Genomic DNA, 288,358 nt, shown 5'->3' with positions numbered 1-288,358 from the left:
AATTCCTGATACTTCTGAATTGCCTTTACCATTTCTAGATATAACCTGATAGATATATCTCACTACAATCGCATGCCTTTCAGTGTGGCCATGTAATATTTTTGTGAGCCTAAAGCTTGCAAAATATGTCAATCAATCACTGTTTTGCCCTAGCAGCCTCCAGGCTGGCTGGTAGCTAAGTGTCCTTTGTCATATCCCCAATTAGGCTGAGAAAAATCTCCCCAATTAAAATAAAAATAACTTACTAACCCACATGCCCCCACGACTGTCCATGCATTTGTCTCCATTTATCTGGTGGAGAAGCAAAGTACAGACTTTCATCTAGAAGACTTCTGAATAATTGCAGACTTGATGATGTTATGCAAAACCTGAATTAGAGAAGCCCTTCTAAGCATTTATAGAATAGGAAGAGAAGAAAGACCAATTATAAACAATGTGTGCACAAACAGCAGGAGATGGGATGTTCCAGGAGCAACCCACTGAATCTCTCTGGGGGAGAGGGGAAGATTGATTAAAATTGGCTGCTGTACTGTGGCTTCAGATAGAAATTAAGTAAGAGAACAGGTATAAGTGGGCAGGAGGCATGGTGAGAAATCTATCCCAGGGAAAACAGAATTCCCTGGCAGATTGTGGAAGTATGACCGATATTCCCAGGAGACTAGATGGATATTCATTGTTTGGGAAAATGCTAAAGGAGGGAAGAAATCCATATAGGAATCTGTCTTCTTTTCCAGTAGGATGTTTTCTTGAAAGACAAAAAAAAAAACAGGATTGGAATTCCTCTGAGATGAAAGCTGAGCTATCGCCCACTCCTAAAGTCCACATGCCTCTAAAGATTTCCACATGGAGAACCCACCTAAGAGGCTAATAGTAGAGCTGTATGAAGCTGCCATAGTGTGTCAGTTGGTACATTGAGTAGCTGCTTGGTATGTAGTTGGAATAAAGAAAATGGGGTAGAGAAAGGAGTTCTTTCTCTCTCCGTGCCTAATTTGGCATTTAGTCTCCATCCTAGTGGAACTTCTGGAGCCTGGAGCTTTTTTGGGAGCAAGCAGTAGCATTCTGTCAGAGGATAAATGTCAAGTTGGGTCTTTAGGCACAAATAGCTGAATCCAAACAATATTTTGAAGTTACAGTAATCACTGTTCTTTTATTGTTCCTTTTTGATGCTCCTCCCGTCCCCTCCCCCCCCCCCCCCCCCAGGCAGGCATTGGATCCTCCCTAATCACACATTCATTGTCACAGGCTTCTCCAGAGCCTTTCTGGGCTGAAAATGTTGCAAGACAGCAATTACATCAGGCGTGATAGATTGTATACAGGGTTAAAGACCAGATAAACACTGTTGGGCATGTTCTATCATTATTTTAATGACAGAAGAATTAATTATATGACTGGTTACTAAAGATGATAAGAGGATATTTCAAAGTCACCTTGACAATTTGGAAAGCTTCTAACCACTAATTTTAATAACAATAAGCCATTCATGTATTTTAGCAGCAGGAAGTGGCAATGAATTTTTCTTAGTTTCTTTTATTCTGTTCAGATTTACTGCTTACAAAAGATTCTTTCTGCCAAAATTGTGACTGGCTGTTTAGAGATTTTCTTTGCTTCACACCTCCATCTCCTCACCCCCACTTCATTTAATCACTCATTTAGATACACAAACCTATGGATATGTCTTTGCAGAGCTACATTATCTGGAGGGGAACCCGTTCTGCTATGTCTGTATTTGATCTGCTTTGGATGACTGCAGCCCATTACATAGCTTTCTAGATTAAAAAGGGATTGGCAAAGCAAAAATCAACTGCAAATTATTTGGTTAAATGTTTGGCTTTCACTTTGGTGATGCAGGTGGTAGATCACAAAAGAAGCACTGACTGGTGGGAACCAAAGATAGAGAAAATTCTCAAGAAACGGACACCTATCTTTAGACAGGAGGGAAGCCACCAAATTCTTTGATAACAGAGCTGTAGGGAGTCCTCTGCTTACAGGCTGGATGACTCATTGTTAATTTGGATGATAATACAGAATCTGTGTTTTTAACTAGGTTAAGAGTTCTCTTCTATGCCGATACATCTTTCCTGAGACTATAGACCATCCTTAGCATTCTTTTACCTTTAGCTTCTAGTGCCTGTTTCAAAAGCTAATAAAGACAGAATCAAAACTTAACGAAGCAATTGTTAAGTGACCTTTGCTTGGGAGATAGTTGGTTTACCACTATGTAGGATAGTGTATGCATGTATGCAAAGCAATTAGTATTCTATGATAACCTTTCCTAATTCCATTATTAGAAATTTACAGGAAAAAAATGGCTTTAATTATCTGTTTGTGAGGAGGGGATGTCCATTACATCCAAATGTCTGTTAAATCTGGTTTATCACTATTTGCATTAATTTGTATCAATGTATGACATTTGTGTCCCTATGTAATGAGACAACTGACATAAATGATGTCATATACATAGCCATGTAATGGTACAAATGATGTACTGCAAATGATGCAATTTGCATAAATCATGCAGACTATTTTATATACAGATTTTTGTTCATTGCATCCAAATTATCCTAAACTGGGCTTTGTTAAACTTGAATAATAAATGGATTTGGGGCACAGCAGTCACTGCTAGAGGCTAATTCCTCTCGGAACCACTTCCATTTTGAGTTGCTTAGGGCCAGGAATGTAAGGAAAAGAGGTAATTTCTTTAAATGAACTTTCCCTTGTTCCATCCAGCTCAATACTGTCTGTACAGACCAGCACTAACTCTCCAAGGTCTCCAGTGCTGCTAAGAGATGCCAAGGACTGAACATGCACTGCATCATTGAGCCATGCTCCGTTCTAGGACTCATAGTCTCCATGGTGGGAGCTTCTGCATTCTGTACGTGAGAGACACAAACATTTCCTGCTGGGTGATGTAAAGAAGTCCAGTGTACCGAAAAGCTAGCTACCCTTATGTCCTTTCCCAGATCTCATGAGATCAAACACTTTTGTGAAAAGGTTAAAGTGGATTTATTTATTTTTATTCTGTACAGTTGTTGTATCAGGACATGGGAAACCTTGGTACAGGGTCCTAGATGAATCATGAATGCTCTTGTTGCATACCCAAAACCCATTTATACATATAGACTTACGGTTCTCTTCTGTGGGAGAGGAAACTTTAAGCATGTGTTGCAAAATTGCCAAGCAGTTGCATTTTGATTTCTTCTTTCCTAGAACAGAATAAGAAACTTTATACATTTCAGGCCTGAGATGCTGAGTCTTGGATGGGTTTGGATGTGCATACTCAATGAGTATTGTGACATTTTACTGCATTCCCTGGAGGCACTTCTTATGTAGCAATAGTATTGGGTGAGATTGGGACCATCTTTCCAAAAGAAAATACATTCTTCTATAAGTGCATTACCTTCAAAATGTTATGTATGTGATTGGCTTGAGGAAGTTCTCCTAATGAGGGAAGAATTTCCTATACCTTTCATTGCTACCCTTAACAAGATCATTGCTGACAACTCTGCCTGTTTGGCCCCTTACACTCCTGACAGCTATCTGTACATTGGAAGGATTCTGGATTCTCCTCCTCACTCTTTTTTCCTATCTAACATGAGCAGATACTCTGATAAAGAATCAGCATATAATAAGAATCTTTGGGGGGTAGCCCATAAAAAAGAATAATCCTTAGCAGAGTCAGATAATATCAAGAAACACCGATTTCATAATATGCAGTATGTAAAGAGAGAAGGAAACAACTCATACTACTCACTCCTTCCTGTTTATGCTAATCACTACAAAAATAATATATTAATTTATTCATAAATAATAAATTGATCATACATTAAACTGACCAGAGAAAAATCTGATCAAAATGTTCTTTCCCAGGGCATATCAGAATAGTAATCAATGAATTCTTCTGCATTTGCACTAACATTATGTGTAAATAATAAAAACAGACGCATTGTTCTTGTAGCAAATGGCTAAACTTTCAAAAGATAAATATATATTTCTCTGTTTTGGTTGCTTTCTTTCCCATTTTTTTTAGTATTTATCAGGGCGTTCATAGTACAGCTCGTATCTCTTTATGAACCCCCGCTTCTGCCAACAAAGAAACAAAATATCTAAAACAAAAGTTCCTGTTGAAATGAGCCAGCTGATAAAAGCAGGCCTGATATTATTTAGGGGAAATCTTCATATACATGTTTCAAAGGACTCATTCAGTGTTGCTAACTTAGCATTTCTTTTTGTAAGCTATTTCATTGTTATTTTGAGTTTTCAGTTAGATAAGCTGTTACTGTCTCAATACAATCCCAAATAAAGAATATTGAATTGTGAAGCAGCCATCTACAATTTATGGATATATATTTGTCAATTTATAAATCATCAACTTGCTAGAAATGTTGAGTGGCATTTACATAAATCCAAGATAAAATAAAATAAGTAACTTGATAACCATCAAACTTTGCATCATAAATAGCACATTGTTCAAAATGGTGAATGTTTAATAAACAAATGGAACTGAACACATAGTTACAAGAGTAATTTCACTTAAACGAAGGTAAGAGATCATTCCTTTAAACATCACAGAACTGTCACAATTCCCCCTCCCCACAAAGTTTGCTAGATTTTGTTAAATCAGTCTGCTTTGACAATCAATTTTAAAATTCTGTGGCTTGCACTGAAAAGTTTTTTACCAATGTAATTGCTTGCAACATGAGAATCTTCAGCATCCCTTTGTCCTACTAGAGAAGATTTGGTTCTGGTACAAGATTTTAGGAAAATACTTTCTTATTAATTGTATCATATTTCTTTTGACATAAATGGAGACAGCTTCATTTCTTAGATGTTATCATCATGATATTTATCACACATCGACCTAAATCCTGAAAGAGATTAATCATGAGTGAGGCCTATTTTTTAGTAGAAAGTGGGAATAAATATTTTCAGTTATAGCCATGACTATAATTACTGATAGCTCATAATTTTCAGGAAATCTTCATTCCCTTCAGAAGTTATGAATAGTGCTTTGATTAACGTTAGATATACACATATTTGCTTCAGGCAGATTAGGGTGGCTGATTTCAAATACAATCAGTTTCATATTTTAAATGCAGTCTATTATATCCTTAACTAAAACCAAATGTACCCACATGAAAAGTAAGTACTAAAAGCCCATGTTTTGCATTTAGATTTCACAACTGAATTCACAGATCACTGAAGATAAAGTTCTAACTCATTCACTGTAAGAACTAGTTATTATAATTTATTTGTAATACATAATCATGTTTGTCCTGGTAGCATTGATTTTTGAGCATTGTAGAAACAGATAAGAAATCCCTCTCTGTTTCAAAGTGTTTGCATTTGGCCAAAAAATATGGCCAAAAGACCATATTTTAATTACAGCGTATGTTATAGCTAGTTTCACTGACTAAAATCCATCAGCAATCATCAAATATATGCATGAAAAATAGGTTTGATCATTTTTAGTCTTTAATTGTATATAAGAATTGGTCAAACTTTTAAAAGAAGGAAAGTTACCATGTTGCATTTGATTAAATAAACAAACTGGTATTTAATTAATTTTAATTTTAGATGAGAAGTGAACAATCCTGATGAGAGTTAAATGTGGATTGCATAATTCCAATGAGGATTGTTTTTTTATGTTGTTTTCCTATGGAAGCAAAATGTGAATATTAAAACATTATTAGGAATACCCCAGGTAGAGCTATGCACTTTTAAGAGGTAAGTCAAACATGTACTTAACTCTTCTGTGGAAATCAGAGGTACATAAATATGTCGAACTTTGATTGAATTGTGTTCTCTATGGGCATGAAAATTCTGCTGGATTCATTGAGTCCAATCCAACCAAAGCATATTTATTTATAGTTCCTTGAAATCTGGAACTTTTGTTAGCCATTGTGGCATTAAAAATCATCTCTAGGCTACATGGCATGGGAACTTGATAAAAGCTGTTTTTTTCACAACAGAAGTACAATGCCTTGCAAAAACATTTGAAAGGCTGGTAATTAATGGACCGGTAACTGGTAACTGAGTTTAAAGTGGGAAATGGTCACTTGCTTCCTTTCCCAGCTAAATCAATGGACTTAGGCCAAGATATGCTAAAGTTACCAGGATCATATTCCACATTTTTTTTCTTTAGATATATTTTATACTTATATTTTGGTCATTACATGTATCATGTACAGTCAAAGCAAAACAGAAATAGTCCATTCCCTAGGATATCTGTTGGACCACAAGACAGTTTTGGGATGAGTCTTAACAAATAATGGGAGAGGGCCCAAAAGGAAGTGGGACCATTCTCTTTTTGTCTATATACCACTTTTTCTCTTTCTGATCCCTGTTTTTCCCTGCACGAGGAAGCTTGGAAAGTTAGATAATTCATCCAAGAAGTCAAAACTGAAAGCCTTTGAGATCAGGTCAAGGAATGCATGAAATTAGGTGGTGCTGCATGTGGCTTTAGGATAGCAAGTTGCCCATCCCAGTATGGGGGGGGGGGGAATTGTTTTGCATTCTCTTCAGATGGAAGGAAAGGATTGGGTAAAACTAAAATGAAGCATGATATAATAAGAACAAAAAATGTAGGGTTCACCCACAATCCCATGCATTCTGTGAGTTTTACTATTTAGTGCTACACATATATATGCTTTTGCTCATATACTTACAGCATACATATACTCAGTCCATTGAAGTGCATTGGAAAGTATTGTTCAATTGCACATATAGGTTGCAACCCCCATTGTCATTGGGGGGCCAGTTGTCTGGATGGTAACCTGTGCCTCCTAGAAGCTCATGCGTGAGATTGGCCCAAATGCTACATAGTGCAGAATGTGCATTCTATGGTTTGGACTGGAATTCCAGGCTACGTTGCTACTGAGTCAGATTAATGGTATTGGTTCGCACATAAAAAGTCCTAAATAACTCAGAACCAGATCACATTCACGGTCTCCACTTAAATCAGTCTGCCAGGGTCTTACAATCTTCACAGGAGGTACTGCTATTCATGTTATGGCTTGCAGACTGTTGCTTGGTAGCAACATGGAGACAGTGTGATATTCATCCTACGGAATGATCTTCTACTGTGGTAGCCAGGACCCACCAGTAATATATTTTAGGCATTTCTTAAAAAAACATCTTTTTATGCTAGCCTTCCCTAGTTATTAACTCCTCTCACCATTTGTCTTTCGGTAATAGTGCTGGGGTACTAGCTAGATGGGGTGTAGGCATGGGCATGTGACTGACAGCTTTTAGTTGACTTATCCTAAGATCTCAGTATTTCAAAAACAGTAATGGTAATGAAATCCTTGGTTGGTTTCTTGTAGGGTAACAATGATGCTGCGTGGAAGTATTTCCTTTTACTGCTTATGCATCTTTCCATCTTCATCTTGAATGGATGTTCCTAAACTCTAATAGTACGAAAGAGAAACTTTCATTTTTCCCTTCCTCTGTATCATACATGATTTTGTATACCTCTGATGTAATCGACCGAGCCACCTTCAATCTTTTTCTTCTAGAGCCAGCCTTATGCAAACAGTAAAACTGAAAGATAGGATTGTATAAAATTATTTCATCTTGAAGCATTCTAAGCACATAATTTGACAAAATATCCCATTTTTAGTGCAAAAAGTGCTTTGAACATTTTGGAGGTATTTTGACTGTTAAACAGTTTGTTTTGAATTTAAAATAGTTCTATTTCAAAGTCAAAATGCTTCCAAAATGTACAAAACCTTCCATTTTCACACATGGAACAGCACATTTTGTAAAATTATGTGCATAAACAATTGGAAACAAAATGCTTTGTACTTCCCCACTGAGACATAATCAAGCTGCAAAACTATGAAACATGCACAGGTCTTAAAACCGATAAAAATGTCTCAACGCAGCATGGAAAATATGGCCATTTCACTGCAATGCAGCATTGGTTAAACTTTGCTGGAGATGATGCTCTAAAGTTAAGCCACCTCCAAGTAACTTGCTCCAGTGACTCATGCTGTCCTCACCATCTCTTTAGATCACTCCAGTGTGCTCTATCTGGGACTGCCTCTGAAGATCACTCCAAAACTGCCACTGGTGTCAAATTTAGCAAACTCTGTACATTAGTAAATCAAAGTTGCCAAAGTCATACTTTATAGTCACTGCATAGGTTACCAAGTGCTATTCCATGTGCTGTTATGACATAAAGCCCTACGTGGCTTGGCACTGCCTCCTCTCTGCAGAGAGGTGGCCCACCCAACTCAACAAGTGTGGATCTCCTGCCAAGATCTTTGAGGTCTCCCATGTAGGAGAGCTGAAGGAAACTCTGGCTCACAAGCAATGTTTCTCTGTAGTAGCCCCCATGTAATGGAACTCCCTCCCCTTGAGATTAGATTAGAAACCTCATTGTTGGCCTTCTAGAAACTGTTCAAGATAGAGCATCTCTGGTGGGTCGTTGAAGAATGAATCTTCACCGTTACCCTTACCACTTTATAGTTCTTTATGTCTTTATTGGTTTTTCTGTTTTTATTATGTAAACTTCTGGGAGTCGTTTTTGCTGAATCCAGTGGTACATAAACACAATAAAATAAATAAGACTCATTAGGAGACATTAATACACAGCAAGCATTCCTGGTCTGAGAGGAGGCATTCCTTTGAGTTCTTGGCTCCCATCCATTTTGCTTTTCTAAGAAACATGACTTTGAGCTGAATTTGGAAGCATATATTACTCCATACAGTCTTCACAGGATGATACAGGTCTAAGATAGCAAAAACGTGTACATCCTGCTGCCTTCCAGATGTACTGGGATTACAGCTCCTAGATATTCCACCTACAGCTGTAGTCTCAAAACATCTGAAACATGCATGTGTGCACACACACATACATATATGCTGGGAAACGCTATATGTGTATGTTATTCATATCAGATGTAAAGAATGCTTCACCCCAAACTGTTCTGGCATTCTACTTAGTCCACAGGAGAAATATAGAAACTAGTATCTGGTGACCTTTGCGTAGCCTACCATTTATTTATTTATTTATGCGTATGATTTATCTACTGCCTGAAAACTAGCAGACTCTAGATAACTTTCCAGAATTTACAATATAAAGCAGTACAGATCAGTATTAAAATAAATTAAATAGTACACCCATAATCTATCTTCCAGTGTGAATGTCAGGTAAAGGCTAAAATTAAATTAGCAATCAATATGGCACCACTGGTTATAATTAATCCCCAAAGTCCTTCTGGAAGAGCGATGTTTTCACTTGCTTCTGGAAGACCAGGAGAGTGGGGATCATCCTTGCTTTGGGGGACAAGCTATTCCAAAAGAAGGGAGCTGCTACAGAAAATACCTTTCGTTGACCCATGTCCCACTTGGGAGACTCTCAGCAGGCAGTCCCTAGTTGATTGGGTAGGATGGGAAAGGTGGTCTCTAATATATCTAGGCCCTGAGCCATATAGGGCTTTATAGGTAGCAACCAGGACCTTCAGTTGCATTCTTCTACACCTAGTAGAATCTTGGTAGAGAACACTGAGAGAAATTTGCTATGGATGTCTCACGTGTGAACACATTTTCTGGTTCTGCAAATACGTGAAACGAGCTACCTCAGTTGCTATAAACTGCGGGGCCTTTTTTCCTTTGCTAGGACTAGCAGAGCGCTTTGGCAGGGCCGGGGGTGGGGGGTGGGGGTTGCCTCAGTAATTAAGAAGAAAGTGTAATAGAGTAACCAGATACTGCCAGCCTGCATCGTCCTAACAATGAAGAAAAGGAAAATGAATCTTCTGCCAAAGTGGATAGGACGTGGGCTACTTAACACCTCGCCTGAGTACCTGGGGGTCTGTATTTTAATTGCAGGAACTGGTTCAGTAATTGATACCTGAGGGATTCATTTAGCTAGTTAGAATTGTAATCACAAGCTGGAAATGTTTATTTACCTCATGGCTTTGAAGGGGAGAACTTCTATTTTTCTATACTCTTTTCCAAGAATTTACGGTTTACTTTACTCCAGAAGCACAGAGGATTGCATAAGCTCTGTCTTGAAATAGATAAATATAATAATACTGCCAGGCTTGAATGCTAGCTGTGCACTAAGGCTATTAGCTCATAGACTAATAGGCTGCACCCATTATGCAAAGTTTGGCTGTCACTAAGAAGCTAATAGCCTTTTCCTCTTTAAAAAAGATGCTCGTGTTTTGTAGACATTCAATGCATCTCCTTTAATGCTTCCTGGAGAATTCTTTTCTTTGAGCAGAAGAGCAAGTTGTGGCGTGCAAGGAGTTTGAGAAGAAGGAGATAGCCTTTTGATTTACAAGAGCAACTGCTTAATGTGTGTTTTAGTGATGGCTTTGGCTTTGTAGGAAATGTCTGTACATTTTAAAGAGCCACTGAAGAATTTCAGATAGAAATGCTTTTACCATTAACCACAAGGCTGCAAGAAGAGAAGCCAAGTTCCCAAATACCTCTGTTGCACAAATTCTTATCTGTTCTTGTTTTGGTTGCAAATGCCTGATGCCTTATGTCTAGGCTCAGTAGAAGAGTGTATAGTGTTCATGAAAATGTGGAGATTTCCCAGGGCTATGGATCTGATCAGATGTGATGTTTAATTGAATTAATGCCATTAATCTTTGGAATAATATATCTGGGCTGCAAAACTCCAGGCAAGCTCTAGGGGGCCACAATGTTAATCCCATGCTGCCATCTAGTGGTCATCCTACATTCTACAGCCCCAATCTGGTATGCACAGTTTAAATATAAATAGAATTCACAGAGGAGGAGGAAGAGAGCAGAAATGGTAGGGAAGATTTAGTCCTGGTTCAGAACTATTTGGAAGGTTTTGTGGCTTTTATCAGCTTACTCCAGTTGGGCCTCTGTAAAATTTCTCTTTTTGACTGGCCCTGCTCTGGGGGGAAAAAAAACCCCTGAAAAGAAGACTTCCCAGTCAGGTACAAAGGAATCCTGTGGATGCTGTCACGTTAACCAAGTTAAAACCTAAACCCTGTACTGTACCTTGTTTATGTGTAGACAGGCATACATGCTTGAAGTATAACGTGACATGAAGCCTGATGGCTACCAAACTGGGAAGAGATATGAAGCCAATGGCAGATGTACATGATTGACACCCCTTTCTGCCATGGATCTGCTACTGGAGATTGCATGCCTTGTAGAAATATCAACAAGGCTATTTATTGCTTTTCAGTTAAATTGCTGAGATGAGTTCAGACTAAACTACAAAGCAATAAACAACAGACGATTAGGGCCCATATTTCCAAACCTTCCAAGGACTGTAAAGGTTACCTAGGTTGTAGTTAAAATATTAAGTCTGGTAATGAATGCATTATTTCAAGGAGTAATGATGGAGTTATTTCAAGGGACACCATCTAAAGTGCCTCTTGGCCACCCAAAAAGAGCACAAGTCCCTCCAGCTGTAAAATGGATCTCATAAAATATCTCAGATCAACTAATTTGCTCTTTTCCTATGAGGGGGACAGGAAGAGATCCCTTTCATCTTCCTTGCATGTCAATTCAGTGGTGCAGCTCAGTAATTGTAAACTTGACTTACTGGTTTCATAGGAGTTCCCCTCTTAACATGGTAAGATATATTATTTAATTTACTTCAAAATGATGGGGGAGTCCTGCTCCTTCTGTTGAGTGAGCCCCGGTCTTCTGTTTCAAAGTCCGGACTATTATGTCCGTTGCAAGTTCTCTCAACATCCATGGCACCATCATAATTCCTTCTGTAGGATGAATTCTCCTTGTCATTTCATCTGGTGATTAAGAATATAAGGAAAACCCTACTCAGGTGGCCTGTGGAGTTCACCACCCCAGCTACAGATAAGAACATCCAAGTGGGGAATCACTTCTAGCTGCCAGAGGCAAATGCTTTAGGAGCATGAGTTTGTAATTTTCATACACTTACAATAGCTTTCACGTTACTTCTGAACCCCTGGCAGTGAAATTGTTCCTCCATCATTGACAGAGGCTGCACATGTTTCTATCTCAGTGGACAAATGTTGGTTTCTTGCAATTAAGCCAAGCTTCTATTTAATAATTTTCCTGCTTACCCAAGAATCTGGAATTCCATATAGGTGAGTGACCAGGCTAGCAGAGAAAAGAATGGGACATTCCATTTATATTTTGCTTGCCTGCTAAATTTCCACAGAAGAAAGAAAGACTTTTCCTCTATGATTTTCCATGGCTGGTAGACAGTGAATAGGATGAACTATTGATTTTCTGCCAACCCATTTAAAAGATACTTTTTTTTTTTTTTTACCTATTAGCTTCCTAAGCTAGCAGCCTGCTGGCTTAAAGAGAGTAGATTTATCTTCTATTTGGCCCCCATGGATTCTTGGCAGGCTAGTAAATTTTTGTTGCAGGCAAATAATTTTGGTGGTCTTATTTACAAGGCTGGATTAAAGGGCTTGGACTTTGCTATTAAAAAGGTGAAATTCCAAATGATTGTGGGACTGCTTTAAAAAATAAGTACCAGCCATGCAAACATCTTCTTTCTCTCAAGAGATCTCCATTCGATGTTTTTAGAATTGCACTGCCTTCAATCATCCTCACTCTTGCCTGCTTTTCATATGTACGTGACTTGGTCAGTTTACTTCCTCATAAATTCAAGTCTACCTAATTTTCCCCCACATTCAAATGCAGTATTTTTTTACAGGGCATTTGAACAGTAGCTTACTACTCTGGATTTTGCACTGGTTTCACAAAACGTTAGAAAGATGCAAGAATCGTTAAGAATCTCAGAAAACAGTCAAATGCAGGGAGCTTCATTCACACTCACGCTATTATTTTTAACTGCTGATTTTTTTTTTGAAATTTTGCTTATATTTTGACAATAATAACTATGTCATCAGGGGACGCGGTGGCGCAGCGGCTTAATGACGCTGACAGTTGCCGGCCAGAAATGGTCGACGCTTCAGCGGTTCGAGTCCAGCCTTTGCGTTAGCAGGGTGAGCTCCTGTTTCCTCCCCAGTTCCTGTCAACCCAACAGTTCGAAAACTCACGTGAGTAGATAAATGGGGACTCTCACTCCGGTGGGAGGAAAAATGCTGGCGGCGCCTTGCAAAAAAGGAGTCGGGAGCAGTTGCCGGTAAGCGCGAAAAACCGCGCACGCCCGAAAAGGGCGCGAAGCAACGGAAACCCACCTCCTGCACTCGCCAGCTGGGCTCTGCTCTAGGAAGGAGGCTCTGGCAAACCACTTCCGAAAAACAATTGCCTTGAAAACTGCAAGGACTCATCCAAGCAGTCACTGCAAAGTCAGTAACGACTGAGCGCAGATTAAAAAAAAAAAAAACTGTCATCATCATTGTCATCATCATCATCATCATCTGCTGTGAATGACAAGCACAAAATAAAAACAGCGTTTTGCATTTTTCTGTCTGATCTTAATATGTTTGTGGTTGTACCAAAATATTTCTGAACTATCTGGGATGTTTATTGGTAAACTAGACATTAAGAGTTCTGATGCAAAAAGCAAATTCTGTTCCCCTCATATTTAACAGTTCCACACACAGTGGTCCTGTTCCACCCAAATCCTCTGCTGATGCAATTTACATTTTTCTGATGACTGCCAGTTTATGTTGTCCAAAGTATAATATCAGTGTGGTTTTTAGGATCCTAATTCTTCCCTTCCCTTGATTTGATAGCAACTAAATTAGAACAGATGTACATGACATGCTAGTTGTTGCATCTACTCAGTGGGACAAATGTGATGTAGGGGTGAAAGTTTTGGAGTAAGGGTGGGGAGACCCAGGTTCAAGTCCGCCCTCAGCCATGGAAGTTCATTGGGGGATTCTGGGCCAGGCATTCTCTTCCAGCCCAAACTACCTCACAGGGCAGTTGCTGTGGGGGGAAATGGGAGGAAGAAGCACCGTGTAGGCCATCTTGAGCTCTTGAATGACAGGAGGGATAGAAATCCACCAAACTAATTAATTAAAGTCTAATTACCACATGAACAACTCCTCAGGCTTATAAAGGACCATTTGATGCCTAGACCAGGTAGAGAAGCTTTTGGAATTTGAGATATTATTGGTTTGTTTTTTTTTTTTGTTTTCTTCTCCCAGATGTACTTGAATGACTCTCAATAGAGGTGGAAAAGCTGTAGCTCAGTAGCAGAACAGGATTTTGCACGGAGAAGGTAGCAGTTTCTGTCCCTGAAATCTGCAGATAGGCTCTGGGAAATGATTCTCATCTGTACTCTCAGTGAAAATATTCGACTAGAACAATGTTTCTGATTGTTCTAGCTTTGTTCAGCTTTGAGAAACAAAGCTGGCTGGGGAATTCTGGGAGTTGAGGTCCACCCATCTTAAACTTACCAAGGTTGAGAAACACTGTACTAGAAGGACAGTAGTGTAAATTGACAAAGGCAGAAGGGCTAATAAATGTGTGTATTTCCTAATTACTGGGGTCGATCCGTTTACTATTCTACTCTGGTCATATTGCTCAGATTGCTTCCGCCATGAGATCCCAATCCGCAAAGGCTTCTCCACATGGAACACTTGCCAGGATGTTGCAGGGAATACAAATGCCCCCTTCTGCCTTTACCTCTTTTTCTTCTTTTCGTTTGTATTTTGTACAGCCCTTCATAGCCACAATTGTCCAAAATGGGTGGCATGATTTCCTGCCATTGTGAGGCAGAAAATTCACAAGACCTGTCATCATTAAGTATTATTTAGAAAAACCAAAGAACTATTTTAATACTTGTTAAAAACTCCCTTCCAAGACCCAGTGGGTGGGGGTGGGGGTGGGAAACAAATTTAAAATTCTGGCCTTGCCCACACGTGTAATGCATCTTAGCCCCACTTGGTATCCTTGCTCTACTCACTGTGGCCTTCGTCTTCTCTGGAAAGCCTATATGAAGTCCTTGGCTATGTAAAGCTTTCCCACCTTTGCCTTAAAAGGAAAAACAGGGAAACGATGTTGTTCCACTTGATCAGACATCGAATAGGGTTTGCCAAAAAAGGATGCCTGTTCAAACATGCCATACAAAAGATAGGGAAAAAACACAGAAGTAGTTTAATTTAGATGGCCAGCTGAAACTTGTACAATCTTGACAAAACACCTAAATCCCAGTTCAATTAAAAAAAAAAAAAAATAGGGTGATAAAGATTGCAATTCAATGCTGTGGGTGGGGATCCCATATTTTAAAATAAATATTAAAAAATAAAAACGATATGCACATAAAAACCTTAATGCCATTAAAGAAAAAGTTATATTGTGGCCATTCTCCTGATATGCTTTTTTTTTTTTTTTTTTACAAACAGGCTTTTTTTTTAAATTGGAAAATATTGAACATCACCATTTCCCACATTGCTTTTGAATGTTTGTATCCCGGTTCTAAGAAGAATTTTTCCCAAGGTGGTGTACAGAAGAAAAAAAAACAATAATAATATAAATTATTGATTCAACAGGTAATCAAATATAACAGGTAACTTACATCACTTAAGGATTTTTCAGGTGATGCTTGGTGAAATAGGGCTACTATATTTGGGCTGCAAAACTTTGGACTTCCGTTAGGCGGTAGCAAAGCGATACAGATAGTTCTAACATTTTGCTGACCTCTAGTAGCCCTCCAGGTTGTTGCAGCCCAGATAATGGGCTTGATGGAGATAATCAGAAAAATCATAATGCAGGTTACTTGGAAGAGCATTGGCAGTTGTAGACAGTTGCTAAAAATAACTTTTTTTAATTAATGCCCTGCCACGTGTAGCCTGAAGTGGCACAGCCTTGAAGCACATGTGTCTGTTTCATTGTTTCTCAACCTTAGCAACATTAAGATCTGTGGACTTCAACTCCCAGAATTCTCCAGCCAGCTTGCTGGCTAGGGAATTCTGGGAGTTGAAGTCCACACGTCTTAATGTTGCCACAGTTGAGAAACACAGGTCTGTCTGAACCAGTTGGACGTAATACTTCACGTCTGCTGGTGTACAGCTTAAAAAGTATTTTACTACAGCATGAAACTATAGTAATTTCTCTAAGCCAGCTTCCCCATAATTCAGTGGCAAACCTTTGTTAAAGCACTGGTTTGCTTACATTACAATACATAGCTTTGCATCTTTAGGTATGCATGCATGCCTATTAGTAAAAGAAAGAGATCAAGAGGTGCATAATTTGATGCCAAGAAAAACTCACTAAATACTCAATTAAAGATACAGGACGTCCAAATTCCGCATTCACTCTGCAATTCCGAGGCGTTCTAGAACTCATACAACTGGCCAATCCCCACCCTCGAAATGAGGAATGAGCTTCAAAGGAGGCGTGGCAAGGGAGGGGCTTCATATGTAAGGACCCACTGCTGTGCACTCAGCGGAACAGTTTAAGCAACAGTTTGGCTAAATAAATTCCCAGTTATTGCTGATAGTAAGAAGGGTTGTTTTAAGTTAAAAAAAAATCAGCAGGGTCATAATGCACTGAAGCATCTCAAATGTCAGGTGTATGAAATGTACCTTTTTCCAATTATTGTCTAAGGGGGAAAATATTTGGACAAAAACTAGCCAAGGAATGAATAAACAATCAGCATAATATATGTTAATATCATACCAAATTAATCATAGGAAGAAAGGGATATAAAACATTTCTTATAGTATGAAGAAAAAGTGAGCATGGAGACATTGATTGATACATGTTATTGTGTGGGATTCTTTCTTTCTTTCTTTCTCTTTCTTTCTTTCTTTCTTTCTTTCTTTCTTTCTTTCTTTCTTTCTTTCTTACTTTCTCTCTCTCTCTCTCCACTTCTTTCACGAATTATCTTATTTCAGTGTAAAAAATCTTTTCTTGAATTCCTCCGGGAAAGGATTCTGACTACTAACATTTCTGCCATTCATATTTATTCCATTTTTAAACCCAGTCTTTGCCAATTTAAAAAAAATAAAAAAATACAAATCCAGCCATGCTATAATCTGAAATCTTTCTCTCATCTTCCCCTCCAGCCACTGACATTTTGCTTTCCACTAAAAACTGTTTTAATTGTACCATTGTTCTGCTAAAGCCCTTTTGTCTGTGTCCTTCAAAACTGTTGGTTATTTAAATGACAAAAACAAAAAAAGCTGAAAAGCACATTGTTGTTATTGATTTGTATGTTTGAATTGTCTTACCAGAAAACAAGGTTATGAATTTCATCAGTTGAGATGCAAAAATTAAAAAAAAAAAACTTTCCTACAAAAATAAAGATTAATAAAAATGAAATCATTTTTCCTATGTGTCAGTGTGCCATTTTTTGAAAAGCAGTTTATTTGTGTAGTTGCTTCCTTACAGCCCACACCAATCTCGGTGATCTCCACATCTTTCGGGGAAAGTCTGTTCCCAGAATTCCCTACAGCAAGGCCATTGCTGAGAATTCTGGGAGCTCTATATGCCTCTTGAGAGGTCTCAGGATGGGGAAGAGTCTTTATTAGAATCCCATAGGAGAGATCCTAAGCACAGGAGTCAGGTCAGTTGATGGAAACTTGCAGCCATCCTCTCCCTGTCTTAGAGTCCAGGGATCCCTTTATTGCTGAAGATCGGGGGGCACAGCAACCCACCATTTTAAGATAGTAGACAAAATAACAATTAGGGCAGTGCAAAGCACTCAAAGTGGGGGCTTTGTGGCAAGAGAACCACTGGCCTCCAAGTATTAAAGCTGCTGTGTTGTCTGGAGGTCAAAACGTGGTTGTTTTCCTTGGCAATTCCCTGTGTGCATAAACCTTCTCCTGGGACCAAGAAGAGCTGCGTGCACATGAAGGGGGACACCACCAGGCTCGTGGATCTAGTATCCCCACCCTAATTATTAGCACAATCTGAACTGTGCCTCCAGGTGTGTGTGTTTGGGTGTGTGTAGATAGATCATAGGCACAGTTGCATTCTTTATGACTTAGCAAAATCCTCATCCTGCAGATGATTACCATGTGTTTGGCTAGAAAGAGAATTGGTAACCTTACAAGGTTCCGTGTATTTCTATGCGCACAACATGTGAGATCCGCTAAATCCCCTCACTCTTCTCCTCTTCCGTAGAGTGATAGTAGGGTTTAGCTGTCTCTCAGCCGAGAACTATACACTTTTTCTATGGCTCCTCCTTCTAGAATTCGAAAGTATAACAACTTTTTGTCCCCTAGACATTTTATTCCCAGACTATAAAAATGTGCTCTGCCCTGTAATCTTTAACTTGGCTCACTCCTTTGAGTTACCTGTTACACATTTGGGCTATTTGCCACTTAAATTGTAATATAATTTTAGTCTTACAGGTTAGGGCACACAGTGATTTGATGGGCTAAAGCAGTGTTGTCCACACTTGGCCACTTTAAGATGAGTGGACTTCTGGCTGGGGAATTCTGGAAGTTGAAGTCCAGTCATCTTAAAGTGGCCAAGTTTGGACAACACTGGGCTAAAGGGTTGAAATTGCATAAGGTAGTCAAATGTCTCTCTCTCTCTCTCTCTCTCTCTCTCCTACATACACACTTATTTTTTTACATAGGTGACATGACTTTTAATCCTGATTTTGCCTGTTCTCTGAAAGGGTGCTGAACTCATCTTAAATAAACAGCATTTTTTATGTGATAGGTCCCATCCCAGGGCTCATATAGTGGTGTGGTTTTTTAAAATAGGTTTCCAAAAAAAAATTAACTTGAGAAGTCCATACCTGAAGAGAAGAAGGAAAAAAACCCTTTTCCCCTAAGAAACTCTGTGCACTTTGGCAGCAGACTTGAAAACTCCTCAGTGCCTCGATATCAAGGATAACACTGGCATTATATAAGGAAGGTGAGAATTTTTTATAAATGTTTATAAAGTGAATGCCTGACTGAAGCCCCCAAGTGGCATGTCAGGAATGGTTTGGGAATTTCGTACCAGGTTTGGATACCTCCGGGTGAAAAAAAAGAGGACAAGGGCCTAGACTTAATCTGAGCCTGTCCCATGTTTGCTGTATGTCAGCTAAGAAAGCCATTTCTTCATCTGCTCCCAGAGGCCTTCATAAGGTTCCAGAGGGTGTTACGTAAGCCAGCTTTGCCTTTTCCCAGCCGTTTCTCTCAACCCCGGTCAATACTTACAGCTTCACTTTTCCATTTTCATGCTGGTGCAGAGGCAAGTCAGCTAATTGGTACCAAAGAATTTGCACATTCTATGCCTCAAAACCACCAGGCTGATCTTTTTTCACAGAAGAGAAATACTCTTGAAAATATTCATGCCCATATTACCTATCAGAAATAGGAAAATAATCAGAGACGTGTGGAACTACACACATCCCTCCCTCCAGGGGTATCTCTAGGGAAGGTCAAAAAAGTCAAGATGGTGCTCGCCACTGCATGATGAAAGCCTTTTCCAACACATGTAAAAAGGTTGGGAGTTTGTGCTACTTCAAGCACCGCCTTGATTTTTTGGAACTTACCTACGGACATCCCTGTCTTCAGTGCTCTCTTTCTCTGCCTCTTTCCTCCCGTCCTTCCCATTCACTTTTCTTTCTTTGCTATGATATACATCCCATTGGTGGATCAGACTCTTTCCATCTTGTTTTCCTTGAAAACTTGTAATATGTGTTGCTGGTGATCCAAAGGACAGGGCCTTCCATGTACCTATCTTGGCATTCTTCCTGTGTTTCAGCTTGTGTTGGAACATCAGCACGTTCAGATGCCGCCCCCAAGAGTGAGGCCCGTGTTTGGTTGTTCTAACAAACAAACACAGTGTTAACCATATCTGCCTTCCTGTTAAAGCAAAGCAATTGTGGAGTTTGTCTCTGGAAATTCATCTCACCCTTCGCTGATCCAGAAAGTGATCAGCCAAGCAGCAGCTTTGGATTCTAAAGCCAGCCGAGAGCCTAATGCATTATTTAGATTTCCAATTAAACATCTGCATGGTAAATAGTGACAAGGTTGGCCTCCCCCCTCGGTGCTTTTGTTATCTTTACCATGCAGCATGCATTATTAATGCAATCTTTCTGTTTAACTGTCCCACTTGATGATAGCCAAGCTGCTGTACCCTGTTCCACAAAGCAGATCATTAGCAGCCCTGAAGGGGTTTTTATCTTCAAGTTAACTCAAAGGGCCTGACACTCAAATCTGCAGAAAGGCATGCAGCTGAAAGGGTGTGACAGCTCAACGGATCTCAAACTAAATTCGGTGTCTGAGAAGTCTGTTTGGGTTGGGGGTTTTGTTGCTGTTGTTGTGCTTTCTGTGAATAGTCGTGACACAGTTAGGGATGTGGCTTTTCCCTCCACTCTAGCTAACTCAGTGATTCTCAACCTTTTTGAAGCTGCCACCCCCCTAAGGAGCGGAAAATTTTTCAACACCACCCTTTGGGGAGTGGGGGGGAGTTACTGAATTATAAAAGGCAAAAATTTTAAGTAATTTTTTTCAGTAGACTTACACCCCAAATTTGTTCCATTTAACTCGATACTTTTGCCCTGGAAGGTAATTGCATTCCTTTTATTAAAATTAAAATGACTAATGCAAAAAAAATGAAACGAACGAAAAGCAACTCAAGAAACACGGGTCAAATTAAACATTCATATTGAAAGGACGCTCAACGCACGCGCTGCGATTAATCGCGCGGGAAGACAGCTGACGCACGCGCTGCAATTAAGACAGCTGACGCATGCGCTGTGCTGGTTGGGATCGGAGAAGAATCGTAGTGTCAAGTTCTTCAAGGTCAGCCTACCTAGAATACAAATTCGTCTCACTATTCTTAGAAGTGCGTGAAGGCAACCGTCGCGTAAGTTTGTTTTATTGCTGGTACAAATGGTGTAAACCGGATAATCGATTTAATAAATTTTGGGGGGAGTTTTAAAATTAAGTTCGAATGCCAAAACATGCTCATCGCCCCTCTACCGCCCAAAACATGCCCACCGCCCCCCTACCACCCCAAACAAGTTCACCGCCCCTCAGCATCCTCCCACCGCCCCCCGGGAGGTGGTACCGCCCCCGTTGAGAACCAATGAGCTAACTGAATCGGAATCATTGATAGACAAGATGTGCCTGTTGGAACTGGTGCATCGTATAAGGGGTGTCCCTTCTATAAGATGACTGCCTCAGTAGCAGATATTTGGTGTCTTGGAATAACCAGCAAATTCTTACTAATTTACCTAATGGTTTTACTGTGTTTATTAAGGTTGTAAGATTGATTGATTGATGTGTTTGTTTATTTGAATTGATAAACCGCCCAACTCCAATGGACTCTGGGCAGCACACAAAACTAGGGGAAAAACCCATAAAAACAGGTGAAAACATTAAACGGAACAGGCTTCCCACACTGAAATAATCTTACAGACAACAAAGCAAAAGTTCTTTAAAAGACAGGCTTCAGAACGCGCGGAAGGGCCTACGAAATTGCTCAGTGCAATGTGCCTTTTTCCAGGCTCCTGTTGCTGCTTCAGAAGCTGTTCCTGGCTCTCTCTGCACGCAAACACACATCCAGCCAGTTTGTTTCACATTTTTCTCAGTAGAAAGGGGACGGGGGGGCGGGGGGGTGTCCAGAGAAAAAGTTGGGGCTGCTTTAACAAAATAGGTGTTGTGTATGCATTCCCACCATACAGAAGCACTAATATGAGGCCCTTGCAAATCCATCATGTTTATTCCTTAGGAGAGAAAAATGACTTGGGGAGTGATTTACTTAGGTAGCAAAATAGTTTGGTTGCTCTTGGATAGAAAAGGTGTCAGTTTTTCTTCTGTCTCATGTGGTAAATACTTTGGGTTGAATGTGCCTTAGACAGTCCCTACTTCCTCCTATGTGAAGAGCAGTGTTTTTCAACCTTGGCAACTTTAAGATGTGTGGACTTCAACTCCCAGAATTGAATGCTGGCTGGGGAATTCTGGGAGTTGAAGTCCACACATCTTAAAGCTGCCAAGGTTGGGAAATACTGATGTAGAAAGTCAAGAGGAAAATGGCCTTGACAGAGACAGGGGAGATCCGTTACCAAAGCAACAAGGAAGGAAACATTGCTTAAGCCTGGACAATGACAAAGATAGGCATAAACATCTCAGACAGACAACCCCCTAATTCACATAAGAAAGGGAGGGGGCAAAGCATAATCAGACTTGCAAGATCCTGTTGCTATAGCCAATCTTGAGAAAAGTAGTTTTAATCTTCATGTGGATTTGATTTCTTGGTCTGATCTACATCTTGGGGCTGGCACTACTCTAGGAACAGGCAAGCCACCAATTACTCTATGTGGTAAGGTGGCATCTATTCTACTGTAAAACAGGTCTCTGCGAGTTCCATCTCTGTGGTAATTGCAAACTTTCTTCCCCCACCCACATCCTCACCCCCACCTCCTTATGCAGGAAGGCAACACTCTGTCATTTCTTTCTACCAAATCCACCATTCAGCAAAAAACATGGCAGCCCCTGGCCAACCTTGTCTGGGTGTAGAAGTAATCAGGGTCAGGTCAGCTTAAAACCTGAATGGGGAACATCAGGAAACAGGAAAAATGTAGGCTATCCTGGGGAGTGGGAAAGCCTTCCCAAAGAAGGCATGGCAAATCATTTCCATACAACTGTCAAGAAAACTACAATTTGTATCCAGGTAGGATTCAAGTTCAACTCGAGGGCATCTTTACCTTTTATATTCCACAAGTGTCCTTTCAACAAAGAGCCATGGTGGTTTCCCAAAAAAAAGGTAGCAATATTTATACACTTGCTACCTTCACAACCATTTATACCATGCTAAAGAAATAAAAAGAAAAAGATCACTTTTCACTTGTATAGTTGATGGAATTTGGCATAATCTAAATCAAGGGTTTTCAGACTTTTTCAGGCTGCAGAACAGGTGGAAAAAAAAAAACCCTGGAAACTCTGATCAAGAAATAAAACTCTAGTGATGAAAAATTGGCTTCCTTTGAGTGAACATTTTCCTCCCCTTCTCTAGCAAGTTCTTGTGGAACTCTAGGATTCTCTGGAACACACTTTGAAAAACCCTGATCTAACCCATTCCATTCATTGCAGAAAAGGTGTGCCAACCCAGATTTTTCACTAGGGTGTCTGCTAAGCTCTCTCTGTTCTTCCCCTTTGATTGATTTCTGATATTGGAAGCTTAATACTCCCCGGTGAACTCCCAACCCCTGTATCTCTGCACATCTTGGAGTCCCCACATTGTGTCTCTCTCCTCTTTGTCAAATTCTAGATTATAAGGTTGGGGAGACCCCAGGCCTCTCATTTTGTTGTTTATTCTTTAAAGCACCCAAGCACATTGATGGCATATTAGTAATTTAAAAAATCCTGTGGAAGATCCCCCAAATTGTAAGAAAGCAATTCATTCTCCTTACTTGTAAATAATGCTATACCAGAAACTGCCTTGCAATTTCTCAGAAGTTTTGTTTCCCAGCAAAAGAGGCATCTATTTAACTATGTTTTTTCCTTTATAATTTGTTTGGAGTTTACTTTGGGGAAAGGGGACACTGACAGAGGGTGCTGCTGATGATTGCATTTCTTCCTCCTAAACATCTTTCCGTCATTATGAAGCCTCCTTGGTGGCTTACCTTTCCCAGTCTGAAAAAAAATCCAGTGGAACAAATTGTTCGTGATACCTTTCCCTGGATTTAACCCAAGCATGGATAACTAAGGAGACCAACAAATGCAAGAAAATTTGCTCCAACCATCCAAACTCTCTTTTTTCAAAGAAACTTTACAAGCAACTTCTCTTTCATCAAATAAAAATGGTAGGAGGAAAATGGAAGAGAATTCTTCTTGGTGGCACTACTTATAAACAGATGGCAGTTGGCAGTGTTATTTCCTCGCATCATTTTACAAAAGATTATCTTTTCCCTCCTCTCTAGTTTCCTCTTTCAACAGTGCAATCCTGTACATATATACAGCTAGTCAGAGATAAGTCCCACTGAGAGCAATGAATCTTCTACCCTGGGAATTGCAGTATTTTGCTCCTATTTACATTTGAACTCAGTCTGTCTTTATTTATATCCTGCCCATCTCATTGAAGGGTAGTGAGAAATTTTGGAGAGGATTCAAAATGTGCATTTCTCCTGCCTCGATTTAGAGAGAGCTTCCGTTGTACTCTGCCCAACATTAATTTAATTAAATTTAAATTTATTTTTAGAAAAACATTATTTTTCATTTTGAACCCACTACCACTACAACGATCTCAGCATCTGCCCATGCAAAGCAAACTGTGGCAAAAAACTTAGAATTTCAGCTAGCCATTTTACCTCATCCTCATACCTCCTAGGGCAGTGTTGTCCAAACTTGGCCACTTTAAGATGAGTGGACTTCAACTCCCAGAATTCATGGCTGGCTGGGGAATTCTGGGAGTTGAAGTCCACTCATCTTAAAGTGGCCAAGTTTGGACAACACTGTCCTAGGGTGAGTGGAAAGTCTGCTCCAATGCAGAAACGACTCCTTTTTGTGATTTCTTTCTAGCATCTTGGTCAGGGATGGGCAATCTGAAGCTTCAGGGCTGTACACAGCCCCCAAGTCTCCTCGCTGTAGCCCATGAAGCCATTTCTGATTCTACCTGCTAAGAACAGTTTCCTTGCACTTGGAGATAGGAAAGAAATGAAAACTGTAATAGAAGCTTACAGTGGTACCTCGGGTCACGAACCTAATTCGTTCCACGACTCTGGTCGCGACCCGAATTGGTCGCGACCCGAATCCAATTTTCCCATAAGGTTCAATGTAAATACGGTTAATCCGTTCTGACCCCTACGAATGTGGTCACCAACCGATTTGGTCACCAACCGAATCCAATTTTCCCATAAGGTTCAATGTAAATACGGTTAATCCGTTCTGAACCATATGTATTTTTTTTTTAAACCACAAAAATATGAAACAAAGTACAGTACAGTACAGTATGAAGAGAGAGAACGCTAACCTTGCTCGAGGCAACTTCTGGCGTGGAGGACAGGAAGGCGGGTGGGGAGGCGGTTATTGCTTGGAGGGAGAGTCCCCCTCCCTACAGGAAGCCACGACCACGTGTCACGGCAGGGAAAATGGCCGCAGATCCTGTTCGTCACCCGATGAGGAGTTCACGAACGGAAGCAAAATTTTGCAAACGGTGCTGTTCGTGAACTGAATTGTTCGTGAACAGAAGCGTTCGTGACCCGAGGTACCACTGTATTTTTGTTGTAAAAACCAAGGAAGCCCTTCCCCCCAAACTCAGTTCCGCCTATATTGTTCTGGCTCCATCCACTTTACAGACTTCAGATGCCCAGTTTTAAGCATGCTGCTTGGTCACTGAAAGTTGCCCATTGCCCATCTTGCCTGTCTCTCTCTTGCTGCGTCACCCATGGAAAGGTTAAGTGCTACTCACATATTCGTCTGAATTTTTCTGGCCACAACTGGGACCATAATGGTTACCTCTGTTTGCGGAGTCCCCATCCATGTGAGCCTTGCCCTCTCAGCTTCTCTACCATGTTGCATTGAACGGCAGGGAATGCTAGTGGACATCTATCCAAACAGGACCGCCTGATGAAAGCCCGCGTCTCTGTTATGTGAGTAGGGCGTGCACTGCACATTGAAAAGGGGCAAAGCTTCAATCACATAGTTGCAACCACTATGTTGGCTTTCTAACTCCCCCGTGGACACCTCTGGATGGGCTTGTTGTCCAGGCACCATGCATGGAAGGACCCCGCCAAACATAAGTTTCAGCTTTTGAACACATAAACTCAATCTGCTAAGATGGGTTCAATAAAACTCTTCCAGTGTTTTGATCTTCCCACATTCTGTGGTTTTCTGGGTACTTAAGTTCAATGTGGGGGAAAAAATGAAGAAAAAAATTACATTGACAGAGGTTACAAGGAAAAGAAGGTGGGGCTGGGGGGGCGGAATCTGCCATTTGGCCTCTTGATGTCTTAAAAAAAAATTGCATTTTTCACATAAAACTCCCTTGCAGATCTAAGCATTCAGCTGGTCCAATCAGGGCAAGAGGGTGGGGCCAGCATCCCAGGGTCATAAGGAACAGGCCCAGTGTTTGCATAATAACAGAGACTGCATATAATCAACAACTGGTACAACCATGCCTTCTCTTTAACTGCATTTCCGCCACAGCAATTTGTCTGTTCCTCCCACCAATCCCCCACCTTGCCATCTTGCAATTCTTCCGCTTGTCCTTCCTGTACTTATCAGACTGATCCATTATTTCAAAGAACCTTTTAAACTTTAGCTGTGCTGAAATATTTTTCAGCGTTCTGAACACTCGCATTCAAGTTGATAGAAAAGAAATTGGTTGCAGATTGTTTTCCCAACAGAGAAGGGGAGATTCTCATAAGGTTCTTGCACTTTCTTTCCTGATTAGGCGGCGGGGGGGGGGGGGGTGTGAACATCCCGTCTTTCATTACATAATCATCTCTCCAGCAAGCAGAACAGAAGGCTCACCGCTTTCCTTTGCTCCTGTAAAAAAACTCAGGGGAAGAATTTTTGAGAGAATTCCTCCCATGAGCCTTTTTCAGATTAAGAAGTTTGGCATCTGGGAATTGCAGATTGATGGGGAGACTGAAGTATGATGGAAAACATCTAGAATATCAGCATTTGATACCATCTTTCCCCCAAAAGATTTTTTAAAATGCCAGAACACCTAAAGATTATGTTTTTTTTCACAGGGGAAGATAACTTTCAGGAAATTACCAGGCAGATTTTGGCACAGTTTCCTTGATAACTCTATCCCAAGAACGTGCGAATCTCAAGACAGGCTGAATTTACATAATACCTTGAACCACATGACACACTGAGCCACATACAAGCCAACCACGTTTTGCACAAACCCAGAAAATTAGGTTGGGTATACTGTATACTGGTTAAGGGGTGTGTGTGTGTGTGTGTGTGGTGTGTGTGTCATTTAAACCCAGTCATGCTGTCATCAGAACCTTTGATGGAAATTCAGAAGATAATAGGAGAAGAGTTGGAGAGCTTAAAGATAGTTACGGGTGTCCCTGGGTGAGGGCGCTATCAAAACAGTCAAGGTGGTGAGGCTGCACAATCAAAACTCCTTTTATACATGCATCTTTACTTTTTCTGACCCTTTCTTCCCAACCCCCCATCCCCAGGACCTCTTGGAAAATCAACCAAGATTTTCTGAATGTTGAAGGACCAAAATATCTGTGATACATCCACTACACTTAGCTTTATCTAGAATAATCACTTCTTTTTAATTTATTGGATAATCTTGACAGAATAAGCCTTGTTCCAGTGCAGAGCTTGGTCAAGGATCAAGGTCAGTGCAATGAGGAGGAAAGTAAGAGGAAGAAAGCTTGTTATTTTAAAGTTTCCCTTTGTAATGCAGTGGGACATAAATTTATAATGGGAAGACTCTATGGTAACAAAGAATATGTTTTCCGAGATGTATAATGCATGTTTTTAATTAGTTTGGCTGCTCTAATTGATTAACATTTTGCCTCTGCAGGGCTATTACAAAAAAATCAGCAATGCTCCACTTCACAGTGGGGAGTCCCTGTAGAGAAATGTCTTGCTCCCCCAATACTAATGCCATTGCACAATCTTATATGCACTGTAACATTTGCACTGATGTGACAATCCTCTGCTTTTGTGTTTCAACTCTACAGGGAGCAGCACCAAATGTTCTGATAGCAGTAACACCAGTTAACAAGTCAGAAGACCCCGCAAGTGCTTGGCAAAAAATAGAAGCATTCTACAAGTGGTTTATTATGAAGGATATCTTCAGACGAAGTATGAGCAAATGCAATCATCTCACCTCTATCTCTTGGTGCCTTTTGCCTTCATTTCCATCCCTTTTCTCTGTTTTCTCTAATTCACTTTTGGACTGTAAACCCCTTGGGCTAGGAACCATTGAGGCTTGTTCTTTTCAAAGTGTCATGTTCATCAGTGTGCTTGTGACATTCCTGTAGCTGCCATGTCTTCTTGCTGACTTGTCACATATCCAGACTTCTGTGCTGTCATGGGTTTGGGGCCAGAATGCACTGAGAACAAGAAGCTGAGAGTCAATGTTACTTTTGGTTCCCAAGGGGAAATCTCACTGGAAATAGAAGGAGGGATAACAGACAGAAGTCTAGGACTAAAACGGGTTTGGGAAATTGTTGCCAAGTAAAATCAAGTAGACAGCAATAACTCTAGTCCCCTGTCTCTCTCTATCATTACATTATACAGTGGTTCTGTTCCCACAATACACTTAACCCAGTCAGCCACTAACTCAGTCAGATCTCCTTGCCAGTGGTTCCGGAAGCACATACTCACATTAAAAATGTTTTTTAAAAAATCATTTGGGAAACACAAAGTCCTTACTCACTTTCTCCAGGAAGTGCCCACTATCCTATCAGCCTTTGCACCAGGAGAGTACTGGCAAGGCTTCGTGACGTCACTAGCTCCTTCCCTATTGGTCAAGTAGGCAGCCGTAGCCATTACCTGGATAACGCTGTTCAGAGCAATCTAGTACAGTATAGTGGTGAAAATGTTGCATTAGGCCTGGGGACGCTGAGTTTAGTCTGCCCTCAGCCATGAAAAGCTCACTGGGTAACTCAGGGCCAGCCACTTTTGCTCAGGCCAACATACCTCACAGTGTGTCCTGTTGCACCTGTTGAATGTATGGACAGGAGGAGTTTAGGACAAGTGATCTCCGACCCCTCTGACCTGGGTTTGGCTATGGGAATCCTCTAGCAATTACCATTTACATTATGGGGATGGTTGTCACCCCCAAACATTTATTTGGAAGACCTATGATAGTCAAGAAATTGTAACAGACCAGGAACTCACGTATTAAGCTGGAACAGAACACTGAATTGATCTGTGAAATCCATAGACCAAAAGATGGCATCAGATCAGCGCAAACAATTATCCAGCTTGCAGGATAACTCTTTACAATTATGGGAAACTGGAGCAGCCGCTTAGCATATGTTCCCTGTTAACACAAAACTGTGACCTTGAGAGTAGCAGCTTAATATCTTACATTTGGCATATCTATTAGATGTTGTTATGTTGGATTGTTTCATTTTGGCCGGAAGAAACATTCGCTGTTGTATTAATCTTTAAATTAGGCTTCAAGATTGCAAGATGTACAGGACCAAATCGGGGACTAGGTCTATCATAATTTTAAGGGACAGCAGCGGCAACATCTCATTGATCCTTATGACCTTTCTAACTGTTCTCCTCCACTGGAGGACAATCAGTGCTTGCCATGCACCATCTCCTAGGCTTCCTATGCTAACCTGTTTTCTCAGGTGTGGGTTTAAGCAAGATTTAACTTCCGATGCAGTTAACTCTGAAGATGGGAGCATGTCGTTTTGTCTCTTGCAGCACAACAGCCTCTGGCCAGCCCTGGCCAGCTACCTTGCCTAACATCATCAAGATTCTGGTGGTGGTTGAATCCAAAATATAAAGAGAGTACCAGATCCAGATGCTTGCTTCAACTGAAATAGTCTTCCTTTTTCACTCTGGTTCCACAAAAGCTCTCAAAGGATTTTATTGTTAGCCGCATACAACCTCACTTTAGGAGAGCCAATTGGATCGATCAAGTACTGATGTGCTGACTGAAGTCATAATAAAAAACTGTCTAAGCGGGGATTTGTGAGTTCTTGATCAAGGTCCCCTTCATGTCCGTTCACACTCAGCATAGCACCAATGGCCTTCCCGCCTCTTCCCTCAACACAACAGATATCAAGTACGGAAGACAATTTTATTAAATGTACTCGTGCTCCCCATGGTGCCTCTGACAAATGCAGCAGCCTGTGTGTGTGTGTGTGCATGTGTGTTCATGCTGGGTGCTCATTATTTAATAAGGAGGCTGTGCTGTACACAGGCACTGAATTTTAATGCCTCTTCCAAATATATGGAGCGCACAGTTTGAAATGCAGCAACAGAGAGACACAACATTGGACGATAAAAATGCAAATTGCTGCAGGGAAGGACCAAGCCAAGTGAAGGAATGGACGGAATCTGTAACAACCGGTTTGGAAGCTAGCTACAGGCTGAAAGTGGAAAATCAACAAGAGGCTTTGTAGCCAGAGGGCATGGGGGGAAATGCAATCAGCTTCATATAGAATTACCGTGAAGTTCTCCTATATCTTAATGAGACACAAGGTCAAAGTCTGTCCTGGTGGAGGACAGGAATCTCCAGGGCTTGTGGGCATGTTCCAGGTCAGGCTGATTCATACTGATGGGGGTGTATTTGAAGTATACCACTTCACGCAGCTGGTAAATAAGAAAAACGAGAAAGGGAGATGAGAGAAAAGAAAAGAAAGTTATTTTTTAAAAAAAGTCTTCAAATACACCCCCATTAGTATGAATCAGCCTGACCTGGAACATCCCACAAGCCCTGGAGATTTTTTTGCTCCACCTGCAAACTATTTAGGGCAGTGTTGTCCAAACTTGGCCACTTTAAGATGAGTGGACAGCCAATCACAATGGCTATATTTACACCCTAAATCAGTGTTGTCCAAACTTGGCCACTTTAAGATGAGTGGACTTCAACTCCCAGAATTCCCCAGCCAGCATGGGCTGGCTGGGGAATTCTGGGAGTTGAAGTCCACTCATCTTAAAGTGGCCAAGTTTGGACAACACTGCCCTAAATAGTTTGCAGGTGGAGCAAAAAAAAGTCAAGATGGCAACCGCAACCATGTGATCAAAGCCCTGCCCCTTTTAACATGTCTTAGCTGCCATTTTGACTTTTTTTTACACACCTCCCACCATGGACAGCCGTGCCTAAGCCTCTTCTTTACAGCCAAGAGCTCACTCTGATGCCATAGCTGAAAACTGGCAGCATGTTTTTCGAAACGCGGTGGAAGCACTAACAGAGGGTTGACATTTTTTTTCCAAAAGGGTTTGAAATAAAAGAGCTCTCACCATTTCTTCCCAAACCAAAATGAAACACCCTGAAAATGTCAGCCCTGCCCACCTACGTAACATGGCCCCGTATGTTTTACGCTTTTATCCTGTCACCTCTAAAATGTTCAGTGCACCTCTATGGTAAATCCTCACATGGAAAAAGCCCAGATTTATTGAGGGCTCTTTCATACAGGCTCCATACCACCCCAAAATAGTTCTGCATCTGTCTGATTTCTCACACCTTTTTTTGCGTGTTTGTTTGTTTTGGAGGTTGTCAGCTGAGCTGGCACAGCTCAGAAATCACATTCACACACATACACATGTTGTACGTCCATCTGCAGCAGTTAAACTGCAGATGTTGTGGGTGGGCGGGCGGGCAGTTTTCCTTGTCAGGGGAACTTTGTCCACTGGCATCTTTACTCGCCACCCTTCCCCATGTTCACAACTCCTGGGAAAATTGCCTGGTTGCAAAAATGCCCCCTTCACCCACCCAGCTTGCAAAAGGAGGAGAGGGGCAGCCTTACCGCTAGCTTAGCCACAATTAAATGTTTAGTTTGTTAGGCAGATAAAGCCATCATTCATTGCGGCATTCAGGACCATTAAACTGAAATTTGTTGAGGCATACATGACTTAGGGCCAGCCAGAACTTTGGAAAGAGATAGGAAAGAAATTGTCCATGGATTTTGCAGAAACAAATTGGTATAATTCACAAAAAGAGACACCGTTACAGCATGATGAACAGCAATGAACACAGTCTTCTCACAGCAAACATTTATTTAAGAAAGATACTTAAATAAATGAAAAGCAGAAGTTGTACATAAAAAAGTGTGCATGCAAGGTGCTTATGTTATCGAGGCAAACATAACCCATCATGAAAACCAGCAAGTTGGAGAGGGGCCGAAGAATGGTTTCATAGGCCAATGCTAGCAGATTGCAATGAGCCACTGGTCTCTTGCACCCAGAAATGCCAAAAGCAAGAGCCACAAGATTATATCAATCTTATTCAATCAACTGACCAAAGTCAACTTGAATCTGTGCCCACACTAGCAGAAGATCCCAAATATAGAAGTATTTCTTTATCACTGATAAGGAAACAAGATAACCACACGCATGGGGTATCCTTCATGGGGTAAAAATATTATAGACATGTATAATATGTGTGCATCCAATTGCAAAGAAATGCAATAGCAGCTTCAGTACACAGCATAGCCAAGGCTCTCTCGTTTCCACAAGCTGATCATGCATTTGCAGCTAGAAGACACAGGAGAGATGGCAGCTTATATCTTTGAGTCCTACCTCCTCTCAAGGCACGAATTCTGTGCCCAGTGAGTCACTTAACAGGCACAGATTGGCCCAAGCATGAAAATTCCCTTCTTAAGGATGTTACTTGAGAGTCACAGAGGTGGACATCTGTAAACATAAAGGAACTCAGAGCAACAGTACCGTATTTAGTACTTATATCAGTCAACATACAAAGTGATTCCAGCCGAGTTCTTATTTTTCAACTCACCACAGTGTTACAAAGAGGATGTGTATAAGTGATTGTTACCCAAAAGAAAATGTGTATCTTAAAAAATGAAAGAAAAGGAGTCTGGAGATTTACTATCGAAATAACTGTGGGAATAAACCACATATTCCGGGAAAGTTTCATACAAGAGCTCCACATTTCAAGGAAAGGGCAAGTGGAGGTGGACCGTTATTACTGTGTTGATCTTTTTATGGTTTTTATTCCCTAAAAAAGCTTGCTAGGGTACTATCTCCTAATAAGGATTAATAAGGGAGAAGGAAAGAGAAGAAGAGGATGACCAGTAGCAAGGTGGAGAGACTCAGTTTTAGTGGTGAATGAGTGCGCTGTTGGGAGACCTGAAAGACCAGCTTAGGGATATATCACTATGGAGAAAATCTATCTATGTGGTCACTAGGAGTCGAAAACGACTTGATGGCACATGATCAATCAATCAATCAATCAATCAAGTACATTTTTATCAAAGTGATCCAGGGGCACACTCTCACTCTTTGTACCCAATAGGGTGTTTATGCATTATCAAGTACCCCAGGACCAATACTATCAGGGTATTTAGCATGACATCAGCAAGCAGTCCCATTTATATTCTCAATTTTTAGTGTCTTTAGCCTAATTATTTCCATGCTTAAATTTGTGTTCTTGAAGAGCATTTTCCCCTTTTTATTTTTTGGGTGAAGGTTATTTATGATATGAAGTGTACCGCTACTCCTTATAAGCAAACCTAATGAGAAGCAACAAAAACAATTTACTGAGGCAAAATTGTGCATTTTGCTTAGCAAAGTACTACAGTGGTTTCATCAGGAGGGGGAAGTAAAATCCCTTAAATGCAAGCAACTGGGCTAATCACCCACTGATTATTTGGATGCCAAATTACTAGCCTCAGTTCTTGCATTGTGAATATAAGAAACTGGATGCTACAGAGGCTTTTTCATTTAATTAGCTAATCCAATTTAACAGCGGTCAAGGCACAACTGCCAGATTTATAGCACAATGCAGTAACTATCCTTGGGCCAGATGCAGGCGTTTATTTATTTATTTATTTGTACCATTTTTAACCCACATAGTCATTGTGGAAAGCAATCCTAAAACAGGAATTATGCAATTGATCAGAAGAAGGATATCTAGGCGACTCAGGTAGATTTGGAGGAGCAATGTCCTTGTGGAGGACAGGAGCTCCAGGATTCTCCAAGAGATCAACCACCTGAGGAGAGAAGAAGGCCCACCCTTCCCCTACCACTACTCCCTCCTACTCTCCCCTTTCCTGCCCAACCAGGACCACCTTTAATCCTCCATCCATCCACCCCATCATATTCCAAGAGAATCTCCAGAATTACTCAACAGAAGGTGGCCATGGCAACTGAGACTCCAGATGCCGCAGCTACTCCAGGATGATTGCTACTGAAACACCCCAGAAGATACTTAACATGGACTATTCCCATTTGGGAGCCCTCCAGGTGTGTGGACTTCAACTCCTAGGATTTATCACCTTGCCCTCAATACAGGTTTGGGAGGCTAAAATCGGAGAATATGTGGCGATGGAAAAATTGACTATATATACTCACAGCAGAAGTCTAACCAAATTCAAGCAGGAGTGGTTCCCTTATATACAACGTATTACACAGCAAGACAAACTGAGAAACTTAGAATATGGCTTTTGAAGAAAAAGATAAACTGTTTAAAAATAAATAAATAAATAAATAAATAAATAAATAAATAAATAAATAAATACTCAATCCTAATGGCCCAAATAAAAATGAGCAATAATTGCAGATGTCCAAAGTATAGTATAAACATATTTAAGTAGCAGTTAGCAGCTGGGGAAAAAGGGGGGAAAGAAGAAAGAGGGGGCTGTTAGAATGCTTTTTTCCATAATGTTTTTTCTTTGTCTGTTCTGCTTTTTAAAAATCTTTTTTAAAATTCTTTGATAACCATTGTATTGTTATTTCATCCTTTGCTCTTGTGCAAAGTTCATTTTAAGGACGTATATCCATTATCTTCCTTTCTCTTTGCTTTTGCTTTTTTGTTGTTTGTTTTACTAACTTAATTAAAAAATGTTGGGGGGAAATCTCCTAGGATTTATCTATTTATTTCATTAGATTTAGACTGTGCCTGATTCCAAAGTGACTCTGGATGTCTCACAATTTAAAACAACAAAATACAAAATACCCTATTAAGTATACAAGATCAGCATCGATCCAGACAACGTAAGAGAGATGAGAAGGAGGGAGGGTGGGAGAGAAGGAAAGAGAGACAGAGAATGAGAGAGATCCACCTGGGATATCTGGAGTCCATCAGGGTCAGAACTACCCGAAGCCCTGGGGGTGAGACGGGGGATCTCATTCCAGAGGGCAAGTACCAAGACTGAGAAGGCAAATTTCCTGGGTCATGATAAATGACGTTGTTTAATTGCCAACTCTGTCAACTGTTACTGGATGGGAAGAAACCAAAGTTTCTTATAGGTCTTACGGGTGATAAGCAGCACCTCGAACTGCAGCCAGAAGCACACCAGCGACCAGTGCAGCTCATGAAGCAGTGGTGTCACAAGGACTTATTGAGGCATGCCCATTACTGCCTGAATTGCTGCATTCTGGATCAGTTGAAGCTTCTGAGTGGTCTTCAAGGGCAGCCCCACGTAGAGTGCATTACAGTAGTTAAGCCATGAGGGCATGACTGACTGTCTAAAGGGCTTCCCAATCCACCAAGGAGTGTAACTAGCACACAAGATAAAGCTCCAGGCACTTCCAGGGCTTTGTGGCATTTCAGGGTACTAGTAAGTGACATGCCAGTCTCCCACCGCCACTCCCCCCATAACTCCCCAGAGACACCCTCTGGGGGAGATGGGCGGCATATAAATTTAAATAAACAAACAAACAAATAAATAAATACCACAAGGTAACTAACACCACAGTGGTTGCAGGGGACAAAAAACATGCAAAACAGACCTAACACATAACAAAACAGCCAATCAAAGTGGAGCCACTGCTAACAATCGAAACTTCCAGATGCCATCCTTCTTTATTATCAGAAAGTATGATCAGCAATGACCTTGCTGACCAGAGAATTCTGGGAGCTGAAGTCCACTCATCTGGAGGCCATTCAGGTTGGGAAAAACTGATCTAATTAACAAAAATCCAGTGTCACTTTGAGACCCCTCACAATGAGTGCCCACTTATGGCAGCCAGATGCTGCAGAGATGTCTACCATAGGGCACCAGCTCCAGTGAATAGCAGGTGAAGGCCTGGCTTCAGTTCTCTGCCCATACCAGTCTGCTGCTTCATTCTCCTAATAATAGAGTTGGTCTACCTAAAAGATTGGTTAGCAGTTGTTGGTAAACACCTTTGCTGGAAACCCTGGAGAACGGGTGCCAGTAAGTACAGACAATATTTGGCTAGATAGGTAAATCATCTTAGCCACTGTTTGGTGGTTTCCTAACATGGACATTTTATTATGAGGGAGCAGAATAATCCTCCCTTATACAGTTCATTAAGAAGGAGTGGGATCACTTTCCATCTCCCCTGCTTACATTTGAGCATGCTAAACATTTAAAATGTGTGTATTCTGCCTTTAAGTTTGATTCCAAGACTTACATGCATGCACAACTCTTACAACAAAGGAAAGAGTTGGAAAACCTTTGTGTCTTACAGGACAGAGAACCAGGAAATGGAGGCATAGGATCATTCAAGACAAGTCCCCACCTGAACATTCACAAAGGATCGTTGAGATCTCAATTTCTGTTAATGTTGTTTTTCCAACTCAATCTGTGTCTAAAAAAATTTACATGAGGTTAAAATAATTTATGGTCTAGGAGTATGAACAGATCCAGAAGTTCCACAGAGTTCAACTGAACTGACTCCTAGGTAAGTTATTATAAGATTTCTGTCTGCCAGTGTCATTCCGTGCATGTTTACTCAGACAAAAACCCAATTAAGCTCAATAGGCTTACTCTCAGGTAAGTACATACAGACTTGCAACCTACACAGCTATTAGATGAGCATAGGATTAAGCAACCAAGCAAGGATTTGCCCTATTCTCCCACCTCCCTTTTCTAATAACAAATCTACATCTCTTTCATACATTCAGGCTGACAAACTGTAATAGCCAAGCCTCATAAACCCAGTTTCATAATTTTGCTCTTTACTGATGTCTAGATTTATAGTTATAGTTTATCTGAGTGGTTTATGAGCAACTTTTCAAATGGGGGAAAGAAAATAATAGTGTGATGGAGGAACGTTTGCATGGATCAAGGAAATGGTTTCTGTGTTGTGATGTTCCTGCCAAATCTATCAAGCAGATGTTACAAGGCAATCTCTCTGAGATTCTTCCACCACATTCCATTAAAGATTTTTATGACACCTGCCTCCTGAGTATACTTTATGAATAGGGGCATTGCTTTATTGTGCTCTTCAACCTAGATGGTTTTCTCTTGGTGCAAGGGGGAGTAGGGCTTACAACAAACCCAAGAAACAGGTTAAGCAAACAGCAACAGAAAAATCCATACCTGAAATCACATAGGTTTGGAATCCCTTCCTTCCTTCCTTCCTTCCTTCTTTATTTATATGATGTATATGGCCACCCATCTCACACAAGTGAGTCTGGGTGGCATACAAAGATTAAAAACACAAAAAAACAGAACATACAACCCCTGGTGCCCATGGATAAGCGATAAACGCACACAAAAAAGCACATGAACAGCAACAGAGCACATCTAACCTCCTGACCCGACCACTTTACAAAAGGCTAACAGGGTCAGGGCCATCCAAATCTCCACAGGGATGTTGTCGTTGTTGGGCAGGTGTTGCCCCAAATGAACTTTGTCATTTAAACCAGCTTTGTGCATGTATCCTACTCAGTGGTTACATATTGCTTACAACCAATATTATTCCTTTTGTCAGCCATGCCAGAGATTGTAAACTATAAACCATGATGCTGAATTAAATTAATCAGAAAGGTGATGTCTCGTTGTTCTTACGTAAGTATTCAGTGTCTGAGGTTCTGCGCTACTGAATGGATGCAGCATTATTAAAGGTGCAATAGCTTGGGCTGTTCTGTGCATGACGGAAGTGGGTGTGATGGGGAAATGAGTGGATGGGCTCCCTGTCCTTATATTGAATTCTTGGCCATTACAGGAGCTCGGATGAAGGAACTGTTTCATGATGATGAAAAACCACATAGCATGGTCATTTCCTTTCTTCAGTAACTGGACAAAAAATTCAATTTATTTCATAAACAAACATGGAGCAAGGAGACAGAAGATGTGTTTCTGTTGCAAATAAATGCACTCTACAGGATGATGGGGGTGCAGTTCTCTCTCTTTTCTTCTCTGTGATCTTCTCCCAGTCACAGACAGAGGCTGAAGAAGCTTTGTAGGCATGATCATATAGGTGCAGTTACAGAGCTTCACAGAGGTGTCACTTTATAAGCATGTATGCACATAGTAGTAAATATGCATGGCTTCTTTAGACTTCCTGACTTGCTACATATAAGGAAGTCAAAAAAAAAAAAAAGAAAGAAAATGGGCCATGCCACAGTATACAAACCAGTTTTCCTACATCATTTAGACTTTATGTTCACTGGAACATTTACATTAATTTACATTAAGCTGTCTTCAGAAAATGCACAGGTACTCTGTCAACTTCCTATAATTTCTTTGTAGGATCAAGGCTACACTTGGGGGACCTATTCCAAAACTGAAATTTGATCTAATTTAATTTAAATATAATTAATGTGGATTACATTTAATATGGTTATTCCCCATATATCTCATAATTTCTCCCTTCTGTTCTATTAAAAACATGGTTCAATGGCAATTTTTGAAGATTCTTTGGGGAACACATTTAAGGCTTTGGGATCAAAGTTTGTGCACTGGAGAAACATATGCACTGTTCTGTTCATGTACTGCTAATTCTTTTCACCTCTTGGCAACTGGATGGCCTTTAAAAATGAAGAAATCCATCAATCTCACACATTCAACAGGATTTTTCTTTTCTCAGAAGGACTCATAGGATTCCTTTGATGATCAGCATGGAATATTTCCTGGAAAAAAAACAAAGCAGATGATCTTGACTGGGCCATGCCTTTCAAGATAGGGGAGAAGGATTATGTGAAATTCTGAAACTGCTCTAGATTATGATGCACTAGAATTAATATTAAAGTATGGAGTGGATTTTCTATAATTACAATGAGATGCTTACAGTAATAAGGATAGGTCTACCAAATCTAGGGTGCAAAATCTAAAATGCCACTAGACGGCAGCAAAGAGAGTAAGAACAGCCAACTCCTTGATGGCATCTAGTGGTCATCTAGTTTTATGAAATCTAGACCTCATAGCCCTGGGGTATAGCCAGATGGCCATATAAAAGGGCTCCCTTCCAGCCTGTGAGCAGGCACTGAAGTATTCTAGCATAAATTTCACTGCACTCACTGTCATATGGTGACCTGTTTTAATGCAAAATCCAGATGACCTAATCGCACTACTGAAATTCAACCATGCGATTTGTTGAGGAATTCAGCAGAACAATTTACCTCTGAAATGTGCTGTCCTCAGAATTCAGCAGCTAATTTCCATTTCAGTACCTTTAATGGCTGTTTCCCTCTACCACCCCCTCCCCCCATTGACTTAATGACTATGAGGGCTCCCTCTGAAATTTTGCCTCCTTGGTTCCCCTGTTGGTCCTGACCATTTTGATGTTAAGGGTATACAATCCTTTACATCATCAAGCATGGGACAAAATTGCCCTGAGGGCCAGCCAATCAGCAATCTGTACAGCTGCTTCTTCAGTAAAATAATTTTTTTTTAAAAACCAAGCTGATTTTTCTTCTCTGGGAAGTTGTACCCTGAGTCAGAAGCTGGGAGTACATGAATTCAGAGTCAACACATTGTGCAAGCTATGTAAGCGGGTGTGCAGCCATAATTATTTCTAACAGAATTGCTAAGTTGGTCGCAGATGTAGGTCAGTTTGATGAATAATCACATGAGGTTGGCAGCACCAAGGATAATTGCCTTCCCCTGCCCACTCTAAATTGTCTCTGCTGTTCCAAAGGTTATGTTGCAAATGCGGTAATTAGCAGAGACCACAAAATTATCCTCAAAAGCAAGGACGAGGCAGAGGAGCGAAAAATGCAAGGGCACAGAAGGTCTTAGAGAATTCATGTTAGCAAATGCTGAACCCAGAGCATGGAAGCAGAAATCTCCCAGTCTGACAGAAGTCTGAAAGCAAAAAGGAGCCAGTGCATTATGACTTGAATGGAGAATATCTTGGGGTTACGGAGAGAGGTTTAATTTAAATCCAAACAATGGGTTGAACTCTCTAATTACATCCACTGTTATCCTTGAGAATTTAAAAATGTTGGACCTAATCCTCTCCAGTTTTGTAATACCTGCAGTAACTTTGGCTCTGGAGCAGTGCAATCTTCAGGATGTCTACTCAAAAGTAATTCTCACTGAGGTCAGTGGCACTAACTCCCTGGTAATTGTGCATCACACTCCAGCCTTCAAGAGTTTGCTTCCAAAAGCTCAGAATCAATCAAGTAAAGCCAAGTTTCGGTGCCAAATCCCCTTTTAAAACGTCTGAACTTCAATCTCCAAGGCCTTCCTCTTCCTCAAGCTTGATTTATCCTTTGTAATTATAGGTGACCACCCAACCTTGGGAGGCCATTTCTAAGCCCCGCTGTATAATTTGTGTTTACATTTAGAGTAGTTATGCTAATTATGAGGGGCAACATAAATGCTTCTCCCCTGGAGTGAATTGTATGAACAGTTAGAATGAAATGATCTGCTTAAATAATTCTTTTGCAGTAAAAAAGAAAATTGAGTTAGTTTTTATTTGCCTGTAACATATGTATTTAATCCCCTGACAAGCCCTTTCTTCTTTTTAGTGTATTATTAGGAAAAAAAGAAAAAGGGTATGCCTTTGTTTTGAAATAACTATCTGAAGCCTCAGATCATTTGGGGGAGGGAAGATTATAAGCCCCCCCCCCCAAAATTAAGCCATTAATAGAGACAGACCGAGAGCAAAAGCTGTAATGTCCTTTTCCAGCTATGTTCCTTTGTTCAAATGGAAATCTTGAGAAAAATCACACTATATATTACTATGCTACATTGTCAGGAGTGTCCGCAAGGTGTGGTCAAAAAAGTCACAATGGTGGCCACAGTGGTCCAAATCAAAGTTTCACCTGTTTTTTCTGTGTTGCACATATAACACATCTAAGAGGATAACATATAAGTTAAGTATCATATATAAAATTTGCTGGACTGGGTTGAAATGTATTTTTTTTAAATTCTATTACGTTTCCCCAAAACAATTTAGAATAAAGGATACATACAAAATAAAAAGTTCCTAAATGACAGGGGGGGGAAAAGACTCAGTGAATCCTATTCTCTTAGGGAGCAAAAGGAAATAGCAAAGGAAATTGCCAAGGGTACCAATGATAGCTTCATACCCACTCGAGGTTTAGTTGAGGGAAAGATTTTCATCAAAAACATTAAGCAGCAAAAAAGGAAAAAAACTCACATCACTGGCTGCTACAGAGTCAGTTGTGATCTCCATCCTTAAGCTGCTATTTCAAATATTTCAATATTTAAAAATGAGGGAAGGGGACCCACGCTCGCAGGATTTTGCTACACCTTTAATATGTGTCGTTTGGGCCTAAATCAATCAAGCTGTGTGGAACCTGAACTGGACGTGATATTTAAAGAGATCCCCAACAGTAAAATCTTGCTTCAACAGATAATCCCTCAATTTAGCTATATTAGCTTACATCAGTATATCATAGAGCAGTGTTGTCCAAACTTGGCCACTTTAAGATGAGTGGACTTCAACTCCCAGAATTCCCCAGCCAGCCATGCTGGCTGGGGAATTCTGGGAGTTGAAGTCCACTCATCTTAAAGTGGCCAAGTTTGGACAACACTGTCATAGAGAGACTCCTCATTTAAGGAATGGCTTTCTGGACATGATCAAGGCCCACCTTGGTCCACCAATGAGTTTCAACACAGCCAGCCAGAGACTTCAAGGAAAACTCACCTAAAAGACATGGACAATGGCTACCCTTAGGATTCAGAAACATATTGAACATGGAGGTTCTACTTCTCTATCATGGTAATAACCATTGGCTTATCAATAATGCCATTATCTTGCCTGTTCTTCCAAAAGTCCTAGTGAACTCCATACATGATTGTATTTTGAAGGAAATACTTTTTTACATTAAAATGTTGGCTCTGGAGTCTATAAAAAAAGATGTTTGAAGGCTCCATGAAGCCTTCAAAATCACTACCCTTATCTTATTATCAGGTAAGATGGGCCACTCCAGTAGCACCCTTGCCATTTTTGAGGGGGTCTTTTCTTAGGGGTTTTTTAAAAAGGAGGAGGAGGAGGAGGAGAAGAGAATGCAAACTAATTCAGCCCAGTATATGCAGATAGTACAATTGTAATGTAACCTGATGATTTCATTCTTCTTTCTCCCTTTCTTATTTGTTTGGTTTTTGAGCACCTTGGAATTAGAATTGCATAGGCACTGATCTTATCGTTAAATATAATCTGTCAGACTAGAGTCTTAAAACAAGTTTATACACTGTGGTTTGTTACCAGCTCAGGTTAGTGTTAGAACAGATGGATACCTAACACTGACTGTAATTTGTAAAAATGGGCTCCAGCTCACCAATCAGCCTCTTAGGCCTCAAGGTTTTTCATACTGCAAGACTTTAAAACAATTATGCCTTAAAATCATAAGTCCTCTTCAGTTAATTAGAAGAGAGATTGACAGGAATATGTTTTCATAGCAGCCTTCTTTATATCCTCCTGCTCTGTTAATGGGGACAGACAGAGGGAGCGTGTAACTGGATTCTGCTTAGGATGGCTACAAAGCCTCAGGCACAGGATTGCCCATCTTGTGGACTGTTCCAGCTGCAATCAATTGAGCAGGGTTACACTGACCATATGAACTGCCTTGTCAACATGGGGAGGGAAGGAGGAAGGTCAGGGCTGGTCCAAATGCTCACAGGTTTTCTTTGTGATAGAAGGCTACAGTTTGCTCTGAAACGGAAAAAAAATGGGCTATGTCCAAGTGATAAGAAAGCCAGTTTGGTCTAGTGGTTAAGGCATCAGGCTAGAAACCAGGAGATCATTCATTCTAATCCCAATTTGGGCCCAAAGCCAGCTGGATGACCTTGGGCCAGTCACTCTCTCTCTGTGCGAAACAAGCACCACAAATCTCTTTGGGTTAGTCAGAAGTAAAGTTTTATTGGAAGCATTTGCAAAGGCTGGTGGGCTTCATTGCAAATAAGAAGCCACACCCACATACACACTCCTGCCTAATTATATACATTCCCGATCGCAAGTCCCTCCCCTTTTCCCCATTGGCTAAGGTACTCAGGGTGTACAGTCTTTCCGGCCGCTCTATGATTTCTTCCTGGTCCCTCCCACCTCATCCATTGCAAGTCTATGGTAATTTGCTCAAGGTTTCAGCTAATTGCATTATACTGATAAAGACTGCCCAGGTTAAATTAGTTTTTATTTACATTGTCCCACACAAGGAGACAACTTCCTCTCCATCTGCCACTATTTGATAACCATAACACTTAACACTACTTCCTTATCTCTCACACAGCTGCACTCTTAGTATGCTCAAGCTACTATTTGTCAATAATAACATATTTTATCCATTTCTCACAGGCATCAGGCTAGAAACCAGGAGATCATTCATTCTAGTCCCAATTTAGGCCCAAAGCCAGCTGGATGACCTTGGGCCAGTCACTCTCTCTCAGCTCTAGGAAGGAGGCAAGGGCAAACCACTTCTGAAAAACCTTGCCAAGAAAACTGCAGGGACTTGTCCAGGTAGTCACCAGTAGTCAACACTGAGTCAAAGACACAAAGACAGACAGACAGACAGACAGAATGTCCAAGTGATAGAGAATGATGGAGAGAAAGGATTACTTATGTCTGTAGTGTAACTGTTTAATAGAGCTTTAATTTTGTTAATGCTGATCATTGGCTGTCTTATCCCAGGTTAATATTTTAAATTAGACTTTGATCTACCTTTATAAGCGTGTGTAGAAGGAAATACCACTGACTCTTGTTTCCTATCTTGCAAGCAGAGAGGTTGGGAAACAGCATTAAGACCATTTAATACTGTAACTCTGCAGGAATATTCTGTCTACATTAGGCCAAAGAAGGTGTGTGAAGCAGAGAAAGAAAGACTAGCAGCAACAAAACAGAAATAAAATCAGGAACCCAGGAATAGTCCAATTGTTGAATGTGGCTCTTCAAAAAATAAACATGGGAACACCTGAGCTTGAAGATTAAGAAGGCTAGGTTAAAGATTTTGGTCAGCTGTACAGTTTTTCATGTACTAAACAACTGTGTGCTACACTGAGCTCAATCATGTCTTGAACTGCGAAGGATAGTGGCAAGCATTTGCCAGAAATTTAAATTATTCTTGAAGAACCGGTTTCATTTCAAATATTCTGAGTTATATCTTTCTACTACATTGTTACAGGCTCAATCTACATAGTTTAAATGAATAATGCATAGATCTTTGTAGCCATCCATCTGTTGCACTGCTATCAAGATAAATCGTACTATTTTGACCAGGCTATTCACTATTTTTAATGGGTATATAATATCAAGCTGGTGTCTGCATGAAAATTGCTCTGAATTTTGTCTTCCTGAATCATCGGGAATGAGGCTATTTTTCTCCTACCAAGAAAATAGGTAGCAGAGTTAATCAACTCTCTGCCTTGAGGTGCTTGACAATTAGGTGGCCTTACAAATCCAAGAAATAAACTCTAAATGGTATGTGTTACATACATGTTCAGTCCTAATCTATTGTTCATCTCACTAGTCATCCAGTTCTGCTAATACGGAATTCGGAAGATTCCAAAAGTCATGTGGTTGAAAACCAGCGATTCCCTGCTGGGACACTGCAAATTGCAGAAAAATCTAAAGCTAACATCTACCAGCCAGACTGTCCCTAGTGAATTGTGGCAGCCCAGATCTGGTAGCATAACCCCCAATACAGTATTGTGATTCTTTCTAGGCCAGTGTTGTCCAAACTTGGCCACTTTAAGATGAGTGGACTTCAACTCCCAGAATTCCCCAGGCTGGCTGGGGAATTCTGGGAGTTGAAGTCCATTCATCTTAAAGTGGCCAAGTTTGGACAACACTGTTCTAGGCTGTTTCTCATCTATTGCTCAGTTGTTTTTTAAATTTTTTTTTAAAGATCAACTCTGTAATCTTGTACATGGAAATCACTGTGCTATATCTACATTTCTCAAGGATATCTTTCTGTCTTTCTGTCTTGCAGGATTTAGGACTTTCTTCCTCCACCAGATATGCTAGTAAACTACTGCAATTGGATGAAATCTAGGATGAAGCACTTTAAAGCTGCCATCATTTTCAGCCGAAAAGCTTCAAATAACTGCTTTAAGACCATTAAAGATATCTGAAAATCAACAAGTTTTTCTGGTACTTAACTTTGACTAGGTTAATTTTGCTCAGTTGTTAATGTGAGCTGTTATTGTGTTATTTGTTTTCAGATTATTTTTATCTTCCACTGTTAATCTGCTCATCACTTTTTCAGTATTATTTTTACAAAAAAGCAGCGTACGTTTTGCAAAAAAAAAAGAAAGAAAGAAAGTGACATTTCAGAGGGAATTGCCACCCAAAATTCATTGATACAAGCTTTGTACTGTAGATGTTCCTAGCTGTGACACACTGAGATGCTTTGAATAAGAACAATATGCAGAAGAAGCATGCTTAGGTCTTGTTGAGAAGACTTACAAAAGTAACTTGGGTTGGGTGATTTCAAACTGTCCTAATACTAAACCCAAATATTTCCCTTACTTCCTTCCTGTTCTCAAACACTGGTCACATCTTGATTTAGAGACTTTACTCTCAGCTATATTTAAGGAGCTGAAGGGTTAGAGAAGGAGGAATCTCTACCTTTAAGACTAGAGAATGATGTTTATCATCACTGATTGAGATTGGGACACTAAGTTGTTTTCTAATCATTGCCTCACAAAAGTGACTGGGAAATCCGAACTGGAGCTTCTGGCATTTTTGAATTTCAGCCAGAGCAGAACATTGGGGAATGTAGCAACTTCAGTTTTTCTTCAGTATTGTTTCCTGATCAAGACTCCACGGTACCCTACAAATTGTTTGAAGTCCTCAATGGAGAGAATTAATACCAGGGAAGTATTATTCAGTCTTCCTAATACATTAATGCTAATATCTAGCGGCGGGGGGTGGGGGCAGAATAGGCATTTGGGAGTGATCAGATCTGAGCTAAATTCACTCCAGCCAAGTCTGAGGACAAGATGGCAACCTCTTTCTTTCCAGCTGTGGAAGCTGATAGGATTCAACACTTGAATTTTATTTCAGCATGTACAGCTAGGACAGAGTAATCCTTCATAGATAAGAGAAGTATACCAACTTAGAGTGCATGGAGAAAGCTCTTCAGCATGGATAGCTGTCCTTGGCTATCATATCACTCCCTGCTCCTCTGCAGCTGCCTTACTCTGCTGAATCCTAGAATTGGCCCTACCACTATTTTTTGCAATCCTCAGATCAAACCCCACTTGGTCAGTATCTTGAGATGAATTTTTTTCTGAGTTAGCACAGAGCCACAGGTATAAGCTTTTTGCAAAGAGGTTCTGCACAAAAATATTTGATGGGATCAGATCAAGTCCTGCTCTTTCAGCTGCATCTTCCCTTTTGCACTATGGAGATTAAAAAACAGAACGGTGGTTTCCATTCAACATTTTTTTTAGGAATACCAAGAAGCAGAATGGCAATGCATAGCTTAACTAAGGATTGACCTACTGAGATTGAGCCTTCAGTTCAGGCCTATCTGTACTCCTTCTCAGTCTCCCTAGATTGGGGGTGAGCAAATGTTCTATTGCAAAGCTCCACATTTTCTGATCTGATCACTGTATCTCATCTTATCATCTTATCTTATATCTTATCCTTTTATAAGATTCATATAGCTTTCCAACAAGCAAAATTACACTGTACAGCAATAAAAACAGAATTACAATATACACAATTTAAATAACCAAAAATCACAACCACCAATCGTAGAGTCAGAGTACACCAACATATGGGGCCCCTCACAACAGGTCAAGTTCATCTAATAGTAAAAATTTATCTTATCACAGTTATTTTGCCTGGTCTTAATTTTTTGGTGGCCAAAGAGTTAGAGGGCAGAGAAGTGATATAATGACATCATTAAAGTGGGAAAAGTATTTGAGATCTGATCCCACCCACCCCCACCCCCACCCCCATTGTTAAGGCTGCATTAAACCTATAGGAGGCTTAACACATTTTTTCTTCCTCTTTTCTAGTTGAAAACCATGAGAATTGCACCCTGTTATTCAACAGTGTACCACCTAATTTCATTGGTCAATCTTAAAGAACTTTAAGCTGCACAAAAGGGCTTTGTGGTCACATGCAAACTACACATTATCCATCTCTGACTAAATGCAGGATGGGATCCTGAAACCCTCTAATGGTCGCTGAATTGCATCTCTCATTATCCTTCAGTCTTGGCTACACAAGTATTAGGAGTTGTCTTCAAATCCTCCCCCACCCCCCAGATTACAAGAGTTTCTCTCCTTTTTAATTTTTCTTAGTTCTTGCAGAGGGGAAAAGAAGGAAACTTCCATTTTTCTTGGTGGCAGAGTACAAGGGAAGGGAGATTATATTGCTGCCTCTACAGTGAATAAAAATGACAATTATTTTCAGTAGAATTGGTGCAGTTATATTTGATGAAAGCAACCACTTTGCAAAACTCTGAGATGACATGAATGGCAAAAGAATTGCTGAGCACCAGGTTGTGACCCACACAAGGGAAAAAAGAGCAGCCGAGCAAGGAAAAAACCTTAGTTTGTGTGTGGGAAAACAGCTATTTGGTTTTCTAGATTTATACAGTGGTACCTCGGTTCACGAACTTAATTTGTTCCGTGACTCTGGTCGCGAACCGAATTGGTCGTGAACCGAATCAAATTTTCCCATAAGGTTCAATGTAAATACGGTCAATCCGTTCTGACCCCTCCGAATTTGGTCGCCAACCGATTTTTGATCACGTCCCGAATCAAATTTCCCCATAAGATTCAATGTAATTACGGTTAATCTGTTCTGAACCATATGTTTGTTTGTTTTTAAACCGCAAAAATATGACACAAAGTACAGCACGAAGAGAGAGAAAGCTAACCATGCTCGAGGTGACTTCTGGCGTGGAGGACAGGAAGGCGGGTGGGGAGGTGGATATTGCTTGGAGGGAGAGTCCCCCTCCCTACAGGAAGCCGCGACCACGTGTCACGGCAGGGAAAATGGCCGCGGATTCTGTTCGTAACCCGATCCGGCGTTCGCAAATGGAGGCAAAATTTTGCGAACGGAGCTGTTCGTGAACCAAATTGTTCGTGAACAGAAGCATTCGTGAACCGAGGTACCACTGTACCAGGAAAAAAGGTGCTTCTGTGCATCTTTCCAAAGTTAGACACACTTCATGAAAAATCAACACAATGCCAAGATTCCAACACACTAATTATTTGAAGGGAGGCTAGGTAATGATAGATCCCCATGTCAATCAAGGTATATGTCTAATATAAGACATCTTTGTGGGAAATTGCTATCAGGAAGTAGGTGGGTTTAGGACGCCGTTCCTGCAATCTACTGTATAAGTAGAGAATGCACCCATTCCACCAGCCCAGTCACCGTGCATGTCCAATTCCTTTAGGTCAAGCCTTCTGATTAGCTTTCAAACTAAAATATATGTGGAGTCCTTGGTGCTCTCTGAGCTCAGTTGTTTGCTTGCAGATGTCTCATTACTCAACTAGGTAACATCATCAGCGTGAGTGAGTGTGGGATTTGTTCCCTGTTTATCTGCCACAGTAGCTTGCCCTGCCAGTTTTGGTAGCAGTGTGAGTTTCGCCTTGATTAGGGTATTGTTTTCTGCTTGTTTGTTTGTCTGGTGTTAATCCCTGCTTAACTGGGTGTTGGCTGCTGGAGAGGATGTGTTCTGGTCTTTTTGTTTCCTTCTTAGCTTTTTTATTTTTTGAATGGTATGTAAATATGGTTTATTTCTATGTGTCTATTGATGTCTGATTTGTCTGAATGCCAAGCTTCCAGGAATTCCCTAGTGTTTTTGGCTTTAGCTTGGCCTAGGATGCTCAGTTTCCCAGCTGAAACTATGCTTGAATCTGTCCATGTGTTGTGAGATTAGGAAGTTTTCATTGTGTCTTCTGGCTGTTAGTTGGTGTTCATGGATGTGCTCTGCTAGTCTTCTGCCTGTCTGTCCTACACAGTGGCTGGTACAGTCCTTACACTGTATGTTGTAGATGACCCCTGTTTTATCTTCTTGGGCTATTGGGTCTTTTGGTTTACTTAAGATGTTTTGGAGAGCTTTAGTTGGTTTGTATGCTACAGTAATGCTGTGTGATTGTAAGTCTGTTGGTTGTTTCTGAGATGTTTCTGATATATGGCAGTGTTATCCTTTTCATAGCTTGTGTTGGTTCTGCTGCAGTGGGTTGGGTGGTCAGGCACTTTCTGATAAAGTTGTGGGGGTTTCCATTTTGTTGGAAGATGTATAGGCAGTCTGTTTCCTTTTTATGGTGTTCTGGGTTACTGCAGTGCGTTTGTACTCAGCTGAGTAATGTTCTTACACAGCTCCTCTTGTGGGAGGCTGGGTTGTTATTTTGGTAATGGAGCACTTGGTTAGTGTGGGTTGTTTTTCGATAGACTTTCTACTTTGCTGCCATTTTCTCTGCTGATGAGGATATCCAGGAAGGGTAATGTGTTGTTTTCTTCTTCCCTTGTGAATTTTATTCCCTTGAAGAAGTTGTTGTTTGTTTCATGTGTCTTCTCTAGTTGTTCCTTTTTTGTTATGATGGTGTCATCTACATACCAGATCCATACTTTCAATTGTATGTGTGGGAATGCTTCAGTTTCTAGACACTGCATTATGGTCTCTGCTATGAGTCCTAAGAGTGGTGATCCCATGGGTGTTCCTCTGATTTATTGGTATATTTGTCCATCAAACTGAAAGTAGGAAATGAGGCAGAGGTTGATGAGGTCCATGATTCTGAGTATTTCTGTCTTAGTGTTGTGGAATCAAAACGCGGGACACAAAGGCAAAATAATCAAGGCTTCACTGCAGTGTTTATTAGGCAGTACATACTGGAGGGGGACCCCACCAAAGGTTAGTGGGAGACGCTCTCCTGTAGGCAAAATGGATGCCCTGACATTTATACAGTTCTACAAAAAAGGGGAAGGGAAAAGAGCACATATGTACTGTATATATATTCATATGATGATGCAGGCATATTTTAATGAGCAATACTTCTCAAGTTACTTTCTGTCCCTGTTCTTGGCCGCTATCTACAAGGACAGAACAACTGCTATCTATAAGGAAAGCAATAGTGTCAGAGGGGAAGAAACAAATTGTTCAAGGTGCCAACTGCCAGGACAAAGACTTCCTCTCTTACGTTGCTATGGGGATGTTTGTGATAAGGGGTTTACAATCAGCCTGGTTCACGTCAGCTTCAAGGGTGCTGCACATTCCTTTATGTTTCAATTTTATTAAGGCGATCCCATTCATCTGAGGCCTCTAAAAACTTGCTTCTTTTACCCAAAGATTCACCCAAAGATATATTTTCCTCATTTTCCTCACAGTGGAAATCAGTGTATCAAGTATCAGTGAATACTTGATACAGGAACTCCATTATTCATCTAAGTATAGTCTCACTGGAGTTGAACTTGATTCTGGGAGACTGAGAGATATGTCCAAAGTGGACTGCCATTGTCTTTTTGCAGGGAGGTTTTTGCTTTGTTTTTCCTTCCTTGTCTAAATCACAGCCCTGAGGTTTCTTCGAGGCCTCCCATCTATCTATTAACCAGGTCTGATTCTGCTTAGTTTTTCAAGATCAGTTAAGGTCAGCAGTGTGCTACCAGTCATTTAATTATGAGTGACCTACTTGCTTGCCTGGCTTCTAATCCTTGTTGGTCCTTTTTATTTGGCATTTTAGTGTGAATTTGTCTTGGGAGCACTGAATCTACTCCACCCTTCTGCATGGTCATCTACTGTGGGTCACCAGCCAAACCAAATGCAAGCTACAACCTTGTTTGGTTAAATACTGTATGCTCAATGCACATGCACGCCTTAGTTTTTGCAGCCCTAGGTGGTCAGGAAAGAAAAGCCAGGAGGTTTATTGAATTCCAAATGATAGGCTGTGCTCAGTTGGGTAGATCCCAAGTCTGATTAGTCTAACAGAAGTTCCTAATGGATTATAACATTTGGCAAACTCCTCCTATACATTCTGGGTGATGAAGGGACCAAATACAGTAGTTGAAAAATCATCTGCTACCACATATCATTATTTGGAACCTAAACTCATCTTTACAGACACTTTTCTCGTGTCTGAGTCATGTGCCAGATTAAAGCTCTTTTCTGTAAAAATAAAAATCTCTAATTTATTGGATCTTTGATGCTATTTCTTTTTCTGGATTTATATACTTTATTGTTCAGCAATTTGTGTGTATGTGTCTGTGTGTCCACACAGACATATACATACACATAAAAGTGTAGTTTGCCCTAAGTCTTACAACAAGTTGCCCTGGGAACCTGGTTGCACAGCATAGATAAGTATCTCTTGCCACGTTTGATAGACATGTACATGTATGATGCCTGGCACAGAGATGACAACAAGGGTTAGTCCTAACAGGCACTTGTTGAGGCCCAACGTTTGCCACAGGCAGCCCTGGATTAACTATTAAGCAAAATAAGCACATGCTTAGGGCACCAAGGGAAGGGGGGCACCATAGAGCCCCCCCTAGTTATCACACCCTTAACTCTTTCACTGCCACACTCAACGTCTAGTCAATCTTTTTGTAATTGTCCTTATCTGCCATGTTTGACTTGAATCTACATTGTGAAAAAAATTCTTTGTCATGGTGAGTGACTAAAGTTTGAAAGTTTGCTTTGAAGGTGACATCAGATACCACATTTATTTCCATCTCATGGTTTCGCTTCCATCAAGGGGCACCACTGTTGGTGTGATGGAATGGAATTATGAAGGCCAGGTTCAGGGAGATAAGCATTTTCTTAGCTCACCGATGGAGCATGGGAACTACAAGAGGACGAGACTGGAACCTCCCTGAGGAATTCACACTGTTGTGGCTGGCTGACTTGGGAGATGGGGTTTCAGTCTGGGAAGATTCTTGCTAGAGGTTGTAGCTAATAAACATAGCTGAACTGATTTTGCATGGAGATGGCTTAGGATAAAGGTTTGTTCCACAAGCTAACATTTTCAGAGATGGCTTCCAGAGTTTAATAGAAGAGGAAGGTGAAACAGTGAGCGTAAGATTTCTCACCACCACTATCACTAGTTTATTCGCCAGGCATTCAGCATAACAAGCAAGGGAAGGGTGATTGATTGCCTGTTAACTATAGGGCAGTTCCATTGTGACCCAGGAACACATGACTAAGATGAAGGTCTTCCTTCAGCATAGTTAGACTGAGTTACTGTAAGGCTATCCAACCAGGGAGGATCAAGTACATTTGCATTCTCTTCCCATCTATGCCATTTGAATCTGGATGAGCTATTTCTGGCATTCTGTTAGACAAACCTACCAGCCCATACAGCCCACCCCCAGTTAAACTCTTGAATATTTGGGGGAATGCAAAAGCTAGTGAACAGCTGCGTTCCAATCCCCATGACTCTACAAAGTACAAATCAGTTTGCTTTGTTTTGGGATTTCCAAAAGCTGAATTCTTCAAGCATCCTAGCTCCCCTGAAGTAGAGCAACCAAAGGAGATGCTCATTTAGCTGAGGAAGAAATTTTAGAAGCACGATTTTTCGTCTTTGCATGGTAGGCTCTAGTGGGCCATAACATCCTTCTGCACAATGAACAGGGAAAGGATGCATGAATCTACTGGCTTCACGTTCTCCATTCAGATTTTTTAAAAAGTTCTTTCTGAGCTTTTATTTTTAAAAAGTTAGTAATTGGGCAAGAGTTTATAAAAAATAAATCGAGGGAAATTCTCAACAAGTTCAGCGAGTACAACTGTTTCCAGCATGGAAATGAATGTGCTCACCCTGTAGCTGTTAAAGATGAGGAGACATGTGATAAATAAACAAAGCACAACCCTGCCTGAATACACAGGAACTTCCACCCAAACTGTTATGGCCTATATATTCAAAAGCCAGCTGCCTGGAGAAATGACTCTAAGTATTATTGCAAAGAAGGCTCCCGCTAACTGCCCCCTGCCCCAACTGTGACCTTGGCCAGAAACGATGGCTTCAGGAAATAGGTGAGAGTGCTAGTTATGTTTACTGAAGGTTGATTCATATTCACTTCTACAATCAACTGTTTTCTGCATTCGAGCTAGGAATGGTAATTGATGTTTAATCCGTGCTTACAAGACCAATACAATGGTTTGGTTTTACTCTGCTGGACTTTGGGAGAATAGGCCTCTTTAAGAGGAAGGGTGGTGTAAAAATAAAATTAGAGTGTTATAATTCTGGCTTCAGACTTCCTTGGAGTCCTTAGAATGTCTTGAAATCCTAGGGTTTCTGGAAAGGAGAAAATGAACTTGAAATAAAATTAATGAGAGAGTCCTGTCTCCACCACCAGTGCTGTTTACTTAAAACTCCTTGAGGTCCTCTTTCATGTTGTATTTCCCATTTGGTAAGAACTGCATCTGTCACAGGATAGCAGATGGAAGTTAACCATTTTCCTTATGTAGGCAATTAATCATTATGTTTGCAATTTAACAAGGGGAGGAAAAGGGTATGTGAGAGGCCCATAATGCATCTGTTGTCAACTTAAAACTAATTGTGGGAATAGATCCTATTCAAATGAGCAGTGGTCACTCAACCTTGTCTTGATAACTTTTTTAAGCAGAAGTATTCAATTGATTGAGTATCCATGATATAAAAAGCTATAGTATTTAACAACATGCTCTTTTCACTGGGGCCATAACGGTGCAGGACAAATCTTAACAGAACACGTCTACTGTTGTTGGTGAGGAGATTCAAACCTAGAAGTACCATCTCACCCTCAGCTTCACAGAATTCATGTAACAGGACAGAAGAAAGAGAAGTGGAGTTTTTACCAATTTGTTTCTTTTGTTTTCAGAAGGTTAGTGGAAATAAGCTTCTAGTTTGACAGGTTTGGTGATATATGTAAGGAATGGGAGGGCTATGGATTCTGTGAATCCTTTTTACATCATGATGGACTGTTTATGTTTACAAAGCACAGGACCAAAGTTCCTTTCAAGCTCATTTGTGTTGGACCTTCAACCACTTCCAGAGGTGTGTGTTGCTTGGATCCAAAGTGGGTAAGATTACTCTGGATCCAGTGGTGGCACCTGCTCTGCACCCATTGGCTCCTCCTTAAAGAAGACATGCTGTTTCCAGGACGTACACGGTAGCTGTACAGATTCAGGAAAATACCCAGTTCAGCTGCTAGGGAGTCAGCAATAGGACACTGACATAAGGTCCCACCCTGTACAGCCTCTTAATTCAAATGTATATTTTCCTGAGCCCATGGAGCAGCAGACAGATACAGAGAAGATATCCATGCCAGATCTAAAGCAACCTTGTTTCTTTGAATTTCTACTTGCAGGTTATGCCTGTTGTTTGCCCATGGGGATAAGATAACAATCACTACTTAGAATCATATGTACACAAAACACCCATAACACCAAGCTAAATTCAGGGTTCTTGTATTGCAAGGTGTGTCACATTGCAATCTCTCTTGTGGTTTCTTACATTCTGACTTCTCATGAATTGCACTTAGCCATTGTTTGGTAATAAACACAGTTGTTTCTGCCTCTTGGTGCAGCAGTTAAGGAGCAGAGATGTAAGGACTGCTCCAAACAATCTTTTAACATAGTTGGGTCCCTGCGAGGAAATCACTGTAGGCTCAAAGAGTGCTGGAGGAACAGACTTTAATCTGAAATCTCTAGTATTTCCCAATTAACTGAGCACAGATAGAGTATTCACTCTCTCATTCTCTCTTTCTCTCAAACTGTGACTAATTTTATGGAACACTTCTTGACTTGCATGAATAGAAGGCAAATTACTGATACATATCCTGGGTCAGTTTCTCTTAGCAACCACACAGAGTAAGCATAGGGCTCTTGCCGTTTATCTCTCCAGGGTTGAGCCATTGCTGATTATGGTCCTGACTAAAAAAAAAAAAAAAAATCTGTGCAAATCAAGGAAAACATTTTGACTCACTTTGGGGGCCAATTTGGGATCTTGGTTAAGGATAGGAAGGGCAGTATTTAAACTCCCAAAGGTCTTATGTTTACGTTTTATTTTCACATTTTAAAGCAAAAAGTTGTGCTGCTGAAATCTAACATTTTGCTGCCAAATGTTGGCTACACAATCTTAGAGTGCTTGTGGAGTATAAATAGGCTTCTGCATGTAGCAAATAGGCCATTGGTCACCCGATCCCGTTCTAACTAGATATTTCTGAGCCAAATATGAAGTCTAGTATTGACCCACATGACCTAGATATCTAAAAGATTGCCTTTCCCAGTACCAGCCAACCCATATTCTTGGATTTTAGGAGAAAGGAGTCATCCCATTGTCCCACAATTAGTGGAAGGAACTCTGTGAGGAACTTAGAGATAAAGTGTCAGTTTTACAGGGTTAGTTCCTGAAGGTATCATTGGGGAGTTTTTAAACACTCCCTTGGTTATTAAATTAAGAAGTGCTATTTAACGTCTCTCTGAAGATGTTGCACCAAGATTTGGTATTAGGAATATGGAGATGATATCCAACTCTATTTCTTCCTGTCACTGGAATCAGGTGGGCCACTGGAATTGGTAGACCTGCATCACCCATAAGTTTGCTCCATAGAGAGGCTCGCCCATGAAGAGATCACAAAATAGTGATCTCTGCTGGGGTTGAGAGCTCTGGAGGTTGGGGAAGATTGTCTTGCCTAAACTGTGGTTTGGCACCTTCAAATGGACAGTGAGTTCACCCACTTCCTCTCTTAACTACTTTAGGAAAATACTTATCATCAACCTTTTGGATGTTAAGAACCTTCTATAGGGCAAGTTTCATCATACCAGGAGAGCTTCCTTTTATCCTAGATGAAAAAAATGTTATGTAAGTTTAAAGATTAAGTAGAAAAAAATTAAGTTTTGGGAAACAGCAAAGGAGCATCTAGAATGTTGATTTTGGAAAGTGAAGAGGCCAGATTTTGTTGAAAGAATATTTCCTCTGGGTTGATTAAAATTTTATAAAAGTATATATGAAGATTTTGAAATTAACTACAAGAAATCCTCCTATGGGAAAGTTTTGCTGAGTGGAGGATAAACATATGATAAGAAGGGACTTTGAAGGTTGGCTAGAGGGGACCAGAGAGAACTAAAGATTACAATTAAAGGAGAAGAGACCTATTAATACAACGGAGCAATATTATCTGACTATAGAAACAATTAAAGCTGTCTGGGAACAATGAACTCAGAAATTTCTTTTAAGATTGTCTGCCAATATAGAAATGGATATAACAGAGCTTACAGAAAAGGAACAGACTTTACAGGACAAAATAGAGACTGAGGCTGATTTGAATGTGGATGTGAAAATAGATTTTTAAAAAAATGCCAGGCTACAAGAGTGATATGGAAGAAGATGATGTGGGTTTGAAAACAGATTTAAAAATGATAGACTATAAGAGTGACATGGAAAAAGATGCCATGGTAGATTTACAAATGAAACTGGCTGATGTTTTAATAACTAAAGGGGACATACAAATAATAAATCAGAAGAGTGACTTGCATAGCTTTTTTATTTTGGACTTACAAAAGGAACCTGTTAAACTACTGAAGCGGTTCCTGAGAAGAGACAATGAGAAAAAGATAAGAAATCAACTTGCAGGCCACTATTTGTCTGGATTAAAGACCAAGCTTTTTAAAAATAAAAGGACTACAAAGTGAACTTATTTGATCAGGGTTAAATTATATAGATTGTAGTTTCTGGTAGCTGTTACTGGAATTTCTTTATGACCAGGACTGAAAGATGATGCTTTTAAAGATTTGTTTATAACTGGGGAGATATTTCTTTTGCTTTATCTCTTAGAGAAAGTGAGAAGTTCAAGCACGAAATGGATTTAGTTCATTAAGGTTAATATTTATATATATTATTTCTGGTAGCGCTTAATGGACTTTTGCTGAATAGAACTGAATAGTGTTTATAATTTGTTTATTGATAAGAGATGAGTTATGGGAAGAAGAGATCTTTTTTTATTTTTGAAATACTAGAGAAGGTGTGAAATTATGGAAGTTGTTTATACTTGGCTGGAGGAGGGGGGAGTCACTTTTATATTCCTTTTCTTCTTTTTTCTTTTCTTTCTTCTCTCTTTTTGCACTTTTCTTTTTCTTTTATTCACTTTTTATATTTCTCTTACTTTGTACTATCTTTGATCTTTGTATTTGTAAACAAATTATTTTTACAAATAAATAATTTCTAACCTATATTATTTTACAAATAAATAATTTATAATCAATAATCTAAAATTATTACAGGGAAAAAACGGGAATCGGTAGACCTGCTTGGGTGCTGCAGCAAGCTAGATTAGTACCAATAAATTGAAGCCAATAAAATATAGGCTTTATCGATTGGTGGCCCCCAAGACCAAGATTTTGCTGTGTATTCTAATCTAGATGGGATTACCCTTCCTCTAAAAATGCAGATACAGAATTTGGGAACATTCCTGCATTCATCTTTGAAATTGGAGGTTCAAATTGTCTAAGCCACACAGAGTGGTTTTCTCTAGCTTTGGCAAATTCTTCTACAACCACTCCTGGACAGAGAGAACTGGTCCAGTAATCCATCTACTGGTAACATCTTGTCCTGATTATAGTACTGTGTCCTGTATGGGACTTCTCTTGAAGATCACATGGAAGCTGCAGGTAGTTCAGAATACACACATCAGATTTGAAGGCAAAGGTGCTTTGGAACACACCGGGCTGGAAATGTAGCACCTGACTCCAAATCTTTAAATCAAACTTGTGTTTTCCTTGGATGGGATGGCAGCTATGGATGGCAGGTGTACAATCGAGAGAAAAAGTACCATCACTTCACCAGCTCACAGATGAGTGCTACGTTCATGCACCATGTGCTCCAAAGGACCTTTTGTCCTCAAAGCTGAAGTGCTACACAGCCCTAGAATAGAATGTGCTGGCCAAATTGTTGTTAGAAACGTTATTTCAAAACCATGGGGCAATATTGCTAAAGCAACAGCACTGGCTTCCAATATGCTTCCAATCTGAATTTAATTTGTTAGTGAAGACAATTAAAGCCCTACATGGTTTGGGAGGTTTGTGTTTGAGGAAACACCACTTTTTATAAAACCTGCCTGAATGTTAATACCTGCCAAGAAGACTCTGCTCTGTGCAGCAGTGACCACAGGGGGGAGCAAGGAGGTCAAAATGATGAAAGCAGCATTGTGATATTGGGATGCAAGCCCCACCCCTTTTCTGCATATGGCGCATGCCCCAGAGAGGTGGAGCTTCTGCCATGACTCAGATTTCATCACCATGATGAAAGTAGCGGGTCCTGAGGATGGGGCTGTTTTTGGGGCGCCACAGATATTTAAGAGAAATGAGCAAGGGCCTTCTTGGTTGTGGTGCTCAGGTTGTGAATTGTTCCTTTCTCCAAGGCCAACATTTAGGCTCTAAGCGAAGAGCTCATTCAAACTCTGGAGCACAGTCTTAGCCAACCTTCAGTTTACATTGCCTCAGGGAGCCTATTGTGTTGACATGGCTGCGTTTTTATTGTTTCTGTGCTATTTCTGTTTTTTGCACTGTTTGTGCTGAGATTCACTGATATAGGGTGGGTTATAAATAATAGGCAGCGACAAGTCATTGAGCAACATCCATATAACTAGACAGCTAGCAAATTGCTTCAAAAATGTAGACTGCGTGCAGATGATGATCATGCCCTGTGCGAGCATAATATTCTTCGAATGACTCAGCTGTGATTTGTAGCCTCAAACGGAATTTTACAGCGTTTGTGAAATCCAGAACAGAAGTGTAATCTCTTTTTTAAAAAAAAAAATCCTACAGACATTTAAATAGACATAATTATTCGTGTATAGCAACCTTGTCTATATCTTCCCTATCTTACTAAAAGTTGTTATGTGAACATCTTGGTTGACCAAAGTCCAGAGGTCAGTCTTTGTTTAGCTGTATTTCCTTTCCTTTGTCTTATTGTATGTCATTGATTGATTGATTTTACTGTTGCATACTCCTTTCCTGCACTTTGCATAACGTTGCCTTCCTAAAAAGAATGGCATGGGGTATGAATATGAAGAAGTCTGGCAAACGTATTATTATTTAGCATATGGCCTCTCATACATGGACATACATTAAATATTAGCATTTAGCCTAAGTTAAAAACGCTTTAAAATATAAATGTTAAAAAGGTATATATTCAAATACCAATGTCTAGGTCATCTAACCATTGAAGCGCAACATCATTTATATAAAAAAAAATCAGATACTGGGCCAGTATATGCCCTCAACCTGCAGCCGGTCATGATGTGATCTATAGTTTGACATGTGGCCCCATAGTCACACTGAGGCGAAGGTGCTATACCCCATTTATGCAATGAACCCTGGCAAATGCCATGTAAGGTGTGAATCCTATTCAAGGTTGTCCATTGCTGGTGAGATAGATCAAAACCTGGCACTTTTTGCATAGAGTCATCTATGTGTCTTCCTGTGTCTGGGCGTTCGACGATCCATTTAAGTTTCCACTGGGATTCAATGTTGAAGTTGTTATATAGATGTTGGGTGAGTACCAATGGAGGCTTCCTAGATTTAAGCCTTCCAAGTGATAAATAAGGAAAGTCAGCACGCACTGGAAGAAGTGGATTGTTCATAATTTTTCTATATTCTCTCACTAGTGCATCTTGCCTTCGTAAAGCTGGCGGTGCTATGTGGCTCAGAACAGGAAGTCAACAAATAGGAGTGGTTTTGATGTATCCAGTTATAATCCTCATGGTGTCATTAAGTCTGGCATCTAACTTGCTAGTATTCTGCTGTGGAGCAGACCAACCCTAGTGCTGATGTCCTAAGGGTGGCAGCTGAAGCTCCCCATTTTGTTCCGCTTAATTTCTGGAGTATATTGCTCCTCGTATTAATTTTTGCAGCCATATTCTCTAGATGTATCTTACTGGAAAGAGTCTGATCCAATGTTACCCCAAGGTATTTTGGATAAGGGTTGTAGGGGAGTAGATTGTTATTTAGGTAAATCTTCAGGGCTTTATTTTCTAGTTTGTTATTAAAGTGGAAACACGTAGTCACCGTTTTACTAATGCTAGGAGTAAGGCAAACTTAAATCATGGGACAATGTCCTGGGAAATCCAAAGACATCATGGGGTACCTTTTATCTAGCCTTTCAAGGTATAAATACACATGACAAGTTAAAGGAAAGTACATTTATTTGGGAATAATGTAGACCTAATTATTTGTGGCTTTAATCAAATAGTTCTTCAAGATTATTTTAATTGCTGCACCTTTGCCAATGCAAGGGAAAAAATAATTCATATTGAAACTGCCAGCAAGAGCTGGGGGATAAGGATGAATGCTCTTCATGCTAAGGCTCTTTGTGCTAGAAATTTGTGAAAAACATCCTTTTTCATCCAAGGAGGAATTATGTGATTAGAGCAGCTTGTGGCATTGCCCATTAGGATGACAGCATTTGTGAATATCATGAGAATGTGGTCTGCAAGGAATTTTTCCTGCCTCAAGAAATCCACTTTAACACAAGTAACAGAATAATTTTCATGGGTTCCTTAGAGAACCCCAGCATTGGATTCTTCAATAAACTAATGTTCTGTCAGGCATACCTAGGAGGCAGGGATCAGCAGTTTTTGCTACCCTTCCCATTACAATTTGTCCCCAAAGTGTCTCTTGCACCAAATAATGGGAGAGAAATATTTTAGACCACCTGAAGCACTGATCTAAGATTTTCCCATAGCTATGGGCATGGTGGAACACTGGGGAACTTGTTAAATTTCAGAAAGGAGAGCTGATCCACTTTATGGTTGCTGGAACATCGATCTAAAAGTTCAATTATTTTGGACTGCTGCCTAAAAGATCTGGCATTCTTTTGTTCCCACTTAAGAAATGTTGATGCTTTTTTGATGATGTGGCTGTGTGTAGAGACTGATGCCAGAATGAACTGATATTCACCCTAACCCTAATTAGTGATCCAATTATAGAAGAGCCACTCCTACCTTTGTTACTTCTATAATACTTTTCCCTATTATGGAGAAATATGGAAATTCTCAAGGAGTTATAGCTTAATCCTAAAGCAGGAATGAGCAATCATCTTTGCTTAGAGGGTGACAAAGATTTCGTGTTCAGGAGGGGGGATGGAATTGTATACACATACCTGCAGCTGTTCATATATGCAATGATACACACATATTCGTTCATTTGCACATTCATCTACCACCTTCACAGCAATCTTCAGCAGGATTGCTGAAAGAATAGAGGAAAGTCTAGGGTTACCAGATATTTGAACAGGCAAAGGAGGACATGGGCAATTGGAAGGGAGGACAAATGGGGGGGAAAGGAGGACACATTAACCGTTTAACTTTCTTGGCATCCGCAACAAAAATTACAGTAAAAAACAATGTACTTAGGCCTACATGTACTGTATATGAATTGACTTTTTCCAGCAACAGAAAGACTGGTTTCTCAATTGCAATATTTTCCCAACAAATCTTTATTTTCAAGAACATATGCTAGTGATAATATAGAATCGACAACAATGCGCTTTTCAAATTTCATCACAGAAACTTATGACAAGTCATGTGATCTACAGACTATAGTGAACATAGAATTGAAGGGGCTGGATTGAAGCCAATTGTTGGAATCAGGAAATAAATAATATAAATTCAGGCTGTCAACAGACGAGGGAAAGAAAGAAGCAGACAATTTACAAGTTCACAAATCACGAAAGTTTGAACTACTACTATTGTGGAAACAGTCCAAAATAATAATAAAAAAGGTACTAAAAAGGCCAGAAAATATTTGATTTTAAGGCTATGCCTGCCAGACAGAGGAGATGAGGACAAAAGGGAGGTTATGTCTTCCTTTCGCTGGACTTCTGGTAATCCTAGGAAACTTTAGTTTCCCCATCTTCCAGCAGATCTGCCACAAATTACTGTTTTTTCTACTACTAATGGCATCTGGAATCCAGATATTGAGTTTCCTCACTGAAAGGAAACAACAAGGCTTCCATCTTCATCCTAGTAATCCACTGCAGCTTGTTGGTTTCTCCACACATCAGCTTGCTTACTAGAAAAGTGGAAGTTTCACTGTACTTTTTGTGATCAAGGATCACACTTGTAAACTTCAATAGGCAGCTTTGTCTTCTCATCCCCCATAGTACTCTCAACTTACAGAGGCAACTGTTTTCTGTTTGGTTTGCCACTAAGGAATTTTAGTAAAACACAATTGGATGAAAATTTAGTTTAATATATTTGGCCACTTTGAAATTTCTTTTAAGGGTGTAAACCTCTGCTGTATGAAAATTAATTGGGCTTACTTCTAAAAGAAGTGCATAGGATTGTACTAGAAGTTTTCATGGTCACATTAATCATAACTGAAATTACCTTCCATGGATTGAGGAGACAATTAAGAGCTGTGGACTCAGTTTGGATTCAATCCAAAATGACTCTTTACCAATGGAACCCAGCAGAGATATGGGATTTTAGGAAATATTTGCAAACCTCCATTCAGAAAGATGCATTATTCCCTAGTTATTTTCTTATTTCTTGCGCAATTCACTGAACGATGCACAGAGCACTGTAACTTAATCTACTGTAGAATGTTAGTGGAGGTTTAAATGTGTTTTTCATAAGGCCCCATGGTTATGTGTGCAAAATTAGCTTTACTGCTTTACACTAGCTGTGAGATTAATTGTAAATTGGGTCTTTGCCTTGTGTCCTAGCTCAAAACAAAGAAAGCAATAATTATAAAGGAAAATAAGCTAAAGTTGCCTCTAGATTCAGCAGCTGCAAGGAAGCAACTCTGAATCCCCAAGAAAGGTATTTGGTGGCAGTGCAGGATCCCATTACAGGTTATTTTCCTGTTTACAAATCACAATGCTTTTATTACACTTGTTAGCATTACAAACTCTTGCAGTTTCAGTCCTTGTCAGATTCTAGGGCTGAGCCGTAATCCAACATAATAGGCCTCTTAGTCCATTTTACAGAAAGATGGGGCTCGCTTTGGGAAAGAATGTTAAGTGCCTTTACTTAAATTGCAATGAGTTTTTTCAGAAAAAGGAGGCTTTAAAGTGCCTTCTTGATTAGGGAGCTGTCGGGAGTGACTCATAGTTAATTAGGATGTTTTTAGGATGAAGTCGATGGCTTCTCTATGCACCCACCTGCCCTCACTTTCACATTCGAGCTGTTTGCATCCTTATACTGTGAAAGATAAGGGGGTAGTTGGATTTGAGAATGAAATAAACCCTAGCGAAATAAACAGCAGAAATTTCAAAAGAAAAAAACAGCAAACCTATTGCGGACTTGCTGTTTTGGCTGTTGCACTCCTCTTGTTGCTATTTTCACGACAGGCAGGATCGGTTTGTTTATTTGTTAGATTCACGTGCCACCTTTCTTCCACGGGCTCAGGTAGGATACACAGACCAATTAACTGGGGGAAAAAAATATAATTACTAGGTCTGATGATTGTCAGATGTATGCTCCAGCATCAGAAACAATATGTGTGAATGCCTGGTGTGGGTCTTCCGGGCTGTGTGGCCGTGTTCTGGAAGTTTTGTTTCCTAACGTTTCGCCAGCATCTGTGACCGGCATCTTCAGAGGCCACAGAGAGAACCGTTCCTGGCTGTGCTCCTGCACTCTGAAGATGCCGGTCACAGATGCTGGCGAAACGTTAGGAAACAAAACTTCCAGAACACGGCCACACAGCCCGTATTCCGGCCATGAAAGCCTTCGACAATACAATATGGGTGAATACTATTTGCTGAGGAGGAGTAATAAGAGGCAACCTTGATCTTGCTTTTGCGATTTCCTGATGCATCTTGTTGACTGAACTGCCATATTCCAGTTTCTTAAATCTAGAGAGGGTGTTTTTCACATTATATGCACCACTTAATTAGGTAACGTTCAAGTCATCTGACAACCCTACATGGCAAATAGGGCAGGGGAGTAGATGGCTCTTCTGCTCACCCCTTTGAATGACAACAGTTTGGAAAGATGGAAAAGATTCTGGGTCCACACAAAAGGATGAGCAGGAGCAAGCAAGGAGCTATCTCCCCTACTGCTCCACCCTATTTGCCACGTGGGATTATCATGTGTCTTGAAAGAACAGGCTTTCTCAGACTCTAACTTTGCTATTTATTACTGTATCTCTTTGGGGCCTAGAAAGGCACTTTTGAAAAAAAAGATACAAGGTGAAATGAGCAAAAGATGTTCTGTCTAACTGAACGTGAAAAACGCTCTGCTCCCACATTCCCTTGGTTCTTAGCCAATGAAAAAGGCATCGACTCTGAGAAAACCTGTTCTTTCAAGACACATGACAATCCTACATGGCAAATAGGGTGGAGCAGTGGGGTAGATAGCTCCTTGCTTGCTCCTGCTCATCCTTTTGTGTGGACCCAGATATTTACAAAGCAACCATCTCCTCCTCAGATAGAAAAATGTGTTTCCTGGAACTCCCCACTTCTAAACTTTGGAAGAAAAAGATCCTTGATGAGGCAGAAGTGACAGTCTTTTACAGAGAACAATGGGGAAAAAGACCAGAATATTTATTTCTGGACAATAATTCTTGTTTGGTTTTCAAAAATAATTACTCTGTTAATGGCAATGTATTATCTTATTGTCAGATTGCAGAGACAAGGAAAAGGCTGTGGGTACAAGTGAGAAGTTTACAAAAGCCTGACAGTGTGGCGGATACTTGCTAAAGTTTTTTTTCCCCCTCCGCAAAAATCCAACAAAGAGAAAAGAAATCGGTTTGCAGGAAAGATCAGTCTAAGACAATTGCTCCCTTCAATTGTCTTCTATCCTAAATCAACTGCACGTAAAAAGAAGAAAATACATCAAAACTTGTGCGCGATTGAATTGGAAGAATACTGGTTGCATTGCAGATGTTAAATCCAGTTTTTAAAAAAATACAGTTTGCATACAACCCCAACTCATATTTGTCTAATTAGCAAGCACTTGCATGCTACACAAATCTAACGGCCCAAATTTGAGGAATGTAAGAATTCAGTCCAGAGGGGTAAGAAGAGTTATGAATCCACTGAATTGAAACCACTGCTTTACTGCAGATTGGTCAGGATGAACTTGTTACTTGTTTTCTTGTTTAGATGTTGCTTCTCCATTCAGCTAGAAAGCACAGTGGAATTCAAGTGCGACTAAATTTGTGGAGCCAAGCCAATATGTGCTCGGTCTATAGCTGCGCAAAATATTTGATCTGTCTTAAATGAGGTGTCCGCCTGCTATTTCTCTCTCCTGCCTGTCTCTATTCAATCCTCTAATGATACTCTACATGTTTCCTAAACAATTATGAACCTACCGTTAAAGTTGAAAAGGAAGATGTCCCTAGGCTGGGGAGCAATTTGCATAATCTCTGGCGTGCAGGTGCACAAGTTACACCTGCTTGGAACTCTTAGCAAGTCTAACACGTCTATACCCAAAGCTCCATTAAAATATTACCTTGTATACAAAATATGTTCTTCCCAGAGAAAGCTGGGAAAGAGCCCAGGGAAGATATTGTGGAAAGAGGCATAGAAGCATGCATTGTGCACATTCATTCTCTTACATAATTATTTAGGCACGAAAACCTTCGTATCAGGAGATGCCACTAACTCACCTGCACTTGTTAATTGCTCCATTTTGAGCAGGGATAAAATCTGCTCATCATTAAGGAATTCCCCTCCACTAATACTTTTCAAGACCTCATGAAGGCATAGTAGCTGGTAAGCTGTTATCTACAACAGAAAGAAGGAGCTTGCCAACAGTGTGCCAACATTGGAGGGGGGGGGGCTTTGTGTCAGTGTTGACTGCTAGTAACTGCCTGGACTAGTCCCTGCAGTTTTCTCGGCAAGGTTTTCTAGGGCTGAGAGGATGTGACTGTCCTAAAGTTACCCACTACATTGCATGCCTAAGGTTGGACGAGAATTCACAGTCTCCTGGTTTCTAGCCTGGTACCTTAACTAGTACACCAAATTGGCTCTCACCAGCAAGACTTACAATACAGTAGCTGAAAATATTCGTCTGTCTCCTCCTCCTTCCTCTCATTAAGCTCACATGTCACTTACGTTTTTATCCTTGCACAGAACTGTCAAAGTGAAAAGAATAAGGAACTAATTTACCTTTTCTTTCTTCTCAACCTTTCTTCCCTTCTCTTTTGTAGATCCCAGATTCATCCCGCACATCTATTTTCATTCACAGGTCATTCCACTGGATTTATGCCCTGTTAGCACTAATATGAAGCAAAGAGGGTGATCCTGCTAGTTCTTCAATTCACTTGTACTTCAACTTTCCCTGTCTCTTCTCTTCAAACCTTTCTACCTCTGGCAACAGGTAACATCCCTTGCTTCCTAGGATTGCTGCACTGGGGTGCCCAGATGGAGTGCCAGGAGCCCATGTTGAAATTGGCAATGGAACGTCATGCTTCCAGTGATGTCACAGCTACCACAATGGGCTCAAAACAGTTACAGAAGTCTGGAGGTTGAGTCATGGCAACTGGACTTCTTTTCTTTTTGGTTAGAGACGTTTTGCTACTTGTCCAAGCAGCTTCGAAGAAGATGTTAGTGAAACATCTCTAACCAAACCTCCAAACCACTCCACCTGGATGACTGAGAATCTTCATCAACAGTTACAGAACTATTTTCAAAAGAATTAAGTTATTTTCACAATTGAGGGAAACTGTCCTTCCTCCCTAAATCATTCTCCAATATGGGAAACTCCCAGTGGTTAGTAAAAGGCTCGGTGAAAGTGTCTAACTTAGTCTATGCAGCTGTGTTGGAAGAGAACCAGGAAGGAGGGAGGCATGCAAGTCTGGTGGAAGGCAAGGTATGTTCTCATATTAATAAAACCTTTATTCATGATGAGGTCTAACTTTGGCCAAGATTTCCTTTAATCTAGCCCTTCCCAACCTAGTGCATCCATTTTTGTTTGATTTTACGTCCCAGAATTCCCAGCCACTATATAACCATCATGCTATGGTTTTCATATAGGGCTATCTTTTTAGTCTTGAGGTACAGTGATTGCTCTGCAGTGTGGTTTATTCCTGTTGAAAATTAGTCTCTTTCAAAAAGCATTCACACCTTCACCCTTCTGATTTAACACACTGAATAACTAAGTGGCCTCCTTTAAGCTTGAGAAATGTCTTAGGAAATAAACCAACTTGGGCATGGCTTTGTTAGTCTTTGAGGGCAGTGGTCCTGGTGATTTGGCTATTGATTGGAATCTTAATAACATTTTCCACATAGTGGCTGAAGATTGTTCCGCAGTATCTGCATGAGCTACAGCTTACTAAAGCTATACAATCCATACTGGTCTTTAAAGTGATACAGTTAAGAAGCTAGTTGCATTCAGTAAATAATGATCATTTCAGCTCCCAGAGTTAAAGAAATCATGATTTTGCATGGGTTTGTAAAGAATACAAGTGGGAAAGAGTTAATGCGAAAAGCTGTTTTCCTGATGAACCTGTTGATCTTTGGCAACAGCAAAGAAGCTGTCTTTGGGGCATTAGGAGCATGAATTTGAAGATTCCTAGGTCAAACCTGGCTAAGGGTGGTGTTAATAATTCCTCAGAAAGTTCTGTATAGCTGCAGACATGGGCATCTGTAGAAGCTTCTGGCTTTTGTCAAAACGAAGAAAACAGCATTGTGCTGGAAATTCTGCTCCTTTGGCAGTGTGTAATGCAAAGGGGTGGCTTTGCATCACAATTGCTTTTGTCATTCTGCCCCCTACTTGACCTCCTCTGGAGTTTGGGTCTATGGAATTGCACTCACCTGCCCAGAAAAAAGACAGAGGAAAGCTGGATCCTAGACTGCCTTTTGGAGGACTAGAGAAGGTGGCAGAGAGTAAAGTTGCCACTTTACCTTCTAGTAAATGGGTACCTTGTGATTGGCCATGCCCACAATGGAAGACATCTTTTAAATGGGCACGCCAGACCCACAACAGCAGCCGTTTGCAGATGATGTTCACAACATGCCCTTGAATTTCCTAGTGTGCCCATGGGGTCTATCCTGGTATAGCTTAACACAGGAGAAAATGTTTAGATTCCATAATAAGCATATTTTTGTGGAAATACTGGCACTGCAATTTAAAAGAAGTTAATAAATACAGGTTTCTTGGTGCAGGGTCTTCAGAGGTAAAGAACATTTTTTTAAAAATTAGTATTCTTTTCAAAGTTATACATATGGTGATAAATAACATCAGATAAAAACTCTTTTAAACATTGGAAAAGAGCAAAGGTGATTATTTTGCTAATATATAACAGGGGACATTAAATGACCCTACACTGTTAAGTATTTGGGGGTCAAAGTGGGACATTTAGTATTAATTAACATGGTTATCATAATGTTCCTTTTTTCTGGAAAAAAACCCCCAACAGAGTTATAAATGCAAAAATAACCACTTTATCAAAGATACAAAATATTTCAAAAAGGGACAGACACCATCAAGGTATGCGAAGGAAACAACATACTATATGCAATGTAACTGCCTGGTAGATTGATGAAAATTGTCCCAGTTAAATTTAAACTTCATTTAAATTTAAACTTCCAGGAGGAACCTGGCCTGCCAATTGTGCTGCTGATTGACAATACTGTAAGGAAATTACCATCTTAAATCCAATGTAAATGTATTCTGATTTTAGTCTCGTTGGACCTGCCCTTGCTGTTGGAGCCAATTGCAAGAGTAAACCATTTTCGCAAGTTCTATTTGTGTGCCATAGCAAGGCATTGTTGAAATATTAACTATGAAGCACGTACCTATCACTACTTCCATATTCAACAGTAAGAAATGAAGGGTTGCCTACTATTGTGTGAGGACATTTAGGTTTTAAAGCTAGTATTTCAGAAGCATTCTGGCATAGCAAGCCAGTAGGCCCAGTTCATTCATTTGCCTGGCCCATTATCTGTTTATGGAATCTGGAACCAGTGTTTGATTTGTTCCCTTGAGAGGGAACTGAAATCTAATGACCGCTAACATTTCTTATCCTATTTAAAACATATCCGGAATTTTCCCCTGATCTTATTCCTTCATCTCTCACTCATCTAGTGTCACAAGTTCATTTTTTTAAAAATGAGAGAAGAAATAGCCAGGGTTCAAAAAGTATACCATTTTGTTATGCTCACCCCATGGAACCAAGGTACAGATGCTCCTTGCTGTCACAAGATGGGGAAGGAGGTCTCTGTTCAGCAGTTTGCAGTACCTGGCTGGCCTTGTCTGGATTTAGGAGCTAAACAAGGTAACGCATGGTTACTGGTGGTATGAGAGATCAGGGCTGTAGACAATAGGCTAGACTGGGAAGTCAAAAAACATATTAAAAGAAGGCAATGGCAAACTACTATTGCATTGTTGCCAAGAAACCTGCATGTCTGTGTCCATGAAATGGGGCTCAACATCTAGCTTTCATGCGGAAAGCTTGTATTTTGAATTGATATCAAATTCACCCCTTCGCTTAAAATTCAATCTGCAACTTACCACTTTCTACTGGTACCCAGAAAATCCTTCAGAAACCCAGCTCTTAAACAGCTGCTTGCTTTAACAAAAAGAAGGTCCTTGCAATGTGCGTGCCATCCTCCCCCTCTGTCTTCAAAGGCTTTCTGCTTTAGGCTCGGCAAGATGGAACTAGCACAAAAAATATACAGTACAACATAGTGGTAGGTAAAGATCCTCTCAAGCTGGTTCCTAGGAGAGATGCATTAGCCTACAGTACACCAAAATCAGGAGGAGTCTAGTAGCGCTGTTTGGAGGCTAACAGGTTTTATTAAAAGGCATCAGCTTTGGTAAACTACAGCTCACTTCATCACTTCATGCACAAAAGTTCAGGAAAGCTGATGCCTTTTAATTAAATGTGTTAGTTCATAGTAGTACTACTAGACTCCTTCTGATTTCAAGTTTACTTGACTCCCATTGATGGACACATCTGAGTACTTTCTCTAGCAACAAAACAGAAGATGCTTACCACTGCCTTTTTCTGGGATTTTTTCAAGCTTCTAGTCGATAGTCTTGGGATTTTTTGTTATTTTCCGATCTGAGTAGTAATCAGGACTGACCTTATTTAGTTTTTTCAAGAACAGCCAAGGTCAACCCTCTGTTAATGAAAGTATCCAAATAAATTGGTTACTTAGGCTGCTCCATCACTGAGAATGATTGATGTTCATTCCCTGATATAGGCTAATTTAAGAAGGGCTGGACCAAGCGATTTCTCCAGCTGATGCAGAAGAGCTGTTCTTTGTACAGTTAGAAGTCTATCATTATTCTATTAGCGTAGTCAATGCCACAGAGATGCTGTTCAAAACTTGTAGTGTAGTCTCTTCTGAGATTTAGAGTAATTTTACAAGACCTTCTTTACAAGGTGGAGTAATCATACTTGCTTACCAGACGGTAGGCTCAGACACAATATACATACTCTTGTGCAGACAGCAGGGTCAGACAGAATTCATATCCCCTCAAGTGAGACATGGGTGTTATCACATACAGAGTCAGATTACTCCAACCCCTCCTTCTACTGAAAATAGAAAAGGGTTGGTCCTTATAAAATAAAGGGAAGAACTCTGTTAAAGTCTCTGGATCCACTCTAGAAAAAGCACAGCCTATGATTACAATTTGGAATTTCCAGGAATCTGGAGGAAGTCTAGTTAAATTAAGCAGAGGAACTTCTTTTTTCAGGAAATTCATCTGTTTTTGTAGAAATAGATGAAATGCCTAGGCAGGAATTTGCACTGTTTATTATTTCTGTCCTATGTTCTTCTTAGTACAAGTTAAGGAACTGTTTGTAATCCCAGCCTTTATTCCATATTCCTGGCTGTCTTCAAGAAGATTTTTCTTCTTCTTTAGAATTTCTTGTAATCAGCCTTTCCAGGTTATTCCCAGAGATTCTGAAAAAGAATAATCCATTTGTAGCAGATCAGATCCATCTTGTGGTCTTTCTGGAGCTTTATATTTTCCTTTGGGTTTTCTTTTTCTTAACTGATTTGTGAGAGACTGACTGTTAACTAGTAGCTCTCTCATTTATCTCTTTGAACACTGAATATTTACATTTTAATACCTTAAATTAAAAAGGGCCTTACATTTTATCTTTCCTTTAATTTTATTAACTAAAGTTCAGTTTGGTTTATGTCCTGTGAGATTGGCTTATCTGCCAAAGGGAGTGAGGAAGGGCTGAATTCTCTAGGTGTCACACCTCTACACTATAAGGCCATAAGATTGCGTTAGACATTATTTCACTTTTTATATTTTTATTTTTAACCTGACTGCTATATGGCTCAGGAAGATTCTATCTTGGTTATAAAGTACCAAAACAGCATTTGCTGTAGATAACACATTCAGACTAGCATCTCAGACTAGCGGCAGCAGAGAAGAAGCTTTTACTTCCATAGCCCATCCAACCTGCCACATTTCACTATTTCTCTGATAGCGCTGGCTTATGGGTTTAAGACCACAGAAGCCTACCATGGTGATTAAATGAATGAACCAACAAAACTCAAGGAGAAGCTTGAAGAAAAGAGATCCTTCAAGACCAGGTTACAGCAAGGGGCAACTGTACTTGAAACTAGATGCAAAGCTTATAATTTCCATACCAAGCTTTTGCTGTTGGAAGTGGACTAAAGGATTTATATGGGAGCCTGAGATCTGAAATGTAACAAACAGTGTAACATTGGATTGTCAAGAAGCTAGAACTGGCTGCACCTTTCTAAAAGTGAAGCTCCCTTAGGCACTCAAATGAGCATGTATCTCTTCAATAAGAAGGTCTCCTGTCTGGCTTGAAACAAGGTCTTCTTGGTTCTGATGGGTTCTATATGTTACTGGTTTTGTATTTTATAGCTTGGTCCCTCAGTTCTGTCTCCTGGCTCAACTCTTGATTCCTGTATCCCAGCCAACTTTGCACTGCTGCTTTATCTCAGATTTGACAAGCACTAATTCATTTTGTGCCTGAAGAAAGCTCTGAGCACTTACAGTGCCTGGTTATTTATTATCTTAATGCCCCAGTCTTGGATGGCATAGGCCTGAAAGTTCCATCATTCTTAAAAACAGTGTTCATTGAAGCCTTTCCTAGACTGCTGCAATGAGACACACCAAGAGATAACAGATCTGTAGAAAGAAATAGCCAATCAGATCAGATTCTCTTCCTTCAAAGAGAAGGCTTTGCTGAAACTCTATGCAGACCAAACACATTCATTACTGGTTTTGATGTACCTCAGTAGTGATTGCTGAAGGCCTTCTGCTTTTGTTCAGTGGCATGAACTGCATTCAGCTGAAGGCTTCTGACTAGAGAAAATTTACCACTGGTGAAGTGTGTGCTTTCTAGTGGGACTTACTACTGCCTTTGTCATTATTAATGTAAACTCGTACAGAAGAAGAATGCATCTTTTATTAATAATCAGAAACTTGGGCATATCTTTGGCAGCTGTCCATTCATTGCAAGTCCTAGAAATGATTTTTGAATAAAACTAATGCACACTCCCACACACACATACACACTGGCAGAAAATTCTTCTGTTGGATTTCTGCTTATCTTTTGGTGGCAGTCGGAGAAAATATAAGTTGGATTTATGTAAAGATAACATGTACCCCTGATCTATTTTGGAATGTAACTTAAGTCATTCTGTAGTCCTCTATATTTTGCAGTTAGTGAATTAAATATGTATGGAAAATAATTTTGAATGCATTCTTTACACAGTTATGTTCTGTAAGTCTACATGTACATCCTTTGTCCTTAACGACTATATCTCAGCCAGAGCCTCTTTTCCCTTTAACTATCTAAGAAGCAGTCTTCAGTTTCTCAAAACTTTGAGAAGAAATCGGACCAAGTCCAACTTTTCCTAGACTGATGCTTTTTGAACAGGTCAATGTGCTATCCCTTCTTTCCTGCTGGAACAAAAACTTTGGAGAACTGTAACTCCAACATATCAGAGGACATCAGATCAGGAAAGGCTGTTGTACATTAGTTTTGATTCCCTGATTTATACTTCAGTTGTTTATTTACTTCTTTATCATTCTATTTATTTGGCCACTCACTGGCCAAGTCCTTAAACTGATAATACAGAGATGCTACTTAGGAAGCCTGGATAATTGCCTTCGAGCATTTTTTTCATTTTTTTAAAAAAAATTTTTAATCTGCGCTCAGTCGTTACTGACTTTGCAGTGACTGCTTGGATGAGTCCTTGCAGTTTTCAAGGCAATTGTTTCAGAAGTGGTTTGCCAGAGCCTCCTTCCTAGAGCAGAGCCCAGCTGGCGAGTGCAGGAGGCGGGTTTCCATTGCTTCGCGCCCTTTTTGGGCGCACGCGGTTTTTCGCGCTTACCGGCAACTGCTCCCAACTCCTTTTTTGCAAGGCGCCGCCAGCATTTTTCCTCCCACCGGAGTGAGAGTCCCCATTTATCTACTCATGTGAGTTTTCGAACTGTTGGGTTGACAGGAACTGGGGAGGAAACAGGAGCTCACCCTGTTAACGCGAAGGCTGGACTCGAACCGCTGAAGCGTCGACCATTTCTGGCTGGCAACTTTCAGCGTCATTAAGCCGCTGCGCCACCGCATCCCCATTTTTTTTTTTTTACGTTTATTTAAAAAATAACATACAGGCCAAGCTAGATAAAATATGACCAACATAAGCGATCAAATATCTTTGACTTTTCAACATTTTCCCCCATCCTGCCAAAGAAAACACTTGCATTAGATACTGAATCAGGTTGAAATTATACTCCCTGGAGGAGAGTTAGCTTTTCTCCTTACAGTTTGTCCAATCTAAAGTCCCAATCATGGTTTGCATGAGAGAGAAAATATCTGGATTTTTTAAAATTGTAGCTATGTCCTATTTTTACAGCTAAGATACTTTCCATTCAATGTTCATTTTTTAAGTGTTATCCAATACATCTATTAATATTTACAAAGTTTATTTTATAATTTATGGCATCTCCTTTCTTCTATATAGTCTTAGTAATAATATGTAATGATATATGGGAAAGAGCTTGCAAAACTGGGCCAAGAGACGCTGCCAAGGCCACAGTCAGATAAGAGACAGTGTAGCCCATGGCTGGATAGTGGGCAGGGCAAGAGGCTCAGAAGAGACCCTCCTGAGGTTTCCTGAACTGTAAAAGAGACGGGGGACAATTGTACTTTCATACCTGCAAGATTCTGTCAATGTAGCTTTACAGTAAAGTAGAATTAGCTCATCTGGTTGTGATTCCCATCTGGTTTACCCTACAAGGCCAGTATAATATTTAATAATAGTAAGCACCTATGATAGTAATGTTGATACTTTGGTTATTTTTTAACATTTTTTATTCTAATTACTGATTGCAAATTTTACAGTTTTGTAATTTTATGCTGCTCTCTGACCAAAATAAAATAAAATAAAATCATCATAATAAAAATAGGCTCCTCTGGATCTCTTATAATATCCAGTTTGTGACCACCATCCCACTGTGTAGCAATTAATTCTATAAATTAATGGTGTATTGTATGTGTTCTTTGATCTAACATATTATTTACCATGGGCATCTGCAGGGAAGTAAAAGAATAAAAATGGCAGCCATGACTGAGTGATCAAAGCCTTTTTATGTGTGTTCCACATGCCAAGCACATTAAAAAACCCAACTTCAGTCACATTGGCTGTGGCTGCCATCTTGACTTTTTTGACTCACCCCACCATCCCCCGCAGACACCCTGCTATTTACCCTTACGGCATTCCATTGGGTGTGTTCACACTCAAGGATAAGCCAGAATTCTCTAAGATGCTGGGAAAAGGGGTCGTGTGCTGCTTTATACTGCTTAACCATCCTGCTTGTTTCTACCTGCCAATGGTTGCCATTGGCAAATCTAGACGATTCCTTCTGTGCAGTAGTTCATTTATTGTGACATGCAAATCAGGAACAAGACTGCCCGTTGCACATTGCAGAACTCCAACAGAAGCAGTTGCACGAAGGCCTTTGGCTTTCCATTGCATGGGTCAACCTCCTCCATTTACCAGAGTCAGCCATCACTCAGAAAGACCAGCCTCACCAACTTTATACACCTATTCACAAAGGACAACAGGGATGATCTTCCAAGATCTGGCTGGAGATGTTCCTACTAAATACAACACAACACAGGGGTCCGCTCCATGGTGCCTATAGATCTTCCGACCAAGACACTACAGTTCACATTGTCACAAAGGGCAATGTGTTTTTCCATATGGAAATACTAGCACAGATCGCCAGAGGAAGACCACAATAAATCTTGACACATTATGCTATGCAGAACCGCTGCAGATTATTCCTTCTAATATACAATGTCATAAAACTGAGCGCTGACCTAGAACACAGCAATCACTTTCTATAAAAACTTAATGCCTACAAGAACACTATTACTTTAAGCCTTCCCCAAAGAGTTAACTGCACCTCTAGTTATGTATTCAAAGACTGAGAAAATTGAATTTTATAGGCTGGTGCAATATAGAAAATACAGATTAATTCTCCAGGTAAATATCACTATCCCTCCTGTTTGTGTTGCATATAGATAAGAAGCTGTGTACGTATTTAGAAGGAGGGACAGCAATGATATACTGTATAGAAAGTGAAATTAGCTAACAACTTTTCCTAAAACATAGTGGCTTTAGCCCAAAAGCTGATTTGGTTGGATCTGGCTGAAGTGCTGATGTTGGTGTGTTTGCCATGGGCCCTATCATTTACTGCTTTTGGGGTGGTCATTTTTGGGGACCTGGCTGCAGCCTCAGAATCTCATCCTACTTCCCCTACTGATAACCAAACTCTGCCCAGTACGCTAACAAATGAAAATTCTGCTTATAATGTATCTCCACCACCATGGCATGGTCCATCTGCAGTCAAAATTAACACGTGAAAACTCACAGCAGTTACAATTATGTGAAAGCAATACAATCAATATTTACAGTCACAGTAAAAGAACACTTATACAACAACTATAAAATCTGAAGCCTATAAACTTTGTATACACACACACACATATCACAGATGGATGGATGGACAGACAGACAGACAATTGATTTGAGCTTTATGTGGACTTTAAATATAATCAAGTCACTACATTGTGATGGTGGTGGTGGAGGAGGGATGTATTAACAGTGTACAGTTCCAACACATCTTCCTCTACATCAGTGTTTCTCAACCTTGGCAATTTTAAGATATGTGGACTTCAACTCCCAGAATTCCCCAGCCAGCATAATTTGGTCCTCAGGGGCAGAAGGTTTATGTTGGATATTTAATCCTAGATGTAACCCTTTGAGGATATAGCTGGAACTGTTCCTTTAAGCAACAAGATGGATCTTCCTCCTCCCTTCCGAGTTGCTTTTCCTTATCAAGGCTCCTACGGAGTCCTCTAATTTGCCACTCCTGCTTTTTAAGAAGAGCAGCCGTTTCCCATTTTTCAAAAATCATCATATTTTTGTTTACTCTTTTAGTTTGTAATATTCTCTTTAAGTGCTCTATTTTTTTCTAAAGCAAAAGATCCAATTAATGGGATCTTACAGCTACATGAGTTTTTCCCCCACTGGTAGGTAATAATTAATAATTATTGAAACTTTCAGGAATACCTAGGAATAAGAAAGGCCAAATATTTCACCTTCCTACCTGCTCCTTGAAGTGTAATAGAAGTTTTCCAGGGAAAAGTGCAACGCCAGTACTGAAATAACCAGGTGTTTGCAGTTTGTTTGTTTGTTTGTTTATATGTATGGTTTATAGAGCTATAGAGCAGTGAATCTGGGCAGCATAAAGAATAAAACCACACAACAACATATAACCCATGATGCCCTGGTTAAAACAACAACCCCCAAACCAAAATCCACCTCACCAGCAGAGTTCACCTAACCTCCTAGCCCAAATGTCAACACACCCCTGGAAGCATCCATGGATGGAAAAATGTTATCTCAGAAAGAGCCGTGTTTGGCTACCTCGTTCTTGAAAGGCTGGTCCATGCCGAGGTCATTCTTGCATCCCTTCTTCTAGTTCCTGGGATCCTGGCATTGTAGCATGATACCATGATTAAGAAAAGGAACCCAAATGCAGGATTGCTGGTGCATCGGGATTAGGGCTGGGGAAGAAACTGGAGGTTTTCCAAGGTGGCACTTGACAAGGTTTTGAGGGTTTTCAGTGCATTTGATTTCATTTTCATAAGAAGCTTCTTCCTTGGGAGTAGCTTCTCAAACTGCTTCTGGAACCGCAAAACATGGCTCAAACATTCACAAATATATGCAGAGAGACACATGAAGAGCAGGATTAGGAAAGCATGAACAATTTCATTGGTTAACCATTTCTTTAGCCTTTTTTCAGCATGAAACCTGTGGGAGTTGGAAAAGGCATTAAGCCTTGACCACGTTGAAAGCAAGCACTCACTGGCTGATTATTATCTGCAAGTTCAAGACTCATCACCATAAAACATTTTGATTGTTCTTGTAGTATCTCGAAGTCTGAAGAGATCTGCAAATATCAAAACACCTGTGATTAATCCATTTAAAACTGGAAGTGCATAGCCTATTAATAGGTAGACTGGGATACCAAAGATTAAGTGATGTTTCTGCTGTTTTGTCACAGGAGTTTCCTGTGTGGAAAAACTTATAGGCACTTAATTCATGGATTTTTTTTTTTAATCCAGGTCTAATGTAGTTATCATTAGATTAAACAGAGATATCAGAAGTGCTATTCTCTGTGCAAAACACTCGGTTTATAACTAAATTCTTATTGTCAAAAGTTGTTTTTCTCATTTAAATAGTCATTCGGAAGAAGAAAGAACCTTTGCTTTTAGAGATAGCTTGGTTTTCTGGATGATATGCTTTTTTAAAAAAAATATTACTAAATATTGTTTCAGGATGCAGTAGAAACAAATATGGGATCATAACCTTTTTTTTTTTTTTTTGGACAAGCAGAATTGAGTTTGTAGAAAAGAGAGAAAAGGGCCCATATGGCTAGACATCTTTTGGGAACTGAATGAAATAATGAAGCTGTGATTAAAAAAAAAACAGAGGGGAAATTGCTTACCATGTACTCCATCTTAGGTATAATCAAGAAGTATTTGAGATTTTTAAAAGGAGAAGACCCACATTTAATATCAATTCCACTGGTATATAAATAAGATGGAATCCAGATGTGGTGTAGCAACAGTTAGACAGCTATACGGCATTGTATCAGGCCTATCCCCAGGGGTTGGGGAAAGTCCAGGGTCCTGCATCCTGTTTCTGCTCACATTTGGATGATCAAACTTCCTGGTTTGACTAGGACAATTCCGGTGGGAGAAAGCATCCTGGGTGCCATGCCTACCCTCCAAAACCTGGAAAATATTCTGGCTTTCAATAGCACATCACGAGAGTGAACGCAAGTGCAAGTGAGAGAAGGCTCAAGTTCTGAGAGCTGCAGCAGGTGCGCAAAGTGCAGTAGGCAGAACAACTTCGATGGATACCACCCTTCTGCCTATGTGAGGTCATGAGCTAGAGCAGAGGCAGTACAGAAAGCTACAGAAGTGACATCAAGTCATCAGGTAATAGTTCACTGTGCTTTTGGTGACATGCAAGGACGTAGCATCGGTTTTAAACCTGCTGCCTTCATAATTTGGTCTCATTTCACTTTTTTAGATACCTTTTTTTCTGTGGATTTATATATTAAATGCTTCACTGTTCCTGTAGACTATTCCCAAAATATGACTGGAGGGTTTCACAAAATATTTGCAGGAAATAAATAACCTTAGATGAGACACAGAGAGGAGCTTATTACCTACCAGTGCTGGCAGGATGGACCAAAGTCATTTAGGGCTTAAAAAGTAATCGCCAGCACTCTAGATCATCTCTGGAAGCATATTAATAACCACTGCAGCTGTTGTGAAGTGAGTACAAAGTGCTTCCATGTGGGATAATCTATTAACATCCTAAAGTTTGATAAAGAAAATATTGAACATTGGTTAAACAGGCATGACAAAAAAAAGGGGGTTGTTGACCACCATGAAAAAGATAACATCCTTTATGAGACACAAGACCTAAAACTGCTGGTTACAAGCCTCCCACCTATGCAAGGATCAAGCGCATACTATGAAGAACCTTGTCCAAATGTTCAGGATCTATTATTGAAACTTGTACACCACAAGCAGAGAAGCACATGGGAGGGGGGGTCCCCTTAAGAACTGCTGCTAGCATGATTTATTTCTTTGTTGATTAGATTTATATCCTGTCTCTCCTTTGGGTGCTCAAGTATATACTCCTTCCTCCTCCTATTCCATATGACTATGTTCAAGTCATAGTGATTGTGAAACCTAAGAGTAATTTACTCGCTGGCACACCGAGACAACAGATTCTGTTGTGGTGCTGAAGAAAAAAGATTCTGAGCACATCAGGAAGACACAGAAATAGACTACGATGTTTTAAAAATATTTCTTTAGTTTGTTTAGGGGCATTCATATAGTGCTTTAGCAGCTCATCTTATGGTAAACTCTGTTTTTCGCTAACATCAGACTTCCCCTAGTATTTTGGGCTCCCTACCTAGTTTCAGATGGCCACTTTGAGGCAGTGATGTGCTATTCATAGAATAAAGGGGTGTTTGATATAATTGCCGATGACTGAAAGCAAGACATAGTAAAACCCAACCAAAGGCCTAGGCTGATGTAATTGGGGACAAGTAGCAAAAAATACTACACACATGAACATACAAATTATGCAAATGTTATGCAAATTAATGTGCAAATTTGACTTTTTTTTTCCTACCTCGAGGTTCCCCTCCAACAATTTCAAATGACTTTCCCCTCTTAATGAGCAAGGAAGGAAGGAATCAGAAGCCTGGATGTTTCTATTTATTATCATTCCTTACTATTATGGGTGATTCAGCAGCTGTTAGCCCTAAGCAAAGTTGGACCTTGGATGGGAAATCTTCCAGGCTGTAAACAAAACTAAAAGCCCTAAAAGAAGGCACTTTTGTATTGCTGTCAAGGAAACAACATGGATCTCTTGATGAAGTCACCAGGAGTCAAACTCAACTTGTTGGAAATGTTCCTATGGTTATATATTAGTTCTTTTGAATGTGGCTCACTGGCCTTCAAAATCATGACAAGATATTATTGGATCCCATGTTGCCATGTTATTTCCTTTCAAACATTATGAACCTGGTAAAAGAGTTATAAAACATATTTTGGAGAATAATCTTTTTGAACTAGCAAGGAATCAGGTTAAAAGCAGCAACTTTCCTTTGAAGTCCACAGATGGGTCATAATGATCTTTTCATATACTAGGATAAGATGGGCAGGTAAAAAGCAGGATGGGTTAGGCTTTAGATCGCATGTATGTTTCAAAGCTTGTTTTATCCTATCATTTTTGTGTAAGAAAATCACACACAACATGTTTGCTTTAAAAAGAAAGAAAGAATGATGAGCTACGGTCAATGTTTCTAAATTATAATATGGTGCTGAAAGAGTGGCTATGATACCTTTCTCCCTTTTGAACAACAGTAGAATTTGAGATTGCTCAATAAAAAAAAAATTATAAAATAAAATACATTCAGTTTATTTTTAATTCATTATTATCTTCTATTATTATTATTATTATTATTATTATTATTATTATTATTCAGAAGGTGTGATGATCAGTAATCAGAATCATGCAAGCCATGATATTCCCTGTGACATTCTATGGAAGTGAAAGTTGGACTTTAAACAAGCAGGATAGGAAGAGTATTGATGCTTTTGAACTTTGGTGTTGGAGAAGACTCCTGAGGATACCATGTATGGCCAAGAAAACAAACAAATGTTTAATCAAACAAATCAACCCAGAGTTCTCACCTGAGGCACAAATCTCACCAGGTTCAAATTATCCTACTTCAGACACGTTATGCAAAGACGTAGCTCCTTGAAGAAGGTTCTAATGCTGGGAAAGGTGGAAGGAAAGAGAGGAAGAGGACAATCAGCAGCAAGATGGATGGACTCAGTTATAGTAGCAACGAGTGCACCATTGGAAGACCTGAAAGACCAGGTTAGGGATAGATTGTCACGGAGAAAATCTATCTGTGTGGTGTCTAAGAGTCAACACCAACTTGACAGCACATAATCAGTCAATCGGTTTATTTAGTTGGAAGCTGAACCAAATTAGAATCGAGAACCAAAGGAAGAAATACAACATATAATGCATGCACTATAATGCCTTAGATCACCTTTGAATTGGCATTAGACAAATTCAGGAATGAGAGCTCTATCAACAGCACTACTCACAGCCATGCTGTGGAACTTCCATATTCAAGGATATTCTATCTTTGATTATAGATAAGGGTGGCAAAAATGAGTTTAAATCCCCTTGTTTAGAAGGCTCCCTCCCAGAATATAATTAACTGTAAATTGAGGCACCTGTGGAAAAACCTAGATGCCTTGGAAGATTAGCTGTAGTTCGGGAGGGGCTTTTAAAAACCTCTCTGTAATATCTGAGCAGAGCTTTTCGCATTTCTTTCCTTTTCTGTGTAATTATCTCTTCCCCTCACCTCAGATCTGTTCCCATTCCTTCACTTCCCATCATCGCTACCCCTCCTTTTCACTCCATCGTCATACTGTTTTTTTCTTTTTTCTTTTTTACCATTTTGGTTAGCAGAAGGGAACGGAGTGTGTGTGCATATACATACTTGTGTCTTTCTGTGCATAGGAGGGTTTTATGTCTGCACGAGAACATGGTGGGCACACTCTGACGTGGGATCAATTAATTTTACACATGAGGTGACTTAGCTTAAAGATGGGGCCTTTTGATCAATAGTTGCTGATTCAGTTAATACTATTTATTTCTTATCATGGCCCTGCCTGTTTTAGTGTCTGAAGGAGTATGATACACAGGCATGTGACATCTGCATGCAGACACATACCAATTTTGAGACAGAAATCCCAGAATTTCAGCTGAGTTGTCAGTGCTAAGCTGACAAGATGGGGAAGCTGGATGTTGAATGGATTTTTTTCTCTCTCGGCATGAATCTTCTTAAATCAAATGTGTCTTTTCCAGAGCCCAGGAAGTGGGTTCAACATGTTCACTCCCATCCTCTCCAGATTACCTTCTCTATGCGAATGCATATTCTCTGCACAGCCCCGAGAAGCAGTTCTTCTGTTCTTGTCTACAGGATAAAACAGGCCACGTCCATTTTGCTGCATGTTACAAAGAGCAAAGAAGTCTAGCCTTGTTTTTCAACCCGGATGGATTATTAAATTATAAACTTATCCTATGAACTCTTGACCGCATACCCATGGCCAGAAAATAGGAGCTGATAGCAACATGCTGACTCTAGCAGTGGGAATATGCTTTTTGGTTCTTCCAGTACAATGGTCCTATCCCCTGAGAGTTTAAAATCTCTTGGGAAGAGACATAAAAAAGTTCTCTATGTTCTTTCATGGATATTTAAGAGGTTTTAAAAAGAGAAGATAATAAAACAAATTAAAAGCATGGATGAGTTCACAGACGTCTTTGGTTGCATTAAGCTGAAGGCTTTCATGTGCTAAGCTATCTGGCTGCATTATTGTTAATGAATTCTGTAGAATTCATTGACAGAATGTCAGAAATAGGTCTTTATATTTTTCTACCACTCTCCCATTTGCTATCCACCCTCGTTTTTGTTCTTGTCGTGTATCTTTTGGTTTCCAAGGTCATCCACACAGAGCCGGTTGCTGGCTGACACATTGCGTTTTTCTTCTTTCCAGCCGATCCCTCATACAGGCATCCATAATTCTTTTTATTGTTCATTTGAAATGCAACTTTCTTATCGGTGTGGGGCCAAAGGGCCATTCAGGTTCTTTGGACTTATGGGGTAACAGCTCCATCTTCAGGCTTCTTTCAGCATAGCTGGGCATTTTCCCCATTCATATCTCAAAAATCATGAGCAGCATGGCTGATCCTTTTCCTATTACATGTCCTTGTGGAGAAACAGCAGCTTGTCCTATTTCATGAATCATCCCCTCAGCATCATCTGTTGCCTTCCTTCCCTTTTCTTTTTAAATAATGTACTTGATCCCAAAATTATGGTCATCACTCATAGGGGCACACTGAAAGTTTACCCAAGGCAGCTCCCTGCCCTCTTACTGTACAAAAGTGATGTCAAGATTATGTCAAGGAACTCAATTACGGCATACATTTTTGTGGATTATGGCTCGTTTCCTCAGCTGTATGCAGTGTTCTGCTCAGTTAAAAATATGTAGACTCTTCAACATGGACATGATATGTAGAAAGTGTAGATTGTGATAACATTGGCCATAAATAAATAAAGGCTTGGTGGGCTGGCAAGAGTGAAAATATGGGAGAATGAGTTTTGTGAATTAAAACAATGGCAGAAAGTATTTTCTTGCTTCTTCTCTCAGCTGCCTTTGGGCATTACACCTGAGGACTGGACAGATGTTCAAGTCAAATGTGCATTTTTTATTTATTTATTTATTTATTATCAAACTTGTATGCCGCCCATCTCCCCCACGGGTGACTCTGGGCGGCTCACAATAATAAAAAAGGAAAAAACACAAGTCCCTCCAACCATGGATAAAATCTATAAATAATTAAAATTCCTGTTATCACTAGACAGTGTGCCCCTGATGGCTAGGGATGATGGGAATGGCCGTTTGAAATGTTGCCAGGTTCAGCGAGAGGTGAACGAGCCTACCTTCATACCTGGTTCTTGTACTCCCTCCGCCTTTCCTGCTATGGTAAGCCAACAAGGAATAAATATAAAGGTTTTCTTTTCATTCTGATTAACAGTTTCTCATGTTCCATGACAGTTTCAAGTAAACCACCTTCAAAACATGATTGATCTATTTAAATTAACCACTGTGATGAAATCAGTGTTAGTTTTTTTATAATATTGCTTCCTAACTTGCTGCCTCTTAAAAAAAGTCACTTTGTTTCTGAATACAGCCCATTTCTTCAGGAGAGATTATATAATTCTCTAATTCTCTAAGTCTTTGTGTAATACCACCTTTTCCCATTCTTCTTCAAGGGGCTTTCAAGGGCTATTAGTCAGTAATCTACTACTTGCAAAAACTTCAAGACTTTCCTAGCCAAATAAAACATAATCCACCAATTTCATCACATTTAACTACAGTTTTGAAGGCACATGTATATGAGAACTTTATATTAGTTCAAAACCAGTTCTGGACTTTCATGTTCTCATGACCTCAGCTGTGTCTCAGAGCTGAGTCATACTTCTGCTGTCTTTGTCATGGTTTATAGGAAATCAAAACTAGTGTGTTTCTTCTTGAAGCTCTGAGGCTCTGCAGAAAATCTGGTCTCCTACTGATGGAACCCCTCTTGTCATCCTGCCTCCTGGCCCCTTTCTCTTTCTGTAGGGTTGTTCTCCAACATATTTCAAGATTGGTGGATGTAAAATTTATTGCAGGTCAGCTTCACAATGCTTTTCAAGAACTGGGTGTAGAAACAGTGGTGGAAATGCCCTGATTTCTTACATTGTGGTAAGCTGCGGATAGCTGAACAAGGAAACAAAGGTCTCCAAAGGCCTCCCCTCCATAAAAGGAAAGGTGAGGGAATAATGGGCCTGGAAGAAGGTTAGAATCATTTACATATCACTCAATCAGTAGAGGGAATTCTTGGACAGAGGCATCCTATTGGTCCTGAGGGGACTGGTGGCAAACGGGGTGGAAAATGCCCTATCTTCACCTTTACCATTATTCATTATTGAAAGACAGAACAGAGGGAAGGGAAAAGTAGAAGAACAGCTGCTGCTGCTTCCTCTTTTATTTATTTATTTTTTCTCTTTGTTGTTTTCTAAGGAGGATGGAGGTTCTAGTTTATTCTTTAAGGGAAGGAATTGATGGGATTAGGCTATATGTAGATTTTTGTTCAATCTTGTTTAGGGGGTAATTATTTCATTAGTGGATAGTTATTGAATTACAGGTGGGACTTTGTTGGCATGTTCCATTCCTATTTATGCATTCTGGAAAAGGGATGGTTAATTAGTAGTTCCTGGGGTAGTAAGATGTACAGCAAAACCAGTGGAGGTCTGTTAAGGAGATGGAGAGTCAAGTTTTGTTTGTCCTTCAGCCTAACCCAATTATTAACCGTGGAATGGGGGAGGGAGGAAGGCCTTCATTAACCCACTTATTGCTTCTCTTTTCTCTTAAATGTTAGGTCAGTTATGAATATGATCCACCTCCAGGGTGATTTGATCCATGATGGAAAGGTCAGCCAGGTTTGTGCAATGGAGACCTGGCTGGGGGAATTGGATAATGTCATCTGGATTCAAATTCTCTGAGGTCAAGAGCAAAGATGCAAGAGAGACAGGAAAGAAGGTTTGCGATGATTGCAAGATATTCCCTTCTTAGAGCATGAGAGGCTATGGATTCTGAGTGTGTCTATTTGGAACTGGGATAGTAAGGCATATTGGGGGTTTACATAACTTCTTGAATTGCTCCAAGACCAATGTTTTTTCAGTGAAACCAGCACTTACATTCAATTACAGGTGACATCATGTTGATCTTGGTCCTGACTTTATTTTATCTGTTACATCTTTAGTACATCCAACAACTCAAGTTCCTTGGATGATATGAAAATTGTAATAAAATGTGTAATATAAAATGAAACCCATTTTCTGTAGATACACTAGCCACTTAGCAAACCAAATGGCTGTGTTAAGGGTGGTCAGAGATCCAGAAAGGCAGCAGTGCTTTCTGTTCACCCACTTTCTCTGTAATATTCTTTAGTATAGCTGGGACCATGGTGGATAAGGGATTATGTGAATTCTGGAAGGCATTATATTGGGATGGCTGTCTTGGGATGCTGAATTTTGACCATTTTTCTAGAATAAATATGTGTAACACTCAATGTAAGTCAGAAGTTGGAGCATCCAGGCTCAGAAGAAGGCAATGGCAAACTACTTCCATGTGTAGTCAAGAAAATAATGGGGACAAGTCCATGAAGAGTCAAGCTTGACTAGAGGAAGCCTTTATTTTTAACATATGCTACTGTAGAAAAAAAATGGAACTATGGTTAAATGAAAAAGAAGACCAAACTAATGACAACAAGTCCAGCAACCGACCTTAGAAATGACAGTGAAGATAGTGAAGTAATGGATAGTTTCTGCCTTTTAGAATCGACTATCAATAGTACCACAATCAGCAGTAAAAAAAAATACAGCAGACTGGACTTGGTAAAATAGGATGGAAAGCCCTGGATATTCAGATTCCGTGACAGTCTGTGCCTACAAAGATGAGAATTGTGCAGGAAATTTTTCCCCTTTGACATTCTGGGGACATGAAGGTTGGCCTTTGAAAAAGCAGGATAGAAAGAGAATTGATGCCTTGGAAGTGTGGTGTTGGAGAAGACTCTTGAGAATCCCAAAGACAGACAAAAAAAGCAAACAACAGGATCATAGAACAAATCAACCCAGTGTTCTTACTCAAGGCCCAAATGGCCAGACTCAAATTATTATATTTTGGACGCATTATGCGAAGACCCAGCTCCTTTGAGAAGCCTATCATGCTGGGAAAGGTGGAAGTAATGAGAAGAGGACAACCAGCAGCAAGGGGGATGGACTTGATTACAGTGGCAGTGGGTGCACCCTTAGAAGACCTGAAGGGTCAGACTGGGGACAGATCATCCTGGTGGAGGTTTACCTATGTGATCACTAAGAGTCAACACTGACTTGATGGTACACGGTAAATTCATCAATTATTCATTCATTACATGAGTATCCTATCTTTCCTTCAGAAGTCGGTGTGATATACATAGCACTCTCTCTCCAATTTTCCCCAGCAAATCTTGTGAAGTAACTAAAGCTAAGAAATGGTTACTGTTCCAAAGCCACCCAGTTAGCATCCATGGGTAAGAATGAACTTAAATCTAGGACCTGGCAATTTTAGGCCCTTTCACAGCCAACCTCCTGAGCAAACGTGATCTTAATATCTCTAACAAGTTTCCAGTCAGCTTTAAGATTCCTGCTTAAAAACAAGCAATTTTTCTTCCTGTGTATAAGCAGGATGCATTTAACTCTTGGCTTTCAGGCTCAAATGAACCATTATTCACTCTCCCTTGATATGCACTGAAACCTACAGCTATGGTTGCAGCTAGTATGAAAACAGACTGGCTGAGAGTCTAGGCTGCCATGCCACCATCTCAACTTTAAGTGGGAATGCGTATGCTGGAACAATGATGCCTTCATAGCTAGACAGCTTTCCCCTCATACCAACAGCTCAGATTGGACTCGGATTTAGGAATAGTGCTGAGATTAGATGGGAAGCTATTTTGCGTTATGATCTTTTATACATGTGCAGGCACGTTATCAATTTATTGGCTTTAAGAGGCAATAAGACAAGTTGAAAAATAATAAATATTAAAAATTATAAGCCAAATTTACCTAATGTACCATTTTCATTTTCAAAGAGTGGCAAGTGACAGTGGCAAGTGACAGTGGCAAGTATAGCTCAAAATCTATGGCCAGGGATACAAAATCAGAGGATGGCTGAAAGAAAAAACAGATCTTCACTATGGAGTTGTATACACAAAATTCTTGGATTGGGTGTAGATCAGTCTTCCCTAGGTATCCTTCAAACTGTGGCCCATGTTTTCCACAGTTTCATGCCTCTGGGAGGGCTTGCATTCCAACACATCTAGGAGTTACCAAACTGACAAGTTCTGTTTTAGAATTTCAACCTTCATCCACTGATTCTGAATGATTTGCATGTCATTCATGATCAGACTGCTGCTGGAGAGCTTACAATTAGTGGCGCACAAGCACGCCTGCACCGTTATTTTTTTCTCCCTTCCTTCCTCCTCTGGTGCCTGGCAAAGAGGTCCTTGGAGAGTTGGGGGAAATTGGACAGAGGCAGCTTGCAGAAAGAGGGGTTGCTATGCCAAGGGCTGTTGGGCCATTTGTACAAGCATCTTGGCTTCCACTGCATTAGATTCTGCTTGGTAATCTGGGCATTATACAGTTGTGACTAGTTATCTCTTGTGACTGAGTCCTGTTTTCTGAGCTGTCTTTTCAAACACAGAATTACTGGGAATAATCTTTTAAATTACCCTGTCAGATGGGGGATAAACCTCAGTGTCTCAGCCCACAAGCAGAGCATGGGTAGGCTCATAATGACCTTATTCTAATATGTGAAATCATTGGGAGTTCTTAAGCAAATCCTATAGCTAATTACTTCCCCATAGGAGCTGTGTACAACTCTCAATATTTGTTCACATTCATTAAATATTCCAGTAAAAACCTTGTCTCTGAGCTTTGTACAATGTCGTGCAGTTTGATAATCTATCGCTGGCAAGAACCAGCCCCTTCTAATCAAGCTGCTCTTACTGTGCGATAAAATGTGGTTTTAGATAAGTGGGTTTACTGCTACTTAACATGATTCTAAATGGCTGGAACCAGGAACTTGGCCCCTCTTTTTTTTAATTGCCTCCCAGCTTGGCCAATCATCCCTTTAAAATGAAATTTGAAGAACATATTTGCTGTCCCCACCGAGATACTCTCTAAACTCCAGACCAAAGCAACTTTCTGTTTATGGTGGCTATTACTCTTTGACGCCTCTCCTCATCCAAGAACAATTTGTATGGTTTTAAATTGTGATAATGATCCTGTGCCCCAATATACACTACTTGTTAGCTTGTTGCTGTTTTTTAAAGGAATTATGGCGCATCTCTCTTTCAGTGTGGATTTTTCAATTGCTAGTAAAAGTTTTAACATTTTAATATGATTTTATTGTTTTTTGAGAAAGGGGTTATCTGATTTGCTCTATGCTACCTTGATAACATTTCTGGAAAGGTAGTCTGGAAATAAGTGCTAATAATAATAAGGAGAAAGAGGAAGAGGAAGAGAGGGAAAGTGCAAATTGCATCCAAAAGAAGTCTTTGGGTTTTTGCTTTCTTTTTTCCCATGAAGGGAACATAAGAAAATAGTGGAAATAAGCAACTTACAGACTTTTATCCTGTCTTATTTTTCATCTCTCATGGTCTGAAGTCATATGATTATTTTCAAGTACTGTACTGTAATGAATACTTGGGAATCTTCACTCACTTCAGAAACTTAACATCCTACCATTTTCACAAGCCATGTTATTCTTCTTTAAAAAGGCATTCAGCCATACTTGATGTTTGCCCATATACTCTGCAAGTGAAATCCAGTCCAATTTCATGACAATTAGATTATTATTATTATTATAATAATTATTATTATTAGACAATTGGGTCATTATTATCTCTTTGTCCCTTTGCTATTTCTGTTGTCCAAGCTAAGCTGAATTGCTGCATAAATAATCTGACTCAAAACAATATTTAGATCTGGACCAAATTTGGAAAATTGAGACTCTGTCCTCCCATGATCTAGCATACAAAAAGGGAAAGGGCATCTATAGACTGAAAAGTATGTACTGCAATCCCAGCTGTATATGAAGAAACCTGAAACTAAATCCTGAATATTTGGCATGCAAAGCTCAGCATCTAAACAACAGCTTACTAAAGAAGTTGATAACGGGAAACACTTCATTAAGGATACAACCTACAGACCTGAGAGAGCAATACAGAGAGATTGCCTACTTCAAGACTGGAAGGAGAGCTCCAACCACAAAGGAGGAAAGGAGACATTAGATCCCCCTTTCTGCTTCTGTGCCAGCCTCCACAGCTGGTTGTCTTTGAGGATGCTATATCTGAACCCATACCTGAACCTCCAAAGTCATGGCAGGAGTTGTGCAGGGAGCATGGTAGGTGAGACTTGAATGTTGGATTTTAAGGATTCAGAAGGTTCTGCCCTGCAATGAAAGGGAGGAAATGTTATTTTGGAGGGATGGGGCTGGACAAGAAATCATGGAAAGCTACAAATAGTTGTCTTCATTTCAACCATGGAGAGCAGCAGCCAGTAGAGGTGCTGAATATGTTGGTATGTTTGAAATGACCTTAAGCTTGCTCTGCTATATATTTTATATGCAGTATTCTTCCACTCAGGAATCTTTACACATTTTCTTTCTTTCTGTTATTGGCAATAATATTAGGAAACTGTTGGCTAACTTGACTCATTAGTCAAATGGCCAGATAGCCATAAAAATTAAACAAAATAAAATTATAAATAAAGTTGCACCTGGCAGGGTTTAACTTAGAAGGGAGACTTCCAGAGAATGCTAGGGCTGTAGGGTGGACTGGGAAGTCAAAATACAGGTAGTCCTCATTTAGCAACTGATTCATTTAGCAACCATTTGCAGTTACGACAGTGATGAAAAAGCGACTTTGTGATCAATCCTCACATTTTCAAACTTTGCAGGTCTGTAAAGCAAAGGAAAGCTGAAGTAAGTTCATAAGTATAGTTGCGGTTTCATTTAGTGTCTGCTTCACTTAACGACCAAGTTGCCAGTCCCTATTTGGTCACTAAACAAGGACTACCTGTATAACCTAGAACAAGACAGTGGTGATCCATTTCCATATTGTTACCAAAAGAAGAAGATACCATCAAGAGTCAAGCTCAACTCCCTTTACCTTGTAGAATAGAATGTTAGATTAGAATTATGCAATCTAGGAGTCAAATCTCTCCTTAGCTATTGGAAAGGTCACCTATTTTTCAGCCTAATCTAATTCACAGGAGGGTGAAACAAAAGGAGGAGTCATAGAGAAACCCTAAGGTGGGATCATAATGCACAGAATAAAATTACTATACTAAAAATAATTCTAAAACAGTTAAAAGAGAAAATTCAAAAGGAGTGAAATGCTTTAGTTCCATATCAGAATATTTGCAGAGCCCATTTCATTACACACACTCACATTCTCAGCATATTTATTTATTACCCACACACATGCATATGTATGTGCAATTATCATGGTGTATTTGGCATTTAAATTTATTAGCTGGAAGAAATTACACAGAACCATCTGCTATCCTGCACTAACTTCCTATACCTGATAAAGCAAAAGGCCCAGGAGGATTAGATGAAGTAAAAGTGATTCTCTTAGAATAATGGAACATAATTATGCATTTAACAGTTTAATGTAATATTATTCAACAGATGTGCAAATAATAGTAGAGATATTCACTACAAACCATATGTTGAAGGTAAGGCAACACTACAGGAGACCGATAGAACATGAGATAAGACTGACTTGGAAATATGATCAGCGGATATTAAAATACACCTTTATAAAATGTAACCTTAACTGAGGTCAAAATAGAATTTTTTGTAGTTATAAAAGGAAGAAAAAATGAGATTGAATATATATAATTTTTGTGCCCTCTCTTGGACCGTAGTAGTAATACAACATAGATAGCAAATATTTTCAGATGTAATTATGTTTAAGATTTATAGCAATGGCATGTAAACTTGGTTCCAGGTTCTTCAGATGATTTTCACTGAGAAAAACAGTAATAGTCTTCTGCTTCTCTGGAAGACCACTTGCTCTGTATTTCTGATTTTAATCTTCCAATCTGCAATTGCAGGAAAATATGCAATCTTATTTGATACACTTAGAGCATCTAGAGAGATAGCAAAGTCCAAATGCCCAATGTAAACTAAGTATATTTTCTAAAACAAAGCCCTGAATCTTCTATATCACACAGCAGACAAATCAGTGCAATGTAACTTAGTTTACTGAATTTATTATATTTTGAAACCTCCTAGTAAGAGAAACTCTCTGGGTAGTGTTCAAGATAACAACAGTAATGAACTGTTAAACCTGCTCCATTAATTTGTCCACTTTTGCAGAAATTTCTATTCTGGCCAATTTTCCCATTCAAGTTTTATTAAATCCATACCAAAAGATTTAGTTTGTGAGCATCACTAATTTGTTTCTGTTAAAATGGGTAGGGTTTGTGTGTGTTTGTAATATTGATTTGTGGGAATTTATCTGATGCCTATACGACTCATAACACGTAGGTGCTAAGTTCTTAGTTTCTTAGCCCAAGTTGTTTGTGTCACCTACACCAGTGTACCTGTGGATACAAAAGCCTAGGACTAGACATTATTAAGATTGCTTTTATCTATTAGAACTCAGACACATCTCTGACTTGAACCAGTTACTTATTTTCTCCCAACACCAATTGACTTTTGATGAAATGAGTACGTTGCGACTGGCTGGGCCTCCCATAGTAGCCATTTTGTGAATCAACAATATGGCTGTAGTAGTTGCTTTGGACAGAACACTCATGACATTGTGTCCAACCATCCCTCTCAGACGAACAAAAAAGTTGATGCTAGCCTTGAAGTGCCACAAAACGATTGTAATATCAGTGTGACTTTTCAAATAAGGCTTAAACGGGTGGCAGAAATAGGCCATTATGGTATATACAAGCTAATGGGTTAGCATTTGGTTAGCCCTATTTATCTTTTAATTTCTAAGGATCAGGACTAGATAAGAAGCCCAGAAAAGGCTTTCTTGAACAAGTGCAAACTAAATTTTGACGTCAGGTTAGAGAAGGGGTGGGTTTTTCATTCATTGTCATCACCCAGAGTTACTACAAACTGATTAAATCAATGAATTACTGATTGCTCTTGCATTAGGACTACTAGCTCCCGGCTGCAAAAATCTGAACTACCACTAGATGGAAGCAAAGAGATGTTTCTCTGCCTCTTTGTGGTCATCTAGTGGTCTTCCAGGTTTTCCAGCCCAGATCTGAATGCTGTACTTGACTAGGCACAAAATTTCCTCTCTTTTTATCATGGTCTAATGGATCACCAAAAAGTATGTGGGAGCTAATGGAGCCCACTTTTTCATGAAACTTGATGAGAATTATTTTCTTTAATGATTTTCCTAAATGTGATGGCCTGCCTTCCTTCCCAAAATGGCATCCATTTTGTGAGTGACTATGTCCTCTGCGGCAATTAGGCTTTTTATGGGGCTGATCCTGATAAGAGCTATCAAGGGTGGGCTGCAAAACTCCAGAGAACCATGAGATGAAGACAAAGAGCTTTTGGGATACCTTTGCTGTGATTTAGCAGTTGTCCAGATTCTTCCAGACAAAATCTGATTGCCCTGCAGGAATAAACCCTTACATTTCCTCTATTGTTATCCTGATCTAATGGGGTTGCAGAAAGCAACGATTATATTTAGGTGCCTTCATTGTCTAAAGCAATTGATAATTATAACGATCAGATCAAACCAAAATATAGAAAATTTTAATAACCTAAACTACTCTACAGCCTAGTATTGTCAAAGCCTGAGGTTGGCTTTTATTTGAAACACAGATGTGCTGTACCTGATTCCCCCACCCCTTCTTTTCTTTTCTTTTCTTTTCTTTTCTTTTCTTTTCTTTTCTTTTCTTTTCTTTTCTTTTCTTTTTTCTTTATCCGCTTGCTTTCGTAAATGGGATTTTAGCAGTGTAGCCATACAGTGTAAATAGGTTTAAAAGTGCTACTGTTTTGTTAATTTCTATCCGCTGGAATAGTTGGAATGGAAAACACTGAATAGGTAATTGGGAGAAATAATTGTTCATTATAGATGGCTGTGCAAAATTGTTTTGGCTGGCTGTTGGAGTTTCTTAAAGGTCTGGGTAAGTAAGGCGATGCACAAAAAGAAGGCTGGCTGCTAATAGCAAGAACACAATGTCCTGTACAATAAATGTCCCGCTCTAGCCTTTTTTGTGATATGCAGCATTAGGACAGACATGAACAGGCTGTACTTAAGGAGCTGCAAGGCAGTCAGAGAAAATCAGAGACTCAGATGGCTGTGGCAAGTACTGGTACTGCTTTGCCCCTGCACTGGACAATCTTGTCCAAATCTAGTAGCAGATGAAATGTTGAAACACGGACTCACCTTTTCCCCCTTGAATCTGAACCACTGCACAGCCTTAACACACACACGCCCTTGCACACATATAAGAGTTTTTTAATCCAGGTTGCTTTTCTTTCTGCGTCTTCTGAAATAGTGTAAACCATCCTTAAGTATTGCTGGTTACCCCTCCCCCCACCCTTGTATGAAATTGCTGATGAGCTGAAGATTTCTTGGCTTCTTGGAAGTCAGAGGTTATTCTGCATAGATTGAATCAGATCATTTCATGCAGCTTCAGCTATTATTTGGATGGAAATGTGTCATTCAAGTAAGAAAAGCCAAGACTCAGGCTTTCTCAGAAGCTATGCCATCGACCCTGAAAGCCTGGTGTAGAGAATAAGGAAGATGACCTTGAAGGAAATATACAAGAACTGTTACCCAGGCAAAAGGGGCTGGAACATTTTTATGCCCTGAGAAATGAGATAACATTTGGAAGCTGCTCAAGCAGATGCCTCCCTAATTCACAGAAGTATAAGAAGGGGGAGGAAGTCCAGTACAATCAGACTTGCAAGATTCTGTTATTATAGCCAGTCTCAATAAAAGTAGTGTTAGCTTTCCTGTGGAGTTGATGTCCTGGTCTAGTCTACCTCATGGGGCTGACCCCTTGCTCCTGATTCCTACGTTTCTAGTGAAGAAAGACTTTACAGGAACTCAGAAGCCCTATCAGAAATGAAGAACTTTTTGGTCTCAGCAGATGCTTGATGTTGACACTTACGAACAATAGATGGGAACTATATAGAAATTGTCACAACTATTTCAGGCTTAGACTATGACTCACGCTCAGTGGTAGAGTGTCTGTTTTGCATTCACAGAGTCCTAGGTTCAATTTTCAGCATCTCTAGGTAATGCTAGAAAAAGCCATCATTATAAAATCCTGGACAGCTGCTCCTAGTCAGTATCAAAAATGCTGGGCAAGGTGGACTCATGGGTTGACTCAGTGCTTAACACAAAACCAAGGTTGAGAAAACACAGTTCCTGTGGTCACATACATGCTATAACCAAGCAAAGGTTTGATATGGCTTCATATCGTGGCCTGGTTCACACAGCAGATTAACCAAATGACTAGATTTCCACACTATACACTCAGTTACAAATTACCCAGCCCCATTTTATCTTAATCTAACCTATTGTATGAACACAGCAGCCAGTATAATATTCCAGAGCAAGGGTTTTCATGTTTTTATGATAATGATTGTATGGACATGAGTGATTCTTCTGAAATGTAATGTAGTAACCTAAAATTGGCTTTCATCTTTCATGTGTGGTGATATTTTTCTTTTAAAATTTTAAACTGATTTTAAAAAAGGCAGAATGACTCAGTCTCATCATGGCTTGGGTACACCTGGATATTAACTATGATTTCTATGGACACCTCCATCTACAGAGGCTGTATGTGCTAGATATTGGGAATGAAAATTTTGCCTTCATGTTCTGGTGGTTGAAATCTAAAACTTCTACTCTTGGCACAGCATAATACATTGGCCCTCTCTCATGCATTTAATTCTTATCAATCTAATGAAATGTGTATTTATACTTGCAACCTTATTTCAGAAACATAGACTGTGCCACAATTTTGGTCATTTGTGAACAATATTGTTGGAATCTGATAGACAGTGACTCTCCAGTGTTTAAGATTTTTCGGCCTTTGTGGAGATATCTTTTGGGAGTAGAACTTCAGACTGTTTGCAAACCAAGCAGATGTTTTGCTACTAAGCTCCAGTCCTGACCCCCATTTTATATTATTTTACTTTATTCTACATAATAGGCTTACTCATACAACTAGCTATGAGCAAATTCAATGGATATATTTATACATTTCATCTGCATGGTCTCAAAAATCCGTAATATTCATACAGACTTGGTTTTTTAATCCACAGGCAAGAGTTCATGGACATTATCCTTCTGTTGCCTTGGCAACCAGCAGAGTGCCTCAGGATCAGGTAGAGGGAAAGTCACCCTGCTAATAACAATAATATTAATTCCACTCTATAATAATATTTATAATTGAATTGTAATCCCCTAAACAAATAGATTGCATGAAATTGAGAAATGCTGATTCTAAGTGATATAATAATCACACTTCTAACAAACCTTATTGTTGCTTAGCTACAACCCAATCTAAAACCATATAGATAGTCTGTTGATGTACCATATATGCTTGCAAACAGTATTTCAGCCATAAACCACTCCTTGGGTATAATAATTTTGACAGCTAATGGAAGCAAATCATCATTCTCTGTTCAGTTGGAATACACTTGTGCACCATTCATATAGCTTCTATGGCATGATCTGTCTATGTCAGGCCGAAAAGCTCCATTGATGAAGTGTCTTCCTTAAAAGGTAGTGAATTTCATTTATGTAAGTCTAAGGAGAGACCCTACATAGGGTGATGCTTGGTGACACAGCAATTACAAAGGGGCTTTCAGAAAGTCAGGACTGTCTGATCTTATTACATTGTACACAAAATGAGGCAGATACTGATGGTCTTGAAAAGCAACTGGAATTGGTTCTCCAAATTCCAAGTGCCTTAGAGGTTACTCCAACAGTCTTAAAATGCCAAATGTTCTGATTCAGCTTATGCATTTATTCTGCTATGTATCTGGTTTCCCTGTTCAGAAAGGAGAAATAAAAGATCAACCTCCACTTAGACTGATGGTGCTTAGCATAACGTAATGTTGCTCAATTTTGTCTCTACTACCATTTCCTCCTCAGCAGCAGCAGCAGTATTTAAGATGTGTGTTTCACCCTGAGAAAGCCTTATTTTTAAGGATGAGATACATATTTCAAATTAATTAAATAAAAGTTTCTATTTTAGCTTAGGTTTTAGTACAACTCACTGTCATGCACAACATTACCATGTAGTAATCCAACAACTCTGTACTGTACACACTTATCCTACAACATATGATTTTAAAGTCTTCTTTGCAGAAGAAGACTTCCTTTTCTTGCCAAACAAACCATGATTATAGTGTAATAGATCATGCCAGTAAAATGAATGAATCAAGCTTGTAAGGATCCATTTATGAAGGGATGGGGGATTGAATTTCATAGAATCATAGAAGATGTAAGGATCGAAAGACACTTTATAATCCAACCCTCTGTCTAGTGCTTGGTGACACAGCAATTTGATGCATTAGACCTCCTAAGATCCATGGAGTGCCTCAGTTTTGGGTATGAACTTGCAAATGTGGTGGGAGAGGCATCCAGAAAAATCTCTTCAAAAGTATGTTAACTGTGATAAGAAGCTTTCCAGATGTTTTTTAAAAAACTCAAAAGCAAGAACAAATGGATTTCAGAAAACACCCTGTTATAAAAAGATCAGTCCCTTCTCAAATTTAATTATGCAGGTTCCTCCTGTGCTTTATGTCCCTGCAGTCCCACTTAATCATTAATTACAGTGCCTTTTATTATCTCCCATGTTCATTGCATTGTCTGACATCACAGACTGCTTAGCACGTTAACTTAACACCTTTGCTAATTGCTCTGTAGTGCTAAGCTTTAATTTTATTTTTCTTCTCATTCTGAGGAGGGGTTTAGAGCTGTTAGCTTAAGCAAGCCCTTTACAGGTATAGGGCTATTATCTATAACACTGTATCTCAACCTTGGCAACTTGAAGATGGGTGGACTTCAACTCCCAGAATTCCCTGGCCAGCATGGGGAAGTCCACCCATCTTCAGGTTACCAAGATGGGCGGGGACAAATTAAATAAATAAATAAATAAATAAATAACATCTGTACTAACGGTGCACAAGGACCAGAAGGAAAGTTTGCAACTGTACTTTAATTTTTATAATGTAGCACTAAGCACATTCCTGATTTGGAACAGCCTAACCCACCCCAAAGAACATCTTATTCTTGGTTTTATCTTTCTAAGGAAAGCGTTGAGGTTCCCTCCCAAGACACCTCCAGCTCTCCTCAGGACAAAATTTAGGCTACCATCTATTGTCACAAGAATAGATCAGTGCTATCTGAAATGTTGGTACTGGCTGTTTAACCTGGCAGATACTAACCTCCCAATATACAGTATACTGGATGGAGCAATTGAGTGATGATGGGTGCCCATGAAGCTGCCAGTCCCAGATACCAAAATACTTCCTCATATAGAAGGCATTTTGTCAAGTGATTCTCACCTTGCACCAAGGAATTAGATTTATAAACATGATGCAGGGAAAATAAGACATTTCTGATCCTCATGTCTTGAGACAGATTTTTTTTTTCATAAATGAGATCTGTTGTAAAACAGCCTGTTTTTAGATTTTATTTTACCCTGAAATTCATATGGCTTTTACCAAACTGAAATTTTCGGTGACACCCTTTGCCCTTGTAACAGATGGTATTCCAGCCTTCATCAAGACAACTGCTTTTGCATAATAACCTAGAAAATGCACTTTAGTATTAGTTATGCTATCCATTGTAAGGCTGTAAGGGAGAGATTTTTCCCTGTTATTTGAAAGCAACATTGTGTTCCATTTCTCCAAAGCTACTAATAAAGTTGTAATGTTTGCCCAATTTGAAAGGAAATTTAGTAGGCAACTTTAAACAATTACATTTTTTCAATTGTTCAATATACAGTTACTGACTTTTCTGAGTGACTCCAGAAGCAAATCAATACTGTGTACCCAAAGAACTATCTTCAGGTCCTCTAATGTTTCATGCTTAATTAAGAATACTCATTTTTAGAACTGCTGTGATTCTGTGCTGTCTTAAGTCTAGGGCCAAGTTCCGTCCATTGGTATTTCCATCTGGGACTGATGGGAGTTGAAAGGTAGAACATCAGGAAAAAAAATTTAAAAAAGGTTCTACAAGGAAGGGACAAGGAAATAGTAAACCACCTACATTCTCCATTTTCTTGTGAAGAACTGAGAAGGAAGGAAAAAGGTCTAGCAGGGTGTGCTCTTAATCCCAGCTCTGTATTATACACCAAATAAGTACGGAACTGCAGCAAGCAAGATAATCAAAAGAGCAAATAGTTAAAGAAGAGAGTCATGATGTAACTTTAGAGAAAAAGGTTAAAACATAACTGTAGTTATAACTACTGCAAAGAAATTTGGAAGCTACTTCTTTATACCTTTATATCTTTCTCTACTTTCTTTTACTTTTGTTCTTATTGCATGTTTAGCTTTTCCTGTTATTTCCCTCTTTCTTTTTTGTTTTCTCTGTTCTATTTTAGTTCACAAAGCCATTCACAGCCTTTCTGATATAAAAATGCTTATATTGCTCTAGTCCAGGCCTTCTCTGATATAGGAGAGCGTTTTATTCATACAAAGTTTATTTCAATAAAATAAATCCAAGCAAAAACATCATTAACTATATGCTGTATATTGAATTTCTCATACTGTGGACTGGGTAGGGGATTTGTAAAGCCATCTGGAAAGGAAACAAGTATGCCTTTTGCAATGTCACTTAACACCTGTGTGTACTTAGACATGCATAGTTTAATCTTTGAGATCAGCATATGCTGTTGGCAAGATCAGCCGGGTACTTAGGGGAAACGGTTCCCCCAATGGCTCATTCTGCTACAGTCCTGATGATTAATGTTTTGTAATGTTTTATCTATCCTTTAGGGCTTGAGAGACAGAATACGGGTGAAAGGTGGGAAGAGCTGATTTCTTTCATAAAACTGATAAGGATTTTTTTCGTTATATCCAGTTCCTATTATCATCATCCTCATCCTCATCATCATGGTGCTTTTGAGTCATTGTTGACTCCTGGTGACTGCCTGGACAAGTCCTTGCAGTTTTCTTGGCAAGATTTCAGAAATGGCTTGACCTGGCTTCATTCTTAGGGCTGAGAGGGAGCAACTGGCCTAAGATCACCCAGTTGGCTTTGGGCCTAAGCCAGGACTAGAACCCACAGTCTCTCAGTTTCCAGCCTGATGTCTTCACCACTGTACCAAACTGGCTCTCCCAATTCCTTATTACCATTTCCTAAATGTTGTGGTCCTTCTTTCTATTCTTTTAAATATGGCATCCATTTTGCAGGTTGAGAATTTCTCCATGGCACCCATTCTATGAGTGACTGTGTCCTCCCAGAGCATTTTTTTTTAATGATGATGACCCTGACTCTTATCTGGTTGCCAAATCTGGGTGCAAAAATCCAGAAGATCATTAGATGCCAGTGTGTGTGTGTGTGTATGAGTATGACACACACACAATTTGTCTTTATAAATAAATATAGTTTTTTGTATCCTTTGCCTGCCATTACACCCTGTGAATTTTTTTGTCCTTGCTAGGATTACAAAATGTCTCCATGAGTTCAATACTTTGTTTAACCTTGTGGTCCTTATTTACTGAGTCTAAGCATCTTAGAAATGAATGGGAACTTGTGCAATGGTTCTTAGTATGGGGTGGGTGAGAGTAGAAGTCTGAAGTTCCAGAAAGTAATTAAATTACCACCGTGGGTTCTTGGAAGAAAAGATGGACTATAAGATGGACTATATGTATATCTGTGGTAAAAGATTATATGCTGGAGAAAAGGCATTCCCTGTTACTACATTAATGGTAATCAGTAGGACAGGATCCATCCTTAGCCATAGTTGCAGGTGTGCGTGAGGATTGGGACAGATGGGCCAGGTCTTATCATAGCCTCCTCCACCCTTCAGCTCCAAACTACCATTCCTTTCTCTTCGAGGATAAAATAGTTTGTTCTGTACTGACTGTCCTGCTTCTTCTAAATCAGGGTGTACAATTTTTGGTGGACCAAGAGCTGTACTTGGAGCTTGAGTGTGCATTGGGATTCTCAGTCCAAGAAGGAATGGCTGGACCCAGAATAAAAGCTAAATTTGATTTGATTTGCATTCAAATATAATTAATGTTAAATATAGATAATATGATTGTTCACCAGTCATATATTTAATGCAATTTCCTCTTCTGCTGTACTGCTAACAGGTTTTGGACATTGGGTTGGCCACACCCAAGGTTTTAGAGCACATGGAAAGGAGACAAAAGACAACACAGTCTGCAGGAGGAGTGTGGGAAGCATAAGAGGTTCAGGATAGGCACTCCCTAGAACCTCTCAGGGTATATCCACTAGTTGCAGTAGTAGTATAGACTACTTTAGTCTGGCAAGATTCTGTCTATACGGTGTAAGCAAATAAAGGAACTTAACTCAACTGGACTGTTTCACTATTCACTGTTCTTCGGTTGAGCCAGACAGGAGCTCAGATTATGTTCCTCTGCCTAACTTGAACAGTTATTCTTAGATATGGTGCAGGACTCCATCTCACTGCCAGTGCTGAAGCAAGATTCAAGTACCAATCCAGTAGCCTTTATTACCTTAGGATTCATCCAAGAAAATATCTGGAGCAAGCTCTAGTCATAAAGTGTCATTGATGTGCTGCAAGGAGTCTTTGAACTAGCATTAACATACATTTCCATTGCACAATTTTCTTCATCCCCCAACATCTTTTTATATCTTCCCTGTGAGACATCAATATTTGCTAGATCTTCAGCCTTCTCCAGACCTATTTTGAATGCTTTGATTGTGCATATTTGTGGCTGATCTTCAGAGTCTGACCAGCAATTGGCAGTTAACAACACAAGCTAACCCAGTCTTGCTTAGCACAACTTCTTCATGTGGTCTTTACTATTGATTGTCATTGTAACAATGGTTGGTAGAGTACATGTTAGGGTCAACATGTAGGAGCAGTTATTTCATTTTAAATTTGATAGGTCATTTGAAAAAGCAGACTAGTAGCATCATCCATATGGGAAATTTTTCTTATAAATATTGTTAGTCAAGAAGAAGAGTTACGTACTTGGGGGACCTTCCTCAAATCAAGGTTGATTCCTGGTCTCTTGAGTGACATGTCTGTATAGTCATCTTGGCAACAATATGGAAATGGTTTGTAATTCCCTTCTTCTAAGAAGTTTTTTCTTCTTTATTTTTCAATGTAGTCTACAGCTCTGGGCCTTTAAGGAAGGGAGGGCAGGGGGTTATCTCCCATTAAAATGCTAGCCAGGTTCTGATTCTGCTTATATGTTTCAAGATCAGCTGAGATTAGCCAGGTATAGCTATCAGGTATAGTCCCTTGTCTTTAGGGAGACATTCCTTGGGGAAAAAACATTATTTAAAAACAATCATCTGCTCCTATTTCAACCCTGTATATAAGTTGGTAGCCAGAAAGGTGAGATGATTGAATTGACCCCTTTCAGACCTATCTATGAAAACTGCATGGTGAAATCCTCTAAGACAATGTTTCTCAACCTTAGCAACTCTAAGATGTGTGGCCTTCAACTCCCAGAATTCTGGTTGGGGGATTCTGGGAGTTGAAGTCCACACATCTTAGAGTTGCCAAGGTTGAAACACTGCTCTAAGATATGCAGATAGTGTCCATATATCCAGCCCCATCTGAAAAGCTGTCAGGCAGAATAGTGCTATGATGGAAGTTCTGCCGAAGCCAAGACCAATTTAAAGATAAATAATCAAAAGAAGGAACAGCCAAGGACTTAAAGTAGCAATGAGCACCTGAATAGCAGCCTGAACATGTATTCAGGTTATCTGGATAGGTCCACCAACAGCTCTTTTCTGCATGAGAGACACCGTGGTTTTGAAAGCATGATGATAGTTTTCAAAATGGAATTGCTCCTCTGTAAACTAATGGTACAATGTAGCATCAGTCCCCACAGGAGAAAAGGAGGTACTGAAACATTGGTTTTAGTTCATTTTTCTATCGGTGAATGTACATAGATAAAAAGCTTCTTTCTTTCAATCCTGAACATTTGACGTAAGCTTTGCTTTTAGAAGCAAAGAAATCAATGAGAAATCAGTCCTTTTTTGCTCATCAATCCTTTAGGACACCCCCCTCCCTTGATGTTTTGCCTACTTTATTATTATTTGCCTACTCTATAATCCATTTCATAAAGCAGTCTTATCAGAGACCCGGTCTATTCCCAGCTTGATTTTCCCTGCTGAGATAAGTAGCGGGCTCCTTCAGCTAGCAGCATCCAGAAGGAAAACTTATTGTCCTGCAACTTTGAAGTACATTGTATCTGGCAGTGCACAGAAGCTACCATTTTCTGCAAGGCTTGTTATAAAAAGCTGTCAGCGGGGGGTGGGGGGGGGAGAGATATTTTTAGGAAAAACAGCATCAAGTAAATGGGTTGGAGCAAGCACTGTATATTCTGCGCCTGAGGCAGTTGTCACACCATCAGGACATAACGATTGTGTGTGCTTACCCTTGCTTATCATTTTCTCTACTATGGTGAGATGTATTGTCTTTCTATTTAAATGATAGCTAGGCATACACATGATACAACACAGACCTCTGTTTTGATTGTGTGTTTTATTTATTTTCTTTGGATATTTGTAAGTGGACATCCTATCCGGTGATCCTTTTCTTTACTCTTCCTGTTGCTTCTTTGCCAACCAAGGAGCTGGACTTGCCTGGGACAGTTCTCACAGCTTGTGTCTTCTGATAACCTCCATCACCAAATACTTGTAGCAAAATTAAGCACTATAATTCAGATAGTAGAAAAAGATTTAAAATATGCAAAACTGCTATGGATAAAAAAGACCTAAACATTGAACTGTTGCTAAAAGATAGAGGAAAGTTGACATCAAAGAAGTGCCATTATTCAAGAGGAGAGAAAACCTGGGAACAGATTCTAGTAATGGGCTGCATTTGAGAGCAATTTTAAGTTGATTGGAAATCCATGAGTCAGCGCTGTTTTCCTCCCAAGGCTGTGGTTGCTATAATTAAGTGAACTGAGTAGAAACACTGTTTCTGAAGAGAGCAAAGACTCAAATAGCAAGTTCAAAGAATGGGCGGGGGAAAGGAATGGGACCACCTGAAGCATTATTATTATTGTTATTATGGTTAGTTGCATAGTCACCCAGATGTTTAGACTGGATTTGGCATTTTTATCCACCTATTGAGTCCTTATGATTATTATTATTATTATATGGGTAATCCAGAGTTAGATTCACAGTCTAAGACTGGTGACAATAATTCAAGTCCTAACTAAGGACCTAAGAATTATTAAGGTAGTGTCTGAGGATATAGGCAGTTCCAAATAGGGAATTTTCTTTGTAAAATTAGGGTGTTCAGGTTCCACAAATTCAAAATTTCCAAATATCGAGGGACTCCTTTAGGTATTGCTCCAAGGGCTCCAATCACAACTGATGTAACAGCAGATTTCTTTTTCCACAAGCATTCAGCTTTGATCTGCAAGTCCCGGTATTTCATAATTTTTTGGGATTGCTTTTCCTCAATCCTAGCGTCACCTGCTATAGCAACATCAGTGAACCAGACTTCCTTCGTTTCAATGACTCTTATATCAGGTATGTTATGAACAAGATGCCTGTCGGTTTGGATTTTAAAGTCCCATAAGATCTTAACCTCATTTTCCAAAACCTTCTCAACTTGATGGTCTCAATAGTTCTTGCTACATTCAAATCCAAACCTCTGGCAAAGTTTCCAATGAATAATTTTGGCAACTTGGTCATGATGCTGCTTGTAGTCAGTTTGTTAAATTTTGCTGCAGCCACTGATCAAATGGTCAATTGTTTCATCCTTTTCACTACAAGGGCAACATTTACTGTTGTTTGTTACATGCTGAATTTTTGCTTTCATGCAATTAGTCGACAAACCTTATCCTTGAGCTGCAAAAATAAAGCCTTCAGTTTCTTTTTTTAACACTCCTGATCTTAACCAGCATCATGTGGGGGTTTTAGCTCTTTCCTTCTATATCCTTCAAGTATTGACCATCTATGGGCTTGTGCTTCCAGTTAACAAATTGGTTTTGACTGTTTCTTTCTATAGTCAGCTTTCACCTTTGTTGTTTTCAATAAGGGTTCTAGGCTTTTCTTAATGGAGTCATTCAAGCCATGCTTTTTTTCCTCCACAGTTTGTGTCACCTGTAGGAGTCCTCTGCTCCCTTCGGCTCTTGGCAAATACAGCCGATCAATATCTTTTTGGGTGTAGAGCATGGTACATTGTCATTGGTTTTCTTGTTTTCTGATCCAATTTATTATTATTATAGTTGGTCACACAGTCAGCCAGATATTTAGACTGGATTTGGCATTTTTGTACACCTATCAAGTCTTTCCCAAGGACCTGGGATGGGCAGACGTTGTTGTTTAATATCATTAAATTAATATCATTGCAGAATGTAAGCTGTTCCAAGTAAAGCTGCCTTTTGCAATTGACTGATGGTGATCTTGTCAATGCTGATGGCGTTCAAGTGGTGGTCCAGATGTTTTGGAATTGCACCCAAGGTGCTGCTGCTGCTTCCTCTTCTTCTCCTTCTTCTTCCTATTATTATTGTTTATACAAACTGGAAGTATTTTGGGTTGCAGCATTCCAGCCACAAGATGGATAAACATATGATTGTTCACCCCCTTTTCCTGTCCCGAAACTACCAGACACACTGAGGACTGTTCCTTGCACTGCTTTCCATCTATCCTACACCTGGCAGAAAACTACAACAGCATAACATTTGCTGTCCCTCTTGTTAATCCCTATCTTGCTTCAGGCCTGATGCTGCCAAGTGTTGGTGGTCTTATTCCCTGTATGCAGGGCCAGTTAAGGAAAAAGATCTATAGACATTTCTCCCTTTTTCCTTTTCCTCCTACCAAATATCATCAGCTGATGGGAAACCAACCACTAACTGCTTTCCTTAACTTGACTGGACTAAATAAGAGGTTTTCAGCAAGCTTGTGGCAAAGATAGAAAGAGAAAGGGGGGCATCATGGGATCAAAGACCTGGGGGCACCAAAGGAACCAGCTATCCCTCTTCATCTACCTTCTCCTTCCTCTGAGCTCTTCAGAGTTTCCCTCTTGCTTCATCATGCAGCTATTGTTAAACATGGGTTCTGAAAGAATGCTAAATCCATGTTTAAAAGTAACCCCAATAACAGGTGACTGTTAGGGAACTCTCCCACTGCACTACATAATCCCACCAGTACCATCTTTTAGCCAGGCTGGTCCCTCTCTCAAAGCTAAGACTCCAAGGGGGAAGAAGAAGCTGGTTTGAAAGATCTCCCACTACTCAAACCAGAATGCCCCTGGACTGGACAAAGGGACCACACCAGCCTAAGGAGACAAATATGAAAGGGGTGATCCCACCCCCAGAGTTTACCTGATCTGCCATCAACAGAATGATTGGTGTGGTGTATATCAAAAATGTATCAGGAAGAAAATCTTATTGCAACACTGGAACAGCCAAGGATAACTTAAGACTGCCTTAGGGAGTTGCGATCAGATGAGGACAACATCATGAGGACACGGAAGAAAAACTGTTCCAGGACAAATTTGTACCACAGTTAGATGCTAGTGAAAAAGGCTGTGAAAGGTTGTTTTTCCACTTAATAAATAGAACTATGGAATCTCTACTAAGTATTGAAAGTGACACATTAAGGCTACAATTTGTAGGGGACTTGGGAGAGAGCATTTGTGGCCAGGGGATTCTTCAGTTCTGCCCTTCTGGGAATGGAGAAAAAGGTCCTACCTCTGAGGAGGAAACTTGACCTCAGAACCTCTCTTGACTTGACTCTCCTAGAATCTTTTAGGGCTGGTTCTTTAGAAGGCAGGAGGGAACCAAAGGAGGGGTGCCAGGAGAAGCTGGGGGATGTGTTGAGATATGCCATGAATCTGTCATATCCAAAACCTACCTGTTAACTGGAGGCTTATCTATGTCAGCTCAGGAACTGGCAAGGATGACTCTTTCCACTGATTTCAGTGGGAGAGGGTTCTTTCTATCTCCTAAAAGAATAGCTGAGGGGCACCATTTATGTCTTGCCAGTAACACCCAAAGAAGCTTAAATTGTACTAGAGCTCTCAAGAGTCAGTAGCTTGTTCTGCCTGGCTACAATCTTATTACCTGCAATCAATTACCTGGGAGACACATCAATTGGTCTTACTTTTGAGTACATATGAACAGCAGAATTTCACTCTGTGTGAAATTAAGCTCTTGGGTTTAATATTGTGGGCTTTCCACTCAAAATTGCCCTTGGGAGGTTGTGGGGACAAATGATGAAACATGCAGACTCTGCTCTCATGAACTAGTGGAGGATATCACAACACAAGTATGAAAGGGAAGAACATGTATCCTGATGTCATAACACACATTTCATTATCGTGGTGTCATTGTGGTTAGGAACAATATCTCTTTTAATGGATCCAATAAAAGCACTCTAATAAATGCTGAATCCTGGAGGTATTGTCCTGTATTGAATCAAAATTATTCCAACGCCATTTGAAGAATCTTTATAGCCTTTATCATCCAACTACCCAAGTTATTCTACCAGACCAACAGCATGGTCTTTTTACTTCTAACCCAGGATCCTTATCCTTTTCCCCTAAAAAGTTATAAATACTTTTTACAACCCAGTCTTGTGTGTTTATACTTGTAGTGTTTACTTATATATCCAATTAAGGATGCATAAAAATTATTGCATCTTTAGCCAAAAAAACAAAGTGATTTTCTATACACAGAGAACCAAAGGGAGGGGGAAAAATCTTAATTCCACATTGCAAAAAGTATGTGGGCTGTGTAACCTAAATATTTTGGATTATGAGTTGTGGTTTTGGGGATATGAAAGGTATATTTTGTTACCAGTCAATTCAATATGATATAAGTATTATAGTGAAACCTTTATACAGTAGTAAGAGTCTTTTGTGTCAAGCAAAAAGTAACTCCTGTGTTTTTTTAGGTTTTAGTTTGATGAATTTCTTTTAAAAATCCTTTCAAAGGATAAGAGAATTGCTCTGGAATATGGTGTCCTTGCATGCATTTAATTTCAAGGAGGCCAAGAAATATGATGTCCTGCCTTGTGCAGTTATCTCACTAGTGATCTGCAGCCTCCCTGGCTTCCTACATTTCTAGTGAAGCTAACTCCCTCCACTGGGTATTTTCAGTAGCAATGCTTCCTTATACTGCTAAGACAAAATCCTTTCCTTGAAGAATTGTTGGAAAATTCCTTTTTCCCCTGGAAAAATTGAAGAAATCATCCATCCAACTTCTTTGTTCACTAATTGGCTGGAGAACTTCTCCAGGCATCTGTGCTCATCCCTAGTGCTTATTTAAAGGAATGGGTACGTACTTTAGCCAAACTGTCTCATTCAACTTACCCCAATGATGATAGGTACACATGAAAAGATAGGTATGTGGATATCCACCTGAAAAATGCTTCATAGGAGCATGTCTCAGAATAGCTCTTTCTGTTTCCAAAGTACTTGCATTCAGTTCATTGTCAAATGTGAATTGGTCCATATATAAATCAAACTGCCTGTCCCTGATTGTTTCTGCTCATCCCTCCAGATCTGACAGGGAGGACACTCTCCAGGTCCCTTCTATCAAGCAATATCATCTCACTGGACCCAGGGGTCGTGCCTTCTTTGTCACAGGGTCTGCCCTGTGGAAGAGCATTCCCCCAGAGATTTGGGTGGTCCCCACCTTGCTAGCTCTTCATACGGCACTCAAAACTTGGCTGTACCCCAGGCATTTGGGCAGAATGTTAAATGAGCTCTGTTGCTTGGCTCACTAGTCTGACTGCTGTTTTTTGTGATCAACTGGCAATGATTTTTCTTCCTTCCATATTTTGGTTTTGTGGATTATTGGTTGTTCCATTTTACTGTCCCTTGGTTTTAACTTCTTGTATGTTGCCCAGAGTCATTGCTATGAGATGAGTGCCCATATAAATCGTATAATTAAATAATTAAACAAATGAACAACTACCAGCGCCTGTAAAATCATTTTATAGATCTGAATTTTTCAGGACTAAAAGCTATTCATCTTGAGCAGGCATAAGAAATTCCTGCATGTGAAGGAAACATACAGTATGTGAAGAGAATACAGGAGGCTTTAAAAGATATTTTGAGTAGAACTTTTTTATTATGCAAATCCATGTCATTTTTTTTTTTAAGTAGTTAGTTGGAAAACCTGTTTAACTGGTTAAAGGTTGTCAGTGAACTTGGCACTGGTCTTCCTGGCCCTGCGAATCTGTCCTTGAGGTCTGTACAAGAACAATTTATCCCAAAATTACTGAAATAAAGCATCTGTATGTAAGGAATAAATTATGAATGTTGCGAAGCATGTTCCCAAAAGCGGGTTCGGTTCACAAACTTAATTCGTTCCACGATTCTGGTCGTGAGCCGAATCAAATTTCCCCATAAGGTTCAATGTAAATAAGGTTAATCCTTTCTGAACCATATGTATTTTTTTTTTAACCACAAAAATATGAAACAAAATACAGTACGGTACAGTATGAAGGGAGAGAACACTAACCTTGCTTGAGGCGACACCAAAAAGCTTCACAGCAAGTGTCTGTCTGCGACCGCGATCTCGCCTAGAGGAAGCCACGACCACGTGTCAAAGCAGGGAAGATGGCCGCGGGTCGTGTTCGTCACCTGATGCGGAATTTGTGAACGGAAGCAAAATTTTGCGAACGCTGCTGTTTGCGAACCAAATTGCTCGTGAACAGAAGCGTTCGTTAACCGAGGTATTACTGTAATCTTTAGGAATATGCTCCTTAAGAGGGGTTGTAGAAATTATCTAAGAAGAGCAGTAAATTGTCAATATAAGGCTGCTGTGGACAATTTTTTCTGTGATTCTAATTTCAATTCGATGAGCTTATTATTAGCTGCGGGTGCTGTCTAACCTAATGTGATTTTAGGTTAACTTTGTCAGCTACCTTGAACCTGCAGCAGGGAAAATATCTTTTAAATACAAATACATTTGCAATGCCAAAATGATATAGAGAAATGGCCGGGAGATATGAATCCCCTGGGGTAGAAATATGTTTTGTTATCTTTTATCTCTGACAGTGGTTTGCTAAAACACTTAGATTTCTAATAATAAATTCCATTTGGCCTCCCAAGAGTAATGAAAGAAGCCCTCAGCAAATCAGTTCCAGAAATAATTCCAAGTATTTTAAAATGAAACCGATTCTCAAATTATTATTTGTGTTATTTTTACAATTCACTTTATAATCTTGATTTCTACAGACATTCAAACTAGATTGCAGCTAATACATATAATTTCCTTGAGCTATTTAGAGTGCACCCATCTATAATTCACTTAGGAAATAAATAACAAGTGGTCTACATAGCTCAACAGAGAATCATTACTGCAAGTAGATGACAAATGAAATACAGTGCTGAAAACCAACAAAACCAATTAGGGCGGATGATTATAACCTTGTATCCTCATATGGACTTAATTCATTCCTACAGCTGCAACTAATGTGTTAGATAATGAAAATAACATTTATGTGTTCTCATACATGCTTTTTTAATATAAGGGTGAAAGCATTAAATTTCTGTGCTAACGAATGCAATAGCTGTTTCCAGGAGTAATATTAGGGTGTTATATTCTGTGGTTATAGAAATGCCATCATGATATAACAGGCTTTCAGATAATAGCCGTTGGAATGCTTGAAACCACTACATCCGTGGGAAGATATGTTCATAATATTATGTACAAAATCCTTCTTCTACTCCTGCAAAAAGCATTATTGGTCTACCACTGCTGTTGTCTCTAAACACTGGCCTGCTGATGGCCATGAGAATGATCATACTGAGATTAAAACCGAACAATTTATGAGTTGCCTTTTTGATTATTATTATTATTAGAACATTCCTCTACATCCCCAAGCATCACTGAAATTTGTTGGCATACCTGCTGGGTGTGGTATTGTTCTGTACAACCTTATTAACTATGATGCATTTAGGACTTGCTGAAATGTGAATAGGTACCTTCCCAAAGAAAACACTGTTTTGCTAAGGAGGAAAGTCCTTTATCTGCCGTTTAGGTAGAAAAGGGTTCTCAGGGACACGCACTTCTTTATGGCATGCATGGCAGAGAACAATGTTTGTTTGTTTGTTTATTATGTTTGTACCCTGCCACAGTCTCTCAGGACCCTTGATGGCTTTACAAGAATGCATAATTATTAAAACTTCCACATTAAACAACAATAGAAGCTGTAAAAACATATTTTAAACCCCCCAAATCTGAGCATCAATTCCCAAATACCCTAGAAGAGGATCAGCTCCTTCAGGGGAGTGCTTCCCCATCCAGAGACACCAATGGAGCTGCCAGAGAACATTAATGGACAAACAGGAACTTTGTCTTGCTAAGGTTCAGTTTTAGCCTGTTCTCTCCCATCCAAACCCTCACAGCCTCCAGACACTGGGACAAGACTTCAACAGCATCACTAGCACAACCCAGGATAGTGATGTAAAGTTGACTATCACCAGAATACTAATAATATTGAACCCTGAACTGCCAGATGGCCTCTCCTAATGGATTCATGCAAATATTAAATGGTAGTGGGGAGAGCCTGGGATGGATCATCCAAATGGGTCTGGCCCTGTGGATGTCATGGAGCAGATGTCAATTGTTTCTAGAGCAGAAAATGATCTGATCATGACAAAGGGGTGATTGTAATATCCTCCATAACCCAGAACTGTTTTAAAGTGAAACAAGGTATAATATGTGGCCACCTATGTGTCATGTTCAAACCTAGACCCATCCCTCGCCATACAGAGGTTGACGTCCCCCAGCACCACAGGCGGAAAGACTCAACCATCAGCCCAACAAACAGGTATAGGAGCCCAGGAAGGGATCCCAACTGGCAGCAGGGTGGCCAGTATACCAAAAAGAAGTCTAGCTTCTCCCTAATGCCTCCCTGGCGTTGAGGCTGATGCAGAACCCAAAACCCACTTAATATGATTTTCAGTAGGGCAATATCACTGCCCTCACTCAGTCAGGTTTTAGTAATATATGCCAGATCTGCCTGTTCGCTATCAACTCTTAAATGGACAAGTTGTAATTACAGACTTGGCATTTACCAGCAACACCTTTCAGTCAGGTTTCAGGCCTGGTTATGGGACAGAAACAGCATTGATCGCACGTTTAGATGATCTCTGGCGAGTGCAGGATGGGGGTAGTGCATCTGTCCGCACTCTTCTTCACCTCTCGGTGGCTTTCGATACCATCAACCATGGTATCCTTTTGGGTCAGCTGTAAGAGTTGGGGCTGGGTGGCACAGTTTTGTGCTGGTTCAGCTCTTTCCTCCAAGGCTGTCACCAATCGGTGTTGATAGGGAGCTAGAGATCCAGCCTCCGGCCCCTACTTTTTGGGGCTCCTCAGGGTTTGGTGCTCTCACCGCTCCTATTTAACATCTACATGAAATCATTGGGTGAGATCATCTAGTACCACGGAATGAGGTATCATCAGTATGCTGATGATACTCAACTATATATCTCCATCCCAGGTGACCTAAGTAATGCTGTGGCTACCCTTTTGCGGTGCCTAGAGGCTGTAGGGGCCTGGATGGGGACAACAGGCTTCAACTGAACCCTGGTAAGACAGAGTGGCTGTGGGTACAGGGAGCCTCAAGATCTAGGAGCTTATCATCTTTGGTTTTAGGTGGGGTTGCACTACCCCAGACAGAGCCGGTGCGTAATCTGGGGGTCCTCCTGGACTCACGACTCCTGTTTGAAGAGCAGGTGGCAGTGGTGGCTAGGAGGGCCTTCATGCAACTTCGTATTGCGTGTCAGTTACACCCCTTCCTGGATCAGGAGGCCCTCCGCGCGGTCACTGCAATGCACTCTATACGGGGCTACCTTTGAAGAGTATTTGGAAGGTACAGCTGAGGCAAAATGCAGTGGCGTGGACAGTTTTGAACGCCCCTAGGGTGGCACATATAACATCTCTGTTACACGAGCTGCATTGGTTGCCAGTTTGCCTCCAGGTCCAATTCAAGGTGTTGGTTATCACCTTTAAAGCCCTTCATGTCACAGGACCATGTTATCTGAAGAGCCATCTTGCCCCCGTTATATCTGCCCACCCCACTCAGTCCAGCAGAAGCAGCATGTTGCGGGCCCCACCTGTCAAGGAATTCCAGCTGGCGGAGTCTAGGAAGAGGGCCTTTTCTGCTGTGGCCCCCATCTTGTGGAACAGCTTACCACCTGAGGTGCAGGCTGCAGGCTGCCCCCACTCTCCTGGCCTTCCGAAAAGGTGTAAAAACATGGCTATGCCACATGGCCTGGGGGCCTGATGGGGGCTAGCATTGCTGGAATTGGCTGGTGGGATGACTGATTTTGCTCCCCCCGTCATCTTGAATTGTATACTGGCTTTTATAGAATTGTTACTTGTGATTTTAATTGGGGATATTTATATTTTTATCATTTTATTGTCTTGGATTTTAATTTTAAGCCGCCCAGAGTCACCCTTTGGTGGAGAGGGGTGGTGTATAAATTTAATAATAATAATTTTTTTAAAAACCTTGAGGACTGTTGCTGCAACTGTCTGACCACCAGATCCCCAGGATGAGGTTACTGAATTGGAGAAGTCAAACCAGTCAGATAATGGCCAGCTACTGGAGCAAATACTTTACTGTTTATGAATACAGTAGTTTGGGATGTGGAACTGCACAAGTTTGGGTGACCACAAGGTGGCAGCAAAAAGATGCAGAAAACACTAATGTACACAGTAGTCTAGTAGTCATCCAGATTTTTGAAGCCCATATCTGGTAGCCTAGTTAGGAAAACATTTTGAAGTTCTCATTTTCTCTATGGAGATTTAAACCTTCTGGTTCTTGCTTGGAATCTCTCTATGACTATATTCATTCATTTCACCACAGTTAAGCTGGTTTTCTTAATTTGGTTGATTTAATTAACCACATTTTCTGGGTTATGATGACACACTGAGATATAAACTAACCGCCAAGGTGCCCACAGACACTTGGCCCCAACATACTATCTGTGCCTTAATTTTTTTCCCTATATTCTAGATTCTCTTTAGTAGCTGCTTTGATACACCTAAAACGACATGATAGAAGTCTGATTTATATTTGTCCTGAAGCATCAGATCTGCAGACCTTAATGATGTACTGTAACATGCATTTTCACAGATTAATTGCTTTCTTTGTGTAATAAATCTTTATAAAGAATTGCAGGCAAACAATTATATTTATTATACAAAGGGTATCTAAGCCTGATGTACTTTTTCCAGAAAATAATAGCTAGATGTAATTGATTAATCAAGGAACAACTGTGGTAGCATTTAAACTTGGACTTCTTGGTCTTGAATAATTTCTGAAACCTAATTAATAACTCTCTCTGAATTCAGGAACTCGCTCCCTGTGAAAAGCTACAAAAATGTACAAGGCTCCATATACTGCCAAAAATGTACAAAAAAAGGAAATGTTGTAGAGCAGTTTTTCTCAACCTTGGCCACTTGAAAATGTGTGGACCTCAGCTCCCAGAATTCCTCAGCCAGCATGAGGAACAAATCTTTAAGTATGCTGGCTGGGGATTCCTGGGAGTTGGTCCAACACATCTTCAAGTGGCCAAGGTTGAGAAACACTGTTATAGAGGATGCCAAATCTGTCTCTGTTCAAAAAGAGGCTCCAATCATTAATTATATGAGAAAGTATAAAAAGCAAGTATGTGAGTATTCGTACAGGTGTAGAAGTACACCTGAGGGGGGAGCAAAGGAAAAGAGCTGTGTTCACCTATATGTATAGGTGTAGATGTAGATGTAGTTCCTGATCCACTACCCATTGTTATGTATTATATAACCTCCAAGTGCTAAAAAGTTGCCTGTTCCCATCCTGCTGTATATAATCAATCACAGCATTAACCTGAATCAAAATAACAGAGAACATATACAGCAGTGTTGTCCAAACTTGGCCACTTTAAGATGAGTGGACTTCAACTCCCAGAATTCCCCAGCCAGCCATGCTGGCTGGGGAATTCTGGGAGTTGAAGTCCACTCATCTTAAAGTGGCCAAGTTTGGACAACACTGATATACAGTATGTGTAGATGATGGGGGATCTTGCAAGGATCTCCACCCTCCCTCCCCCTCTGTCTGAGTTCCAGGATATTGGATGTGACTCTTCCTGCATATGAAAGACCAACCCAGGCAGGTGTTTTTCTCATCAACACCAGTTCCAGGTAGGAAACCTGTTCCCCCTCACCTGGAAACTATGTGAGAGTAGGATAGCTCTAACAGCTCAAACTGAGCAAAAGCAGCACTGAAAACGACAACAACAACAAACAATCCTTCACACAATAGCAATATACTTTCTCTGCTACCTTTGCCCTACCAGTTGCATTTCTCCCATGGCTTTGCAGCAATGGGCATGAATTCTGTGTCCCACCAAGAAGCCTGCTCATAAAAGTCTTTGCTTCTTTTGGGCCTCTAGTCAAGATTGTTTGCAGGCAAATACATTTCTGACTCTCTCCCTGAATCCCACCCCATGTTCCTCGCTGGAAGAGGACAATATCTTGAGTTACAGAATACTTATTCATCAGCTAGCCTGCAGGCCCTTAGATTCACTATAGCCAGTTAAGAAAGAGAATTTCACTGTTGCCCCAGTAATATATGATTCTTTATAATCCAGTACATCTCATAGATGATGAAAGTAAAAAATATTGGCCTCAGTGGGAGAAAACCCCATTTGAGTGTATACTGAAATGCTTACTTACAATGTACCATAAAGCATAATGTATTAGTATATAAAGCCCTTCACATAGATCTACAGTCCCTGGACAAATCCTGCTATCACTACTATAGTCTATAGCAGTGTTTCTCAACCTTGGGAACTTTAAGACGCGTGGACTTCAACTCCTAGAATTCCCTAGCTAGCATGGGGAACGGCTGGCTGGGGAATTCTGGGATTTGAAGTCCACACGTCTTAAAGTTCCCAAGGTTGAGAAACACTGGTCTATAGGATGTGTGGTGGTGGTGGTGCAGAAGCAGTCTTTCTCTGCTGGTCCAACTGTCCTATGACAAGAACTCCCATCTGTGGTATGTAAGGCTCTATGCTGACATATCTTGGGCATTTTTAGAAAAGCGATCTTTTTATATTGGTCTTCCATAATTGTGAACTCCCCTTATATTTACTCTTTTATTGTTTGTTTTTCTTCTATTTTGACTCTTTTAATACTGTTTCTATTTTCCTTTATAATGATTTGAAAGCACTTTGGGATTTTTTAAATAAGAAGCGGCATATAAATACTTTTAGTAACTGAATAATAAAAATTTAATTGCGCTGCTTGCTTTGATTAAGAGCAAACAATTAGAACTGTGGGTGAAAAACAGCACAAGTGTGCGAGTTCAGGTTCATCAAAACTGTGTGAATTCTGCACCACTGAAACCAGCCACTTGCAAAGATGTATTACTGAAATATTTTACGCACCAAGTTGTCACTGAACTCTTCTGAGAGCTGGAGCTTTCTCTCACATTTAGCCTCCAGCAGGGAGGGAAGGAAGGAGCGCGCTGAGTGCAAACTAAGTTGGAAATTACCTACGGTAATCTTCCAACACTTTCTAGCTCTTTTTTTCTTACTGGTTTATCGTCTCTGGCATACCTTGATATAAGAACCTTTCATTATCTTCTTGAAGTTTCTTGATGAAAATAAATCTTTCACTTCACTGGGATATTGATCAGCTTCCAAAATCTGTTACTTCAGCACTGAAAGGCTGGAAGCAGTTAGCATAGCTGATGCTGATCTATAGAGAGTTATCTGCAACAAGGTTCCACTGATTCAACATGTATTCTTTTTCTTCGGAGAACAGAGAATTCCCAGCACCCCGGCAACTAAAATGGAAAAAGCATTTGAGGGAAGCTATTATTGCTGCCAGTAAAGTGGAACCTGGTTGTGTCCATCTGTTGATAAAAAGGTATCTGCTAGCAAAACCGATCCCCTCTTCTGTCCGCAGCAGATATCAAAGCAGATGGAAGCAGACCAGAGAATGGAAAGCCGCAAGGGGAGAGAAGCAGATAGGAAAAGTCCACTGCCCAAGTAGAAGTCTGTTCAAACAACTTTGGATATAAGTCACTATAAAAGCTGCTCTTCCAGAGCTTTGCTGGAGGTGCAATTACCTCTACTCCCTGAGGCATATGAGATGCGCTGGCTGTGTATGTTGTGTTAGTATGATGCAGCATGTGGGTGAGACATTGACACCTCCACACCTTAACATTTCCTTTCTCCAGTACGGAGTTCTTAACTGAAGCCAACTTGGGATCTCCTTTACTTCTGCAGAGTTCAAAATCAGTGCCTCCTCTAGTGAACGGATAGGAGAGTGCAAAGAATGTCACTCAATCGGTGCCCTGGGCGAGACAACCATAGGTCCTGGAGCAATAACAATCTTCTTGCCTCTACTCCAAACAAAAGGGAAATTAAATAAATTGCAACATGCCCTCTCTGTATTTTAAATACACATGTGAGTTTATCTGGTCATTTAGGAAAAAAAAAAAGTGAGAGGAAGCTACTTGGCTGAATGATACTTTTCCTCCTGCATTTAAAAGCCTCCTGCAAGGTGGGCTTGTGAATGGATAGCTTGTTCCTCTATGGCAGCAGTGGGAGACTAACTCCTCACCTATTCTTAAAAACAAATGTTTAGTGGTGTCCAGACTGGTGAAGAGCACTTGTTCTTTGTCCCTACTTCACCCCGCATATGAACATTGGCAGTTTGGTTTTCCAGGCCACAACTTCATGGGAAATCCAGCAAATCAGGGAGATCATGGAATACAGTACTTTGGTGAACATTTTGAAGCACTGGGGGAGAAAAGGTGTTCTGCAGTTTTACTCTCATTTCCTACTGGCTCAAGGCAGTAGGAATTCCTTGGTTCTGTTTGGCCTTTAAGCTATTGAATGAGAACTAGCACAGATATAATGGAGTAGCTGAAGGACTGCCACACCTACCTCAGGTCACCTCTTCACTTGCAACTCATCTTCCACAGTCATCCAACCATCATTGTACCACAATAGCATAATAAGGATATTATATGTTGGCTGGTAAAAGCCACTAGTGGGAAAATGGTCTTAAAGTGGACAGGTTATGATAGGAACAGATTTGCTGAGAAGTAGATCTATGGCTTATTTATTTATGTATTTATCTAATTCTATGCTGATGACTTTAGCAGAGACTCCTAGTGATTTACAATCATAAGTTAATGTTATAATAAGAATAGTACTGGCCTTCTATTTTATTTTGTCCTCCATTTTCATGTACTGATACAGTATGTTTTCTGTCTTATTTGTTAAGTGGCATTTCCTTGTCGAACTGAAGGTTTACTTCTAGACATGCCGTGGAAGTTTTATTGCCAGATAATTGTTTGTGTTTGGTTGTCTTCTGCAATTATTGTATTGGCTTATTGCCCCCGGATTTCCTTTAGGACATAAACGCCAAGTACACATAAATAAACACTGGCCATGAAGTGACTTTCCTGGCATCAGTTGACGTAAGCTTAATCCCTGAATTAAGGGTGGATCCACAGCCTTTTGAATCCAAAGTCAAAGAGGAACATTGGAGCAGGGATGGGGGCGTACCACACTTGTCATCACCTCTTTAAAGAAGCTACATTTTTTCCTGGGTTTGCAGGGTAACTATGTGATTGCAGGAAAATATGCATTTGAATTGAGGCACTGGGAGGCATCTCAACCCACTCCAAATCAACATGTCATACCTTATTGACACCTTCGCACTAACGTGTGTTTTCTTGGGAGGGCTACTGTGGAGTCCAGGAAAAGACACGACTTTTTTAAGGAGGGTTCAACAGGTACGGTGTGCAAATCCATGCCACTGCAAGCATCTTCTTAACTTTGCATCCAAAGTATAGCACATTCCTAGGTGCTATCTCCAGGAGGGTTTTTTTCAGGAATCTACCTCTGCACCATGTGTTACAAAATGTCTGTCTGCAAGCTGTGTCCAGATTGTTGAGTTGTTTCAGTTCTAAAGACTGAGCTGCATTTGTGTCTGTATCTGTGTACGCTTCAAAAATGATTCAGGATAAGTGCTTCAGGTCATGTACCCCTCTATTCATTGAAGCACACATGTCTTTTTTCATGGATCTGAGTAAGCCTGAAAAAAGACATAGCTGCTTTAATGAATCGAATAATTAAAGAAGCGTGTCTTTAATGCAACTTTGGAAGCACTGCTGTCCTTTTTCAGGCTCATATGAACCCTGAAAAAATGTGTGTGTGCTTTAATTAAGGACCAAATAACTTTTTGAAGTGTACATATATAGCACTAGTTATCATCTTTTCCTGTACTTTGTGCATCAGGTCGGTAGATGTTTTTTATATTTTAAAATAGTCCATATATTTTTTTAGTCCATAGTCCATATATATTTTTAAATATTCATTCTAATTTAAAGGAAAAGCAATGTTTTATAAAATTGTTCTAAATTATCTCTAGAAATCTGAAAGGAGAGCTGTTTGTATAAGCCAACAAGGCATTATGGTTGCTTTTCTATGTTTCACACTAAACATAACTAATATCTGGAGAAACTTTTTAAAATGCAGGTCAAGTATGTAATTTTTCTTTGGAAAGCAGGATTTGGAACTCAAACCATCCACCAAATTTACAGCACAGTCCTTGAGTTCAGTGGAGTTATTCCCAAGTAGTAATGTGAAGGAATGCAGTTTTAAGGTACTATGTTTATTTTCATCCTACGTTCAATAAAAATTTCATTTGCTTTTCAAGCAGAAATATAAGATTTGCTGTCTGATCTCTAGAAAGCAGTGACTTTGTTCAGTGATAGAAGTATGAATATATTGATTTGTACAAAGAAGCCAGTTTGAATCTATATCAGGCAAATGCAATACTGTAAACAAAACCTTATGGGAACTGAGCTGTTAAATGCATTTCTTTCTTCTTGGATATTGGAAAGAGGCTCTGTTTTGATGATAGCAAGTAGGAGCATATTATAAAGGAAGAATTTCCCTGCAGCCAGCCTTTTGACACATTTTACACTCCTCTTTATTCATTTTTAAACCTAACTTTTACGCAACTATTTGCATTATTTTAAAATGTTTACTTTCCAGAATCAAGTTAAATAATATTCTGGGCAAAAGGGCAATGTTTGTTTGCTTTGCAGCAGTGTGTTTTGTCACAAGGGTTTTGGGGGTTCAGGGACATGAAACAGCTCACAGCACTCAAGACAGCTATTGTGATTTTTTTTTTTTCCTCCCGTATTAGTACAGCAAACAATGTCAAGCTCTTAGTTACATTTTCAAGCATGGAAAACAACTTTGGCTCTAAAATTCTTCTCTCCCACTTTCTAATAAGTACCAGGAAAGGTAAGAAACTGGCTTAATTTATGTGTGTTTAGCCAAGGGTTCACAAGTTAACTCTCTCTGCTGCATATGTAAGCATAGAGTGCTGTCTCAAGGTAGATGCACACATTGATATTTCTATACTTTATATTCCTACCTTCTACTTAAGTGTTAAGCAAGAGGTAATTATACTGGCTGGCTTTCTCTCTCTCTTGGGTTGGCATTTTCTCCCAGTGGGTAACTGAACTTGATCTCTTCTCTCTGTCTTCTTCAACTTTCCATGAAAGCCAATTGTGATCAGTAGAATTGTCCCCTACTGTAGATCTCCTTTTTTCAGTAGGTCTTCTCCAAAACCCCCAATCATTTCTACTTCAAGAGTCTTGCCCTGAGCTCTCCTGGAATCAACAAGTCTTCAACAGCTCCCCTTCCCTATGGTAAAATGCATTATGTGTTCTACACTCAAGGGCTATTATCAGGTAAAAAGAATAACACGAGTGACTGGGTGTACACATGACAGGATAGCAGACAGATATGGGTGACTGCATGCTGTAATAGATCTCCCTTATCCAAGAAAAGTAGCTGCTGTTGTTACTGAAGAATAGGCAATGGTCCTTCTACAGACGCAGCAGGTCACATTCTTGGGGTGGAGGAAAAAAAGACTCATTTGACCATTCAGACTGTTGCCACTGCCAAAGTGGCAGTGAAAAAAATTGAACTGGGTTTTTGCAAATGATACAAAGAAAGTATAATTTATCGGTCATAAATTCTTATCTTTAGACTACAGTGGAGCAAAGCACATGAAAGTTTACTTAGCAGGTTGAAACCCAGTAATAAAAGTTTTTAAAATTAGCTATGCAAAATATACATAGAGATGTCTGAACATTTGGTCCTTCTCTGTTACTCCTGCACAATATAATAACACTAATATTAACCTGTCTTTATTGCTTATTTCTAAGATTATTCTAATTATTCTAAATGATTATTCTAACTAAGCAAAAAATCACACAAGTCAAATAAGCTAGGAATCAGTAGGATGGAGCTACAACAGCATCAGCAGGACAGCAGGAGAGAGTGGTAAGGTAATAAGGGTAAGGTCATAAATTTGGCAGCACCGCTGGGAGGAAGGAAAGCCAGTTTGGTGTAGTGGTTCAGGTAGCAGGCTGGAAACTGGGAGAGTGTGAGTTCTACTCCCACCTTAGGCACGAAATCACCTTGGGCCAGTCACTCTCTCTCAGCCCTAGGAAGCAGGCAAGGGCAAACCACTTCTGAAGTCTTGCCAAGAAAATTGCAGAGACTTGTCCAGGCAGTTTCCAGGAGTCAACGCTGACTGGAAGGCACCAAAAAAAAAAAAAAAAAAAGACAAAAATAGGAGAAAGAGATAGCAGGAGCTCCTTCTGTTTCTCCTCGCTATCTTCCAGGTCTTTTTCATTTCTGTCTAACCCCAAACATCCTCTGCTTTACACTTACATCTTATGCCTGTGCCTGAGTCTACTCACCTATTATAGTCACTGCCTTTGCTCACTATTAGCAAACTTGCTCTCTGGTTTATCACCTCCAACTGAAACTAGTCCCTCTGCTTACAAAATAAACCTGCAACTCTTAAGTAGGAGGGTTCAGTTCTTTTTTAGTTGGCTTACATAATATTCCTAATGCCGGAATGTTGGAAGTTCTTAGAAGAGAACATCAGAAACACACGAAGCAGAATCTTCCATGGTGGTTCCTTCCACATATCACAACTCGAGCATCCTGCAGTTAATTAATTTTGCAAACAGAAGATGTCTAACTCCCAAAGGAACAAGATTAATTAATAGTTGAGGAACAGCACCAAATCTATTTTCTCTGAAGGCCTCTGAAGCACACTAAAGTTCACAGCTATTCAATAATTGATTTTGAAGGGCAGCTGAAACTTAGAAGAGCAAAGAAGGCTAGGATGCAAGTCTCAGTATATATGCAGGACTTCCTCCTATGGCTCTAGTCCCAAACAGCAGCCTATTGGCATGCACTGTATCTTGTGAATCACACACTGGGGCTCTGCTTCCTACTGAAAGCCCAAAGTGGAAAACAGGGCAAAACAAGCTGGACGTTCTCACTGCACAATGATCATGGAGGCTGTTAATCAATAGATTCAAGAACTTTTAGTAAAAAAGAACCAGACTAAGATCTTTCACTTTTCTTCTGTAAGGTTCTTGGCTACCCAGAAAACTTGAAATCAATCAGCAGCACAAAATAAAAGACTTCACGCAGGGACTTCTCTAAGCAGCGTTTTATTTGGCCAAGCAAAAGTCTGGGTGCTCGCACCATGCACCAAGAGAGAGCAGGGTGGCACACCTTGGAGACAAAAACCACAGCCTTTTACAGTATTTTTAAAAAGGCAGAACTTAGTACCATTATAATGAAGATGAGTTTTACAACCAGTTAAAGAAACTTTAGCAGAATACACTATTCCCCGCCCTTGTTTGCTTACATTAACTCTATTCCCTGCCCTTGTTTGCTTACATTAATGTAAAGGAGTTTCCCCTAACTCTTATACCTTGTCAGTCCCTGCAGACCCTTGTTCTGGGTCCTCCCTCCTTATCGGGCCGCAGACTTAGTCTCTTCGGGAGACGTTTTCCCTATTATCTGAGCTAGCTCGTCTGTGGTTAGTTGCTTCCTCTTGCAATTTCGCTAAGTGCTGTTAGTATTGAAGCTTGGCTATAGAGAACTCTGCGCATGCTCTAGAGCTATGAAGTTAACATTGCCAATTGAGATATTGCTTCATTGCCACTTTAGATATTGATCCCTTTACTTCTTTGACCGTAGGATGCAAACGCCACACAGAGCAACTTCTTTAAACAATTGGCAAAAGATAGTATTCAGAAAGCCTCTACTATAGTCCTTATGATTGTTTAGGGAAGGTCTGGTGAGATCTGACAAAGCCAGAGCTTGCTGAATATTGATCAGGGGATGACAATGTCTTTAATAATTCTAGTTTTCCTGACCTTGACTGAAAAAAAAGAGAAAAATAATACAAAATGTATTTAAAACCACACAAGTTATACTACATATACATATGACAGAATTTGAATTATCTTTATGCAGAATATTCGTTTTTTGTTTTTGTTTTTGTTTTGCTTTAATTTATATCTATCCTATTCTGTTGCAACCTAGCATCTTCATCCTGTGCCAACGGTATGCTTTTATTAAACAGTGGGATGCATAATGAAACTAAACTGTTGCTTCTGTCCCATCATCCTGAGCACAGGCTAGCTGTACCCCTTATTTGTAATCAGCCACACTTTTCTGACTCAGTGTGGGTACACTCTACGTGTGTGCAACATGTACATAGGGCTTCTATCTGTTTGATTTTAGGTCCAGTGAAATGAGAACAGCCATCTATCGTCAGCTACAAATATCACCTTTTTAATGAGAATAGTTAATTAGCAAACATATTTCAAAAAATGCTGGAAAGTTCTCACTGCGCAATATACATGCAAAAGGTGTGGCAGCTATGTATATTACAGCAATACATGCATCAGAAACTGGAAATTAAATTATGTACACATACACACACACACAGAGGAAAAAAAGTCTAAACTTTATATCAGCAGGTATTGTTGAATGTATGTATGTATGTATGTATGTATGCATGTATGTATATATTATCAACAATACCTGCTGATATAAAGTTTAGACTTTTTTTCCTGTCCCATAATCTTACAGGTAGGTTTCCTTTTTTAAAAAAAATCTCAAATGACACAAAAGATTGTGCTCTACAATTTTCCATCAGGAGATTGTTGTTGAAGGATATTCAGCAGCTACATTATGACAAACAAAACATCCTGCATGTGGTCTAGTCTGCTAAAAATGAACTGAAGAAAATATTAATGGACAAAAGATATTAAGACATTCCTTTATAAGGATTTTTTTCTTTAAAAACTGTGTCCATTTGCTGTCCATTTTAAATGAATTATTTCCTTACCAAGTAATTATAAATGTATATATAATATATAACCAGCAGATTTAACAGTTTGACATTCTTAAATGATAAACTGCTTTACAAAGGAAAGGTCTACTTTTCTACCATTTGCAGTTTTGCTTTTGCTATGCTGACTTTCATCTAAATGTCAAAGTGCTGATTAAATTGTCTTTCTCATTAAATTTTGCTTAATAATATACTGACAAATATGAAAAGTAAACTGAACTTTGCAGAAGCTAACTTCCATAAAAGCAGAATTCCTTGCAGGAAATTAATACAGCAGCTTTATTGCAAATTAGAGCATTATTCTTTTCCAACCCAGTATTGCATTTCTGGCTGGCACTGGTTCTCTATGGCACAAATGGGTCTATGACTTAGAGATGCTGCTTCTCAAATAAAGGAAACTTTGATGGAACCAAATAGAGTCCAGAGGATTTACTGAACTTGGGAACTGAGTGTGCAGACTCTGACATTGAATATGAGACTTTTTTGATGCAAGTATGTGCTGAAGCCTACCCCATCTGCAATATTAACAGTCATTGATTTGATTAAGTAAGAGGTTTATAAAGAGCTGGTGTAGTGTAGTGGTTAAGGCATCAGGCTAGAAACAGGGAGACTTTGAGTTCTGGTCCTGACTTAGGAACAAAGCCAGCAGGGTGACCTTGGGCCAGTCCCTTGCTCTCAGCCCTAGGAAGCAGGCAATGGCAAACCCCTTGTGATATCTTGCCAAGAAAACTGCAGGGAGGCGGTTGTCAAGAGTCAACACTGACTCAAAGATGCAACGAAAGAAAAAAAAGAAAAAGAAGTTCAATATCAACAAGAATATTATAATGTGCAAGCCAGGTAAAGGGAATAAAACAAAGAGTAAAGGCATATATCAAGACAATAAACAGCTAGAGCCACTGCTAGAAAATTCTTACGAATTCCTTTTAGATGAATGCTGAGAATTGGGAGACCTACACAAATCTCCTCCAAATGTGACTCACTACAATGGAGGTCGTTTTCCAAATTTAGTTGCTGCTCACAGTATGACCCAATGTCTCCTGTGTTTAGAATGTGAGCAAGTACCTTGTAATTGCAGGGGACGTAGTTCTACTGGAAAGGAAACCAATACTATTACGATTGCAAGCTCTGATAGCTGCCATGAGCGCTCATTTTTAGTCCAATTTTCCGTCTGTGAGTATTGCACGGTTTGAATTGTTCCTTTGTATCTGAACACTTTCCTCTGGCAGCATCTCATATTATGATAGTACTTTGTACTCAGCAGTAAATAGAAGCTGCAGTTTCCCTAAAGATCTATTACAAAAGCAGTCAGTGGGGAAAATGAATATTGGGTGGGAGATAACATGAGGACAGATTGAAATGTGTATCTATATTCTATGAAGGAGGTGGCTGACAGACTGCTGGCATATAAGGCCTATGTAATTCTTGGAGTCAAAAAGAGCAGGAAAACTCAGATGATTTCAGATGAATTCCCACCAGGTTTTATGCGCAGATTCTTATGATTTACTGGTAGCTAGGCTGTGTCAAAGATAGTTGTGAAACTCGTGCCTATTGTTCCAACAAAAAATAATTCTAAGTATATGATTTTCAGATGAACTGAAATAAGAATGCACATTAGAAGTAGCTGTATGAAGCGTTAAGAGGATTTTCTTGGTCTAATAAGACATAAATATTATGGGCCTGTATTTAACATTCTGACAAGTCTTCTGAAGGCAATGTCCCTGATGTGTGAATTCTGTAGGAAATGGTAAAATCTATATGCCTTCATGCAGAATTCTATTTTTCTACGTATAGGTTTCTGATAAATAGCACACAATAGCTAGATAAATTTTACTCTGAAATGGCTTCCCTGTGACTTTGAGACAAGAACGGGTTATAGTCTGTGCAATATTCTGTGCAGTTGCTAGGATGCAGAGTGTGTTTCCGTAAAGTGCTAGAATGCAGATCTTGGATTTCTTGGCCGTGACTAACATTTTCAGAATACGCTTTGGCTAATCAATACATTGAGATCTGGGGAAATGGGTAAATTGAGTTATTCTGTTGGTGTTCTTAGCCTATAGGGGAGTCTAATCCTAAACTGCATCAACTGGAAAGATATAATGAAGATGCCATGGAAAATCATAAATAACAGCTGCCATTTCCACACTGAGAAACAAATTTATACGTGAAAGCCGTATCACTGTGTTAACAGATTCATCAAAAGCATTCCTAAAATAAATCCAATTCATCTCCATCTGCAGGTGACTGTTTCAACAAATGATGCTTTTTTTCCCTTTCCCGTGCTGACTGATTTGCATGGTGGCTCGGTAATAACACCTAATTTCCATATAGATTAAAAATTACCTTGAAGTCTATTTACACCCTGATGAGCCACAGACAATATAACAAAATGCTGATGTATGAGTTTTATTAAGTCTACATTGCATAAAATATTAGAAATGCCTTATATATCCCACTTTACATCTATGGGTCACTTACACAAATCGGTCCTCCAGATATAACAATTATTATTTATTAAATTTATTAATAAATTTATTATTACATTTATATGCCGCCTGACTCCCAGTGACACTGAAGGATGGGGTTGAGCAGAAACATCAATTACTTATAATATTAAGACGCAGTATCATTGTTTGCCTGATTTTAGATGTTAATAACAAAGGATATGGTGTTGGGTAGTGTTTTTAGATACACCATACTTGTGAGTAGGAACGTGAACCTGTACATATTTACTCAAAAGTAAACACTAGGGCACATTTAGTAAGAATGTTTCAGGATGTAGTTTGAAGTTGACAGTGCTTCAACTAGGCAGCTGCTAGATAGTGACTGAACTAATTTGAATCTTTCCTCTAGCAAATGTTATACTTTGGGCTTTAGACAAAAATTCTTCTGCTGTATTTTCTTGGGCTTCAGTGATGTTTATGCCACACATCATTGGTACAAGGCATATAAAAGATAAAACTATTTTTCTAAGTTTGTTTACTTCCTAGTGTCGGCCTCTGCTACTCTAAAATAAGGTATATTGCTATTAAATGTTTCCTCTTCCCTTCCCCCCTTTCCAAAAATCATAAAATAATAATTAAGGGTAAGGTTTTAAATAGCTAGGTAAAAATTGGGTTCTTAGTTCCTTTTTCTGACAACCAGTATTGAACCAATTCTGCACTATGCTAAAAATTCCCTGAATTGAAACCAGCGGGTCTCAAACATTTTGGCCTCAGGACCTCTTTACATTCTTAAAACTGATTGAGGACCCCAATTTCATTTATGTGGGTTATAACTATCAATATTAACTGTATTAGAAATTACAATGGAGAAATTTTAAAATATTTATTTGACTTTGTGGACCCCCTGAAAGGATCTCAGAGAACCTCAGGGGTCCTCAGACCACATTTTGAGAACCACTACCCTAAACCATACATTCTGGAGCCAACAACTCATTGGGAATGAAACTCTTTTTGGGGCGTTAAATATATTAGACTTGCCATTTTGGCAACCTATTGTCCACATTTCAGGATACTTATAGGCACTATACAATCCTTGATCTTACAGGGAACCTGAGTATTTGGAGTGCTGCAAAGTACACAACTGCATAAAAAAATTTCCCTTTGCAAATATTACACTGGATTTTCAACATCAAGGAGGCAAGTACTCCGTAGGTATACTGAATACATGGAAATAGTCCTGGTGTAGGTGGGTGAGGCGTAATTAAGGAGAGGTTTCTTGTTTGAACCCTGGAGGAAAAAGAGAGATTACATTTAAACTCAGAGAGCTCCTATTCAAAAAGTCAGTAAGCAGGTTTAGTAGCTATATGATACAGGAGAAGAGATAACGGGCAAGTGGGAAGGAATCGTCATAGCACGACCACAGAAGGAAAAGGAAGGAGGAACAAAGTACAACCTATTTCCATCTGCTGTATTAAGCGGTGGAGGAGAAGCAGATCCTTATCTGTTCCTCCTCGGCCTTTCCTCCAATGATCCCCTTTCTTAAGGGAAAGCACCCGTATTTCACCCAAGCGGTGTTGCAGCTGTTGAAGTACTGTAGCCCTTTCCCACAGCCAGGGTCGACGTTGAAATTCAACTACCTTCCCCATCACTTCTATACAATGGATGGTGATGGACTGCCATGGCGTCCATGCTGTTAGTTTGTGTTATTAAGGAAGCTGAATTTAGTTATGAAAAGAAACAAATCTATAATTTTCTTCAGATCAAGAAGTCCTGAAAGCTTATTTTCCAAAAGTTTGATAGACAGATCCCTGAGAATTTCTCATGCAGATGTTAACAGTACTTTTCGGTGGAATTTTCTGAAAAACAGCTGTCTCCCCCCTCCCTCCCCCCCCCCCCCCGAGGGTAGGCCTGGCTGAATGTGGGGATGATCTCTCTTTATTTTATTAAAAGCTTTGGAATTGTCACTGATTGCTTACTTGGTATTTGAATTAAACTTTTTAAAAAATGAAGGTTTTAAAAATAAACTCTAGCACTAGGACTGTAAAGTTCAGTGAGGTAGATGAGGAGGAGGATATATTTTGGGGAGTTCCTGCTACTTCTTGTACTCAGAAGAAGCTTTCTTGAAGATCCATGCTTGCACTAGATGTCAACAATGACTATGGAGGGGAAGAACTGAAAAGGAAGGGGAGAAACAGATTGGAGCAACCAATGCCAGGACATAACTTTGAATATGGGTTCTCTCTCCAGAATTATGGTACCTCACAACTGCTTATGTTGCTTCTGGGTCTTCTCTGTGTAAAACTAGCATCAACAAAACATCCTGAAAGCAATTAAAGTGACCAATGGATCTGCTTGGCTATCAGTTGGCCCATTGAAAGGGGCAATTACATACTCAGCTTGATGGGATTCATCCAACCATCTTTTCCGTCCTCCTATTCCACTTTCTACTTCAGGGATCTGCCCCAGAACAATGTAAACAATGTAAATATTTCAGCACTTGTTGTAGTGGGACAAAACCAAACACCATTGGTTTTACATGGTAGCAGCAAATGGTGTTACATGGTAGCAGCAAAGACTGAGGGCATGGTCAAAAACTGTTAAATAAAGGAAAGAAAGATAGTTTGTTGATCCAGGTTTAAAGCTGTACCAAAAAAAGTTCTATCTCAGATACTATACAAGGCTGAACTAGAGGGCTTGAATAATAATTTTACCGCAGCTCTGAAAATTACACAGAGGCATTCTTTTTAAAGGACACTCAGCTACCCTTCAGCTTGAAGAGAGCTTGGCCTATCCTTAGTGAGAGCTCCATTCACAAATCTTTAATTAATTACTATAAACACATCTTGCCAAGAATTATGTTTCTAGTTAAGCAATGAAGCATCAGAAGATATGGAAATCAGCATTAGATTATCTCTTCCAAACATATTTCCCCATCCATGCATAGGAATATAGGGCTGGATGTTTGTTTGTTTGTTTGGCATGATTTTGGGATACACAAGCCCACAGAGTCTCTAGATTTGATCCATGGTAAGATGAAAAAAATCTAGAGAGCCCATAATATAGCTTTATATAAAGTACGTCAGCTTTCACAGCTCTAAGGTTTCAAATTATACCAAGGACAATGACTGATAAGAAATACCATCCAAACCCTCTGGAACAAAGTTTCTGTATGTATACTCTCTGTCCTAGAATGGGTTTTAAAAAGATGAAGCATTTTGACTAAGCAATGCAATTCACCAGTTAATAAATCTAACAAGCGGGGCCTCATTTTTGCATATTTAAACTTGTAGGTGTTATCACATGACTGAAGCTGTAAAATTCAGCACGTTCTGAGAATGAGTACCACCAGGATACTTTTATGCTTAGAAGAATCTTAAATAATGTTTCAGGATTATAAATTAAAATGTAGTCCACTGAATGATTGTAAAGAACCCATGTATGTGGAAGGGACATCATCTCTAGAAGGTTTTGGTATGCGAAGGGTGAAAAATAAGACTGCTTTGGGTTATTGGGAATTGGACAGCTGCTCGCTGGGTTGTGAATGAGGACACCTCCTGTGAAGCTGAACGCTCCATTCTGCTACAAAGATTCATGAAGCTGAGGTGAATCTGTTTGCCATTAACAAACAAAACATAGCTTCATGAGAGAGGGTGGGTGAGTAGTTCAGTATTTAAGAATGACCTGTCATTGCTCAGTTGGATAATAAAAAATGTGAACATGGTAGCATTTGGGGAGTCTAAAAGAATTGATTGTTGTGCATGGGTTTTCTTCCTATGCATGTGGCAGTCCCATCACCAAGCACAGGGCATTCCTTCTGTCATGATCAGCCAGGACACAAATCTGCAGTCATTCAATTGGAGAAAGAGAGAGAGAGAGAGAGAGAGAGAGAGAGAGAGAGATGTACACATACATATACTACCCAGAGTCACTCTGCAGTGAGATGGGTAGTAACAAATTTGAAATATAAACACACACACACTGTCACCACTACAAACAATATGATATGTAATGGAGATCTATCTATCTATCTATCTATCTATCTATCTATCTATCTATCTATCTATCTATCTATCTATATCTACAGTATATCTATATCTGTCTGTCACCGCTACAAACTAAAAGTGGCTGCATAGTGGAAAAAGATGTATATTTTTTTTCCAGGTCCCATCATTGGGTCTGTCAGTGGCTAAGTTTGCAAACTGCATTAAGGTTTTGGCGTAGTGCAGAGGTTAACAACCTACGACCCATGGGCTAGATCTGGTCTACAACCAAAATCATCTGGTCGGTCACCCCAAAAGGAAATATATCCACCTGGCCTGTGGTGGTCCTACAAAATAATTCAAGATTGTATTCTATTTCAGGCCAGATGTAAAACTGCACTATTTTTTAAAAAAATTGTAATGGATCTGGACAGTGCTACAAGCCTGTATATAAACATACATGTGTGTTTATAGAGTACCTTCAATTACTGAAATCTCTTCCTCCTCCCTCTGTAAGCATTTCTTTCACCAACTACGAGAGGTGTCACCAAAGCTGTGCAGATTTTGGCTTGACTTAGACTTTCCCCCTTTGGCTGCACCTCTCTTTCTTTCCCTTAAGAAAGAAAGGTGTCTGTATGGTTTACCCCAAAAAGTTCTTCCAAGTGCCAGTGTATTTGCCCGAGAAGGAGAGAGCAGCCTGCCATCCACTCACAGACATCACCTCTGGCCCTTATGGAGTTGTTGACCCCCTGGCATAGCATGTTGTGTGAACACAGCAACTGTAGTTTGTAAATCATGGTTTATGGCTCAGGATGTCATATGAACCCCACCAATTGCAGCTTGTTTAATAAAGTGGAGTTAACTAAACCATGGCTTTACTGTCTGTAACTACTGGAGACAGTCAGTCATTAGGTTCATACACTGTTCTAAGCAATGCTTTGTTTACCATAGTTTATTGGTTTATAAATGGCAATGGCTGGATTCATGCATTAAGTAAACCACAATTGATTGTGATTTATTTGTTGATCTAGAATGTGTTGGGGGGGCATCATTTAACGTGCTTTTGGGATGGTGAGGGCTGCCTAGGCAGGCTATATACAAAATGGATAGAAATGTTGTGACAGCCACACCTGAGTGCAGTCAGGATTTCCTGCTTTTTCTAGTTTGTACTGGGGTGAATTCTTTGATTGATTTTTAAAACTATATTAAACGTATCTTATGGATTATATTTCAGAATCATGGGAAACAGTGCTGCCTTGGGACTGTCCACTCCTGATTTTTTGGAAAAGAGCACAGTTGCTTTCTGTTTATTTCAGACTACGTATAATTAATTATTCTTCGGGAGCAGGGAGGTGTGTTCCTGTGCTCGGAAGGAAAGATGCACAACAAAAAGCTCTCATACACTGTTTGCTTCCTCCTCTTCCAGCTCAATCATGAATAACTCAAGTGCAATTCTTAGAAACTCTGCTGTGAATTGCAATCCTGCCATCTTCACCCTATCGTGTTGTAGCTATGGTGTCTGACCTCATTATCCCTATTGGGTTGTTGCTGAATGCCTAAGAGAGCATTTCTACTCCGTATCTTGTTTGTTTATTTGTCTTGCAGGCTGAATATCATCCTCTTTGCAAACCCCAACTTAACAATCTCTTTATTTGGACTAGCTCTGTTACGGATCTGACGACGTGCCACCCAGGTCTGGTTCCACGTTTGTCAGGATTTGCAAGTTAATGCGCTGCAGTGAATTGCAATGCTGGCAGTCGTGTTTTCGTTTGGTTGTAGGCTGGTTGGTTTGCTTTTACAGCTGGTGGAATCTGTCTGTTTGCTTCCAAGTTCTGTTTTGTACACACCAAAGAAATTCCATTTGACTTGAATAAGCCCTAGAATTTGGCCATGATTGAAAAATAATTCAACGGACTTTGGACAAGGTTAAACGGAGTATTCTATGAAACTAGTAGCTGCCAGAGGGACACAATAGGAAATGCATATAACGGATCCTCACCGAACATAATAAATGGCTTTCTTTTAAGAACTGGAGAGGTTGGAAAGAAAATCTATTCTCACATCCAAATCAAATTAGATTTAGATGCTTATAATTATGGTTTAATAAATCCAACCAAATGGCACATTATAAAAGAGAAAAGGCACTGCATTTTGGAAAGGATATTTCTACAGGAGTCCGTATAGCTTTTTTCATTATTACTGTTGGTAATTGCATTGCAATATTGGTCCAAAATCACAGGCTGAATACACAAATTATTCTGATTCCTTGCTATCCATAATTCAAAAAAAAAAAAAAAGGAAAGAAATAGCAGTAGGCCTGAAAACGTATCAGATATCTTATCAAGGTTAAGGAATGAATTGGGGGAAACTGAGGATATTGTACTTTAAGAACACTTTGTATAAGAGTATGATTCAGTATTCACTATCCTTTTATTTTTAATGACAAAATTATAATCAAGTCACAATTTTCCACATTAATTGTAAATGTTAAACTTTATAATTCTAAAACCCTATACAGTATGATTAAATCATGAAATGCTGATGTGAGATGAAGCATCGGGCTTCAAACATTGGATGTTTCCACTCATCAAGAAAAAATATTTTTTGTATGCGAAAGGAATAATTACTAAGTATTCTATGGTATCACCACACTAGCCCCATTCTATTCCGACAATAACTGTTCAGTTTTCGTGTTTGTTCTTGAAAAATAATTCATGAACACAGTATAATTCAGGAGTAGGCAACTGGATGCTCATAGCGTCGGTACACCTGTACATGTCTCCCTTAGGATCTGCCAGTCTCTGACCTCACTTTTGAAAATGTTTCCTTCAGTTTAAAAAAGATGGAAAGTTTGGTTGGTTATAAGATTGCTATGTTGCTCTCTTCCAGACTGGCTCTGAGTGACTTACAAAAAAGTCAATACATTAAAAAATAGGGAGCAAAAGAATAAGAAATGATACTATGATAATGATGACATCCACTGAGGCAGACTCAGACTCACATCTCCGAAAGCCTAATCTGCTGCAAAATAGCAGATAGGAAGCTGTCAAGATGTAGGAGGTTCGCTGTTCTGCAAGAGGGGACCAACACTAAGAGGAACTGATTTCACAGTCTCTGGAGAAGAAATGAGTGACCTCACCAGGCCTTCTCTTCCTGATCTCACTGGATGAGCAGATTCATTTTGAAGCAGGCAAACCTGAAGATATGTGGGCCCCAAGCAATGTAGGGCTTTAAAGGTAATAACCAGCACCTTCAATTGTGCCCAGAAACCACTAGGGAAGGGAAAATTAAGCTTTGGGTGGTAATGGAGGAAGGAGTTGCTTGTATCTCCTACAGTTTGATTTCTCCTTACCTGTTTTTAGATTGTTGTCTGTTTGTGCTTCCCCTTGGAAGTTGACCTGGTATCTACCAAATCTTAACAGTTGTTTTTATTGAGTTTTTCATTGACTGCATCATCTATTTTTAAAACATTTTTAAACTTGTACTTATTTTCTTTTTTCCTTTGGAAATTATAATATGTAGCTTGTAAAAAATAAATAAATAGGGGGAAAAAGAAAGGTTGAGAGAGAGAGAGATGAAAGGAAGGAAGCGAAAGTAAGGGGGTGAAGTGCCAATTCTTTGAAGGAATGCCTGTCGGAAAGTAGAAGGTCTACCTACGTGTGAGGGAATGAAGTTGGGATTGCTATCTGCACTTGGGAAAAGCAGGCAAGAGGACTATTAGTCAACTGCCAAGACCACAAGCTAAGGTGAGTAGCATATTCCAATGGGAGCCCTGCTTGGATCTTTGCCGGGAGCTCAGTAGGAACTAGAAGAGGAACAGCCACACTGAGACAGCACCTCATCCCAACCAGGGTAAGAACTTTTGGAAGGACGCGAAGGTTGTCTGCCACTTTACAGACTAATAGACTTTTGCTTGAACTAAGTATTAAAGGATTGTGTATTAAAGACATATTTACATGGCAACCTTGCAAGTCCTAGAAGGGTAGAGAACAATAGTCTATTGTTGGGGAAGGTGTGTGCTGCAATAAAGCGCTGTGTACAGGTTTGCTACGCTGTGGTGTGTCCAGTCCTTGGAAAGTAAAGAACTTCACACTACAGTAAAGTAAAAGTAAAACTTCCTGAGTTCAGATTGGCATTCACATCTTGTCTGGTGGGGGGGGGGGGCAGGGAGATTGATCTACCACTGACTCTGGTGGTATAAAACAACAGACAATCAATGTATTATAAATAACACAATAACCCTATAATAATAAAATCATTTAATAATGGCTCCCCCAGTCATTCCAAATCAAAGGCATGCTTGAACTTTGTGAAATGCAAGAATCAGGGCAAGACGTAACTCAGGAGAAAATGTGTTCCAAAGCACAGGGACTACTATTGATATGCTGGCCTCTTGGTACATACTCCATGTACCTCAGATGGGGGTTGGGATCCTTACCAGGCCTTCCCTAGATATTTGGGCCTGATGGGCAGAATCACATTTGGCAAGGCACTGTACTGTAGTGGGGTTGTCCCACTAATGGTCTGGTCACTGCATTCTGTACCATCTGCAGTTTCCAGGTTGTCTTCAGAGACAGCTCCACATAGGGTGCATAACAGTAGTTCAGTTGAATGGTTATCAGGATATGAGTTAACATCACTGAGGTGTCCACATTTAAGTAGGGCAACAACTGGCTCACCAACTAAAGCCTGGCAAAGTCCACCCCAAACCATGGCTTGCACCTGCTGTTCAGGCTGGATCTACAAGTCCAGAAGAACCCCCAAGGAATGGACCATTTATTTCAAGGAGAGCACCCAATCAAGAGTAACTACTGAGAACAAAGTCACCAAATTATTCTGATGTTTATGGACAAGTACCTATTCTTTCTTAATATGATTTAATCTGGCCTTGTCTCTCCCTCTCCAGTCCCTAACAGCCTCCACGCACCTGTTCAGGACTTCTACAACATCTCTGCCTCAGCCTGAATTGGTGATAATATCTCACCTCAAATCAGCAGATGACCTCTTCCAGCATTTTAGCCATAAAATAACATAGAGGAGAGCACCGAGCACATTGGAGTAACTTTCTCAACAACCTTTCCCAGAAAAGGAAGGTTGGAGGCAGGGCAAAATTTGTTACTACAGCCAGATTGAGAGATGGTTTCTTTAAAAGAGGGGGTACCCCAACTCTTTCAAATCAGGTGACACAGTATTCTCCCTCAGAGAAGCATTTACATCTCCCAAATCCAACAATACACACCTTGTGGGGCTGCCTGAAGGTGCCAGGAGGAACATTATTTGAGCCCACAGGCAGCAGAATTCATACTGTAGATTCTTCAGATTCAAGATGCTCAGAAGAATCTCACAAGACACTAGTCTGCTCACCACAATGAATTCTATCCAAGTGGCATCAAGACAAGAGTAGATATGAGTCACTTTACCCATGAGAAAACCCACACATCCAGATAGCCTGCAGAGATCTTGCCCCACCTGTCCTTCCCTAAAACAATCCAGAGGATTCTGAATGGATTGCTGGGCAGAAATCTGTGGATACAATATATGAATTGATGCTTCACTGCTCTTATTGACAAGAATGCTTAAATTTGAGCTCCTGCCAATGCTTGATCACATTTCTCTTTAGGTTTTCACCACCATCACTCAAAAAATCTTTTCAGTTGCTTTATTTTCTTCAGTCCCTCAGTCATATTTAATATCATATTTAATACTAATAATTTTGCATAGCTCCAGAAGGGTTCAGGGTTTAATTTCAGAAGTGTATTGTTGGTTAGCAGATGCTCAATTCATGTGGAAGCCTAAAATTTGTGTGGATGATATTTCTCTGTCTTCATCTGACTTTCATAGGGAAAGGCTCTGAAATCCGCAGCCAATAAAAACAACTTCAGCTCTGAGAAACATCATTAAAACTAGAGCACAGATGGCATTTAACACCCAACACATTACACTGAATGCTGTCTTCTGCTTCATCAACATGTTGAAGAGGTTATAGGAAAGCTGATACATTACTGCACACGTGGCTTACTTGGCCAGTATAAAGAGCTTTGGGGGAGAAGTTTTGCAAACTGTTGTCACTGTAACTGGTCAAAATATTCTGTTCTGTGGTGCGTTGCTTCTCTCCTTATTCATCATTGTTACTTGGAATAATACAAATTACAATACAATTACATTGTCTTTAAAGACAGCAGCAAGTTTTACCTGACAAAATTGGATGCCAACCAGTCAGATCTTGGCTCTCTTTGAAAAGTTAACCCACGGTATTAGAAAACTGAGAAACATGAATCACAATGCCACAGTTCTGGATGTACTGTGTCCTTTTATTTTGCTTCATGTTCATCGTACATCAGTCAGCTGTTGTTCTAGAAGTCAGCCTTCTAAAGTCACTCATTATTTTCGAATTATACCGCCAAGCTTCCTTGTTTGTGGTGGTTTTCTTTTTGATGCATGATGGACTTCATGGGAATAGTGTGGTTTCAATGTTCATTGTAATAAAATTTAAAAACAGTGTGCCCACTGATCCAGTTCATTAAATAAGTTCTAGTTACAGTTTATTCAAAGCATTCTAAAATAAGCTTTTTGCTCACAATAAGGCTTCTGAAAGTAAGATTGGAATATACAACAGAATGCTCCACAAAGAACTTTGTTGAGATCACCAATCTCGGAAATAGTAAAAGCATGCCGGATTGCTAGTTCTGCATCTGAGCAGTACAGTCTGATTACAGAATGTGAGGGTGAGAAGGTTGGAATAACATCTTGTAGATACCAGTATACTCAGCTACTCCCAGAGAGACAGGAAGCAGGGTCTCCTGGTTCTTCTGAAAATTCAACTCCCCTTGGTTCTTAAATCTTTCCTTGTCTCTGTGCAGCCTCATCAAGATAAGCATTTTATAACTGCGTGAACTGCAGCTTCAATTTGTTTTCCTGCTTTTCCCTTCCTCGCCTTTTAAAATCTGTTGTGCTATGCTTTTTTAGATCATAATCCTGTTTCATTAAATTGAACTTACATAATTTGCTCTGGGAATCTTTCCAAATGAAGAGTGGGGTATAAACACTTTAAAAAGTAAATAATTTTCCACAATGTCCTCTAGAGTATTATCATAAATCATAGTCTGAGTTGGTAGTAGTGTCAGGGTATAACTTAATTTTATGAATGTGAGGAAACAGATCTGAATAACACCGATAATCTAATAACAGAAGTCTCTAGAAAAAAATAGAATGCATAGGAATGGAAATACTTTAAAAAATGCATGTTAACAACTGAATCCTGCAACAGAAAGTGGTAGTGTATCCTTCAACTGTTCTGAAGCATTCCTTCCAAGCATATTCCATACATACTCCCATTTTTCATTTTTCAGTGTCACTCTGCATTTCATATTATTGAGCATGCTCACTCATAGGATTTGGGGTGGGGGGAGTAAAGAAGGAAGACTGCCCCTTACAGTTGTGTTCTTTTGTGTATTTTACTGGGCCCACTGGCATTTTGGATTCTCCCCAAACATGCTGACACTTCCCTCATTTCACTGTGGCCCTGTTTTAGTTAAAATCTTGATAACAGGAACCAAGTTTCCTGTTAAAACTAAATTATGTCAAATATTTTACCAATGTTCTTAAAACAAAACTATGTTTTGCTAGTTTCATCTTGCATACTACTTCCACAATTGAATCTTACTTCTCTTCAACTGAAGAGGATGTGGGCATTCAACACAATAAACTTGGCTATTTTTATCCAAAGTTACTACCAGGCTAAAAGTGTTATGTTCCTTTCCCAACAGATGTTATTTTCAGGACTGTTCTCATTATTCCACTTTTTCAGATGTAGATTTTAATTTTACTGCTAAATAAATGAGTTGCTAGAAAAATCACATCCATAAGAAGCACTATCTGGATTACAATTAGAAAACCTTTCTGTGTAAAACAGCATCGATTTCAGTAACTGCGTATTTAATTGTGAAACAGCTGAGAGTCCATGATACATTGAAATAAGAACAGATATGCTCCAAAAATATTTTAACCGTGCAATTAACTTTAGATGATACTCAAAATCCAGGATCGAGCCACCAGGTGATAATAATATTGTTCCATTTTTTTAATACATCCTTGCTTTCCTAATGAGATATTAATGTATCAACTTGCGAAACTAAAAAAAGAATAGCACTTAGGGTATTCTATTTTTCACCTCGCCTTCTTCGCTGTAATGTGCTGCATATTGGACAGCACATGAAGACAACTTCAAAAGGTGTGGAATGCGGCAGGTGAAATTGTAACAGGTACAGGCAGTTAAAATTATATTGCATTGATTCTAAAACAGCTGCCCTGACTGTCTCTTTGCTTCCAAGCCCAGTGCAAAGGTGCTTACCTTTAAATACTTATTTTGGGAGCAAGACACTTATATAAGTTCCATTTCTTGAACCAGTCCGATGTCATATGAAGATTGGCCAGGTTCTCCAGATACCCCTGGTACATTATGTGACGCGCAACTGCTTGTTTGGTTTTGATGCTCCAGTTGTGGAACGCCTCTCCAGGGAGATACTCTTTTCAGAACTACCAAAATATAAATTTTATTTATAATTAATGTGCAATTATAAAGTCTATATGATAAACTTATTTACAGTATTATATTTATATAAATATAAGTATATATTATAGAATTATAAGCATATACAGCATAGTTGGGGAAGGGGGCAGCAAAAGGCAAGATGGGATAGTGACCACACGATTGTAGCTCCACCTCTTTTATATCTGCATCAAAATGGATGGGCCTCTATCACATAGCTGCAATCCATTTTTGACCCTTCTAGGGTTGCTGCTATATACAAATAGGTACTTATTATTAGCCTGCATTAATCCACTGCATAATAAAGGCCCCTTATCTGAAGGTTATGAATTGGAATATACCATTCTGGTCCAGTGCAAGTTGCTAGGTAGATGTTTTTTGACTTCCCAGGCCTGACCTGAGAGTGTGTGCCTGGGCTAGTCACCCAATCAACTTCTGTACCTAAGGGAGGACTAGAACCTGAATCTCCCCACTCCTAGTCCAGCGTGATATATATGTGTGCGTGCATAAATATTTGTAATATATAGCCCAGAAATATTACATTTGCTGATGCATGTGATGTTATGCTTCTCTTTCTTTCACTTACCATAGCTGTGTTTTATCATTAAATATGTTTTTATTATATATTGTAGCTATATATTTTATAGAGAGCCAGTTGGGTGCAGTGGTTAAGGCACCAGGCTAGAAGCTGGGAGACCATGAGTTCTAGTTCCACCTTGGGCACAAAGCCAGCTGGGTGACCCTGGGCCAGTCACTCCCTCTCAGCCCTAGGAAGCAGGCAGTGTTAAACCATTTCTGAAATCATGCCAAGAAAACTGTAGGGACTTGTCCAGGCAGTCGCCAGGAGTCAAGACTGACTTGAAGGCACTACACACACACACACACAGAGTCCTCGCTTACCGACTGCCTTGTTCAGTGACTGTGCAAAGTTATCAAGTGTTGAAAAAATAACTTTATGACCAATGCCCGCATTCATTACCTCTGCAGCATCCCTCAGTCATGTGATTGCCATTACAGTCCGTACACATTGTCCTGTGCCTGACCTGTTTTGTTTTGTTTTTTCCCCTTTGCGGAGTGGAGAGATTGGAGAGGAAGGGATTACAAGAGAGTAAGGCACACAATGGGGAACACACTGGGCTGTTTTTGTGGTGTGCTTGCGGCTGCCAGTGCCAGCACATTGCTTTCAATGTGTATTCCCCATCGTGTGCCTGCCTGCTCTCTTGTAATCCCTTCCTCTCCAATGAATGTGAACGTAAACATTAATTCCCTTCTTGTTAATTATCCCAGCACCAGAGTGAGCATTCCAAAGGGTGGGGCCATGGGGAAAAAGGAGAGCACAGTTGCGGTCATGTGATTTCCCACTTTCCCCCTTCACTTAGTAATGGAGTTGCCAGTCCCAATTTTAAACAAGGACTACCTGTAATTATGGGGGGGGGGAGGGTAAATTAAATTTTATCGCCCTAGCACTGTAAGGTGAAATATTAAATGTGTGTGTATAACTTGAGCATAAAATATGGCATCAAATTTACATATTCAGTGGCTTAGAATTTTGCAAAAATCCAGAATTTGTATCAATCATCTTAACAAATCTGCAAGTTAATACCCTCCAAACAATCCTTCAGCTATTTTGTCCCAAAGGCATATTAAGTCTAGGCTGTTATATCACACTAGGTCACAATGTGTTTTGTTTGGCTTTGACTTAATCCCACTGTTCTGTAATGCACTGCTAACCAAAATTTAGAGCAGCATACTATTCAAGCAGAGGAAACTATAATTAAATAAATTATGTATAAACATAGTTTAGCATGATGCATGAATCTAGCCTGTTTCTTCATTTGATAAGGCTACTTGTATCTAAGTATATAACAGTGCAAATTTTTATGCCAAATGTTGTTTAAGAATGACAGAATAGAGCAGAAAAAATACAAATGCACCCTCCTGGAAGATTATTTTAACACTTAACAAATTAGTTTGATGTCCAATTATCACATTATCAACTAGACAAAAAAAAATCTTCTAGCCAGTTCTTATACCCTTAACAGCAGCTTCAAAAGCAATTAAAAGCAAACAAATTATCACATCATGATTACCTGATAACATTAGTTACAGATTATTTTACTTGTAAAGAGATTGTTCCAAGTGATGCTCCAATGATTTAAAAGCTGGCAACTGCAAGTTACTTCCCAGGTTATTTATTAAACTTGCATGCTGCCGAACTCACAACAATAAAAGAAATTACAATAAAGTAAATAAAAGATAAAAAAATAAAGATAGATGGTAAGCGCGATGAAATGAGAGGTCTCTCTCTCTCTCTCTCTCTCTCTCCTTTGATATCTCCCCCATTCCACTCCATCTATAGCTTTATTTCAACTTTTGAATGGAAAAATGGCATGCTTAAACAACTCTTTCCAAAAAGAGAACCATATCAGCAGGTCTTGCAAGATGCATGACTTCTCTCCTGGCCCTCTCAGAGGGGCCTGGGACATTTTCAACTTTTGAAAGCCCTAAACCATATTGAAAATGTGGGCAGATAATAGATGAAAGAAATCATCCATGGAAGGCAGGCCGGAGGAATAAGACGTCTCTGCTGTGAAGTTTTCTGCCTCACTGTCAAAATGAGTCTGTCTTGGGTAAAAACACGATTTGTTCCTTGATGGAAAGGGCATCTATGACAGAAACGCTCCAGCCCTTTCACTGGCATGCGTGAGAAGCAGCTATGGGAGTGGAAATCACAGCGCCTTCTCTGGCACCAAAGTGTCCTAAATCTGCCGGGGATCAGTCTAAATTTTGTACGATTAAGTACAGTGACCATACGTCCTTCATTATAAAAGGCAGTCCTTTATTTCAGAAAACTGTCCTTTAGATTTATTTATTTTCTTGCTTTTGCTCTTGAATTTTCCTTTGTAAAGCAAAGTTATAGACAATTACTTTTTTTTTTTTAATCCTTATGAACCTCTTTCAGATTTGCCCCTTTTTCAGGTTTGTCCTGTATTTCTTCCAAGAAAATACGGTCACTTTAAGGACAAATAGCCTAAAGGTTTTTGTAAATCTGGCGACCGCATCAAGGCCAGTCACATGACACTCCCCCCGTGCTCGCAATGAATACAGCGGCAGACGAGCTGGAACTTCCAGAATTACAACACGGGAAGATTCTCCTCAAGCACAAAGCAAGAACGCTGACCACCGGCACGCGCCTGCGCGGTTTCCTGCCATGCTTCCCGGCCGTCAAAACCCCAGTGGGCGGGACTAAGCGTTATACTATAGGAGAGCACGTTGAGTGGTTTTCTACAAAGTCCTCAGGCTCTCAATGACAAAGCCCAGGGTCCTCCATGTTAGGGGTTCGATGCTGACAGCTTTTATTGGTTTTAGTAGTCACGCATCTTTCTGTTTAAAAAAAAATTAAAAGGCAATGGTTTTGGTCCTTACCATAAGCCATCCAGATAAATCTTTTCAAAAATTGCTGAAACGAAAAATATAGCTATCATTTAAAGACTCCTAGCTGAACCACGCGCTCTAATTGGAGCCCTCTCTACAGAAAACCTTCCTATTCTGTCACATGACTTTTAAAGGTACAGCAGCTTGCAACTAAGAAAATAAATGCGGGGGGCAGGGGAAGAGAGTTTGAGTCCCGAAAAAGTCATATGCACGCTTGTAACTCCTGCCTTCCGTGTGACTTTCAACCAATGTGGCCCATTGATAACCACGGATAGTAGCTTTCCTCAACCTGCTGCGCTTTACAAATCTGAGCTACTATTCCTTATGCCAGAAGTCCCTATGCCGCTAAAGAGCCGCAATTAGATAGCTACGCCTTCTTTCCCCACCATTCTTTCCTCTAGACTGCATTCCCACTACTTTTTTTTAAAGACTGTTCGACGCCTACGTCAGTTGGAGTCTCCTCCCCCTTCTTTCTCAGAGTGGCTGGGAGCTCGTTGGTGTGAAGCGCAGAACCTTCGGAAAGGCGCATGCGCGCTGATGGGTTGGATGTGTTTATGACCGGGAATGGCTAGTAAAGGGAGGAGGGGGTTAACGTGGTTTCTTGGCGGGGTTCGGGCAGTTGCGCGCACAGGTAAGTAGGTGGCGATGATGGGGAGGGGTATCGCGCCTTCGTCTCGCTGGTTTCCCCCAGAAGCCGCGATCGGCTCTCTCTTTGAGGGTGGGTGGTCGCTTCCCGGTGTAATAGCTGCGGCGCTCGAGGGGCACCTCCGGCTCTCTTTCAAATTGTTGAACCGACCGAACCTCTTTTGGGAACGATCTGTCTGAGCACCAATAAATCACGGAAAGGGATGGGGGGAGGGAGAGAGAGAACACCCTTAAAGTGATGGTGTCTGTTTTTGCTCCCATTGAAAAAACCCTTGAATGCCCGCGCTACTGCCTTAGAATTCCATCTGGACCACGGGATGGGATGGGGAAATTAGGGAAGAAAATGTAATATTTTGGAGCATAATAGGAAAGAAAGGTAGCAGTGTTAGCTAGGGCTGGCCGAGATGATAGCTGGAGTCCACTCCAAAATTTGTTTCTGGTGGCACTCCAGAGCTATTTGGGCTGAGGAAATTGGCTGTTTTCCCTTTGGATCTGCGCCTGAGGTTAACTGAAAGACGTGGATTTCTTGGGAGGAAGAGAAGAGGGGTCTACCGGATTTAAAAAAAAAATTTTTTTTAATCGTATTTGAGCGAGTTGGTTTCTGCCCTCTCAAACTGTGTGAGGATTTAGCGCTGGCACTTTGCCCTGGATGCGTGTGGTGACTTGAGGTTTCAGTTTTTAAGGCATATAGATTTTTACAATATGCTTTATAATAATGAAATGCAGTTTGTATGAATGTAATGCACTTTGAAAATGCAGGGGAAATGAAGCCAGTGGACATTTGCTTTCAGTTAAACAGAACTCCGGAGACATATTGTATTAAATATGATTTATTCTAGGCTATGTATTTTATTGTTTGTATTATTAATTGGTTTTCTTTTTAATTTTGTTTGCCACCCAGAGTCACTTGTTGAGATGGGTGGCCATACAAATTGAGTGAATGAATGAATGAATAAATGAATGAATGTTTAAGCAACCACTTCGATAAATTTTTCCCACTGTTAGTAACACTGACTCTGTTTCTTTTAATTATCTCTCAGTTCAACAAGTGTTGATACCTTCCTGCCTAGTCAGCTGAATGGTTTTGCAGTGTATGCCGATGTAGACACATAATGTCTTGCAACATTTTTTTTTTAAGTTATGAATGAATTCCAGTGACATATCGGAGCTACCAAATCTGGGCTGTAAAAAATCTGCATGGCCACTAAATGGCAGCTGTATCACATTTCTGCCATCCTACTGTTCTTTGGGGTTTTTGCAGCTTAGATCTGGCAGTCCTGTTTACAACCCAGGACTACATTCAGCTGAATGTAATAGTAATATTTTTCAAAGGGACATACATATCAGATTTCTGTACAAGCATGTGATTACTTAATTAGGTGAAAGCCAGCCTTGGACTACAAGACATGTTGACAAAGCCAGACTTCCATTTGCTTATGAAACTTCCTCACAGTGCATGTTTTCTTCTTCTTGCACCATAGAAGGAAATTAGTGGAAATGCTTTGCTTTTATCCAAAGTAGAAACAAAATTGGAGGAGATTATTATTCAACTGTTGATGGAAGATTGATTTCTGCCTGTGTTTTATATACTTACTAGTGTTGCCATATGGAAATTCTCTTTAAACTTCATGCTTCTTTGTTAGTTGGCTGACATTGAGACAAGCAGGCTTTTCCCGACAGTTTGATAAAATGAATAGTTCTCATCCTACCACTGATTTTTGTTTGAGGGAAAGCAGTCCTCTGCATATTAATTCACTAGTAAAATCTAAGTAAATATGCACAGGACTGCACTTTAATATGCATTCTGGACACCTTTAAATGAATAATGGAGAATCATTGTACTGTTTAATTATTAAACTTAGCAGCATATAGTTCAGTTTGATGCAGATAGTCTTTGCTTAGCGGCCACAGTTCGGACGGCAACTCCATCACTAAGCAAAGCAGTGGCTAAGTGAGAAATCAGTTGACCACACCTGTGCTTTCTTTTTCCCCATGGCCCCACCCTTTGGAATGCTCACCCCGGCACTTGGATAATTAGCAAGAAGGGAATTAATGTTTGTATTTACATTCATTGGAGAGGAAGGGATTACAAGAGAGTAAAACAGGCATACAATGGGGAATACAAGTCAAAAGCAATGCGGTGGTGCTGGCAGCTGTGAGTGTGCTACACAAACAGCCTGGTGTATTCCCCATTTTATGTCTGCTTACTCTCGTAATCCCTTCCTCTCCAAGGGACAGGGGACAGGTCAGGCAGAGGAGAGATTACCTACAGAAATAACTTTTTTTCTTTTCTTTTTTCCCCCTTGCTTGTTTATGTCTGTGGAAAGATTGGAGAGGAAGGGATTACAAGAAAGTAAGCTGGTACACAATGAGGAATACACCAGACTGTTTGTTTGGCACACTCACAGCTGCCAGCACCACTGCATTGCTTTGGATGTGTATTCCCCATTTGCGTGCCTACTTACTCTCTTGTAATCCCTTCCTTTCCAAACTTTCCACTGTGCAAGGGGGCGGGGAGGAAGAAAACAGGTCAGGCACAGCACAATGTGTTCTGACTATAATGGCGGTCATATGACTGAGGGATGCTGCAAAGGTCGTAAATGCGGTCATTGGGCATACATATATTTTTTCAGCACTGTCATAACTTTGAATGGTCTCTGAATGATGCTTTCGCTAAGCAAGGACTGCCTGTACATGCTTTTCTTGGAAGCCTGTGGACTGGACAGTTGCGCAGCCTAGAAGTAGGGTAGCAGTTTCATGTAGTATTTTATCATGAACTTTGCTATCTACACATCAGTTTTATTTATGCTAAAAATTGTACTTCAAGATTTAGAACATTGAGATGCTTTGTATAAACTTTTTTGCTTTGCTTATTTTTCAGCACACACTTTTTAGGTTTCAATAATGTGACTACTGAGATCATCATGTCTGCTCTCTGTCCTCCTCCTTCTCCTGCCGTTGCCAAGACAGAAATTGCACTGAGTGGAGAATCACCATTACTGGCTGCCACATTTGCATACTGGGATAATATTCTTGGTCCCAGAGTCAGACATATTTGGGCTCCAAAAACAGAGCAACAGCTTCTCAGTGATGGAGAAATAACATTCCTTGCAAATCATACTCTCAATGGAGAAATACTTCGAAATGCAGAGAGTGGTGCAATAGATGTGAAATTTTTTGTTTTGTCTGAGAAAGGGGTCATTATTGTGTCCTTAATTTTTGATGGAAATTGGAATGGAGACAGAAGTACATATGGATTATCAATAATACTTCCACAGAGTGAGCTTAGTTTCTACCTTCCCCTGCACAGAGTGTGCGTTGATAGATTGACACACATTATAAGGAAAGGAAGGATATGGATGCATAAGGTAGGCTGTTTTTTCATTGTAATGACTTCTAAGCCTGTTAAAACAGTTTAGGTCACAAGATCCGTCTCTCCTCAGCTGTTAAATATTACACTTTCTAACAAATGGCAAACAAAACAGATTGAAGCTCTTCCTCATTTTGCTTTGGGTTTCCTGATATCCTCATCCATTCTAAAAGTAAGCATAATTTACTGATTCCAGCTTTAGTCAGACTTTGGTAAAACCATTGAAATCAGTGAAGCTTGTTTGTCATAATTAATTTAATCAGTATCCAACTGACCTTGGAAAAGTAAGCCAGGTCAGATCTGGTTAGGAGTTGGTGGAAGATAACCAGGAAATCACAGGACTGAAGGGTAGACTGGAAAAATGCATGAATAAGCCATGTTCGTGAAACCACTAGGAGCTGAGATTCTACTTTTAATTTTCATAGATTTATTCAAGTATGATTAATGTGGAACCAATTCAGGGTTTTAAAAGCTGAAATAATAACCCTTCAGGACATATCTAAGAATTCTTAGCCCATCTGTAACGGTCTGATATAGAATGATTGTGGGCTGGCCTCAGTTGTGTCATTTTTTAATTATTACTTTTTGAGGTTTTTTGCTTGATTTTGTACTAGTTGTAATAGTACAACTAGAGTTGCATTTGCAAGTTGGGCAGCCATGTAAATTGATGAAATAAATAATATGCTGTCATTCTGACAAAAAAAATTTAAAAAAATCATTACATATGCATAATTAATATGTACCACGTGATGTAATCTTGCTCAGAAATATATAGTTTCTAATAGCCAATATGAAAAGTGTTTTCCTCTGAAGGAGCTCCTCTTAGAAAAGAGGTAGTCAAGCTAGCGCTCATCAGATATTTTGGACTAGAACTCCCATAAGTCCCACCAAACATATGAAAGTCATTGTGGTAGTGTGATTAATCTGTTGGTCTAGGAGCAGAGAACTCTAGACTCTAGATCACCTTGAGCCACAGAACTGTATTTTTTTAGCCCAACCTACTTCACTGGGTTGTGATTGGGAAAAATAGGAGGATTCATGCCACGGTTTGCTCCTGGTTGTTAATAGCCCAGAACATCTGGAAGGTCACCCAGTTGCTCATTCCCAACTGACCATATAGCATAAACTTTTATTCAATAATATATAATATTTTTTTTTTAAATCCCACTGGTTTTTTTCATGTAGCATATATTAGCTTGTTAATTAAGAAAAACATTTATAGTTCCTGATTTTAACAAGGATTATTTATTTTGAAAGTATTAGAATGAGATTAACAAGATAAAGTGTAACTACAGTTTGAGGGAAATGTTTGATGACATAATTCTAAAGGGATTCTGGATTTTAATAATTTTGTGCTCAAATACAATTTAAATGTTTTGCAAAGTGAAGCAATTTGATAGAATAGATTAGAAAAAAAAATCTGAATGGGTTGTAGTTTCCCTTGAGTTTTATGGCTGAGCAAGAATCTGAAAACATATCTCCATGTCTGGTTTACCATGCATAATTTCACTTCATTGTGATCTGTTTCGAGTACAATGATAGATTAATTTTATACCTTTTTACAAAATCACATATACGTAATGTCAAAATTTGCATGCAATGTCTTTATTATTTGTGAAAAAAAAGTTTTCTGTTTTAGGAAAGACAAGAACATTTCCAGAAGTCTATTATGGAAGGTGCAGAAAGAGTGGAAGATCAAGTAAGAAAAAGACTCTGGCTCACCCTGATCTAGACGCATACTCAGTGTTTCAAATTTAAAGTTCCGTTTGCTCCTGTAGATTCTTCTGGAACTTTTGGATAAAAAAGTAATATGAAGTTATGTTAAAAAATCCAAATAAAGAATGTTTCCTTATTCTGTAATCGGTATTTTTGAGCAAAATGGAAATCTAAATACTTTTATATATTTATTCCACAGAAACAAGATGAATTGTGAGTGTCTTTAAAAGTGGTAATTTCCTGACAAAGTAGAACAATCTGTCAAAGTAGAAGATTTTACCATGTCATTCATCTATCAGAAAAAGAATTGCCAATGTGAATGTTGAATTATACTTAGCTGAAATTTATTACATTATATTTAACAAGAAATGAGGCCTAAAACTTTTATTTTTATAATCCGTTGACTGTAAAGTACAGTTATACATTAATTGCATTTGATTCTTTCAGTTTGCTTCGGTCCTAGATCAGACTTCTTCACACAAATTCAGTTTCATTAACCCACTGTTGTCAAATCTTATACAGTTTCAAACTCTTGATTTCTTATTTTTTTAATGATTATTTTGGAATAAAACTGAAAAATTAGTTTTCCCAAATTACCCGTAATTTCTCTTTTTTCTTCAAAAGCCATTCAGTCTCTTAATAGTCTTTTCCTACAATTTTGTTAAATTCAACTTCTTGTTTGATAAAACTTGTACTTATTCCACAGGGCCAGAGTATCATTCCAATGCTGACAGGGGAAGTTATTCCTGTAATGGAACTCCTGTCATCTATGAAATCACACAGTGTTCCAGAAGAAATAGATGTAAGTCTTTATATGAAATACACCATGAAAGGAGGAGAGCCAGTTTGGTGTAGTGGTTAAGACATCAGGCTAGAAACCAGGAGACCATGAGTTCTAGTCCCATCTTGGGCATGAAGCCAGCTAGGTGACCTTGGGCCAATCATTCCCTCTCAGCCCTGGGAAGGAGGCAATGGCAAACCACTTCCAAAAAACCTTGTCAAGAAAACTGCAGGGACTAGTCCAGGCAGTCACCAGGAGTCAAAAGCTTACTTGACAGTGCACACACACACATATACCATGAAAGGAAGCACCTGACTCCTTTTGTTCTTTTCACTATTTTGAACCATATTTAGGCAAATAACAGTGTATAATGTACAATTTATACCTCTGCCTGTTTAAAAATGCAGAATGTATACATTTAAAATCAAAGCATGTCTTTTAAAGTCCCAGCAGGTGGCTGATGTTGGTTATCTCTGAAACTAAGCCAGATCAAATCTGGTCAATGCTTAGGGCGTGGACCACTTGAGAATTCCAAGTCTATTGACTAAATTGGAAAATTAAAAAAAAAAAATCCTGAAAGAAGGCAGTGGCAGTCTGTTTACACTGCCCAGGAGAATGCATGGATGCAATCTCCACCACTTCGTTCTTTGTCTTTTTGAATATGCAGGATGCAGAGTTTTATCAAAGTGCAATTCGTTATAAATTGGCAAAAGTTTTAATTCTAGGAGAGAATCCTGGCGTATCTTTAGTGTTGAAATATTTATTTATGTATTCAATTTAGGCGTCACCCAACTCCCAAACGGCTCTGGGAGGCTCATGGTATCTTGTACTGGATTATAAAGATATCAATGAAAAAAGTATATCGATATAGATATTATAAGAAACGTATGGGGTAGAAATATGTTTAGTAATGCAAAATTTCCTTTTCTATAGTTGTGGGGTTTTTTGTTGTTTGTTTTTTAGTTCCAGGAAATTGGTTGTATTATACCATATTCTTCTGTATCTTCCATACCATATTTATTCCATCTTCCTTATTCAGACTTCAGCTGCAACAATAACAGCATATCAGGTTTGAAATGTCATGTGCTATATTGGTGATAAAGGGATAGAACAGTACATTTGATAGACAGAATCAAATTTTGGGTTGAATAAGAAATTTGACTAACGGTATGCTTCTTAGGCTGGCAGAAATGCTTGTTAATGTGGGCTGCAGTGTATTATTCTTAACATTCTACTATGACAAATTTTCAGAAGAGGTTGAGATCTTTTAAAATTTCATTGTAATCAATAATACGTTCATATGTGGTGGTTTTCATAATAAACAAATCCTCTTCTCCTTTGTTTTCATTATATTCCAGATAAGTGATACAGTGCTTAGTGATGATGACATCGGTGACAGTTGTCATGAAAGTTTCCTACTTAAGTATGTTCTGTTTCTATTACACTTTTGTGAAAATCCATTGAAAGTAGAGATCTAATGGTAGGCCCAGTAGATAGGGGACTTGTTGGGGTAAAAAGTCTACTGATTGGCTTTTGTGACACATGTCAGATACTTAAAGCAGGTTTTTAAAGAGAGTCTGAATTGTTCAAGCAAATATTGTAAATTTTGTCTACACAAAAGACTTATAAATATGGAGACTTGGGTATGGTGTAACATTTAAAGGGGATATGCTAAATCAGGGTTCCTCAACCTCAGCAACTTTAAGATGGGTGGACTTCAACTCCCAGAATTCCCCAGCCAGCATGGCTGGCTGGGGAATTCTGGGAGTTGAAGTCCACCCATCTTAAAGTTGCTGAGGTTGAGGAACCCTGTGCTAAATGACATTTCTTAAGAGAAGAAATAACTAAACTGGCCAGGTTTGCAGTTTTCTTACGTCACAATTGCTTTCTATGGGGGGAAAACCACAAAGAAATGGAAAACTAGGCTAAGTTTACTTCTGATGTAGTACTTCTAATAGAACTCGGATGTGCAACAAGCAAGAGCTTGAGGGGGTACAGTATTTTGTTTTTTGTACTTTTTCTTTTTTCTCATTTCAGAGTAACTGTAAAATATAATTAATGGAATTGACGATAACCTTATGAAAGAATTTTTTAAAAATGTGATTTGATCATGGATATTATAAACCTAAGTCTAGTAACAGAGTTGAACATAGTGAAATCTGGGTCATCTCCAGGAATACAGCAAGCCGTTCTTTTTACCTGGTTTTCTTCTACATATGTACTCTTGAAATTGGTTTTCAAGTTTTGTTTTGCATATGAATATGTGTGAAGTCCCAGATTTTAGGTTTATGGCAAGGACGAGCTATCTAATTTTAAAAAATGAGATTCTGAAATATGTAAAATTTGTTACAGCTTGTAAAACTGTTTTCTTTTTTTAAAAAAATATCACTTTATTCATCTCTGTGTTTAATATTCAGGGCCATAAGTTCACATCTGCAGACCTGCGGTTGCTCAGTTGTTATAGGAAGCAGTGCAGAAAAAGTTAATAAGGTATGTGTTCCCAATATACTGATGGGAAACATTTCCCAGGTAAGATGTTTTAATTAAAATCATAGAAGTAATAATTTCTTTTTTTGTTTACAGAAACATTGAAATCTTTGGCAGAAGCTAGGGATGAAGGAGAAATCTATTTAGTTCAATTTTTAGTGTGGATTTATCCAATTTGCACATGGAAATATAAAGTTTCCAGATTTTGTCTTGAGTTTGAAATTCAAGAAATTTATATAATGTGGTTCTGAACAGAAAAGTCATGCACAAGATTTGTATAACAGTACTAGTTATATATTTGATTTACATCCTGCCTTTCATTCAAGAAATCAAGGCGGCAAATATTTTCCCCAGAACAACCACCTTTTAAGGGTTGATTTACAGAATGAACATGGTTTAGCCCTCTTAGTATATTATGGAGAATCTTCTAGGAAATCCAGATTGTAAAGTAGATTGGCAGGTTGAAAAAGGAAAGGGGGAAAAAAACCCTTGAAGAAAGCCACGGCAAATCACTTCTGTAACTCTACCACATAGACCAGGAGTCAAAAGTAATGGTACAAAATGACAAATAAGAATTGTCCATTCACTATACAATAGAACTGTCAATCTATAAAGTTTGTCTATAGTATTACAGTTTGTTTGTTTGTTTACAGATAGTACGGACACTGTGCCTCTTTCTCACTTCAGCAGAGCGAAAATGTTCTCGCCTTTGTAGAAACGAAACTTCTTTTAAGTATGAGTCAGGTCTTTTTGTGCAAGGGCTGCTGAAGGTAAGATATTTTCTTTCCTCATGCATACAGGTAGATTCGATTAGTGCTGATAGTGAATCCCACGAAATGGTTGCATTATTCAAATTTGCACTATTCGAAGTGATGTTTCTATGGAAAATAGGGTAATTGTTTCCTGCTCAATGGAAACAGGCAATGAAAAGTTTTAAACATAAATTTTATATGTTTATTAATGAAATATAACGCTAAAAGATTAAAAGAATATACTTACAGCTTAAATTTATTTTTAACAAAGTCACAGAGTAGTTATAGAAAGCCAAATAAAAGCAAAAAAATTCTAAATGACATTCCTAAAAGTAAGCTTACCACGACAAAAACATCTTTATTGTCTTTCAAAATATTTTACCAGCATAGACTGAGCTGTTTTCTCTTTCTTTAAATCTTCATTATAACCTGCCATGAGATCTTCTAGATAGAACTCATAAATATTTAAAATAAATAAATTGAGTGAACAAAGGACAAACTGGAGGATAAACCCATATCCAAAGTGTACCTGCTATCTCCTGTATTCTGCTGTAGTTCTTCAAAATGAGCCTCTTTTTTTTTTTTTTGAGCTTTCCTCAAACAGAACCTTCCTTTTCTCCATTTTGCACACACGATGATTAGTGTCTTAAAACCCCAAGAGCAACTGCGCTTGTGCCAGCCTCAACCACATGTACACTAGCCTCACATTACTTGAATTTTGGCTTGCATTAAATGCAACCTGGTATCAATTTATAATCCACTCCAAATTGAATATCGCACTATTCAAACTCACATTAACTGCAACCTACCTGTATTGTTAAAAACCACTCGATTAGAAATCCCCTTTTCTAATCAAAACGATTTTTCTGTAAGTAAACAGTTGTAATATTTTCTAGATGCTCTCTTCCATTTTGCATTTTCCTTTTAAAAAGGAGATTTCTAGTTAAGGTATTTCAACTTAGTAGGGGCTTTCTAAAGTCAAGACAATGTAGATTTCAATGTCATAAATTATAACTTATCTGATCAGTAAAACCTGCTACTTTCTTAGTTTAATGTACTTTACAGTTTGTTTGACTATGAGGAAAAAAAAATTTGGTACCTTTATCTTTCTTCCTCATATGCAGAACACTTTAGAGCATTCTGGAAGTTAGAATGGTGTTGACACAATTGTTTCTATTTTAAATTTTTTTAATTACACTATTACCTTGACCTTGCCAAGAACAAAGCTTAACTTCATTTGCTTTAGGTTCTGACCTCTTAACCTTCATTTCTAAAAGTTGGAAAATTAAAAATAAAAGGAATAAACCAGGTAACTGAATGAACAAAATGTAAAACTACCACTCGGTTTCTGTCTTTGACTGATGTAAGAAGGGCTAGTTGTGTCTTTGCCTCAGGGAACTGTGTAATGCCTGTAACTGAAGAACTGTCCAGCCTTGTTGAGGTGCAGATAAAACTGGGAGTCACAAAGCAATTCATAATGTCTACCTCACATCTGAGAGTCATGATCTGAAATTAAATGTATGTATTTGGAAAGAAGTCCCAGTGTTTTCATTGGGACCTACAGGGTTTTCTATAAAGCCCCTTTCACTTTGGCATATATTGTGTGAATGAAGAACTTTCAGTCACTTACTCATGACTATGGGTAGCTAAGATTTGTGAGGGACCATCAGTTTCTACACTAATTTAATAACCGGGAAGCTCAGTTGATTCAGCCCTTCTATATTTAATACTGCAATGTTTACTCAGAAGATACGTGTTTTGGGTTCACTAATGTGCAGGGAAACCGCAACTTGAAATCCAAGTACTAGCAATCAAATCCCATTGAACTGAAATAAGTTTCACTTCTGAGTAATAATGCATACAATTAAACAGTAAGATCTTGAATATTCTCAGGGTACAACCCCAACTTGGAAGGATAGCCTTACTTTTATTAAAGCAAACAGTCACATTCATTTGTATGTTATGTTCAAAATGATACGTTGCATTTTTTAATTTTTGAAACTTCATTGTGGCAGGATGTGACTGGAAGCTTTGTGTTGCCTTTCCGTCAAGTGATGTATGCCCCATACCCTACCACGCACATAGATGTAGATGTCAACACAGTGAAACAGATGCCTCCGTGCCACGAACATATTTATAATCAACGACGGTACATGAGATCTGAACTAACAGCATTTTGGAGAGCTACTTTGGATGAAGAAATGCCTCAAGATACCATTATCCATACAGATGAAAGCTTTACTCCTGACTTGTATGTATTCTTGTGGCGTTTACAAAACAGTTACTCTGTACCATCCTTTGTGAGTAAATATAGCAGGCATTTGAATATAGATCTGCATTTTTATGTTGGTAGTCACCATGATTCAAATGTAGTATCTGTATCCTTTTTGCCTATCTATTTACCTTCAGGTTCTCTGTCACCAAATTATCATTGTTGTTTGCCAGATCATGAAAGTAATTGTTGAAAGCTAGAATTTTTTTCACTCTTTTTTTCACTCTTTTTCACATTTTTTCACAAGTTATTAGTTTGGAAAAGACTCTATGTTTCACTATTCAGTCAAACATAGGGTCTTTTCTAAATGAATATCTTGCCTATGCCTATGTATACCTGAACCTGGGTCACCTGCTTATCACAACATCCCTAGATGAAGAATTTAAATAATCACAGGAGCCAACAGTACCTAAGAAATATGGCTTTTGAGGCACCACTGCTGCACCTCAGATTACCTTGCACAGGACCCATGCACATCAGTCCGCCCCCAGTCCTTCAGTGGTTCATAACTTCCTTTCCTAGCATTTCTGTATAATCATCAAAGGCACCATGGAACTTTCTTCATCGATACCATTATATACACTTCCATCAACTAGGAGAATATAAGCATTGTCAACTGATTTAATCAGAAGTCATCTCTGTGTGCACTGCTTTGAGATACATGCACTGGAAATATAAAAATACTAAAAATTCAAAATGTCACTAAGGGTTGTTTTTGTTTAGGGGATTGGTTTTTGGTGTTTTTTGTTTTGGGCCTGCCACAGTTAGTTTGGAATATAGGTCCGTGCTCTGCCCAAACTCTTCTCACTGTTCTGAGGGAATGTGGCATAAATTAAATGTGCCTAGAGCTCTACAAATCTGCTTGAGGAGGATTCTCTGTTCATCGTTCACTTGACACCCTTATGAAAGAAAGTCTTTAGTATCACCTTAGCATAAAGCCATTACTTAAATAATATATGACATACAAAGATTTGGTCCCATTCAATTTATGCAGTAACTATTATGACTGCATTTCTGCCATTGTTAGAGAATAAAAATAACAGAAACAAATGGAATAATCCTCTTCTATTACCTGCCCATCTTTGCTCTGATTAAGTGCCATGAAGCCATTGTCATCTCTTAGATGTCCCCAGCACAGCCTTTCACGTCTCCCAGTGGTGCACCGACTGCCACTCTAATCGAGTCCATCCCCCTTGCTGCTGGTTTTCCTCTTTTTTTCCTTCCACGTGTCCCAGCATTATAGACTTCTCAAGGGAGCTGGATCTTCAGATAATGTATCCAAAATACAATAGTTTGAGGTTGGTCATTTGTGCCTCAAGTGAGAACTCTAGGTTGATTTGTTTCTGATCCATTTGTTTGTTTTCTGGGCTGTCCATGGTATTCTTAGGAGCCTTCTCCAACATCATAGTTCAAAAGTGTCAATACTCTTTCTATCCTGCTTCTTCAAAGTCCAGCTTTTGTTTGCACAGAGTGTCATGTGGAAAAGCACTGCTTGCACGATTCTGATCTTTGGAGGTCTAGAAACACCCCAGCATCTGAGTATCTTTTCCAAGGCTTTCATTGCTCCTCTACCAAGTGCTAGTCTGTAGCATGTTTCTTGACTGCTGGTTCCTTGACTGCTGTTGATACTTGATCATGAAAGGCAGACATTATCTATCACTTCAATATCTTCATTTCAGTTCTAAGACTGGTTGCTGTACCTGTTATCATTAGTTTGGTCTTTATGTTTAATCTCAGTCCTGTTTTTCCACTATGCTTCTTGACTTTCATTATCAGAGCTTGCTGTTCATTTGCATTTTCAGCTATCCCAGTAGTGTCATCAGCACAGCGCAAGCTATTTATGTTTCTTTCCTCAATTTTAAAACCATGCTCACCTGGTTTCTCAATTATCCACCATGCATTACCAATAATATCTCTTCTTTCCTGGCCGTTTCTAAGACCAGAATGAGCATCTCCCTTTCCATGTAAGGCTCTAATCTGCTTTGGATAATCCTAAACACTATTTTGCTAGCTTGTGAGATTAAGGATATGGTGTGATAATTTGCACAATTTGCTAAATCTCCTGTTTTTGGTATTGGTATGTAGATTGATCTCTTCCAATATATGGTCACGAGGTATGTTTTTCCATGTCTGTTTCCTTCAGTTCTCTGAAATTTTTGTTAAGCTCCTTCCCGAGATCTTTGGCTTCTCTGCTCTTCTTGGCAATTTCCTCGGTGTTCTGACATCCAGCTTTCTTTCTTTTTTTCTTCATTTTTGGCCATTTCTTTTCACATTCATCCTTAACAACATTTCTGATTTCATCCCACAGTTCCTCTGGTTCCCAATCAAAGTGATTCCAGTATCCAGTTCCAATCCATTTCAGTTATTGATGCCTAAGACATCAATGTGTAGTCAACCCATTGCATCTTACATTGTGTTGAGCTTTCCCACGTTCATGCTTGTTACATTTCATGTTTCCACTGTAGTTCTATCTGTGCAGCTTTGGTTTATTTTTTTTTTCCTGCATGGCAAGGTCAGCAACTAGACATCCAGAAACTTAATCTCCCTCATCATAAACACCATTAGAACTCCAAAAGATCCCGGGCTCTTCCTTAGTAATTTGTTGAATGCTGTCCAACCTGAGGGGGCCCATCATCTGGCAGTATATTTTCAGTCACTTTGGTAAAATGTGGAAGGGGTTTACCATTGCTTTCTCTTACACAGTATGAAAGATGGTTTTGCTGTGTCACTAAAGTGATCATCCACTTCCAGCATCTTCCAATATTGGTAGTGCTTGCTTGCTTTAGCTAGGATGACCCTCAGGCCTTGGGTGGCCCTTCTAGAAGTATATACTCCTGGCAACACTTCTGACATTCTTGCTCATCCCTCACAAGAACAATCCCCCTGCCACAATGAGACAGCAGAGCAGGACTTGGCAGGGCGGGTCTGATTTCTCTCTTCCTTTTCCATGTTAATAGCCCTGCTAGATCAGGGCAAGGCCCACTTTGGTTCAGTGTTTTGTTTCTCACAGTGATGCCTCTGAAGTGTTTGCAAGCAAGAAATGGAGAGTACTCCTCTTCCACCAATGTTCCTCTGGAATTGGAGACAACCTGCCCCCAATTTGGAGATAATATTTGATTCTTCAGACTAATATTCCTGATAGACCTGTCCTCTGTGAATTTATCTAAACCTTTTTTTAAAGCTTTCCAGATTAGTAGCCATCATTTTTTCTTGTAACAAGTTCCAACAGTTCATTCTATGCTACGTGAACAATGGTTTTCTTTGTCCTAAAGCTCCCTACAGTTAGCTTCATTGGATGAGCCCCGGTCTTAGTGTTTTGAGAGAGGGAGTAACCCTTGCCCACTTGCTCCATATTATGCATGATTTTTTAACCATTTTGATTATGTCTCCCCTCATTTCCCTTTTTTGCAGCCTAAAAGAGTCCCCAGGGATCTGGAGTTTTCTCTTTTTATGCTTTATTTTGTTCTTCTGTATTTCTGCAGGAATGTTTTCCAAGATGTTCAGCACCAAGATACTTTAGTAAAAGCTTTCTTGGATCAGGTAACTATGATTCAGTTAGTTAAAACTAATAAGTACATGGCATACTGTTTATTAAATATTCCTTTTGAGTAGTTTTCCATGAAAAGAATGATTATAGAAGATATGTAATGAATAATCATGTATTTAGGGTACATAAAGCAAGGTAGGGCAATTCTCCAGGTATTTGGGGATAAATTTTCATAATCCCTGAGCATTGGCCATGCTTGTTTTGGCTTATTGGAGGTGTAGTCCAAAATATTTTAAAAACAATAGATTGCCTACTCCAATCCTAAAATTAAATTAAGCATGATGGTGTTAGTTTAGTTTTGCACTGAGAAAATGAAGGGAAATTAAATTATGTCCATACAGAGGGTACCAAAGTGTGGCAGGCATAATTGGTTACGGAATTAATCACTTCTATTTATCACTTTAGATGTAACACATACTAGCTATCTAGTTTTTAGATGATATATCTTTTACTTCATAGTCTGTAATATTTTAGATTTACACTTGAACAAGTAATTAATGCACCATTATAGCAGTGTATGTCACATGTTTGTGTTTTATTTTATTTTTGTTATGCTAGTGTTTTATCTCATCTATTTGCTTTTACTTTGGTGGTGTATTTTTTTTTTTTATTTTTGCTGGTCCTTGACCAAATAAGCCATTATTATTATGGAATACACCTTGATTATTCCAGCCTTGTGCAATTTCATACCCTCCACATGCGTAGAAAATACTTCTTTTTATCCCCAGTCACTGTGACTCCCTGGCCTTTAAAATATCTTAAATAATTCAAGGTCAATAGTATAGTAGTCCCCAAAGCTCTAATTTCTGAAATTGAATAAGGAGCTCCTTCCTAAATGATATTCAACCCTTTTAAGTTTACTGTATAATGCATATACTGTATTTACTTATTAAATCTCAACATATACAGTACATTCGGAAAGTATTCAGACCCCCTTCACTTTTTTCAATTTTGTTATGTTGCAGCCTGATGCTACAATCGTTCAAATTCATTTTTTTCCTCATTAATTACACTCAGTACCCCATAATGACAAAGTGAAAACAGAATTTTAGAAATGTCTGTAGATTTATTAAAAAGGAAAAACTGAAATATCACATTGGCATAAGTATTCAGACCTTTTGCAACAGCACTTGAAATTTAGCTCAGGTGCCTCCCATTTCTCTTGATTGCTGCTGAGCTGTTTCTACACCTTGACTGGAGTCCACCTGTGGTAAATTAAATTGATTGGACGTGATTTGGAAAGGCTCACACCTCCCTGCAGAAGGCCTCACAGCTGACAATGCATATTGTAACAGAGCAAAAGCCATGAGGTCAAAGGAACTGCCTGCAGAGCTCAGAGACAGGATTATTGCAAGGCACAGATCTGGGGAAGGCTACAAAAAAAATTCTGCTGTACTGGCGGTTCCCAAGAGCACAGTGGCCTCCATCATTCTCAAATGGAAGACGTTTGGCACAACCAGGACTCTTCCAAGAGCTGGTCACCCGGCCAAACTGAGCAATCAGGGGAGAAGAGCCTTAGTAAGAGAGGTGACCAAGAACCCGATGGTCACTCTGACTGAGCTCCGGAGTTCCTGTGTGGAGATGGGACAAAGTTCCAGAAGGACAACCATCACTGCAGCCCTCCACCGATCTGGGCTGTATGGCAGAGTGGCTAGACGGAAGCCTCTCCTCAGTGCAAAACACATGAAAGCCCGCCTGGAGTTTGCAAAAAAGCACCTGAAGGACTCTCAGACTGTGAGGAACAAGATTCTCTGGTCTGATGAAACCAAGATTGAACTGTTTGGCCTCAATTCTACATGTTATGTCTGGAGGAAACCAGGCACCGCTCATCAGCTGCCCAATACCATCCCAACAGTGAAGCATGGTGATGGCAGCCTCATGCTGTGGGGGTGTTTTTCAGCAGCAGGGACTGGGAGACTGGTCAGGGTTGAGGGAAAGCTGAATGGAGCAAAGGACAGAGATCTCCTCAATGAAAACCTGTTCCATAGCGCTCAGGACCTCAGACTGGGCCGAAGGTTCACCTTCGTGACAATGATCCTAAGCACACAGCCAAGACAACACAGGAATGGCTTAGGGACAACTCTGTGAATGTCGTAGAGTGGCCCAGCCAGAGCCCTGACTTGAACCCTATTGGACATCTCTGGAGAGACCTGAAAATGGCTGTCCACCGACGGTCCCCATCCAACCTGATTGAGCTTGAGAGGATTTGCAAAGAATGGGAGAAAATCCCCCAATCCAGGTGTGCAAAGCTTGTTGTGTCATACTGAAAAAGACTGGAGGCAGTAATTGCTGCCAAAGGTGCTTTAACAAAGTACTGAGTAAAGGGTCTGAATACTGATGCCAATGTGATATTTCAGTTTTTCCTTTTTAATAAATCTACAGACATTTCTAAAATTCTGTTTTCACTTTGTCATTATGGGGTACTGAGTGTAGATTAATGAGAAAAAAAAATGAATGATTGTAGTATCAGGCTGCAACATAACAAAATTGAAAAAAGTGAAGGGGGTCTGAATACTTTCGGAATGCACTGTATATTACATTTTAATGTGAAGGGATGAGTGTTAACTCCCCACATACATGTATAAAAGCAATGTATGCAGGAGAATTGGGGAGTACTGAGAGAACTCCAGTTAAAGGAATTTTTTTTCATTGTGCAACTTTTTTGTGTGGCAATTCTTAACAGGTCTTTCATTTAAAACCTGGATTGTCTCTAAGGAGTGTGTTTCTTGCCCAGTTCCTCTTAGTCCTTCACAGAAAAGCCTTAACTCTCATCAAATACATTGAAGATGATACGTGAGTTGTAAAATTAAAGGGAACAATGGGGTTGGGTATCTTGTATCCTGACATAATTTTAAAGTTTTCTGGTTAACTCCATCTTTATCCTCTGATTTACAGGCAAAAAGGCAAAAAACCTTTTAAATCTCTCCGTAACTTGAAGATAGACCTGGACTTAACAGCAGAGGGCGATCTTAACATAATAATGGCCTTTGCTGAGAAGCTCAAGCCTGGATTACATTCGTTCCTTTTTGGCCAACCTTTCTACACCAGCGTGCAGGAACACGATGTCCTAATGTCATTTTAAAGATCTTTTAAAGATCTCATAATACTATTCAAAGGTTTTGGTAAAGGGAATATGATGTTTCTCTTCGTAATCACGTGCTGCTCTCCACTGCAACTGAATGTAAGGTTACACTACAACCTATAGAAAGTGGAAGAGGGAGGACAATTTGCTGTCAAATCTATTCAACTTAGGCAGGCATCAAAGGCTCCATTTTATTTATAGTAAATATCATTATGTATGGTCAAAATGCTAATCAGAGCTTTCAAAACAACACTTTTTAAACAAATTTTATTAGAGCACATTGGCTTTATCATTTTTGTTCTTGCTTTTGGTGTTGGGCAGAATGAGACATTTCCCCCTTCTCTATTTGGAGATCCTAGACTTCAAACAAATGTCAAATGCCAGCTGAAGACCATCATTTCCAATGGGTATCCAGTTTAGATAGTACCAACTATCTTTTTGTCCTCTTTCCATACTTTTCAACAGCTACCAGAAACTTGTAATGATATCTAACTATTTAAATATAGCTATAAAACACTATGCTTAGAAAAGTGACTTCTTAGAATAGATGGAATTGGACATGATCCTACAGAGTATTTTTAGATTAGTAGGGTACCACCACCACACTAATGCCCAGCAAATCCATTCTGTTGCTGATTGTTAGATTATAATGGATGCCACACTGCTTAATGACTGACAATAGTTGTACATATTTTAAAGGTCAAAATAAATACAAAAGCTAGGCTTTTGTTAAAGGCAGCAGCTAAGTAGGTCTTTTGTGCCCTGAATGAAAGCCAAATAAATCTACTTATTCTACATTTACAAATTGTTAACAATATTGTTTTTTTCTTAAATGACATCAGCTTCAGCTTGTTTTCTATTCTTCTTCAGGTCTGCATAATATTGAATATTTATATTGATTTCATTATGCAGATTTCTTGAAGTAAAAAATCTAAATATCTGCTATTACACATTTCAGTGCATGTTATTTTTTTTTAAATGTAATTATAGTGAAGGGAGGTTGCCAAAGGCAGATATATTTAAGTGCAATATGTGTATGTTTAACATGATTTGGGAAATGCACTTGTCAGGTCAAGGTTTAATGCTATTTTTCAGCATTTTATAATATGAACTGGTGTTTTTATGGAAACCTATTATTTTTCCTGATCTGGTAGCTATAGTTTATGTATGATGGCTGAAATGAATACATAGAGCTCTCAGAAGAAGTTTCCCACATTAACTTTATGGCTTGGGAATTGTGAGTGCCAGAGTTTTCCTGTTAAGGAAATGAGCAAGGCAATCTCTATCAATCTGTGGATGTCACAATTCCACAGAACTCTGGATCTGTATTTCTTTATTTCTAAAATGAGATGCTATTTTGCATTGGGAAAGCTATCAAAGCAGTTATAACTGAATGGGGAAAAAAGGCAGAAGGGAAATATCCCTTCCTCTTAGCTCTGTGTGGAATAATCCACAGATGAATACTAAATAACTTGAGGTTAAAAATACATTTCATCCCAGAGTAAATAGCTTTGGTCATGTTGTGCTCAGCAAGAATCAAGGAATCAAACAGTTCTATAGTTGAAACTACAACTATATGTGGCCTTCTGCATTTATAATGGAGAATATTGGAAATGACAAAGAGGTTGACCTTGTAGCCCTCTAGCTGAACGCTAACCCCAGAAATCTTACCAGTCATAGTTTAAGAGTAAGGAATGCTAGAAGTTGTACAATCACACTTGAAGGATCTTGCCCTGATTCCTTACTTTGCTAATAAGTATTTGGATTTTTCTAGGATACTGTTACAATAAATATTGGAGGAATATTGCAGGTGACTTAGAAGTTTGCACTTTTCAGAAAATCTTGTGATAGTTCCAGCAGTTAGCTTAAAATAAATTTTATGCCAATTATCTTACTGTTGAATCTATCAATTAGATAATTCAGTATCTTAATCAGTGTTTACTCTTGTTTAGGCATTCAGTTCAATTTGTCTGAGATAGACTGGAAAAGGTATCCAGCATTCTCTTCATTACTGGTTTGGTGATGGGGTTTGTAGTACTAAATGTCTGACAGGCACAGGATTGAGAAATGTTGATCTAAACTTGATGCATTGTAGGTTTTAACATATTTTTCATGTTTTCTGTCCTTCAAAAAATGAGAAAATATATGATCTACCAAAAAGCATTATTTCCTGTTTTCTTAAAATTGCACATTGAGAGGTGGCATGCAGCATTTAATTTTGTTTCAGTGGTTTACATGGTGTTACATTCTTATGAATAACAAGAATGTTACCGCATACAGTCCACATTATTGAATCCTATGCCTAACTGTATCTTGATGTATTTTGACAAATACAACTGCCATTACAAAAAGAAAAGTGTGGCTTGAAACAAATTGTAGTATCAGCTTTATTCACTATGGAATGTAAATACTAAAAATTTACCAAATTTTGATGCACTTTTGTCTTGCATATTTATGTAACAAAAAAGTAATATCACCTTGATCTGTGTTCCATATTTTATGGTTAAACATTAAATTAAGCTATTGAAAAAATGTGGCATTTTTAAGATTTTAAAGCAATATCTTTCTTACTGTAGGCTTCTAGCAGTTTTTTAGCTGCAGCAAAATTCTCTTTCCTTCTGGATGGTTGAAACAGTGGTATTACAACAGCAACAGCAAATGAGGGTCTCACAAAAAGTCTGCTTCGTTTGGCACCTTTGTTTTACTACAGAGATCTACCCCATTTTAAACACTATTCTAAGATGGTTAATGATTTACAAAACCTGTAATCAGTCAGAACAGCACAAATAAAAGTGAAATAGCAGTCACAGAATTTAATTGCACATAAAACCAATACAACCAGAATTTTAAGGGCCTGGGAGAATAAAACACTCCTTGGGTAGAGATGCAAGGGCAGCCTCCCCGCAGAAAAAAATGCAAAGTCAGTGGATCCCAGCCAGGAAAGCCAGATCGCCTGTCTATTATCCTTTCTTGAAAAGACAGGTGCTGCACAGGCAGCTTTCCATTAAATAGGAGAGCCTTCAAGCACCCAGATCCCAAGCTTTAAAGTGATCGCCAAAGCTTGAACAAGTCTGAAATGAAATTAAAAAAAAAAGCTTGTGAAATACATTCTCTACTTCTACCCATATGAACAAGCCAGTCCTTGCAGAATCAGATCAAGGTCAAGATGGACTCATTCCCACCAAACTCCAGAGGTGGTTTTTAGATATGCATATCCCAGTGACAGCTGGTGGGGGACAGAAAGACAGTAGGGGACCCAGTTGTGGGACTTATTGCAGATTTGGGGGGGCACCTTCAAGTTAATGTTGATTCTTAGTGACTGCCTGGACTGGTCCCTGCAGTTGTCTTGATAAGATTTTCGGAAGTGGTTTGCCCTTGCTTGCTTCCTAGGGCTGAGAGAGAGTGAGTGGCCCAAAGTCACCCAGCTGGCTTCATGCCTAAGGCAGGACTAGAACTTGATCTCCTGGTTTCTAGCCCAGTGCTTTAACCACTACATCAAACTAGGTCTCATTGCAGATGCAGGTAGTCCTCACTTAACAATGGTAATTGGGACCAGCAGCTCCATCACTAAGTGAAGCAGTTGTAAAGAGCCACATCACATGACCATACCGACTTATGACAGCAGTTGTGGCAGTCCCAGTTGCCATTGTTAGGTGAATCCCATGTGGTCGCACCATCCTGCAATCACATGATCACCATTTGTGACCTCCTGCTGGCTTCCCCATTGACTCTGCTTGTCAGAAGCCAGCAGTGAAGATCACAAATGGTGATCACATGACTGTGATGCTGCAACCATCAAAATTGCGAGTTGGTTGCCAAGTGCCCGAATCATGATTACATGACTGCAGGGATGCTGCAACAGCTGCAACCACAAGGACCTGTCACAAGTGCCCCTCATTCAGTGCCGTCATAACTTTGAATGGTCACTGAACAAGTGGTTGTTCAATAAGGACCACCTATATAGCAGTCACAAATGAAAAATTGTCTTACCTTGGTTCAGGATTTCATGTTGTCATTCTTGGTTCTGGTTGAAGAAAAAGATGTGAATGTCATGCCAACAATTCTCCAGTCAGGCATCAAACTACAGCAGATTTTTCATGTGATTCATTGGAATTAACTTTTTCAAATGATTTTTTTTCTGTATAACTTAAGCTCTTATGTTCCTTTTATTCTTGTTTGTGAGCAGTCTTGAATTACATACATAGTTGAAAAATAGGAGATTAAGAAAAAATAAGCAGGTATGTTTACAGAAGATTCAAGGCAGCACTGATCAGTTTTTAGTGGACATTCACGGAATCTTGCTGGACAAAGCAGACTTTGATCTGATCTGGTTAAGCACTTCTTAAATAAACATTGTTACTACTACAGTTACTCAGCAAAGCTGAATTTCTCAAACTGGTTAAGAAATCCTTAATTCACGATCTTGCCTTTAATTTTAAGTTGCATTCAAGGGGATCTCACAATAAAAAGAATGGACAATGGAAAACTGAAATCAGCAAACTGATATGACTACCTTAGACAGTTAATGATGGATATCCCAAAAAAGATTATTAGTTATATAATTATGATTATTCTGTTACTGTTGCCAGAAGTATCTAGATGCTTTTAAAATTTTCTGCCTCCAGTGCCAAAACAATTTAACCAGACATGGATACTTTGATTGGGAGAGAGAATATTTCCTACACAGGGCAAAATGTCTTGGGGCTGCCTCCAGATGATGACATTTTGCAGTTTTTCAAAGTTGTGTTATACAAAAGCCAGCATGGCTGGCTGGGGAATTCTGGGAGTTGAAGTCCACTCATCTTAAAGTGGCCAAGTTTGGACAACACTGCCCTAGGGGCACAGATAATGGAAGCCAAAACCAACAGCCACTGTGCCTTTATCTAGAAGCTAATCATGAGTAGATACTTGAGATTTGCTACCTCAGTTTTTCTTCTTTATAATCAATACCACTGTTCCTTTAATGGTACCGATACTCATTTTGATCACAAGCAGACATTCGGAAACTTTTCAGTGAAGCTTTTCTATGGCATGGAAGCAAATTGTGGGAAATTCTCTACTTATTTTAACTTCTTTTTTAGACTTTTTGTTAAAAAAAAAAAAACTAGGTTTCAGTGCCATTAGAATCAAATTTTATACCTAGACCATGTGAAAGCTGAACTCCATGGCTTACTACTTCTTGAAGGGTTGGCACATCTCTACAGTAGGTAGCCTTACAATCAGCATGTTGTTGAATCTACCTCTCTTGGATCCTAGTCCAGTATCCTGAATATTACACCACACTGTTTCATACAGACTCATAAACAGAGGCAGTTCTAGGTCCATATCAGATCTGAGGCAAAGGCCCATGTGATACAAGATTCTATAAACGGTGTATTTGTTTAGATGTATATGTGCACTTTTAAAATAAAACATTTTACAATTTCACAACGGTTAACAGAAGGAGTGGTTTAGGAATTGCTGAGGATATAAAGAATAATTTTCTCTCATCTCTGAACAATTGCCTTTGCCCTTTCCTGTACATCTGCAGAACAAGGGTGTATATCTAATGATACAATGATGTCATTGTAGAATGTGACCTTAATAGTTTTGGTGGAGCCCCTTTATACAATCATGTCCTTCCCTCCACAGGGAGGAAAAGCATGTGGTGAAAGCGAATATCATACAGGCTCACTCGACAACACATTTCAGTATTTGCTAAAGAGCTTGTTCCAAACTAAGAATAATGTGAAGGATCTTCATCTTCTTACCAGTGAAAAGCTAGAGAAAGCTAATACACGAAGTCAAGAGATGTCCTCCAGTGCCTATGGTTATGATATTCCTCCTATGTTCCACCAAAAAGGAAAGAGGAGGAGGGAGAAGAGAAGGGTTTGCAGTCTTAATTTTGACTGGATTCACACACTGCTCTTAGCTACGATTTGTTGAATAAGTCATAGCAACTACGTTTGTGTATGTTAACCCCTATCCTAAAATCAAACACACCACTTTTTGGCTTACCATGATGCATGAACCCAGTCTTTCTTGTAATGACAAAAGTCTTGGGAAATGCCATGCATCTGAATTTCTTGGAGAAATGAGGGGACAAAAAGCTAGAGAAACCCTCCATATAAAGAGAACAAACTACTTTTTCCCACCCAATAAACAGCTGGTTCTCTTATCTTTTAGTGTTTTTTTTTTTAAATCCTCAGATTAAAAAGTTTTGCCCTTTGTCCACCTTCTCTATGGCTATGTCTGTTTAATAACCAACAAGATGTGAAACTTTAGATCCTGGGTAATAACAAATCTCTTAAGAATCATTACTTCCCCTAGTAAATGGTTAGCTGAAGGAATTTGCTTTCATTTGCTGCACCGCCACCAATTTGGCAGTTTTTAAAAGAAGGGAATTATGTTTTCAAAGAGAACCCTCTCAAAGACTTCACGTTATATATAGCCAAAAACAGCAAGGTGGTCTCTGAATATCTGAGATATACAAATGGGAGGGTGCTATGGCCTTTGCCCTCCATCCTGTTTATTAACCCTACCAGGGGTATTTAATGGGCCTTTGGTCTGGTTCAACATGGCTCTTTTTATGTTCCTCAGTACCCATCTGATGCCCTTCACACTTCAACTTCTATGATCCCCAACCAGAGAAAACTTATCAGGAGCTCTAGATTCAAACACTGAGAGCCACTTCGGGGTAGCGATTAAAGCATCAGGTTAGAAAGTGGGGGCACCGTGAGTTCTAGTCCCACCTCAGGCACAAAGCCAGCTGGGTGGCCTTGGGCCAGTCGCTCTCTCTCTCGGCCCTAGGAAGAAGCAGGCAAGGGCAAACCACTTCTGAGAATCTTGCCAAGCAAACTGCAGGGACCCGTCCAGGCAGTCTCCAGGAGTCAACACTGACTCAAAGGCACAAAAAAATTACAAGATTACCCGGAGGCTCTTGTTCTCTTCAGCTTCCCCCTAACAGTTAGTACTTCTGGGGCATTTCATAAGGCTTCACCCTTCGCTTTTGCGAGCCTTTTCAGAGCGCCGCCCTACGTCCCAAAGGATCTCCTGCTGGCCTCACGGGGTTCTGCTGGCAACCAGCAATCCCGCCTTCGCTGAAGTAGAAGATAAAAACTTTAGCCACGCTCCCTTCGGCCGGCTCGGGCGTTGCGAGAAGGGCGCTGCAGTACTCGCCGTGTCCGCCAGGGGAACCTCTCGGATGCCCTTCCGCGCGGCACGGCATTCAGCCGCGCGAGTCCCGCCGGAGTGCAGGGCGTTTGTTGATAGCGCGGCGGCGCCTTGCGGCGCGAATCCGCATCCTTCCTTATTTTTCTCGCTAGCCTCCCGTGGGAAGGAGCGCGGCGTGGGTAAAGCGACCCACCGGCCCGTTGCACTAAACTCCCCATTTTCGCTGGCGCTGGAGTTTTGCTTTGCTTTTTGTTTCCCTCCCTGGAATTCCCTTTGGAGTTGATCTCTGTGAGATTGCAAAACGCCGTCCCGTTCTCCGTCCGGTATCCTTGCCTCGTGGAAGGACGAACGAGAAGAAGCCGCCGCCTGCCCCAGCGGGTTGAATGAAGGTAAATCCCAGGGAATGCCTTCTGCTTGGGCTGCCTCCTCCTCCTCCCTGCAACAGCCTCCTTGGATTCCTCTCTGAAACGGACGAGGATGTGTGTGTGTGTGTTTGCGTGCGCATGTGGCTGTGTTGCCGAGGGAGCGGAGAAGGAGGGAAAGCTGCGCATCTTGAATTGTGCAACAAAGTGCCGTGGAAGTTGGCTCCCTGAGCCCTTTTCCTCGTCCTTCGCAGCGCAGTTTCAGGCGGCGCTTCTTGGTCTCTTCCCCAACTCGGCGGGATTCTCTTACTCCTAAGTAAGCGTGGAGTGGGATTGCCGCCTCATCCTCCGGCATAGGCTTTCTCGGAAGTCGGTGGCAGCGATTGCAATGGAATTTACCCCCGAAAAGGCTGAGGAAGGGCAAGGAGGGTCACGCGGTTGCTGCTTTTTTCCAGCGGCAGACTCCAACCCATTATCATTACTGTTTTGGAGTCTTTTAGCAGCTGGGGCGCCGGCCCCCTTCCTCTTTCTCCTCCTCCAAATGGCTGTAAAGGACCGTTTGAATTAAAGGCGGGGGGGGCGGGGGGAGGTTTTTGTTGTTGTCGAAAAAGTCATGCCTCGCTGGAGTCATGTGTTTGGCTGCTGCTGTCTGTTCCATCGCCTTTCGTAAGAAACCGGGTTGATTGCCCGGGAGACAGAAATTGCAACATATTCAAGACTTTGGGGGGGGCAGCAGTAAAGGGGCGTCGTGGCATTCGTGGGAGGATTGATGCCAAATAAACTTTTATATTTTATTTTAATTCACGGGAAGTTTAGCGCCCCAGCTACATTCCACAAATCCAAGTCACCCTGCCGTCCTGGGAAAAGCCAGCTTAAAATAAACCACAGAAAGCTTAGCTCAACTCAGTCCCAGGTAAGTTGCACAGGACAGCGGCCTTGGCTTCCCTAATTTTTTTTTTTTTTAAGTAGGAGGGGACTGGAATAATTTCTTCTGGATCTCCTGTCAGACATCTGGAGCCCCTCCTTTTGATGATGTGCAAAAGTTTCTTTCAGATTTTGCTTTTTAAGCGTTTCTTCAATAGGGATGAACAGTTTTTTTCATGACCCTCACGCAAAAGATGGAAAATTTCATTCTCTTTTTTGTGGATCAAAAGCAGCCAATGGGCTATTGTTTGAAACCCACATAGCTGGGGGGTGAAAAGAGCAGTGTGAGAACAGTTCCCATGAAAAAGCTTTTAAGAACCCAGTTTGGGGAGAAGGAAATTTGTTAAGGAAAAGGAAGGGGTGAAGGTAAGTAAAAAAAAAAATAAAAATAGAAATCCTAGGTTGGAGGAAAGGAAGGGTTATTCCAATTCTTTTTCTATTCTGTACTATTCTATTCTGTACTAAAGATATTAGCCTCACTAATGTTAAGGGAGCTCGATTTTACTGCCTTTAGGGAATCTCAGACTGGTTCTTCAGGATCTGCTGCTTTAAATAGCTTTGATTTGTATCTCTGAAAGGAGGTGAAGCCTGAAATAAAAACAATGTCAACAAGTGTTCCTTATCTGAAAAGAGGAGGTAGGAGGAGGTTTACTGATCCAAAGCCAAAAAAAAAGGGAAAAAAAGTGGCCGTTCTCAGTGTTGTTTAGCAGCCTTTTCCTACTTCATCTTTCCTCTCCATAGGCGCAAGTGGGAACCTCAAAACAGATTCTTTTTCTTAGGGATCGTAATTGCTCTGCTGAGGGGAAAGGAGGCCCACTGGGAAAGCTTCAGGATTGGTGACCTGTTTGCCACCTTGTGGCAATGCTTAACAAGCAATGCTTGTTAAAAATGGAAGGGATGTGGGGTTATTTAAATGGAAGCTAGAGGCTGAATCAGTGAAAAGCCTGGCCTCATGCAGTCAGTGGATTTGGAGAAACGCAGCACTTGGAGGGAGAACTGTTGTCCTCTTTTAGTGAGGAAACCGAGTCAGGTGACTGGAATCCTTATTGGGGCCACTCTGTAGTCAAGTATCTTGCAACGCTGATTTAAATATTTTAATATGAAATGCGGAATTCTGAAACAGGTCACAAGCACCCTGCTTATTAGCCTATGGTATAATTATGATTTTCAGAGAAGATACGGCAGATATATTGTATGTTTATAAGGCATGTCTATAAAATAAGTCTCTTTGAAAACAATGTTTTTTGGCGCTAGACTGTGCTATCTCCTCCCTCCTTTAGCACTACATAAAAGAAACCAGGATTCCTGTAAGATTTTTAAGACACAAAATTCAGTCTTTGTATATAATGACAACTTAGGCCAATCAAGATGGAATAACCAGACAGTATTGCTCACCTGGTCAAGATGAAGAGGGGCCAAATCTAACCCCATGCTGAATCAGCTCAATAGAAGTATTTTAGGAACTGGACTGGGTAGAGGAAGCACATACACGGTGCCTAGTTGTTACTTGACAGAAGTGCACAGGTAAACATAATCTTCCATGTACAGGATGAGAAAATCTGCTTGTAGTGCATTTTCTTTTAATAAGATCTCTCTTCATCCCTCTTACCTCTCATTGTTTAGGTAAGATTATTAATATCCTTTGGTATAGTTTTCAATCAGCTGTTTGCAAAGTAAAGTAAATATGGTAATTATCTGAACAAAGAACGTTTAATTAAAACTGACTCATGGTATGAGAAAAATAGGCTCATGGCCTTTAACTCCTATTTTCAGGATTTCAGGCTGTAAACCATATTCAGCACCATTTGTTTCTCATTCAGTGCTCACTTTTAACTTCTGTTACCCACCTTCTGACGTCATGCTCACATCTTTTGCACTGAGGAAATTCTAGATATGCAGATGGAACAGCTATGGTTTGTAGGTTACTGGTACTTATAATGGAAATAAAGCTTATGTTCTGCAAACTCTGGATTTGCCATTAAGATTTTTTATTATATTTCATTTTCGTAGATGTACATTGTAAATAAATGCAGGGAGTTCTGATTTGAGCCCCAGATCCGACTAGGTTTGACTTTGGCCAGAGCCAGGCTTGTACAATTTGCAACCTATACCATTATAACCAGCCCTGAACTAAATGTACTGTGATTGGTTTTGATGAGCTTTAACTATACAACCTCATCGTTCTGCTTCAGGTGGGTAGCAAAATCAGATTTGTTTTGCTGGCATTATTACCAGGCATGGTTGGTGAACTGCGTTTGGCATAATGGATCTTAAATGGCTTATGTCGGCCCTACGCTATGGGCATTTTTGCCATTCTTCATCTGCATGATGAAATGTGCTCCAAAGAGTCCCAAACTCTTTGAAACAGATTTAAGTAGTTTGCAGGGACCAGAAATCTTGTTCTGCTGATACACAGTTGTTTTGTAAATGGGTAGATTTAACTAGATTCAAACCTACGTAATTAATCCTTGGGATTTTTCTGTTTAATTCTAAAAATGGCTGTGGTTTTTCTTTTTGCCTTCTCCTTGTCTTTTATCACCTGGATGTATTAACTATAACTCCTGTTCAAGTTTACCTTTTTGAATCATCACTGATTAGCAACACCCTGACATCTGAGATAATAGTCACACTAGTAGAATCTTTGTTGATTTAGACATTCTTTTTCTCCTTATCATTCTTTCTTCTTTTAAATGCTCTGCTTAAGTAGTAATGATTCTGTCAACAAAATGAAGAATTAAACAATTTACAGGGGTTCTTACCTTGGATTAACTGATTTGTTTGTGAGGTCTAAAACAATTGGTATCAACTTTACAACCAATCACCAGGTATGGACAATCAGTAAACCTTTTCCGTATGTCATCTTGTCCTGTCAATAAATGCTATACAGTAATTCCTTGCAAAACTGAGGATTCATTTCTTTAAAATCCTCATATTGGGATAATAGGCCATTAGTATGCTTAGGATGTTATAGGAAAAACAGATTAGTAGAACCAAGTTACAATACAACTTAATAAAATCCCTCAAATATTTTTATAGCCTGTAATGACGTTTTTAAAAAAGAGAGTTAAAGCAACAATACAAACTAATACTAAAGAAACAGTAATAAAGAAATTATCGTACAAAATAACTTATTGAAGATTGTGAGTGCAAGTCTGGATGTGTCTATTTACAGTAGAGGCTGTCTTGCAAGAACAAGATTGTACCATGTAGCTGTTTTCTCTCTCCTCTTGTGAGAACTATTATGCCAATGTACATCTCCTCGTGGATTTTTATTTACCTTGCAGATGTTGAGATTTTTCAGGTTACATAAGGCAAATTGATATACAGGAAATATCCCACAGATACTCAAATTTGCTTATTATTTTACTTTTCTATAACTTGGATGCAGACAAGTAGCTTCCCTTAGCATACATGATGACATGTATTCTTTGTTTAGAACATGCAACTATAAATTTGCTAGCTGGAGTTAAGGTGGGGATCTGTCTACAAACCGTTCTGTGCACATAATGGTTTGTTTTGCATGGACTTTGCCCAAGCTTAGATGTGCATGTTTTGGATGTTTTGTTCTAGACATGAACTGAGATGGGGCTGTTTTGTTTCTCATGCAGACCAAAACGTGGTTGTTCCAGGTAGCATTGCTGTCGGTGTTCTCTTTTAGGTGCTGTGATTGGAATTTGGGTTAATTTTTGTAGTTGCGGTGTTATTTTTGAATTCATCTGTCTGAACCAGAGCATGTCCTTTCTGCCATTGGCTTAAGCTGGGTCTGGGTAATCTGGGTGGAGTTTTGGATCAAAGCAGCAGACATTTAAGGAGCACACAGCACAGAAAAAGTCTCACTGATGTTGGAAGAGTAGTGAACAGTGAGCTACAGAAGAAAATGCTGCAGAGTGCCACTCGACTAATTCCTGGACTTTTGTAGGAGTGGTGGTGACTAGTAGTAAGTATCTGGTTTCCTGTGTGTCTCTAGAGGCAACTTTCATAGCCCCAATCCCACTTTATTTTATTTTACATTATTTTTTTCTTTAGTTTCAGTTTTTCTTCGTGGATGGGTGATGGTTTTAGTTACCTAGAAAGAGAAAGAGGTATTCTCTCACTACCCCATTTTTCTTGCTTTTTAAATATTTTGAGTTGAAAAGAACATTCTCTCCTTTCCCCCCTCCCAGTATATTTTATCCCAAAAACCCTGGTTGCTGATTTGGGGAGTCCTTCCAATTAGTTTTGCTCACTGTTGCTTGCTAGATACATTTTGTTTTAGAAAGAGGCTTTCCTCCTTTACTCTCCAGTTACATTCTCCAAACTATATCCCCTTCTAAAACTCACACTGAGAGCTATGCCAGTTAGAAGGAGAGCCATCAAGGGAGTGGGATGGCAACTGCTGTAAGGTGACTTGCTTTTAGTACCCTGCCCACTCCTGAAGCTACAAAGGTTCCACTAGATGGCACTTGGTGAGGGAGGCTGGTGCTGAGGGAGGAACTCTTCCTTTTGCACAAGCAGAGGATGAGATGGCATTGATGGTTCAGGCATTCCCTGCTGTTGGTAACCCAAGGATTGAAGTCAAAGGTCAGGAGATGGAGAAACTGCCCTCTCCTGAATCTGACAGACCATGATGGTAGTGATGACCTAGACACACCATCCACTGCCGTCAAAATGGACATGCTATGGGCCTGTTGCAGGCAGGACAGCATATTATGGGAATAGTTCAAACTTGTGCTTTTAGTCCCATGTTACATTGACCACAACCATTGCAAAACATGGCTTAGCAGGGGGAAGACACCAGATGTCTTTTGACATTGGGAGTGCTTAAGCACCTATTCAGTCATCATTCATGTATCCTACCCACCTCTGGCAGCCCCATGTTACTGACTAGTGGCAAGGAACCTGTTTTCAAGAAGAACAGGATTCCTCCACAGTGGTTGAAGCAGCTGTTGGCATGGTGGCCCAAAGGAATAGACATGATGCATGCTATCATGTACATGATCAGCCATTCAGCATGGTAGAGAATAGCAGATTCTGATCCTATTCCATCTGGTTGCCCCTGAATATCAGGCCTGATGCGCCATCTTCAAGAGGTGGTGGTGCCCTTCCTGTATCACCGATGCAAAGAGAAAGTGGCAGGACATCCACCTCAGATATTTCTTCCAATCCAGGTTTTTTAATTACATTAATACAACTATGTCTATAATAATTATGGCTGTGTAAAAACTGTGACACCTCAGTTTTTAAAGAATGTATGAAACCTTGATCACACAGAAATCATGTTGTCCAGTCTTTCCTTTATGTTGTTAAAGAACCAATTCAAAGGCTGAGAGTTGACACATTTCATCAGGCCAGCCTTTGGAATATGTATACACATGTTATGCATAAGTTTCCAGAAATATGTGACAATTTTTTTAGCAGCAATCCAGGCATGGTAGATCCAAAGTTCTTCATAAATTCTATTTTTAGTATATTAACAATACAGTAATATCTTTAAATCCTAACCTCTTTTCAAGTACGTTATTCATTATTTATTTATTAAGTTTGTATGCCAGCCATCTCCCCCAGAGATACTAAGAATAGCCAATACTAAGAATTCAGCCAAAGACAATGATCAAAATACATTCATATTCATTACATTCGAAACATAAGGTACTCAACCAACACTATTTAAACCTCTTTTTCTTCCTGAAAAATAATTTTTCATCAATCTCATTTTAGGAAACAAAAACTTATTTAACGTTTTTACAACATTTTCCATTGATATTGGAAAATAGGAAACTCTAATTCTCTGTTCTACCCAGATTTCTGGTATATTCAGATTTATTTTAGTAAAGTTTTTAAATTGCCAGGAAAAATAAATTGCTAGCTTCTTTAAAAACTTTGTCTAGTACACAGAAAACTTTAAGGGTTTCTGAGGTAGGTCCATCAGGTCCAAGCAAAGAACACAGTAAATGTACCAAAATATATTGCCATTCAGGAAGGGGTTTTTTGGGCAAGTCACATTCTTTTTTGTAATCTTTCAAGAGTTTTTAAAGTATCATTAACAATTAGCTGATCAAAGATAACACCCCTGTTTCAGGCCATCTTTTTCAAAGAAAAAGTTTTTCCTGCCGTTCTTGAATAGAGATTATTCCAAAAAGTCAATTTATCATGACACCAAGGATCACATTTTCTTATTTAATAGAGGTAGTCCTTGTTTAGTGACTTCCTCATTTAGCAACCATTCGCAGTTATGACAGTGGTAAAAAAGTAACTTAAGGATCAATCCTCGCATTTATGACCTTCACAAGTCTGTAAAGCAAAGGAAAGCTGAAGTAGGTTAATAAGCACAGTCACAGTTTCACTTAGCAACTGCTTCATTTCACAACCAGGTTGCCAGTCCCAATTGTAGTTGCTAAATGAGGACTGACTTTATTGTACAAATATGTTTGAATGCTTTCAAAGCTGAAAATACAGTAGAGTTTCTACTACATTTATTTATTTTATTTATTTATTTACTTGGCTTGTATGCCGCCCATCTCCCCCACGGGTGACTCTGGGCGGCTCACAATAAAAAGAAAAAACACAATTCTCTCCAAGATGGCTAAAAACTATAAATAATTAAAAAACATATTAAAATGCCCTAAAAAACCTCCTCTAATTTTGGCCCTATAAAAACCTGTAAGATGCTGGGGGGGGGCAACCCATCATCCCACCAGCCATCTCCACAGGTGCGGGCCCCCCTCTGGCTCCCAGGCCTTCTGGCAAAGCCAGGATTTAATACCTTTCCTGAAGGCCATGAGGGAGGGGGCACACTGGACCTCAGGAGGCAGGATGTTCCATAGGGTGGGCGTTGCAGCAGAAAAGGCTCTCTGCCTAGACCCCACCAATCGAAATTCCCTGACCGGTGGGGTCTGCAACCTGCCCCTTCTGCTGGACCGAGTGGGACGGGCTGAAGTGACCAGGGCGAGGCGATTCTTCAGGTAACCTGGTCCTGTGCCATGAAGGGCTTTAAAGGTGATGACCAACACCTTGAATTGGACCCGGAAACAAACCGGTAACCAATGCAGCTCACGCAACAGCAGTGTTATCTGTGCCCTCCTAGGGGCATTAAGAACTGTCCGCGCCGCCGCATTCTGCACCAGCTGTAGCTTCCGGATACTCTTCAAGGGTAGCCCCATGTAGAGCGCATTACAGTAGTCCAACCCAGAGGTGACCAGGACATGAGTGACCATGTGGAGGTCCCCCTGATCCAGGAAGGGGCGTAACTGCTGCACGACACGAAGTCGTGCAAAGGCCCTCCTGGCCATGACTGCCACCTGCTCTTCGAGCAAGAGTCGTGAGTCTAGGAGAACCCCCAAATTACGTACTGGGTCTGTCTGGGGTAGTGCAACCCTGTCAAGAACCAAAGATGACAAAGTCCTAGATCTTGAGGCTCCCCGTATCCACAGCCACTCCGTCTTACCAGGGTTCAGCTGAAGCCTGTTGTCCCCCATCCAGGCCCCCACAGCCTCCAGGCACTGCGAAAAGGCAGTCACAGCATCACTTAAGGCACCTGGGATGGAGATGTATAGTTGGGTATCATCGGCATACTGATGATACCTCACTCCATGGCGCCGGATGATCTCACCCAGCGGCTTCATGTAGATATTAAATAGGAGCGGTGAATTTAGAACCAAGATTTGCCAAGATTTCTAAGCTGCCAAATAATTCAAACCTTAACCTTAAATTAAAATTTTGAGCCATTACCATGTGATCCACATGTAAACTAAAAAATATTTTAAAGAGTTAGGCAAATTGTATGCTTTATATCTTGTTGCTTCAGATAAATACATCAGGGCCATCTGTTATCAAAAAATGCATTTACTCTTATTAATTGTCTTCTACATACACACACTCCCAAATTGTTATTCCATCATTCATGTATTCCTGATTTAGGGAAGATTTTTAAAAGTATAAACTGGCCTAATTGCACTAAACCATAATGTGGTTTGTTGGTTTTGGCTTAATGTACCCTTTGAATCCAGTCAAGTTTAAATTACAAATTTAGTAGAAGACATCAAACATTGCGAGAATTTCTGAAATAAACATCTATAGTCCAAGATCAAATCACATTTTGGTTAATTATCTGATGATTGTCTCACAAAATAAATTGAAAGAATACTTAAGACAATGAGAATATTTAAGACAATGAGAAACATGTTGGTTCAATTATATTTAATGAATGAAGCACTAAGAGCTTGTCTGTTGGAGGGCTTTCTTTGCCTTTTACATGGAAAGGATAGAGATATGTAGTTCTCGCTTACCGACCTTTTGTTCAGTGACCGTTCAAAGTTACAGTGGTGCTATAAAAGGAGACTTACGATCAGTCCTCAAAGTTGCAGCCATCACAACATCCCTGCAGTCATATGATTGCACACATTTACGATGGTTGCAGCATCCCATAGTCATATGATTGCTGTTTGTGACCTTCACAGCCAGCTTCTGACAAGCAAAGTCAGTGAGGAAGCTAGCAGGAAGTTGCAAGTTGCAGCCACATGACATTACACTTAATGACCCATGGTGATTCCCTTAACAACCGCAGCTGGAACTGATAAACTGACGCAAGTCGGGTGCGGTCACGTGATGTTTCACTTTACGACTGTGTCACTTAGTGATGGAGTTACTGGTCCCAATTGCAGTCGGTAAGTGAGGACTACCTGTACTAGCAAAAGCCTACACCTTCTTGCTTTTTAATTTGCTTATGTGTGAAATGCGCACCCTGATATTTCCCCAAAACATTCAAGATTTACTTATATACTGGTTTCCAGTCAATACCTGTCTACGCATGCCTAGCTTCAGCTATAAAACTTGTACTTGTTGCAGAAATGTCAGATAATAAATTAAATAAGTATCCCCATCATGTTCAATTCTCCAGGCACTGCTGGGTCACAGAAACCTTAGCAGCAAAGGGTAAATGTTGTTCAAATATATGCAATATCTCAGAATGAAAATGATATTTGTTTTTAATGTGTTCATGGTAACATTTACCACCCATCATGCTTTTGTATCCCCATGTATCTTGTTTATCCAGGAGCTTCTTTCAAACTCAGTGCATTGTTCCACAAGCTTTGATCCCAGGGGAACTTTTCATAAATCACATGGCAGTATAATGTGGTTTGTTTGGTTTTGGCAAAGTGTATATGGGAAAACAAGTATTATGGTTGTAAACCATGTTTTATGGCACAGTGTAATGTGCTGATGTCCTCACAGTGGTGTATTCAACAAACTACTGTTAAATCAATTTTTAGCTCACTGCTTATGAACCTATCCTATGTGACTAAGCACTCTCACAATTCCCTGGATAAACATCTTCAAAGCTACCATAAAGTTTAATACAGTTATGCAAAAAGGAGAAAGTGGGATTCCAGTGTATATTTGTTTTATGGTTAAATTTGTTAAAGATTCTAAAAGCACTTTCATAGTAAAAGTCCTGTATGCACGTTTAAGGATAAAATGGAATTAATAATAAATTACACAAGTGGCTTTTTGGTAGACCAATTCATAACTCTTCTTCATTCTTTCGTAAATATGAAGTTGTCAAACTTAGATGCAGGAAAATTGTGGCTAATTGAAACTGCAATTGTTCTGAATGTTGTAGATCAGTTCCAACGTTGGTATTTATCATGTCCCTTGAAATTCTGAATGAACGGATAGAAAACATTGCCTGTTGGAAAACAGGGTGAGGATTTAGTGCCATTATTGTAATTAGTTGAGAAAGCTGTAAGAAAAGTGTTGTAGTATATTAATCATGTGTTTTGTTTCTAACAGTGGCCAGCTTGGTGTCTTTTAGGATTTCTGTTCTTAAACAGGATATGAAAGCAGATATTTTGCTTTCTTGCCTACACTTCTGCCCTTTACATTTCAATATATTAGCAGCTATTTCATTTAATAGTTATGTTAATTAGATAAGCTATAGAATTAGATTGACTCAGAGGAGCATTCTCCAGCCAGATGCCCTCTAAATGTGTTAGAGCAATAAGCATAGGTAGTCATCATGTTGGACTGAGGATGAAGGGTGTTATAATTCAGTTCACACATCTGGAGGGTACCATGTTGGGAAGAGTATGGGTTTATATAGCCTTTTTTTCAGAAATTACGGTACTACCCTTCTCACTCCCTGAGTAATATTATGACTGATAAAAAGGACTAGTGGGTCCTCTGATTATTGCTAGGAGTTATTAAAGAGAATTAGTATTAGTTGCAATAAAATAGGAGAATAATAGGGGGAGGGGGTATTGCTATATAAGACTTTGAAGATGAGCTTCTTTGCTTGAATGGAACCTTGTGGAAGGATATTTCATTATCTGATTAACAAGCGGCATGGTCAGATGTGTGAGGAAGGGAATGGAAGTTTAGCAGCTGAATGAATTCAGTTGTCTTCCTATATATTGCTCAAAACATGACAAGTAAATCTAGAATGTGATGGGGTGCAGATTTGCAGCCATACTGCATTCTTCTCCTCCTATATAGGAGATTCATTTATGAACAGGCAAATGAGCAACATGGTGGTTTCCGTTGCTGTGTTCCTGTATTTTATCTGAGGCAAGGAAGATGTTCAAGGTTAGTAAAGGTATGGCAGACATGCATTTTTTTCCTTCCTTCAGTCTCTTGTAGCTGGTAGAGTGTGGTTGGTAGCAATGTCAATTAGGAAGTTCTTGTTCAAACCACATCTTGACCATGAAATGCACCAACAACTGGGGACAGTTTTTAAGTAGTGCAAGTCTTCCAAAAGATGTGACTGCTTTAACCTTTCAGGGAGAATTATTGCTTTTGGACTTAAGCATTTTGCAAAACCTCTCTCTTGATGCTTTGTATAATACTGTGAGTTAGTAAGTAGAATCTTTCTTGATTTTTAATCAGTGTATAAATATTTCATTGTAGATACTTTATGAATGGATTAGTAAGAGTTAGTAAGAGAGCCGTTTGGTCTAGTGCACCAGGCTGGAAACCAGGAGACTGTGAGTTCTAGTCCTGCCTTAGATATGAAAGCCGACTGGGTGATTTGGGCCAGTTACACACTCTCTGCCCTACTCACCTCACAGGGTTGTTGTTGATGGGAAGATAGGAGGAGGAAAGGAGTATTAGGTATGTTCGCCGCCTTGAGTTATTTATAAAATAATAAAGGCAGAATAAAAAAATCTAAAAACAAAAAGAGAGTTTGATAGTAATGATACAGTCTTGATATTTAAGTGTAGGCTTTATATATTTGTGCTAAATTCTTGTTTTAAAGAAAGCTGTTTTCAGCAATTGATTTTTAGACAATAGCTTGCTTTTTTTTAAAGCATGATTAAAAAATTAATTTTAAAACATAATTGCAATCAATGGTCAGTTGTGCCAACATTAGTAGATATAATTGACATAAAACTGTAAAATGAAAATAGGATATAGAGGAAACTATTACATAACTAAATTACTAACTAAACCTTACCTTACTAAATTAAAATGCCAGATGACTGCCTGTGTATTAAAACTGTAACTTCTTTATCATTATGCTACAACAACTCATATGGTGTGCAAACCTCAAAGCACAATCTACTCATAATTCCCATTGCTGTAAAAATTACTTTTCTACCTTCTGGCCACCATGAACATCCACTTTGTAAAGTCCTTCAAAGTACATGGGATTTGCACCCATTGTTTGCATTCACCATCATTTCAAGTTAAAAATTACAATGTAATACAACCAGGATGCATGTGAGCAGTGTGTTTGCACATACAGTTTGATTGCTACTCTCTTCACTTCACACAAATGGATAAACGTAACATATTTGATAGTTCAAAACACATGATTATATTTAAATATGTCTAAAAAAGCCCAAACTTTTTAGCAAATACCATTTTAAACTGACTTGTGAGATTGGCTTATTTGAATACATTTAACTTCAAAATAATTTGAATTCAGATATTCAGACATAATTGTTTCATGGATATTTACCTGCTTAAGAGAAGGGAAGAGTTGTTTGTTCTACCGTGCTGCTTGTTCACATACTAGTGTTTTGTTTTATTTATTTTTACTTAGTATAATCTATGAATATCCCAGTTATTCTCTTGGCCAAGTACTATTTAATTCGGTTCATAGATGAGAGTTTTTGAATGTCTTATTTTCTATATGTCTACAAGATAAGAACTTATGAAAATACAGAATATTCCTAAAATTAATATTCTACTCTTTAAGTTCTCATACCTTTTGTACATAAAGCAACATTTAAAAGTTACCTTATTGCTTGAGCTTATTAAGAAGATGGATTATGAACAGCATGCATCCTTTAATTTCTGAATGGATCATTTCCCAGGAACAGCTACTGTATTGCTTCACAGTTAGGAAATCATTCATTCTTTGAAAATATTTTTTCACTTTTAGAGTTAGGAAATAAGATGCCATGTTGCGACAAGTTCTTGGTCCCCTCTGCATCTCAGTTGCATTCAAGCATGTTGCTAGTGTCTTCATTTGCTGGTGAAGGGCATTCTGTAGGTTCTCGAAACATGTTGAGTTCCAGACATTGTAGGAATGACCTTTAGAAAGAAGGCAGGAAATCTGTTGGAGGATCTCATAGATAATAATCGCATTGCCTCTATTACTGACTTTGAGAACTTCCAGAGGAAATCTGAAGTCTGTCACTTCAGGTAGGCATTTCAGTGGAATTTCTTCATTTGCTCTGCAGAGTTGATGTAAGTTATTCTGGATCATTTGCTTCCACTGGGCGTGAAAGATGGAGCATTGGAAAACCGAGAGTTGATTGGATTTTGCAAATTTGCCAAAGAGAACTAGCACAAGGCAAATTTTTAAGGTATAATTATGAGTGAGGGTGATCATGATCGTAGTGGAGACTGCCACGTTTCCTGAAGTCTCTTTAAATATATTTTGGAGACGTATATTTAAAATCTGCCTTCCTTGTTAATTTTATTAATCATAATATGGTTTCTTTTTTCTGGGCTCTAAATGCCTTCAGGTCATTACATTTTGTTCCTTCTGAGGTCTAGCTGACATTTAGGTGGTTCCCTCCCTGCCCTGCCAGTCTACTACATTCTTAGACAAAGTTGGCTCACAAGGTTTGCATTGGGGAAACACATTAAGAGAACCAGGGACTTGAGGAAAGCATTAGGTTCTATGTGGGAATGATTGGGAGATGATGGGATCAGAGAGAAAATAGGTGTATTTAAGGGCAAAAACTATGGAGATCATTGGAATGGGGAAGAGGAAGAAGATCTGACTTATATCTATGTCTTAAATGTGTGTCTACATGAATGTTTATAAGAATGTGTTTGTGTGAATGTGGTGGCTTGTGGGTGCACAAAAGTGAATGCCTGCATATGTGGGTGGCCAATGACCTGAAGAGAGAGAAAGAATAGAATGAACGAAAGCTAGGAGAAGAAAAATGAATGAATTCAGAATAAATACATGGGGGGGGGTAATAATTTTCAAAGAAATTGAGTAATGTTCCTGTTAATTTTGTGGATTAAAATTCACAAAATTAAATTCCTTTTAGATGTCATTTGAGGATTTAATTGAGTTCCGCCTCCCACCATTTTTATTGTATTTTATAGATTACAAAAAACAGAGTGTAGAACTACAAAAGATAAATAATGAAAGAAACAATGAAACACTAAAGATAATTGATAAACAGAATTAAAAATAGAAGAACCCCTTCAATTAAAAAAAGAACAGAAAACATTAAAAAGTACCAGTATTAAACCTGTGCCATCAAGTCATTTTTGACTCCTAGTAACCATATAGATAGATTTTCTCCATGATGATCTATCCCTAACCTGTTCTTTCAAGTCTCCCAACAGCACACACATCGCCACTCTAACAAGCCATCCACCTTGCTGCTGGTCATCCTTCCTTCCACGTTTCCCAGCATTAGAGCTTTTTCCAGAAAGCTGGGTCTTTGCAGATGTGTCTGAAATAGGACAATTTGAGCCTGGTCATTTGTACCTCAAGTGAGAACTCTGAGTTGATTTGTTTGATGATTCATCAGTTTGTTTCACTGCTGTCCATGGTATTCTTAGGAGTCTTCTCCAATACCAAGTACTAAACCTACATGTATCTATATCAGTATCATCTATATAGGTAGTTCTCACTTACAGTCCACAGTTGGGACTGGCAACCCTGTCACTAAGTGATGCGATCATAAATTGAAAAATCACATGACCTCACCCAACTTATGATGGCAGTTTGTCAGTTACAATTGCGGTCATTAAGCAACTCACCCCCAGTCATTAAGTGCAATGTCATGTGATCGCGACTCGCGACTTCCTGCTGCTTCCCCCTGGACTTTGCTTGTGGGAAGCTGGCTGTGAAGGTCACAAATGGTGATCATGTGACCACAAGATGCTGTGACCATTGTAAGTGGACACTGGTTGCCAAGTGCCCAAATTGTGATCACATAACCACGAGGACGCTGCAACAGATGTGATGTTGAGGACCAGTCTCATTATTCAGCGCCATTGTAACTTCAAATGGTCACTGAATGGGTGGTCAGTAAGTTATTATGGTAATTGGGACCGGGATTGCTGTCACTAAGCAATGCGGTTGTAAAGTATGAATGTCATATGACCACATTACTTAGTGACAGCAGTCCAGGCAAATCTGGTTGCTGTCATAACCCCAAGACACGCAGGTTGTTAAACAGGAAGCGGCAAGAGTCCCAGGTAAGGAGTGTGGGAGTGCCACAGGAGGTAGGAGAGACCATGAGAGGCCTGGCGCAGGCTGGATGCAAGTTGGGAGAGGGGGTGCTGTGGAATGGTGTGAGCACAGGAACAGTGAGGGAAAGGGAATGCAGTACGTTCAAGTGAAGAGGGGAAGGAGGGCGTGGTGCATGCGAGCAAAGAGGCGAATGAGGGAGTGGTGTGTGCAAGTGAGCAAAGAGGGAAGAAGGATCCGGTGCGTGCAAAGGGGGGAAGGAGGGCATGGTGCATGCAAGTGAAGAGGGGAAGGAGGGCACAGTGTATGCAAGCAAAGAAAGGCCAGGGGGGTAGGAGAGACTTACCCGAGCAATTTATAACATTCCCTGCCCGCTTCCCCATTGACTTTGTTTGTGGGAAGCCCACAGGGAATGTTGCAAATGGCAATCATGTGACTGCGGGATGCTGCAACCAGTCATAAATGTGAGCTGGTTGCCAGTGCCCAAATTTTGTTCATGTGACCGTGGGGAGTGCTGCAACGGCTGGAAGTTCAAGGACGGTCATAAGTCCCTTCGTTCAGAGCTGTCGTAACTTCAGATGGTCGCTGAATGGACATTAAGTGAGGACTGTGTGTGTGTGTGTGTGTGTGTGTGTGTGTGTATAAAACATGTCTAAGTGCTCTGCTGGATCAAACCCCTGGCCTATCTAGTCCAGCAGTCTGTTCTCACAGTGGCCAACCAACAGCACAGGGAAACCTGCTAGTCTCTCAGCAGATGGTCTTCAGAGGCAGTCTCATTGCCATCACGGCTAATTGTCATTGATCCCCATGACTTCCATGAACTGATCCAGCCCTTTTTTGAAGCTAACTAAGCTGGTAGAAAGCACCACATCTCATGGTAGCGAATTCCAAAGTTTAATTATGTGCTTTGTAATAGTATATTTCTTTTTGTTTGTCCTGATTCTTTTGGAATTCAATTTCATTGGATGAACTCCGGTTCTAGTTCTTTGGGAAGGGGAAAAGAACATCTTGTTCACTTTGTCCACACCATGCATAATTTTATATACCTTAATCGTATTCCCTCTCATTCGCCTCCTTTCTAGACTAGAAAGTTCCAGATGTCACAACCTTTCCGCAAAGGGAAGCTTCTCCAGCCTCTTGATCATCTTAATTGCCTACTGGTTTACAAAAATACAGTCTTTGCCCTTGTTGTTCTACAGGTTCCCATTTTATTTCCCATTTAATAATTGGCTGCCTTTTTGGGGGGGGGGGGATGAAAAGAAGAGGTATAAATTTAATGGGAATGACAAATTTTGTTTCCAATTTTTCTGACTTAGAATTTTTAAGGTATTCTCTAATAATCAGTTCTGTTCTATACTATACTATACAGTACATAAAGAAATAAGACCTTTATTTTTACAGAGTTTTAGCATTTTGTATCAGTCCACCTTGATTACTTTTTATTTTCCGGCCCCCACCCCAAAACAGTTGGACTCTTAAAGTAATGCACTCAGGTTTTACTCGAGAATATATATCCTGTGCAGAATGTGCTCTAAGATGTAGCATCAGTTGGTGGGTGTAACAATTTTAAGCTAGTGTAAATGGAAATGAAAGGTCATCCTTAGTGAATTTGGTGTGTATAAGACCATTTGTCATACAGTGGGGCAAAAAAGTATTTAGTCAGCCACCAATTGTGCAAGTTCTCCCACTTAAAAAGATGAGAGAGGCCTGTAATTTCCATCATAGGTATACCTCAACTATGAGAGACAAAATGAGAAAAAAAATCCAGAAAATCACATTGTCTGATGTTTAAAGAATTTATTTGCAAATCATGGTGGAAAATAAGTATTTGGTCACCTACAAACAAGCAAGATGTCTGGCTCTCACAGACCTGTAACTACTTCTTTAAGAGGCTCCTCTGTCCTCCACTCGTTACCTGTAGTAATGGCACCTGTTTGACCTTGTTATCAGTATAAAAGACACCTGTCCACAACCTCAAACAGTCACACTCCAAACTCCACTATGGCCAAGACCAAAGAGCTGTCGAAGGACACCAGAAACAAAACTGTAGACCTGCATCAGGCTGGGAAGACTGAATCTGCAATAGGCAAGCAGCTTGGTGTGAAGAAATCAACTGTGGGAGCAATAATTAGAAAATGGAAGACATACAAGACCACTGATAATCTCCCTTGATCTGGGGCTCCATGCAAGATCTCACCCTGTGGGGTCAAAATGATCACAAGAATGGTGAGCAAAAATCCCAGAACCACACAGGACCTAGTGAATGACCTGCAGAGAGCTGGGACCAAAGTAACAAAGGCTACCATCAGTAACACACTATGCTGCCAGGGACTCAAATCCTGCAGTGCCAGATGTGTCCCCCTGCTTAAGCCAGTACATGTCCGGGCCCATCTGAAGTTTGCTAGAGAGCATTTGGATGATCCAGAAGAGGATTGGGAGAATGTCATATGGTCAGATGAAACCAAAGTAGAATGTTTTGGGCTGAACTCAACTCGTCGTGTTTGGAGGAGAGAGAATGCTGAGTTGCATCCAAAGAACACCATACCTACTGTGAAGCATGGGGGTAGAAACATCATGCTTTGGGGCTGTTTTTCTGCAAAGGGACCAGGACGACTGATCCGTGTAAAGGAAAGAATGAATGGGGCCATGTATTGTGAGATTTTGAGTGAACACCACCTTCCATCAGCCAGGGCATTGAAGATGAAACGTGGCTGGGTCTTTCAGCATGACAATGATCCCAAACACACCGCCCGGGGAACGAAGGAGTGGCTTCGTAAGAAGCATTTCAAGGTCCTGGAGTGGCCTAGCCAGTCTCCAGATCTCAACCCCATGGAAAACCTTTGGAGGCAGTTGAAAGTCCGTGTTGCCCAGCGACAGCCCCAAAACATCACTGCTCTAGAGGAGATCTGCATGGAGGAATGGGCCAAAATACCAGCAACAGTGTGTGAAAACCTTGTGAAGACTTACAGAAAACGTTTGACCTCTGTCATTGCCAACAAAGGATATATAACAAAGTATTGAGATGAACTTTTGATATTGACCAAATACTTATTTTCCACCATGATTTGCAAATAAATTCTTTAAAAATCAGACAATGTGATTTTCTGGATTTTTTTCCCCATTTTGTCTCTCATAGTTGAGGTATACCTATGATGAAAATTACAGGCCTCTCTCATCTTTTTAAGTAGGAGAACTTGCACAATTGGTGGCTGACTAAATACTTTTTTGCCCCACTGTAAGTGTTCTGAGACTCCATGTTAACTTGGGTGCCATATGTTAGGAAAAACATTGAAAGCAGTTTTAAGTTGGGTGTGCAGAGGCATTTTTGTGCCTTTGAGTAGCATGCTGGGAGTTGAACTCCAGAAAATAGTAAGAAACAGGGTGAAGAATTGGGCAAGGCCTGGACAAAAATTAAATTTAAAACTAATTAAAATGTAAAGTAATTAAATGCAGCTAATATATTTATCCCCCATGTATTTAATAATTAAATATTTCTATTCAGCCTTATCTTTTGAAGGTGCTTAGGAAGTTAAACAAATTGTGCATCAAGCGCTACACCATTAATATTAAAGGTCACTTACTTTATGTACCTCAAATAAAAGTAATTACATTTATTGTAGATTATAGTCTTTTAATTCTCAGCGGTGGATCCCTCTCCCCTCTTTTTATGATAGAATTTGTTGTGTACCAGTATAGTGATTTTCACCTTGGTTGTGAAATACTGCATGACCTCGGTACTATGTGTGAGACATTTTGCTGATAAAATTGTTCAGATTTGCCTGGGTCCTGGCTTTGCATGGATAAGAGCTGAAGTGGTAACCAGGGCAGTGCTCTGCAATGTAATCTGGGAGTCATTTCCTCTTGTAGACTCTGACAGGGCGCTCTTTGGAATGAGCTGTGAGCTACTCATACCCCTTCTGACTCCTTCATCTAATGATGAGGTGTATGAGTAGCTAGATCAATGAAGTGGTCAATGGCTCATTGAGAGAAGGAACTGTGCCAGGTGCCTCAAAGGAGGTGGTGATGCAGTCATTTCCTAAGATACCTTCTCTGGATCCAGTAATTTTAGATAACTCTTGTCCTGTATCTACTCTTGTTGAAAACAAGTGTGTCTTCAGTTACAAAATGCTATATAAGAGGGGGATTATCTATACCCCCTTCCATCAGGGTTCACACCTGAGCATGAGGCAGAAATGGCACTGGTTGATGAGGTGCACGACTGTAATAGTCTGTAGGAATAACCTTGAGAAGCAGGAGGAAGAGCCACAACCAAGACAATAGTCAGATAAAAGAAATTTGAGTCTGAGACAGAAATGTAAATTGAGAAAGTGTCTCAGGCTTGACCCATCCTAGTTCTCTTGAAAATAAGGGGCGGGGGGGAGGGACTTTCAGATTTGCAAGATTCTGTTACTGTAACCTTATAATAAAAGTAGTATTAGCATTCATAACTTTGGTTTCCTAGTCTGGTCTACCCTTTAAGGTAGTCTGGTCTACCTTGAAGGGCTGACAGTGACCTTCATCAGGACTGGGATGTGGAGAGTTTTCTGGGATGCCTGTGAAGACTGGGAATAAGAGACACTGTTTTGCAGTAGTTCTGCTGATTCTTAAGTGTTGAAATTGGTAGGGGATGAGCAGCCATCCCCTTGGGTTCTTTCTTGTGCAGTGCGGCAGAGTTCAGCCCTCTCTCTTACTATTTAGCGTCTACTTGAAACCACTGACAGGAGTCATCCATGGGCTCAGGGTGAAACATTATCAATATGTTGATGATATCCAGTAGTACATTTCAGCCCCTCCCCTTCCCAGCCAGGATGGGGATGCTCTGGAAGTCTTGACCCAGTCTGGAGGCTGTTTGGCCTCGATGGGATGAAACAGGCTGAGAATGAGCCCTAACAAGACAGAGTTGCTGTTTGTCTAGAAACCATCTGTCTCTTTGTCAATTCCAGTTTAAATTCTGGATGATTTTATTTCCACTAAAGAAGCAGGTACACAATTTCGGAGTTCTGGATTCACTGTTATTGTTGGATGTCCAGAGAGAACAATGACCAGAGGAGCTTTTGCCTAGCCTTGGCTGATATACCAGTTGCATCTCTATACCTGGAGTGGGAGCCCTTGTCAATAATGATTGACACCTTTGTCACTACTCAAATGATGAAAACACAGTTCACATTGGAAAATACTTGGAAGCTGCATTTGGCCCACAAATGCAAATTGTGTGGCCTACAAGCTGTGTGTGAGAGCCACTACAGCCATATCACACTGATATTGTGGGTGCTGCATTAGCTCCCAATAGGCTAATAAATGCTGGTTTTAACCTTTGAAACCCTATCTCCAGGATCATCATGTCCAGCTAGAGTTGACCCGTCTGGCACAGTCATTTGAGGTAGGAAAGCTTCGGGTGCCCCATATTTTTGAGACTAAGGGAGTGGAGGTATGAAGGTGGTATCTTTCTGTGGTGGCCCCCAGAGTTTCATGTTGTGCCTATCTTAGCATCTTTCGGAAAGGCCTTGAAGACGGAACTCTTCAGCAGGGCATATGGAACCTAATAGTTGATTAGAATTATGATGCCACCATGGTTTTATAATTTTAGAGTATTCTGAAGTAGTTTTATTGTGTTGATTTTATATTATTGTATTGTAGACTGCTGGGAGTGGACAGAAGCCAGAGGTACTTATTTAACAAGGCTTGTATGGCACTCAATTCCAAAAGCCTAAGCAGCTTACATCAAGCAACAAAAAACATTAAAATGCAATCATAATAATCAACAGCACCACCAGTTGGAGATAGGTCAAGCCTCATTGTCCCCAAATCTTTTCCTGAAGAGCCATGTCTTCATGGCTCTTTTGAAGCCCAACAAGGTGGGCTTGGTCCAGATATTGACGAGCAAGCTGTTCCACAGAAAGGGGCCATTAGTGAGAAAATGCAACTACATGATTCTTTTAGATGGTCTTTTCTTGATGATGGGACCCTTAACAAGCCTTCTTTCCAGCCAGAGGAGATGGTCTTAAAGATATCCAGACCCTGAAGCATGTAGGACTTTAAAGGTGACAACCAGCAGCTCCCATAGTAGTAGTGTCATATGGGGAAATCTAGATATGCTTATAACTGCCTGGAGTGCTTCATGCTTCCCCAGCTGACGTTTTCTGGTGATCTTCAAAGACAGCCCCATGTAGAGCAAACAGCAATAGTCCAACTGTAAGGTGACAAAACCATGAGTGACTGTAACTTGAAGGGAGGCTAAATCTGATAATAATTCAAGACCAAAATCAAAAGTAATTTGGTCTTTACTCTAAGACCAAAATATCATAAAGGTAGAAGTCCTGCTCAGTGTAAACCAGCACAGATTTACGCAAGTGACTCACAGATTCAATAACTGATATTATTTACGTTTCCCAACTCAACATAGCCCCATAAAAGATGGCCATATTCAGGCTGTTTAATCTGTGTCCTATTAAGACTCATGTTTGGCTCTATCCATAATCATCTCTTGCTTCTTGTTTCTTTGGTGTTCATCACCTGAGTTGGAGTGGTGATAAATATGGAGGAACATCTCCCTAGCTGCACATGTAACACCTCTGCTGTGTGAGCTGCATTGGATACTGGTTTGATTCTGGGTCCAGTTCAAGGTGTTGGTTATGACCTTTAAAGCCCTGCATGGCATGGGCCCAGGTTACCTTAGAAACCACCTCGTCCCAGTTATATCAACCTGTCCCACCCAGTCCAGCAAGAAGGGCATATTATGGACCCTGTTTGACTGGCAGGGTCTAGGAGGAGAGTCATTGCCCCCACCCTGTGGAACATCTTGCCCCCTGAGGTGAGATTGACCCCAACTCAAGACCTGGCTCTGCCAGCTTGCACTGGGATCCAGTGGGAGCTCACAGCACTAGGAGTGGTTGGTGGCTTGAGGATGCCCTCTCCGTCTTTTCAACTTTGTATATTTTTATTAAGACTTTCATTGTTTTTCATCGCTTTTTTACTTGTAAGCCACCTGGAGTCACTTATACAGTGAGATGGGCAGCGTATAAATTTGATTAATAAATAATAACAATAGCTTCATCATTACTGTATGTATGTTTTCAGTTGAAAGGGAATTGTTATAGGGACCCATCTTGCATGCTATTTCTTCCACAGGTATTTAACATTTGAATCAAATGAGAGAAATACAGTGGTTGTGTTAAAGCAGGCATGGGGTGACTTCAGCTTCTGGAACAACTAAAAAAAAAAAAAAAGCTTTCATTATTTTCCCGTGAAATGCTGCAAAATCGTCTAATCAGTAAATTTGGTTTGCAGTGCTTTGTAAATGTTTTGTTCAGCTTTCAGTTACTCTGCCAAACTGTTGTGGTATAAAAGAAGGTGTACCTGGCCACCTGAATATGCTTGACTCATCTTGAAGTAAGGAAATTATTTTGAATAAGTAACATGTTGTTACAAGGTGTGCGCTCTTCCATCTGCGTACATTACTGAATCATAGAAAGACAATATGCATACAATGTATAATATATTCTTTAGCTGCTTTGCAAACTCTGATTAATGGATGAACTGTCTGACATACCAGTGTGTCATATGCTTGCTCAGACTCTTTAATCTTATCCTGTCACAGTCCTTGGTTGTTGCCAATTGCTTTTTCCTCTGATCCTTTTTCGACTTCCTAGTCTAGCCAGCTACTAGAGAAAAAGAGGCCAAATGTGTGGCTAGTGAAAGCATTTTGTGAGACCGTTATTCTTAACCAAGAATTATATCAGTCTGTGCCTGATTGCTTGCTCTGGTCAATCTTTGATTCTTCTATCAGAGATGTATTTAAAAGAAATTTCTTGCTGTACCTGCTCTCTAGTATCTAAGCCAGCTTTTCCTTTTGCACAGTTGTAGTCCAAGAAACTAGGAGAGGATCCAGCTAGAGAAAGTTTTATTGATGGTTTTCCTTACTGGTAAATGGTAATTTATTAATAAATAAGGATGATGGGTATTCATACGTTTTCACTGTCTTTCAACAAATAAAAAGAATCCCCCCAATATGTTAACGTTTTCAGGTTTTTCCTGACCAGCTTATTGTCTAAATTTGATCTCTGATTCACTAGGAAATTACAAATTATAAGTACACTCTTACATATTTGGATTATATTCCATGGAATAATTGTAAAATAAACATGGATGAGTTGCAGTCAGTAATGTTTAACGTGAGAATCTAAGAAGAGCAGTGTTGGATCAGGCCAGGGGCTTGTTACCCCAATAGTCTATTCCCAGAGGGGCCAATTAGGTAGCTATAGGAAGACCAGAAGCTCCTATTTGTGCTCCTCAGTATATTGGCTCTGATCCTGGAAGTAATATATAGCTGTCATGTCGAGTAACTATTGATAGCTTATTCATTCATTTTTTTCAACCCATTTTTTTAAAAAACAATGGCCCAATGTGGACTGCCCAGCCATGGTTAGTAGACCTGGCATGCTGTGTCAGGGTTCCATGTGCCTCTTGCCTGCGCTCTGCCTTCCTTACCTGCTTCATTCAGATGCTTGCATCCATCTCAGTTATTTAGCTGAATGCTAGCTATTGTTAACTTTAAAGTATAGTATAAAGGCTGGTTTGAAATCGTGGTTAGAGAAAGAGGATTCAAACTGTGATTAATAACCAGCTCGTTTCAGATATAATGCTAATCTCTTAATTTTTTTTCTGTAATAATTTTATTAAAGTTTACAAATGCAAAGATAAAAGTAATACAGGCTAAGAGAAATATAAAAAGTGAAGAAAAGAAAAAGTTCAAAGAGAGAGGAAAAAGGAAAAAAAAGGAAAAGAAGAAATATAAAAGTGCCAATCTCAATTAGTCCTAAAAATGAAACAGCATGGAAGTTCAGTGGAAGAGATACATGGTGCAATATGGATGGAAAATTTTGCCCCCATGTAGGTTAATACTAAAGTTGTACATCCTAGAATTTGATTCAGATATTGTATATAACCTCTTTGTGTATCAAAGTGGAGGGACATTCTTATTCACAGAATCCTGAGTGTCTTCTGGAAGAATAGAAAGGAGCATCTTATAAAGGGACATAGTTGACTGACCAAAACTGCACGGAAAAACACAATACGTACATATTTTGTTGCAAATCCAGTTTGTTTATACATACATACCTATACATATATATTCAAGCTATACTGTGCATGAAGATTGTATCTGTGTATGCACAACATAACTTGAATTTCTTTCCACTTTCATATTTAGTCACTTTATTTATTTTTTTCTGTAAATAAATGAGGTAGACCTTTGACACTTAAAGACAAAAAGATTCTTTCTGAGTGGTTAAAAGGAACTCTGAAACTTTTCCTATCATTAATTGTCTTGTTCTTTACACTGTTATGGGTTTCTTCCTATTTATTTGCTTTTTTTATCACAATGAGCTTAAGGAACTTATCTGGTAGTAACAATTATTTTCTGTTTCCTTGCAAAAGATCTCCAGTCCAGTACACAATATTACCAATTAAAAATGAATCCTTGCAGGCTTACCTGAGACTTGGAAAAGCTGGCAGTCAGAGTTGGCACACTGGCCTAATTGTGAGATGGGCCAGTGGCCTAACTCACTATAAGTTCATTTCTATTGTCATATTTTAGTTTTTGTTTCGATTTTGGCTTTCATTAGTTGAATTCAAAAGACAGAGTGAATACAGGAAGTCATAGAAAAAAAAAACTAAGAGAAAACAAACATACAGGTACCTAATATCTGAGGTATGTTGCATATTCAAAGATGCATATACAGTAGAGTCTCGCTTATCTGACATAAACAGGCCGGCAGAACACCGAATAAGCAAAAATGTCAGATAACACACAGTAACGATTGAGTGTGGTAAAAACAAAAACAAAAAAAACTGATCCACTGCGCCTGTTGCAATCGATTTTTGCGTTGCGGCGCCGCACCGTCAGGAGCAACAAAGTACACTCATGCTCGCAAACAAGCGGCACACTTTTCTTGTCGCCGATTTATATGTGTTGTGTTTTTTTTAGGGGCATCGGATAAGACAGAATCTCGGATAAGCGAAGGTCGGTTAAACAAGACTCTACTGTATATGTGAGAACCAGTGTGGTGAAGTGGTTAAGGTGCTAGATTAGGCACAAAAAAATCCAGGTTGTAGTTTGCCCTTAGGTACGGAAGCCAGCTGAGTAACTTTGGGCCATCCCTGCTGCCTCAGCCATAAACTGAGAGGTTGAAAAAACTGAGAGGTGAAAAAAAGTTACATCAACCTGCACTGAACCATTGCAGTATATCATCAAGGAGCCTTCATTCCGCACTGGCTGAGCACCGGAATGAATTGCAGTAGATGTTAAACTGCATGATGTGGTGTGGAGTATGAATCAGAAAATTAAAGGCCAAAGTTGTCAAAAAGATAAGTGAGCAAGGTGGTTAAGTGGTGTATGGATGTGGTAGAAGCAATGATGATTTGCAAGACTGGCATTGTGTAGAGTGGTGTTGATGGAAGCTAACTTTTTTCTTTTTTCATGCCTTTTTCTTATCTCATGCCTTTATTTCTTTGGCTTAATATTACTTTCTTCTTTTCTACACTTAATAATATTGCTTATCCCAAAAGGGAATAGTATAATAGAAGTATGTTGGTTGAGACACTAGTCCTTTAACTGGGTACTTAGCTTAGAATTGGTTCAAGTTAATTATTAAATTTATGGAATACTGTACTGATATACCTTCTGTTCTGGGAATACAGCATTCAGCTTCATCTATAATGATATTGATCACAATGATTTTATAAGATTCTTGCCATGTATAACTCCTAAACTGAAATTAGTAAGAGATCATTCATCCATACAATACACAACAGTGTATTGATTTTAATATCTGAGGTAAGCTTTTACTTAGGCATGCCAGAATTGATAGATTAATGTTGGTAATAGCAGAAATATGCAATTAATTTATCTGGTTTATGCAATGTTATTAGTATTCAAATAAAGGCTTCTCAGTTTTCACTGAGAATTTTATCTGGTCAGAACCTGATAATAAAATAGATAACAGTTTTCAGATATTCTGCTTTGCATTCCTAGTGTCTTTTAGGGAGGAAGTATTAAAAATATTCTCACACCGATCAGTAGCACCAGACAAAAATAAAAAATGGATTCTGTTTTCCAGATATCTTAATATTCCTTCATCATGCAAAATAATGTGGAGCATGGTGTGTGTGTGGTGGTGGTGGGGGAGCATGTGCATGCATATATTTAAAACAATCCATAAGACCTGAAAGACAAGATATTAGCTAACTACATCCAGCAAAAGCCATGAAAAAAAGCCAGATCTTCACTTTATCTAGAGGAAAGCGGGAATGGCCTTGAAGGAGAGGAGGAAGAACCACTACCAAGGCGTTGGTCAGATAAAAGGGGTCTGAGCCCAGGCCAAAAAGTAATGTGAGAAAACATCTCAGACCCTTTCCTAGTTCGCGTGGAAATGGAGGGAGGGAGGGAGGGAGGGAGGGGGAAAGAGTATTTTGACTTGCAAGATTCTGTTACTATACAGGTGGTCCTTGTTTAGCAACTGCCTCGTTTAGCAACCATTCACAGTTATGACAATGATGAAAAAGTAACTTTACAACCAATCCTTGCATTTACGACCTTCGCAGGTCTGTAAAGCAAAGGAAAGCTGAAGTAAAATTGTAAGCACAGTCGCAGTTTCACTTATCAACTGCTTTGCTTAACGGCCAAGTTGCCGGTCCCAGTTGTGGTTGCTAAACAAGGACTACCTGTAGTTGTTACAATAAAACTAGACATGACTTACATGGCATTGATTTCTTCTGGCCTACCTTGAAGGGCTGGCACTTTGTGTCTAAAAACTGATAGGATTGCAGTTAAACGAGCATCTAGTGGTAAGGCATTCCACAACAGGAGAGTGATCTGTAAAAAAGTCTCTTTGGCTTCCTTCAGAGGTTAGGAGGAACTCCAAAGTGTTTCTAGTTGTTCTTGAAGGCCGGGAGGATTCATGTGTGGGCAGGCAATTGCTGAAGCAAGCACCCTTCGTGTATGTTCTCTTTCTGGACCATGTGAGTGTTGACATATGATAGCTTTCTAGAAGCTAAACCCATGCTTGAGTTTTAGAAGATATGGCTTAAATACTTGAGTAATTGTTTTCATTCCCTCTCCCGCATGTGTGAAATTGTTTCATCTGCCCCTTAATTAGATAACAAATGTGGAAAAACTGGTGTATGTTCTGACAGAAGGACGTGATCGATACATCCATTGAGGCAGGATTACTTACTCATTGTGATCAATCTTGTGTTTGAATAACCTTGTTTTTTCTCTGTGATTGGCCAAATCAGAGGATATCATATGTATGTAGCATCCTAGAGAGTGGATATCCTCTCTGTATCACACAGATGAAATACAAGGCAGAGACTATGATAATTGCTTCCAATTTAGCTAGTCTTTGAAAGTGTTGACTGTGTCTTAAAGTGTTGTGAAACAGAAGCTTTAATCAGTTGTCTGTTTTCTAAAGCTAACAGGGACACTGTATCTCAGAGGTGTTACTCCCTCTTTCCCTCCCAGGGTTCAAAGTTCAAGCAGGACTGGCTGCTGAAGTGGACAACTTGTGGTTGCAACATCTGGGAATTCTTTTTATTTCATCATGTTTTCTGTCCCTGCGATGTCCCTTAGAGGCTCTGTAGAAAAAGTCTAGGACAGGGATGGGACAGGGACGCTGGGAGAAAAGTATATTTCAGTATATTTGTAAAAAAGATCTGGAATAAATCAGATATAAAATTAGGTGTATCTAATTTTCTCTCTGCGGTCTGATTGCAGAAGATATAAACTGTAACTGGACTGCTTAGTAACTTATCACAGTGCCCTTCCATTAGTTCCTATTTGGTATTCCAGATTTTGACTGATTTAGAACTTTGGCTATTAATAATCTGCTTTTTGCAGGGACCTTCCTCGGCCCCCCTCAACCCCTTGGTTCTGTAAAGAATTTATAGTCAAAACATAGAACTCATAAGCAGGACTATTCTATAAGCAGCAGTGATATCAATTATTGTTGTTTTTGTGATGACAACTTCATTCCTGCAAAAATGGAACACTGAGTTCTTTCACTAAAGAAACAGTGACTGCACTGCTTTGCTTTAACGATATGACAAATGTGAATGGTTCTGAGAAATGCTAAAATAAACTACAGTTGACAGCCGGATTCTAACTGATTTATAGTATACTTTGAGTCTGGTTCTAAATGGACAATAAAAAGAAAGTAGCCATCTGCCCACTTAGTTTAAAGAAGAAACTTTTTATTTCTCCCTTTCCCCTTAATCACCTCCCTATTTTATTCCTTATTTTATTGGTTCACCCTTAGAGAGACCACCTGCTCTTTATTTAAACATGTGTCTAATTAAAATGGTTAATGGCTGGAAAGGAGTAGTTCTTCAAAGGTTATGTCTAAAATACTGCTATAGAAAAGGAAGGGGCAAAACTTAATTTGAGAATTACTGTCTGCTGGCAGGCAACAGCACTTTTGTGGTCCAGTGGCTGAGAACATCATCTGTAATGTAACAATTCCACAGTTTGAACCTCACTTAATTCCATGAATTTGTTGGGTGCCCTCAGGTCTGGTACTGTTCTTCTAATGTTAGCCTCTTAACTGCAGTATTTATTTGGCTTATACAATTGTTTTACAGCAGCCTTCTCCAAGTCGAGTCCCTCCAGATGCTTTGGCTGTTAATTCCATTAGCCCTAGCCAGCATAGTTTGTAAACATGGAAATGGTAGTCCAAGGCATCTGGAAGAACCCATAAGGGAGAAGGTTTGCGATGTACCTACGATACCTCAAGGTATTTTCAGGTGTGCTGTGTAACTATGAATACTGTTTATTATGCTATTTGGAAAAGGAAAACTTTTGGAAGAATTCATGAAAACATTACTTAAACATTTGCTTCTCAGCTATATAATACCCAAACAGCACAATACGTATATCTAACACCATCTCAGAGGCCCCATTGTAAGAAGGGGAGGGGGAAAATGGTTTCAAAAGGGGTGCTTATGCTCTTACTACTATTTTTCTGATGCAGTAGGGTTCAAAGCATTCCATCCTCACACTACCTGCTTTAGATTGCTCCTTACATAGCTGTTTTCTTTAGATGTAGAAATTGTCAGAATTTTGACATAGATTTGCATATAATACATGGTTTGTCTAATATCAGATGCTGCAAGAAACTGTATAAAGAGGTGTAGTTTGAAGGGATGTTAGTGGCTGCCAAATGATGTCTGTTAAATCTTTGTTGTGGGAAGTGGATATATTTAGATTATTCTCTCTCTCTGTAATAGTAGGTTACTTCAACAAAATGACAAGTCTTTACACCATTAAATTGTAGGGTAGTGAACAGAAGTGGGTTTTGGAGAATTTCATTGAGGAAGGAACATTTAGTGAAGTGTAATGGAGCTCAGATTCTAAAATGAGTTTATTTTTACAAGTTTTCTTATATTTTTATGCTTCATGGCAATGTTGTTTTGAAGTTACAGGTTGTGGAATCCATCAGGACTTCTGACTGTTGGAAGAGGATGTTCTGATTTTAGAACCATATTCCCATGCAAGAAGATTGACCTTTGTTAGCACAAAATTACTACAACCAACAGTGCCAGTTATGACATCCCCAGTGCCTCAAAAAAACCCCAGTCAAGCAGGCCAGAAATGTATTTTAAGATATCCTTCAAGGGAATCAGCGTGTTAGTCTAGAAATTAATTCTGAAAGTTTAAGTGAGGTTCCTTTGTTCGCTGAAGTGTAACATCTCCTTGATGAGCCATTGGGGGAAACTCTGAACTGGCTGAGAATTTTTCTGTACATCGCTGTCTGCAAATTGCTTTAATAAGTGCTGCGCCTCATTACAGATCACAGTGTTTGTGAGTTTGTTCTGTTTCACCAGACTGAGAATTTGTGAATAACTGGCTCTGTGCAAAATGGAGCATTATATATATTTTTATAAATCGGTGCATATTCTTCTGCCCTCCTTGACACTGGAAGATGTACTCCCCTTCTCTGCAAGTTTTCCATGGTTTACTGAAAGATATTGCTGCTGCTTCCTGCCCCTGCTCTCCCTCCCACTGCAGCCATTCTCCCATATCATGTCTCACAGCTCCAGAGCAACGCCCGCCTCATCTTGCAAGCTGTGCTCTCCCTCCCTCTCCAGCTGGGGTGGAGAGAGGGAGGCTGCTGAAAGAGCCTGAAGGTGCTAGGTGGCAGGCAAGTAGAGAAGCTTGTTTCCTCTGCAAGTAGCAATATCTTTGGTCCATCTGTGCTGTAAGCTGTCTCTCCCGTTGGCAGCTGACCGTCCCTGGCTTAAGTAGCGGGATGCAGGGTGAGCTGCATAGTGGTCCTGCTTGGCCACGGTGCTGCCTTTTCTTCTTAGCCTAAGAGAGGGTCCATAGCACCTGGCTGAGATCAGCAAGAGGGTGCCTTACATCCAGCCGTCACGATCCAGTGTGTACCAGGGAGGTCTGGTCACACAAAATGACCCGGAGGACTTCATGCAACCCATGATCTACAAGTTGGAGACTCCTGCTCTACAGCTCTTGGAATTAAAAAAATAAACTGATACATGATAAACTTCTGTTAGGTTAACTAAGCCCAAATTATTTTTTCTTGCCAGATTGTATCAACAGTGCATGGGATATATTTTCTTTGACACATTTTATTTGCTTACCATACCTCTGCAGACCTCACCTCTGACACAATAATGCAAAAGGAAAAATATGTAACTATGGAAACAATACACTGAAAGCAAAAACATACCCTTTAAAAAAACAAATGAAAACTGTTTCCTTATAATAAAAATACCTACGTATTAAGACAAACAATTTATGATTCCTTATCAGACATGGAGACAGATAAAAACACATGCACTGAAACACCTGCAGATGGACCTTTTTGGGTTAATCCCAAATGTTACAGGAATATGATAAAGCACTCTCTAATTGTATATGTCTTATCCGACATCTTGGTCAAAACAGTTTAGCTGTTGGGTTTAATGTTGATGTTGGTCTGAAAGGTCTTTCAAATACTTCCTGTATTCCTTTCTCTATCCAGCAGCTGTTTTCCATTTGGAAAAGGTTAATAAAGAGTTCCATGTGCGAGGCGCCTGGTGCAACCTATTCACATTTCTATCAGAAATTAGCCAGTCTTTCTACTGTATGTAGGATTGATTGCAACAAATTACAACATATGAAAGGAGATACGCGGGAAAATAATTGTATTTACTCCACCTTCCTGCATCTCAGTTTAATTTTATGGATCATGGGCTATGCATTTCATAAAGCAGGAAACTACTTCTTGATCATTCCTCTTCTCATACTTTTTCTCATTCCCATTCCTTTTCTCATGAGTATTTGAACTTGGATTTCAAACTGGATTGGCAATCAGTTGTTGAATATCTCATTTGTTAATCCCTTTATAGGAATTAACACAAATATTTCCAAAGAAATAATTATAGGTATAGTAAATATTTGCTGTGAGTGAGCATGCTAATATTGGATTGTTTTTCCCTTGGAACCCAAGGTTTCTTCTATCTCATTGTTGAAATGTGCATTTTAATGTGATATTTTCTTCCTTTTTATCTGCAATTAATATTCTTGCCTTAAGTGACACAAATTGGACTTAAAGATGAGGAGTTAAGGATTAAAAAGCATTTGGGTATAAAATCTATGGGCGGGGGAGGGATGCTGAATATTGGCTGCATCCTGCAATAGCTGATCTGTTCCTGATCTGGTAAGTGGAATTTGAACAAGATAAAGAACCAAACCAATATAAATGCATTTCTCCCTCTCAGAATTGGCACATACAGTTCCACAAACAAAACGTGTATTGTCAAAATAGTTGGTTTTTCCTGCGGGTGGAAGGAGGTGCCAGCTCATGCAGCTTCGTACAGGGTGCCAGCTCCCACCGCCTAGTGTTAACTGTTACACTTGTGGCCTTAGCGGATTCAGTACAGATACAAGGAAGGTTTTCTAATTGTTAATAGGCATGAAGGAAAGGTCAAGTGCTAATATAGCAGCGTCTGTAGAACTCCAAATAATTGTAACAGTCAGAAGTGCACAATGTGTGTGCTTTTTTCCCACGTTTGGAGGGGGGTGAGTTAATACATAGTTGGTGTTCTTTCTTTCCCTAGTAGATGCTTTTAGACCTGATCTTGTTAACATTTTAATGATTGTGTGAAAAATATGTATGGAATGTGATTTTTTAATAATTATTTTTGGGGTACATGTAAGACATTACCAGAGTCTCTAGGCACAGTGCTTTTATGTTTGGAAATCCATAGGTAAGATAAAAAGTGAAGAAAGTAGTGAAATTAATTGGATTCCTCCTTTGTCCCATTCCTTCATTTTGTTACCTTTTTGAGACCACTTTTAGGAAACCCTTTCTGATACTGGGGGAACTTAAGGGGCGGGCAGCCGCAATAAAAATAGGAAAGTGTTAGGAAAGCTTAAAAGTTTAAAATGAGAAACTGTTCTCATCCAAAAGAGCTATATCCCTTAGACAGATTGTTGCTGCAGCCTTAAAGAAGTCATAGAGGAAGCCAAGCTTAGTCATAATCTTCCACTGTGCACTGTCCTAGAAGGAAGTCTGAGGGCTGCTGTATTGTTTCATGGTGTAGGAAAGGAGCTGTGACAGAGTTATCCTCAGTATCTCTGGCACCTGTGTAAACTTCCCATTACATTTGGATGAGAATTTTTGACACCCGAAGGTACTAACTTAAAACCATTTAATCACAGTAGGCAGTTTCACTGTTATCGTTGCGCTGGTTTGGGATTACAACATCACTCTAAAGCAGCATCAGGGAATCTATCTTTGTGTCAGAACTACAGATGATCAGTATTTGATGCCCTGAATATACCTGTGAGATTTTGTTTCTTGTTCTGTATACCAGATTATTGTAGGCTAAATTGCATTTTTTTTAAATGAAGCAGAAGTCTGTATTATAGTTGCTTTAAAAAATCACCATTCTGAGCTGTCTCTGTTTTACTAACCCTGTTGTTAGATAATGGGTTCCTCAGCTGGTGTGTGTGTGTGTGAATGAAACTGAACTAAAGTACAAGTGAAAGTCGAAAAATTAGAATATCGTGCAAATGTTCATTTATGTCAGTAAGGCAACTCAACAGGTGAAACCAATATATGAGATAGACGCATTACATGCAAAGCGAGATATGTCAAGCCTTACTTTGGTATAATTGTGATGATTATGGCGTACAGCTTATGAAAACCCCAAATTCACAATCTCAGAAAATTAGAATATTACATGACATCAATAACACAAGGATTGGAAATAGAACAATATCGGACCTCTGCAAAGTATAAGCATGCATATGTACTTAGTACTTGGTTTGGGCCCTTTTGCAGCAATGACTGCCGCAATGCGGCACGGCATGGATGCTATCAGCCTGTGGCACTGCTGAGGTGTTATGGAAGACCAGGATGCTTCAATAGTGGCCTTCAGCTCCGCTGCATTGTTTGGTCTCATGTCCCTCATCTTTCTCTTGGCAATGCCCCATAGATTCTCTATGGGGTTCAGGTCAGGTGAGTTTGCTGGACAATCAAGCACAGTAATCCCATGGTCATTGAACCAGGTTTTGGTACTTTTGGCAGTGTGGGCAGGTGCCAAGTCCTGCTGGAAAATGAAGTCAGCATCCCCATAAAGCTCATCTGCGGAAGGAAGCATGAAGTGCTCCAAAATCTCCTGGTAGGCGGCTGCGTTGACCCTGGACTTAATGAAGCACAGTGGACCAACACCAGCAGATGACATGGCTCCCCAAATCAACACAGACTCTGGAAACTTCACACTGGACTTCAAGCATCATGCATTGTGTGCCTCTCCATTCTTCCTCCAGACTCTGGGTCCTTGGTTCCCAAATGAGATGCAACAGTTGCTCTCATCAGAAAAGAGGACTTTGGACCACTGGGCAACAGACCAGTTCTTTTTTTCTGTAGCCCAGGTAAGATGCTTCTGACGTTGTTTGTTGTTGAGGAGCGGCTTGACAAGAGGAATACGACATTTGAAGCCCATGTCCGGGATCCGTCTGTGTTTGGTGGCTCTTGATGCACTAACTCCAGCCTCAGTCCACTCCTTGTGAAAGTCCCCAACACTTTTGAATGGCCTTTTCCTGACAATCCTCTCCAGGCTGCAGTCATCCCTGCTGCTTGTGCAACTTTTTCTACCACACTTTTCCCTTCCACATAACCTTCTATTGATGTGCTTTGATACCATACTTTGGGAACATCCAACTTCTTTTGCAATTACCTTTTGGGGCTTTCCCTCCTTATGGAGGGTGTCAATGATGGTTTTCTGCACAACTGTCAGGTCAGCAGTCTTTCCCATGCTTGTGATTCCCACTGAACCAACCTGAGCAACCATTTAAAGGCTCAGGAACCCTTTGCAGGTGTTATGGATTCATTAGCTGATTAGAGTGGGACACTTTGAGCCTAGAATATTGAACCTTTTCACACTATTCTAATTTTCTGAGATTGTGAATTTGGGGTTTTCATAAGCTGTACGCCATAATCATCACAATTATACCAAAGTAAGGCTTGACATATCTCGCTTTGCATGTAATGCGTCTATCTCATATATTGGTTTCACCTTTTGAGTTGCCTTACTGACATAAATGAACATTTGCACGCTATTCTAATTTTTCGACTTTCACCTGTATGTCTTTTCAGCATGTACCTTATACAAGAAGAAGCATCAAAATGAACAGTGCCTAACCATATGGAAAACATGGTGAAAGAATTGTTAACGCTTTGTTCAAATGGCTCTGATCTTGAGCTATATTATTACCTAAATAAATCCTTTACTTCAGATGTGGAATTTGTATTCTTCTTCAGAAAGCAGAAATATTGATAACATGGGGAAAAATCAAAACATTGTTGGCTGATTATTTTTGGCGTATAAATTATAGAAACTTAATTCTTAAAGACCACACCATCTATTTTATGCAACTTTAAAAGCAATCACTGAGAATACTAATAATGCAGATCCAAAAGATTTTAAAAAAACCTTTTTTTCTTCCTCGAAGGAAGAAAATAACATTCACACATTAGGATCAAACTCAGGCAGTTGGGAAAAAATAAAATTGGTGATTAAAATTTAAAAAATCAGTAATGTCAGATATCTAGACCAGGTGGTTTTGTAGACAATTTATACAATCTACACCGTTTAATAAGCAGGCCTTCATAAACAGTCTTACCTTTTTCTCACACAACCACACCAAAGCTTATACGTTTCATAAAGTTAGAAAAGATTCATTGCCATGGGTGCCAATTATTAGTATATTTTAAAAATGATTAAACAATCTTGCCATTGGCCCTTATGACTCTTCCCTTTTAAAATGTCTGGTCAAGTAATTAAAATATTGGATTGTCCCTCCTGCTTTGGAAAATGTCTAGCCCAGCATTTCTCAACCTCAGCAACTTTCAGATGTGTAGACTTCAACTCCCAGAATTCCCCAGCCAGCCATGTCAGAAGTCTACACATCTGAAAGTTGCAAAAGTTGAGAAGCACTGGTCTAGCCTATCTGAATAATGCTGTTATGATTAGGAGGGGAGGAGTAATGACAACATCTTGAGGTGGGAAACCATAAATCATGGTTAATACATCCTTTCTGATGCTTATATATCTATATCTATCTCCTTATGTACTAACACAGTCCAGTAGGAAGTCTGTATATGTAAGGTCAGGTATAATAAATCTAGTTAATTGCAGAACATCTAGAATTTGGGTTGCAGTAGCATACATTTCCTACTAAATTCTATAAATTACAAGGGACGAGTTTATAGAAAATGTCAGGATCTCAGTTATACAGAGAAGGGAGGAAGGAGTAATAGTGACATTTAAAAAACAAAATTGTCTCTCTGTTTTAAACACTACCATATTAGAAAGAGGCTTGGAATGATCTCAGAATCCCATGGAAGTCAAATGATTTGTATTTGTGTGTATGTGTGAGTATGTGCATGTTTTTCAGTCTCTCTCCTTCCATGGAAAGGGAGGGGGAAAAGATACTTTTCCTCATTTACTAGTTGTCATCTACCATTTTCACAGCTCTGGCTTCAATTATATTTCTTGTGGTTGGTGAACTATAAATTTTGATGAATCAACGGATTTATATTGTAGGGACACCAAAGAACTTCAGAAAGATCTCTCCAGTATTATGCACTAAAATTGCTGATGCTGCTGTTATTACTAGGCTGTCCTGTTGGTCCAACCAAAATGGGATTCAAGAGAAAACAAGAATAAAATACAGAACAATCAATCAAAACCAGAGTTAACATATTTCAGTAAACAAAAAGTATACGTTGCACATAATGACAGTATAAAACAAAAGCTACACTAAAAAAAAAATCTTGGTGTCCTTTCTGAAAGTAGACCAAGTAAAAACCAAACCACAGATTAAACAGCATCAATTTAATTAAAACCATTAAGTGCCACAAGTGAAATTACTAAGTCACACTTAGTAAGTGAACCACCAAGAATGTGATGATGTCAAAGTATTTCTTTGCATTACCACTTGTTCCTCAGTCTAGATACTGAAATGTTTACATACCGATGGTCCCTAGTAGTATAATTCAAACATTGCTGTGCATTTATCTTTCCCTCCTTCTACTGTTCTCCAGTAGAGGAAAGCGAAAGTTAAAAACATGATGGGAAAGTATGAAAAACAGATAACTTTTCCTCCCCCTTAAAAAAAAAAAAAGTGTCAGTAAAGCAGGGTGATTTACAGTGAAGGCTCATTTGGACTTATCTCTTATTAAATTTTTAGTTCAAAAAATGAACTTGACAAAGTTTAAAGGAACAACATTACATAAAACAAGAACCATCCAAGGGAACAACAAAGAATCCTTCCACATTCCCCCTCCAGCTTAAAAGGGCATGTCCAACTGTCCCAACTTAAATCCTAAGGGAAAAGCCAGATTTGTTAAAGATTTCTTGAAGGCAGGCACGGGGGGAGGAGGGCTATATGAATTTCTTGGAGGATGCTGTTTCACAGGGCAGGTACAGCAACAGAGATGGCATACCTCCTGAATCCTGTTAGGTGATATTGCTTAATTGACAGGATTTAAAGCAACCCGATTCCATTGGAGCTCATAGAATGGACAGACACAATGGGAGAAGGCATTTCCTCAAATAGCTATACCCTGTGCCATGTAGGGCTTTATAGGTGAGAAGCAGCACCTTGAATTGCACCTGGAAGCCAACAGCTCACGTAGCAGTGAACTTGCCCATCACTCCTTGTGCCACTATATTCTAGACCAGCTGTAGTATCTGAACAGTCTTCATGGGCAGCCCTATGTAAACTACATTGCAGTATCCACCCACGAGTGCCAAAGGCTGGAGAGGCTATGAGGCGTTATAGAAAGTAAGAGAGGTGACTTTGATAGAAATATGCAAGAACTGTTACTTAGGCAAATGGGGCTGAAATAGATAAAGCTATCTCTTCTTTTTTCACCTTCCCTTTCCAACCATGGTGTTGGAAAACAGCAAGGACAGGAGACAGTTTTCTCAAGAATTTTGCCATGTTCCTTTAACCTCTCCAACTTTCTCTTTTAGAAATTAAGATTAGTAGTAAGTGGGTGTTGAATGTTTAACTACTATACTAGCTGCAGATAGAATGGCATAAAACTCTGAATCTTGTGAAAATTTCACGGTGCATATATATATATATGCATATGTGTGAGTATATATGTGTTTCTAGTAGGGAAGATTAAAACATAGGGACCATTTTTTTTATCTTAACAATGTTATTGTTTAGCAATATAAATTCCTATAAAATTGTATATTTTGGCATATTTATGAGATATGCAAAGCAACTTTATTTTATTTATAAATAAAATTTTAAATTGTATAGAGCTTTACAGCCATGAGTTAAATAATAGCACTTTAACTACTTTGGACTTCAAATAAAACAAATTCTAGCAAATTGTCAGGAGTCATATTTAGCACTGATGTGGTTTGTTGTTGTTTTTTCTCTTTGAATCTTTAGGAACATGACGTTATCTAAGAAAACTTCCAATCAGGACAGCTAGTGGACTAAGGATTTCTGTTGGAGAAATCTCTTTTTTCCCTGGATATATATATATAAATATATATATATATAAATATATATATATATATATATATGTAACAATACCATTATTCTAGTGCCTCATTGTTGTTGGAACTTTGGAAGCTAGAAGACATGTCCATTGCACTCAAGCAAGTTTTTAATAAGGACAAGACATTCCGTCCCAAACGGAAATTTGAACCTGGGACCCAGAGGTTTGAGCTTCACAAACGAGCACAAGCCTCACTCAATTCTGGAGTGGACCTGAAGGCAGCTGTGCAGCTGCCCACTGGAGAAGATCTAAATGATTGGGTTGCTGTTCACGTAGTTGACTTTTTCAACAGGATCAACCTGATCTATGGAACTATCTGTGAGTTCTGCACAGAGAGAACTTGCCCCATGATGTCAGGTGGGCCTAAGTATGAATACCGATGGCAGGATGATTTAAAGTACAAGAAACCTACAGCATTACCGGCACCCCATTATATGAATCTTTTGATGGACTGGATTGAGGTGCAGATCAACAATGAGGACATCTTTCCAACTAGTGTAGGTAAGTTTATCCATGTCTAAGAATTGTACATTTTGAATGGTTTTCTCCCAGAATCTGTTAATCATAATATTTTAAAAAATGGAAACTTTAACAATGGAAATTCCAATACTTTTTTCAGTTGTATTGAAAGCTTTGAATTGTATTGAAATACTTCCAATTTTTGTCAGTTGTATAGTGTATATAAACAAATGAAATGCAAAGAGCCATTGGTTTGTATTTGTTGCGGAGGAAGGCAAAAAAATTGTTGCGGAGTAGCAAAAAAGTAAGTCATTTCTGTGATCGGTGGAACATACATACTGCCATATAAGATTGCTATTGAATTTATATACTTTAAGGATTGGCAAATTTGCTATTATGTAAAGCTCTCTCTCATGAAGAGTGAATTGAATGTGATTCCATGAAGCTGTATATGTTTCTGGTTCTCATAAATAAAAGTAAATTGAAGATACATGATCAGAATAACTAGTATTTTGAATATTTACACTTTTTAAAAAATAGTTGGAAAAAACATGTAGGCAATATAAAGCTACAAATATATATATAAATTCAATACTAGTGTATTGGAAAAGCCATATTGACAAGGGTCTGAATGAGACAATATATTTACTAAGACCAACTAAAATGTACAAATGTTTAGAAGGTCGTTACATGGTGATTCTTCAGCTTATTTCTGTTATATTTATTTATTGTTTATGTATTCAATTCAGTTTTGATACCGCCTGACAGAGCGACTGTGGGCAGCTCACAATTTAAAAAACAGTATACAAATACAATAATATAAATAAAGAATACAATAAGGGAAATAACAAAGCAGCAATTCAGAGCACATCAGCACATACAACGTACATATCAAACACCTCTAGCACCTACCCTGCCCCAAGACTGGGAGAACAGCCAGATCTTTAAAGCCTTCCCGAACGCTGTCAAGGTAGGAGCTATCTTGGAGGAGTCTCATTCCACAGGGCAGGCACCATGACAGAGACATACATTGATTTGTAATCGGTCCTAAGAACAATACGGCTTTTCCACATTCTACGATTTTATTTAGGACCAAATCCAGTTGCAGCATTGGTGCCATTTTCAAAAGGTCCATATGGCAGGATTGTACATTTTAGAATGTTATTTATAGTATTACTTGTGGTGCCAGTAAATAGCAGCCTGGCTAATTTTGTTGTTCAATCCTGGCAGTACCTCTGTGGCAGGTTTGATTCCCTGCTGCCTCTTCCAGGATGAGCAGTTTTATAGTGTGAGCCTTCTCTTGCTCTCTGTTTGAGAATACAAATCAAGCAAAGAACAAACAAATCAATACATGAATCTCTGCCAGTTTCTCCTTCCTGGAATCTGTTCCTTTTATCCAAGTAGTTGTAACAGTTGTGGAAGGGCTTCTTTTATTCCTATGTTGGTCCAGTCAGAAACATGAAATATAGACTGATAGATGGACAGACAGATAGATATAGATAGATTTATGTCCCACCTTTATCTAGTACAATTCAAGGCAGTGCACCTAATGCTCATGCCTGTGAGATGGGTTGGACTGAGAGAGAGTGACTGTCCCAAAGTCACCAGTCGCCTTCTGTGCCCAAGGGAGAACTAGATCTCCTGCTTTCTAGTCCAGCACATCAACTGCTATACCAAACTTGCCCTAAATTTGTATTTATTGTAATTTTTTATTATATACACTGCAAAGGGACCATCGTATAGAAGAAGCATCCTATATTTTTAAGGGTTCTCCCATTATTAGCAGTGACTTGAGTGAGCAATAAAGCATAAGATGAGTCATACATAGTCATGTATAAGCTATGGCCATGGCGAGGCCTTTCACTGCTGCTATTCTACCTATTATTACTTAATTGGAATTAAATGATGTCTCATTCTTAATAATGTCCCACCTGTGTTGGATTGGGGAAAATATGCCCAACCAATCAGAGTCCTCAGAAAGAGTTCCTCCAAAGATCTGGACTTGTCAAGAGGTAACTAAAAGCTATTTGATTAGAAATTAGTAGTAGGTTTTACAGAAAGAGGAGAGAGATGAACAAAACTGATTAGATTAAGCCTAGCCCATAGCATGTGGCAAAAAGCCATGGTGTCCGCATAAATTATTTCTTCTCTTTTTGTGGCGACAGTGGTGATGTTTTTGAAAAAGTACATTTGCTTCTGTCATGGAAAGTGCATAGCATATCCTTGTAGAACCAAGAGCAGTTCCACGGACAGCCCAAGCTTCATCTCTCAGACTGTACCTTCACAGATGGTTTATAATGATGGATTTAGGCCTCCATTATTAGTAGTGAGTTTGGTTTATACTGTTATGTGCTATTAAGTACAGTACTCTGTTTTTATGCCTTTAGAACTTCATTTTTATTGACTTGATTTATGTATTTCCCTTAGCATTTCTAATGGCCATTTGCAGACATTATATATGTTTTCTGGGTTAATCTTTATAAATCTGCCTCCTTTAGTTTTATATGCATCCATACAGAATATTTAGAGAAGGATTTCAAGAAATGCAGTTAAGTAGGACTTTTGTTTAAGAACTTGTTCTTAAAGGGGAAGCAAGTAATTTCTGGAAGAAGGTGAATGTTTTGAGATGAGTAATTTTCCCTTTCTCATTTTTTCTTGTTCGCCCTCTCAAGCAACTCTGAGATTGATTATAATACATTACTAGTAGGAGTAGAGGAATGAATGTTGCACTGATAATTTAGACTAAAAATAAATATTTTGGAGTTACTTTTTAAAAAGGAAACTCAAAACTTCTGTGTGTACTAGGTAGAAGATTTCTGCTTTGAGTTCTTCATTTTCCCTCCTCTTTTTTGAATTATACTGAAAATATGTGTGAGAAATAGTGAGCTAACTGAATTATAGGGGCAGATGTTAAATCCTCAGCCCACTTCTTGGTATTTGGAGACTGCCTTTTGATGTCACTATAGGGCTGAAATTCAGATAAAACATTTTCAGATTCCAAATTTTCTATAGAAAATTTTCCAACTTAGACAAATCGGGCAGTTTCAGTTATATGATGCTTGCTTTTACATTTATTGTTATTTTTTTTAAAAAAATAGCAGGGAATTCATGGTCTCCCTTACTAGTTCCAAGAGCTGTGAGGGAGAGAAAAGAAAAGTAGCTGGAGAAACTGCAGACAGATAAGAGTGACAAGCATCTCTTGTCTTTTCCTGTAGCCCCCATGAATGATGGTGCTACATGGATGACTTCCTGTTTCTGTTGTGATCAGACAGGAAGGAGCCAGAGGCAGTTTTGCATGGTGCACCATGCAGGTACACTCTGTGATCCTTTCATCTCATTGGTCATCTCCCTTGGTCCATTTGCTCTGCTACTCAGGCAAGTCACAATATCTAATCTAAACAAAAAACAAACAGAACAATAATGTATCATTACAGTGTATCAGATTACATATATTAGATCTGAGAATAATGTGACCGTTATAATACAATAATGAAAAATTCACTGAAGCGAAGAAGAAAATTGCCAAGTGGAGTACTGCAGGCGGGAGTATGCCAGCAATACTACAAGCATGAAGAAGCATTTAATGTAGTGGGGGAAAAATATCCAGAAAGGATACAGAAGATTTATAGCAGTGTTGTCCAAACTTGGCCACTTTAAGATGAGTGGACTTCAACTCCCAGAATTCCCCAGCCAGCCATGCTGGCTGGGGAATTCTGGGAGTTGAAGTCCACTCAAAGTGGCCAAGTTTGGACAACATTGATTTATAGAATGCTAATAGGAGAACACGGTGATGAAGTTGTCATCTAAGAGAAGCCTACATCAGGAATATCACATTGTTTCTGAGCTTCCAACAAAATCTTTTTCTCTACATAGCAAAGTGTTTAATTCCTTTGAATGTAATGTTCATATGTCATTAATTGTGTACATCATTTAAGCAGCCCCTTGTTCTGGTGAGAGACGTTTAGGTTAATATCAAGCTTTAATTGTGGGACACGATCAAGAAAGCAAGAATTATACAGATGTCAGGAAGGTATTTGAATGCAAGGAATAGGGCTAAAGTACAGTATTTTGGAAACTCTCAATAGAAGTCCCATCCCTCATTTGTTGGTGAGTCTCTGGATACTTCGAATCTCTTCCCATGCTTTCTGCAGCTTGGATTGAGTTGCCATTTATGAGATAAGCTACTATCAGTTGTTTATGTCTCTATATTTATTTACGGTCCAAGACCAAGACAGCTGTTTATGTCTAACAGATTAAATCTGAAGGTGTTTTCCTCTCATTTATTTTTTGTCCCTTTGGGTGCTACATCAAAGAATTTCAGTTACAGGAACCAAAAGGCACCTGTGAGCCAAACTATTTTAGGTTTGTCTCTTCACAATGTATTAGTTTAGTTTGCAAAATTGTAGTTTCTTTACACAGAATTTTTATTTATTCATTTATGGTCAGAGACCAAATTTTGAAAAAAAAAATCATGCAAAGCAAGTAAAATAAATTAAAATAATGCAGAATAAAAGATATGCATCAATCCAAATATTAAAATGGTAAAATAATGATAAGCAATAAAGAGCAGTAACTGACTTTGGAAGAATGACCATCTTAATCCCCTAAATGACAGACAGCCAATTCCAGCTGTGACCATTTTTAGCCCATTGCAGTGGAGCAGAACCTAGCTGCTTTATTAGACGTTTTTACAGAAATATCCACTAGTGAGAACTGTACAGTGTTGAACAGAATTACATTAAATTACACAGGATGTCAAAATAGTGGGAAAAATATCCTCAATCTAGTAAATGACAGGGCTAAATTCATTATTGGGTTGTATTGCAGTCTTTGTGTTTTTCTTAAATTTTTTCAACTTGAATTCATGCATGTAATTGAAAAACTAAATGAATACATGCAATCTCCAGATGATAAAAGTATGTGATCTGATTCCTTATGTTCTGAATTTTAATATGTTCTGCAATCTCAGCCAAACAGTTTAAATTTCTAAAAAACATTGTGTCCCAAGCTCTAGTCTGCAAATCCTTCCAGAATTAGCACTATAGGAAGGATTATTGCCACTGCCAATACATTAATGTATATGTATTTTTCCTTTTATGTTAGAGAAGTGCGTGACATTTACAGATGGAAACAATAAATCTGATCCATATTGGGAAGAAGAAAATGCAAAGCTGGATTCATGTATGCAGATGGGATTATAGGAGGGAGAGCTAGTTGGGGCTCCATTCCATTGATGTCAGTCAAAACAGCACAGCCATTTTGTATAAGGCTTGTGATAAGTGTTAATCACAAGACATCAGGATAAATACTGGGTGAGGGGGACAGAATGAGTAAATCATACCAGCATCATATGCTCAAGTGAAAACATTTGGAATATTTGTAAGAAATGCAGTTACTGCTGCTTTTACTCATCAGCTAGAGAAAGCAGTGAGGTGTTATTCTATCTGGCCAAGTCTGTCCTACAACTTAATTAGTTAAATAGAGTCACGTATGTGAGATGGGGAATGAAAATACACACACACAATAAATAAGTAAATATTATTTCTTAGTGGCATTTCCCAGTCCCATCATAATATTCCTCAATATACATGCAGTGTTTTTGTGTCCTGACAGTGGTCTTCTTGTAGGCATGTAGTTAGTCCCTATGGGAAACAGGATACTGGATCGGATAGGCTTTCCGTCTAATATTTTTTCTTAATATCTCGACTATAGATGTACCTGCTGTGGCCATCACTGCAAATGGCACACCTTCAGGACTGCAGTAATCCCAGTGTTATCACCAGCCATCTGATCAGCATGATTACTGGCAGGTAGGGAGCAGATGGCTGATTTCCCACTGCCAGAAGTGAGGAAAAAACAACACTGTGGTACCCACTGGTCAGCTGGCTTCTGGGAACCTGGTAATCATTTCCAGTTGCCAAAGGAATGCATTAGATCCCTGGAAGGAGGGAAGAAGGGAAATATGTGTGTAAGAGAGAATGTGCATGGTAAGAAGGTGGCATGTGAATGGGGATGCACTATATGTCTACATATATAGAGTGTATTCCGAAAGTATTCAGACCCCCTTCACTTTTTCCAATTTTGTTATGTTGCAGCCTGATACTACAATCGTTCAAATTCATTTTTTTCTCATTAATCTACACTCAGTACCCCATAATGACAAAGTGAAAACAGAATTTTAGAAATGTCTGTAAATTTATTAAAAAGGAAAAACTGAAATATCACATTGGCATAAGTATTCAGACCCTTTACTCAGTACTTTGTTGAAGCACCTTTGGCAGCAATTACTGCCTCCAGTCCTTTTCAGTATGACGTGACAAGCTTTGCACACCTGGATTGGGGGATTTTCTCCCATTCTTCTTTGCAAATCCTCTCAAGCTTAGTCAGGTTGGATGGGGACGGTTGGTGGACGGCCATTTTCAGGTCTCTCCAGAGATGTTCAATAAGGTTCAAGTCAGGGCTCTGGCTGGGCTATTCTAGGACATTCACAGAATTGTCCCTAAGCCATTCCTGTGTTGTCTTGGCTGTGTGCATAGGATCGTTGTCACATTGGAAGGTGAGCCTTTGGCCCAGTTTGAGGTCCTGAGTGCTGTGGAGCAGGTTTTCATTGAGGAGATCTCTGTCCTTTGCTCCATTCAGCTTTCTCTCAACCCTGACCAGGCTCCCAGTCCCTGCTACTGAAAAACACCCCCACAGCATGATGCTGCCACCACCATGCTTCACTGTTGGGATGGTATTGGGCAGCTGATGAGCGGCGCCTAGTTTCCTCCAGACATAACATTTAGAATTGAGGCCAAACAGTTCAATCTTGGTTTCATCAGACCAGAGAACCTTGTTCCTCACAGTCTGAGAGTCCTTCAGGTGCTTTTTTGCAAACTCCAGGCGGGCTTTCATGTGTTTTGCACTGAGGAGAGGCTTCCGTCTAGCCACTCTGCCATACAGCCCAAATCGGTGGAGGGCTGCAGTGATGGTTGTCCTTCTGGAACTTTGTCCCATCTCCACACAGGATCTCCGGAGCTCAGTCAGAGTGACCATCGGGTTCTTGGTCACCTCTCTTACTAAGGCTCTTCTCCCCTGATTGCTCAGTTTGGCTGGGCGACCAACTCTTGGAAGAGTCCTGGTTGTGCCAAACATCTTCCATTTGAGAATGATGGAGGCCACTGTGCTCTTGGGAACCGGCAGTGCAGCAAAAAAATTTTTGTAGCTTTCCCCAGATCTGTGCCTTGCAATAATCCTGTCTCTGAGCTCTGCAGGCAGTTCCTTTGACCTCATGGCTTTTGCTCTGTTACAATATGCATTGTCAGCTGTGAGGCCTTCTGCAGGGAGATGTGAGCCTTTCCAAATCACATCCAATCAATTTAATTTACCACAGGTGGACTCCAATCAAGGTGTAGAAAGAGCTCAGCAACTATCAAGAGAAATGGGAGGCACCTGAGCTAAATGTCAAGTGTTGTTGCAAAGGGTCTGAATACTTATGCCAATGTGATATTTCAGTTTTTCCTTTTTAATAAATTTACAGACATTTCTAAAATTCTGTTTTCACTTTGTCATTATGGGGTACTGAGTGTAGATTAATGAGAAAAAAATGAATTTGAACGATTGTAGCATCAGGCTGCAACATAACAAAACTGAAAAAAGTGAAGGGGGTCTGAATACTTTCCAAGTGCACTATGCTAGTATATGACTACAGATACCCAAACTGTCAACTGTGTGGCTCTTCTGGCAGAAAAGATTGCCCAGCCTTATTTTTAAAAATGCATTACTCATTATTGCTCACACATTTCAGAAAACCAGTTAACTTATTCTTTATGTCCTTATTCTTTAAGTTAACTTATTCTTTCTGAAGATAGGATGATATGAATCCATTAATCTTGAAGTAGATGTGAGTAAATTTTAATTTGACAAGGCAGGACAATGTATATCTCTTGACATCAAGAAGAAAGTAAAACTTAATAAAAACGATCAGCAGTAATCAACTCCATCTTTCAGTTGGTTGAGTTCAGTTGTTTTTCTTCTGCATTCCTTATAGCTGTTTGCCTGTTCTTCCTTTGATCAAGGGTGGCATTCATCATACTGAATTTCTTTCTGTGTGCCATTTTTAGTTCACCAGTCAACATTGTATCCGTTGTGTAGTCTACTGGTTTGGCAGTGCTGGGTTGCATTATTCTTATGCCCAAGTTATTTTTACTCGCACTTTATGTTTGTGAGAGAGGCCTATTTCCAAGAATCTCAGAGCACCTTATTTCACCCTCTGACTTGTTCTTTGTTTCCAGGTGCTCTACCTTGGAGCAGGAAATTAATTCCATTTGGCTTGTATATTGGCCTTTCCCACTTGCACCTGACTGTGGCATGAATGTGATCCCACTCTGAAGGGCTCAGTGAAGCAGTCACATTGCACTCCCAACAAAGCTGCAATGACTTGCTACTTGCTGAAAGGGAAAACATAGTGAAGGGCAATTCCTGAGTTGCATGTGTTGGGATGAGATAAAGACAATGTTGTGAAGACATGCCCCTCCCCTCCCCAGAAAAGAGGTTGCCAGGATGTTTTCATACTGTAGTGAGAACAAGTAGGAAAGCCCCATATGCTTGCATGAGCTGCAGCTGGTCTATGTGGGTAAAATCTAATGTGCTTCAGCAACGGTTGTGTTTCTAGTAATGTCAGCTGATCCTAAAGGGCCTGATTAGCCCAAAACATACTGGCTACTTGAAGCTGCTACAGGTATACCATCCTCACTCGAGTCCCTGTGTAGTCTTCTCTGGTCCATTCTTGTTTGTTTCCTCAAAGGGGAGGGGGTGAGCTTGCACAGACTTGTACTCAGCAGCTGTCCCATCTTTGCAGCACAGCTGAGCTGCTCTCAAGCTCCTTCATGGTGAAATGGAAACGCTTTGTGTGCATGTACATGTCATCACTGAGTCAGGAGAAAATACATAGCGGCAAGTTTTAAGACAACTCTTGAAAATATTTCTCTCTTCCCCTCCCATTTCTGCTCAAGGGGAACACTAGTTATTTTCTTCTGCAAGTGCCCTGCTCAGAAGTACTCAGTGAGTAGCTACAGCTTTGCTTTCAATCAAAGGTTTGTGGGACATGTAGGAAGAGACCATAGCAAGAGTTTCTGTTTGTTGTCTATATATTTTTATGTTGGCATATTCCTGTTCATGTTTTCTCTCTTCTTGCATTCCTGACCTTCCATCAGTGACTCACCAAATAACAGTTTGCTGTCTGTTGTGCCTCTAGATCAGAATTTGTAAAAGAAATAAATAAAAATGCAGACCTAAATTAAAAGGTAGACATTCTCTTTTTCTTCTCTCCCTCTTCCCCACTTTCAGACATCCTTCTTGCCTTTCCTCCTGCCTAAATATGTTTGCTGTGGCAGAAGAAGTATTTTATAGAGGAAGAAGAGAAGGGAATAATCATTTTAATTTTCTTATTGAGAGTTACAGTAAAATTGGGTGTTGGGCAAGGTGAAATCCCAGTCACATCCCAAATCCTTCTGGGATGGGAAGAGACCATGAAAAGGGGGCAGAGGGTGTTGAAAGCCCAAGCACTGTAATGGCTTTTAATAGCTGCCCTTTTTGGCAATAAAATTACGCCAGAGCCAAAAGGCAAATAAATCTGGTGCTACAATTAGCTCTGCTCAGAGGTCACAGCTCTCGTGGCCTCTCCGCCAAAAAGATGGAGGGAGGAATCTTGTTCCCAACCTACCCAAGTCAGAACTATCCAAAATGTGAATATGATCAATGTTCAGAGGGGGGAAAGCATCCCGTCATGATTTGATAGAGCACAAACACAAAATGACATCAGGTTTTTGGTCTTGGGCCTCATCCCATCACTGCAGCAACTGATGCATCTTTTCCCATCAGCAGGTAGGATTCAGAAATGGAGGGAGCAGCAAAGCTGGAGGAATTGTCAGCCTTACTAGGTAGACCAGGCTAGGAAGGGTCTTTTCTGAGCCTCTTGCCCTGCCTGCTCTCTAGTTCTGGGCTACGCAGTCTCTTATTTGACAGTTCCCTAGGCAGTGTCTCTTGGCCCTGTCTCCCACCGTCTTTTTCACGTACCATTACAGGAATCCACCAACTACCTTATTTAGGGTTGCACACAGGAATCGGAACAGCCCTATCAGCAGTAAGCTGGAACAGAGACATCCGGTATTGAAAATGAGAACAGCAAATTTCATGTCTGTGTGGTATTTTGACAGCTCAAGGACAGGGAGAGAGCATTTTTATTGAGCTGTGAGGAAAGGGCCTGTGCTATCCCGGAAGTTAGGTACAAATGCTAATCACTGATTACTCTTTATGTGTGGGTACAGTTGGTTTCACTAACAGCTGAATTGTTAAGTCTGATATAAATATAAGGCTTTGTCAAATGTAACATTTCAGTTTTTTTGTCATACGTACTTGCTGCAGGCCATTTTTTTTTCCCTCTACCACTTGGACATAATATTCATATGCCAGAAAAATAACTGATAATTCTCCATGGAATGATCATGAACTGTGAATAGTACAATACAGTTAATGGGACTGAATAACAAATATTGAAAATTATAAGAAAGGCTACTGGAAAACCCTGAAAGCCTCTTTCACTGCATTTATGAACATTTTTCCAAAGGTGTTGTTTATAAATATGGAATAAACTTGAGCATTACACTTTAGTGTATGTTTAGAGCAGTGTTTGTTGAACTTTTTGCTCTCAGGACCCCTTTCTACTTGTAAAAATTATGGAGGACTCCAAAACAGCTTTTGTTTGTATGGGTTATATTTATCAATATCAACCATATTAAAAATTAAAATTGATGCATTCATAGAATATGTATTTATTGAATCATGTAAAAATAACAATATTAAACCCATTAGATATTAATATAAATAAAATATTTTTCATGAAAAAAACCTATATTTTTTAACAAAAATAATGAGTTGTGTAACATGGTTTTAAATTTTTGCAAATACCTTCAATATCTGGCAAATAATTTTGATTTCGTAGACCACCCACTTTAAGAAACACTGGTTTAGAGTTTTCAACACGGGATACAAACTTACTTGCTAGGCTGTTAGTGTCAACCACGTCTTTAAAGTGCTGTGAGATACATACAGATATTCATTTCGGATCTTACCAGGCAGCCACTGAGTATTTGCGTCTTTGCCCCATTGTTCTGCTTATATACATAAGCACTTAAAGTGACTTACAATAAGGACGCAAAATGTGGAACATAAAAGGTGACCATTAAAATCAAAATTAGAATGTATAGCTTAACACAACAGCAGAGGTGAGACCTTTTCCATTCCTCCCTAGTTGAGAATTAGTTTTGGCATTCAAAAATGGATGTTTTGCTATGGGCACCAAACCATTTACCATGTGTACTTGCGGATACGCCCATCCGTGGATAAGCTGACCCTCAAGTTTTTAGCAAAAATACTGTGAAAAATGCACCACCCGCAGATAAGCCAACCCTCAAAATGTTCATATGTTACAGTTTTTACAGTTGTCTTAAATGTGGGTGATCCACAGATCATCCATTTTTTATGGTATTTGCAAAAGGTACAGCTATTTTAGCAATTCAGAGAAATGTGCTTCGTTCATACTGATGTGTTGCTTTGCACAGCCCTATAGATATTAGTCATTAGCATGCTTAAATTTTAGGTAGCTTGACAGGTTAAGGCCTGCCAAAAACATTGAGAAATTTTTATCCATTAAATATATTGGCTCTTTCTCCAAAGGTTTATATTGTTTCAAAGCAGTCTTCCATCCATGTACCATGCATGGCCAGATCTGCTTATGTGAATATGACCTGTGTAAGTTTTTTACACAAATTTCCCTTTGGATTTTGCAAATCTGTTCTTCAGCTGCAGAACAGATTATACACGTAGTGCTTGTCCATGTTATTCAAACTGATTTTCAAATAATTCTATTAGTAGCTACTAAAATTATTCTATAACATTAGAGTTCCTACTGTTCTTTGTAAATGTCACCATAATGATATTATGAGAAGAGCAGGTCAGAATCCACAGAAATATCTGATGCAAAAGTTAACATACTATTAATATGAAGGCAAAAAAAACATTTATTAAAAAGTCCATTGAACTGTGGAGCCACAATTTAACTTATTTGGAATAAAAGAGAAGACATTTGAGAGAAGTAAAAATGTCAGGAGGAGGCAAAGAACTTGTTTGATATTGTTGAACCAGTTTGTGTGCCGTTTCCTTGTGTCTTAGGATAACTTAGACTTGGACCTATGTAAATTTAATGGGCACTTGTCTCAGCTGACAATTGACTGCTTGCTGGAAGAAGAAACAGGATATTGCAGGTTGGCAGGTGCCTGAGGTTAAAAATGCATGCAGTGGAAGTGCAGCAGAAACAATTTCAACAGCATTTTAACCTTTCTTGCACTGTTTTGATCCACATGGGAAATGCCAGAATTAAGAATGAAGTGCCTCTTTGTGCCTTCTGTGCATTCATAAGTATTCTAGTTTTATGTGCAAAATAGATAAATATGATGGGGAAAGAGGGACAAGTTTGCTTTGAGAACAGAGACTTATATTCTGACAAGAGTCCTAGTCTAAGGTAACAGAGTGGATAGATGGAGAAGGTCAAGTCTGATATTCATTGCTTGCTCATAAAGTCCCAATGAAACAGCAGTTTTTATTAATCTGCCCTCTGTCAAACAAAGGACAGGACAAAAAGTTCTCCAACTTCCAGTGATAAATATATACTTCAGTATTTATAGCATATCATGCAGATGTACGCTTCTCTGTGTCTAACAAAAGATAGCTTTCAAAGGGGAAATGGATAACATCAGTAATTTTTTAATGGTTGCACTGCCTTTACAATAACATCCCAGAACCGGAAGGCATTGTTTTTCTATGTCAAACTCCTCCAATAAAGCAGCATTCATACTTAATGCTTTATAAGTTCAGTAATTTCCTACCTGCATGACCATACTTTCTGTGGAGTATGGCTATTGTATATTGCTAGGCACCAACTTGGGGAAGGCTGCTGTGTCTCATTGCTGTGGAGAATTGGGGAGCTAAAGCTTCATAAATGTGTCTGTGTGTTGGAGTATAAAAGCGGTGGATTACAACATGTATGTTTCAGTGTCCATGGGCTAATTGCTGTGCATATGCCAATTGAAAGCTTAATTGTTCCTGTAGCTCACTATCCAGTGTAATGGCATCACATATTTTAAAAAGGGAGAAGGAGAAGCACAGGGGATATCATGTGGTCTTTTTCTTTCTCACAAATTTTTAAAGATGTCTGTTCTCTGTTGGTCAAAATCCACTAATGAAAACATTCCATATTTCTAGAGTTTCCACCTGCCCAGATAACCTGTTCCTACTCAGATTGCAGGGATGTCAGTATCTTTTAGAGCCTTCATGGATTCAGATGCTTAATTTTCATTTAAAAACAAACAGGCCTTTGTAGTTTTTGAATGTCTTAGGGGAAACAGGCAATATTCTACCCAGCTAATAAAAGCAAGTATTTTGCTGCCTTCTAGTGCTTTAGCCAGCGAGAGACGGTCCTTGCAATTGTTGTGTAAGTTGATCTGCCAAGAAGCTGGGTTGCTATTGTTTGTAACTACTGTATCCAGAATAATGAAAGGGGAAAATTGCAGCAGGGGGTGTAATCCGCTAGATTGGCAAGACCTTCTCATTTGCATTTTCTCAGTTGCATTTTCTGAAGTAATTGACGTTATTTTCTCTCCAAGTATTTTGTTGGATTGTTTGACTTTCTGTGAGGTGTGAATGGGGATGGGCTGCTTGACAGAGAATTTATTATGCTGCAGGGAGAGGAATTAGACGTGTTATCGTTTCCGTTTCTTATGAATATCATTTTTAATATATGAGACTGGTCTCCACTGACATTTCAAACATGTTGGGCAAGTCTTTGAGTTGAGCAGCTGTAGGGCAGATCACCATTGCCCTTCATCCTAGTGCCAAGCTGGACCGAAAAATTGAGGCTTTTAGTGATGGCCTGCCAAGACTGTCAGATCGTCTTAGCACAACAATGCCAGAACAAGCTCAGGGTGGAACAGGGTTGTGGCCGTAGTGGCACCAAATCCTCCAAATGCTTCTAAAACGTATAGAATTGCTGGGACTATTTTTGTCCTTCTCTCCACCTCTAATTATCCTTGATCTAGCACTGGGTTTGAGCTCCACTTTAAGTATGTGCACTCCAGACTCTGGATATGTCAGTATTCTGAAGTAAGAAAAGGATGAAATGTTAGTTACAAACATACTGTATCCTGATGCTGAGTGCCTCTGAGTGTGAGTGCCTTTCACTATGATAGGCGTGTCTCTTGCTTTTTCAAGTATGAAGTACACTGTGGCTCAATCAGCAGGCTTCCCCCATGGATGCTTCAGATCTGAAAGGCTGCATTGGTGTTTAATGTCATAGAATTGCTTGGCTGGGGCAGGGAGGCTGTTTTTGTCCTGAACTAACTAATTTGCTTATACAGTACAACAATTAAAGGACTAAACCAGCAGGAGGAGACACCTCCATGTTTGCTACCTTGAGCGAGCAAACTAGCTAGATAAAGATGTGCATTTCTAATACTCTTTGGACACTCTGTGTGGCAAGTGCCAGAAGCAAGCCAAAGGCTATGTGTTTGATTTGCATAATTTGCAAGCAGTTTGCATAACATGCAGCTTAGCCAGTCTATTGCAAGTGAACTTAATGCACACTCCCAAGCATTGACCATAACAGAAACCCACAAAGAACGTTTACAGATTTGCTTGCCAGTACATATCTGTTAGTCATGCATGCCACATCGGCAGCTTGAAAAGAAAGGAAAAAAATGTCATTCTCTAAATGCTAACTACAACATTCTCCATTTTATACATTTCATCTGTGCATTAGAAAGTCTTTCTAAGATTTTGTTTTGTTTTCTTGTAATTACACCTCTGTTTATAAAGAGCAGCTGCAGGAAGAGGGAATCCAGATCAATAATATGGCACTGGAGAAGCTAGTGTTTTTTTGTTATTCCCACAAATAACTCTTTTAACTTTCAAAATCTATGTGTGTATCTAAACTTTTGATCTTGGAATCAAAAGTTGATTCCAAGTGGATTCCGTGTGGAAGTAGGTACTACTTGTGAATCACTTCTCTTTAGCCTTCTCGCTAAAGTGATAGTTCACACTGATGCCAGTGATTTCACAGTGATTTAGAATGTGGTTTGCCTGGTTTTGTTTTTGCATAATGTGTAAAGCAAGCCTTGGTAAACAAGGTATGCTTAAAACAAGCAACGACTGAGCAGAATGTGTGAATAGAGCCAACATTTAATTGTACTTAGGAAAAAACTTGTTTCAGGATACAAGAATATCCTGATACAAGATATAAGAAGCATACGATTTAACAGTCCCTTACATGTAAAGTTATGCTGTCATTTTATCTGTAGATAAAACAGAGTACGTGGCACGTCAGAGATCGGCTGTTGTGTTTCAGGTGATGGTGTGCCCTAAGGATCCAGTTTAGGCAGCGGAAGCAGAATTAGGTTCAGACAGTTCTGCTTTCTGTGTATGTTTAGCCCCGTAGCTGCCATGACAAAATGCACATACCAAAGGTGCATAAGTTCTTGTTTTTTCTCTTACTCTTCCTTGTCTTAATTTGGCTCTCCTTTTTCTTGCTGTTATCTCCCCAACCCCCAGCAACAGCAAAGGTTGCCAAAACAGAAGCCATTCTCTTGCTTGCTCCCCATGATGGCTAGAAATATTCACTATTAAAAATTAATCCGTACAATGGGTTCACTTGTGTTCAGTGAGGAGGGGTTAGAAAATGAAGTAAGATAAATAACAACAAAATACAAATAGGATGAAATAAACTGTCTGGGGACACTTAGGGAATGTGTATGCACAGCTCGCCATCTTGACGCCTTCCCCTTCATTTCTTTCCTGCTTTCTCAAATTTCACAATGGAAGTATTATTTTCACAGCAGAATTTTTGTTCTGAAAGTAAGCATAAAAAGAAAGCAACTCCCATGGCACTATGGCTAGTATTAATAGTAATGCAGAGTTTATTTACTTATTTATTATACTTATATACTGCTCAATTTTATGACTTGAATTTTAAAAGGGGAAAAAGTGAAATCAGCATTTGGAAGATGCTAGTCTTTTATTACTGGTAGATGTAATTACTTGCTTCATCCTTGGAAAAGTGCTTTCATTTTTATTGTGCAAATGGCTAATATAATTTAGTTCACCTAACAACAGAATAGCTGTCATAATCCCTTGGTTTTCACATTTCCTTCCCATGCAGAGGACATTTTGTGGTGGTTTGTCAACATGTTCCAAAGAATTTGGGATGTATTCTCTTAATTATTTTAGTTCATACACAATATCAGCCTGTCTTACTGCATCTCATCTTTGTCTTCTGCAAACTGATACTGAACCTTAGGATGTACAGTGGTACCTCTAGTTACGAACTTAATCCGTTCCGTGACTCTGGTTGCAACTCGAGTTGGTCTCAAGTCGAGGTAAAGTTTCCCATAAGGTTCAATGTAAATCTGGTTAATCCGTTCCGCCCTCCGAATTTGGTCGCACCACGAGGCAAATTTCCCCATAAGGTTCAGTGTAAATACGGCTAATCCGCCCTCCAAATTTGGTCGTACCCTGAGGTAAATTTCCCCCATAAGGTTCAATGTAAATACGGCTAAACAGTTCTGAAACATATGCATTTTATTTTTAAACCTCAAAAACCTTCCAAATGCCACAAAAACCTTCCAAACGCCACAAAACACACCACAAGCCTCACTGAACGTCTCCTTGCTACCGCGATCTCGCCCACAGGAAGCCGCGACCGCGTGGCAGCAAGGAAAATGGCCGTGGATCCGGTTCGTAAGTAGAGGCAAGTTCGTAAGTAGAGGTAAATTTTGGGGGCCGGAGCTGGTCGTATCTCGAAAAATTCGGAAGTAGGGGCGTTCGTAAGTAGAGGTACCACTGTACTTAAAACCTTCCTGTTATTTTAAAGAAGATTGATATTGTTATAGATTTTATTTCTTTTATTAATCCTTTTTGAACTGAAGAGCCTCTAATACCCTTTTGAGGAACTCAAACATTGCAGAAGGTTAAGGTGGATGTTTAAGATAGATGCAAGGACTCAGCTTTCTATAAAAATTGTATAGAGATGCAAATATACAGGTAACTCTTGTAATTTAAGTAGAAATATGATACATTTTAATGTAATGTAATAATAATATTTAATGTAATAATTAAATGATTTGCCAACTATTTAAATGCTCACTATTAATGGGCTACATAACTTTGTGAAGATCCTGTGTAAAAGCAGATTCTTAGAGACCACTTACAGTGGGGCAAAAAAGTATTTAGTCAGCCACCAATTGTGCACGTTCTCCCACTTAAAAAGATGAGAGAGGCCTGTAATTTTCATCATAGGTATACCTCAACTATGAGAGACAAAATGGGGGAAAAAATCCAGAAAATCACATTGTCTGATTTTTAAAGAATTTATTTGCAAATCATGGTGGAAAATAAGTATTTGGTCACCTACAAACAAGCAAGATGTCTGGCTCTCACAGACCTGTAACTACTTCTTTAAGAGGCTCCTCTGTCCTCTACTCGTTACCTGTAGTAATGGCACCTGTTTGACCTTGTTATCAGTATAAAAGACACCTGTCCACAACCTCAAACAGTCACACTCCAAACTCATCCAGAAGAGGATTGGGAGAATGTCATATGGTCAGATGAAACCAAAGTAGAATGCTTTGGTCTAAACTCGTCGTGTTTGGAGGAGAGAGAATGCTGAGTTGCATCCAAAGAATACCATACCTACTGTGAAGCATGGGGGTGGAAACATCATGCTTTGGGGCTGTTTTTCTGCAAAGGGACCAGGATGACTGATCTGTGTAAAGGAAAGAATGAATGGGGCCATGTATCGTGAGATTTTGAGTGAACACCTCCTTCCATGAGCCAGGGCATTGAAGATGAAACGTGGCTGGGTCTTTCAGCATGACAATGATCCCAAACAAACCACCCAGGCAACGAAGGAGTAGCTTTGTAAGAAGCATTTCAAGGTCCTGGAGTGGCCTAGCCAGTCTCCAGAACTCAACCCCATGGAAAACCTTTGGAGGGAGTTGAAAGTCCGTGTTGCCCAGCGACAGCCCCAAAACATCACTGCTCTAGAGGAGATCTGCATGGAGGAATGGGCCAAAATACCAGCAACAGTGTGTGAAAACCTTGTGAAGACTTACAGAAAACGTTTGACCTCTGTCATTGCCAACAAAGGATATATAACAAAGTATTGAGATGAACTTTTGGTATTGACCAAATACTTATTTTCCACCATGATTTGCAAATAAATTCTTTAAAAATCAGACAATGTGATTTTCTGGATTTTTTCCCCCATTTTGTCTCTCATAGTTGAGGTATACCTATGATGAAAATTACAGGCCTCTCTCATCTTTTTAAGTGGGAGAACTTGCACAATTGGTGGCTGACTAAATACTTTTTTGCCCCACTATAGATCTGTATTCCATTCTGGCACGTCTAGAGGTATGGGACTACAGTTTTCTCCTCTATTATAAACTGGGCATTCTTCATGTTCCCATCCTATCTGGGATAAATCCTTTTTGCTTGTGCCTGGATTTCATCACAGGTAAAGGTGTAGCTTTTTATGCAGTATTTCATGATATGGCCTGTTACATCTGGGCTGACATTGTCTGCCTTTATGTTTCATTGAATAGCTACTGAGTGTATTATTCTTCAGTTGGATGCCTGCAATTCATTTTGACTCATGATATAAAAGGTAGTACTCCAGCCAGATTTCAATTGACCTGAATAACCCTCTTCTCCATGAATTTGGCCTTTGTGGTATGGACATTTTCTTGACATCATTTCTGAGTACCAATTCATATTTAACTCCCCACCCCAAAGATATCCTTAAGTGGCAAATCTGTGTACATGAACATGACTCTGCAGAATTGGGGGAAAAGTGTATGCTAAATGGGCTGCTTACCCAAAGACTATTTCAACAGCTGACTTCAAAGCATCTTTGGAAAAGGCAGGTCAATGAGATTGACAAAGTGCATCCTCCTCCTCCTCCTCCTCACTCAGAAATTGCCAGATTTTTCATGCTAATCCAAAACATTGCACTAGGACGGGGAAGCAGTACAAAGTAGGCCCATCCTTCCTTTTTCGCTGCAGGCCAAAATCTTTTGAAACATTCTTCTAGGTGGGATTGGAGCAGCATGGTTATTTATGCTCATCTCCAGTTTGGTGGAGTCTATATGCTTAGCTCACATTAAAAAAAACAAATAGTTTATCAAACTATGCATAAAAACGTGTTAACGTGATGATATAACATTAAAACTAAACCAAAAAAGAAAGCCCTGGAGAACTCAGTCATAAATAAATCTGCTCTCCCAAATTTGATGAAATTACTCCAGTGTTCCTTGCTACTTTGTGAAAAGAAGGCATTCAGATGTTGACAAACACAAAATTCAGGAATTCATTGCTGCAAGTCAGATATAATTTATTATAGTGTTGTATAATAATTATTTTCACTATCCTCCTTTTGTAAAGGTCCACAATTCTTGATGCCTTTTCCCCAATACTGACATAGCTAAGAAAAACATATGCACCCTTGATGTCCTGTAAATTTTAGTCCAAAAATGTGGCAATTATAGGGCAAGCCCAGCCATATGAATTAATGTTTCAACTTCTCAGTTACGTTTCCAAACAAGTACAGCCCTTATTAATCATTCTGTTAGGTTCCAATCTCCACAAAGCAAAGCTTTCTGTGGTATTCACCTAATTTAAGATCAAAAGACCTTAAGTTCACATTGTTTAAAACAACCATCCACTGATTTACAACAGGACACTCGAGCTATTTTAAAGAGCCTCCAAAGTTGTTAACAGGGAACTCTAGAAACAGCAATAAATTAATGACTAAATAATCCAAATAACAAATGCTTAAGTTGAATAAACTCCTTAAATTGAATAAACTGCCAAGAGACACTTTGAGGAAATTAAACTTGATTTTAAGTTCTATTATAGCTTTACAAAATGGCTTCATGAAGCTAAGGTTTGTCCCAGAGTAAAAATATTATGAGGCCTAGTTTATTTTTTTTTAAAGAGACATATACTGGCTAGTTGTCCAGATTTCAGTGGGATATCTTCCTGTAAAGCTGAAATCTATATTGACTTAACTAGACTTAAATTTAATAGAACTTACTCCTGAGTAGACATACATAGGTTTGTAAGATTATAGCCTTATTTTTTGTTTTACCTGCTTTGAATTGGGGAACCCATTCAAACAAGATTTTTGTTTGCAGTTTTCCAGCATATACAGGTGAAACTCGAAAAATTAGAATAGCGTGCAAATGTTCATTTATGTCAGTAAGGCAACTCAAAAGGTGAAACCAATATATGAGATAGACGCATCACATGCAAAGCGAGATATGTCAAGCCTTACTTTGGTATAATTGTGATGTTTATGGCGTACAGCTTATGAAAACCCCAAATTCACAATCTCAGAAAATTAGAATAGTGTGAAAAGGTTCAATATTCTAGGCTCAAAGTGTCCCACTCTAATCAGCTAATGAATCCATAACACCTGCAAAGGGTTCCTGAGCCTTTAAATGGTCACTCAGGTTGGTTCAGTAGGAATCACAAGCATGGGAAAGACTGCTGACCTGACAGTTGTGCAGAAAACCATCATTGACACCCTCCATAAGGAGGGAAAGCCCCAAAAGGTAATTGCAAAAGAAGTTGGATGTTCCCAAAGTGCTGTATCAAAGCACATCAATAGAAGGTTATGTGGAAGGGAAAAGTGTGGTAGAAAAAGTTGCACAAGCAGCAGGGATGACCGCAGCATGGAGAGGATTGTCAGGAAACGGCCATTCAAAAGTGTTGAGGACTTTCACAAGGAGTGGACTGAGGCTGGAGTTTGTGCATCAAGAGCCACCAAACACAGACGGATCCCGGACATGGGCTTCAAATGTCGTATTCCTCTTGTCAAGCCGCTCCTGAACAACAAACAACGTCAGAAGCGTCTTACCTGGGCTACAGGAAAAAAGAACTGGTCTGTTGCCCAGTGGTCCAAAGTCCTCTTTTCTGATGAGAGCAACTGTTGCATCTCATTTGGGAACCAAGGACCCAGAGTCTGGAGGAAGAATGGAGAGGCACACAATGCATGATGCTTGAAGTCCAGTGTGAAGTTTCCAGAGTCTGTGTTGATTTGGGGAGCCATGTCATCTGCTGGTGTTGGTCCACTGTGCTTCATTAAGTCCAGGGTCAACGCAGCCGCCTACCAGGAGATTTTGGAGCACTTCATGCTTCCTTCCGCAGACGAGCTTTATGGGGATGCTGACTTCATTTTCCAGCAGGACTTGGCACCTGCCCACACTGCCAAAAGTACCAAAACCTGGTTCAATGACCATGGGATTACTATGCTTGATTGGCCAGCAAACTCGCCTGACCTGAACCCCATAGAGAATCTATGGGGCATTGCCAAGAGAAAGATGAGGGACATGAGACCGAACAATGCAGCGGAGCTGAAGGCCGCTATTGAAGCATCCTGGTCTTCCATAACACCTCAGCAGTGCCACAGGCTGATAGCATCCATGCCGTGCCGCATTGCGGCAGTCATTGCTGCAAAAGGGCCCAAACCAAGTACTGAGTACATATGCATGCTTATACTTTGCAGAGGTCCGATATTGTTCTATTTCCAATCCTTGTGTTATTGATGTCATGTAATATTCTAATTTTCTGAGATTGTGAATTTGGGGTTTTCATAAGCTGTACGCCATAATCATCACAATTATACCAAAGTAAGGCTTGATATATCTTGCTTTGCATGTAATGCGTCTATCTCATATATTGGTTTCACCTGTTGAGTTGCCTTACTGACATAAATGAACATTTGCACAATATTCTAATTTTTCGAGTTTCACCTGTACATACTTAGTAAAGAATTGGGCATCATGTTGGTCTCCTTATTGCCCGGAAGATGGAATGGCTTTTTGACAGATAAAAATTCAAACATTTTGAAAGCAAAGGATTTAAAAGTCTCTGGTTTATAATGATCAGGCAATAAAAGACTGTAGCAATTGCATCAGTAAATGACAGAGTAGAATCTGTCTTTCCAGTGCATGTTTTCTTTCTCTTGAGGTATAACATCCCTTCTAATATGCAGCAACAAGAGATTTGTTTTGGTACTGCTGAACTTTATCACTTATAAATGGCCATGCTTGGTTTTTTTTTCCCCTTGCCTTTGCGGTATACAGTATGTTGCAAGTATCTGTGGTACAAAACCACTATTTCAAAGGAAAATGTGGATTATATGCATTTATTATATAAGAATATTAAGATGTGGAAAGAGCATACAAAATAATCACTGCATACTATGTAAAGTGCCTCAAGATCCCCATGATTGCGATGATCATGATATTAAGTCTTTCTTTTTCTGCATTATAATTTCAGGTTCTGAGAATTTGTACCATGGAGATTTAAGAAAGGGGAGGCAGATGAAGTCTGACCACTTATATTCCATGGCTTGATAGCTGATATTAAAGTAATTTTGCTGAAATGTACACTATCTGTTTATTAAAAATCAGTTTACAGCAATTATGCAAAGGAAAATCTATGCAGAATTGTTCAGAGGTTTGGTCAAATGCTTCTTTTCTAAGCCATGCATTTAAATACATGTATACAGTGCAAGCGTGCAAATGTGAGCACAGAGTGAATGTAGAGTTAATAAAAGTACCCATTTTAGTTATTGTTGCTGTGATGAATATTGGGCCTTAGGCAAATTACTATGCTACTGATCCAGACTGAACTAGTCTTGCTTTAGTCCCATTCACATCAATGGGAGTTACATCAATTATGGCTAATACTGTGTGGGATCAAAACGCAGGACACAAATGCAGAATAATCAAGGCTTCACTGCAGTGTTTATTGAGCAGTACGTACTGGAGGGGGACCCCACCAGAAGTTAGTGGGAGGCACTCCCCTACAGGCAAAATGGATGTTCTGATATTTATACAGTTCTACAAGAAGGGGAAGGGAAAAAGAACGTATACACATACATATTCATATGATGATGCAGGCATACTTAAATAGGCAATAGTTCTCAAGTTACTCTCTGCCCCTCTGTTATTTCCTAGTAAAACAATAGTGTCACAGAGAAGAAGACACAAATTAGTTCAAGGTGCCAAATGCCAGGAAGAAGGCATCCCCCCTCAGGGCAGATGCCCAGGTTGCTATGGGAATGTCTGTGATAAGGAGTTTACAACCGGCCTGGTTCACATCAGCTTCAAGGATGCTTCCACATGCCTTTATGTTTCAATCTTATTAAGGCGATCCCATTCATCTGAGGTCTCTAAAAACTTGTCTTTTTCACCCAAAGATTCACTTTTCTCACAACTGTACAAATTTTAGTAGGATAAAAGTGTTAGTAATTCTGAATTCAACTCAAAACTTTTAACACGATGGTTGAGTTTGCCCACTTACCTTTAAACTGAGGTAATGAGTTTATATTTTGTAAGCAACGCACTGGAGTAGGCGACTATATTAAATCGAAGAAGAAGAGGAGGAGGAGGAGGAAATAAAATGAAATGAAATAAAATGGGATTGAGTGGTTGTGGGAACCCAATATATCTTAGCATGTTTTGTGAACCAGTCTGTCACATTGAGTCCTAATATTTATTTGGGCATATCATTTTATATCCACACAGCAACTGTGTTTAGGGTTATTGTGTCATGTGAACTCAATCCTGTGGGTTACAAAAAGAGATATGTATTCCATTTGTGCCAGGGTAAACTTTTAAATAATCCACATATGCAGGGGGACAGTTTTGGAAACAAAGCAGCTGTTTGGAGATTTAAGCCTCATCATTTCATGCTCAGTGGTCTGAATATTGTATTAGGATGAAATAGGAATACTTATCCTCTATTTTTTAAATATAAAATCCATCTTGTCAGTGTCTCCAGCCTTGGAGAAAGCACAGATGTTCTTAAGTAGATGGACAACAGAAGTAGAGAGAAACTGCTATTTTTATAATAGCTTAACAAAGCTGGCAATAATGTTACCAATAGTTTTAGGGAATATATTTTCAGATAATAAAATCCAAATTTCAGTAATTATAGTCCTATTTGTTTCTCTCATGAGTTTTAGATTAAGCTTGCTATAAACATGTCAACATTATTTTCCAAAATAGTTTAGACAGAGGTGGAATTAATTTGCACATTATTCCTGCTGTTTGATTTAACTAGTCTCTCTTTAGAGATTATGAACGACATATTTGGGTCTCTCTGAACCCTTGTACCAACTAATAATCTTGAAATATAAGTGCTCCCTGGGTGTTTCTTTGCTGAGAAACCCAAGAAAAGTTTCTGAGAAATTCCGGTTTTAAGAAATACCATTTTGAAAATGGAGACTTTAGAGGAGGGAGGGTCAACCCCAGGATGTCCCTGAAGTGAGCTGAGGCAAATTTTTCAAACTCTGCAAAGGTTTGAAACACCTATTTCACCATTTTACCTAACCTTCCCAAAAAACTTAGGCCAATTTTTCCCATTTGGGAGCTGGTCACAGACTTTTAAGACACCCATTTTGGACCTTAAACCTCTCAGTCCCAATACCCACAGTGCTGCTCATAGAATTTCACTCTGCCATACTAATTAATTGGACTAGTGTAAAATACATTGAGGGTATATAAGAAATTAATATCTCCTTATGCTACTGTTTTAATATGTGATAGATTTCCCACTGTAGGTCTCTGATTCAACTTTTTTTTCACTGTCTTCTACCCTGGCCAACTGGGTGTTACAGTGGGGCAAAAAAGTATTTAGTCAGCCACCAATTGTGCAAGTTCTCCCACTTAAAAAGATGAGAGAGGCCTGTAATTTTCATCATAGGTATACCTCAACTATGAGAAACAAAATGGGGGAAAAAATCCAGAAAATCACATTGTCTGATTTTTAAAGAATTTATTTGCAAATCATGGTGGAAAATAAGTATTTGGTCAATATTAAAAGTTCATCTCAATACTTTGTTATATATCCTTTGTTGGCAATGACAGAGGTCAAACGTTTTCTGTAAGTCTTCACAAGGTTTTCACACACTGTTGCTGGTATTTTGGCCCATTCCTCCATGCAGATCTCCTCTAGAGCAGTGATGTTTTGGGGCTGTCGCTGGGCAACACGGACTTTCAACTCCCTCCAAAGGTTTTCCATGGGGTTGAGTTCTGGAGACTGGCTAGGCCACTCCAGGACCTTGAAATGCTTCTTACGAAGCTACTCCTTCGTTGCCTGGGCGGTTTGTTTGGGATCATTGTCATGCTGAAAGACCCAGCCACGTTTCATCTTCAATGCCCTGGCTGATGGAAGGAGGTGTTCACTCAAAATCTCACAATACATGGCCCCATTCATTCTTTCCTTTACACAGATCAGTCATCCTGGTCCCTTTGCAGAAAAACAGCCCCAAAGCATGATGTTTCCACCCCCATGCTTCACAGTAGGTATGGTATTCTTTGGATGCAACTCAGCATTCTCTCTCCTCCAAACACGACGAGTTGAGTTTAGACCAAAACATTCTACTTTGGTTTCATCTGACCATATGACATTCTCCCAATCCTCTTCTGGATCATCCAAATGCTCTCTAGCAAACTTCAGACGGGCCCGGACATGTACTGGCTTAAGCAGGGGGACACATCTGGCACTGCAGGATTTGAGTCCCTGGCAGCGTAGTGTGTTACTGATGGTAGCCTTTGTTACTTTGGTCCCAGCTCTCTGCAGGTCATTCACTAGGTCCCCCGTGTGGTTCTGGGATTTTTGCTCACCGTTCTTGTGATCATTTTGACCCCACAGGGTGAGATCTTGCATGGAGCCCCAGATCAAGGGAGATTATCAGTGGTCTTGTATGTCTTCCATTTTCTAATTATTGCTCCCACAGTTGATTTCTTCACACCAAGCTGCTTGCCTATTGCAGATTCAGTCTTCCCAGCCTGGTGCAGGTCTACAGTTTTGTTTCTGGTGTCCTTCAACAGCTCTTTGGTCTTGGCCATAGTGGAGTTTGGAGTGTGACTGTTTGAGGTTGTGGACAGGTGTCTTTTATACTGATAACAAGGTCAAACAGGTGTCATTACTACAGGTAACGAGTGGAGGACAGAGGAGCCTCTTAAAGAAGTAGTTACAGGTCTGTGAGAGCCAGACATCTTGCTTGTTTGTAGGTGACCAAATACTTATTTTCCACCATGATTTGCAAATAAATTCTTTAAAAATCAGACAATGTGATTTTCTGGATGTTTTCCCCCATTTTGTCTCTCATAGTTGAGGTATACCTATGATGAAAATTACAGGCCTCTCTCATCTTTTTAAGTGGGAGAACTTGCACAATTGGTGGCTGACTAAATACTTTTTTGCCCCACTGTATATCAAAATGCAAAATGACTGATTGTATTTACACAGGTTGTAACTTACTGCAGGGATATGCTTGAGTTTTTAATCTTGTGAGTTCCTTGACAATATTTTCAAAGCGAATGATGATTTTTGAAATTTGTCTGTCAAGCTAGAGAATTTTTCTAAGAAATTATTGGATAGTGTAATGAATGGAAGAAAATCCCTGGAAACACTTGCAAGACTATTAAAAAAGGGCAGTTTTAAATTCTTGGTCTACATGTGGAAGAGCAAACTATATAAAATATAAAATATTTTATTTTATATTTTAAAATATAAAGAAATAAAAACACAATAAAAATTCCATTGAATTACTAAAATAGGTGCAAATAGTATCCATACTGTTTATAATATAGACAGTTTTGTTAAAACTTCAGAAAGTTGAGTGATCTGGAAAGTTTTTAGTATCCAGAGGCAGGGATTCTAATAGCTTTTTTCTTTCTTCTCTCTTAAAGATGGTTTATCTGAATGCCAGCAGAAATTCTCCAAGCATGGTAGGATATGTAGAAAGCTCTGTTCATATGGCATCACATGTAATTTCTAATAAATATGATGTACATTTAATTCTTCATATCCTGTCCCATTCATTTTTAGAAGAAGGAAAGACAAAAGTATTTGTTCGGGTGCACATAGGACTTTATATGTAATAATTTAAAGCTGGCAAAATAAACCATAATTGATTTCTTTTTTTGAAAAAAACTGCTGTATTCAAAATCCTATAGTATCCATACACTTCTTTTCCATATACCTCTTTTTAAAACTCTAATGTCCATTTTAATTCATTTGTGCTTAAGTGATTCCTCTTCTAGAAATCCTGGTATCACCAAGAACCATATTTGTCTAGCAAACTTACTTTAAAGCAACATAGATTAAAAGTATATGGCTTTAGTTTACAACATTCAGATGCTGGAAATTATTGATAAATTGGCATTAATTTTGTTAAAATAAGTAAACTTTTTTTTCCTCTGGGTGAGTCCATACTCTTTTTTCCTTCTAGCAAAACAGGTCTTCATATCCCACTGAAAGAGGAATGAAAGTGTTGTTCCACAATATTACCTTATTATGTATAATTATCTTACTATGCATGTACACCTTAGAATTGGCTGAGTGGTAGATTCATCATTATCACAATAATGTTGTAACTGCCTGGTTTATCTGAGACTTGTATTCCAATGCAAATACCTGTGTGCCAATTACATGCAATATTCAGTGTATTACTCCTATGTGTTGGACTGAAGAATTTGCATCCACATTCACAGGAGCTGAATTCCTACAAAATTCTACTAATGTAACCTTGGTAACTGTGAAGTAAAACTAGTTTTGAGATTTTTTTCCAGAATGGGACAAGTATTGTTTTTGAGTATGCAAAAGTTATGGTTTGCCAGAATTATAAAAATTAAACTTATAAAGAAATCAAGTGCCATGAATAAATATAAGAAAGGTAAGAGATGAGAGAAGTTCTGGCTACAGAAATAGGAGCAGAAACAATGCTAAGAACAAATGTAAAATAAGGAAGATCAATTACTTAAATGACAGACAATTCTAAAGTCTGAAAATAAATTCTGTAGGTCAAAATAGGAGATTGGACCCAACCCTGCTGGCTTTTCACAAGGCCCTGAAGATGTGGCTGTGTTCCCACGTATAAGGATCAGAGTGTCAGTTGGAGCCTGTAAAGTGGTGGCATTGATGGCTGTTGTTTTTTTTATCTCTGTTGCTGATTGTGTGTTTCTTTTGCATTTCTTTTGTGCTTTTTGCTGATCTTAATTATTGTTGGCTGCCCAGAGTCACTCAGTTGAAATAGGCAGCCACCTAAATTGAAAAGAATAATAACCAAACAAAGAAAACAAATTTTGCCAGAGGATCTTTGGGGAATCATTGTTTGCAACCTTTACAATACATATGCCTATGTATTGTGTATTATAATTATTATTTTTGAGCTTTGCTTATAATTGTATTGTGCTATATTATGTGGGAATATGGGTTAATTTTGATTTCTTACTGTGGACATGCTGTTGTTTTCTCTGTCAGTGTGAGCTGCTGTGATTCTGCAAGGATCCAGCAATATACAGATTATAAATTCAGGGTGTACCAAAAGTCAGGCCCCATAGGCCAATCACAATATATATATTTTTTTTCAGAGAAAATGTTGTGCTTAGGAATGTTCAGAGGTCATATATCAAACAAATAAGGAAGTGTTCAGAAGAACATGGCAACCGATTTGAACATTTAATGTAATTTAAATTGTCTATGGGACCTGACTTTTGGTACACTCTGTGTGCATTTGTGTGCATGTGTATATGTGCATATTGCTGTAGTGTGGAGAAGGGCAATTTTGAATTCCAGTATCAGTCTAGAATTCATTTCAAACTCTCTTCATTTCCATCTGATCAGCATTCCTGTGGCTTTTAGTATTGCCCTAGTATGTGTGAATATCTAACTGGATGAAAAACAAAAGTAAAAAGTTTTTTTTTTACACATTTCAGTGAGTTGTTGGGGACAGTGATGGAATGTGCACATTAGGAATTTAATGCTAAACCCATTTTATAGTAATCGAACAATGGAAACTTTATAAGAGTACACTTTTTTTTTTTTTGACCTGACAATCTTGGCAAGCTATGCCACATAAGAATGTTCTACCTTTTGTGTTAAACAAAATAACTGGTTACATAGCTGTTTGCAACAACGGTCTATTGTTCATCAAGAATGTATCTTGTATTAAGAGCACATTATGCCTCCACAGGTAATTGTGTTATTGTAATAAACTGGTGGTATGGGCAAATGGTTGAACAAAAAGTTTGACATACTGCATTATTCTGTTGAATGTCTGTAGAATGTTATATTTAGTTATAAGTAGAAGATTTTGAATAGTACCTTTTTGAACATTTGCTTACAGATGTAGAATCCAAGGGACCAGCATCCTTACAAGCAAGTGTATTTCTCTTGTCAGTTAATTTTGAAATCTGATTTGCTGGACCCTTGCTATAATAAATCGAATAAATCTCATTTAAGGAGATCCTTAAGTAAGCCACTGGGGCGCATATTGTCTCTGAAATTCCTGCTAACTGAATGATCCACTTGTTCTTGCCAGTAGTTTATAAATATATACCTAATCAAGCTCTGCAATATTTCAGATTAAGTTCCAAAAAGATGGTTCAGCGTGACTACTTTAGAAGTCACCAGTGCCTGTTCCCATGTACTCTGAAGTACCTTTTATGGAATCAAAAAAGGTATTGCGCAGTCATAGTGTCTAACTTTTTCATCTTTTGGCTATGTTGGGCATCTGATTTCTTTGAGTGAAATTTGAGTGAATTTGTTTATGATGGCCTGCTTATTAGTTTGTTTTAGTGCACACAGCCTTCCTGATCTGGCTTTCTCAATTCTGCTTATCTCTGTCAACCCAGCTGCCAAGAAATAAATGCAACAAGCTACTTGACGCTGTGGTGCTGTAACTCAATTCCAGGTGTCAAAATTTGATGTGCATCTGTGTTAACGTGGGCCCTAACCAAAGTGCCCTCTGAACATCTGCTTTAAAGCAATAAACGTGTATGAGTAATTGCAGCCTCAGTCCAATGTTGTGTTCTAATGTTGTTTGCTATTCTGTCCTTTGTAGCAGTGGTATGTGTTACAACTGACTGTATAACATTTGTCCACAAAAGGCAGTTATATGTTTCAGTTAACAAATAATGAATGTGCAAAGCATATAAAACATTCATCTTCTAAGAAAAAATGTGGGATATTCTTTGCTAACAATTCATATAGGAAATTAGAAGACCACAGTATGTCTTCAGAAATAAGTTTTGATTTATACCACCTTAATACCCTCAATATATCTTATTGTCAAGGCTTAGCATTTATGTTGTTCTGATTAGTAATGCCTAAAACTGTAGGATCAAATGATGTAATGGGCAAGGTGACTAAATCAAATGATGTAATGGACAGAGTGAAATCATGGATTCTTGTGATGTAAATTGGGGCTAATACATATCAGGGAAGTGAAGCTTGTTTTTTGTGAATATATAATCCTGATAATATTTTTCAGAGGTTAATCAATAAAGGAGGAAGTGTTCTAACTCACTATACACCATCTTTTAGGAAGGGCAGAAAACTTTTGATTTAAAGGAGGCAGTCATACCTTTTCTTAAGAAGTCTGCATTAGATCCTTTGGAAGTGGGCAATTATAGATTGATCTTTAACTTCCCGTGTTTAGGTAAGATATTAAGATGATGGTAGCCACTTGGTTTCAAGCAGTCCTGAAGGAAGTAATTATATTGACCCACTTCCATTTGACTTTAGAGAAAGCTATGTACTGAGATTACTCTGGTTGTTCTGATGGATGATCTTTCAGAATTGTCTGGGAGAATATTGGGACCTACTGACTTTTCAGTGGCTAACAGTACTGTCAACCATGGTGTCCTTCTAAATTGTCTGAGAACTTTGGGAAGAAGAGACGCTGCTTTGTAGTCCTTGTTTCCTAGGTACATTTCAGATGAAGTTTTCACTATGTATGATACTTCTAAGAGAATTACATCTGCAGCTAATAAAATGCCTCCTCTAATGTGTAACTGCAGTTAGTGAAGGGCTGGATGGGAATGATAAACGGAAGCTGAATCTAGGCAAGATGGGAGTTGTTCATTATATGGGAAGAGGCATAATTACAGAGAAAAAATGATTTAGCTGTTCTAAGTGGATCATAGAAGGAACACTTAGGAATTTGGGGGATGCTTCTATATCTGGATTTTTCTCTGGTTTCCCAGGTAAGATAATGGCTAAGAGTGCCTTTTATCAATGTTGGCTTGTAAGACCAGCTATTTCCTTTCTTAGAACAAAATGCATAGGTTAATAATCTTTAGGTTTGATTATAATAATGTGGACGAAGAATCTCTTTGGTCTAGAAACTTCAGTTTCAGAATCAGTATCGCCAGGCTGATGTCTTGAAAGACACAAAGAAACTGTGTTGAACCTGAGCTGAAGTCACTATACCAATGTGCCAATGTGTTTCTTGGCAAAATAAAAGATGTGCTTGTCTTTAATGCTATATAAGCCTATGGTCCAGGATACCTTCTTTATTAGTCATCCCCACTCATGCTCTTTGGGATCACTGATGTGTTTGCCTACAGTTGCCAAATACAGTGGTACCTCGGGATACGAACTTAATCCGTTCCGTGACTCGGCGTATCCCGAGTTGGTCATAACCCGAAATGTTCATTAGTAGAGGCGTTCGTATCCCGAGGTACCACTGTATATCCTCTGACACCTCAGGGATGAACTTTTTTTGTAGCCACCACGGATCTCTGGAATTCATTATCTGCTGGGTTTAGAGCACATCTTTATGAGCTAGTGTTTAGTGGTTGATAAATTTTATTTGTTATGCTTTTTTAAATTTTAACTTTTATGTTTTAATTATAAACCACTAATAGACTTCAGGATGTATCATACAAAAATTGAATAAATATTATTTACATTAATATTCATAAAATATATAAAAACAAAGTAAGTTCAGAATAATGTGTTCATCAACAGAGTTGAAACACTGGTGATCAATTCATAGTATAGAGAACATTATTATTTATTGATTTAGGGTAGATTTTGATTCAGCCCATATAGAGACAAGTAACATTGTTCCATTGTAAATGAGCATATATATTATGAACCAATCATGTGCTAGATTAATTTGAACAGAGTTGAGGGAGACAAGATTCTCCTAGTCATAATAATATTAATTTAAAACTGATTAGTCTGTATATGCAGATTGTATTACAACACCAGTCTGTTTTCCGTTTTTTTCAATTGAGGCATTGCAGAAGGGTCAACATTTGGAAAGTTGCAGATACTTAGTAGGTAGTCCAGTTTACCTAACCATTTGCAGCTGTTAGGTTATTTTGGGAGGAACTGAGTCCTGCATCACTAGAGTTGTTTGCTTTGGCATTCAGGACAGATACTTCCTTTATTAACATACTGAGATAAATTGAAACATCTGGCTTGGAAGCTTGGTCTGTTCTTAGTGGCAGAGGTTCCCGAGGTGCAGCTATACGGAGTCCTTTTCAAACTCTGGCTTATGAAAAGGGGAAGGGAATGTGTTAATTTCCATTCTTGAAATTCACAAATTGTATTGGGGTTTTCTTCAAGCTTGCACATTTGTCACTGCAAATTAAGCTTAAATTTGTCTCCAAACTAATGCTGCAATGACATAATCTCTCATCAAGGAAGTCTGTTTTCTTTTTTCTTCTCTACTCTTCCCCTTTGACTAAAAATTTGAAGAGAAAAAAGTAGAATTGCTTTCTCATGTGTTCATTATTGGATAGAGTGCGGATCACAGGGCTTTATGTCTCTCTGTGTAGATCTGATGTATAAAGCAGTTTTCCCCAACCTGATTCCCTTAAGATGAGTGCTTCTCAAAACTTTTTCCAACCATGGACCACTAAATAAACATTAGGAAAATGCAGGGTCCAGCTGGTGGAGTAGCGGTAGTCAGTGTTCTCTGCTGCATGAATTTGGGAACGCTATGTGACAGATTATCTAATGGAGTTCCACAGAGCCCACTTTGAAAATCACTAAATGAAAAGTGCAGAAATGCAGCTCATTGGCCTCTTTTGTGGACTGCAGAGCCTCCCTGAGTGAGTGGAGACAATCATTTTGGCCCATTGGTAGATTTATGTGCTTGGAGGTTTTAAGAAGCCAAATGGATGACTAAAGTCTTGCAAGTGCTTAAGGCACAGATTTTATCCCTTAAAAATCCCAGCTCGCTTCTCAAGTGCAGCCTTCAGTATGCAGCTCAAAACCTGATGAGCTGATGAAGATTCTCAGTCAACCAGGTGGAATTGTCTGGAGGTTGAGTCATGGCAACTGGACTTTTCTTTTGGTTTGATATGTTTTGCTGCTTGTCCACACAGCTTGTCCAAGCTGTCAAACTTCAGTCTAGACTGAAGAAGCTGCTTAGACAAGCAGCAAAATGTATCAAACCAAAAGAAAAGCCCAGTTGCCATGACTCAACCGCCAGACAAAATCTGATGAGGATCCTCAAGCTTGATTAGAATCCTCAAGCCAACAGAAGATGTAGACCTCTGCTCTGGATGTATTTGAACCGCATCTCACAACGTTCCCAGCAAACAAGCCCTCATGGCTATCAGGATGTGCAAAATGCTTCCCACGATAGCTGCTTTTACACAGATTCTGAGGTACTTCACCATTTCCCTGATAGAATTGATTAAATCAGGTTCCACAATGTATATAATGTATCAAACTTTAGACACTTATGAAACACCTTAATTTACTTTTGTTTACTTTCTGGATTGTTGATCACTCTATGTGATACCTGAAGTTATGCAGTCTTATATCCTAGTTCAATCTTCCTGAGCCTGATATCTACTAATAGTAGACCCCAGTGCCATGATTTCCAGATGCCACAATTTTGGAAAGAATAATGGAAATTATAGTCCAGCACAACAGAAGGTTGCTAACTGGAGAAGCTGCCTTAGTTATACAAATGTTCTATAGGGATTATTGTATTCTTCAGATGAGGATGAGCTTCAGGATCCTTTCAGCCACCCATTGTTTCTGCAAGGCTAGAGTTAAAAGACTTTGAAATGCATAGATGGACTATTTGTAAATGTAAATGGCAATTTAGACGAATCCAACATAGAGCCCCAGGACTGTAAACTCCAGGTTTGCAGAGTCCATTCTATTATACTCCTTTGTTCAGGAGCTGAATCAGTAACACTGCTTGAACCAGAGCCAAATCATTAATCCAGTAATACATTCCTTTCTCCTATTTCAGCAAGTAGCTGCTAGCACACAAGTTTTTCCAAATTCCCTCTTTTATTTCTTCTTTAATAATTACAGCTTAGTGAGCTAATTTAATGCTTTAATCTTCTACTCTCCAGTGTCTGCCTGTAAAATTATTTCTTCTTTTAGAATATATTGGGTGTTTCTTTATAACTCAAATCATTTAAATACCATTTTTCTGTAAAACATTGGGAAAGCAGAATATAAGGTATGTGTAGGCTGTGGGCCAGCATGGATTTTTAGTACAGAAAAAGAGAGGCCATAAAACTAAATACTTTTTTTAAAAAGTAATTTTCTTCCCAATGTAGATAGAGTAACATCAGTATAGATTGGTTTTGAGAATTTCTTAAGCTTTCTGCTTGACTTACTTCCAACCATAATAACTACAGTAAGGTCAGTATTAAACTGAATTCTGCTATGCAACCAAATAGTAATTTCACTTACATTAAAATTAGCCTTTGTATTTTCAATTAGAATAATATAATTGCAAGTCAGTCCTGCTAGGTGGCAAAACCTAGCCAACCTTGGCAGTTCACAAAAATCTAAGGAAGGTTGGACGTGGGTAGGAGGGCAGAAGAAATTTCAAGTCTGTAATCTAGACAAAGAAACATCCTTGAAAAAGGCAAAAGGCAAAGGCCACCATTTCCTTGTTGTTAATAAGAAGAGTACATGAATATATGAAGTTATCATGAAATGAGCTCAACTCAAGAGAAAATTTACTTTTAATTGAAAGCAAAATATTAGCTTTTGTATTTAAGATTTTTTTTCAAATTAAAGCTGATGAATTCTATTAGCTAGTCTATAAGACTTTAAATCATACCAAAGAGTACTATGCATCAATTATGTGCTATCAAGTCACTGTCATCTCTTAGCAACCACATAGATAGATTTTCTCCATGACAGTCTGTCCCTAACCAGAACTGAAATGGTCCTTCAGGTCTTCCAATGGTGCACCCATTGTCACTGTAACTGAATCCATCCACCTTGTTGTTGGTCATCCTCCTCTTCTTTTCCTCCCACCTTTCCCAGCATTAGAACCTTCTCCAGAGAGCTAAGTCTTCACATAATATGTCTGAAGTAGGATAATTTAAGCCTTGAGTGAGAACTCTGAGTTGGTTTGTTCAGTGATCCATTTGTTTCTTTCCTTGGCTGTCCACGGTATTCTCAGGAGTCTTCTCCAACACCAAAATTCAAAAGCATCAATATTCTTCAAAGTCCAACTTTTGCTTCCACAGAATGTCACAGGGAATAGCATTGTTTGCACTGTTCTGATCTTTGTAGGTATACATGCATTATGGCATCTGAATACCTTTTCCAAGGCCTTCATGGGTGCTCTACCAAGTGCTAGTCTGTGGAGTATTTCCTGACTGTGGAGTCCTTGGAGTTCTCTGAGCTTGGTTCTTTTCTTGCAAACGTTTCATTAATTGCACAACAGATGGACAGACTCAACCACAGTTTTAACTAGGAAACTGTCAGCATTATAGACCAAGCCAAATCCAAATATGCAAGAGAATTCTTGGAAGTCTGGTATTCAGACAAGGCAGCAATTAACGGACACATAGAGATAAACAGCATCTACATACTATTCAAAAGAGACAAAAGACCAGAAGATCGCCTCACCAGCATTCAATCACCAGCAATCATCTCCAGCAATCATCACCCAGATAAGCAAAGGTCACCACCAGGTACACAATCAAGCAGTCAACATATGCTAATCAATGAACTACCAGAAGAGCAAAACAGAACCCCCACCCCCACCAGCACTGACAAAGCAGGCCACAGCAGATAAATAGAGAGCAAACCTCATCCCATTTTAGCACTGAAGATGTTACCTAGCCAGGTAATGAAACGTTTGCAAGAAAAGAACCAAGCTCAGAGAACCCCAAGGACTCCACAGTTCAACCCTGAGCTGCACATATTTGCCTCCATTGCTATTTCTTGACTACCTGTTCCTTTACTGCTGATGGTTGATCCTAAAAGGCAGAAGCCACCTATTACTTTGATATCTTCATTATCAGTTCTAAAGCTGGTTGTCGTACCTGTTTTCATTAGTTTGATCTTCTTTATATTTCATGTTTCTTCCTCCAGGCTCTTGGGTGTCTGGCTTGTGATTATGATGTCATAGCGAGCTGCAGTCACATGATCGCCATTTGCAGCCTTCCCTGCTGGCTTCCCACAACCAAAGTCAATGGAGAAGAAAGCAGGGAAGGTCGCAAGTCACTCCCGTAAATCACTCCCACCGCTTTTTCTCTTGAGGAGCCTGCTATCTCGTACTCCATAGCACTCTCTTGCACCCCATACTCCATAGCAGCCCCCACCACCCTACCTATGCTCAGAGGCACCTGCCCATAGCCCGTGCCAGCCTACCCATGCTCTGTAGCACCTGCCTGTGGCACCTCCGACCTCCACATTCCATAGCACCTGCCAGCAGCACCCCCCGTGGCACCTGCACATCCCCTGCTCTCCTTGCCTGGGACTCCCACCTCTTCCTGCTTAACGACCCATGTACTAGGGTTACAATGGCAACCAGGACTCCTGGGACTGCTGTTGCTAAGCGATGTGACCATGTGACTTCATGCTTTACGACCCCATTGCTTAGCTATGGAATGTCCGGTCCCAATTGCTGTCATAACCTGAGGATTATCTGTACATATGTTTCTCATGAGGACAATGAGATGTTCTGGGATTCCCATTTTTCTGATCACATTCCACAACTTGACATGATTGACACAATCAGAGCCCTTTCTGTAATCAATGAAGCACAACTTGATTTTTTTTTGTAGTTGTTGTTATTCTTTGGCTTTCTCAATTACCCAGAGTGAATCAACAATAATGTCTCATGTTCCTCAGCTGTTTCTAAAGCCAACATGAACATCTGGGATCTCTTTTCCCATGTAAGGATCTAATCTGTTTTGGATGATCCTAAGCATTATTTTGCTAGCATTTGAAATTAAGAATATTGTACAGTAGTTTGCATTAATATCTGTTAAAATATGTCATTCCCGCCCCCAACTTATCCTGGAATAAATTGAACATTTTGACAAAAAGCTGAGATGTTGTTCATTTTCAAGTATTGATGTAACATGTTTAACCATATATTTCGAACCATAGTTAGATTTTATAGGGATTGTTTTGCCTTAATTACAGAAAGAACTGACAAGGAAACTATCAGACTAGTCTGATAACTTGCTTATGGAGCACAATAGTTATTACAGGCAAGATATCCATCAAATGATTGAACTTGAAACAAAGAGTGGTTCAGTTTGTTCATTTAGGGTGTGGCATTTCCAAGCTTGCAAATGACAATGAGAGTAGGGGGTTAAGATTGCTGTATACAGTGGTACCTCGGGTCATGAACTTAATTCGTTCCGCGACTCTGGTCGCGACCCGAATTGGTCACGACCCGAATCAAATTTTCCCATAAGGTTCAATGTAAATACGGTTAATCTGTTCTGACCCCTCCGAATTTGGTCGCCAACCGATTTTGGTTGCGACCCAAATCAAATTTTCCCATAAGGTTCAATGTAATTACGGTTAATCCGTTCTGAACCATATGTTTTTTTTTTAAACCACAAAAATATGACACAAAGTACAGTACGAAGAGAGAGAACGCTAACCTTGCTCGATGTAACTTCTGGCGTGGAGGACAGGAAGGCGGGTGGGGAGGCGGTTATTGCTTGGAGGGAGAGTCCCCCTCCCTACAGGAAGCCACGACCACGTGTCACGGGAGGGAAAATGGCCACAGATCCTGTTCGTCACCCAATCCGGCGTTCACGAACGAAAGCAAAATTTTGTGAACGGAGCTGTTCGTGACCCGAATTGGTCGTGAACAGAAGCATTCGTGACCCGAGGTACCACTGTATAGGGTTCATTGAATGACCCTTTTCCATATTGCTGCTTTTAGAAGGATGTGGGTTATATCTCAAAGTGAAATCAAAGGTTCCCTAAGCATAGTCCATTGTCTTGTGTTCTTGCTAATCTTTCTATCACTATATCTTCTCATGTTTTTGATTTAAGAGGCAGAAGGCGATTATCTGAAAAAGGTCTACTTACGCAGTAAGAAGACTGTGTAAAAACAAGTACTGTTATCTAGTTTCTGTGGAGTGTGCAATCATGTACTATCCACTGTGAGCACTATGGGGAGGTGTTTAAAATAGCCTTTAGCAGTCTTCTGCTTTTCAGATGTATTGGATTACAATTCTGATATAAAATTCTGCATGTGAACCCTTGCCTGGTCAAGCTTGCCTCTTCTTGCCGCTTTCCCCCAAGGAAACCACATGCTGGCTCTCTGTGCTACGAAGCTCCAATAACAAGCTTGTGGCTTGCCCCTTTTAGCCTTTCTGCTCACTAACAAGGTTAACCACACTCACTCTAACAACATAATTGACCTCTTGCTCTTGCTAGTCATGTAACCAGCTTCCTGTTCTCCCCAATCATTTTCCTGTACTCAGAGTGGGGAGCAGGTATTACCATCCCATTCCCACACATTTTTGCTGATATAAAAAACCCAAACATCAATGTTGTGATGGATAACTCTGAGGTTGGTTCTCTGTGCTAGATGGGAGGGGGAAGCCAAGGGCTATAAATGTGTATACTAAAAACCCCTAAGCATGGATGTAAGTCATGATGAGTGGCCTCTCTTGCCACAGCTCTCCTGTGTGAGTATATTGCTTTTATTTGTATTATTTTTATTAATAAAGCTTTGTTTATTACTTTCATTCTAGTGTCTGTTGTTCGTTCTTTCTTGGCTTTTGGCCACATGAGATGGGAATTATGGGCATTGGTCCAACATAACCTTTGGATGAAAAACCTCATTTTGGAGATTTTGGATCGTTTTCTTGCTGTAATATCCAGCCTGCATTTTTTAATCATCAGAAAGGCAAAAGAAGTCTCTTGGATCTTTTGGCAGCATTTTATATAATCACTAGAATATCCTTCTGGTCCACTTTAGGGAACTGAGTAGAAGCCATAGCTTTGTCATAGTTCCATTCCTAAGTTGAGGGCAGATATCAAATGATAGTCCCCTTTGCTTTTCAATATGAAGCCACTGGGAACAGTCATCAGGGGATGTCAAGCTGGGTGCCACCTGCATGGATGACACTCAGGTCTGTTTCTCTTTTCCATTTTTATCATGTCTGTTGGGGTCTTTGGTGGATTGTAGCCTGGATGAAATGTAACTGGCTAAACCTGAATCCAGAAACGACACTGACTTCGGTAGTTGGGGGAAATGTTATGCATATGAATGGACTATACCTGCAGTTGATGCAGCATCTCTTCTCTTGAAGAAACATAACTCAGTTTGGGGGATTTTCTTTGATTCAGTGCTGTTCGTCAAAGGTCAAGTCAACACTGTGACATGGAGTGCATATTTGCAATTGTGACTGATTTGCCATCAGTGCCACTTCCCAGAAAAATCCATTCTGGTCACATTACCCATGCAGTGGTTACCTCCCTCCTAGATTATTATAATGTGTTTTGTGTGGAAATGCCCTTCAGGAAAACACAGAAAATTACTGTACAGTGGGTCCAATGTGGCAGTCAGGCTCCTTCCTGAAGGTCTGAAGTAATGTTCAATCTGTTTTTCAGATTTATATATCAGAGCACCCTGAATTTAATGTAGAATTCTACAGGCCACCATTGCAGTCCTGGCAAAACACCTGTGTGCTCTGACATAAATCTGAAAAACAGATTGAACCTTACTTACCTGAAGGAGCAATTTCTCCCATATGTACAAGCCAGGAGCTCAGAGTACTGAATGGCTTTTGAATTTTGAATTACTGAATCAATGTATTGCCGTATTTATGATATGATTTTATATTGTGCTTTCTGGTTTTTAACTATATTTTTATAATTGTATGATTTTATTTTTGATGTTTTCTACATGTGATAGGCAAATTAAATCAGAAAATATCAGACTCCTGTTTCTGCTCACTCAACATGTAGGGAGTTAGAAGAGGTCCTGCTCTTATCTGTTAATTGCACAGCATCTAATATTTACCTTAGCATGTTTCTGCACCTTACCTTCAGCACTATTGGAGGAAAATCTACTGAAACATTGCTATACAGATTATGTTTGTCCATGTGGGAGGGAAGATAAAATTCATGGGCTGTGAATTACTGTGCTCCCAGTTTTATAGGAAGTTCTGCTACTTTCATGTTAAGCCTGTGTGAAGTGAAAGTGAAGAGACTAGCACTGTGGAGGCAATGTGATTTAGTTAGCAGAGGTAAAGCCCTCGCTTTGCCTCAGTGAATCAGTTTGGGCAGTTCTGAACCACATCTGTCATCCAGTGCTGCAGCAGTTTTTGCTGGAGGAGAAAGTGAGAGGCATCTCCTCTAGTGTTCACCCAGCAATATGGGAGAGACTCCATGTTGGGCAGCTTCAGTGTACACTCTGGAATTGCCCACAACATTCATTAGTTGCTCATCCTGGAAGACCTTTGGTGCCTATCAGGGGTGTCCCAGGTTGTCCATCTTCAGCAAACTTGTGGGTATATGCTGAAGCTGTCATCCTGGAAGCAATTCAACCAGTGCTGCTTAAATAGGCTCATGGGAAGTTCTTCTGCAGTCCTTGCTGAAAAAAATTTCTCAGCTTTTTCTTATAGTATGAGCCCAGTTGGAGAAGGCTAAGAAGGGCTCAGAAACAGAGCAAAACAGAGCAACATGGCTACATTACTCATTGAAGTGGGGGACCACCAACTTTGAAAGGGTGCTTTGTGAAAACTTTGGTGAGGTATAATACCTCTTTGGAGGTTCATGTAATGCCCCTTTTAACACAAAAATTAGGTAAAGTGGTAGAATCTCAAATTACCTGAATAGGATTGGATTAACAAAATGCAGGATCTCGGACTGTAACTATGTTCTCTATAATCACCATGATAGTATGCCACTTTTTTTTAATGAATGCTAGCTGTATTATTATGTTTTATTTCAGCAGGCCTTTGGACTGAAAGACTATTTGAAGTTCTTGTTTTTATTACTGTTATTGTCATCAGTATAATAAATGTATTGGTTGTTGCTTTTTGGTGATGAATTTAATTGTAGAGCTATTGATTTGCTCATGTATATTACCCAGAGTTAGTTAAATTGGGGTGGTCTATAAACATTGTGAAATAAATGTAGCTTTCAAATCTATGTTTTAGGCTTATGCTATGCTGTTGCAGTAACCTTTATTTTGGTTGCTGCAGACTTTAGCAACAAAGTTATTGTGGTTGTTATTATTAAATTAAAATCAGAGAGAGAAATAACAGATACCCAGTAAGCCAACAGAATAGAAACCAGTCCCAGAAGAAGACTGATTTAGAAACAACAACAACCAGCAAAAACTATTGTTATGCATCAAAAGATATACAATATCATTTGAGATAGGTGGCCATACGAGGGAGGGAGGGAATAAATGCCTGGGAGAATAAAAAATATTAATCTAGCGCTGAAAATACCACATTGTAGATATTGTTTGAGCTTTTGTGGGAAAGGGATTCAACAGCCAGTGTATTTACTGTGAAAAATCTTGGATACATATATGATCAGCTTCATTTAGCAGAAACTTCCTGAAAAACATTACACTTTCAGCTAACAAAAATGTCAATCATCTCTTCTCTATTCACAGGTGTACCATTTCCAAAAAACTTCCTCCAGATCTGCAAAAAGATCCTGTGCAGGCTATTTCGGGTGTTTGTACACGTTTACATTCATCACTTTGACCGCATCATTATCATGGGGGCTGAGGCCCACGTCAATACCTGTTACAAGCACTTTTATTATTTTGTCACAGAGCTCAACCTCATAGACCGTAAGGAACTAGAACCTTTGGTAAGTATTTGTTCTCTGTCCAGGCATTAAAAAACTCAGACTTTGTTTTTCTTCCTTATTTATACCTGATTCTTCTGCTCAAATAATGTGTGTGTTCATGCACAGTCTAATAAGAAAAATCTGTACATTTTGGAAAGATTTTAAAATTGTCCTGCAAGAAAATTTCATGTGATGGAAACCAGATTTGTTACTGATTGTCTAAAAAAAACCCTACTATTTGTTTTCTTGTAATTTTTGCAATATTTATTTATATTTTTTTCTTTCGGTTTTGCAAAGCTCACTCTGGCCTCTGGACTATGCACTGCTATGTATATTTTTTACAGCTAAGGATGAACTCTGATGTTACAAATTCACGACTAAGATGATTATCTAAAATGTAAAGGATGTACCATCCTTTAAAGGATCTTAGATAGCAAGACTGATAGGACTTCCAGCCCATAGAAAGCTTTGCAGTGAGAGCAGATCCTGGACTAGACAGATCAATTATCTTTCATAGTATCAGGCAAATGTATACCTTGTAGAGCATATCCACATTCTGTAATTCTTTCTTTGGCGCTTGCATGCCATTGCCTCAGTACTGTTTCTCTCTCTCTCTCTCTCATTCATTCATATCTATATCTATATCTTTATCAGAATTTTAAAACAAAAGATAGAAACTAATAATATTTAGAGTGAAAAAAGAAAAAGGAAAGAAGTGACTTCTGATTTTCTTTTACAGCAGTTATAAATGTAAACTGACCTCTTACTCTATGGTTACAACATTGCTTACATTTTTCTATAATCTATTTTTTCATAATCGTCAAAACCATATATCATAATTTAATTTTTTTCTGTTTTCTGCAAAAAGTCAATAAGGGGTTTCCAATCAGCATTAAACTTAGACAGTGTCCTGTCTCTAATTAAAGCTGTCAGTTTGGCCATCTCAGCAAGTTCCATCATCTTCACAATCAATTCCTCCATTGTGGGTAAAGTCAGATCTTTCCACCTTTGTGCATATAATAGTCTTTCTGCAGTTGTCATATACAAAAACAAAGTTCCATGGTTTTTTTCCCAGCTGCTTATCCATCAGTCCTAAAAGAAAAGCCTTGGGTTTCAATTGTATATTAATCTTTAAAATCTTCTGTATTATTATATGTAATTGAGTCCAAAATTTTCTGGCTTTTTTACATGGCCACCAAGCATGATAAAATGTCTCTTCTTGTTGATTACATTTCCAGCATAAATTTGAAGAACCTTTATACATTCTAGACCTCATTATTGTTTCCCAGAGTCTGCTGGCCTATCCAAGCTTTTTGCATCAAATGACGAAATTAATGTGACCTCATCACTTTCCATTGGTAACTTTGGATTCTTTTTGTTAATATTCTTAGGATTCCTTTTACATCTCTGCCTGTGGCCAAATTTAATTAGCTGTGGAATAGGTGGCCATTCCAGAACTGAACTGATCATATTAAAGTCAAAGTATTTTATGTTCAAACACAAACAGTCTGTATTCCCCATATATCTACATTAAAAAAAAAAAGTAACATCTTATTGAAATATGGTGCAAAAAGAAGAGATTCCTCCCATGTGAATATATGACTTTATTTTAGCTTTCAACTCAATCAACTTTAAATTGCATGTTGTGTTCCATAGATTGCATTAGATTAAAGGTTGCTTGGTTATTTATAATTACTGTAATTTAAGTCATATTTGCAGAACAGTTGTGAAACAATGAGTAATTAGAAAGCAGACTCTTATTTTGTTGCCAAACTATTTGAGCAGTTAACTTTATATGTTTGACGAAGGAAAGACTTTAAACAATATCCCCTTGTTTGTGGATATTATGTCATTCCAGAGAGCCTGAGAATGTAAACTGAATGTGTGTACTCAGTGTGTACTTTGAAACCTTATATTTGAATCTGAAAGCTCAGGCAACCTGAACAAATCCGTTAAATTGTATCAGGCAAACTTTAATATTTGGGTCTGAGAGTTCCAGGGTTTATTTTATTTATAGCCTACCTTTCTCTTCTGGCAAGTAATAACTTTATTGTGTATTATGATAGAGCTACCAGCTTAGTGGATTAGGATAATACATTGGACACTGTGCATCTGGACTTGAGATTTGATCTAATATTAGTTACTCACTGCTGACGAATAGGCCTGCTACCACTAGTGTCTCCCTGCAATTCTTCATTCCAGGAAATACATTTTTATGGGAGCCTGCTCTTCACTTAGAGATGTTCCATGGCATGAGAATTGTACACTGTCAATGTTCCTGATCATGTTTAGAGTGTGCACATGCACCAGTTTGGTGTACGAGTATTTAGGACATACAGGCACGTGTTCCTCTCCTCTCTGTAACTGTTGTGCAAAGAATGGCAGCCATATTCTCTATTTCAAGGGCCCATTTTCTATGAGGAAAAACAAGAGGAAGGAAATCTGCCAAGGGTATTGAATTAAGATGTTGAATTCTTCTAACATGCTTCCTTCATCTGTGATTTCAAAAGATTTCAGTGTGGGCTATGATGTTTTTTGTGTACGTCTGTATATATTTCCCTTCTTTGTATGTTCTATGCTAATTACTATATTTCAGAATTTATTATAGATATGTAACATTTGATTGGCTTAGAGTTGCCACTACATAATTACATTAAAATATTTCATATCATTTATTGCTAGAATGAAAACCATGTGATTACAGGGGAAACCAAGGTATGGAGAGTGTTTTCAGTGACATGGTATATGAAATTAAAAACATAATCTTCAGGATCACTAACCAATTCTGCGAAGCAACCTACATAGTGTTGTCATTAAAGAGTATTAGTTGCATGCGAGAAAGCCCCTGACTCAAATTTCAGCTTGGCTGTAGTTCTGAAAGTAATTCTGAAATACAAATATGAACAAATTCCTTATCTTTCAGTTGACATATGATAGGTTCCAAATGCTTTGAACATTTAGAAGAAGCAGTATAGAAATAGAATTTGTTATGTATAATTTGTAACTCAAAGAGATGGTGGTGAACTGTAATTTCAAGCATCCTTTCCTATTGGCCATGAGGGATAATAATTCCTGCTATATGTACATGCGCGTGGCAAAAAGATTCGCAACACTGTACTCTGCTACAGGCACTCTAAGTTGACCCTTTTCAAAAAGCAAAATTTTACATTGGGGCTAGCTTGTCCTATAGTTTGTATGGAGAGTTGCCTCTATTCTCCAGGAAGCCTCAGTTGTAGCATTCCAAGGACTAAAAATAAGCTTCAGTTCAGTTTCCAGCCAATATCCAACTGAAGTGGAACATTTAGCATTTCTCCATTAATGTTTACTAAGGCATCTGTTCATTTCTCTGCATGGTTAAAAGCTCCGTCTTACTGTTACGAAATAGCCAGAAGTCTAGACTTCATAATAAATGGGCTAAGTATAAAGTTGAAATTCTGCAGTACTAGAGCTGGAAATGTTGTGGGTGGGCAGGCTTCTTTCACACTTAGTAAATAGCTTTGTGTCTGTAGCCAAGACATTAATCTGTTGTTTGGCCTTTATAGGCACTGAATTGTTTAAAGAAGGAGGGAGAAAAATCTGTTTCAGTTTTGGAATTGCAAACATTTGCAAGCCCACACAATCTTTTAATTTGGGCCTCTGTAGCCCAAACTATTGCATTCTCCCTCTTTACCCTATTTCCCATTCAGATATAGTCCTAATTTGGGGTGAAGTAGAATTGGATTAGAAATCAAAAGGAACAGGTTTTAAGATGAGTATCTGGTATGAAGGGCAAGCACTTCAATGATGACACAACTGAATACATATGGATATACAGTAGTACAACAAACCTTTCAAATGCACAATATATTAGCAGCTCGTTCTATGGCAAGAATAGAGGTTTTCTACGCTCTGTCTTTTGTCAGTATGCAAAATTTACAGTGTAGAAGAAAGAACTAACTAAGCGCATTGAATGTATAGTCTTTCAGCCCTAATCATCCATCTTTGCTTTTTTTCCCCTTCTGGAATTCCCCAGTTTTTTCCTCTTGACTAAAAGTGTGCCTGTCTACTGAGAATGGAGGGGATGTCCAGCCTGGAAAGAAATTTCAAAACAAAAGATGGGATTAAGTCCTCCCCCCTGATACTTCCCTCCAGATCACAATTATTCTCAAAATAAACTGGGAATCCACCGTAAAGGATCATGGTTGATAGTGTAATCCTGATGTTTCAATTCAGAATTAGGTTCCATACATTTCTGTGACCTTTGGCTCCTAGAAAACATGCACAGGTTTACAGCTTTAGGCTGGTTCAAAGGTCTACTTTAGCAAAGCCTATGCATGTCTTGTGGAATGGTTATTTACTTGCTTGGTGTGAAGTGGTGCGTTGTAAACAGACACGGTGCACAAAATTAGGATTTTAGGTGAATGACCTTCATGTTTTATTACATTCATTTTTATGAGTATTTCTTTCTAGGGGATTTCTTTTTTACATTGGAATGGACTGGAATGGAACAAGCCACAGGCCGACCTAATCCAGCAATCTGTGTCATCCAGTGACTAACTGGATGCATTTGGGAAGTTCACAAGCTTGGACTAGAAGATCAGTCTGTCACTGTTGCTTCCTAGCAGCCAGCATTTAAGTTGTATGCCTGCGATTCAGGATGTAGTAAAAGCAATCAGTATTAGCAGCCATGAGTTGCCTGATCCTTCATGGACCTTTCCGGACTTCTTTATAACCATCCAAATTGACTGCAATTACCATAAATGTTGACAGCAAATTCCAAAGTTAATTAGATTCCCTGCATTATATTTCAGTGGGTGACCTGAGTTCTAACTCTGAAGGAAAAAAATTCCCTTTCTTCTGCCCTTTGTGTCATTTGACGTATCACAATCATATCTTCCTTGCCCACCTATTGTAAACCGAACACTACAAGTGCTACAGTCTTTCTTTGCAAGGGAAGATGGTTCAGACCCTAATCATTTGGGTTGTCCCCCCCCCCCTTTTTTTGCATGTTTTCTAGCTCTATATTATCTTTAAGATGCAATGTCCAGAAATGTACATAATACTCCCAAGTGTGATCTTACCATGGAGTTCTATAAAGGCATTATTAAATTGGCTGTTCTATTTTCAGATCCTTTCCTAATGCTACGAAGCATGGAATTTCCCTTGCTTTTTACAGCAATGTTGACACTGTGACCGTAATTCCTATCTGGTTCATCTCAGATCCCATTTTTGTTCTGATATCAATACTAAATAGTTCCTGTATTAATACTAAATGGATACTACATAGATCTTTTTATATACAGTATCTGTGTTTGATTTCTTTTATTTTAACCACTGTAAGGTACATAAGGTTTTTTTATATATTGTATACCCAGTGGTGTATTTTGTTGTTGCACTTGCTTCTTATATCTCACCAATAAAGATTCTGTTTTTGTTTAAATTATTTAATTTAAATAATTTAATAATTTAAATTAAATCTGTTTAAATTATTAAATAATACTTTGTTTAAATATTAAATACATAGTACCATCATTCATTCCATTTCCATATCCTTTCTTCTTCTGCGAATAGTCATTCCCATTAAAATCACAACACTTGACCTGATACAGTACCTTCAAACAGCCTTCTACAACCTGCCACCATTTGGGCATATTGAAATTGTATCTGACAGAGAATACTGGGAGTTGCAATAAAGCTGAGGGCAAGGGATCGATGTAGCTTCTCCAGCAGGTTCACCACGTATGAGGCCATTTTGACTGATGTTTTGAAGGAGGTGGAAAATTAACTTTTCTGGATGGTGCCAAGTTGAGGAAGTCTGTTCTAAATTTTATAGATGCGTTTGAAACAGGTTTTGCTCAGCCCAGTTCTTAAGATGTATGAAAATGTATGAGATGTTCAAAACCTGCACTAAAGTGTGGTTTGCTTAACTGAATCAACTGTTAATGGCTGGGCTCACACATGTGAAGCCAAAGCATGCTACATAGTGCCGTGTGTGATTTTTTTTTTTTTTTAACATTTCTTTTCCCACTGTAAAATTTGGAATAAAACAGGGATCTATATGCTGAACAGAAGCAGGCAATTGTCTGTGACCCCAAAATTGGATCTGGAATAATCCAAACATTATTCTGTATAGCAGGAATATTCAAATGTGAGTTCCTAGTATTTTCAGTTTGAGCCTTAGGTAACATTCATTAAAATATATGTAATGGGACTTTTAAAATGGTTATCAGAATTTGGAAGCTGATAGGGAATTGCATTGTGATTTGTTAACAATGTTGGGGGTGATCCCAGTTTTGAACTGCAAATATATTTAAAATACAGATCTTCATTTAATTTGGACTCAAATTGGAGATTAGGAATATGCTGATAAAATTTATTAGGAATCAGCTTCAGCGCCATGGGCAAATAATTATTTGAAAACCAGTAACATTACTATTATTAGTATTAAAATAATAAAAGCAATAATGAAGTTTCCTCTCTCAATCAAATGGCAACAGCAATTTGTATGGTGCCACTCAGTGGCTATAAATCAAAATGCAAAATGGAACAGAAGCTGTTGAAATTGTAGCTCTGCTAATTATTATATTCTAGTAGTAATAATAATTTATGTCACATTTAAAAACCAAGTACAGAACAGAAATACAGAAATACCAAATTTGAATATACAGAATTACAAAGGATGTATACTGAATACCTTGGGAGCTCTAACTCTAAGGCAATAGTGGAATACCAAACAGGGTTAGAGTTTCTGTCAAAAATTCTGTTTTGGGGCAATTTATTTCTTTTATTTATATTTCAAATTTAGATACCGCCCATGTCACGAAAAAGTGATTCTGGGCGGTTCACAATAAAATAACAATAAATATTAATGAAAATACAATAAAAACAATATAAAATACAGTACAAATAGAATAAAACCAGACACATATGCAAATAATATCTTCCAAGATGTTGATGGAATTACCACTTAAAATAAATGTTTTTATTTCTGTAATAATAAAATTGTTAGGATTGTTAGTTGTGAAGCATCTAATTTTTTTTTGTTTAAATATATTAGATTAAAATTGCTTAAATAGAAAGAGATTAAAAGGCCAAAAAAGATAATAATTTCTTAACCAAATAAGAATGGTAAATAATTCACACTTCCTGTCTGCTTTAAATGATTTAGAGGTGTACTTTTGTTAACTGACATAAGCTTTACTTTCTGGATTAGGCAAAGGTTTGTGTAGCTTAGCTTTGTTCTGTTTTTTTTAAGCAGGAAACCAAATGGTACACCAGAAATTGGGCAAATGATCAATTTTATCCACTTTTTTATAGATATAGATGAGATTTGGCCTCCCAATTGTATAAAAGCAAATTAGTAGAGATAAAGCAGGAAAGTTTATAAATGAAAGGTGTGTGAAGTACATACCCATTCTTTTAGAAGTCATCCATTGAATTAGAAGGCCAATGCTTCATTATTAGTCTTCTCTTCTACTGAATGTAGTTTCTTACAGCTGGGTCATAAGCGAGAAGACAAACAGTACTTAAATTTGAATGAATGTCATATGTAACTGAAGGGGTATGTATTGGTACCATAGCCATTCATATATAGTCAATGTATTGGTCTTTATTTGTGTTCTCTTAAATCATTCTGCAAGCTTTTGAATTACCTATAGCTTCTCAACAATTTTAAGAATGCCTGTCAACTCTTCAGACATTGCACTTCTGGGGAAGCAGCAAGTATAGGAGCCAGTTTGGTGTAAGTAGTCCTTGTTTAGTGACCGCCTCGTTTAGTGACCATTTGCTGTTATGATGGTGATGAAGGAGTAGCTTTTCAACCAATCCATGCATTTAAACTCTTTGCAGGGCTGTAAAGCAAAAAGTAATATCATAAGCACAGTCAGAGTTTTACTTAGCTACCGCTTTGCTTAACAGTTGAATTGCCAGTCTCAGTTATGGTCACTACATGAGGACTACTTGTAGTGATTAAAGGTACTGGCCTAGAAAGCAGGAGACTGAGTTCTAGTCTTCCCTTAGGCACAGTAGCCAGCTGAGAGACTTTGGGCCAATCATTCTCTCTCAGCCCAACCCACCTCACAGGGGGGTGGTTGTCAGGAAAAGAGAAAGCAGGAGTATTAGGTATGGCTGGTGTGGGACTTCCGGGCTGTGTTCCGGGAAGTTCCAGAACACGGCCACACAGCCCGGAAGACCCACACCAGCCATCGTATTCCGGCCGTGAAAGCCTTTGACAATACAGTATTAGGTATGTTCACCACTTTGAGCTGAATGAATGAATGAATGGCAGGATTAAAATCTGGTAATAATAATAATAGTTGTTGGTTGCTGTGTTTAATGTAGTGGGCAGGCTCATAGTTAATAAAGTCATTCTAATAGAGAAATGTTTCTTCCTCCTAGCCTAGACTAAGGAACGATAGATCATAACCAGTGTTCTAAATTTGCCAATTAAGTGGCTTGGTTTTATTTGAACTGGAAGTTTGTTTATTAACTTAAGTTGTGAACAGAGAGATTTTAGTGTGGTACGTGATCCCTAATGACTCCACTCCTTCCTGGAACAGTAACTTCTGGCAAGAACTTAATGGCATATTTGGAATTTTACAATTCTGCTTGTCTAGCTGTTACACAGGCAATTTAGTTGATTGTTAAGGAAGTAACAAGGTTAACAAATAAGTAACACATTCATTTTTCAGGATGATAAAAGGTATGTGTCATGAGTTCATTTTGGAAGCCACTAACACACACAGGAGAACAAGTAGGGTTGGACTTCACCTATACAGGTAGTCCTCAAGTTAGGACCATTCATTCAGTGACTGTTCAAAGTTACGGCAGTGCTGAACAAATGGAACTTATGACCGGTCTCCAAAGTTACGGCCATTGGGGCACCCCCACAGTCACGTGATCAAAATTTGGGCACTTGGCAACCCGCTTCAACTCCCCCCACTCACCTATCACCCCCATCTCTGCCCTTTTGGCTCCCTGCACTCCAGCCCCTGCTGCCCTGCGCTCCACCACTCCCAGCTGACCGTCATCGTCTTATTGCTCCCACTGCTAATGAAGCATGTCTGGCCTGGCCCTTCATGAGGCAGCTGCTGGCTGCGCAAGGCCTTCTTCCCGAGAACACGCACAATGGTTTCCTCACCTGGCCAGCAGCTGCCTCATGAAGGGCCAGGCCAGACATGCCTCATCAGCACCAGGAGCAATAAGACAGCAAAGGTCAGCTGGGGAGGTGGAGTGCAGGGCGGCGAGAGTGGCTGCGGCTTTGCGACACGCTGCTGGGCTGGGGCAGCTGTGCCTTCGCGCTGCAGCTCGGGTTTCTTGCAGCCCCAAAGCCACAGCGCACCAAGAAGCTGCAGCATGGCGAGCAGGGTGCACCCCGCAAGGCAGGGTACAGGGAGGCTAAAAGGACAGAGATGAGGGGGGAATAGGCAGTTGGGGGGTTTTGAAGGTGAGGGAATCCCTTACTTTGGAAGAACTGAGGCTTGGGGCTGTGAGGGACCAAGCTAGGATCAGGATGGGTTCTTGGCTAGTGACCACTGGGATTTGATTAACAATGGCAATGGGGGTTGCCGTTGCTAGGTGATGTCACATGGCATCGCGCTTTATGACTGCTTCACTTAGCGATGGAAATTCCGGGCCCAACTGCCGTAATAACTCGAGAACTACCTGTACAGGAGTTTACTTATTGCTCAAGAGTTGTAAAAGTAGAGCTTTGGTTTTGCTAACGAAGTGTTAGTCCTAGCTATTTCCTACTCCTCTGATTATCTTATCCTACTTCCTGCTCCCCCGGCTTATCTCTGTTGAGCTAGGACTTATTTACAGAGTGTTCCAGTAATTTTCTTCAACTTTGTGTACTGAATCTCATGTGTCTTTCCTTTTCCAGCTTTTTGTTTGAGGCATGCAGACGGTGGCCTAAGAATTACCGTTACACCCTCTTTGCCAAGACTGGTAACTTTTTTTACAGGCTGCCGTAGTCACTCTGGCTACTTTATTAATACTCACTTTCAGTCTCCATTTTCCTACACTTTCTTATCCTACCGGCTTTTTGCTGTTGCCCTGCTTTCTCTCAAAAGTATTCCTTTTCTGACCATCTGCTGAGTGACCCAGCTGACAAGAAGTGTCAGTTGTCTAACAGACTGTTGCTTCTTTAGCCTTGCTTTCTTTTTTGCCTTTCCTTTCCTGAAGGCGCTTGCAGCTGACTCGACTTGCTTTTGGTCCCCCAATATTTCAGCTGCTTTGTCCCATACACGCTCACATCTTTCTTCCTTCCAATGAAAACGGTACTCGAGAGACACACGTACACGCCAGCTCCAGTGTCTCCTCTTTCTTTTGATGGAGCATATCAGGTAGCTACTTGGCAGGGAAGCAGACAAAATCCAGAAATTCCTGTACCTTCTGGAATGACCATGAAGGACTCGCACCTTCCAGAAGCTCCTGTTGGCTTCAAACAAACAAGTGGGGGAAAGAGTTGCTCATTCCCAAATTTTATATGTTCTTCTACAGATAAAAATGGAAAGGAGAATTTTGCATTTTCCAGACCTTTCTAGGCGATGTTTCTTCCAGAATAAGTTATTGCAGTTTATGCATATTGCTCTTGAACATTAGGGAGAATAAACAGGAGTGAAAATTCTGGAAATTCACAAAAACAGGCCTGCTGTGGAATTTGATGACAAAAGTAGAGGAGTGCATGGATTTATAGTCTATTACATCAGTGGTTGTTGATCTTTCATTCCTTCATTTTACAGAAAGAGATGACAGCCCGAATGTGTCACTGAAGAACCGTGCTGCATGGAGGGGGGGAAAAAAGCAATGTCCTGCTAACTGAAGGAGAGCTAGAAGATACATCAGATTGCCCTGTGTAGGCAAGGACTTGCCTACTTATTCTTAAAAAGCAGGAAAGTCAAGAACAGAAGATCTTTTGCTTTCACACATACTTGGCACCAATAAGTATGCTCTTAACCTAAATATGCTGCTAGGTACTCCCTTGGAACCTTGTGGATAACTTGTAAAGGAAGAAAGAAAAAGAAAATTATTCTTTTTGCATAGATCCTGAATGATTGAGAAGGAGTTACTCGGATTCCAAATCAATTCCAACTTCCTGTTCTTACAGCTTTACTGCAGTTGTGCTTTCTAACCATCATTTTGATACTGACCTTAAGTAACCAAACTGTGATTGTATTGTTGTGCAGGCAGTCTCTGTTAAAAGCCTTAGCAGTAGCTTGTTCCTTTTCATTTCTTCAAATAGGGATAGGGAGCAAGTCACTTGAGCACTTGGCACTTAAAAATGCTGTGTGTGTTTGACCAATAGGCAGAGAAGAAGCTAATCACCTAGTAGAATGGACAAAATGTTTTTCCATTTAAAACTGGCATGACTGCTTACCCAAATAGTGGCTTTTGAAACACCTCCAACTGTCCACACGCATCTCATTGATCTCCTTTAAGCTGTCTAGAACGACCGCTGTGAGAGGTTATCAGCTTGCATCTTGGCACCAATAACAGTGCCCAAGGCCTTGGGATCACTAATAAAAAAATCCCCTTGACAGCGAGTTCCACCATAGCTGGCTCATACAAAGGACACATCTGTTTTTCATGCAGACTTAATATAAAAAGTCATGTTCCATCTTGTGCATTTCAATGGATACAGGGATCGCTGGGGAAAAGTGAGAAAAGCGTATTGACGTGCAGGCCAAGTAACGTGTCCTAATCTGGAAAAAGAAGCGATTTGTATCTCTGCACAGAGGTATTTGTGTGCACAGAAAGAAGGGGAAGACTACTCAGGGAGAAGCAGGAAGAGAAAAACCTCTGCGTAATGGGAAAGGGCAGATGTTGCAAGGCATAAACAAGTCCCATTTGTTAACACAAAAAGCACTACTTAGGTTCATTTGCTACAGTTATTGAAACTAGAGTGACTGGAGGATTCTCTTCAGAGGGCTAGTTTGATGTGCAAATACACAGAACAAGTATAAAGATCCAGTAAAAGCCACTAGACTCTCTACTGATAATTGTATTTCATATTGTGATCATATCTATGCAGCTTTCTAGACTGTCTTTTATGTTATTCAACATTTCCTGGTAAATACATTGAAATACCACTGTGCCTCAATTAACATGTCTTTTACTCAATTGCTTTTCTTTCTAACAGTTATTTCAGCTATCAGGAAATTGGGGACTTGTGTGATTGTGGTACTGGTTATATAAGTTGTAAATCCAGAGGCTGGTATGAAGAACATGTGCAATTAAGATCATTTTTAAAACACAGGAACTGTAGAACACCTTTGAGATTGTTCATAATCAATACACTTTGTATGTGCAAGAGATCTGTAGTCTATGAATTGTACATGCAGATAATTGGAAATATACACACACACAGAGTTAGTGCTTCTCATTGCTTCCCACTCATTTCTAGTTTTCTTTTAATTTGAAAAACAAACACCTTGTTGAAGCAAAGATGATTAGGATGAAGCTGGAATTAAAACTACTACTTTTATTTCTTTCTGTGAAAATTCCTTCACAGCTTAATAAATAGTGGTTTGTCCAATGGGATTCTCCAGGGAAGCTAATATTGGTGTCTTCAGTGAACTGCCAAGGAGTATCCATAGCTAAATCATTAATGAGCTTTTACTGATGAAGTTTTAACACACAATTAAGAACATAAAAATACAGAGAAAACAATAGTATGTTTGCTGGGTACATTGCTTCAAATTTAATTGTATAATTTTAGAATTAGAAGTATATCTAGAATTTAGAGTTTATATGTCATCTTTCAGGCCTTGACATTTTTGCTGACTCTATGCAATCTGTTCTTCCTGAGCTGTTCCAATATCAATAAGAACGTAATACAACATAAGATAAAAAAAATAAAATGTAGGTACATTATTTGAGTATATTAACCATATAGAATAATATAAATGAAAATCAGTGGAGATTTGTAAGAATTTATTTTTGATATTGATATGTTCTTATTCCCACATGAATTTAGCACCAACTTTAACGTGAATCTGAATCAGAAGTTCAAGGTAATTTATATCAAGTTACAAATTCTAACATTCAGGACTGATTTTTTTTAGTGACGTTCCCTAAATTAATTTAGGATACAAACTGACATGCCTGAAAGTCAGGGAAATTTTATCTTACGTGCCACTTCAGCAGCAAAGAATAGTTTCTGAAACAGATGCTCATGTAAATGGGTTCTTGTTTGTTCGGGTTTTTTTCTGTTTGTTTTGCTCTCTTCCTTTATGTCTGCCCATTTTTTTGTTTAAAACTGAAGTCACAAAAGAGGTACAATACATCTGCTCTTTGCTGTAACAGTGCAGGATCAATTTCCCTGAGCTGAGTCCAGAAGAGAGATTTCTGGCAAGCTTGCTGCCACTCTGTTAGTCTATATGCAATTTTTGTAAAACATGAAAACCAGTGCATCCAGTCCTCCTAATATCTGGCTTTTTTGCTGTTTCAAGAACTTGTAAACTGGATACCTTGGGTTTTGTTTTTTTTCCTCCTCCTTATCTGGGACTTAACCATAATTTAACAATAGCTTCAATAGGTTATTTTTAAAAGATTAAATAACAGGAACTAAAATATATAGATCAAAACCACATTCTGTGTTAATCTTTATTGCATGCAGTGACCAAACTCTAAATCCTTACTCAGGAAAAAGCAAAGAACATACTGTTTGACTTGTGATTTAGAGAGGCAGAGAATATGATCGTATGTTTGAAACTGGAAACATATTTTCAAATAAAAAATGTCAGGGTTCAAGCCACTTGGTGGTTGAGAGCTTTGCCCATCTTGCACAGTATGAGATAAAACTGATTATCTCATCTGAGAGATCTAAACTAAGCTAAACTGAAGGGCTCTCTTCCTGGTGTCCCTCAGATATGTTGCACTACAATTTCCAGAATAACCATATTGTTTGGGAGTTGCAATCCAACCACATCTTGAGATCACCAGATGTGGGCACAGATAATATGTAATGAAGCAATCCAGCTGGTGGCAAAATTCAGTGAGAACTGTAATAAGAGCTATCTTTCATAGTCAGTGAAAGGTGCAAATATGGGCAACAGGCTGGATTTATTATTCATATAAGAATCTGTAGCAAATCACACATGGTATTTGGGAACAGCATAATGTTGACTGCACACATCCCCAGCAAAAGTTACACTGTCCATACAAAGTATTAAAGGGGAAGAAAGTGCATCATCAAAATTAGCTGATAAACAGTAAATCACGAAGCTATTTTGAAATATCAGACACAGACAATAGTAATGTAGTTGTTTGTACAGTCCTAACCTCTTTGTAAGTATAGCTCAACAAAACCAAATATATAGTTTCTTTTCTGTGATTCAAATATTTCTATTTTGAAATAGTTTTATACTGGAACAGGTTTTTTAAAATGCAGTTATGCTTTTTATCTGGTTCGTGATGGTACATGAGGGGAGCTTTCCCCACTAGTTTAGAGAGAACCTGTGGACTTTTTTCCAAGTGTTTAAACTTTTGTTTTCAGTACTGCATAGTTAAGGTTGTTTTTTCTGCCACACTAACTGAATTCTAAAATACAGGCCTTAGAAATGTCAAAGCCAATACATTTATAGAACAAGTTATGTGTATGTGATTTAAATTAAAATTTCAACTGTTTGATGAGATTAATGGTGTCAGTGAAATAAAATGAGTTTTCCAAAAGGGTTAGTAATGTTGCATCATTCCTAAGTCATGCTTTTAATCTGTGCATCAAATAAAGAAGGAAAAAACATAGGTATCCTATATGTGATTATAACTTTCTCTTTTTTAAAATGACAGTTTCCCCAATTTATGACTCTCATAAACCTAGCTAAATGATATAAGCTTTGTTTTCTTTAATAAAAATATATGTATTTGGTTTTATCTCAACTGGGGAAGGTAACTAGCCTTGTTGTTTGCTTCAGTAGTATTCTGGAAAAAAAATCTGGAATTCCTCACAGCTCATTCACCATTATGGACTTGTTTCTAGAAATATTTTAAAGAAGAGAAATGTTCAAAATACTCCAAGAAATGCCCATGTAGAGAATGAGAACTAGCCTAAACCCTACAAGTGTACCTTCTGGAGAAACTGCTTAGGAGAGTGACCAGAATCCTAAATTTATATGACAGTACCCATAATCCTCTCCTGGCATCTACTAGGTTTCCTGCCTTTTTACATTTTTCAAAGAATCAAAAGCTAGCATGCTCTATAACAAAGCCCAAGCATCCAGCACCACTGTTACTTCCAAAAATGCCCTTCGGCCACAAATGGACTCCACAAAGTTAGTGGGTACCTCCAGATATGTGTTTTCTTTCCATTTGCATAGAAAAAGAAACCCCACCAGGTGAAGTAGGGGACAATGAAAAGGGTAATGAGTGATTTATAATAAATTGTATATTCTGTGAATGGACAAGGTTCCCTCCCCTCCCTGTCTTCCAAGTGGGCCCACCAACTTCAAATGTTAAGGGAGCCCTCAAGATGTTGCCTCTCTTGGCAAAGCATCTAGGTGGATTAGCTAGAATCTCCCTGGAAACATAGTAATCAAATAATTTGCTTTCCACCAAATTCTTGGCCTATGTAATTACTGCTTTTCACCTTTTATTTTTTTCCCTATTTCCATTTTCATTTAACTGTTTGCTTACCTCACGATTTGCTTTTTCCTTACTTTCCTATTCAGTTACATTTCATCATTACTATTCCCTTCTAATCTTGTCAAGCTTACTTGATGTTTATAGTCTGCTTCCTTTTTTTTAAAATTCAAATCATGCTTTGTCCATTTCCTTCCCCCCTCACCCCCTTTCCTTCTTTTACTCAAATGGTTTTGATCCTCTAATAAAATTAGTGATTGGGATCAAGTCTGGGAATGAGTAATGCCGGTAACAAAGGTAGTTGTGAACATACATTTATCAGAAATGGTTTATAAATGTGTTTAACCAGGCACATTGAAACAATCCATGATTTGGGAATCATGGTAAGGGCTCACGGTTCCCAAATATACAAAATTTCTAAGCAGTTGGGTGTGCAAAAGTACTGGAGGGTGGCTCGATGTATTCCCATGTCTCCTACTCAGTTTGACCCTCCACATGATTCAGCTGAAGACCTACTTTGACTTTCAGTCTCCTTGCAATTTTGGCTCCAGTGTTTTGCAATTAGCAATAAACATCACTACCAATCATAGTTTCCACATTTGTGTGGCATCGTGCAGTATCTAAAGGATATCATTACCACAATCATACATGCAACTATGCAAAATAAGCCAGTACTGTTTGACTATTACAGGCTGAAAGAGGGTAGCTTGTCTAAGGCTCCCATCCTTCCTTCCGGAAGATGCCATTTTCAGGTTTATAGTACAAACTGCCCGTACAATAGATACTAACAAGCCACTGCTTTCTCTGAGGGCTTATGAGCTAGTGAAGGTTTTGAGTTATTCTCATTTGGGGCCGGTGTATAGATCTGACCCTCTGGAACTGATCTACAGGCCAAAAGGTCCTGTGGGGACCAGCTATAAAATGGGGGGAAGGGCTATGGCTGTGTTGATCAGTCTGTACACATTTTAAGTCAGCATTGTAAATTTTTATTAAACCAACAGCTTTAATCTGATTTATGCTCATTAACAGTTGTACTGCATTGCACTCTCTTGTAGCAAGGAACCAAAAAGATACAACATTATCAAAAAAAATCAGTACACTATGAAACAGCCCTATTACCTGCTATTCATAATGACCAGGCTGTTCTTTCATTAACTGGTTCACTATTTAACTCTACTGTGGCTAATCTGTTTTTCCAAGGAACTAAGCCTACATTTTACAACTGAAGGCTTGTAACTGCATTTAAAAAGAAGCAGTGGGCCAGTTTACAGCATGTGGCATGCTGGTTACATCTGGCAGCCTGGATAACAGGGCTGTTTACATTGCATAGATCGTAACAAGTCTTCTGGGCTTCCATGCTGTAAAATTCAGGACCAGTTCCTTCAAATCTGGTGCTCTAGTCATGTATTTATTAGAACAACAAGGTTAATGTCATGTTTACAATCAACAATCTCTGCAGATTTACAACTGATGTTAAATGAGAAAAACAACTGTTACAGTATTATTGGATACTGGTAATGCAGCTTTGACCAAAAGACTAATCCCAGGAAATGCAAATCCATCCTTTGTGATGTCATTTGAACACTGTGCCAATTATGTTCTGTCTTTTACAAAAGATTTAGCCAGTTGAAATGCCCCACCCACCCCAAACTAAATTAAAAGCCCACCTGCCTCTTTCCTTCCAAGATATACACCCGATTTGCTTACATGAAAACACTTCTCCAGCCTGTCTGCTTTTTTGCCTCCCTCCCCCTGAAGAATGCAATCAAGTCCCGTCCTCCCTCCACCTACCCAATTTACTTTTTTACATCAAAAATCTTTCTCTACTGCTCAGCTCCCCTCACCCTCCACAAACAGCAAACAAAATGAAAATCCCAACCCCTCTGTACTTGGTTAATTGACAGTAAAGTACTTACTCTAGCGCAGTGTTGTCCAAACTTGGCCACTTTAAGATGAGTGGACTTCAACTCCCAGAATTCCCCAACAAGTTTGCAATGTGAGTTTATTCCCACCAGGTGTAGTGGTTAAGGCTGTTAACCTAGAAACCAGGAGACCCCGCTACCTTAGGAACAAAGCCAGCTGGGTGATCTTGGGCCAATCACTCTCTCTTCCAGCCCTAGGAAGCAGGCAAGGGCAAGCCACTTCTGAAAATCTTACCAAGTAAACTGTAGGGACTTGTCCACGCAGTTGCCAGGAGTTACGACTGACTCCGAGGGACCACCACCTACCTCCGAAAGAATCCCACAGCCCAGCACGTGCAGTTTGCAAAGAGCAGGAGATGTGGGGCTGCCCCATGTGTGACTGATTGAAGGAGCTGCCAATCAGCTGCACAGAGAAGAGCAAGCTCTAGGTTTCTCCCCAGCTGTGGGTCTGAAGATCCCCTGACCACCAGCAGCTTGACAAAAGGCTGCAGGACCCCTCTAGAATGTCTCTGCCTACTTGGCTAGTTTGTGTGAGGTTACATCGTCGGGAAAAAAAGCAGCAGAAAAAAAGGCCTGATTTTGCTTTTCATAATAAGGCCCTTCTGCACTCAACCTTCTCCCTAAAATAATTATTTGTTAAAGGAGCCTCCCTTAATAGGCCGGCTACCCTCAGCTTCCAATTCAGAAGCAGGATAAATAATGCTGTTGAGCGGAGACTTTCAAAGCCATGGGTTAGCCACAAAAAGCAGCAGCTTTTCAAGGGGCTGACCTCCCAGAACTCCCCTACAATATAATGGGAAAAAGTCTGAGGAGTAGCAGCCACTTCCACTGCCTCAAAGGAAAAAGGAAAGCCATCATAATTCACCAGAGAGAGTGACTGTGTTCCTGAGGCCCCTTTTCCAAATTCAGAAAACCTGAATATTGCCTGCCCTCAGTAGCGGAGAATTGGCTTGGAGGCATCAAAATTCAGGGGCTTTGCCTCAGATGGTAAGATTGTCATATGCAAGATCCCTGATAGGGTATTTGATTCCCCCCCCTTTTTTTAAGTGAAATGGTCTGCTCTGACCTATTAAGGAGATTTCTAGAAAACACATTCTAAGGTTAGGCAAAGCCCACGATCTAGCTAATTACATCTAACCAGAAGAAGAGGCCAAGAGCATGTACTCTGTGCCTAGGAAGGAAGTGACCTCCGATTAGGAATCACTTAGACAAAGAGCTGGCAGAGTGATAAAGAGAAAACACAGAAATAATTTCAACTCTCTGTGCTCCCTACTGCCACCTTGTAGTCAGGAAGGGCTAAAGCAGTGTTATCCAAACTTGGCTGCTTTAAGATGAGTGGACTTCAACTCCCAGAATTCCTCAGCCAGCACGGCTGGCTGGGGAATTCTGGGAGTTGAAGTCCACTCATCTTAAAGTGGCCAAGTTTGGACAACACTGGGCTAAAGAGTCAGCGCCTCTGGATCTGGACCTTCAACATTATTTATTCTGTCATATACAAGGTCTTTGAACACTTTAGAGGACAACCTTCGGTGATCTGATCTTTTAGAAAAGGTTTTATTCTAAGAAGTTAATCACATCCTTGAAAAATGCCATGTTATTGTCCTTTCTCATACATATTTACCAATGTAACTATTTATTGATGATTCTACATATTTATATGGCTGCATGTCTTAATCAAACAACTCTGGGTGGCTAACAAGCAACAAAACAGAAACCTATCGATAAAAAATTAAAAAGAAAACAGTAAGAAATGCAGGGTAAAAAAAAGTAACTTCCACAATCAGCACAGGCAAAACCCTAAACCGGGCTATGCTATCATCCTGGCCCTAAAGTGTGAGCAAAAATGGAAATTCCAACTAAATTGGAAATATACCAATCATGGGCAGATTGAGGGGTATGAGATTAAATTTGACTCCATGATTCTCAGATCTGTATTTTGTTTGATGAAATAGATATATAATACTAATTCTTAACAATTTTGTGATTGGTTTATAAGCTAGGTTGTTACAATTAGGTAGCAGTGTTGGCAATTCTATTGCTGCCCACTAGGTGGAAGTATCATCTCACATAAAATGAATAAATTGTCTAATTCAAAAGCTGAAAAGTAAAAGTATAATGAGGAATATTATCTCTGCCTGCTTCCATCTGGTACACACTCTGTAAACCTCAATTTTCCCCATGTTGCTTATGAACTGCATTAATCGACTTTTGAATTACCAGATTAAAAGGGAGAATCCTTCAGTATGGAATGGGTAAAGATCAATATTTTTCCTCTGGCATAAAACAAAAAATAAACTACAGCGCCTCCAGAAAATCAAAGACCTAAAAATAGATGAAGATGAATTTGTGGTTTCATTCGATGTCACAGCACTCTTTACGTCCATAGACCCAGAACTAGTGAAAGGGTCCACGGCAGCAGTACTACACAACACGTCCAACCTAACCAAATACACTAAGATTGAACTACCCAGAATCATGGGCCTCATCAGCCTCTGCCTCACTACCTGTTTTCAGTTTGATGGACATATGTACCAACGAAGTTCACTGCATTGGACTCTGAAACAGCTTTTGTGCATACAATGACCTGCCTAACCTGGCTTTTCATTTTCCCCATGGTTCTTGACAATTGACGTGTGAATGCACAATCCTGCTGTCCTTTCCAGTAACTTCCAGTAAGTTCCTTTCTTTCCACTTTTCAAGCAGCTCCCTTACTCTCTGGTAAAAGCCCTCCTACCTTCTCCTTCCCTAATACCACTACTCTGACTCCGTGAGAGTTTTCTCCAGACTTTAAAACTGACTGGAAAGTGATTATCTGCAGCTGTTTTACCAAGGCAATGAAAAGACACCTTTTAGAAACGTCTTTCTTTAGAAAGAAACCTTCTAGAAACTTCTTCTCCTTATCTGATTCCTCCTTTTTCTTTTCCTGAGAAATCAGATTGCGGGGTAAAACTTCAAAGGTTTTTTTTGGTTCAGTTCCTGCTTTAAACAGAAGGGGGAGATGGGGAAGAAGGAACAAAGAAGACCGTGTGCACACGTAGGTGTGTATATCTGTGTAAAGGAATCTAAATGACTGCTGTATTTTCCTTTTAGATGAATATATTATGATTTTAATTCGTTTTCCTTGTGTCTCTCAAACGGTGTAACTGCTTTTGCTTGCCACGCTGGCAAAAGAGTTTAAACCTACCTCTTTCTTTCTTTCTTTCTTTCTTTCTTTCTTTTCCACCTGTAGTCTAATAAATTATTAAAAATTATGTACATCAATATAAATTGTTGCAGCTGACTATTATATGTGTGTTGTTGACTATGTTTTGTGTTACCAAATGTAGTGTATGGCACTTTTTATTTCCCAAGTTCCAATAAAGCCAAATAAAGAGACTTGAGACGAGGCTTCTTTAAGATAACAGATGTATATTGATCAAGACACAGCTGGGTGACTCCAATCAACACCCATTAGAAAGGAATGTTGAGGGAATCACACCTCACAAAGCAAACATCAGAGTTTTATAGACATCCATTAATGTATGCAGGTGATACATTCCCCTATATCCATACATGGGGTTTTGGGGATGGTCTAAGGAGGGGTTGAGGTGGTCCCTGAAAGTTGAATCTAAGTTTAACTTTTTTTCCTTCTTATCTATCCTTTGGAATCCCAAACCTTTCTCTCCGGACATCGGCCTAACACCAGCCTGGTACAGAATTAATTTATGGCTACAGGCCTCTGGTTAATTGCTTTTAAGGGAGATGGGGTAGGAGAATGGTGTGCTCTTTATAAAGTAAGTTAACCCTTTAGAATAGAGTGCACTCTTACAGGTATAGTTATACATTATGTGAAACATATCTATATCTCTATAAAATATATATAGAATATAAAATTGTGTACTAAAATAATGCCCTTCAGTAGTTTAATGGTTTGTAAAGTAGTGTTATCATTAGCTATAATTTTACTTTAAGTAATTCGAGAATTTGCACATGCTGAGAGATTATTTATAACAGGGATTTCCTATACAGTGCTCTCTTCCTAAAACGGCAAACTCTGAAACTTTCTAAACTTGCAAATCCCTGTAAAACCTCCCGAGAGAGGTTTATTGTGTAAATTTGGCTTTAATTTTAGCTGTATTCTTATGGGAAGTTTATTGTTTTAGTCTCTCCTCCTTTCATGCTCTTGTCACAGGGAGAAAAGAAAGGGATTCTCCTGGTGGCCACATGGAGTATTCTTCCTGAGCACCCCCCACCCTTGCTTTGTGTGTGTGTGTGTGTGTGTGTGTGTATCTGTATTTGTATTTGTATGTGAGGGAGATCCTCTCTCTTTCATATGGATCTCTGTGAGATGTCAAACAAAAAAGAGTCAGGGTGGGGGGAAAGCAAGAAAATATTTTTCAACACACTTTCTCTCCCGGCAGAAGAGCGGTTTACAGTTTTGTCTTCCCCCCTTTCTGGCACAAAGAAATCTTGGTATTTACTGTTTCTCCTTGCAATACCTTTACAGCAGGGTTCCTCAACCTCAGCAACTTTAAGATGGGTGGACTTCAACTCCCAGAATTCCCCAGCCAGCATGGCTGGCTGGGGAATTCTGGGAGTTGAAGTCCACCTATCTTAAAGTTGCTGAGGTCAAGGAACCATGCTTTACAGTATCTCTTTCCACAGCCTAGATGGGTGATAGAAAGGGGACATGATAATGCTAGAATCTCAAGATTTTCCTGACTTTCCTTCTGTTTTGAATTAGCACAGCAATAAAACCTATTTTTATTCATTGTTTTTTCACAATCCTATTTTGATGTAAAATATTGACTCTTTTCTTGTCACAGCCCCTTTCCCCTCCTCTTCTCATTTCCTCTTGTTCTTCATTTCAGAAGGTTTGGCAAAACGCACAGAGTTTATTGCTTGGAAACTCCTACATTTTCAGATCGTCTTTAAGTGCAGGTAACAAAATGAAGTTTCGTAACTATGTTTAATGAAATAAATATAGTGTGGATGGTTTACTTCCTCTTCATTATGTGGGCAAAACCTCTCTAGCTAGAAATTAAGAGTGCTGGAGAAGAGGGTTAAAAAAAAAACAAAAAAAACCCAAAACAGAGGAGTGTGTCATTTCCTGAACTCTCAAATTATAAGCTGGAGCATTTCAGAAAAGTTACAGCAAGTATAATTAAAGAGTCTAAATGAGAGTTTTAATTCAAAGAGTTATTGTTTGAATACATGGTTTATTTTAATGTGTGGTTAGTCCAATATTTAAATGACCCTGAGAGTTTAAAAAATTAGTGTGTGCTTACTGTTTGGGTTTCAATGTTCTCTCTATATAGAGAGAGGGGTTTTTTTTCATATTCCATTTTATTAATCTCTTTATTACATATTACTTCCACTCTGTCCAAATTCTGCCAACCAAAAAACCATCTGAAAAACCATTGTATGGTCTGCTCCGCAATGTCGTTTCCCTTTGTGTTGTTCCATGGGAGATTCTTTACTATGTCACTTATCTAAAACTGCACATTTTTATTTCCTTCTATTTAATAATGTTTAATTTATAGTTAACTATATTCTTTTAGTTTATCTTGTTATGGATTTACAAGTTTTATCACCACCACAACAAATTCCCTGTGACCACAGCTACTTGGCATTCCGGCATAAGATCATCAAGTTGCTTTAGAACTGAGAACATATCCAATTTATCTCTGCTCAGTAACAACTGCATGCTTAGTATAGTATGTCTTTTGCATCCCTTTAAAGAAGTGTTTCTCAGCCTTGGCAACTTGAAGAAGTATGGACTTCAACTTCCAGAATTACATGATAATTCAAGCAATCAGTCTTTTAATCTTGCTAATAGTACAAGGAAAATTGTCAGGTTTGCCATGGATATTCCAATTACTGTAATGCACTTTCCTACAAGCCTATGATTCTTAACTTTGATTTTGAAAATCGTTTCCAGCTTCATCTACCAGGTCTGAAACAGAAGTGGGGACTGTTATTTATTTTATTTTTTTTAAGGAGCAAAGTAGAGGAAGCTCAGTCAGTGCTATTACTTCTGGGATAGAAAGTTTAGAACAGTGGAGCATCATGGGGAAAAAAGCGTTGCCTTTGTCCTGAACCATCCTTTCTTTCTGTTTTGAAATTCTGGGGCTAAGCAACATGCTTCCAACCACGTGTTATTCCTCTGGGCTGAACTACTTAGAATAGGTGGAAAGTCAAGAAATTACATGCTCTTCTCTAACATAAGGAATAGGTGTACATAGAAAATCACCACTCCAGGGTAATCTCTCCTCTGGCTGATATTGTACTGTGAACCATTCAAATAATGTACACCGCCCAGAGTCACCTCGTGTGAGATGGGCGGCCATATACATTTGCAAAAATAAATAAATAAATAAATAACACGTCACTCTCCATCTCCAGCCAGACCTGGGATCAGCCCCTGGAGGGGAAAAAAAGTTTTCCCCTTGAAATGACATGGTCTTCAGGCAAAACAGGTACCGCTATTACACATTTCAACTTTTGAAAGAACCGCTTGGAAGTATGAAGTGAAAGAAATGCCATCTTGACCTTTGGGATTAGAGTACAGCTGTGGAGATAAGGAAAACTCTTGTTTTTACATCATTTTCAGGGTCGCTATTTTATGAGCAGTTATTTCTAAGATATACTTCTTTTTTTTTTACTATCTTTGTTTTTAGATATTTGGTAGCATCTGAAAAAAAAGATTAACGCAATTATAATTCTAAAAGTGCTGCAGAAACCCTTTATCCTCTGGGGTATAAAGCTCTGTGCGAAATGGCTAAGTATTTGAAATACAGTATTCTCACTTCTTTTCAAGGATGGTCCTAAAACGCAATTCAGACTCTGTGGCTACAAGGCGTCCAGTTCTCTCTGGCTCACCCTCTCCCTCTTCTGTTGGCTACCGGTGCATTCTCAACCTTTTCTTGCTGAGATTTCACTCAGAGTACTCAGAGGACACCTTCTTTTCTAGCAACAGAGCTGTTTGCCGGAGGGTTGGTTTATTTCTTCCTGACATTTATAGACCACAGAATCACTCGGCAGTTTATAAGAAAGTTGTACAAGAAATAATGTACAGTAAACAAAAGTATACAAATAAAAGGCCCACAACTTAAAGGAAACATAGAATAAAATTAAATTAAACAAACCAATGTATAACCAAACCAATATGGAATAAAAGCCTAAATGCCCTCTGGGGGAACTCTTTTTAGCAGCTTCTGAAGGCAGTCAGGGTGGGAGCCCCCTGGATGTCCACTGGGAGGCCATTCCAAAGGACTGGTACAACCTCTGAGAGCAGCCACCCAGCCTTGGACCTCCTCACCTCCCTAAAGTGGGGACCACTAGTAGTTTCTCCTGGGTCGCTTGGACTGTCCAGGCTGATTCCAATGGGAGGGTTTGATCATGTTGTTAATGTGGCACCAAGTCATTCAGGCCTTTATAGGTTAGTACCAGCACTTTAAATTACATTGGGAAGTCTTTTGGCAGCGAGAGCGGTAGTAGTGTTGTGTGTTTCCACTGGTGCAGAACTACTTAAAACAGGAGGTGGAAAGTCAAGTATTTACATGCTGTTAATAGTACTGAAGCATGAAGTTTATACTGCATCAAATTGGAACATCTTTTATTCAGACAACACTGACTATTTTCTAGAGATCTGTCCATTTCATGTTTTCAGTCCTTTAGTTTATGTGGATAACAATCTTAGGGTCAACAGTGAAACTGAGATTGCAGGTTGTTCCAGAAGAGCTCAGGGGTTCTCCTGTTTTTCTGCACATGATCTTCTGCTTGCAGCATATACTCAGACGATACCCAAACACTTGGGTCTGGAGCTCCAGTTCGGTTTCAGGAAAGTAGCTTGACTGGGGAAACACTGGTAGACCCATCAGTAAAAGACAAGTGCCCTTCTCTATTGCTCTCTGTTTAAAGCTGTGTTTCTCAGCCTTGACAACTTTAAAATGGCTGGCTTTCAACTTCCAGAATTCTGGCTGGCTGAGGAATTCTGAGAGTTGAAGTCCACTCATCTTAAACTTGTCAAGGTTGAGAAACACTGGTTTAAAGCCCTTCCAAGAAAGTGGTCAAGAGCTTTGCTTAAAATATCTTTCTAAAAACATTTCCACCCCAGCTTAAGTCTTGAGGATCAGACAAATTTGAGAAGGTACTCCCACCTACAAAACTTAAAATCCCAATTCCTATTATAGGTCGGAGTGAGAAAACTTCTGAAGTTGCTTACACATTGGTATCAAAAACTATGAATAGGATGTAAAAATTTCAGATCTGATCTATCTACCTGTCAGGTTTTATTGTCTGCACAGAGGATTTACACATATGGGTAAAGATTTACACAATTCTTTTAACTCTAATCACTAATTTTAGGAAACATGTCCATGTGTAACATAAATAGTCTTTTAGCAAATGGCAGATGTGTTGACTGCATTAGATGAGTACATCCCCAGATTTGTCTTCTTCAACTGGTTCATTATGAGTCAGGAAACTGTGATGATGTCACAATGAGTAACCACAAAATATGACATGAGGGATTATGGGAAAAAACAGGCTTACCCATAACAATTATTTTGTTCCTTGGATGTATATATTGCTGTATAATATGGATCTATTATTCTTGATACTTTTGCTTTCCCTAGTCTGTGCTGGAGGAAGAAGTAACGGTATGATCTCTTTGAAACTTCTCTGTTCCCTTTGGGAACATAGATTGCTTTTGAAATGATTAATTTTATGTTATATTAAATGATTTTGCTTATGGTTTAATTAATTAACTAATGTGTTTGCTTACTGTTCAAATCCCTGCAAACTCCCAAATACAGAAAAAGGAAGCCAGTTGGACATCGAAAAGCAGGAATTGCTGAATAACGCTGTTTGGATTCCCAAATTTTACTTGGACCTCTATTTTAATTATATCTGGATATGCTACCCTGAGAAAGTTTAATGCTCTTTCAATATTAATACTGCCAGACCTTTAATGTCAGATCCCAACATTTATATATGTGATAATGAGAAAATAAAACATTCCTCTTTTTCTTCCCCTAAGTATGGGGCAATTTGTGGATAATAAACTTCTTATTCTCAGGAATACCTGATAGTATTTAACTTCTCTTGCAGATCAGTTCTTTGGTGGTGATGTGGGGGTGGATGGGTGTTCACCTTTCAACCTATAATAATGTTAAAGACATTGGAGTATGATCAGTTAGATCGGGGGGCGGGGGGCAGAACAACCTTGGATAGCACCTTTTCCAATGTGAAAAACCAGAGGTTTCTAGGAAGCCTCCAGGCAGGGCGTGAAGGCAACTGACCTCTCTAGCAGTTGTGCCATAGTTATCATGGCTAATAATAACTGATGAGCTTATCTTCCATATAATGCTCATTGATGGCCACTAAAGGAGAACTTAACAAAGATGTATATTCCACTGATTCAATAACCTGTTGGTAATACTGTATAATTTCTCTATTGTTTCCTCTGCACCATGTCATCTCCATTGGCACAAAGAATTCCTTGAAAAAAAAGGTGATTTGAACTAGCTACTGTATGTGACTCCAAGCTGCCATTCTACACGCTCAGCCTTTGGAGTCCCGTCTTGGAAAATTCCTGGCCTGTTTTCCAGGATGTTTACATTTTGGGGTGAAAGTTTTGTGTATGCATGTGTGCATGCCTTCAAGTCAATGTTGACTCCTGGTAACTCCCTGGACAAGTCCCTGCAGTTTTCTTGACAACATTTCAGAAGTGGTTTGCCATTGCCTCCTTCCTAGGGCTGAGTGAGTGACTGACCCAAGGTCATCCAGCTGGCTTCATGCCTAAGGTGAAACTAGAACTCTTGGTCTCCTGGTTTCTAGCCTGATGCCTTAACCACTACATGAAACTGGCTCTTTTTAATTTTTTTTAATTTTAAAAAGTATTTATTTAATAATAATAAATTATTTTCAATGCTGTAGAGCTTAATTGAGGAACACAAAAACAAATATTCTTTGTTTCTGGTTTCTTTCTCTTTTTCAGCAATTCCAGTACAGCATGTGGAAGAAAATGAAAGAATAAATGATGTTGCTAAACTTCAGAGTAGCTTAAAGGCCTTGCAGGAGTATGGTAAGCAGCAGATGTGCCTCTGAAGCAACAAAACTTTATGCCTAAGTTTAAACCGATTTTGTACCATACAGTTATGGAATGGTTATTTTCCCAAATATTTAACTTTAAAATGATGGTTATCTTACACTTGCTGAGAATATAGTAATGGAGACAAGTTTGGTGTTTTTTTGTTTCGTTTTGGTTTTTTTGCATAATATTTATTTTGGTAGAAGGTGTCTTCTATTCAGAACTGTCTTCTTTTTGGATGAATATGGAACTATCTCCTAATCCAATGACCTGTTGTCCAAACTGGATGACCATAAATTCAAACAGTGAAAATTTAAGGGGCTATTTTTGACCTTTTCTTATATCACAGATTTGTCAAACTCTTCCCATTTAATCAACCCTTTATGCAGTGACTCAGATGCTGAGAACTTCCTGGATATCTGCCCAGGGTGATCTTGTGCATCATGGAGGATTTAGGGATGGGTTCTGGAGTACTCTTCAGCTCACTTGGCTCTGTGGGCCAGGCCTCTTAGCGTTATAACACATAAATGGAAAGTATACCCCAAATTCCCCTGTGAATGTTTACTATAACAAAAGATTGGTTCTCATGAACAATCTGTTTTCTAGACAACCTTATACTTACTGTCATAAGGTCCTTTCAAGGACCCTGATCAGCATCCAAGGAAGCTCTGAGTTCTCCATAATGCAGTTTGAAATTGACTTTCCTAAGATGAAAAACCATCCCGCCAGGCCTGGATACGTAAAGATGTGGATATCTGAAAAGTAGGTGGATTACATGTTTGCTTTCTTAGGCAGGAGAAGATACGTTACTTCATGATCACTTGATTTCTCAAAGCAGTGAAAACTGATCTACGATTAGGCTGCTCTAATTGATTCATATGTCCAACAGATACATTCAGGTTGTTTTAAAAAGCACATTGATGTTATCTTGCAGTGGAAGAGCTCAGGATCACAGCCAAAGAAGGAAATGCCACACCAGAACCTGAAAACGGTAAGACTTATTCAGGGAACATCATGGATCGTCTTTTAATGCGTTTTGAATTGTATACCTTCTAACATGCTTTATAGACACTATAATCAAGCTGGGTGTTTCCCATTTCTGTGCTATTTGAAGACTTGCACAGAGCTTTGGTTGTTTTTTTTTAATGCAGAGTTCTGGCAACCTCTATTCCCTTAGATATAAGCAAGAGAAATTGGGAGGGAACATTGGCTGCCAGCATTTTAAATTATGGACACCAAAGTCCATCAGGTTATTAGCATTTCTTGAGAACTGGAATAAGAAGCTCCAGGTTTCCCCCCCCCCCCCCACGTGACTCCCACAGCAGTTTCTCTAGAGCATTTCTTAATTTTTTAAAGATCTTAGCATATCAAATGTATATTTTTAAAATGTGGAATAGCAGTGCCTTTTCTGTAGGGGAGGAGAAACATGCAAGGAACAGTTAAATAAACTCTGTTTTCATATTGGTCTTTATTTTCATTTAGTGGATGAGTTATAAATTTAATGGGCTGCTTACACTTGCTTATGACAGTGCATGTCATCTGTGTCTGAAGTGAAGTGACTGTGGCCTCGTTCCATATTTGGCTTTTATTGTTGCAGCTTCTGAAAATCCAGTGCCTTTTTTTAATTAAAAGCCTATATTCTCTGTGAACTTTCTTCCCAAACTGCAGTGATGATTTTCCCCCAGTTGTTTGAATGATAATGTCTGAAAAGAGACTGCCTCAGATCTCTTCTTCCTGGGTAGGGCATTTGTTTTTGCTTGTCGAACTAAATGGGTCCAACCCCGCAAAGCATTTTCTCTTGGATCTTGGATCCAACTCACAGATGAGGTCAAAAAACAAATTTGGCTTAATTTAACTAATACTTAATTAAAATTAAAGAAATTATATGGAGCTAAAATGATTGCCATTCAGGTATTTCATATATTTCCCAGATCTGTAAAAAAACAACATGGTAATCTTGGGCAAGTGGAGGGGTGGAGGTGGACTCTGTAACCTCTCTTGGACTATCTCCTCTTTAATTTCTTACACTATTGTGATGTAAAAGGAAGGCATTCTCAGCAGGCCTCCAGGTCTTCAAGAGTTCTCCCTTGTTAAAGAACTAGCAATAGAGGAGGGAGCTTCCTCTTCAAAACAGTTATTGTATTTTAATTATCGTGTGGTGCATCTAAGGCTTTTGCAAAATGTGGCCTTTAAATACATGTAAGCATGGCCTGTCATAATTGATATCAAGTCACATGCCAGCCTTCCTTCAGAAGTGATATTCAGAGAGAGGCACTCCTGTGACTCTTATTTAAAAGACTACTCTGAGTGCCTCTTTGTGTTTCAAATTTTAGAACCGATATTTGGCCCTCGCTATCCCAGCATGAGTGTACAAGAGCCTCCCATGGATATCCCTCTGGAAGGTATCGTTCAGCTCAAAGGGTGATATTGACCATGAGGCTAAGGATCACACACGTTCCTGTGCTTCCTCCCAGTGAGGCCATTTCTCAGACACAAATGGAAGCTCCTCTGCCAGTGTTGGGTAATGTCTAAGTATTGCACCAATCAGAGGAACTACACATTTGAGCTCTAGAACAACGTACATTCTCCATTCAGCATAAATTACCCACCTAGGCATGTTGTTGCTGCCTTTTATAGGAGCTTACATATGGTGTATCCCAGATAAATCCAACATTTTCAACCAGCTACCAAAGGAGAGAAAACCTCAAATGTCCAGCACTCTAGAAAAAGATATTATTACATTGTGTATGAAATGTATGAAAAGAGGGGTTATGCACTGTAAGATCTAAACAGTTATGCAACAGACAGTTCCATTAGGGGAAGGGGAAATTGGCTGATTCCAAATTAGACCATTGATCTCTGCAACTCAGTAATGTCCACACTATCCTTCCAGGGGTGGTGATGTCACTGATAGAGGTAGCATTTTAGCTCTGCTGCTTCAGCTGTCCTCTGTTTAATTTGAACTACAGAGCAAAAATAAACACATTATAATTTTTAATTGATAAAGTACTCATAATCTATCTCATATGTTATTTGCATCTACATAGCCAACCTATCTTCCCCACTTTTCCCCCCACCTTTCCCCCATCTCATCCCGGTTTGAACCCTGTATCAGTCTAGCCAAACATCTGATGAAATGAGGTGCTGCTCTCAAAAGCTTTTTTTTTTTTTAAATAAAACTTGTTAGTCAGAAAAGGTGCTACCAGACTCCTCCCGATTTTTTGCCAACATTCTCTCAAGTAGATCCTTTGGTATACATTCCTGGATTTTTGAAACAAGGCTAATCTAAATAATGCCTCATGGGCAACCTTAATAGCACTGGATCAATAATTTCATGCCAAAGAATTAGTAAAACTCTAAAGGATGTAAACTAGATATCTTGTTGCTACAGATGAAGAAGTAGAGTTAAATATCTTATACGCTTAGCTCATGGAGAATGGTTTTTAAGCAATGGCACCTCTAATATCAGAGGAGCATCAGTTTGGATTTCACACTGTTTGGGATTTAGGGCTACTGATTTTGTTAGGTAGAGTAAGGGTAGATTTGTGTTTATAAAAGGGGAATTACAAGGACAGGAGCTAATTATAGGATCAATATATTTCCCCAATAACAGTCAGTTGGAATGTATGCAATCAGTATTACAAAAACTAAATTCATTAGCATTTGGAAATGTCATTATAAGAGGAGACATAAACCAAGTTCCGAATAATGAGCTAGACCAATTTTAAAAGGGAACAGGGAAAATATGATGATAAATTTTAAAAAAAAATCCTGGACTGTGCTGATTGATATATGGCGATATATACTGTATATTATTCAAGTTTTCAGAAATTGATCTACTTTTATGTTCCAAGACATGGTCTAATGACATTTTGACAGCTGAAATTGGACCCATTTTAATTTCTGACCATGAAGCCATCTGAGTTATTTAAAAGGAGACATATTTCCTGGAAGATCAATGTCCTGGAGATTAAATCCATCTCTTCTATTTAATAAGGAAACAGTTAAAAAATTGAAAACAAAACTCCTAGAATTCTTTTAATTAAGTGTAAGAGATGTTCAAAACTGAGGAAAAATGGATCTCTAAATTAATCCCATACCCATTGCCCCCCCCTTTAGTTTTTATATTTTTTATTTCATTGTGCCTTTTATGATGAAGATAAAATTAAACCTTTTGGGGGGAGGGGTTAACATCCTCATTTCGAAGTTACCAGGGATTGAACTGAGGTCCTTGTGTGTGCCAAGCAGGTGGCCTACCACTGAATCAGACCTCTTCTTCTGATGGTTCTACTTGAATTTTTTAATGGGACAGAACAAATGGAGCCCTACTTATTGTTTGCAAATAAATAATGAAATGGTAAAACCTTACCCCAAAAGTCTAGATTGCAAAGCTCCACAGAAATGCTAAAGTGATAAAGTTGATGGACATCTTAAGATACAAATTTAATTATTAATTGAAATGCCTTAAAAAGCTTTATTTTCTTTCACTGACTTTCAGCTTGCTTTTGTTTGTCATGTCATTTAGAAATGTATTATTAGTTTGGAAACTGTGGAGTCCTTGGGGTTCTCTGAGCTTGGCTGTTTTCTTGCAAACGTTTCATTACCTGGCTAAGTAACGTCTTCAGTGCTAGAAGGGAGTGGGGTTTGCTCTCTGTTTATATATAGTGGCACGCCCTGCCAGTGTTGGTGGGGGTGGGGGTTTTGTTCTGTTTTATTTTTTTCCTTCCGGTAGTTCCTTGATTAGGGTATTGTTCACTGCTTGTGTGCCTGGTGGTCACCTCTGCTCATCTGGGTGATGATTGCTGGTGAGGAGATGTTCTGGTCTTTTCTTTTCTTTTCTATTGTCTCTTTTGAATAGTGTGTAGATGCTGTTTATCTCTATTGTCTGTTGATTGCTGCCTTGTCTGAATACCAGGCTTCCAAGAATTCCCTATTTGGAAACGCTGGTCTCAAGTCCTGATTCTTCTTATGACTGTAAATTGCTATTCAAAACCATATAAATTAAAATGTAGTTATCGTGTGTTGCTCATAGATGCCTTTTACTTCGGAACTAATCAGTGAACTAATTAAAAGATGTATCCAAAACTGCTGGCAAAAACTGTTTTTAATTAAATTGCTTTCTTCTAAAATTCATTGCAGGATTACACGATGATGAACTGGGTATTCCTCACAATATGTTTTTCCAGCCTGTACCATGTAAGGAAACAGTTTAGCAGTGTTGAAATTTAAAATTTCTATGAGGTTGAAAATTGTGTAGGGTTGTTTGCCATATAAGGTGTATAATTTCTAATGTTCATCTATCCTAATGGCAGCAAAACATTTCAGTTTTTCAAAGAGTTTGAGCTAAATTGCTCCAAATAATTCCCAACTCTTGCAGCAGATGGTTAGGTAACCTAGAAAAGGAGTAATCTGGAATTTCTGCACCCTATTTACATACCCCCAACGTGAGCTGTCAAGAGCTGTTAAGAGCAAGCAACAATGAGCTGAGTGAGAAAGCTGAATGGAAAAGGTGTGCAAAAAGTTTTCTAAATACTGTAGCTGTCCTCTAATTATGAACTGTGTATCCACTGGAGACTCACCAAAAGTCAGATTTTGATTGATTGATTATATGGTCAAGTCAATATTGACTCTTAGTGACCACACAGATAGATTTTCTCCATGAAGATCTGTTCCTAGCCTGGTCTTTCAACTCTTTCAATGGTGCACTCATTGTAACTGAGCCCATCCATCTTGCTGCTGGTTGTCTTGTTCTCTCTTTCCTTCTACCTTTCCCAGCATTAGAACTTTCTCTAGAATGCTAAGTCTTTGCATAAGGTGTCCGAAGTAAGATAAGGCCAGATATCTATACCTATTTCTACATATCTGTTACATATAATTGCTGGTTTCCATTAATTCATTCCTTTGTTGATGGAAATGACTATATGTATAATGCAGTTTAAATAATGCTAGATTTAATTCTAGGTATTACCATGCTGTTGTTTCTGAATTGTTTCTCCAAAGAATGCTTGCTGAATTTTATGAATGTAGTATTTATTCCTATTCATCAGACAGAGATGGATACAGGTAGTCTTTGTTTAACAACCACAATTGGGACTGGCAACTCCATTGCTAAGCAAAGTGGTCACTATGTGGGAAATCACATGACTGAGATTGTGCTTTCCTTTTCCCCACTCCCCTGCCTTCTGGAACACTCACCCAGGCACTGGGATAGCTGGCTCAAAACTGACAAGACTAATTAGTTTCACACCTTCAGCTTTTGTTTGCCTCCTAACTGCCCCCCTGCCCTTTGGAATGCTCCCCCCAGTGCTGGGATAATTAACAAGAATCATTGGAGAGGAAGGGATTACAAGAGAGTAAGCAGGCACACAACGGGGAATACACATAGAGAGGAATGCATTGGCAATGGTAGCTGCAAGCACGCTATGAAAACAACCTGGTATATTCCCCATTGTGTACCTGCTTACTTTCTTGTAATCCTTCCTCTCCAGTCTCTCTCCTCTGAGAAAAGGAAGTGAAAAGCAGGTCAGGTGCAAGAGTGATTGCCTAGAGAAACTGCTTGTTTTTTTCTTCACATCCCCCCCCCCAACAGAGTGGAGAGATTAGAGAAGAAGGGATTACAAGAGAGTAAGCAGGCACACAATGGGGAATACACTGAGCTGTTTGTGTAGCACACTCGCAGCTGCTGGTGCCACTGCATTCCTTTCGATGTGTATTCCCCACTGTGTGCCTGCTTACTCTTTTGTAATCCCTCCCTCTCCAATCTCTCCACCTGCAAGGATGGAAAAAAAGAAAAATACCAAGTCAGACACAGGACAATGTGCATTGACTCTAATGGTGATCACATGACTAAGTGATGCTGCGAGGGTCATAAATGTGGGCATTGGTTGTAAAGTTATTTTTTCAGCACCGTCGTAACTTTGAACAGTCACTGAACAAGGCAGTCAGTAAGCAATGTCTACCTGTAATCAAAACAGAGGGCAGTGTTCAAAATATCCCTTTTCTTTCAAAGATGCTCTACTGAAACAAATCCTACAAGCTCCAATTGGCCCCACTTAATTTTGATTAAAACAATTTTCTCTTCCCCCTTACCCCCAACTTTAGTTTCAGATAAAGCTAAGAAATCATTTACGGTCAAAGAACCCGAACCCCAAAAACTGCGACAAACGGTGCTGCTGATAATATCAACTCTGAACCTTCTGCTTTTATTCCTGCTAACCGGGTGCTGTGTTATAACTATATGGCTGAATTCCAAAAATGGCAGGTAAGTCTCCCATCAGATACTAGCTGACGGTACTCATGGAAAACCCAAGATTAATTGGCCAGGCTTGGTAGAAATGAACTCCAAGTGCTTGGAAAAGAAGGAAGACTAGTAGGGAGGAGAATGGAATAAAGTCAGATGCACTCCAGGATGCAACATTTGGGGAAGGGTCCCACTTTTGTATATATTCTCACTTACGTATCACTACTTTCATATAGTTAGTGATGATTTGGTTACAGGTTACATACATTAGAAAAAATATCAGATGTATAATCCTGAATTTCCTACTTAATTGTTTATAATTAAGAATGATTGAAATAACAGGTACAGGTGTAAGAAGAGTTGATGGTCTGTCAAGCTCCCCACGCCTCTGGCTGAAACCCAACGGAAAGAATTTAGAAGCTTGGGTGTATTGGGAGAAAGCTAAATACTGTGCAGAATTGAATGGGGAGTTGAATTAAATAGGTCTTTTTTTCTTCCTCTTCTTATTATTGTTTAGTCGTTAAGTCGTGTCCGACTCTTCGTGACCCCATGAACCATATTGCGCCAGGCCTTCCTGTCCTTCACTGCCTCCCTGAGTTTGCTCAGTTTCATGCTCATTGCTTCAGTGATGCTATCTAACCATCTCATCCTCTGCCGTCCTCTTCTCCTTTTGCCTTCAATCTTTCCCAGCATCAGGGTCTTCTTATTATACTACGTGGCAAATCATTGTGTTGACCAGTAATTTTAAATTAAATCTGGACATTATTTCAATGTTACTCTGTTTTCAGAAAGGAGATGATGGGAGATTTTTTAGAAGGGAAATGCTGGGACATCTTCAGATATTATGTTGGAGGTTTGCAATAACCAGGCACCCTTTTGAAAAAATATGCTCCTGAACTTAAACTGAGTAACTAAGTAGTAGGGCATCTCATAAAAAAATTACTCATAACCAGAAATAATATGGGTGTTTTGGATGCACAGTATGGGCTTAGCCCAGCTATGGTTTCATTAAGTTCTATATGTCCTTTCTTATATTGTTTTACAATAGTCCAAGTACCATCTCAGGGAGTCTGGGTGAACAAAATAGCACCAAAGTTTGGTGCCTCATTGATTTTATAAAGAAATTAATCAAACATGCAATGTGCCAGAATTAAAACTGGGAAAATATTTACTGGGATTTGTCATCTGGCTGTTGGTTATAGTTTGGTGAAGGGTGTTTTCTTGGCAAGAACTGAGGAATCATTGGGCTCCTGTCAGCCCTACAAGGTAGACTAGACTAAGAAACCAATGCTACCAGTAGGCCAGTATTTCTTTTATTGTAACAACTATAGTAAAAGAATCTTGCAAGTCTGAATGTGCTTCCTTCTCCCTCCTTTTATCTCCATGTAAACTAGGGAAGGACTTGTCTGAGATGCTTTCTCAAGTTACTTTCATGGCCTGGGCTCAGGCCCCTTTTATCTGACCATTGCTTGGTAGTGGTTCTTCTTCCTGTCCTTCAAAGCTATTCCTTCTGTCCTCTACAGCTCCCTCCAATTCCATATTATAGTTAATTATAGCTGGTGGTGGAGTTCCCCAGGTTTAAGGTCTTGGGAGACTTCAACCTGCCTTCTCTGCGGGTGGAGTCTGAGGCAGCTCAGGAGTTCATGGTCATCATGACAACCATGGCCCATGCCCCATGACAGCGGTCATATGCCTAACCTGTTTTTCCTGTTGGAGTAAGGGCAATGTGATCTGGAGTTGGAGGAGATTTCTAATACTCCCCTGTCATGGTCAGATCACTCTTTGGCAGCCGTGAAGTTCTCTGATGCTGCTGCCGTCCATCACAGGGAGGCTGGGCTTATTAAGTGGGTCCAGCCCAGGTGACTGATGGACCCTGTTGAGTTCCAGAGGGAGCTTGGGGTTGTTCCTGATGGTCTGCTGCCTGGCCCAACTGAAACCCTACTTGCTGCCTGAAATGAGAGGGCAGTGGGTACTTTGGGTCACATCATGCTCATGCAGCCTCTCCCCCTGCGGATCCTGAAACTCCCCTTGTTTTACAGAGGAGTTGAGAACGATGAAATCTTGGCTGCTGATTACATATTTATTGTGGTGTTACTGTTATTTTCTGGTTTTAACTGTTGTTCACAGAATCACAGCACTGAGATGGGCAACCCTATACATGGAAATAAATAAGTAGATAGATAGATAGATAGATAGATAGATAGATAGATAGATAGATAGATAGATAGATAGATAGATAGTATACAACTGGATGTACTAATTAAACATTATGTCCCAGATACTCTAACAGCCTCCAAAGTACCTGTAATTTTAGGATTCTTAAGGAATGAGGTGCTTGAAGGCAATCAACAATTCAATTTTATAACACATAAAATAAATTAATTAATTAAAAGGAAAGTTAGTTATATATATCACAGTTTTGGAATGAAGAATTGATTTATGTAATTCTGAGGAATCAATGGACCCACTTGTTAAAATACATAAAACATACTTAGGATTTGAAAATAAAATTCATTCATCAGAAAATATTACTTCATGTTGATTAAATCCCTTAACAGAGTGGTCATTAGATTTTGGGGGTTTTTTTGACCTTGCAAGAAACTTGAAGATTTTTCAACTTGTATGATCTGATCTTGTGGAGATACAGCCTTGTTTGGTTACAAATTATTACATATGTCAATACAATTTTGAGGAGAATTATTATAGTTAAGGATCTTAATGTAATTTGAACTATACATTCCTAAAATATAGAATTTGGGAAAGAGGATAATTTTACATAATTGGAAAGAAACTTACTCTCTTGAGTTTAAGGAATGGATCCAGCATGGGTCTGTTACCTATTTTTGAAGTCTTTGTGTTCTGAACATGGGAAGATGAAGCAGTATGTGTCTATATAATCTAGATCGATTTAATTATAAGCATAAGGACTGAATTAATTTTATATCACTCTAGTTATTATATGGATCTTTTCCCCCTTTTTTTAATCAGTTTTCTTTTTCTGTCACATAGTTCACAGCATATCTAGATTTTCTTTCTGTCACTATCTTTTTTCAGTTCGTGCTGTATTTTTGGCCTTTCACTATAAAATAAAATAATAGAATAAAAAATAGAGGAGAAAATCAGGACATCTGTCCTCTGGCTGAAGCTGAAGGGCAAGTGGTTAAATCAGTGACTCCAAACAACCTCAACTGAATGGATGCAGAAGAGCAAATTCAGAGTTTTGTAAGGCCCACCAAGTCAAGGAGTCCAGACCTTAACCCACTAGAAATGTTGCAGCAGGACCTAAAATATGTAATTCATGCTAGAAACCCTACAAATGTAACTGAATACAAGCAGATCACCATGGAAGATGGGATCAGAATTCCTATGCAGAGATATGAGAGATTCATCACCAATTATAGAAAGTGTTTGGTTGTAGTTATTGCTGCTAAAGGTGCTTCAACCAGTAACGGAATCTAAGGGGTGATTACGTTCTCATCCTGGCACTGGCTGTTGGGTGCCAAACAAGCTTGAATGCAAATATAGCCCGAAATGAACAAGAGATTAGTGAGTAGAAGCAAATTCTACCCCCACCCTAAACCAGCTGAAGTTCATAGGAAAGGTTTTAAATATATACATTGCACCAAACTGAAACGCTATGATATTTTCTATCCCTAGACTGAAGATTTTCGGCTGGAAATGTCTGGGGTCTACAGTAACTTCCAGCAACTTCCAGACAGAAGATACAAGTCCAGTTTCGTCAGTGTCACAGATTGTGGATGAGGCATCATCATTCTCAGATGAATCAGAGCGTGTGCTGGATCAAACCCCTGGTTTACCACCCGATACGCCTCACCCTACTGTCCAGCCACCTGGAAGCAGTCCAGAACAAGCAGCATAAATTCTTTCACCTATGTGTTTTCTGTGGCATTTTTTTCTTGCTTTATAAATCATGTATTATATGTACTGGATAGAGCTTTCTTTAAACAATATTATTCCCCTGCGTAAATCTATTTGTCTTCCTGTCCTTCTTGTTTTGATATTAAATCTTGTGAAAAGTTCCCTTTCCCAGCTTCTTCTGTATAGGCATTGCAGCTGACTGCAGTTGGGACTTCATAGTGTTTAATCCCTTGCATAAACATGGCATGAGCAGAATCAACAGAGAGAATGAGAAAACGTGCTCACTAAGCAACACTGGAAGAGTGTTGTGTATGATGACAAATGGACAAGAGAATTGAGAGGTTCTGAATGACCAGCAAAGCCTATAAGGGGTCGTGATGGAGAGCCAACTTTGTTTTGATATGTGCTTTCTCCATATTTCTCATCCTCACAGAAAGGCCTAAGACACAATGACTTGCTTTGGGTAACTGGGCTTGCTCAGCCCCTGTCCTAGAGGTGGCTGGAACAGCACCACACTTTCGAGTGGGCCAATTTTAGCCATGTAATCAATCCAGCAGGTTTTGCTGGCTGGACAAACCTGCAGTCTTGACAGTTCAGGCAGAGGGTCAGTTGGCATAGTCAAAGTAGATATCTAATTGATAATTGATGTATATTTTATATATAAATTCCCCTCTTACCTCTATGGGTGGTGTGTGTCTTCCTCAATCTCAGGTCCTCTGCCAGGGGCCTGGGAATTTGAGGGTTCTGCACAGTATCTTGGCTGTTCCTAGCACTGCAGTCTTCTGCACAGGGAGCTCTGATGTTGATCCTGGGATCTGTTGGAGCCCCTCTCCCAGCTGAGGAGGCACAGCCCCGAGTCCTCCTACCATCACTGGGACCACTTTGGCCTTGACTTTCCACATCTTCTCTAGTTCCTCCTTCAGGC

At 39.3% G+C, this 288,358-nt stretch overlaps 2 protein-coding genes and 1 long non-coding RNA gene across 4 annotated transcripts; 2 read left to right on the top strand and 1 right to left on the bottom strand.

The window, feature by feature from the left end:
• The first annotated feature begins 141,981 nt into the window (after positions 1 to 141,981).
• C9orf72 (C9orf72-SMCR8 complex subunit) lies at positions 141,982 to 162,700 on the top strand. Its single transcript, XM_007426945.3, has 11 exons — positions 141,982 to 142,137; positions 145,033 to 145,519; positions 147,161 to 147,220; positions 147,944 to 148,039; positions 149,377 to 149,441; positions 150,436 to 150,508; positions 151,159 to 151,275; positions 153,273 to 153,508; positions 157,012 to 157,069; positions 159,760 to 159,869; positions 159,972 to 162,700. The coding sequence occupies exons 2-11, from the start codon at positions 145,076 to 145,078 to the stop codon at positions 160,156 to 160,158; spliced, it is 1,446 nt and encodes a 481-aa protein (XP_007427007.1). The 5' UTR covers positions 141,982 to 142,137; positions 145,033 to 145,075; the 3' UTR covers positions 160,159 to 162,700.
• Positions 162,701 to 162,951: 251 nt separating this feature from the next.
• Positions 162,952 to 166,874, bottom strand: LOC112540490 (uncharacterized). Its single transcript, XR_003084574.2, has 2 exons — positions 164,149 to 166,874; positions 162,952 to 163,229 (listed from the first exon to the last, which is right to left on the bottom strand). It is a non-coding gene; the product is annotated as an uncharacterized LOC112540490 (long non-coding RNA).
• Positions 166,875 to 167,365: 491 nt separating this feature from the next.
• MOB3B (MOB kinase activator 3B) lies at positions 167,366 to 288,154 on the top strand. Of its 2 annotated transcripts, XM_088130230.1 has the most exons (8): positions 167,366 to 167,699; positions 206,219 to 206,831; positions 248,578 to 248,780; positions 271,090 to 271,159; positions 276,222 to 276,308; positions 277,249 to 277,305; positions 283,416 to 283,575; positions 287,212 to 288,154. In XM_088130230.1, exons 2-8 carry the CDS (start codon positions 206,414 to 206,416, stop codon positions 287,432 to 287,434), a joined length of 1,218 nt encoding a protein of 405 aa, XP_087986356.1. In that variant the 5' UTR covers positions 167,366 to 167,699; positions 206,219 to 206,413; the 3' UTR covers positions 287,435 to 288,154. The 2 variants fall into 2 exon arrangements, with proteins under 2 accessions (XP_087986356.1, XP_087986358.1); XM_088130232.1 differs by lacking the exons at positions 283,416 to 283,575; positions 287,212 to 288,154 and adding an exon at positions 278,648 to 279,155.
• The last annotated feature ends 204 nt before the right edge of the window (positions 288,155 to 288,358 follow it).

The sequence above is a fragment of the Python bivittatus genome, unplaced genomic scaffold (assembly GCF_059951505.1).
Source record: "Python bivittatus isolate LINGU-HERP-01145 unplaced genomic scaffold, Pbiv_v1 ctg000850_np1212, whole genome shotgun sequence".
Classification (NCBI taxonomy): domain Eukaryota; kingdom Metazoa; phylum Chordata; class Lepidosauria; order Squamata; family Pythonidae; genus Python; species Python bivittatus.
Note: the sequence above shows the minus strand (reverse complement) of the source record. Positions and strands in the feature narration are given on the sequence as shown.

Coding starts and splice junctions, on each gene's coding strand:
- MOB3B (XM_088130230.1), top strand. CDS start 206,414: ATGTCCATTGCACTCAAGCAAGTTTTTAATAAGGACAAGACATTCCGT. Junction 206,832..248,577: donor CATCTTTCCAACTAGTGTAG/GTAAGTTTATCC, acceptor CTCTATTCACAG/GTGTACCATTTCCAAAAAAC. Junction 277,306..283,415: donor CACACCAGAACCTGAAAACG/GTAAGACTTATT, acceptor CCCCAACTTTAG/TTTCAGATAAAGCTAAGAAA.
- C9orf72 (XM_007426945.3), top strand. CDS start 145,076: ATGTCTGCTCTCTGTCCTCCTCCTTCTCCTGCCGTTGCCAAGACAGAA. Junction 157,070..159,759: donor TAAAAGCTTTCTTGGATCAG/GTAACTATGATT, acceptor AATTCTTAACAG/GTCTTTCATTTAAAACCTGG. Junction 159,870..159,971: donor AAATACATTGAAGATGATAC/GTGAGTTGTAAA, acceptor TCTGATTTACAG/GCAAAAAGGCAAAAAACCTT.